General features: G+C 44.1%; 2 protein-coding genes across 9 annotated transcripts; one reads left to right on the top strand and one right to left on the bottom strand.

Moving 5' to 3' along the window:
• Window positions 1-1,989: 1,989 nt before the first annotated feature.
• On the bottom strand, window positions 1,990-141,285 carry ME3 (malic enzyme 3). Of its 3 annotated transcripts, none has more exons than XM_054809810.1 (14): window positions 141,109-141,285; window positions 65,579-65,712; window positions 63,897-64,046; window positions 45,594-45,669; window positions 40,275-40,436; window positions 36,366-36,469; window positions 20,650-20,759; window positions 8,459-8,556; window positions 7,202-7,315; window positions 5,462-5,567; window positions 4,734-4,876; window positions 3,635-3,808; window positions 3,099-3,197; window positions 1,990-2,272 (listed from the first exon to the last, which is right to left on the bottom strand). In XM_054809810.1, exons 2-14 carry the CDS (start codon window positions 65,707-65,709, stop codon window positions 2,111-2,113), a joined length of 1,629 nt encoding a protein of 542 aa, XP_054665785.1. In that variant the 5' UTR covers window positions 65,710-65,712; window positions 141,109-141,285; the 3' UTR covers window positions 1,990-2,110. The 3 variants fall into 3 exon arrangements, with proteins under 3 accessions (XP_054665785.1, XP_054665774.1, XP_054665765.1); XM_054809799.1 differs by lacking the exon at window positions 141,109-141,285 and adding an exon at window positions 140,697-141,064 and having other exon boundaries at window positions 3,770-3,808; XM_054809790.1 differs by lacking the exon at window positions 141,109-141,285 and adding an exon at window positions 140,697-141,063.
• A 52,007-nt stretch (window positions 141,286-193,292) lies between these two features.
• On the top strand, window positions 193,293-201,650 carry PRSS23 (serine protease 23). Of its 6 annotated transcripts, XM_054802526.1 has the most exons (3): window positions 193,477-194,139; window positions 197,846-198,023; window positions 198,464-201,650. In XM_054802526.1, the coding sequence occupies exons 2-3, from the start codon at window positions 197,887-197,889 to the stop codon at window positions 199,593-199,595; spliced, it is 1,269 nt and encodes a 422-aa protein (XP_054658501.1). In that variant the 5' UTR covers window positions 193,477-194,139; window positions 197,846-197,886; the 3' UTR covers window positions 199,596-201,650. The 6 variants fall into 6 exon arrangements, with proteins under 6 accessions (XP_054658510.1, XP_054658501.1, XP_054658518.1 ...); XM_054802535.1 differs by lacking the exons at window positions 193,477-194,139; window positions 197,846-198,023 and adding an exon at window positions 193,293-193,463; XM_054802543.1 differs by lacking the exon at window positions 197,846-198,023.
• Window positions 201,651-238,459: the final 36,809 nt, after the last annotated feature.

Genomic DNA, 238,459 nt, shown 5'->3' with positions numbered 1-238,459 from the left:
AGAAGCTGGGAGAGCACAGCCAGGACAGCTGGCCCGGACTGGCCAAAGGGATATTCCCCACTGTATAACGTCATGCTCCAGATATACCTGGGGAAGCTAACTGGGAGGTGGGATCGCTGCTTGGAAACAGACTGGGCAACAGGTCGTGGGGTTTTTTTCCTTCTGCATGTGGTGAGTAGTTGCTTTTTTGCATCACAACATTATTATTATTATTATTATTATTATTATTATTATTATTACTACTACTACTACTACTACTACTATTACTATTCTCTTCCTTTGTTATCCTATTAAACTGTCTTTACCTCAACCCACGAGTTTTTTTCCATTCTCTTCCCCATCCCCTTGGGGGTATGTGGGGAGTGAGTGGCTGCGTGGTGTTCAGTTACTGGCTGGGGTTAAACCACAACAACCATGCTTCTGGAAGTCTCATTTCTGGAATAGTGAAGAATTAAGACTTTCAAGCCACCTGTCAAAAAGCATCTTGTCTTTGGCTTCACTGGCAGGAGCCTGAAGCCTTTCTTGCTGGCAGTGTTTGAAGAGGAGACTGTCATGAGACTGGCTCAACACTCCCCGATGCGCCCAGGCTGTTCAGGAAAATTTCCTCTCTTCATGGCTCCACCTATAAGGCATTCTCTCTCTTTTTTCTTTTTTTTTCCTTTTTCATTGTTGTCTAATATTTGAGAAATCAAGCCCAGAAGCTGAACACACAGAAAGGTCAAGCCTTTGACTGAGTAGTGGGAAGGTGCAAAGGAAGGGGAAGAGGGAAGAAAAGAAAAGAAGCTGTGTAGGCACCTTTCTGAAACAAAAAAAAGTAATTGCCACCCTCCTACCTCCCTTCTCAAAAGCAGACATGCTTTTCCAGAAGCCATGGAAAAGGCAAGGAAACCTCAGTTTCAGGGTCTCTTGCTCAGGAAATGCATTTCTCATTGTCTCTCCCTGAACCTGAAACCCGACAGCTTTCTCTTTCCTTCCTTAGCCTAGGTGAGAAGCCCTACCTATGCGAGGAGCGGGAAGGGTGCTGGCATTACAAGCACACAGACACTGGAGAGACTGTGGCTCATCAGCAAAGGGACAAGATGCTTTTCCTGATGCTAAAAGCCACTTAAAGATACTAAATAAAGACTGCGGCAACCAGCCTTGGCCTTGCTGTGTGTGATCGGCAAGAACCGGGAAGGGAAGAGCTGCCAGCGAGCCCATCTGTTCTTGCAGTCAGGAACACCATCATCCCGCTGGGATAGTACTGGTGGGGCGTGACAGTTTTGCAGGGCTAGGGGAGGCCCCCCTGGGACTCTGTGACACAAAGAGACCCCCAGGAAAGCCTTTGGCTGGTGGCAGTACTCCCCTAGCAGAAGATGCAGTGATACAGTGGGGCAGCCGTGTGCAGGTTCGGGGGTGCTCTGGTGTCTGGCTCAGCTCCCCGCTGTGCGTCCCTTGGTTGCCGTGCTCGTGGAGAGCAGCCTGGACTGCAGAGGGGAGGGAGTCTGTTGTCCCTGTGGGGCTGAGGAAGGTTTTGGGGGTTGTTTTCAAGCAGTGGGGCACAGGACAGTGCTGGGCTGCATGGCCCAGGCACCAGCTTGGGTTGCATGAGGCTCCCCAGACATTGAGGACTTTTGAAGCAGGAAAGGGTAGTGCTGCCCAAGTGTGCACCTCTCCCAGGGCAATGCACACACTTCCCATCGCACCCAGAGAGCCACGGGCAAAGTCTGGCTGTCGTGTGTGAGGGATGATCATGCGTACGGCTGCCCCCATGGAAGTGGGGCTCCCAGCTTCCTGCAGGCACTCCCGCTAGGAACGGGACCCCTTGCTTCTGAGGTGGCCCAGGTCGCTTCTCCCAGAGCTGAGCACCACACAGTTTTTTAAACAAGCAGCAATATGGGATGGGCTGCAACCATAGGCTGTCTCTCTCCTTGGATTACTGGCAGCCCAGCTTGGACTCTGTTTTATTCCCTACTGATACGCTCTCACAGAGAAAAACCAGCAGCAAGTAAAAAACTACTTGGATTCATTTACTTTTATCATTCTGCAAGCCTGGAGGTGCAATTATATCAGCAATGATATGAACCATGGGAACTGATGGTAAAAATGAGGAAACAGTTCTCACAAAATCTTATACATCTTGTGTTTGCATGGCTGTGGGGGGCCACCTGTAATCATCAATAACAAATGAATCGTAATCAGGACTGTAAACGAGCCGTTTCACAAAGGCTTCCTTGTCTGCTGGCTCAGGGTACCAAGAAGCAAGACCATGCTTGTAGGCCCAGTCAACAATCTGCAAAAAAATAAGCAAAATGAGCTGATGAAACAACGTTGGCACATTATGAAGTTGAAACCAACTGCAGCTTGGCTGTGGCTGTATTTTCCCTCTTTCCTCCCCTCAAAATTGTGTCCTTTTTTTGCCTTTTTCTCTTTATGCGATTCCCTGAGTCAGCTGCACTTCATCCCTTGGGTGAGGGAACGCAAGCTGCCTGCAATTACTGGCTGCTTAGAAATGCACACCCCTGCCCTGGCAAAACGGCTGGAGCGTGCAAGTAAAGAAGGAGAGCAGCCCTTTACCCACCTCCCCTCACACCCTCGAGCTCCTACACTGTGCATCCGTCAGTAACTCCTAGCAGGCCGACATGATTCTCAGTGGGTGTCCCCTGACTGGGAATCACAAATTTGATGTATACAGGGCACCGATCCCACAATTAGACAACAAGCCCAGATCTGGAATAGTATTTAGGTACTCAGGCCTCTATCAAATTCAGGAGCAGAGGTTCCAAAATAGCAATTTGGAACCTAAAATCTTTTGGCAACTTGCTTCATGTTTGAATTCAACCCTAAACTTGTTTTTTTTTGAAGTGCTGAGCATTCACAGCTCGAAGCAATAAAGCAGAGCTTTGTGAGCTGTGAGGCACCCAGAATCAGGAGGTATTTTTCAAATTTGGGCTTTCGTGATAGGAAAAATCAAAGCAGCAATTCTGGCTGGAAGGATTCCTGAGAATCATTGCTTTAGGCTGCAAAAAAGCCGAATTAAAAAACCCACAAAGTAAGAATGATGCCAGGGCAATTCCTGCCCTCCCTACCATGGAAAGTGGAAATAAAGGAGTGCTCACCTTCACAGCGATTTTGAGAGACACCTCTCTGATGCTGTCCAAGGGGGGATAGAGTCTTCCTTCTGCGAGATTCTGCTCTGTCACCTCGGCAGCAATAGACTAGAACGAAGAGAAAGGCAGTTTTTAGAGACGGTCTCAAGCACGTACCACATTCACTAGCATTACACGATAACGTGGCTAAACCTCTGCAGCGGTGGAGCTGGGACTAGTTCTCAATGGGAACTGCTGAACTATTGCAAATACACGTGTACACGTTTCATTACAGACTTCAATCAAGAGCCAGAACGATGGAACTGCTGTGCCAGGGCATCAGTTGTGGAGAGTGAGGAGAACTCTGCCACGGCTCCTGCACCTTTCTAGGTGCAATGGAAGCTTGAACTTTCCCTGGGACTGGGAAAGGTTGAGGATTTTTGCTAAGGCTGTGTCATTTCCACTCAAGGCACGGCCCCAGGCCAGGTTCTTGAAAACACCAGAAGTAGGTGCACGTGCCTCTTACAATCTTTTTACAAAATATCAGTTAAATGCCAGTTGGAAACCTCTGCTGTGATGAGGAAGATATCGTCAGAGATGTGCCGGACTCCGCAAGCGATGACTCCCAGTGCCACTCCTGGGAAGACGTAGGCATTGTTTCCTTGGCCAGGGAAGAAGGTCTGTCCATTGGGCAGGGTTACCTTTGAGAATGGACTCCCACTTGCAAATATTCCTCGTCCCTGATAAGAGAGAGAAAGAGGCATCCAAATTCAGAAGAGACATCTTACATTTCTTCTGCTTGTCATGCTCTATGCCCAGGGGACTCTGGTGACCAAGTGGACAAATCTCCAGCCAGTCAGTGAGACACATCTCTACCAGAGCCATCTCCTCTTGATACTTCTGGAGGGCCTGGTCCCCAGAGCCACAAACAGGGCCATGGACAGGGCCACGGACAGGGCATGGACACGGCCACTGAGCACTGAATGGGTGCAAACATGCACTGCCCAACTGCAAGTGCTCTGAACTTGCTGAGGAATCCTCTCTCTTCCTCTCTATCAACCATCTACTGAGTGCAAAGAGGGACTTGTGGGATAAAGGTCTGGGGGCTGTGAGTGCCTTAGCCAGCAGCAGGTGGTGGTGGAGGACAAAGGGGAGAGGGAGACAAGGTCTCCTCTCTCACCCCAAGTCAATCCACATGACAATAATTCTTCAGTGACATTGAGCCCAAGATGGGTGATGAAACTGTTACACAAACAACTAGGGTGGCAAAACACAGGGGACAGTAACCTGGGAGGATGGTACACCTCAGACAGCTGTGGGTGAAGGAGGCAAGTGCGTTCTTTAGAGGATCACAAAGTAATTCAGGCTGGTAGGGACCCAAACGCCTGCTCACAGCAAGGTCAGCTATGAAATCAGACCATGTTGTGCAGGGCTTTATCCAGTCTGGTCTTGAAAACCTGCAAGGACAGAGACTGCACGAGCAGTCTGAGCCCCCATTCCACCTCCTGACTCTCCTCACAGCATGCAAGTTTTTCTTTATGACCTGCTTGAACCTCTTTTGTTTCAACTTATGCCCGCTGTCACTTGTCCGCCCACCATGCACCACTGTGGTTTCCTTGGTACGGTCATGGCCACAGCTTGCTTCCCTGCGCCGAGCTCCAGTACCTCGGTGAGGCGGTAGCACTGCTCCGCTGTGCACTCCGCTTTACTTGTGGGGTTGCTTAGGGCAAACACGATGGGCCTCTCATTGAAGGCTGCCATGTCCTTCAAAATCTTCTCAGTGAAAGCTCCCGCAATGGCTGCGACACCTAAAACAACAACAGCAGAATGAGAGGGGGCTTTCCAACTGTCTGACTTCAGCACATCGGGCTGATCCCTCTTGAATCGGTAAATGAACTGTGGGAGGGAACAGGCTCCATCTCTGGAGATGCACGTGGGAATGTTTCTTTTTCATATTACGGCAAGATGAAAAAGCCTGTCGCAAAATAAAGCCCTCTGCTCCTCTAGGTCAGTGTTTAGGCCAGTCTGGCTGCAGCACTTCACCTCCCAAAGGCTCAGCACTTCTCCTCCCAAAGTCCTGCCCAAGGTGCCTGGTGCCATCCGTGCCCTGCCCAGCCTGCCAGGGCCAGGTTCACTGCCAAGAGCCCCAGATCCTGCCTCCTGCAGCACCTCCCCCTGCAGCCCTCTCTGGGAGGGCTCCTCAGCTCCAAAAGAGAGGAAGACTGTGTCCCACGGTCAAAGGGGAAAGGATGTGGAGAAAACAACTGACAAAATGGAGGTAAAAAAAGCTCATTTCATTTTGACTTGGAGAACAAAAGGAGGCCCTGGAGGAAAGACAGAAACTCTCCTAGGAACTGAATTGATGAGAAACGGTCATACTAAGGGAACTCCACCTATAATTGCCGTAGGCTTCACTTTCTGCACAACCTCTTCCAGCGTGTTCACACTGGGGTGGTCCTGGGCAAACATTTCTTTCTCATGGTTCAGGTGGCTCCTGCCCTGTGAGGAAAAAGGAGGAGTCAAACTTTGGTCTGTTGGCAAAAGGTGGAGACATAACATAGTACCTCCTGAGTTCATTTCATCTCTTAGCCTTCTACCTAAACCAGATTCCCCAGAGCAGGTTCTCACATCAGGCAGTCAGGCATTGAGCTGTTGGTGTAATGTCATGGCGGGGCTGGTCTCTGCTCCTCTCGCTCTCCAAAATACCTTGACTGTTTGGAGGAAGGGTCTGGCTGACAGGGCAGAGACATGGTACACGTAGCACAAGTCTCCTCAAGTCTGAGGAGGGACAAAGGCAGAGGTCCTGAGGACCCAGGGAGGGCAGAGTAGAGCTGGGACAGGCTGGACCACTGAGCAGGGCACAGTGGTGCTGTTGTAATACCCCATGCGACATGCAAGACAGAATCATAGAATCATTTTGGTTGGAAAAGACCTTTAAGATCATCAAGTCCAACCGTTAACCTAGCACTGCCAAGTCCACCAGTACAGGAGAGACATCGAGCTGTTGGAGAGAGTGCAGAGGAGGGCCACGAAGCTGATCAGAGGGCTGGACACCTTTCCTATGAGGACAGGCTGAGAGAGTTGGGATTGTTCAGCCTGGAGAAAAGAAGGCTCCGGGGAGATCTAATTGAAGTTTTCCAGTACCTGAAGGGGCCTACAGGAAAGCTGGTGAGGGACTGTTTATCAGGGAGTGTAGTGACAGGACAAGGGGTAATGGGTTTAAGCTGAAGGAGGGGAGATTTAGATTAGATGTTAGAAAGAAATTCTTCCCTGTGAGGGTGGTGAGGCACTGGAACAGGTTGCCCAGAGAGGTTGTGGATGCCCCATCCCTGGAAGTGTTTAAGACCAGGTTGGATGGGGCTTTGGGCAACGTGGTCTAGTGGAGGGTGTTGCTGCCCACAGCAGGGGGGTTGGAATTAGATGATCTTTGAGGTCCCTTCCAACCCAAACCATTCTATGATTCTATGATATACCACATCTACACGTCTTTGAAATACCTCCAGGGATGGTGACTCAACCACTGCCCCGGGCAGCCTGTTCCAGTGACTGACAACCTTTTGAGTGAAGAAGCTTTTACTAATATTCAATTGAAATCTCCCCTGGCACAACTTGAGGCCCTTCCCTCTTGTCCTATCACTTGTTACTTGGGAGAAGAGACCAACACCCACCTGGCTACAACCTCCTTTCAGGTAGTTGTAGAGAGCGAGAAGGTCTCCCCTCAGCCTCCTTTTCTCCAGGCTGAACACTCCCAGTTCCCTCAGCTGCTCCTCATCAGACTTGTGCTCCAGACCCTTCACCAGCTTTGTTGCCCTTCTCTGGACACACTCCAGCACCTCAATGTCTTTCTTGGAGTGAGGGTCCAGCACTGCTTGAGACCATGGCCAGCAGTGTATCCTACCACTTTAGAGGCCCAGCCCAGAGCGTTGCCTTTAGGGCAGCCAGTGCTGCTGGTACACTGCTGTTCACCACAAGACCTAGTCCTCTGAAAGCAGGAACAGCTTTGCTGTCACCAATAAAACTGCAGCCCTTACTCCACGGCTGAGCAGGGATCCAAGGTATTTGCCTGCTCTGGCCCCTTTTGAGCTTGCAGGAGGAGGTGGGGCAGCGGAGCTCAGCTCTGGAGACAAATTTACCTTCACGATCAGTCCCTTGGAGTCCACCATCCAAATTTTTTTGATGGCATCCTCTCTTGAAATTCCTTCCTTTTCCATGGCCATGAGGATGAGATGAGCTATGCCCATTGCAGCCTGGAACACATTATTTAAACACTTCATCGGGGTATCAACATCTTTTGAAGGTGAAGATTTTAAATGAGAGATGTGTTGAGTCATTCTACAGTACCACACAAAGCCGGGAGGCTTTCTGCTCCATGGCTGTACAGTGCCATGGCATGGGGCTGATTTTAGTGCTGTCAGTGCTGCCATGAATAAAAAACAGCCCAACTGTCCGGCACAGCAGGCTGCCTGTGAGGCTGGAGCAGTGGAAGTGGCACCTTGACAGGCAGAGGCTGCCTCCATCATTTAAACCAGCTGCTGCAAGGGAGAAAACGGGGCAGACACTGAGCAAGCATTGGTGACAATGCCAGTACAGAGGAACTCAAAGCGAAGTGGGATTGCTGCGTCTGAAGTACTGCCAGAGGAAAGTCCTCTTCTCCCTTTCCTGCCCTAGACATGCAGTGTGTCTTAGTGGTCCTACAGCTGTGCCCAGCCCTCCTGCCCAGATGGGGACTAACAAGGCAGGATGGTCTCTGTGCCACAGCACAGACATGTCTGTCAGGAGGGGTGGAGGAAGAGAAATCTCTGCATCACAGAGGGATAGACAAACAGTGAGTAACAGACCTTGCCCAAAATCCCACAGGTAGGTGAGAGCTGAGCCTGGACCTGGCTTTAGGAACTTTTTCTTCCCCCCTCTCTCTTTGAGCAATGCACCTGACAGACTACCTGACTTCTGCCAATATGACTGACTCCAAAAAGTGAGGTTACACTTCTTTGAGTCTGAGTCCTTTTGACTCTCTCGCTAAAGAGGCTCTGGTTTACCCTAAATACCAACCCTGAGGACTCAAACCAGCCTCCTTAACATTCCTGCAGCACCCTGCCTCATAAGAGACTTCCCTCAAGGTACTTAAAGCCCCACTGGCACATGGACAGCCTCGTAGCATCCAGGAAGTCTGCCCAGGACTCATGGACTAAGAGGTCACTGAAAGATTGTTGGCAACTTCTACGCAGCAGCCAGATCCACCTGTGGGGCCCACTCCTGTCCAGTGACAAGGAACCTGCTCCTGTGCTTTGCTTTCATCAAGCCAAGCCTTGCAGGAAGTTTCATGGTTGACTTTTGTCTCTCTAAATTTGAATTTAGATCATATTTAGGAACAAATTCAAGAACATTCCTACCTCTCCAGCTCCTTGGAAAACAAACTTATGGTCAGAGAGCTTGTTCTTTGTGATCCTTAAGGCTGCAAAGATGCCAGCAACTGCAACAGACGCAGTGCCTGAAAAGAGAGAAGTACCATGAGATGGTCACCCTGGCAAATGGATTGTCTACCCCACTGATATGCTGTTAGAAACCTTGTGGTAGGAACCATTCTCTTAGATCCTGTCATGAAAGGATCAGAGTGCCTTCCTACTGTGAAATATTAATCCTCAGAAGATCCCTGCAAGGCAGGAGAATACCAGTTTCCCTCTATGTAGACTCAAAGGGACACTGAGTCCCAGAATGCCAGAAGAAGTTACAACCTAACTCTCAAGGGTTTAAGATGCATGTGACTTGTTTAAGGTCATCTACAGCAGAGCAGTGGTCTGAACTTGGGCACCCTTGTCACAAAATCCTCTCTGATCATGGAACTACCATCGTCTTCTCATTTACCTTCACAGCCCAGCACCACCTTCTCTTTTTTTACTTCCCTATACTCTGATACCCTGACTCAGATCCATCACGCCTCGCTGCCAAGCATTAAGGAGTCACTGAAAACATGAGCTGGTCCCAGATTAGTGAGAAACAATCCAGTATACAGAGAGCAGAGTCCTGCTGTTAGATCCACCACGATATGTACACCTTTCCATCCATCAAGGGAGGCAGATGCCTAGGCTGAATAAACCTGCCTTCACCCCACATCAATCACATATAGTATTCACCTAATGTCCTGTCCTAGGTGAAGGAACACGGTGGGAAGAAATGCAGTAAGGTACAGACTAATGAAGATTCAGGCACTGGTGGTGTCCCAGGTCACCTGGGCAAGCTGGATACAGGTGTTAAAGGAGAGCTAGGAATGATGGAGGCAGGTTTATCATAGAATACCTGAAGCTGGAAGGGACCCATAGGGATCATCGAGTCCATTAGTTTAATTCCACAGCCTTCTAAAGGATGCCAGTTCGCATGTGCCCCCAGCTCTAATGCTGGTGTCTCCATTGTCATCTTCAACAGCTTTGTGAGAAATCAAGGAGTTCACAAGTAACAAGTCTTGTGTGGGTTGTCATGGGTGGGGCGGACAATGAACCCTTTTAGGCTAATAAACCTGATTCCACCAAATTTCCAGCGTCTCCTATTTTCCTGCCCACTTAATCAGCCAGTACATCAAGGTCTTAATCAGCCAGTGCTTCAGTGAGATCCGTTGCAGGGTCTTCAGGGCCTGGGCTGCTGCCGGGCATCACCCAACATTGTGGCTGGGAAACGAGAGCAGCTCATGAGCAAAGCACGGCCACGAGCAGTGAAACCAGCAGATGGTGCTGCCTCATCTGTCAAGGACTGAGAAAATCAATTCCGCTTTACCTGCTCCTTTTCTTTAGTGCAAAAGCCACAGCTAAACCAGAAGTCGGCTGGTATATCACGGCATCGGGGAATGATTATTTCCATGCAAGCAGAAAACCTAGTGGGAGCACAGTTACTCTGGCAGAGAAGTAACTTCTATTGACATGGCTTATTTTGCTTAGCAAACCTATATAAGCTACTCTGGCACAGAAAATCTTTATTGGCCAGACCAGAAGTGTTTATCAGCATCACTTCTTACTCCTGAGGGCATTGGAAGCATGTGTCCTAAACACGAAGTGGACTAGACTAATGGTTGGTGGCTTCTTAAGCTTCTTTCTTGCAAAGAATCACTTGAGACACTTGCTTCAGCACCAGGGATGAATTCCTTTCATGACCTCAGAAAACAGTTTGGATCAGTTTATTTCCAGAGCCAGACCATCTGAGTTCAGTCAGTTTAAAAGGGAATTGATGGGGATGGAACCAGCCACTGAGTGCTCTGCTGCTTCAGGATTAACATGTCAACTCGGACAACTGAAGGATGTATATGAAGGATTTCCTCTTGCTTCTCCTGCACTAAATCTTTGTCTTGTTAAGCTGTATTTACAGTAATGTATTTACCTGGCAAAATGCCATGCCAGGCATGAAAAGAAGATAATGGAAGATAATGAACATCCAGTTTAAGGGAACACCAGATAATTGCCTAGTTTTTAGATTTTGCTTTTTATGGGTGTCATACAGCTAGCCCATGCTCATTTTCTGTATTTCGGTAAGTCTGTAATCAGCAGGACTGCTTGGTTTGCTGCCATGCCGGGTGCTAAGGATGGGACTCCTCTGAACAAACATGTATGATCCTGCTCGTGCTAAAGCCGGACACCTGAACTGGACACCCTAAAAGTGTCACTACCACCACATTTTTTTAAGAGAGACAAGATAACTGGAGTACATGCAGACACTTCTAATGCAGACATCTAAAGTTTGGAGGAAGGGATCCCACCCTGGCAGTCTGAACTGCAAAGGAGTGGGGAGAGACCAAGGTCCCACAGTTGTCAGCGACGCCAAGCTTGTGACACGCAGTTGAATATGAACACCTACATATACGCTCATGCATGCTCACATGCTATCTCCCAGGCTAACTTTGCACAGAAATTCCCAAATCCCTGTGTGGGTGGGAGTGGGGAACCGATCAGAGGAAAAAAGAATCCAGAAATGGAACAATTACAGTGGGACAGTGAAAGTTTCAGGTCACAGCATTAGCAGCAATAGATGCATGGAAAGTATTGAAAAGAAACAAAACTGGAGAAATATCTTGTTTCTCTTGGTCCTGACCCAGGCAAAATTGCTTTATACCCTATGATTGCCTGATGGGACAAGTGCTGGTATCTGCAAACCCATTGAAATGGAAAATGTTCGTGGGACATTCAGCGGAGATCTTTTTAACGATGTTACTAGCAGGAATTTGAAAAGTAGGGCATACGGAAGGAAAGCGTGCATGGATTCAGTCTGCAGAGCAGCGTGCATTTTGCAGAGCGGAGACCTGTGGGACTGGGTGTGCCGTTACTCATCCCCCTGCACTTGCACTGCAGCTCTGACTAACAGCAGGACCCTCCATTCCAAATCCTCCTCCTCTCTCCCCAGTGTGTTTCTAATCCCTCCACGTCTCCCAAACTGCATCTCACGCCCATTACTCAAGTAACAAAGTTACTATACCTTGGCCTCAGCTCAGTATTTTTCTTTGATAATTACAATTTCTGAGCATGGAACAATGGAGCATTTCTATGGAGGAGAGTTCACAGCTGGTTCGTATAAGGAATTGGCTAATCATTGTGCTTCAATTCCAAAAAGACCACAAAATGAGATAGAGGGGGGAAAAAACCCCCTCACCATGAGCTGTTGCAAGAAAAAATCAACTATCCTTCAACAAGTTGGTCTATCTGTTTTCCAAAGAGGTTGAATGCTGCTATTGCAGATAACTACTTCCTTAAGTAATTAGCAAGAGCCAGCTTGGCTGGCTTGTATCTGAGGTGAGATATGGAGGGGCACAGAGAGAAGAAAGGAAAATGCTCACAAATCATCCTGTCCGTCCAAGACTCAAAGTGAATACTCAACATAATATCACAAAATAGCAAGCAGACCTTAGGAGCTGCTCTGGGGAGTCCAGAGCAACAGGACTGGCAAAGAACAGAGGCATTTAAAACTAAGGTACCCTCAGGTCATCCCTGTAGGAATTAATCTCTGACAGTCGGGCACATTCAGAATACTGTAAAACATTAAGGAAACCCCTGCTGAGGCTGATTTTCCACTTGCACTAGTGTAAGTCAGAACGAGCCCCAACAGATGTCAGTGGAGCTACACTGGAGCAGAACCAGGGAAAAAGGATCTGCTCCACTGCTTCAAGACACTGCACAGATGGAAAAGGGTGGAGCCCAGAGGCACCCATGCCCGGGGATTTTATCCTTCCTTCAGAGCGGGGAGAGCGGACGGAGGGGCGAACGGCTTCGCACATGGAGTTACAGGCAGCGCTGGCACAAGTGCAGCAGGGCAGGTGCTGCCCAGCACCGATGTCAAGGCTGTACCGCATGTGTCAGCACCCAGTGGCTAAGCGGGGGACATGGGGGGAAGTGGGGACCCTGAGGATGCTTGGGGGCAGGAGTCCCCCCATGCTGAGGGCTGGCACTGCTCTGTCACCTGGCCCGGGCGCTGGCTGAGCAGAGCAGAGCATCACCACCATGCTGAATCCTGATAGCAGCAGTGATGGGGGCATGCAGCCACAGCACTGCCTGTTACTTCATACAGCACCCATGTGGGTGATTCCCCCTTCTTCACAGCACACTGGTGGAAGAGATGGCCAAATTCAGCCTGATCTTTTATTTTTTACCCTCACCCCGCCTTCTTACACTTTGTCCCATCAAAACCATGCCAAGATGAGGGCCCAGGGAACAGCAAACACCACTTTAACAGCTCCAGCAAAGGGCAGCCAAGAAAATATATCTAAATTTATGGATGCAGAGGAAGCATAGGGCTTTTCCAATTCCTGGTTCACATTAACTCCCTGCAGCAGTTCCGCCTGTTACTGGAAAGCAGAATGGAGCTTGTCCGGATCCACTCCAAACACATAATCAAAAGTCAAAAGCAACAAAGCTGAAGCAAAAAGCTGCCGAAGTGTTTGCAGCTCAAGGTCTTCACCTCTATGGCTGCGGGCTAGTGTTAGCCTTCCTCCAAAGGGGCCTCTGTAAGACATTAAGAAAATAAACCTAGAAATGGTGTGGAGCAAGTCAACGAGAACAGCAGTAAAGCATAAAGCATTGATGTTCAGGGAAGGAACTCGCTTTCTCCACTGACAGATTTAGGGACACTGGTGACCCAGAAGAGGTGGTGGTATGGTGAAGAGCTGTCTGACAATGGAGATGCAGAGCTCATCTTAAAGTAGACGCCTAATATAGGTCATCTCTAGGTGCCTGGTTTTAATCCTTGCACTGTAATGTGCTTGGACTATAAAGTGCAGTGCCTTAAAACTGCGTCGGAGCGCTGGCCTGCAGCACTGCCCTCACTCCTGCCTGCGCAGGCTGTGCCAGCGGGCAGACCGAACCCCCTCGTCCACAAAGGCAGAGGCTACCAGGCAGCTGCCAGCACTTTGCAAGAGGCCATCCCCGTCCCCATCGCAGCAGTGGGGACACTGTGGATGGATGCTGGTTTATACCCACAAGCTAAACCAGGTCAGAGCACAGCCTGGTTCTTCTGCTCATTTTGATGCCTTAGCCTGGACTTGAAGATCACAGACAGCTTACAGAGAGGTGATGTACGCCGTTCTTTGCTGCAAAGGAGGAGTTTGCAAGGGCATCCCATGAACAAGAGAAACAGAGAACAAGAAAAGCAGGAGAGGAAAGGGGATGAAACGTTACAATCCCCAAAATGACAGAAGATATGGACCACCTCGCTAGGGCCCTGCACCACTAAGCCCAAGACACAGAGGCCCATTTACACCCAGGAGTCCATACTGTTCTGACCTGGCTGGTTTAGCAGTCAGTGTGTGATTCAGACACAAGTCTAGGAGCTGGCCCTTAAGCAGCTAATGTAGTAGCATGAAGAGAAAAGGCAGGAGCCTCTTCTGCTGCAGGGCACAGCAGGTCCAAAAGGGCCTGGTAATGGTGAACCCCTACAGGACTGAGAACATCTGCAGATCTATCTTCAGGCCGGGCAAATCCCCACAGGGAACGCGTGCTGCTCGGGAGCTGCCTGGCAGGACACAGCCTGCTTTGTTCTGCAGCAGGGTATCGTCCAGCGCTCCCTTCCTATTGTGCTTCTCCCCCTCCTTAGTTTCCTGTGATAATTACTGATGCATTTTCCACGCCAGCTGAAACAACAAAGTAAGATACTGTACCATTTTAATCTGCTGAAATTAGTTAATGCTGAGCCAAAACCTAGCTTCGCCTGCTTCACACAGCACAGGGAAACGTGCCTGCAAATTAGGCCACGTTTGCACATGACTGATTTCTAACGTGCCCAAATGTTTGAAGCTGCTCAGATTTGCGGTGCTGGAGTCAGCCTGTTCCCAATCTCAGATGAGCAGTGTTCCTCCAGGCTGAGACTGCTTCCTGAAGTGTCCTGGAAAGGTTATGGAAAGGTTATCTGCTAGGGTAATGAGAAAAGGTGGTTGGTGGGTCAAGAGATATTTTGAGGCTCATCAGTGCTCACCCATCCAATGACAAAGGGCAAGGATTGCTCTAACAAGTGGGAAAACACCCAGAGAGGTTCTGGAAAGTGATGACCCCTGTGCATTGCTGGCAGACTGCTTTAGTTGTGGAGGGACTATGAAAATACAAAAGGCTGAGTGTTTTTAAAGTGGCTAGTGATTTGGGGTTTCCCATCTTGAAGTGCCTTGAAGAAGTCTCATTTGCAAGGTGTAGATGTTCAGCCTATTTTAGAAATCCTGTCTGTTTACAGTGTCTCGAATTGGATACCGATATATCGGAAACACTCAGATTGGTGGTTCTTTGGGAAGCTATCAACATTGCACTTACATCAGGTCTAATTGTAAAAGACTGCTAAAGATGCCCAGAGCCAGGAGATAGAAGACTTTATACTTCTGTGCACCTTCTCTCTGCCCCATCCATATGTGTGAAAGGCTTTTGAATGACATGATCAGATACAATTAATTAAATAACATGTTAGAGATGTCTTAATTTTTCTGCAACTCTGGCTAAACTTGCAGAACAACTTCTGCTGTTCAGCACTGCGTAAGCAATCTAAGCCTGAAGAATTCATGTTTGATATGTGAATATGGAGGGTAACACCCTGATAACCAGGAGAACGAACTTTATGTAGAAAAAATAAGGTTGGAAGAGATGCCTGGAGGTCACCTAGCCCAGTATCTGCTTAAAGCAGGGCTAGCTTCCAAATTAGATTAGGTTGCTTAGGGCCTTCTCGAAAGGTTAAAGTCCCAAAGCCTCTCTGCACAACTTGTCCCAGTGTTCAGCCACTCTCATGGTGATTAATGGTTTGGTTATGTCTGATCAGATAACTGAATGACACTGATGGATCTCTGTTGGAGCATAAAGATTTCACCTCGGCAAGACAAGAAGTCCAATTCCAGTCACAGGTTGATGGGTCTGATCCTATTTCTGCTTAGCCCAGGCACAAACTCCTGCTGATTCTTTGGTTACTCAGGGCACATCTTTGAAGGCTGTGTTGGAATTAGACAGGCGCTTTACCACAAAGACAGCGAGGCACATGCACACAGAGCCCTGGACCCTTGCTGAGAACCTTAGATGTACAAATTTACAGGGTTTCTACGGACTGCTGCCTATTTAAGCAGGGATTATTCAACAGACAAAGTGCATGAGACCTGATGAGATGCATCTGCGGATGCTGAGGTACATGGCCAATGGCATTACAAAGTCAATCTTTGAACGGCTTTGGTAATTGGGGAGATTCCCACTTCCTGGAAAAAGACAAATGTCACACCCATATTCAAGAAGAGCAAGATGAAGGATCCAGGGAATTTTAGCTCAGTCAGTCTAACCTCATTACCTAGGGATTACAAAGCAAAGCTTCCTGGAAGGCAGGTCTAGGAACATGAAGGTGATTGAGAACAGCATGGATTTCCCAAGGCAAATCATGCCTGACCAACCTGGCTGCTTTCTATGACGAGACAACTGGCTGTGTGGACAAGGAGAGGGCAGTGGGTGTTGCTTTCTTTGACCTGCATGAGGCCTTTGAAATAATCTCCCAAAGCATCCTTGTAGCCAAACTGCAGAGATACAGACTGGACAAGTGGACTATCGGGTGGGTGAAAAAGCGCTTGGGCTCAAAGGCTTGTGGTCAGCAGTACAAAGTGGTACAAAGAGACCAGTACTATTTACGTTCTATTAACAACTGGGATGATAAGACAGAGTACATGCCCAGCAAGTTCATGGATGATTACAAATTGGGGATAGTGATCAATGACTGTCACTTGCAGGGATTTCAGCAGGCTGGAGACATGGGCTCAGGGAAACCACCTGAAGGTCAGCAAAGGCAAATGCAAAGTCCTGCACCTGGGAAGAAGGAACAGCGTCAGGCAACAGCACATGGTAGGGGGTGATGGCTGAAAAGCAGCTTTGCAGAAGAGAACTTGAGGATAATGGTGGACAACAAGTTGAAGATGAGCCAGCAATATGCCCTTGTGGCACAGAAGGCAAACAGCCTCCTAGAATGCGTCAACGGAAGTCTAGACAGCACTTTTGAGGTAATATCTAGGCCAGCATCTCCAGTTTGGGGCTCTCAGCACAAGGGTTTGATTAGGTTGGAGAAGGCTAAGAGGGCATCTAACTTCTGTCTACTTACTGAGTGTTTGTAAAGGAGCCAGACTTTTATTTATTGAGGGCAGCCCTGGGGAGGACTTGGAGGTGTTGGTGGATGAGAAGCAAAACATGACCTGGCAATGTGTGCTCACAACCCAGAAAGCCAACCGTGTCCTGGGCTGCATCAAAAGCAGCGTGACCAGCAGGTTGAGGGAGGTGATCCTGCCCCTCTACTCCGCTCTTGTGAGACCCCACCTGGAGTATTGTATGCAGCTCTGGGGCCCCCAGTACAAGAAAGACATTGAGCTGTTGAGGTGAGTCCAGAGGAGGCCACGAAGATGATCAGAGGGCTGGAGCACCTCTGCTATGAGGACAGGCTGAGAGAGTTGGGGTTTTTCAGCCTGGAGAAGAGAAGGCTCTGGGGAGACTGGATAGCAGCCTTCCAGTACCTGAAGGAGCCTACAAGAAATCTCAAGAGGGACTGTTTATGAGGGAGTGTAGTGACAGGACAAGGGGTAACGGGTTTAAACTGAAAGACGGTAGATTTAGATTAAATATTAGGAAGAAATGCTTTACTGTGAGGGTGGTGAGACACTGGAACAGGTTGCCCAGAGAAGCTGTGGATGCCCCATCCCTGGAAGTGCTCAAGGCCAGATTGGATGGGGCCTTGGGCAACCTGGTCTAGTGGATATCCATCCTTGTAGATATTGAAAATCATTTGGCTGGACAAGGGTCTGAGGAACCTGATCTAATGTCATAATTGGATCTAACTTTGAAAACATCTTTTAACTGAGTGAAGGGTTAGACTGGGTGATGTCCAGAGGTCCCTTCCAAACTAACCTCTTCAATGATTTTATGTATTTTCTCGTATGAAGCACAAAGCCAGAGATGGCTGTCTCAGGTATTCATCAGACTTGACACCTTTGTAAGACTTTTTGGTTGTCTGCTTTCTGTTTCTGCACAATTAAGTGGAGCAAAGTTACAGTAGGAAGAGAAAGAGCAGGATCTAAAGCATTCTTCTGTCCCTCCAATTTCATGTGTGCTTCACTGCCTGCCCTGGTACTTTACTGGGAAAAAGGGAGAAGTGACAATGAATTTTCTCCCATAGAGCTGAAATTGAAGCTGTTGCCCCTTACATGAACCCAGGCAGAGCTGGGAAAGGACTGATGTCATCCCCCCCATAGAGGGGGAGAAGCACTCCCTTAATGGGGAGCTCCCACGCGCGGGCACCATGAGCCAGCTCCTGCTAGCTCCCAGCCTAATGGCTTTCAGAATGAGAGCAATCACCTCGTCCCCGTTTGTGGTACCTGGCAGGCGTCCCACTCAGCATCAGCAGGCTGGCTCGAACTGGAAGGGGTCTGAGTCATTTTAATTCCGTGGGGTTAGGATGGATTTGGCAATACAGGAATTTGTGTGATGAAAAAAAAAAAAAGCAGACATTAATATTTTAAACTGCTTTCTGTTGCTGTAAGCCCTGGGGCAGCAAGAGGGAGGCCTAAGGGAGATTAAGTGGAACAATTTATATTTTCTTCCCACATCTCTTCTGTGTGTGTGTGTCTGTAGGCACATTGCATTCAGGGTCCCACTAACCAATGGGCAGTGAGTTTAAATTAGTATAGCTCAGGCCTGATCTAACTTGCACTGGTTGTGCCTAAGATGTGTTTTTAAGTCAATATACTTAAAACAATGCTGGCTCAGAAGCTGGGATAATTCAGGCTTCAGGAGGTCTGTTCCTGCCTGACTTGAGTAAAATGAAGCCTGCTTAAACAAGGCTTTGTATAATTCTCATTAATCATTTAAAACACAATTTGCATTGAACTCTCCCACTTTTTTAAAGTGGGCAAGTCCTGAAACACCAGGACGTTAGAAAAGAGAGAGCCTGAGGCAAAACCAAAGAACAGGAGGGTGAAAGTGAGAAAATGGCACTTCCTACCTTTCTCATATCATCTGGGGATACAGAGGTGGATATTAGGGTGGGTAAATCAGACTACTCATCCCAGCTTCAACTCCATTAAACTCTGACATGACTCTAAGACAGAGTTAACTGAGCAGAACCAAGTTACATCAGCTTCCTAAAGGTTTCCCAAACTCATTCCTGACTACGACCCTGGCTTGGAATCCCTTTTTCTTTCTGACAGCTACATAAAAAAGCCTGAAACAGTGGCTTGCTTCTCTTGACTCATCACTTGTCTGCACAAAAGATCAGCAGGATTTCTTTCCTTATCTACTACTGTGAAATCAGTGCCAGCTAGATGCTTTATTTGAGAATATAAAGGAGTTTTACTAGTAAGAGCTAAAATCCTACTGTTTTAACAGGTGGGACTCTGGAGAATTTTCAGGGGATTCAACATCTCCCATGCACTGTGACACACATCTAACTGGGGAGAAGCGGACAAGGTCCATTTTATGGCAATGCTGTTTTACAGCATCCTCCTGGATGTGGTTTGCCCCTCTGGGGGACTCATTTCCAGGAACTGTCTCAGGCACTCAGCTATGACCTCTGGCCAAAGAGAAACTACAAAAAATAGTCTCCTGCTTCCCACTCAGAATCTCCAGTTTTGCTTTAATATCCTCTTTTTCTTCTCTCTGTCAATCGAAAAAACTATTCCAATTCACCAAGAAACCTTTCCAATTCACTCTAGTTCCCCCAAGAACACCTACGTCCAGGCCCACAGATCTGTCACATCGCTTGGCCTCTTATCCTTTTGACTGCAGAGTGCCCTTCCACTTGCAGAGAGAGCAACTAATCTAAAATAAATCTTTACTTCATTGTCTTCTTATTATAGGCTTCATCTGTCCATCTCCAGAAAAGTGAGTTCTTGGTTCCTCCATTCAAGACTTCCATTCAAAAATATATTTCAAATGTCCTCTTTCTCTGTGCTCCTCTCCACTGAAAGCTTTTGTGGGTGGCAAGAACACCTAATGAGTCTTCTTGTACAGGAACATCTATCTCACCTTGTCTGAAATGCCTTAAGCTCCTCTGCTTCTAAACCCTCTTCATGAAAGTGTCTTTGAGTGGGACCATGCATCCCACCACACCAACCATATTCCCACCAGCCAGGGTCTTACTCCCTCTTGTGCCACGACGGATACGAACAAGCTGTTACGCACACTGCCAAATATTGCTAGATGGGTAGCAGATGCAGAAATAGCGCTGGAAAGTCTGCTCACAAAAGAACCAGCATTGTGTGAAAAATGACACTGGCATTTCTTTCAGTCTCTTTCAAGTACAAGTGAGGATAAGCCCAACTGACTGCAAATAATTAAATCAACAAACCTTGGAAATTTGTTGCAAGCAGGACTAGACAAAAGAAGAAAAGACGAAGGGACCCGCAGGAGAAGAACTGGTTATTTGTAATCACTTGGGAAGATCCTGTCCCTGTCGGATGGGCAAGCAGCCCTTCTGATGGTTTAAAGCAAGGCCAGCACCAGATCAGGATGCCACCAGCATGTAGCTTGCATTTGAGCAATTCTGCTTACCGCTGAGCCTCACGGGACCTGGGAGATGTGCTGGTTATACCCCCAGCTTTGCTGCTGTCATTTCTCCTTGGCGCTGGAAGAGTGATGTTAACCACTCTGGAGGAGACCACATCTGTTCTCAGATTCCCCTGGAGTTAGCATCCATGGAGAGGAAAGAAGCTGGTTTACCTTTTCGCTTGTGCATGTAAGAAGGAGGAGAACAATAGAGGGACATTGCCAGGATCAGCTAATGTCCACCTGGCTCAGGGAAACTGAAAGCCTTGCATAACTGTTAAAATGTCATCATTGTTTTAGCTAAATTATAGCAAGTTAATGGAAGTCTCTAAATTACCTTAATAATGATTCATTTTCTCCCTTGAACAACACTGCTGCAGTGAACAGCTAGATTACTAAAACCAATGGAGACTCACTTTTCAACTTAGACTGCTGTGCTTTTGTTTATATCTTTAAATGCTTCGGTGTAAACTCTAAAATTTATCACACATCTGAGTATTGTATAATAAACAATCTTGTGACCTTAATCACCTTTCCTCATGAGAAGGTGAAGGTTAAATTTGCATTTTCCTAACAGTACTTACCCTGAATATCATCATTGAATGTACAGTATCTGTTGCGGTATTTATTGAGGAGACGAAAAGCGTTAGCATTGGCAAAATCTTCAAACTGAATTAGACAATTCATGCCATACCTGCAAGTTAAAGGGTAATTAAAAATTGGATAAAAATATTTCAACAACATAGGACAATATATACATCTTTTACCAGGACAATGTAGCTAGAGACTTCAGCATAGACATAAAAGTATCATAAGAGAAATGCATCACAGTAGCAGCAAACAGGATCACACCCTTCCCAAGGTCCACACACTCAGAAATGTGGAGTTTCCAGGAATAAATTGTATTTATAATCTGTCTATTCAAGGGACACAAAGGGCATCTTAATATGTATACCTATATATGTACACATATACATATATATATACACACACACATCTTTGGACTATTGGTAGGACAAATTTTCATTGGCATATTTCCTGCTGAACTTCTTGAAATGCAGGAGATGCTCTTTAGCAATGGATATTGCAACTGCCATGTTGCAATACAGCAAATCTGACTGCAAAGGGAACATCAGTTAAAGGGACACCACCCTTGTGTGAAGTGCCCACTTCAACTGGAGGTGACCAAGAGAGGAGAAAAAAAACCTGCTTGTAGGATCCCATGGACCTGACTGCTTCCTGGTGTGATTTCACAGCCGCATTTTTGTGCTTTGGAAATATGTTTCTATCCACTGAGTTGCTTTGCAGGAAACGAGCATGCAATGACGGCTAGTGACCCGTAGAGTCAAAAGGCAGGAAATAACTGCAAACTTTCCATAATTATCTAGTAATATCAGGGCAAGTGTGCAATTTCTAAAAATCATGTAATATTCAGACTGCTCAATATCTACACAATTTTATCACTTTGTATGACTCTAGACTGCATTAAAGCTTTGCTAATAGAATCTGAAATGGCCATAAGTACTCTTTTTCTCTCACATAAATGTGATGGGGCAGTGGGAGAAGCTCAGGGAATGAGTAAGGCAACTGTTAGCAACCGCTGGGCTGCAGGCAGGTGAAGGGGCTGTAAGTAGCTGCACTGTGTTAGAGAGCTGAGCCTCTCTGGGACTGTAGGCAGTGCAGAGGCAGCATCACCTTACATACCTCCCATTCAGACCTTCCTCCTTTGCCACTGGAATCTGAGGCAGGGGACACCCCTGCTTTAAACTAGAAATCGATACTGGATAAAACATGCTCAGCTTGAGAACCGTGGCTCCTGTCATGAAAAGCTCTTTTCATGGCACTCTTAGTGCGGGCAGTCAGGATCTCCTGGAAGGGCCTTGAATTTTTTATTATTATTATTTTCCACTTCAAGTATGTCTGTCAGCAAGGAGACAATGAGAAACACATGCATTGTGCTCCTTTATTTGTCCATCATGAGAAACTCTCGCTTCATAAACCCTTTGGTCTCAAAAAGGTAAAAGGGTTGGCTCTTGCACTTGCTTCATGTTCTCTGTGATGGCTTTTAGAAAAGGACCACAACAGGGACAGACTTTTAGTGATAGGACAAGGGGCAATGGTTTTAAACTAAAAGAGGGTGGATTCAGACTAGATATAAGGAAGAAATTTGTTACAATGAGGGTGGTGAAACACTGCAACAGGTTGCCCAGAGAGGTGGTAGATGCCCCATCCCTGGAAACATTCAAGGTCAGGTTGGATGGGGCTCTGAGCAACCTGATCTAGTTGAAGATGTCCCTGCTCATTGCAGGGGGGTTGGACTAGATGACCTTTAAAGGTCCTTCCAACCCAAACTACTCTATGATTCTATGAATGATTTTAGAGTTGTGTATGCTTCTTTTAGATACAAAAAGCTCAGATTCAACTCAATGCCTCATTCCAGTTACGTCTTCCAATATCCTACTAAGCTTAATATTCACAAAATAATATTAATACTTGCAAAAAAATCAATGCAAAATTAGGTGCTTGCAGTCTTTGTTGAATCAGGGACACATAAGCTGTGGAAATTTTTCTATGGGGTCTGCAATGCAGTGCCATCCCCAGGAAGAAGTGTCATTGCGCCTGTCACCAAAGAGCGGGGCACGTCCACACCACAGAGCTGTACGTGCAGAGCTCCCTGACTGAGTACAGCACAGCTCTGTGCCAGAACATGGTGCTGTTTCCTTTCTCCTGGACACCTTCAGCTTCTCAGAAAGGAACAACAAAGAACCCTGTGCAATACTCCTGTTGTAGCTGCACCCTGGGTATGGAGGCTTAGGCATGGATTTCCCAGGGGATCAACAGGCTTTGAAATTCAGTAGCATCTAGATGTTCAGGTGGGGAAATTCTAGCTTGCCAAACTTCAAGGGGAAAAAAGCCCTAGAAAAGGGACTGGAGAACTGCTCCCATTGGTTTTGTGACTTTGAACAGGACAAATTCTTTCCTGCACCCTATATGACAGGCCATATTACGCGGCTCAACTGGAGTCTATTGAAATTTTGCATTTATTTTCTTAAGATGCTCTTAAATTGTCCCCAGTGTGCTGCTAACTACAAGTTACACCAAGTATTTGAGGGACAGACTGGATATGCTCTTTAAGCCTCCTCACTGCAGATTCTGGCAGCTATCAAAGAGACAGCCAGCATCAAAATTTCTTCTGAAACGCTGAGCAACGCTCTGAAAAGCAATAGATGGAAGATTCCCAAGTCTCTTTCTCTCTGTAAAGTCTTGGAAGTCAAAATGAGCATTGTGGATATCCAAGCAATTTATGCAAATAAACAATACAAAAAGTGCCTGTGAAAATCAGTTTTCTAATGGACAATCCTCTTATCCATTGTCTGAATGTGTAAGGAAAACATGGCTAAGAGGGAGATGACACTCCATCCAGAACATCTGCTAACATCTCACAGCAAAGAATTAGCAAATCTTTAAGCAACTTCAGTTGCTATAGAAACTATTTCTCTAACACCAGTATTATTATTTATTTGTATCACTGAGGAAGTAACATTACTGACTTAATAAAATCCGTGATCTCAGCCAGTATTAATGTATGTGTGACCAGCTCTCCAAAGCGTAAGGGTAGGTGGGTGGGTTTCCCTGACTACAGAGTCAAATTTGCAAGAGTATTAACCTGAACATTTTTTTTTTTCTCTTCTGAGCACAGAATTCTTTCCTCACTTCACATTCCTGGTCTGCAGCATGAGACAGTGCACAGTTACTTCTATTTTTGTCTTTGATAATTTTTTATTAAACAGAGCACAAGGAAGGTATGGTGGCCCATAAACACTTCATTTCTATTCCTGCCCCTCAGTATGACAGGACAGTACTGGAATGCAAACTCTTTTCATTGAGCTGTTTTTTTGAAGATTGTTTTGTTTTTCTCTGCAATATGCCCACTGAGCTTTTTAAAGTATAAACCACATTACTGAGCCTATGTGAGCCTTTGCATAATTGGAGACAGATGGATTTGACAGATGGACCACTCTAGGAATTGGCTGGATGGTCGCACTCAAAGAGTTGTGGTCAATGGCTTGATGTCCAAGTGGAGAACAGTGATGAGTGGCATTCCTCAGGGGTCAGGACTGGTGTTGGCACTGTTCAACATCTTTGTCAGTGACATGGACAATGGGATCGAGTGCACCCTCAGCAAGTTTGCTGACAACACCAAGCTGTGCGGTGCGGTCAACACGCTGGAGGGAAGGGATGCCATCCAGAGGGACCTGGACAGGCTGGAGAGGTGGTCCCATGCGAACCTCATGAGGTTCAACAAGGCCAAGTGCAAGGTCCTGCACACGGGTTGGGGCAATCCCAAGAACGACTACAGGCTGGGTGGAGAATGGATTGAGAGCAGGAGAGCAGCCCTGAGGAGAAGGACTTGGGGGTGTTGGTTGATGAGAAGCACAACATGACCAAGCAATGTGTGCTCACAGCCAGAAGGCCTATCGTGTCCTGGGCTGCATCAAAAGAAGTGTGACCAGCAGGTCGAGGGAGGGGATTCCGCTCTTGTGAGACCCCACCTGCAGCACTGTGTCCAGCTCTGGGGTCCCCAGTACAAGAAAGACATGGAGCTGTTGGAGAGAGTCCAGAGGAGGCCACGAAGATGACCTGAGGGCTGGAGCACCTCTGCTATGAGGACAGGCTGAGAGAGTTGGGATTGTTCAGCCTGGAGAGGAGAAGGCTCCAGGGAGACCTGATAGCAGCCTTCCAGTACCTGAAGGGGCCTACAGGAAAGATGGTGAGGGACTGTTTACAAGGGCATGGAGTGACAGGACCAGGGTAATGGGTTTAAGCTGAATGAAGGTAGATTTAGATGAGATATTAGGAAGAAATTCTTCCCTGTGAGGGTGGTGAGGCACTGGAACAGGTTGCCCAGAGAAGTTGTGGATGCCCCCTCCCTGGAAGTGTTTAACACCAGGTTAGATGGGGCTTTGGGCAATCTGGTCTAGTGGAGGGTGTCCCTGTCCAGGGCAGGGGGGTTGGAACTAGATGACCTTTAAGGTCCCTTCCAACCCAAACCGTTCTGTGATTCTATGATAATGTGAGAACTAAAATTTTCATTTATGAAAACCACAAATTGGTCATGGCAAGACCCCCAGACCAGATGCTTTAAATGAAAGAACCAAATATTTCAGACTCACAGTTAAAGATGTGAATCTTGGGAGGATGATTCTAGTCCTCAAGGACTATTCACCTTACTGGGGTTTTGAGAGGACTTTAAAGAACTTGTGCTGCTCAAAGTCACTGAAATTAAACTCAAATTAGACAGCTGACTTACTGAGCCATCTTAGAAATGCACCGGTTAATGCTCACTGCTCCTTCCTAATGGTACTTTGGTGGCTGTGTGCAACGCTCCCTCTTAGGATGACCTGATCTGCCTAAGGATAAAGTTAGCAAGGAGTATGAACAAAACTGCTGGGGCCATTTGTAGTAAATCCTTGTGAGTATCAGGATAATGAGTCAGTCCTACTGTCCTTCCTCCACAGCACAATAACTCTAGATTTGTGTAACCTGTTTCATCCCAAAGGAATTCAGAACACTCTACAAAGTATTTGGGTAGCATCGAGAAGTAAAACATAGTCAACTTGGGACTGGAGCACAGAAGTGCTTTAATATGCAACAATCCTAAACAAAAATCCAGGTTAGGAGAGAAAGTGGAGAATACTTGTTACTGCAAAGGGAAAGGGGTCAGGAGCTGCTACTTGGTACTGGAATTCAGCCAACAAAATGCAACGCAGAATGGGATTTCTTCCACTACCTTTACATATCTAAAATTTGTCTGTGTAATGCCCAGCTGGACAACTCCGACTGCCTTCTCAGGCAATGGAGAGAAAGAGGCATGTCCAATAGCAGGTTTTTAAAATTAGTTTAAGTGGAAAATGGAAGTAGATAACATATCTGGAGATGCCTCTTTCTACGTAGTCTCTGTGAATACAGTCTAAGATGACCAACTTAAATTCTGATGTGTAACTTTAGACACCTAAATTAGGAGAGATAATATAATGTTATCTAATGATCACAGTCGATTAGAAAGTTCTTAAATATATATCATGCACCCTAGGTCACTGGCTTATCAACCTTTCAACTGCAATGCTCTGCTGTACTTCAAAGCCTGCAATTTCTTTGTTGATCTTCTCTGCAGAAATTGCCCTGCTCCATCCTTTGTGTATGGCATCCAAGCGGTCCCCTATCAGGGCACATGGAAATACTTCAGGATGGAATGAAATATACTGGCCAGTCTTCCCCCATCATAACATTTTTCAAATGAAAACTGGATTTTGACAAAACTGATTTCGTACAACTATTGTGTTTCATTGGAAACATCGTAGTTTCCATTAAGAAACCAAAATGAATGATTTCTTACTGGAGGAACCATTTTTAGTGAGGTATGCTTTTGTCTAGCCAGCTAAGAAATTTTGCTGTTTAACTTGTGAGATCTGATATGAATGCAGTCCCAGTTAGTACACACTGAAGCACTTATACCATGCTGCCGTCTATAGGTGCAGGATGCCTTTTTTAGAAAAAGTGATTGTGAGTATTTGAACAAGAATTTCTGAAGATCCCCTCTGCCACATTTAAATATCCTTAAATTTGTGGCCAGAATTGAGGGTGGTCTTGCAGAGAGATCTTGCAAACCGCTGTGGTAGGAAGAGGCTCCTGAGGCCAGTCTGCTTGTCTTGTTGCCAGTTCTCATAGATTCTTCGTTGCTTCTACCAGTCCATATGACTCATCTCCTAACTTTGAGCTCAGAGCCTGAAGAAGAGTTTGAAGCCAAGAGCAGCAGGTCACATCAGGACTGAATGCTTTCCAGTCCAGGAAAGGCATGGCCAGCTAAGGTTGGCTCCCTCCAGTAATTTCATCCTGTCAGTGACTCATCTTCTCTAGAGCATTCTATCATCTTCTTGGCATCTGGGATGTTAGTAGTTAAACACTCAGGATCTAATTGCCCTTATCTAAAAGGAAAGCTCAAATGTAGACTATCAGGATTTCAGACTGAGAAGGTACATTGAAACAGAGCAAGCGCCAATCTCCAGTTTGGTTTCTTCCATTCCCCAGTTCTTTCCCCGCCTTTCAAAAAAGGGAGGTTTTGGTTTTTGACCTTCTCATTTTGGATTCAAAGCTGTTCCCATTCCTCTCGAGCACACTGAAGTGTGCATTTCTTGGGATCTCTGCAGTCCTACGTCTCCTTGTGGAAGTGGAGCTTTCTCCTTAGCATGAGCGATTCTTACATTTGTAGGCTGTGGAAAAGGATGCTTGGACAGTTCATTTCTGTACTGCTCTGACAGAAGTGGTTTTGAAAGAATTCAGATAGGAATGGAGAGAGACTACAACAACAAAGTCTTTTATGGTCACTAAATATGATCCAGATTAATGTGTTAACACCCACCCTTCAACCACTACAACACATTCACACTTTTCAGTAAAAATGAGACCTTTTGGAGTTACAAGCCAAACTCTGCTGTACTGGTTTGTTGTGTGGTGGGTGAATGCCAGGTGCAAACTCTGATATCCTTCGCTGAAGGCTCTGTGTGGGGTTTTTCTCAGATAAAACATTGAATCCAATTTCTCTATAAAAACAGTTCCTCACTTCTGTCTTGGAACTGGTGACACTACAAGAGTCATTGTTTAATACCGTCACCATGTCTCCTGGTTCACTGTTGGCTGCCAGACCACCATCTGGGGACTCTGTTCTCTACCAGCTCTGGAATTAATTTAGCCATTTTATAGAATTGGAAACAAAAAGATGTGCTTTGTCAGTCCTCCCTCATCAAAAAAATCACTAGTCTTTCACAGTAAAGATTATATTGCTGTTTCGTTAGTTTGCATATTTGGGGGTTTTGTGCCATAAATAATTATGATGCAAATGCTGGCTTTCTCTCCCATACCTTGCAAAAAACCTTCCTGTAAAAATAGCCTCACTGGGAAATGCTTTATAGAATGGTCCCATACACTCATTTTAGTCTGATCTCAGATCGTGCCTAGCAAATTTTGCACAAACAGGATTTTTAATGAAATAATATACTATCAATCAAGGTAAAAGTATAAGACTGTCACCCTAATGAAGGATGACTCTGGAAGCTAAACACATACAATATTACAAGTCTGTTGTAAAAATTACCACCTGAAAATCTTCATTAAGAAATAATTCCATTTCCTGGAAAGCAAACAAGCATAGGATTCATGTTTTGTTTATCACTGCAATGGTGTTCTGGTACTGTTACTATCAAACTAGAGCTACACTAAATCTCTGGGCTGTGCTAACAGGAGAGATGCTGTTAGTAAAGTCTGTATCCCCTGTAGAGGATGATACACATCTCTCTTGGATGAGCACGAAGTGTGGAACAAAACAGCGTGAATCCCAAAAGAGGGAGGCAGATGTTTTCCTGATGACATTGCTTTTAGCTTCTTTATTTAAGAGACTTCTCAATTGCCTGAACAACCTCATTATGCAACTTGGTTCTTTCATCCTCATTTGTATGCATCTCTTCGAGTTCATCCAGCCTCATTACAAGCCACGAGGTCAGAGAGGAAAAAATGCATGAGGCAGCAGTTACCATTTGAGAAGCATCTGAACAAAACTGCACAAGTCAGAACTTCAAGGGTGGCCTGAGGACCTCTGCAGTGCCTTTGCTGACCAGTATTAAAAGGGCATTTTTGTTCACCGTGAGTGGGGAGTATAAAACATTCCTACATGTATGGGAAAAAAAATAATTGTTAGAAGGTCCAGTTCCTTTATGGAAAGAATCACAGGCAGGAGGTTCCAATCCTTGTCCGAATTTAGCATTTTACAGCATTGCTTTCAGTCATTCATGACATAAGGAGTCTGCTTTGATGCACTGCAACTCCTACTCATAGTCATAGATAAAACCAGGCAGAGAAGAGCCAAATTGTCCTTGCCCTTGTCCTGGAGACGTCTTATTGCTGCCTGATACACCAGTAACCAAGGTTCTGTTTTCCAAGAAAAATGAAATTTTCAGTAAAGGAAACCGTCATTAGAAAAAAATCATGCTTGGCAAGTGATCAGCATTCAGGATTGGAAAACCAAAGTCCACTCTAGCAAGTTAAACAACACTAGCACCTGAGTCTGGCCAGTGTCCTGAGGCCATTCTCACCGTCAACTGTTAACATGCTCCTTGGCAGGCTTTTGGTCAGACCAGCAGTACTCTGCCACACCATTCTGACCCACAGTTCAGGGGTCAGTTTGGTCAGGCACCAACTCAAGAGATCGTTTGCCTCTGGCTTTATAGCGGTAAGAGAGCTAAGCAGTATGGATAACGCTAAGCAGTATGGATTGAGCAGCAACCACAATGCCTTACCACCAGAAAATGGGCTCTGGCCTCTCTTGTCTACTAGTGCAGATGTAGCTAGAAAAGAAGTAGCTTAGAAGTGGGCAGAGCACTTCCGTCATTCTGCTGCAGCCAGGATCTCACTTTGCCCCTGGAGAGGATGAGGGCAGTGACTTAAGAATCTGCATTTTCCTTGTGTCCGAAGGGAAGCACCCCTGTGCCTCTGCAGTGTCACGGGGTCCTGCCTGAATGTGCTTCAGGTGGGCAGAAACGGGGTCCGGGGGCAGCTGGGGCATTCAGAGAGAGAAAAGGCAAGTTGTTCCCATAAGATCTGGGCAAACTGAGTTTTCCCAAACAAGAGTGGAAGAAAACTAGACTGTTGTCCCATCTGACGCCAAGGTTGACTCAAGGCACAGAACATGCTTTCATCTACATTAGAAACAGAGACAAACCAAGCTAAGAAGAGGGTCAGAGGGAAAAAGTACCTTTATTCATCCCATGTAAAAAGGGCGTGAGGCCCAGGCTCATTCTTATTATTGGGGACCGAGTTCCTTCACACCCCTGAGTCTGCTGCCAGCCCCTTAATGACAGCTCTGGAGTGGTTGCTGGAAGAGGAAACCCAGTTCAGTAAAGAGACAACAGTGAGACGGGTTTACTACTAGGAGGCATGGGGCCAGGCGAGTGCACTAGTGTTTGCGGGGAGAGCTTACAACACTTGTGTCCTTACAGGCTGCAGGCAGATGTTACACTTAACATCTGAAAAGCCTTTCATTTTTAAGACTTTGACATAACTAAGAGGAAGGCAAGTTTTCCCTTAAAAAACTGTCAATGAAAACTAAAGTTTTGGTAAATTAAAATAAAAGTTGACCTTCTAGTTCTGAAACCACTGAAAAAACCCTTCAAAGCCTCACTCAGTACTGTGATTTGATTTAATAGCACTATGTATATCACTCATTAAATACTTCTACTAGTGTTAAAAGGAGAGATGAAGAGGTAAGTTAGAAAACACGATCATATCTGTTACTTTGTTTTGAAATGGAAATGTCATGGGTCAGGTTCATGGATTGTCAGATAGTCATAGCACGGTGAAAGCTGAACCCAAGGATCCACAACAGCAGTCATGACTTGTAGCAGATGTAGCAGTTATGATTGTCGTCATGAGCGAGATAAAAATGCAATTGCTTTTATGCTAGAATGTGTGGTTTTGAGCCAACAGATGGGAGTTTTGCAAAAACTTGTGGTCTTTTATATTATAGTGAATACAAAATTTAGAGCTCTAGGTCCTGGGTTTAGAAATCCCATGCCAGGGAGCTGCATCATGAACCCAACAGGACTGCTGCCTGCCTCACCATCTCCTTCAACTGCAGACAATTTCTAACATTGGGTAGGAGTCTCACTAGGTTTCTGCCAACATAAACACGGCCACCACGCTCTGAGGCATAGAGCCTGCTGCGGATTCAGTGAGTGCTATATGAAAGTGACCCTCGAAGCACAAAGACAGCAGGAAATCCCTCAATCTTGGATTACTGGAAGCTGGGGGTATGCCAAGGATTGTTTGCTGCTTGTTCCTAGTCATATGCCAGGGCATCTGCCATAAGATACTGTTAGAGACAGGATACGTGGCAAGATCAAGCCAAGATCCATCAGAAAGCTCTTGGGAAAAAAATCTTGAAAAATCATAGTCGACCTTCATTATAGTCCTTACAGCAGCAACCCCCCACCCCATACAACCAACTCTTTCGCACAGCATGTCTCATGACTTCCAAGCACTAAGACCAGTGCTGCTATGGCCATTCTTGTGTTTTTAAGCAAAATGGTATCATTCTCCTTGCAGTGGGTCTGAGGAACTGCAGTTGGAGGCACAACATTTCTTGGGAGCAGGACATAAGCAGAAGATGCAGCTGTGCTAGTGCTGACCCTCAGATACAGCCTTGAGCTACCCTCTGACAGACAACAAGGAATGGAACCTCACCAACTGTGTTCCACACAAACAGATCTTCTCCAGCTACATCTTTCTAAATCAGCCGTGGTAAATCCGGCTTAGGTGGAAAGCACAGACAGAAAGCCTCGGGCAGAGGGCGTTTCGACATCTGTAAATGTGTTATCCCAAAGGATTTGAAGGCAAGGTAATAAAAGTCCATTACCACACAGATCCTGCAGCAGCATATCTGGAGCTCAATCATTCCTCAGTAGCAGAAAATCAAGATAATAAAACCTAAATATTGTTCTTTGACTTTAAATATCATCCAGTGGCTAAAAGCAGATCATACAAGCTGGCTGATGAGCTCACCCGCATCGAGCCAGGATACTGGACAGCGTGGGTGGCTCTTCCCATCACCATTACTTCTCCCTTCTGGATGGTGTCAGAGTTGCTCTGGGCATGACAACTGGGGCAGATGGGCAAGGAAAATATCCACCTTGTATTCCCAGGAAGGCTGGAGTCAGTCTGTACCATCAGCCTTGCTAGAGCACTGGTGATGATGCAGATCTAGCACACACACAGATGCCGAGGGACTTTAGGTGTTAGCAGTATTACACGAGGGCTTTGTGGAGGCCAGTGGTACCTACAGGCTTAAGTCTAGTCTTTCAGGATCAATTAGCCAAGTTATCTAGAGCACCTGAATAAATAACTAGAGCACCTGAATAAATATCTAGCGCATCTGAATAAATAACAGATGGGCACCTGTACTGGTGAATTTGTTTCTGAAAAGTGCTGGTGAATTTGTGATCCGTGACCCTGGAGAACTGCTGAAACAGAGGCAGCTTGTTGTGGAGCAGACTCTGCTTGTTGGAGAGCGCATGGGACCTGCCTTGGTATGTTTGTGGGTAGAAGTACTGGGAAGGGATTAGGTAAAGAGAAATCAGGTATAAAATGAGCACAAAGAAAAACAAACTCAGCAGAGCTACTTTCCTTCTTCTCCCACTTTGACAAACTGAGTGCTTGATCTCCTGATGTTTTCCGTGCTCTGCCACATGGCACAGGCTGATAGAAAACTTCTGTTTCCCCGGTCACCCTGTTAACAAGCACTGATGGGAAAGGAAAGGGGAGTGAAGTTATGACAGCTTAATGAGGCTTCTGCGACACGGTTTGCTGGCATGTGGAGGTGCCTCTCGCAGTCTCAGGGTCCATGCTCAGCATCTGCCAGCAAGGGACTGAGGCCAGCATTCAAAACGGAGGCTGGAGCTTGGGGACAGGCCATCTGTCAACACCGCTGGTCACTTGGAGCCACCAAGCTGCACTGTTACCGTACGATGAAACCACAGAAGGAGCAAATGGCATAAGACAGAGGGTCTTAGATAACGAACTGATCTATATCAGCTTCTTTATCAGCTTAAGAGAAAAGGGAGGAAAGAAGTTTCCAGTGGTAGTTTGTTTTGAAAAAGAGTCTGATGATTAAAGCACATTGTTACTGTAGAGGCTGGGCTGAAGCTCTGCAGAGTCCAGGGAACATGCCCTACCACAACTCATCTCCCATCGCATTTTGATTTTGACTTTAATTTTCCCACATAGGCAAGCTCCAGGAATTCTGTGGGTTACTCCAGTTATGATCCTTGGACACATTAGGTGAATATTTATTCCAGCTTACAAAAATGTACCAGTTCAAGAATAAGACTGACTTGCCCTTTGCCATGGTAACTGAGGAGAGGGAAAACTAAAGCAGTGTATTTTCCCATACAAAGCATATTACTCATTGTGAGAAAGCAGCAATTTGTCAGGCTACTTCAATCAGTCATAGTCTAGGCTCAACGGGTCATATTTTGCATGTAGTTGCCTCCCAAGAGGAGCAAAATGCATGGTTTGGAGTTCTTCTTAAAGAGCTTGGTCATTTCATGTATTTTAGGTGAAAGTAATGAATGAAGGTTTAGGCAGCAGGAAAACACAGAAATTTATCCAGGTGTTTCAGGAAAGGCTTTTCTTTCTAGAATTGCCCAGAAGTCGCACTTTATTTCAAAATACTGTAAGTGCTAACTCTGAAGCCTCTGACGCCCTCCTTGTTTCATTACGAGGTGGCTATTATGAGACCAGGAGCCCCTTCTACCGACTGTAAGGGTCTCCAGCTATAGAAATATGACATCTGTTTGATATTATGATTCCATTAGGAGAGTAAATCTTCACTCCCCTGGCTTTCTTGTGGGCTATGACACATTCCACTTCAGTGACAAATGTCGCTTGAGCCAGCAGTGATTTGACAGGGTGGGAGGTACTCCTGCAGAGGAACTGACAAATGGTTTCCATGAGAAGTTGAAGTATCCTCAGGAAGCAGACAGAATTTCTGCATGAACATCAAGTTGAAAAGGAAACCCCCAAATTGCAAGAGATTTGTGGCAACCAAAAAGGATCCTCCCCAAATAACTGCATTTGCATGTGACATTACAGACTTGCATAAGAAACCACAGCAGACTGGAGATCACAGCAGATCGTACTCACAGGTTTCCTCACACGTGGAAACAGGCTACAATAAAGCAGCGTGTTCTTGACCTTCTGAACAATTTCTGCTTCCTTTTGAAACAGAAGCGAGAGCTCCTACTGGGTTGCGTCCAGTCATTCCAGTGGAAATTTGAGACCAAATGAATCTGTTTCATATAAGTTTGCCAAACTCAGGCTGATAGCAGGATTATTCACCAGCCCAGAGCTCACAGAGGATCACACTTCAACGCTTTAAAGTATGCTGGTGGTCAGGATGATAATATAGGGTAATGGTTCCTTTCACTCAAGGATCTCCAAATACTTTACAGATGTGAATGGAGAAGTGAGGCTGGGAAATTCCACTTTGCAGAGAACATTTTTGGGGCTTACTGTGTTCAAACAATTCATCCTGGCTAAGAGAAATATAAAAGCTGGGACAGGGGCTCCAGGAACTTGATTCCAACTACTTGGATGACAGCATTAGACATGACTTCACCTCCTCACAAGATAAGAGTTCATTGTTTCATGGCTGAGTGTCTTCTTTCAATGTGGAGATTAGCTCATGTAAACTAAACGCAGGCAAATAACAGCCAGCCCTTCCTCTCCAGCAGCAAGCACAGAAAAAGCAAATTGTCTTTCTGGCCATCACTGACATCACAGGAGTAGTGGGTGCAATAAGCTTTGCATTTAACACCACAAGCATAAATCTCAGAGCCAGATTTATCATGGCTGAGACCATCATCTGGGTTCTCATTCTATTGTTCCCATTCTATCATCATCAACCCCTGTGGTCTCCTGATAGAAGGAAGTGGGACAGTTTCCTTGAAGGATTAATTGGTGACCACAATCAAAACAAACAAAAAACCAACAAATCAACTCTGACAACTCTTAAATCTTTTCAACTTGTAGAGCCTCTTGTGATTTCCTACTCGTGTTTTACCCGTTTGCTAGCCTCCAAGAATTTCTTCCCCCCAGATAATCCACCAGTTTCTAACATAATACTACACTGCAATCAACTGATGTTTCAGCCAAGCTTTCTTATCAAATATAAAGAAGGGCAAACCAGAGCACAAACACAAAATTCTCTTCTCTGCAGTCATCCGTAGGTATATAGGAGCTAGAGTGCTGGCTGATAGCAAGTATCTTTACACAGTAAGTGGGCAACTGCAGCTGGGAGGGCTGATGTACTGCTGGGCTGTCATACGGTACGTGTCCATACCATGCTGCTGAACTGCAAAGGAGAGCCTCCTGTCCTAACAGCAGCATTGCATTGGCATAGGCTGCAGCACAAGGCTGCGCAGAGCCATCACATCAACAGATGCTGAAATTCTCCATGACGCACTCATTCCTCTCAAAACTTGGTTCGTCAGCTGTGACCAAATGGTCCTCAGCATTTCAGCCACTATTTCTTACATCCCTCCACCCACAGCCAGCTGGGCAGTCAGACTGTATGTAAAGATACGCTTCTCAGTGGACGAGTAGGTGTCATTAGACACTGGTCATGATGCCTTCTACCTCAAGGGAGACAGGATGAACTGAGAGCTGATGACACATGTACCACCCACTCCCTTCCATTTAGGCAGGAACAGATACACACAGAGCTGGCTGGAGACATAGAAAGAGGGAAGATCAAACCTAGCTCCTTCGGCTGTGAAAAAAAAGACCCTACAACATACAGACAGGCAGCAGCCTATTAACCAGGCACAGACTGCAGCTCTCCTCCACTCCTTATCAACATCATCTGCTGCTTTAGGAAAGGCAGAAAAAGCTGCTTAAGAGCTTGGGGCTTTCCAAATATTATTTTTTTCCTTAACAGTTGTTCTCACTTACGGTAACCTCTCCAGACAGTCATGGAGATTTTAATATATTTTCTTTTTTTTTCAGAAAGAGGAACTCAATGCAGTGCAAGAGGTGCAAGAGGTGCACATACAGTGCTGAGGATGTGGTGCTGCTCTTCCCATATCAAACTCCTGGGTACATCAGAGACCCTCTATCCCAGCTAGAAAGGAAATATGCACTTGGTCTCTCACACCATTAAAAAACCAATGCTTATAATCCTGGCATTCTCACTCCGCAGACTTAAATGCCAGCAGGGAAGCTCCTATTTTTAACAAAGCGCTAGACAGGCAGTCTGCAGCCTCACACAGACATCACCGTGTGGAGTAACATGCCATTTCCAGTTAGACGATTTCCTTCACAATGGTGAAAGCTAGAAACTTCCCTTACAAAATATAAACAAACCAAAGTTTAGATTCTGCCTATGCTGAATGAGGCTCATAAATGCATGATGGAGGCCAGACACAGCCCACAGGGCATACGTTTGACACCTCTGGCCTATATGGACAGGAAATGGTTATAAATAGTCAGTCTCATTTCAGTTCTCTGAAGACAAATATTTTTGACATGGAGTGCTCAAGCACAAAGAGTCATTTGTAGACCACCCAGGAGACTTGCATTTAAATGACCTTTCTTTGCTTGGACGATCAATTATACTAATGTTTATTTGACGAGTTGCAACATTTGTTCTTAAATGGAAGCAGCCCAGAAGAGCCATGTATATAATCCCACTTACTTGTTGGTAACTGCCTGCATAAACTCATCAATCAGCTCGTCGTACTGTTTCCCACGAACCCTCTTGTGTTTCAGTCCAATATAGAGCGGATCACTCAGGAGAGCCTAGGACACAAAGCAATTCTGTTGACATCTTCTCTTCCATGGATGGACAGAGATTTATGTCCCAGCCTACCCAAAAAGTTTGTCTCTTGTGGTCATATTAATTTTACTTACTATGCAGTGAAGTCCAGCTCACACAGCTCTTCCCGAGCAGAAAGCGTTTCCATAAGAACCTATGAACTAACTTTTTGTGTAAAGTTGGAGGGATGCAATGCTTCTTGACTGCTGTAGGAAACGGAGCTCTGCATTCCCAGAACAGCTCTACCAAAGGCTCCCTGCCAAGGTGCCTCACTCCTAGTGAATAAAACTGACCTTCTGTGGGCAGTTTTTACTGTTCATTCAGTTCTTAATTTTGCACCGAGGTTACCAGGAAAGCTGTTGACCATAAACAGTGCTTTGAGGAATGAAGATCACCTGACGTAACTTGAAATGACATGGTCATTTAAGCCTTCAGGTGACAGCCCAGAGTTGACCAGAACCAATGATCAGATGCCAAAATGTTCCCAAGCCCTGCACCTACCTAGCACTCACCTCGGTTATCTGCAGGTGTCAAGGCAAGCTATTTTCATACAACAGATGAGGTTATTTTTTGGCTCCTGCTAGGAATATAAACACAGGCCATTCCTCCAGCCAATCCAGCAGGTGTTAAGCCAGGACCTCTAAGCCACCTAAAAAGGACTAGGTCAGCATGGAAACAGCACATATTTTTGGGAAAATTACAGGACAAACAGTGGCAGGAGACAGGTGGGCCAATACCTCCGTGAGTCACTGCAAAGCAACTCTGCTTCCCTTCCCATTTCAGGAACTGAATCATCCACATGAGAAGGGGACGAACCATCACAAACCCATTGTCCTGCAGCCATATGGGCCCTAAATATTGGCAGGTATGCTAAAATTAGATCTGTTTTTACAGCCACAGCTGTTTTCCCTTAGAAGGAAAGACAAAAGAGGCTTTCCTCTCAGTTTGATACATTAACTCTCCAGGGCCATGAAACAGAAAGCAGACCCATTTGCATTACTTCACTGATTACTCCAACTGTCCATGTGCTCTGGGGCTGGTTCATGGAGTATAAAATTCTCCCGTAGGCCAGCTGAGAAATGCCAAGCTCTGAAAAAGGACCACTTTGCTGAAAGAGTATACAAAGTAGTACAGACTGTCAGAAAGACAAGCTGGGAATTATTGCTAAAAATATAATACGACTGCTATATTTACTCCATTCTACCCGAGATGCCTGTGTTAGTAACAGTCACCCTAGGCTCAACATATATTGACAGCCAGAGATGAGCGGGACGGATGCCTACAGGAGGTGTCTTATTTCTGCACTGATAAATGAGTTTACTTGTGGGGCAGAATCCTCCCAGAATGTGCTTAGGGTTCGGTTAAGTTTACACACATGAGAAAGCCATTAAATAAATAAACAGATTATTTATACTGTGAGGAAATATATTATTTACATTGCTGGAAATCAGCAGCTGCTATGTCTTAATCGCAGATGTATTGTATTTCTGCTGGAAATTCAATACAGCAGAGAGGAAACAGTCTAGGAGGTTCCTGGAGTGAGTGGAAGATAACTTACCGACGCAGCTGGTGAGTGAGCTAACTAGGGAAGGCGCTCGTTGGACCTGTCGTTTGTGAACAGAGAAGGACTTGTGGGTGATGTGATGGTTGGAGGCCAGCTTGGGCACAGCGATCACGAAATGATAGAGTTTTCAATTCTTGGAGAAGTAAGGAGTAGAGTCAGCAGAACTGCTACCTTGGACTTCTGGAGGGCAGACTTTGGCCTGTTTAGGAGCCTGGTTGGCAGAGTCCCTTGGGAGGCAGTCCTGAAGGGCAAAGGAGTCCAGGAAGGCTGGACACTCTTCAAGAAGGAAATCTTAAAGGCACAGGAGCAGGCCGTCCCCATGTGCCAAAAGATGGGCCAGCAGGGAAGAAGACCAGCCTGGCTGAACAGAGAGCTTTGGCTGGAACTCAGGAAAAAGGAGAGTTTATGGTCTTTGGAGAAGGGGCAGGCAACTCAGGAGGACTACAAGGATGTTGTATGAGGTTATGCAGGAAGAAAATTAGAAAGGCCAAAGCCCAACTAGAACTTAATCTGGCTACTGCCAGAAAAGACAATAAAAATGTTTCTATAAATACATTAACAACAAAAGGAGGGCTAAGGAGAATCTCCATCCTTTGTTGGATGCGGGGGGAAACACAGTGACAAAGGGTGAGGAAAAGGCTGAGGTACTTAACGCCTTCTTGGCCTGTCTTTAGTAGTAAGACCAGTTGTTCTTGGGGTACCTAGCCCCCTGAGCTGGAAGACGGGGTTTCCAACCTAAACGATTCTATGATTCTATGTAGAAATTGCCTCCACAGAGAAGTTCCTGAACACATAAGATACACTTGATCTTGGGCAGAACAAAAATGCCAAGACCGACTCTGGGAGTCCCTTCTTCTAACACCATCTGACCCTTGGAGATGCTTAAAAATCATTGGTGCCAGTTAGGATTTTAGCATCCCTCCTGGATGCCGAGATAGAAACAGATGGTCATGCATGGTCAGAAGCTTGGTGAGGAAGCATTTACACCCAGGTTCCTCTGCAGGGAAGCTCAGGCTGGGGAGCTCAGAGCATGCCAGCACTCAGCAGACCAGTATGGAGGACAAGGAAGAAATGAAGGACCCAAAGTCAAGTACAATGCTCTATTGACTGGAAACTCCAAGAAATGAGAGATTGAGACTTAATTCCTGCTTTAGCCTCAGAGGGTCCAAACTCAGAGTTCCTACTTTCCAGGAAAGACCGTGGATCAGGCTGAGATGAGCACACCCCATATTCCATGAGTCCATAACAGACCTCTGTGCTAAAGGGATAAAATAATCCTGGGACCAGAGACCAAAGAGGTAATTGGCAATCTCATCCCAGATGTCATCTATGGCCACTGATTTTGCTTTCTTTCATTCTTTTCAAGGGTACAGTGTGAGACTCTTGGGGTCAGAGTGAAAGAGGTGCAGAAAACCTTGCTTTCCAGTGAGCACAGGCACATCTGAAAATGTCAGCACTCATCTGTCTTCATACACAAACTCAAAGCTCTTATACCCCAAGTTTGTTATTTCTCTCAAGAAACATGTGTTTGGTTTACTTGGGGTCAAGCGAGGCACGAGTACATTTTACAAAAATGGACAAACCCGGGCCGTCACAAATAACTATAGCATATTCATTTTAAGAAAAGACATCCTCACAGATGTCCATTCTGGCATTGCTAAAATGTTGCACTTCGGCCTTTCTGAGCCAGAGTCATAAGGCAAAAATCTGCAAACAGATGGAGTCCTCCTCTTGTCTGGTTATCATATGCAGTAAAGTGTGCAATCTGGCAAAACACTGAAATTAATCATTCCCAAACCACCCACTAGGGATTCTCCGTTTTCTGGAATACAGTCACCTCTATGCAGACACGAGTATCTGTCTGTTTTCTCACAATTACCAGTGGAAGAATAAATCTGGGACTTCTTGTACAAAAATCTTTCAACTCACCTTACCATGCTGTAAGGTGGAGCTGACCCTTCAGCGCCAACTGGCAACACTCTGAGTCTTCTCACCAGGGGACCATGAGGCTATTTAGTGTTTATTTTAGTTCCCCATAAAAGCAAAAGTTTCTTGAGCATCAAACAGGAGTGAAACCTGCCCACATCCCTGCAGTGCTGGTCTAGCCATCATCTCATCTTGGATGTCTCTGGCTTTGCCTCCACATTTAGGGAACTGGCTCAGATAAGCCTAAATCTCAATTCCTTCTCCCCTCTGACAGATTTATGAAAAAACATGTGTCTTACCTCATTGTCTGTGCCAACATCCAGCAGGACAGGGAGACACTGTTGTGGGTGAACTCCACCACAGGCGGTGTACAAGGCAAGCTTCCCAACAGGGATACCCATGCCGTAACTTCCTAGGTCTCCTAAACCAAGAATCCTCTCTCCATCTGTCACCACGATAGCCTAGGAGGATCAAAAGAGACTGTTGTATGGTGTTGCTAAGGCTCTAGAAGCAAAACCAGCTCCACTGTCTTCACACCAATGCCATTGTGCTGTTGCATTGTGCAATGGATATTTGCTCTTCCTACATGACACCATGTTAATTAGCTGCTAGTGATAAAGAACTGTTCATTCCTGGGTAGAGATAGCGTGGATGACGGGTAGCTGCTCGCAGTGTGGGAGAGAAGCAGCTCTGCTTGCCAACACTTCAATTCATTTGTAGAAGAGCCCAACCACCATGGCGCTCTGTGCATCCTCAGCTGTATAACCAGAAGCTGCACAAAAGAGATCTGGCCTTGGTTTTTCCTTTCTTTCCCCCCCCCCCCCCCCGGAAAAAGAGCTCTGTACAAAAGTGCTTGTGCTTATGAACTGCATCTGTGGAAGCAACAAGCTCATCTCTTCACACCGTTGTAGAGCAGCTGTGCAGTAGCCAACACCAGGTAATCAAAACAAAACTCATTATAAGTGGGTCCCTTTGCCTCTGGTCCCCGTGGCTGTAAGGCAGGTAGACAGAAGCCAGCAGCACGGGCAGCAGCACGGCCTGCGGAGGGGCTCCCGCTCTCTGCGTTTAGTATTTGACCTTTTTTCCCTCCCAGCTGGGCGTTACGCAATTGCCATTTAACTCTTCGTGCAACTGGCCTTTTACATTTCAGCAATACTGTAATGCGCCACCTCACCGAAATCTCTGATCCATCATTTTCTGTTTTTCTCATTACTGTATCATTTCTTTGTGCAAGAAGGGAAATAAAAGCCTGCTTGATGGTGTCCAAATTAGAAGCCTAAAGCTAAGCTGTTCAACCCACACTGTACATCACAGACTTTAGGAGGCAAACGACCAAGCAGATCTTATTAAACTTCCCCATTTTTAGGTTAACTACTGTGTCGGTTTTGTCCCCAGGGTCCAGCACTCTTTGTGGCAGTTCTGAAATCCAGTAAGAACAGAAATATACTGGTGTCCAGTCCCACTGCGGGAGACAAGCTGTAAACACAATAACAAACTTCAACTGTCAACACTGTCCCAGCGCTTCAGAGAACAGAGCGCTCACATCAAATGGTTTATCAGACTGCGGGGGACTCGTCACAGTCCAGCTTAGATTTCAAAGGAGAAGACTGCAGAGAATTTCTTTATTTGCTGATCTGCAAAGTTAAGGCTAAACCTAGGACACACACAGGCGTGTGCTTTAGCGAGAAATAAGAAAATGGGGGATTAGAAGCTATCCCAATAGAGGTACTTCCATGGGGAGGGGGATATAATAAAGATGCATTGGTTTATTGCTGCCATGGAGAAGCGTTCCCTTGTTTAGGAATGGAATAAATCTCTTGCTGCACCTTCCTATTGCAGGAAGAATTGTAGTCATCTGTTTCAGTGTCCTTTCCCTGCATTTTTCAGATGATTAAATGGAGAAGCCATGGAAGGACTTAAACTTTTGCAGTACAGGTTCAGAATGAACAACCAAATGCTCTTATTCAACATAAACTATATACACATCCCAAGGCTATTCTCTCCCTCAACATAAACCACAGTTTGTAACAGCAGAACAGAATTACATTCCATTACACAGTTCAGGAATAAGCCTGAGGAGAAACTACAGATACAGAGGACATTTGCATCTATTCTGCTTTTTACAGCTGTTTTGCCCTCCAGCAAAAACCCCCTCTGGTAGTTTCTGTCATAACACATTCCAGGGTTGTAATGCACACAGCAACAGTGACAACTGATATATAATAGAGACTATTTTGAAATGGTCCTGCTACACGTAGAGTATTTGGGTTTGTGCTGTTTCCAGTTCCCTTGTCAGTAGGAGTTAGAATTCCTAAAAATGAACCTTGAATGAAGGTTTAGTTAAAACTGAAAGGACTATACACCTATCCTTAGGCTAGAGGCTGAACAAGCCCTGCCACAAGAAATTCACAATCACGGCAGCGATACACTTATCCACCTCCGTTTTTGAACATTTTCCCATTTGTTTTTTCTTCTGAGTCAACGTGAAGTGTTAGTGATGGGAAAGTCTCTTTTTGGGTGGGCTCCATCTGTTTCTGGGTGTGTGCTCACTTCTTTACCACACCCAGAGGGTGCAATTGGGACTGGAAGGCAGTAATGGGAAATAGGGCAAGCAGCAAGCAAATGCTTGCTACAGGTTTATCCTGAAACTGATGCAAATTAAAGGAAAAGGAGTCAAAATACCTTTTTTTAAAAAAAGAACTAATTTCTAATGATACAAAATATTTCTCTGAAGCACAGATCCTCTTTAATCCAAATAAATAAATGTTCTCAGGCAAGCCATAAACTCCATAGCCCTTATATACCCATCAGAGAGAGAAAATTTCTTCAATCTTAGATGTGCTGCACTCTACAGGTACCAGAGCTCCCCAAAATAACACTGAAAAATACAGGAGAACAGAAAATACAGCAGGGGAGACTGACTGCTGTCTGTATCAGAGGGGAAACTGGATTCACATTTGTTGGTGGCTCTTTGGATGTAAAAAACAATGAAAAAATAAAAACCCACAGTGTTTCAGTGGGTACCGGATATACAAGCATATTAATGTTGTTAATCGCTCACGTTCATGTGATCAAAACTCAACAAACAGACCATTAATCTCTGGCTGAACAGGACAGACCCTTCTAATGGACCTTTGGTTTAACAATTAGGAACCTGTTTTCTACTTCCAGCTGTGCTACAAATTTTTTTGATGAATCTAGTCAAGTCTTTGGCTAAAACTTAGGTGTGCAGTTTAAGCCGATCATCTAACCAGTTTCTAAGCTTCTTTGATAGCTGACGGGGAGAGACAGAAACCTCCAGAGTGCACCTCCTCCCTCCAACAGCTGTTCTGGGAAGGGATGAAAGGGGTATTTCTCTTTGAAGATGCTCATCTCCCTCTTCATTGATCACTGCAGAAGTACTCACAAGCTGAGATTAGGCACTGAGTCTTCAGGCAGCCGATGTCAACTGCGATGACTCTGGGCCATAGGCTCTATGCAGCTAGCCCAGTTTTGCAACGCCTAAGTAGGAGGCACCTGCCCCCGCAGAGCGATGCAGAGCACTGCGCTGAGCTCCGAGCCACCGACGCAAGGCCGAGAGGCAAGTGCTGCTGCTGGCATTCCCACTTCTCTGTATTGACTGCACAGGGTCAATCTTTACAGGATGAATTGATACTCTGCCTTGAGCGCACCATGACTTTGAACAGCCCTGTACAGGAGGAACCCGACAGGGACTCAAGATGCCGAGTGCACTTCTCGGGAGAGCATCCTATGGAAGGAGGGAGGGAGGGAAGGAAAGAAGCATGGAAGGCCAGTGCAGTAGCTAGCGTGGCAGCACACTTGTCTTGGAATAGGAGATGTGGTTTCTAGATTATCCTCACTTTGAGGTGGTTTGAACTCATAGCTGCCAGGATGACACCCTACCACAACACTATCCTGTATGATTCTCTGCATTCCTCCTGCTCTAGTTGGGCCCTCATGCAGAAAAGAGTACAAGATTAAGGAACCAGAGAGAAAATTAGCAAGGGGAGGCACTGATGAGGGCTATTGGCATTTTATCCAATATTTCTTCATTAGCCACTCTGGAAGATACACAAAAACCCCACAGTCCCACATGAGTACGCTCAGAAATGGCTTCTTTTGCTTGTTCTGCTTCTGGCACTCTGATTCTTCAAAAGCAGCGCAGCTTCAACGGGAGGGGTGGAGGTGGGGCACATCAGAGCTTGGCTGAGGCTTTGCTAAGCTAAGCAGATCCTTCCAGCTCTTCCAGGCAGCAGATCCAGGCCTACAACCCAGATTTCCCATTTCCACAGAAAATGCTAAGGAGCCACAAAGCAAAAGGTGGGGCAGCATCTCCAGGTATTTCTTCACTGTCTTTAATGGGATTTACTGGTGTTGGTGTTCTGCCTTTTCAAAACACTGGGTCCCTCCAGGGACTTAGGTGCAGTCCAGGTGCCTCCCTACTTATCTCAGAATCTCAGGTGTTCCAGTGCCTACCAGTTCAGGCATGGAGAAGCCTGTGCACAAATACACAGGGAACCCTGCAGTCCAAAACAGTGATACTGATGAAATTAGCTGCCCTTGTAGTCTGGCAAACCTGGAAAGTAGATATTCTGAATTTCTTCCATGGACCACTGCCCTTCCTATGGTCTGTTTTGGGTGCCAGAGGGGGCTGTTTCAACAACAGTCTCTAACCTTTCTGTGCCAGTTTCCCCATCTGCAAAAACATATCTATTAGCTATAATGAGTTCTGCTCATAGTCCTGAGTCAGAAACAAACGGAAATACTGAGATCTTTGGACAGAGCAAGGACAAAATATCTAGTTTGCATCTGTTCTCTGTGGTTCCAAAGAAAAGGTTAGAAGAATATGATTACTTTTCTCTGGAAAAATGTTAAATTCCCTTTTTTTCCATTAGAAATGGAAAATGCTTGCAAGATTTTCTCAGCTGCCAAACCTTTGTTCCTGGAAGAAACAGCTGACTGATAGGGGACCGAAGCTCTGTCAATAGCCAGGGACATTCCCAGGCACATGTACCTTCACACTGAGGGAAGCAGGTGACTGACAAGACCGGTCTAAAGTGTTGACTTTATTTCATGCCAGGGACTTGCCCAGCCCCGAGCTCTAGTGAAAAACACTTCACAAGATCACTTTTTGGGTGGAGTGTCAGTAATATTTTCAGCTGCTGGATATCAAATATTGTTTGCAGAGTTGCCAGTGTTCTGGATGCTGCATGACTCATTGGATTTGGGAAGGAGTCCTACAAGCCAGCTGGTTACAGAGATATCTTAAAGAGCTTTGGTACATCTAGCAAGTTGTGACATAGCCACAGAATTCTTCAACACACATATCTTACTTCTTCACTAGGACCCCTATTCTGTATAAATTTATTATCATGCACACTCTTTTTATTGCCTAAGGTCCTGCTTCCTTTGATAAAGATGTTCTTGACCTCATACACACATGATAAAGTCTCTGAAATCCAACCACTAGCTTGGAAACTCTCTGAGGAAGGGAATATTTCTTAGCTTGTCCTTTTAAATAGGCAATTCTGTAAATAAAGCCAAGCAGTTCCATTCAATATCCCATTTTCCACCCAACTCCCTGTAATTTCCCAGTCCACAGAAAACATGCTACATACCTTAATATTTTCTTCAGGCCAAGAGTTTAGCATTGTTGCAATATGGCCTTTGTCATGGATGGTGATAAACAACCCCCTAAGAAAGGAAAAAAAAAAAAAGAAGAAAAAGAAGCCTTGTCATAAAATTAGTAAGTCCAAGATAAAATAAAACAGGTGAAACTTGAAAATGCAGGGAAATGAGCTACGGAGCACAAAACCAGGCTATTCGCTGGCATGGAAATGAGACCTCAAGGGACTGCTAATACCAAGTTTAGTTCTCATTTCAAAACCCTAAGGCTCAAGATCTTTAATGGCAACTTCACTCAACAGCCATAGCATTGCACGTTTCACCCTTGTGAAACATCTTTGCTTCAGGGAGCAAACTCCGGATAGTGCAGAAGAGCTTTCTAGTTAAAACAATTCTGATAAATGCAGGGGAGGCTGATGATTATCTTAAACCTTGTTACACATTCTTTCCCAGGGAGCTTATTGCTGGCAGTACAAACAGTGAAAGCAGAATCCTTCTCATCCAGCTACCAATGTCTGCGATATGGATGGCTATTGCAGAGCTAGACATTTCGGGTCCCCTCTCCAGTCAAGAGAGCTCCAGCTGGATCCAATCGGATCAATATTTGCCATGGCATTTGCTTTGACCAAGCCAAACCTGCCCTTGCAGCACCATTTTTTTCCTGAATATGTGACCCCAGTTTTTGACACTTGCATTCACCAAATGAGAACCACCAAAAATTATGAGAAGTGAAACAGAAAATGAAATGTTTGGATGAAAAGTCAGCATGCAGCATTTGCACGGACAACAGCATACCTGATTGCACTAAGGCTAATCACTTCTCAACACAAAGGTCTTCATTGTTTAAACAAAAGTGCCTTCTTTTTAATAAAATTAGGAACTGGAAGACAGCATTCTTGAAACATGTTTTAGACTTGTGGCTTATTTTTCTCCTCTTTGCTGTTATTACCAAAAATAGCATCTTTAGCAGGGATTCTTCTAATACCCAGGATAGTATTACTCACATTGGCTGATCTCTGCTCAGATATTTTGGGATTTTTTTGAAGCTCCTTTTAGGCAGTGCTAACCTCAAAGAAACAACTTCCTCTGTATGCGTCTCAGGGTAAATTACTTACGTTTCTCACAGTGCTCTCTAATCAGCACAAATAAAGAGCTCTAACTCAATGACTCCTCTTGGCAGGAGGAGGCACACATTTTCCGTGCCTTGTTACCCGCTCACAAAAGCAGGAGTTGTAGCAGTGATTAGTATCAGCTGGAACAATAGAGAATTGCATTTTTGCTGCTTACTTCTCTCTACTATTGCTCAGCCCCAGTAAGTTCAGATCCGGTCACGGTTTGGGGTTCTAATGTGAAATGTTAGCTAGAAGAAGTCTCATTTTTAGAGAAAACTGAGAACAACTTCCATTGTAAGTCGATATAAATGATGAATAATCAAACATAATTGGGCTACTCTCTCCAGCAAGGACTTCTCTCACATGACTCTTCTAGGAGGGCAGATATCTTCCCACAGTTAACTGTGGGATTCCTAACGAAAAAGCCCTTTACTTTGAAAAGAAGAAAAATAGAAGTGCTGACTTCAACACTGATCAAGTCGCAATCACACAGAAAGATCAGAAATGCAAAAAAAAAAAAAGGAAAGTAATGGTTCATTTATTCAGCATAATTCTTTAAAACTGTGCCCAGTAACCAACGAACTAATCACATACACATGGCCTATCTCAAAGACAGTATTCACAGATGTTAATCTTCATAAAAAAGGGTTACTGTACCGCTGCCATCTATGTTTAGAAAAGAGTTATTAACCAGGAATTAAAAGCAGAAATTAGTAACATCATTGCAGATACTTCAAGTTATGAGATGCTTTTTAAAAGAATGCTATTGTTTTAAAGTAGCATTTTCCATACATAATCAAGACACCTATCACTTAAGCATCTAGCTGCATGTTTCATATGTTCACATCTCCTCAGTGCTGAAGGGAGCCCACCACCTATTCAACCTTTGAAAGACACTCAAGTGCTCGAAGCAGAAGCTGAAACCCAACTGTCTACCAACCACCGGTCCTGTGGCTCGATGAATTGTGAGTTGTTTGATACAAGGGGGGAGGGTAGATACCCACTACCTCTGAAGAGTTCCTGACCGACTCTTGTCTTGGGAGGGCCATGGGCTGGTTTCCAATCCCTGCTCCAGATCTGGCAGGAGAGAGAGTTCAGCCTGGGTCTTCCAAAATCTGATGACTGGTCTCACAATGCTTCTTGGGAGAAGGGCTCTACCAGCTATCATCATGGTATGCTTTGCCTGAGGAAGGACTGGCTTGGCTTAGATAGCCAGGTCGGTGACTGAGAACCAAGCACAGAGAGGCACCCCTCTCAGAATTTGCATTCCCTTCTTTAATATTATGTTTATCTGATGTTAAGCAGGCCCTCCTGTCCAGTATGTTGATCCTTTTCTGAAAACAAAATGGCCATGACACACAGTTGCTCTCCCTTCGGGCTATGCCACTGACCAGATCCCTAGTGCTAGCTGCTTATCTCCACTGTCACAGGCATGGAGCAATTCAGGTGAACCATTGCTCCTTACTTTACTTCAGGCAAAATCAGATGGCTCAATTTAGACTAACAATTAACACACTAATGGCATTACCAGCTTTGGAAGGGCAACCTTCAGGAGCAGAAATGGTGATCCATCTGAGGAAAGCGACCTCTCTCACTGACACAACCACATCGGGAAGTGGGCACATATCTAAGCAAGCCTCATATTCCCCTGACGCTGAATGCAAGAGCCAAGGGCCCAGTTTCAATCAAGCACAACAGTTTCCAATGCCTTTGGGCACCCAGTTGGAGCACATTCCTGACCCTGGTCCAGGCACAGTGGACTCCATCAGGTATTCAAGAGGATCGTGGTAGAGGTGAGTTGGAAGTCCCTTTGCAGACCAAGTATGAAATGACCAACTCTGACAGGCACTTCAGTGAGTTCGCTGTGTTTTTAGGAAGATGTGAAGGGAAACAAACACACATCAGACTTTAGACTTGAGGGTCAGAAGTAATTTCTCATTTTGAATGGTCCCCAGGAGAGCTGCACTCTCTCCCCTGATGATAACAGTTACCCACAGAGATGAGCTGGTGAACTCACCCATTGAAATAAGATGCCTAAAATTGGCGGAAGGTTAATCTTTCCTAAAATCCCTTCTGCAAGGCAGGCAGAAGGAACACACAAGCTCTGCAAACTGAATTCAGCAAAAGGTTTCCTGATGACTGAACAGGGGAGAGTAGCAGACAGGTTTCTCTCAAGGGTACACAGCTTATAGGAGAGGTAACAGGAGCAAAAGCCTATTTGTGCCTTTGAGGACAGCAGGGTAGAGCTCTGAATACTGAGAGTGACAGGCTGGTCTATATGGACCAGTAGTAAATAAGAAACATCCAAGCAGCAATAAAACCAATTAATTTGATTTTTCTGAGGAAAAGATGCAGCCTAAGCATTCTGAAGAGGGAATGCAACAGATGCTGCTTTTATCATCACACCTTCTCCATCTCTCTTGGGATTACATTTGATAAATTGCTTCACAGAAACAAAAAGACAGCGAGGCAGTTTTACTTTAATCCCCTTGGGACTCAATAAAAATAATTCAATTAAAATAAGACACTAAAAAGATAAGTCACGTTGATCAAGTCAGGTAACATGGGCACTGTGTGGGCCAAACACATATCCTGGTTTTCTGGACCAGAAGACTCACCTGTGCCCAGGATCCTGCCATTCCACGTGGGCTTAGTCATCGTGTATCTTTATCCCCCCCAGGGAAGCAGCTATGCACACAGTTAGCTGGAAGTCAAACACACATGCATGGGGGTAAAACCCCAAGAAATAGAGCTTAGTAAAAATTAACCGCCCCAGCAATGTCAAGCCAGAATGTACACACTGTACCACTACTTCTGGCTAATCAGTAACCTTCAGAGAGCCGTCACCTTCGTGGGGGTAATTTAGAGTGGGGAGTGCTCCAACCTGCACTCATTAGGGTTTCAGAGCTCCAGTCTCCTATGCAGTCCATTAACATCACAGGTTTCACTACAGCTGCCTTTAGTGAAGGTGGAAGTCAGACTAGATATTATTGTGCCACTGAGCACAGCTGTAAGGTTCCAGGAAATTTCAAGGAGAGTTACAACTGGACTTGTCACTGAGGCAGTATTTCTACCTGGATTTCAGCAAGTCAAGTCAAGCTGCCCGAACTGGACTGTAAGATCCAGCAGACTGCGGATCATCACTGCAGAATCTGTCAAAGGGGTTCGATATGTTCACCTACACCACACTGGGTCTTTTCTCATCCCTAAGGCACGAACATTTTCTTTTCCTTTCTGATTTTGTTCTGGCTGAGTTCATGGAAGTGCTCCAGGAATTATAAAGCTTACCACGTGAGCCACAGGAAGGATCCTGCCGTGGTGCTCAGTACTGGTTAGAATTTGCCCATCCTGATGGCATTTTGAAAGACCCACAATGAAGACAACCCCAGAATTGCAAGGCTCATTTTAGAAAGAGTTCAGGGACAAGGAAAACAGGACACATCTGATGCCCAGAAGAAGCAATGCCAGACACTGGTGATGGCTTTTTAGAATAACGTTCATTTCTTTTAGACATTTGGGAAGGAACAAGTTTTAATATGTCTCAGGTATTAGGAAACAAAAATATTCTTTAATGCTTTCATTCCATGAGTGGTTACTTCTCCAAAAAGGCAAAGTAGTGTTCCCCTTTCTGATCTTCGTGGTTAGCAATGCTGCCTTGTGAGCTATTTCCCCTTAGAAGAACAATGTACGACAGAGCCAGGAGTGCTATCTCTGAAGCACTATTGTTCATTTACAGAGAATGTGCAAAGCTTCATTTCCCAAAACACAGAGGGGAGTGAAAAAGATTATGCAACTTCTTTCCTCACAGCTCCAAATCTCTCCTCACTTCCCTTCTACCCCAAACTCTCCCTCCTGTTTCCCAATAGCTTTTCCCTGGCAATTTCCAGTGCTTCTGCGGCTGAGTTTGCAATCCTCCTGGTGTTGTCTCCCCCCACTTCTCTAGCCTGCTGCTGCCTCTGCCATGCATTCAAGCAGAAATCCAATGCAACCAATGCCTTTGCTTTATCAGGCCCCATGTAAAACCTCTTTGGCCAGTGCTGTGCTCCTCTTACAGTCTTGTAGTGTGGTTTTGGGTAGCACTCCTACGGCTTCAGTTGCCTGTTTACATCTATACAATTAATGGCCTCTTTACACTTACCATATATGAATTACAGGCAGCAATTAGATCCACTGACTTTACCATCCTGGTCAAAAGCCACAGAAGAGCAGAACAGATCATGGCACTGGATCACTGATTTGTATACCAGCATGAAGCAAAAGTACCCTACTCTTTGCTTCACAGGAATTTCCCTTCCTAGCTGAGATAGGACCACACTTGTATGATATTCATGTCTTTGTGGAGGAAAAGACACACTGTCAGAAGCATCTCAAAAGCTCCTCAGTTGACAGGACTTGAAAAGCACTGAAAACCCACTCAACCAATGCAGTTTCATCGTTCTTTTCCTCCCTCACTCCTCTAAAAGGAGTACTCGCTGATACTTGCTTAGTAGGAGAGGTATATATTTGAACAGCATTATCCGATATTTACAGAAAGTGCAATGGTCAGGCTTGCCCAGGGTTTGGTATATAGCATGGAGAACACAAAAAACTCAACTGCACTTTCCATGTGCTTTCTACACAGTTCATCAATCTTCTTTATTGGATCTCAGAAAAGAAAGAGCAGAGATGTCTTCTGTAATGGGCTACCAATCTTTGCCTTATATAATTATTTGTTCCTGAGAAGAGGGACTGATGGAGCAAAGCAGATTAAAATAGTAGCTAAGGTCCCTGATTCTCCAGACACACCCTGCTTGTCATCCAACACAAGAAACGGTGCTTGCACGGAGTCTGGCTCCTCATGTGTGTGTGTGCTGCCGTGCCAGCGTGCAATGAATTGCAAGACTAAACCATGATTATAGCAAGAAACCTCAGGCTTTTGTTTCATTTTCTTTCCACTTATTAACTTCTAGTCTGGGTGCTATGACGGAAACTTGCTCCACAAGCGAGGAGAGGATAAAGACACCAGGTGGGTTAGCATTAAGAAAATGAACATACTCACAATGCTTCTATCAGACAGGCAGGCATTATGATTCAATGTTTTCATCCGGATAGGAAAGGCTCATTCTCAGAACAAAAATGCTCAGGATAAAGGTTAAGCATCTCCCCTCACAACCTGAAGGTGATGAAATCCTGCTCACATAAAAGTCCTTGAGTTTTTTGACTTGGTAGGGCCTGGACTTCCCTCAGAATGGATAGGAAGTCCATGGGAAGCCATTGCTTAAAAAAGCAACAAACAAAAGAGATAAGTCAGATCTTTGCCAACATCCAAGCCTGCACGAGGTTGCTGTTGACCAATGATGAAAAAGTTGTGAGACGGTGGCCAGGAACATACACTGAGGTAGGAGGCTGCACAGGAAAGGGCTCTGACAGGCACGGCACACTGACCTTCTGCAGTGATGACAGCCATTGCCTCACATAAAGGCATGATGCTTTTGGAAAGCTTTGGGCAAGATTGTCTCAGAGTAACATTGAGGTTCACCTGGCAAAATTATCTTCACGCTCAGTTAAGAAAAAGACAAGTTGGCTTGTCACTGTGGAAGGATGCTGACTGCTGCCGCACGCCGCGCTCTGCTCTTTGGAGTTTGGTTGAATTATGCCCCAAGCCCAGATGACTGGTAGGTATTCCGGCTGTCCAAGGCTGCGAAGGGGACATGCACAAGGGAGGGATCAGCTGATGGCCTTGGTTTTCAGAGCGTGCTAACCACAGAAAATGGTCACTGCTGTGCCAGAAGAACAGGCTGGATGACCCACTCAGGATTCAAAGCCAGACTGCTAGAGATGCAGTAAAATGTGGTTACAGTAAAGCCCTACATTTGGTTTTATTTATTTACACTTTCAAGACTCATACACAAAATTGACAGGTTGAGCAATCTGAGCCTCGAGAGACATTTCCACCAGCTGCACCCCTGTTGTTGATTTTTTTGGTTCAGGTCTGTGCCAGAACAGGATAAGAGTCTTCAGGATTAGAAAATAAACTTTGAAATTGCTTGGCTCTTTTAGGGAGCTTGAGATTATAAATGCCTGTGGGCTACAGGCTTGGGAGAGAAAGTATGCGCTAGCATGCACTGATTTGACTAAATACTACAGTACAATTAATCATCAAATTGGATAAAAACTCTGTGGTGATCCATCAGCTATTTTTACAGATTTGTTTATAATAAAAGCCAAGAACTTTTTGTTGGTTTAGATAATTTTCTTTGTAAATTGTAGGATGCTGAACAGTACCCTGAGGTACTGATGAAAAAATAATAGAAACCAAGCACAATCAACTATTAATGAAATCTATACAGAGATATTATTATATCTTATACATGTCCCCACCACTCTGGGGAGGGGAACACAGACCTTCCTCTGACAATTATTCTGACAGTTGGCCAAAAAGATAGCTTGCAGCTAGACACAACGTGCTGCTTCACACCTAGTTCCTACTGAGCCCTCACTAGCCCAGACCTACCAAAGCCTCAGGGCCTTCCTGGGCTGTGGGGCTATGCAGAAGGCAGAGAAAAGGAGGAAAAAGCTGACTGTAGAGGAAACCAAATGAAAATAGGGAAAGGTTATGGGGCAGGATCAAAACCGCACAGGTAGGAAACCAGAGGGGACAGCAAGCAGAGCACCCAAAGCTGTGCCCGCTGCTCCCTAAAGACGAGGGGAGGGAAGGGGAGAAGCACCAGCTGGTGTGGGTGGCTATGGTGGAGCACAGGTGGATATGGAGAAGGGATGAAAGGGATGTGGAAGGGAACAGAAGGTCTTGCAAAGGGGACATGTTAGGGGACAGTGGACAGAAATCAGGAGGAATCCTGAATTCATTGGTTCTGCTAATCAAGAAACAGCCTAAAGAATAAATAGCCCTTTCTTCCTCCCCAGGGAGCGTCGATGAAGAAAGACCAGTGCAGTAACTACTGGTCATTATGCGGCAATGTGAAAATGCAGAGGGTTAGCATCAGGTCCCCAGCAAATCTCTGCTATACATAGTGAAGGATTAAAGGAGGCCAACAGACTCACATTGCTTTTGGCTTGTCATGAGCCGCTTGCCCCTACTGGATTCTCAAGACAGAAGGATTTAACCAGAGAATTGTCATGTCATAGCATAATTCAGTGGTTAAATCCTGTCTGTATTTCAAAGCTTCAGAAACAATATTTTTCCAGCGTCTTTTCAGTACTGGTGTTTCAATAGTGGTGTTTACGAAGAGCTCGGAGAAGATCTACATAAGGATTGAGCCCCTGGAGCCAAGACCTGGGTAAAAGCCAAGAAGGTCTGCAGTATGGGATCTGACTCCTGCTCACCCTCAGCACCCAGAGCTCCCTTCTTGCTGATGTGCAGGAAGGAGAGGGAGAAACCAGGCTGCTCATAACTGCTCTGCCACCCACGCGTAAATTTACAGATGCACATGGGTAAAGACCAGGTTTTGAGGTGAGACATAAGATCCCACTGATCAGGGATCCCCCCAACCAGCAAGTGTGGTCATTTCCCAAATTCAGTATCCTTTGCTCATCACGCTCAAGGGGCTTGAAACCCTCCATTCAAAAACAAATTTAAGTCTAGGAAAATCCAACTCAGCTCTGATTTTACTCTGCCTTTTTGGAGGCTTAGTCCTAAACCAGCCTGTGTGTTGGATCCCGGCAGGATCTCAGTAATTGGAAGATCACAGGGTTGCAAAGAGAAACGTGTTGCGATGGGCAATCAGTGCTGTTGCTCAACGATGTTGACCAAGGAGCTCTTATCTGTTTTCACTGCTAAGCACACAATGTATTCTGTTTTACTTGATAGTACAGAGGTTAAGGTGGGATCAAAAATCCCTGGGAAGTTAAATTAAATCCTACCCTAATTATATTTCCTTCCTGAGCTGTGCAAATTCTTCCAAGACCGACACCTTTGCTTTTAAAGTGCACTGCAGGGAGCCCCAAGAGTGAACACAGAATTAGGACCAAGCTTGACAAAGAAAAGAAATACTATTTTGACAATATCGGAGCAATCAGCTTTCAGATGAATTAAATCTAACCTGGCATATTCTGTCTTAGTGAATCCACCTAATAAAAATCTTTTAACTTTTGCCATAAATTGCAGCAAATACAGAAAATATCCGCAACTTTTACAGCAGGTCTTCCACAATTGTGTACAAAAGATGTATGTGGCTTGCCTTGTCAAAATATTTGAACAGTATATCTCCACACAGAGTTCTCCAGAAACGAACCCCAGAATACAGGAAAACCCAAGTAAAGTAAGAATTACAGTATCAAGCACAGAAGCCCTCACTTGTGCAGACCTGTTGGGGAAGTCTTGGGCAAATGCAAAACAGCTTTTTATGTTGCCTGTTGGTTTCTCTTTCAGAAATGGTGCTAGCCTGCTAGCTATGACACAGCCGTTACAGAGCAACATGAGACAGCATTTCACAGTTACCTTGCAGTAGCATATAAAAGCCAATATAAATTATGTAATAAAAATGTATCATTTATTAATATAAATATTCCATAAATGAAACAATTAAAAAAGAGGATTGCTCCTCATAAAAAATGTCCCCAAGTCACAAAGCATAGTCCATGGGAGGCTGTCCCACAGCCCAATGGATATTGCTGTCCAAGGTTTCATGATAGTCAGTGTTATTTCCCCTCCAATTTACATCCTGGTATTCACTATTCTAAATAATCCTCCTCCCTGTCTTTGGCATTTTTTGTTTAAGGTGGGGTTGTTTCTTGTGGCAGCAGCATAGATTTATGCCAGATTAAATGCGAACACATCCTCTTGAATTTCCTTCACCAGGTCAACCTCTTTCTTTTGGCGAACTCCACCTCTTCCTTCGAGCTTCTCCTGGTAAATCAGGGAATTTCAACAAACTTAGATCTAAATCACCTATGACAGGAGGGGGAAAGCCTGACCTTCATAAATTAATCTAAGACTTTGCTGTTAACTTCAGTGGACCTGAGATTTTACCTCATGTCCATGGAAGTTTCTCCTGAGTGTTAGAGCCATTGCACGTACATTTTGCTCAGGAAAAGTAAGAAAGAGAGAGGGAAAACTGGAGATATACATGGAAGGACGAGCACTGACTGTTTTTCTAATGAGAAAAGGGATCTATGTCCTTTTTCACTCTCACCCCATTTAATAACCCTGGTACAGCCTCACAGTCCCAACAATGTCCATCCTATTCACCCAGTCTTCATGGTACCTCAGATCATGGCTGATATACCAGCTCTTCTCTCCAAACACCCAGGAGCCAATCTGCGCTCCTCTCCTCATTTGAGAACCACTTCACTGAAGGGGAAACAGAAGGGACAAGGATGGGGGTACAGCATGCTGAAAAGACTTGCCTGGAAAATGTGGGAGTCATGGGAACCCTTGAACCACTCTACCACCTCTCAGTAGCAGTTTCCAGACAAGCTGAGCCATTCTCAGCAGCCATGGGCTCCCTCTGTGCTAACTGCTTCCTTCTCACCTACGACAGCTATGGTCTTCTCCTCCTCATTCCATAACCTGGCCTCATAACTAGGACTAGATATAAGGAAGACATTTTTTATGGTGAGGCTGGTGAAACACTGGAACAGGTTGCCCAGAAAGGTGGTAGATGCCCCATCCCTGGAAACATTCAAGGTCAGGTTGGATGGGGCTCTGAGCAACCTGATCTAGTTCTGGGTCATAGAATCGTAGAAAGGTTTGGGTTGGAAGGGACCTCAAAGATCATCTAGTTCCAACCCCCCTGCCATGCACAGGGACACCCTCCACTAGACCACGTTGCCCAAAGCCCCATCCAGCCTGGCCTTGAACACTTCCAGGGATGGGGCATCCACAGCTTCTCTGGGCAACCTGTTCCAGGGTCTCACCACTCTCACAGTCAAGAATTTTTTCCTACTATCTAATGTAAATCTACCCTCTTTTAGTTTAAAGCCATTACCCTTGTCCTGTCACTACATGCCCTTGTAAACAGTCCCTCACCAGCTTTCTTGTAGGACTCTTTAGGTTCTGGAAGGCTGCTCTAAGGTCTCCCCAGAACCTTCTCCTCTCCAGGCTGAACAACCCCAACTCTCTCAGCCTGTCTTCATAGGAGAGGTGATCCAGCCCTCTGATCATCTTCATGTCCTCCTCTGGATTCACTGTAACAGGTCCATGTCTTTCTTGCACTGGTCCCAATACCCACCCTTGAGGAACACCACTCGTCACTGGTTTCCACTTAGACATCAATCCGTTGACCATAATTCTTTGAGTGCAACCATCCAGCCAATTCCTTATCCACTGGGTGGTCCATCCATCAAATCCATGTCTCTCCAATTAAGAGACGAGGATGTCATGCAAGATAATATCAAATGCTTTGCACAAGTTCAGGCAGATGATGTCAGTTGCTCTTCCCTTATCCACCAACTCTGTAACCCCATCATAGAAGGCCACTAAATTTGTCAGGCGTGATTTGCCCTTAGTGAAGCCATGCTGGCTGTCACCAATCACCTCCTTATTTGCCTTAGCATAGTTTCCAGGAGGATCTGCTCTATGATCTTGCTGGGCACAGAGGTAAGACTGATTGGCCTGTAGTTCCCCAGGTCTTCCTTTTTTCCCTTTTTAAAAATGGGGGTTATGTTTCCTCTTTTCCAATCAGTAGGAACTTCACTGGACTGCCAGAACTTCTCAAATATGATGGAGAGTTGCTTAACAACTTAGCTGCCCCTGCTCATTGCATGGGGGGTTGGACTAGGTGACCTTTAAAGATCCCTTCCAACCCAAACCATTCTATGACTACGTTCCATCTATATCCCCTACCAATGTCTTCAGGGCTTCCTGAGTACACACTGTCTCCATGACATTTTCCACAGATCCCCTCCCTCAGTCTGTTACAAGACCAGTCTGCTCATGGTGATGGTACCTAATTGCAGATCATGAAACACATTCATCTTCTTTTACACTGATTTCAGTTGCTTCTGGAAGAAGAATGAACCAGGCTGGTGGCAATAAGAGAAGTTATGATTACCAGTGTTTTTACAAGATGTAGAGATTGCCTAAAGTGCTGTCAAAATACAATTTTCAGGACAATAATCCAAAGCCCAGTCTTCCCACTTACTTTTGGTCTCCACTGTTTTATAGAAGAGGGAGTGCAAACAATTTTGTAGTTAGGGACAAGTCTATGGGATTTAGATCTTTGTTCTAATTTCCATTTGGTTTGGGTTTAAAGTGTCTAGAAATGGCAGGTAACTGTCTCTCCTGCTGCTCAGACTGGGCAACACCATTAAAAAAAACAGCCTCAGCAGAGTCAGATCTGTTGACAGGACAATTCTGTGGATTGACTGATGTTTCACTTGCTCATTTTTCATCAGAGACACAGATCATTATTCTGTCAGACTCGATTTTCGCACCGTCTGCATCCTGTTAGCTTTCATTCTCCAGGTTCAGCTTCACCCCAACATGTTTTGCATTGTTCTGCAATCAGTCCCCAAGGATATTTATGTCTTCAGAGAAGGAGAGTGAACTTAAGCAAGTTTTTTTTGACCCCATAGCTTTCCTCCGATGGTGACGCACCAACCTGTTCCAGTCCTGCTCTCAGGGGATGCCAAAAACTTTTGCAGAGCAGCTGACAACTTTATACTTTCAAATACCAGCATGCTCATGAATTAGTGTCTCGACAGACTATGGTCTTATGCCACTGTAATAAACTATCCCTCATTGTCACAGAAGAAATAAAACCCTGATTCGATGCTCTGAGATAAGTTCCCTCTCTGCTTTCTCTTTCTGAAAAAGTATAAAGTCTCTTTCCAAAGATACTGTCACAATTAAAAGAGATCCTCCGGCTTAAAAAATACCTTTTAAATAGCATTGCCCATGTTCTGTCCTGTGCTGCATAAGGACCCCCATCATGATATTCATTAAGTGCATTTTACATTAAAAAAAAAAAAGGAAAAAAGGAAAAAAAGATCGCAATACTACTATGCACTTTTCTTTGTAGAGGATTTTGCATCTTCACTCTAAAGCAAAAAGGACTCTTAGTCACAGTTTCAAGACTTTTTTTTAGGGCTGGTGGAAGCATTTCATAAGATAACGGTGACTTTTTCTATTAATGAAATCAAAGAATGAAAATTCCTCCTTCTCTCCACTAATGTCTCAGAAAGTTGCAAGCCCTGCTCTGTTACACTTCATTCCTTCCCCCTACCAAATTTCTGATGAGGATGAAGGATCCCCAGGCTTTGAAAAGCAAACACTTGCAAGGCCCATGTTCTTCAGTACCTCAGGTAACCTGTCCTTTGCTTGAAGCTACAATTATGTCATCACTGCTGCTGAACATAAGCAAACCTGTCCTGCCCATGCCTTCAGCAGCTTGCTCCTGCTTCTCCACATCCCTTGCACCATGTCAGCACAACTCCTTTTGCAGCTGGCGGAGCTGGATTACCTCTAGTCTGGCCCAAAAAAGATCTGCCCGCATTTATTCCTGAACCAGATCATTGCACAGATTCATGGACATCTGTGCAGGCACAAGGGTGGTGGGAAGGAGGAGTGAATAACTGGGGATGGATTGCAGGACACAGACTGCAAAGCTGTGTATTTCAAGCATAGGATCTGAAGCTGTACAACTCTGCAAGAAATCTCTCGTAAGTCTGGGCCACCCTTGAGCATGAGGAATTACACCTTGTCACCTTGGGACACTATTTCCAGCAATATACCTTGGCCTTGACAATGTGAATTGTCCCCTCACAATCATTCCAGAACTTGTGAAGACAAACACAGCACCAGATTTTTTGTAACAAAACTACAATTGCAAGACCGTGAGACACAAACTGTAGAGGAGCACAACCTGAGAAGCCTCCCAGAAGTGAGCATATTTTCCTACCCTAGTCTTATTCTCCTCCTGAGGTATCTGCTACTGGCTACTGCTGCAGACAGGATTGGTGGCTAGGAAGGTTTCTCTTTGGACATAGTTGCTCTTGTGCTTATTTAACGTGGTCTGATCACAGAAGACAGAGATTTTGACAGAGTCCTTATCATAAGTGTGACAGAGGTGAAATTGGTACTTCAGCCTGTACTTACGGGTTACACAATAATTTCTAATTTTTTATTTTAAAAACACAAAATATAAAATGACATTGTACTTTGGCCTGAAGATTTTAATGCTTATTGCATGACTTTGAATAAACGAATATTGGTAACTCAGCAGGGAGCTGTCTAGAAAACAAGATAGGAAAATGTTACTCAACACAAACACCTTCCAGCAAAAACTTCAGAGCTCATAGAGGGCAGTGCCAGAATGTCGCTTTTAATAATCTGATGGTTCCACCTCTCTTCCAGCTGTTCTAAAAACCTGAGTTTTCAGCACATAGGAAAAAGTCTGAGGCCACAGAAAAAGAAAAGCCTGCTGGGAGAATTTAAAGTGACTCCTGGAGAGAAAGGCAGTAGGAGTTTGGGGAACAGACAGGAACCTGCCGGGATGCAGGAGCTCTGCCTGACCCACCAGCAGCAGTGGGGACACTATGGGCATCATAGATGAGCATGCCAAGAATTTCATGTTTGCAAGTCTTTTTTTCCTGGTGGCTCTTTTCTACTGGTAAACAGAGAAAACCTGTGTTTTAAGACTGCTGGTTGCGTAGCTTTTCGAAAGGAAAAATCAGCAGATATTTGATCCCATTTGGAGCAGATAAGGTCTCTTCCAACCCAAACCATTCTATGATTCTGTGAAATCTGCTGGCAGAGAGGATGCTGGAGCCCTGAGCTGGGAGGAGAACTCTGGACACTAGCCCCGTAGAAGTGCAAGTAAAAACTACACCCTTAAGAATTTGTACCTAGAGACCAGGGAAGGTAAAAGAGGAATTGAGCCCTGCAATTATGACAGCAGCATCTGACAAACAAAATCTGCAGCCATATGAACACTGATAAATGCCTTCTGATGAGAAAAGCCCTGCTGGACCTCATAGGACTATTTTCAGATGCTCTTGTACAAGAGTTGCTTTGTAAGCAAGTTACTTGTGCTTTAATCTTTCCAGGCTCAGCTTTCAAATATAAAGCCAAGCACTAATGGGGCTGAGAAAGATCTCAACACAGAGAAGAAGTTTATCTGTCCTCAGGTCACTTGCTGCTGCTGTGGCCACGGAACGACTGCACAATATTCTGTAGACTTCCCTCCTCACCATAAGCTGTGCTATATGTGCACGTCCATCCGTGTCAGAGCAACATGCAGCGTTTTAAAACTGAGATACATCAGCTCTCTTGCCTGATCAACATTCAAACCAGCTCCTCGTCACCCAAAGAGCTGGGCTGGGAAGCATGGCACTCCGGAGGACAGGTTTAGAAAGACTTTGATTCACTGGAGAGATGAGGCGAAACCAACAGGATGGAGTTCACAGCAGGACATGTAGTGAGGAGAAATGCTAAGCACAATTACAGAGCAGCACATATCTGGCGGGGTAATTGTGTCAACGATTCACAGGGAGAAGATGACAAAATGAATTACAGTGACCAGACCACTTAGATAATGCCAAAAAAGACAAGGGCACACTCGGATGTGTTAGTAAAAGCTAAAATCTAACTGCTCCAGTCTCCTCGACACTGTCAGTCCTCCGTGGCCAAGCGGTGCTCACTCGGTTGGACTTGATGATCTTAGAGGTCTTTTCCAACCTTAAAGATTCTATGATTCTATGATTCTTCTGTGGTGCATTTCAGGAGAAATGTAGCCCAACAGGAGACACCAGAGTGGGACAACCTGTGCAGAACTGCACAAACTACAGGCAGGAAAACCACCGGGCTGAACGTGATCCCAGTCTTTTACCGTGAAAAGGCTACTGTAGAGAGGATGACATCTGCAAAGAAAGTTTAGGTTATATACTAGGGGAAAAACACTTTCTATTTATAGGAGAGTTAAGTGCTGGAATGGGCTATGTGGAGCTGCTTTATTGCAGATTTAAAATAAAACATAACCAGTTAATGAACAGGATTATATGATAAGGCTTCCTGTGACAGCAGAGCAAAACTGAATGGCTTGGACATCCTCTCCAACTCTAGGTGCTGTGTTCTCCCTAAAATGTCAGTGACGTATTTACATGGGTGTCATTTTGTTTTAAAAACCTTCCAATACAATTAAAATGAGGTTAGAAGAATCAGCTTTTCAGACTGCCAGTGCGGCTTAGAATAACAAACATGGGAAGAGTTAGAAATTCAAACTTAGATCTTAATTCCTGAGCTCCCCAAATCTGCACGTCCCAATGATATTAGCAAAAAGTGTTGGCATCCTACCCTGAACTAAGTGTCTTGCAGGCCAGCTCCTGATGTACATAATATCCTCCAGGAGAGAAAATATATACTGCAAGACAAAAAGAGTCAGATTGACGAAAAAAAACACATATGAATGCTTCTCATTTTAATCTCATCACTTTACATGATATAATAGCTTTTTTTTTTTCTACAAAAACACTCTTGCTAAAACAAACCTTGATTAAAACCAAATCTGAGGCTAGGCTGAAATTCACTCTACATCTTCAGGGAAACAAACTCCCCGCCATAGGAAATTCAGCGTACTAAGGGCATGACAGTTTGCCCTTTCCTGCGGAAGCCGCGGGCTGGAATCCAGAACAGCTCCAAGCCCAAGTTCAGCAGCAAAAGTGTCAGACTATGAGAACAGATGTTCTCACCACATTGGCAAAATACTGTGGGTTTAAAGCATGAGAAAGAAGTGAGTTACAGGAAGGGCAATTCTCCAACAGCAACAACTGCAGAAAGAGTCCAGTATACAGAATGACACCCCTCCTTTCCTGAGGGTAACATCAGGGGTGGAAAATAAAAGAGGCAAAGCTCCCAAATATTGTTTTAACTTCTTGCAAGGTAAAGGCAGACTGAAGGTAAAGACATAGTGGTTCTACAGCAGGAGTTGCTGCTGTGAACTTTGATTAGCTGAGATCCAGCAGTTCCCTCCTTGATGGTGCTCAGAGCTCAAGACCTGGAGACAGTCTGGGCTCTCTTATCTCTGCTACCTTTTACTCCTGCCCAGAAGAAGTAAGGGTCCTCCCCCTGTACAAAGAGCAATTCCTTCTCCGGTTTCCTTGTACACACTGAGGAGAAGGACGGGATATGATCAAGGCTTGACTAGATGAATGACTTCCCCACAGCCCAGCAGATCCAGAAGTTGGGTATCAGGGAACAAAACACAATTACCTGGGACAGACACACACCAAAAAGCAATCCTGAGGAGCAGCTCATGTGAAGGAATACAGTGGCTTTACTAGAAATTTTGATGACAAGCAGGATGCAAGCGTGTTTGCCAACATAATCTTACCCATAATATGTTATTCATTATCTGTCTACACACCCCTCACATCTTCGAGGTCTGCCTCAGGGTCGCCCTGTGACCTCGACTCACTTAATAGAATCTGCCTCAGTTTCCCCACCTATCACACTACTCTCAGCTGAAACCGCAGTTAAACATCATGCTTGTGAAACGCTTTTAAAATGGTATTATTCCATTCCTTTACTCTGCATATTTCTATAGCAAAAGGAAAATGTTTATCTGCCTACTGGTACATTTCAAGGACAAAAAAATAAAAAGTTTGCAAAGAAAATTGAACTTTACCACTGAGTTTTCAGGCTAGGACTAAAATGTATTTCAGAATGCTAATGAGGGCTTTATCTAAACATTAATCATTAAAAAGAATTATGCAGAACAGGGCCTTTCAGCACAGTACAGAGTGTTCAATGTTGCATGAATTTATACAGTAACTGTTCGGAGCAGCGAGGAGGGCACTGATGCAGAGCATCATCTCCTATGAAAATGATTCTTGTGGGGTGGTTTGTGGAAGTGCATACAAAAGTTCAAAATCAGCACAACGTATCCAAAATCCAGTAATTACTCAAACACCAGCACTGCAGAAGGCACTCAGTGCTCCTGAGACAGCAGATGGGGAGGGGTGCAGCCCTAAGTTCAGAGAGCCGTGTGGAGCTGAGTTGCACAGACTGTACCGTACTGTTTGAGAACAAAACCACTCTGTTCGCTGTTTATAGGAAGAAGGCAGAGCTATTCTTGACTCCCCAGCTCATCATCAAATGTACACGCATGAAGCTGCTTGCTGGTCCATCTTTTGATGAGGGACTGAGTTTTAGATGTTTCAGGCCACCCACATAAAGATGGAGTGTCGATACAAAAGAAACATTCACACGAAATTAAAACAAGGGGCAAGAACAGTCTCTTCACTCACCGTGGTCTCCTGAAAGCCAAACCATACTGCTGACAAGCCAGGCCAACCGTTGGGGTGTAAACGATGGGCATGAATCTCTCGATATCAGAGGTCAGCACTCGATAAAAAAGCTTCTCATTCCTGTCTTGTAATGTCATAAGAACAATGTACCTTAAAAGTAAAATAAAATATATATATATTGGTATTTATGGATGTTGGCAGTTTCATAAAAAGCAGTAGCTGGCTCACTCAGTACGTACTCAGTTCTCCCAAGCCCTGACACTCCTCAGTGCTCCATCGTGGAGCAAAATTTCCCAGAGGGCCTGACTGGCTCCACCGTCCTCACTGACAGCTCACAAAGACTGGGTAGCGCTGGAGTCAGACCTCTGTGTACCCTCAGAATTTCAGAATTTGCATTAGAAACAACTGCAGTGGAAAAGGTCAAAAGTAGACTTCAGGGCCACCTGGGACAGAGTGGAACATCGTCTTCATTATCAACATTTATGATGCAATCAAGAAGATTAAATATGCATATATGCAAATGTTAATAAGCACATTTCAAAGCACTGTCTTTCCTAAAATATTTCCACAAAACCTCTCTCTCCATTATCCTGCATTCTCAATTACTAAATCACTAAAACCAGAAGGATAGCTAAATTCTGTATTTGGGGGAAAAAAAAAAAGATAAAATCATTAATTTAGAAAATGAAAATGTTAAATCAAATTTGTATTCTTAGTGTCATCCAGGCTTACACATACATCACCCGGTTTATATGACCACTTAATGACTTAGAATACGTTACATTTCTCCAAAGATTTTTCTTTCTTGAAAATGCCTCGTTGGCTATGATTGAATTTGTCAAATTGAAGCCAGAAAAATGAAAAACTCAGGAAAATAAGGAGAGATTGTAAATGATTTTCTGTCTGAGAAACTTGTACAAACATAATGACAAACTCCTTTTTGTGTTCAGCACCCAATCTTGCAGCGTGGCTTCAAAAAGGCATCACGCGCTGCCAAGAGCATATAATTTGCAAGATCGACACAGGCGTTTGCGACACAGAAAAGCCAATGCAATTGCTCTACAGGGGAAGAGTCCTGCTGCCTCAGTCCCCAGATCAATGGCAGCTGGGACAGATGGAGATGCAAAACCTACCATCCGTCACAACGGGAGTCAACCACCACCTTCCTTCAATAACCCTGAGGAACACTACTGGACGCAATGGAAGCTCAGGAGCAGAAAGTTTCGTCAAAACGCATCACTGCCTCTGGGGTTTGATTTTGTTCCTACGAGTTGGCAGGTTCTTTCTGTTCTTCCATCCAGTATTTTAGTGAACGTATTGATGAGGATATAGATAGGTACGTGCAGTACATATGTTCACTCTACAGCCAGTGCTCTAGGGCAGGGGCTGCCTTTTCGTTGTGTGCTTGTACCCAGGCTAATACCAGAGCTCTCCAGCAATGTGGTGGTAGAAAAAAGCAGTACCAGTGCTGGTTTGGTACTGGGATGACATGTAGCTGAGGTGAAGGCAGACAGGCCAGAATAAGCAATCTTGGTGATGCTGGAGAGTACGGACAGCTGGAAAAAAGTGACTCTGAGGGAAACCTGTGAGCCCTGAAGCAGGATTCTCAAGTCTTCCCGCGGACTTTACAGAACTGAAAATTAAGGGAGGGGGGAGGAGGAAATAAGACGGTTTTGACATACTTGTCTAGATCGTTAGATTTGTTCTCATAGTTTTTCATCACACGGAGGACTTGAACGTCTTGGCTCAAGAAGCAAGGAGGAAGGAGGCCATGAATTCCCAGCTGCAGCCTCTCTTCCAGTGTAAAAGCCATTCCCTGGGAAGAAAAGAGGAAGGCACGTTCAAATGGCACGATATGCACTACCAGATGAGATATCCAAGAAGAAAGCAAGCAACAGCATGGGGCCCCTGAGGCCCTGGAGGCAGTCCTCTCCTGCAGGGACCACTCAGACTCTACAGCTTCTGCATTAGCAGTCCCAGTGCCAGCAGGACTTTGATGACTCACACTCTTTTGCCATTAGAATTTGGTTGGTTTCTGTAGTGTAGACAACTTTATAGTGTATACATTCTCAGTGTTTCTGTCATGTTATGCTTTCCTTATATTACTTAATTAGCTCACGCCTACTAGTTTCAATGGCCTTCCTGAAAGTCCAGCTCTCACAATCCTTTACAAATCACATAACAGGTTTAGAATCATAGAATTATTTCGGTTGGGAAAGATACTTAAGATCGTCAAGTCCAACTGTAAACCTAACACTGCCAAGGCCACCACTAAACTATGTCCCTAAGCACATCTGTGAGTCTTTGAAATACCTCCAGGGATGGTGACTGAACCACTGCCCTGGGCAGCCTGTTCCAATGATTGACAACCCTTTCAGTGAAGAAATTTTTCCCAATATCCAATCTAAACCTCCCCTGGCACAACCTGAGGCCATTCCCTCTTGTCCTATCACTTGTTACTTGGGAGAAGAGACCAACACCCACCTGGCTACAACCTCCTTTCAGGTAGTTGTAGAGAGCGAGAAGGTCTCCCCTCAGCCTCCTTTTCTCCAGGCTGAACACTCCCAGTTCCCTCAGCTGCTCCTCATCAGACTTGTGCTCCAGACCCTTCACCAGCTTTGATGCCTTTCTCTGGACATGCTGCAGCACCTCAATATCCTTCTAGCAGAGAGGGGCCCAAAACTGAACACAGTACTCTAGGTGCGGCCTCACCAGAGCTGAGTACAGGGGGACAATCACTGCCCTGGTCCTGCTGGCCACACTATTTCTGATACAAGTCAGGATGCTCTTGGCCTTCTTGGCCACCTGGGCACACTGCTGGCTCATATTCAGCCAGTTGTTGACCAACACCCCCAGGTCCTTTTCTGCCAGGCAGCTTCCCAGCCACTCTGCCCCAAGCCTGTAGCGTTGCCTGGGGTTGTGACCCAAGTGCAGGACCTGGCACTGAGCCCTGTTGAACCTCAAGCTCAGTTGGCCTCAGCCCATTGATCCAGCCTGTCCAGATCCCTCTGTAGATCCTTCCTACCCTCAAGCAGATCGACACCCCCACCCAACTTGGTGTCACCTGCAAACTTACTGAGGGTGCCCTTGATCCCCTCGTCCAGATCCTTGATAAAGATATTCAAGAGAACTGGCTCCAGTACTGAGCCCTGGGGAACACCACTTGTGACCGGCCACCAACAGGATTTAACTCCTGTGTTGGGTTTGCGTGGCAGGGTTTTGGTAGCGGGGGTGGGGGGGGCGCTACAGGGGTGGCTTCTGTGAGAAGCTGCTAGAAGCTCCCCCTGTGTCTGACAGAGCCAATGCCAGCCGGCTCTAAGACGGGCCCGCTGCTGGCCAAGGCCAAGCCAATCAGCGCCTCTGTGATAACATATTTAAGAAGAAGAAAAACACTTAGGGAGAGAGAGCTTTTGCAGCCAGAGAGAGGAGTGAGAAGATGTAAGAAACTCTGCAGACACCAAGGTCAGTGCAGATGGAGGGGCAGGAGGTGCTCCAGGCTCCGGAGCAGAGATCCCCCTGCAGCCCGTGGTGAAGGCCATGGTGAAGCAGGCTGTCCCCCTGCAGCCCATGGAGGAAGGATGAGGGGGTGTAGAGATTCCACCTGCAGCCCGTGGAGGACTCCACGCTGGAGCAGGTGGAGGCACCTGAAGGAGGCTGTGGCCCTGTGGGAAGCCCACGTTGGAGCAAGCTCCTGGCTGGACCTGTGGACCCGTGAAGAGGGGAGCCCACGCCAGGGCAGGTTTGCTGGCAGGACTTGTGACCTCGTGGGGGACCCCACGCTGGAGCAGCTTGCTCCTGAAGGTCTGCACCCCGTGAGAGGGACTCCATGCTGGAGCAGGGGAACGATGAGAGGAGTCCTCCCCCTGAGGATGAAGAAGCGGCAGAAACAACGTGTGCTGAACTGACCGTAACCCCCATTCCCCGTCCCCCTGTGCCGCTGAGGGGCGAAGGTTGAAGCCGGGAGTGAAGTCGAGCCCGGGAAGATGGGAGGGGTGGGGGGAGGTGTTCTAAGATTTGATTTTATTTCTCATTCCTCTACTCTGTTTTGCTTGGTAATAAATTAGATGAATTCCCTCTCTCAGTTCAGTCTGTTTTGCTCGTGACGATAATTAGTGAGTGATCTCTCCCTGTCCTTATCTCGACCCACAAGCTTTTCGTCACACTTTTTCTCCCATCTAGTGAATGAGGGGAGTGACAGAGCGGCTCTGGTGGGCATCTGGCCCCCAGCCAGGGCCAACCCACCACAACTCCATTCACCACAACTCTTTGGGATAGGCCATCCAGCCAGTTTTTTACCCAGCGAAGAGTATGCCCACCCCAGCCATGAGCAGCCAGTTTCTGCAGGAGAATGCTGTGGGAAATGGCGTTAAAGGCTTTACTAAAGTCCAGGTAGACAACATGCACGGCCTTTCCCTCATCCATTAAGTGGGTCACCTTGTCATAGAAGGAGATCAGGTTAGTCAAGCAAGACCTGCCTTTCATGAACCCATGCTGACTGGGCCTGATCAACCTGTTTGTCCCGTGTGTGCCATGTGATGGCACTCCAGATGATCTGCTCCATAACCTTCCCCAGCACCGAGGTCAGACTGACAGGCCTGTAGTTCCCCAGATCCTCCTTCTGACCCTTCTTGTAGATGGGCATCACATCTGCTAACTTCCAGTTAGCAAATGCTTTGAACACTGTGTGACACCTCTTTTCTTAATAAACTGTGCACTAGCACAAATTAAAAAAAAAAAAAAAGTCTTAATATATTTCAGAAAAGATACTCAGGACATCTGAGAAGAAAACAATCTTTAACCCACAAGCATTTTCATCTTTTTTTTCTGCTAACTTCCAGTTAGCAAAGATTTAGATTTGGATACTGAATAGTACACCCAACTCATCAACTCATCATAGTAAACCCAACTCATCCACTTCAGTTACCTTCCAGTTTTCGACCAGACAGAACTTGTATTAATGGCATAATTGCCGAGCAGAAGACAGACATGACGTGTAGGATGCTTTCTCAGTGCTAACCCTTTTTTTTTTATTCAAGGAGCATATGGAGTGCCACAAGTCTTATTAAGTAGCTGACACTGGCCCACAGCTGAAGCTCGAATGCCAGATTGCATGTGATAACCCTGCTCTTGCAGCACAATTTCATCCTTCCTAGGCAGAAGCCTGAGCGTGTCCTGCTCCTGTGCATGCAGGGCTGATGTTCCAGACGACCAGCAGCGCCCTGTGCTGGACTCAGCCTGATGAACAGCAATGCTAAATGCATTCTGCAGTCTGGGAAGAAGATTATAAAAGGTCTTAGTCCTTAATTAATGAGATTTCTGCTATGCTGATAGCAGATTAGACAGCAGGATTGAAGGAAACATTTTCAGAAGCGTCTAAGGAGCTTAAATTGTAATGAAAACTTCACCCATAACTAACCAACTGATTCATATCTTGATGAACAGCTGGCAGTAAAATATTCAAAATCAGTAATTACTGGACTACGTCTACTCAAGCATACAGACAAATGCTTGAAAAAATCTTAATGAGCAGCTTTATGACTACATAGATGTTAAAAATCTATTTTCTTCCATGGATTTAGGGGTGCTCTATGACAAACAACTGTTGTTATTATTGTTGCACAAGAAAAACTGAGGACATATCTCAATGAACTTGGTTTTGGCAGCCTTCCCTCACCACCTGTTGCTTGTTCCTATCCCCATGCCATCCCAATGGTTGTGCCAGCACAAGCATGTGTGCAGTCACATGCTTAATCAGCGAGAGGAAGTACCTGGATGAAAAATGACCTGGTCATTTGAGCTCAGAGCAGCTTCCCTGGCTGATGATACGCCATAGATAGCTCTACAGACACTGGCAAACCTGGGCGCAGCCACTGGGGACATGCAACAGTGGGAATGGACCGCTGGAGGAGCCGCTCACATCTACGTGGTGCAGCTGCTGGTGAAAATGTTTGTGAAACCATCAGCGATACCAAATACCCTGTGAAAGAATAGAGGAAAGGACTGAAACTGATTCTCCTGTTTGCCAGATCCATGCTTTGTGCACAGCGCGACACCTCTTTTATTAATAAATTGTGCACTAGCACAATAAAAAAAAAAAAAGAAAGTCTTCATATATTTCAGAAAAGATATTCAGGACATCTGAGAAGAAAATGATCTTTATCCCACAAGCATTTTCATGTTTTTTTCTGCTCTGTGACAGGATAGAGCCAAGCATTTTCCAAATCTTTGATGCAAGAACATGGCAGAGGTAAATCATTCCTCTTCCAGCCAGCGGATGAGGAGTCACTAGTTGCCCAGGAGGCAGGAGGTCAAGATTTTGCTGTCAAATCCAGAAACGGCGTCAAGGTCTCTCATTGGTGAATGTTGTACCCAGGACATAGCTGGTTCTGCTGAAGTGCCTGACATTTCTGACCCAGATTTCCTTCCTGGACGTAAGAAGCCTTCCCCTAGACGAGTTTCATAGCAGAACCGGTCCATCCCCACAAGATAAAGTTTGAGGTTTTGTGAGTCATAATTTCTGAATTTAAAAAAAACCCAACACATTCTCATCAGAAAACTTGCAACCATTTGTATTCTCCAGACTGGAGACTTCTGAAATACTAGACTGACATCAACACTGGACATCAGCTCTACGTCAGTATTTGGCTTTACACGGACAATATTGTATCATGGCAGGGAAAATACAGCTACTACGAATGTCAAAGTTTATCTGCAATGAATGAAAAAAAAAAAGAGATACCATTTCAAACCATTTACTTCCTGTGACCTTTGAACAGGGAGGATAGATAATGGAGGACAGAAGTATTTGGCACTTAATACGCCGCTGGCTTGTCTAGAGAGGCTGGCTGATCAGGGTCACAGACCTGAGCTCTGCTCGTCCCCTGGAACAGAAGTGAAGATCAGCATAAAAAAAATAAACCAGTGGCATTACTCTTCTAAAAAAGAAAGGAACAGAAAAGGCAGAAATGCAGTATCCTAGGCATTGCTGCCCCCAACCACTAAAAATCTTCTTGAGTTATTTTTCCAATAGGGAGAAAAAGCCTTTCAGTTATTTTCCACCCACTAAAATAACAAAAAGTTTCAATATTTCATCAAATGATCACACATCCAATACAAGAAAAAATTCTGTATTTCAGCTCATTTCTATTCAAAATAATACCATGATGCCTTACAGAAACAGCTTTTTTTTTCTTTTTTCTTTTTTCTTTTTCTTCTTTTTCCTTTTTTTCTTTTTTCTTTCCAGTGGGTTGTGCTCTGGCCTGAATGACATCTCCTACAACCCAGCATGGCCAGGAGCATCCAGCTTCCCTTCACCCAATGTGACAGCTGTGATGGAATTACAGCTGCCATGAAGGTGAAGCACTTGTATTTGGGCACTTGCCCTTCAGTCCCTCTGTTGCTTTACTTTTTTTTCTCCTTTTAGGAAGAACTCACCAAGCTGAGAAGTGTTCAGCAGTGTGCTGGGAAACCTCTTGAAGTGGTATTGGGAATGAGCTATACCAGTATAAGCATCTTCATACTGGAGCGACTGCAACCACACGCGATGAGGAACTTGTTGCCTTCACAACCGGTGACGCTTTTAAGCACAGAGCTGGTCCATCATACAGCGGGTCTGTGGCAGGGTCAGGAGCAGAGCAGAGATTGCCTGGCCTAACTCTGAAGGTTGCTTTCTGAAGTTTCTCGGAAGGTCTAGGAGTAGGACCCCTGGGTGAAATGGTTATATTCACTGAAACAGCACAGCGTGAAATGAGTTTGGAAACACATTCTGCCCCAGATCAAAAGCTGGAATTCACTGAGGTGTTGCTATGTTTAAGATTAAAGCTTTTACGGTTGGATTTTTTTTTAAGACTGCTTGAAAGCCATATTGTACCACTCTTTTTCTGGTCTTGAAAGGTCTAATGATTAGATGGTGAGCCACAGCCCTGCAGAGCTAAAGCCAGGTGCTCCAATTCATTTTTAAATGTGTGGGAAATGAGTTGTCATGGAGAGGGCAGATGCTATGTCACTACCCAAAAACAAAAGGCAAAAATATCAGCTGCCCACAAGGCTTCACGCTACGTAGGGGCTAAGCGAGGGGTTTTGTGCTGAAACAGGCTTGCTGCAAAGACCCTCAAATGCTTCCGTTTTCTTATTGCTGACAGCACCAAGTCTGCTATGTGGCAGCTCCCCCTTTGCAGCTCAAGCCCATAAAAGCCACTTATTTCAGAAACTGAAGGGAGAGTTCACAGATAACGATTCCTTTTATCACCACTGCACTCTCCAGCAGTGGGAAGGGGATGTTTCACTCAGGGATGAATACAAGCAGGATGGACGCAAGCATGGCTTTAACCTCATAACTTACTCACTATAGATCATACTTCTGTAAGTGGGAACAAAGACACAAAGTGTAGTTCCTAGGGTATCAGGAAACTTGTTAGGGCAATGGGGGCTTAACCAAGGGCTGAATTAGGCCTTAACTAGTGCAGAACACGTAGAGGTCACGGCAGCTCAGACCACCTCCAGCTGCTCAGCATCTTTTTGGAGCAAAGTCTTGGCTTACCATATCTTTCCATATCCCCGTGCTCCAGAGTGCGACCAGCAGCCACAGCACAGGGAGGGCGGTGGGGTGGCCTGGATGGCCAGATGAAGTTTGCATGGTCCCAGGCCATTGCCCACCGTGATGCCGGGACTCAAGCTGCGGTTCTCAGGCGGCTTTGGGATCACAGTCCCTAATCCACGCAATTGAAAGCTGGTCTGGCAGTCTCTGAGCTGAGTAAACAAAGATCAGTGAACATCTCCCAACCCTTTGGAAACAGTTCCTGGAAGAGGGCACTTCGTAGTCTGGTAAGAGCAGAGTGCTGGAAAGGGACATACAGACCCACAGGGATCACCACTGCAGGCTGCAAGAGCCGGCACAGCTAATCCGCTTCTCCTTTATAATTAGTGTGTTAACAGCCATGCTAGGGCAGTCCTGATAGTCAGGGAATTTAATAAGCTTATTCCACACAAACTTCTCCTGTAATGTGTTTTCCACAGATATTTGCACTCGTCCAACTGTACAGCCGGGATGTACTTTGACTATCTGCAAGCAAAAGTTCCTCCCATAAGGGGTCAGTGCCAGAAGCTAAACTAATCCCCAGTGAGACTGCACGCAGCGGCTGGGGAGCAGAGAGCAACAGCAGCAAACATTAATTTTCTACACTGTGAAAGATTTTTCTACAAAGGTCAGATCCTACTGTGGCCTCCTCAGCTCCAGCTGACCTGATAACCCTCTTCACAGTGCTCCTTCTTAGCTACTCAAACTTTTCTTGCTGGCGTGGACAGACAGCCACAAGCCCTGTCCTGCACTGCATCTCACCCTGGAATTATTGGCATAAAAAGAGGGAAGGAGGCACATTGGAGGGGTAATCCTTTATTTTCTCATTTTAAATGTCTTGTGACTTCTTACTACCTTTAACTTGCGTGTGTGTGCTCTTAAACTTCAAAAAACCCAAACCCATGATGGTTTGGGGTGTTTGGTTGACATTGTTCAGCATGTCTTCTCTGAAACCTGGAAAGATTCAGCTGTTATTGCTGGGCAAACCTTTTATTGACCATGATTTACAAACTCTTCTCATGGTGTCTATGTCCCTTTCTGGGTTCAAAGTCACTAGTTGAAAAAATCCCACACTCTTGGCCATCCTCTTTGTTACAAAGTGATATAATCGTGGATTTCTAATCCTTTCATATCGTTGTTCCTTCCTCTCCCACAGAGCCTGGGAATGCTAAAAAAACCTCCAAGACCAAGATAATTAAGAAACTCAACTTCATGTTTGTTTCAGTTCCTGGGGAACCATCTTTAATGAGGTCCACTAATTCATTACAACATGAGTTGTCCCTACTGTTAATGAGGTTTTACCAGTAACTGTTTTGCTTTGTGCAAGTAACTTCCTTTCACTGGATTGAAGGGACATATTTCCATTATTATTCTCCTCATTTTTACCTTGTCTTACAACTTTTGATTTACACCAATGTAAGAGTGAGCAGAACTGGAAAAGGACCAAGTCCCTGTGCCAGAATACTTACTGACCAGGTACCTGATCCTCCAGAGTTCATCTCACAGAAGTAAACACTGTCCTGATGAGGACATCCCTGATGGGCACGTGACAGGCAAGATGCAACAGGGTCACAGGCAAGAAGAAGCAAAGCCATGCTGTTCCCACATGTTACAGGAGGTTTACCTCAATAAATAAAACTCATAAGCCAAATGTCTTCAGGGTTTTATTCCTTAATCCATAGGAAGAACTTCTGTGCAAAGCTCCTCAAGTCCTGCACTGTGATTTCAGTCTGCAGGGGTACAGCTCTATACCAAATTTAGCAGAGAACTCATTACTATTTCCCACAGTTTGCCAGCCTCCAGGGCAGCAATTTTTCCTCCATAGGAAAAAAAAAAAAAGAAAGAAAGAAATTATATGTTTTGTCTGCAAAGAAGATTCTGGTGCATTGAGAAAAATAGATTTTTAACTGAGCTAGACAAACTTCCCCAAAGAACAGCTGGTTTGGCGGGCTGGTTTTGTGAAGGATCTATGAACTTCACAGATGGTTAAAATAGCCTCACTGCTCTATTGATAGGAAAGGTGGACATAGACAATTAATGCCAAGGAAGAGGTGACAAGATACAACTGGGTTTTTTTTTCAGGAAACTCAAATTTTGGGCCAAATTCAATGCCTTCCTTCTTCCTACAAAAGCAAAATTAAGGTCCTTATGGAGTTCTAGCCAAGCTAATGGGAATACTTCTTTGGCTTTAGTGAGAAATAGATTAGGCTGATACTTCTTTCGATTTTGACTAGATTCACAAATGTCATTACATGTATGAGGTGTCTAAATACAAGCTTCGGTGTCTTTCAGTAAAAGAGAAGAGTAAAATCACTGCATGGAGAATACGATTGCCATGTCGCAGAAAAACTGGGTGTAACAAGGGAAAAAAAACACAGAGAAATGCTGAGAATTTATTAGGAGCAATAATAACTCCAAACGGGGTGGGACACAGGGTGCATGCATACATGCAGACAGCAGAGTGAAAGACTGTTCCTGCCTGGATGAGCTTAAAACACAAAGCACTCACTGGCTGCCTCTTCATGTGTAGCAAAATCCTTGGTAGAGAAGGGAGGCTTGATGGAGCAAGCAGTAATGAGGACATCAGGTTTTGTGCTACAGCCAAGCGCACGAGCAGACTCCTGAGGTGAACCCCAAATTCTCAGTGCCCTATCAAAAATATCCGATGTGATCTTGGCACACAGATCCCAGTGGATTTGCCTTCCTGACTCCCAAGAAAATGAAGGCACCCCGGTGTCTCCTGTACATGTTTCCCAGCCTCCCTGTGTAATTGTACATCTGTTTTACACCTACCACCGTCACACCATTTTATGCCAATTAGTGACTGAAACAAGCTAGTCCAGGAGAGAAGTTAGAAGCTCATAGTCCACATGGCTATCTATCTCAGCTGGGGGGATGCTATTCCCTCACCTCATGGGGAGAGGGAGCAGGGTGAAATCAGTTTCTGCAGGAGGTTTGCCAAGCACAAAACTCAGTATTTCTGTCAAAGCATGACAGTTTCAGTGATGCTGCAGACACACATTTCTCCCAAATATGATGTTTCTCCTAGACAGGAAGAATTCAGCATAAATTATAACGCTTGCATTCCTAAGTCTATGAAAACCAGCCCTTATCCTCAATTCAGACAAGCAAATATGTCTGAGAAGAAAGATCAAGGCAATTTTAAGTTTTAAATGTGATCCAAAACATTAAGAGAATACAGTTTTAAAAGCCAGTTTTACAATGTCTGGAAATTTCTCCCATTGTACAGGCAGCTGGTCATGTGAATCATGGTTGCATATAATTTGGGTTCAGTACTAGACAGAGCACTAACTTCCTTTTGAGGTTCCAGCAAATTACATAAAATGAGGCTTGTGCACTTACTGCTCGCACGCAAACTGCATCGCGCTGTGGGTTTGGAGGATGGGAGTCTCTCTGCAATTTATATCTCATTTGCTATTGCTGCTCCAGCAAATGAGGTTGCTCCAAATGCAGGCTGGAGTTGGATTCCAGTTCATGGATGATTGCTGATGCTGTATTTGGTTGAAGACCACTGACAAGCACTGCCTTAGCCATAGAACTAGCTGTTTCACAAGAAGATCGCTTGGATGGAAGCTTAATCTGAATGAAACCAAGAGTAGTTTTGTTACTGACTTTACCAGAGATTATTTCTCCACTGTACCATTCGTATGTTCTTGTATGCTTCTTGTACCAAAGCTCTGTAGAAAGGAACCATCAGCAGCAGCTTCTTGAGCAGTACCAGATGCTCTCTGCTCATTCCTATCTAATCCTGGACAAGCAGGCTTGGCTTCTGAACCACAATTTTTAATAGCTGCTTCATGAGATGTAACATATGCCTGCTTCAGAGCACTATGGGCCATTTGAGATGCTTACAAAACATTCAGATACCCCCTCAGATAAAAGATTCTAGAGAAAGGCAAAGTTTTCCTTTAAAAACTAGAAATTTGAGAAATAAATAAGGCTCTAAATAAGAAATCTGTCATCTCAGTAAAAAAACACACTAGAAAAAACACCAAGGCACACAGTTGCCCATCGCGGTGCCCGTTGGCATTGCAACACACCAGTGAAGAGACATACAGCATTCTTCAGAGTGTCCAGTTTCTCTCTGGAAGGCAAGAGGTGACCTTCATGCTGTCCTCATTTGGCAGCTCACCTCAGAGTTTATCTGTGCTTTGCAGCATGATTACATTTTTAGAATCATAGAATTATGGAATGGTTTGGGTTGGAAGGGACCTCAAGGACCATCTAGTTCCAACCCCCCTGCTATGGGCAGGGACACCCTCCACTAGACCAGGTTGCCCAAAGCCCCATCCAGCCTGGCCTTCAGCACTTCCAGGGATGGGGCATCCACAGCCTCTCTGGGCAACCTGTTCCAGTGCCTCACCACCCTCACAGGGAAGAATTTCTTCCTAATATCTAATCTAAATCTACCTTCCTTCAGCTTCAACCCATTACCCCTTGTCCTGTCACTACACTCCCTGATAAACAGTCCCTCACCATCTTTCCTGTAGGCCCCTTCAGGTACTGGAAGGCTGCTATCAGGTCTCCCCGGAGCCTTTCTTCTCACTTCTCAGCCTTCCACAGACTCAGCCTCTGATGGTCTTTTATTTTTTCTCTGAAGGCATTAAGCATTTTGCCTCCATCCCTCTCTCTTGACTCCAGCGTTTCTGCAACTGCATTTCACAAACGCCCTGTTTACCACTGACATGTAGCTAAAGCTGTATGTATGCACACACATATATATATCTATGTAGCACTAACACATGCCCCTTTCCAACCCAGCTTTCACTCAGCTCTAAGATGATCTCCATGCTGACCTCAGGGGCTGTTGTTTCGCCAAGCACATGTTTTACTTACATGCTGAGATCAGTCATCCAACTGTCCAAACTGCTTTTGGCATCACCAGGAGAGTAGCTAGCCTACCGTGACTACCCTCTGACCCGGCCTCTCGTCCTCCTCCTTGTCTGAATATTTTATTTCAAACTTTTTCTTCCTTTTGAATGCAGAGAGGAAAAAGGAAGATACATGAAGTGCTCAAATACGTGCGATCTGACCTTTCGTGTCTACAGCTCTCATCACCTTTGCGTGCGCTCTCCTGGCTATCTTGGTCTATTGTCAACTTGATTTGAGCTATCTCTAAATTATATGCAGTTGAATGCACAGCACTCAGCATGCTTGGCCCCGATACCGGAGCATCTGGACTGCAATTTGTACAATAACAGAAATACAAAATGATACATCCTTTCTATCCTTTCCTTTCCCCCCCAGGACCTCTAAATAGTCTTCCAATGATACAGTCCTTTTATTTTCCACTTTCTTTGCTCCTCAAAATTTCAGCTCTATTTTTTCCATATGGTGTGAGTCTGAATATTCCAGGTGATAAAATACCACTAATTTCATACAAGTGCTTTAATTTTTATCACTTTCTCAAGATTGAGCTTAACCACTTCCAGTTTCAAAAGCACCCGCTGCACTAGAAAGATATTTACACTAAACTATAAATCAAATAACTAATAAAGTTCCTGAGATTTTTCCAAAAAAGTTCAAAAATGAAAACTCCCATCCTCTTCCAACTGTTTTTAATCAAGGGAAGTATGAAACAAGTTATCCAAGTTCAGAATGGGAAAAAAAAAAAGTACAATTACTTGGAGATGAAATTTAAAGATTAAAACCCTTTTGATTCCCTGAGCTGTTTGACAAACATTTCTGTGGAACAGGAACTGCAGCAAGATGTTATAAAATATTTATGTCAGTTTGTAACATGCGTGACCACATGTTGGTCAAGACAGCTGAACTGTTCATTATTACTAGGAAGCTGTAAATCACCCCTTGGCAAACCTTCAAGTGAGTTTAGAAAAAAACTGGTTCTGTTCTTGATTCCATTAGATACTATAACTTAAAATGCAAATAATATTGTTCTTGGCATGGCTGCTGCCTGTCCACCTTGGCACAATTACTCCAGCCTCTCCTAGCACAGACGAGTATCGTCCGAGGCCAGCGCAGCAGCTTCCTTCCTCCAACAGAAGATCTATTCTTCTGTAACCGAAACAATTTGCCTAAATGACACAAAGATGAAGCGTGACTGCACTAACGGTAACAAACACAGTCCAGGCTCCTTGAATGCACAAGTATTATCCCAAAATAATTCGCTATATGGATGATCAGGAGAAGGCAATGGCTAAAGCATTGATTTCATGCATGCACCTCTGTTTGTTAGGAGACATCAGCTGATACATCAAACCTTCAAACCTGCCATTCAAAGTTGGGTTTCAACTTAATAACATCTGCCTTGCTGAAAGAGCACGGTGCAGTGCGGGGAGCACTGGAGGCAGAGCCAGCCAGAGTCTGCAAACACTGGGAAGGCTGACATGATTTTCACTTATGACCTGCTGTGAAAGACCTGCATGCAGGACAACAGGACGGCCACTGATTTTGTTTTCTTCAAAACCAGCTGATGACATTGGGTATATCTTTGGGCACAGACCCCTCAGTCTCAGGTTTCAGTCCAGGGTTTTGATTGCCCTCTGCCTGGCACCACAGTCATGCAGCGACATCAGAGTAAAGCAAATGTAAAATGATTTTGAACCTGCTCAGTGCTGGAAATAACAGAAGCCCTGGATATTCATAGAATCATAGAATCACAGAATCATAGAATCACAGAATGGTTTGGGTTGGAAGGGACCTCAAAGATCATCTAGTTCCAACCCCCCTGCCATGGGCAGGGACACCCTCCACTAGACCACGTTGCCCAAAGCCCCATCCAACCTGGTCTTAAACACTTCCAGGGATGGGGCCTCCACAACCTCTCTGGGCAACCTGTTCCAGTGCCTCACCACCCTCACAGGGAAGAATTTCTTCCTAACATCTAATCTAAATCTATCCTCTGGCCCCCTTCAGGTACTGGAAGGCTGCTCTAAGGTCTCCCCAGAGCCTTCTCTTCTCCAGGCTGAACAACCCCAACTCTCTCAGCCTGTCCTCATAGCAGAGGTGCTCCAGCCCTCTGATCATCTTCATGGCCTCCTCTGGACTCTCTCCAACAGCTCCATGTCCTTCTTGTACTGGGGCCCCCAGAGCTGGATTCAGTACTGCAGGTGGGGTCTCATGAGAGCAGAGAGGCAGAATCACCTCCCTTGACCTGCTGAAAAGCTAGATGGAAACCTTATTGCAACCTTTCAAAATATAAAGGGCACTTATAAGAAAGATGGGGACAGACTTTTTAGTAGTGTCTATTGTGATAGGGGTAACTATTTTAAATTGAAAGAGGGTAAGTTTAGATTGGACATAAGGAAGACATTTTTTAAGATGAGGGTGATGAGGCACTGGAAGAGGTTTCCCAGAGAAGCTGTAGATGCCCCCTCTCTGGAAGTGTTCAAGGCCAGGTTGGATGGGGCTCTGAGCAACCTGATCTATTGGAAGATGTCCCTGCCCATGGCAGGGGGCGTTGGAACTAGATGACCTTTAAAGGTCCCTTCCAACCCAAACCATTCCATGAGTCTATATTTTGGGGAAAATAAGTCTACACTTTGGTGCCAGTATGATTTTCTCAGTTTTCAATGTCTATATGATATTTTATCAGACACAACTGCCTTCCTTCTGGGGCTGAAACTCAGATATAAGAAGTTATCACAATATCCATAAAATCTGAATGAAGGAGCACTCACTCCAGTAGTTGTTGTGCTACCATTATGTTTGGTATTGAACAAAACCTACAAAATCACACTCTACTTTATTATCCATTACAATAAAAGCATGGTTGTCACAGTATGTGTCCGTATGGTGTGTCTTTTGTGCGTTTAAAAAAGCTTTGTCTTCTGTTCCATCAGTACGTAAAAGTGCTCACTTTGCCAGGTCAGTCGTTAACCAACACCATTTACTTTCTGGCTGTGTCTCTACCTCGCTGCTACACGACAGCATCCTCTCCCAACCCAGGAGGAGGTCAGCAGTTTTGACTGACTGATCCATTATTGATGTTGATGAACTAAAGGATGCTCCCAGAGGGAAGGCGTGAAGCTGAACGGCACGCCAGGGAGTTATTTAACAGTTATTTAAGGATGTGCATGCAACTGCATCAACAGCCTCTTCAAACCATGCTCTGGACAAAGGTCTGGGATCCCTAAAGACAGGATCCCAGTCATGACACCTGTGTAAGCAAACTGACAGCTTTTTTTTTTCTGTTGGTTGAAAGAACCCAACAGCAATTTAAGAACAGCATAGTATTTTGCTTGTGCCTTCATACTTCTGTAATTGTTTCAGTAGTATGTGCGTGATGCTATATCTTTGTATCTGAAAACTTGCCAAAGAACAATAGAGTAGCTGGCAAAGCCCAGGGGACCTCTACCCGAGGAAGTGGCAATCTCTACATGAGGGTGCTAGTCCAGTCCCTCTGGACCCAGAACTCAGTACAAGATGTCAATGAGAGGCAGTAGGCTTTTCCTTCACTGGGCTGTACAGATTGCTTTGCAAGCTGATAACACTGGGGTCAGGAAAATGTTTTCTGCTGGGAAGCCCTAATCAGGGCAGGAGGAGTGAGTACCTGAGCGTAAGTTCTCTTGCAGTTGTTAATGTCACCATGTCTTACCCTCAGTAATTCAAGAGGATCATATCCTGCGGCTCTGAAAGACTGTAATGACAACAGAAGTATTGTACTAACCAAGTGCCAAGTGAGTCCAGCCAGCTGGTTAAGAAACTAGCTTGACACACTTCCTAGACCTTTCCGTCAAAAACAATGTCACCAGAAAAAAGCAGAATGGGGTGGACAAGGGGAAAATGAGCAGTTAATGGGTTACGAACTGTGCAGCTCTCTAACACCATGCAGAGGTCAGGAGGAAACCCGAGGGATGCTCCAGCCCCCACAGCAGGGCCAGGGACTGCCCCAAGAGCTGACTTTGCTCCTCCGGTGCCCACGGGTCACTCCCAGGGAAAGTCACTTGGGCATTGGCATTTCCAAGCTCAACTGCATTTTAAATCCTAATGGAATTTCTACTGCTTTATTACAACACAGAAGTAGCTTGCTCATTCAGCTCATTCAGTATCTCTCTCTCTCCTGATTTTCTTTCACAGAAAATGCAAAGAAGCTAAGTGGCAGAGCTGATAATTAATGCCAGATTATCTTGTTGAAGTTGCTATTTCCAGGATGTATCATTCAGAGCTTCCAAGATCGTCAGCGTATGCACGGCAGTAGTCATACACTGTCATCATATTTCCTCCAATGATTTCCTGAAACAAGGTTTGTGTTTTTTCTAGCTGCTATTAGATGTGTGCATGTCAGAAACTAAGGAAACAAATACTATTAGTGCCAAATCTGCAAGATGAACCTTGCTGCTACTTCACTACACAATAAAGAAAACTTGTCACCAAAATTTGGTTATTTTTATGGTTACTAGTACCTTGGGTTACTTTCATGAAAATGTTCTGTATACGAATAATGCCAGCTATAAATACAGAGGATCCTTCAAACGTACCTAATGACAGTTCCCACGTGTTTGTTGCTCTAGGCTGAGTCAGGCAACTTGCTGCACACTGATCTGAAGATCACAACTCCGGTTGGCACAGAGTGGCTATCGGCTCCCTTTGGGACAGAGGCTGTTGTGAGTCCATCAGCCTCACATTCAAGTGTATACGCTGGTTTCCAGACAGCAACGTTAAACCTTGGGTCTTGCTTTTTTAAAGAAATCAATGGACTGAGCCCTTGGTTACACAGATGGAATTCTGATATAAAGCTTGATCTCTGAACCACTGCAGTGTCTGATCTTCTGAGACAGGGCAGATACCATGTCCCAGGGCAAGTTGTGTGCAAGCTGCATACACACTGTCAAGGATATCTAGCTCTGGAAGAAGCTTTCAGACAAAGTCAAGTAGATCCAGGGTGTGACCTTCCGGAACTGACCAAAAGCCTTTCCCTTCAGCAACTATACCCCTCAATTCAAAACAACCTTTTATTCATAAAGCTCTGTCAACTCAACCCTTCAAAAACACAAAGCACGATGAAGGAGAGCCTAACCACAAACAGCGTCTGGACTCCCCGACGGAATGAGGGCAGCATCTCCCTGGCTGAGCCCCAGGATGACAGTCAGTGATAGGAAGCCTAAAGATGAGCAACTAGGAGGATCTAAAGCCAAAAGTGCTGAGTTAATCCTTCTGCTAGAATAAATTTCAAACATGAAAACTTTAAAGCCAACTTGAGAAGTTTGTCTGAAAGCTATCTCTTCTGCCCAAGGCTTGCAGTTTTGTCCTGAGCTTAACGCAGGCCTTTGTTCAGAGCAGGCTAGGGTGGAAATGATGAAGCCGGCATTTAGGCCGTGCAAAACCATACTGTGTATGTACTGAAAGGGAAAGCAAAGTGGACTAAGCTTTCTTTGTTCCATAGCCGGAGGGTTTGGCTTAGCACTCAGCCTAGCCCTTCTTTCCAGCTTAAGATAAACTGGATTCCAGTGGTAAAACCCTGGCTCCAGCAAATTACACTCATGTCAATTCCAGAGCAGACCAGATATGATAAGTCTTTGGGATTTGTTTGCTAGACAAAACCATAAATGTAAATAATGACAATTATTCCATTATTATTAAAAAATAAAACCTCGTTTAAGTGAAAGTTGAAGCGATGGCAAGACATACCAAGGTTTAATCATATTAAACCTGCGAGGTCCTGCAAGGAGCAGTGAGTTGGACTCGATGATCCTTATGGGTCCCATCCAACTTATCCTACGATTCTATGATATTATAGACTTAAGGTTTTTAAAATAAATATAATTTCTGTAACAAAATCAATGTTTCATTATTAAGCTACATTTCTTGGAAGGAAAACTGATGCTTTTTAATTTACATAGCATCAACAGAGTCAAAATCCAGTATCAGGTACCGTACGTAACAAATGCCAATGAATTACTCTCTTCCAAACATAAATCCTTCCATTTCTGCTACTCTGAAACATCTCATCTTAACATCTTTGGATTTGAATTTAGCTAGCAGGTACGGTACTTTTTCTCCATTTGGGCTAGCCACAAATTTGGAAAAACAACATATATTTGATAGAGGAGACCTTGTTCTCCTTCTCCGTTCTTTTACCAAAGCAGAATCAAGAATCAAATCTACTTAGTCAAAATGAAAATGAAATTCTCATTTACCTAATGAAAATAGAGCCATATTTTCCAGGGGTATTTAGGTACTTCTAGATGCAGAAAGATATCTACTGGGATTATCAAAGATATATTAATAGGATAGGTCTCTAATTTGCATTATGTTCAGATCCCAGGGATTTAATACAGCACTGCCTAAATATCTCTCCAACTCTGATCAGAAACGTAACAAGAAACTACAGATTCTCTAGTGGCTGTTAGTATTTTACACTTTTGATTTTCTGAATAAAATTATCCTAAGGGGGCCTGGCTACACAAAAAAATTTCCCCAAACATTTAAAATTGCTTTCAAAGGAAGATCTAATTTCTAGCCAAATGGAATCATAGAATCATAGAATGGTTTGGGTTGGAAGGGACCTCAAAGACCATCTAGTTCCAACCCCCCTGCCATGGACAGGGACACCCTCCACTACACCACGTTGCCCAAAGCCTCACCCAACCTGGCCTTGAACACTGCCAGGGATGGGGCCTCCACAACCTCTCTGGGCAACCTGTTCCAGTGCCTCACCACTCTCACAGTAAAGAATTTCTTTCTAACATCTAATCTAAATCGACCCTCCTTCACCTTAAACCCATTACCCCTTGTCCTGTCACTACACTCCCTGAATAGTCCTAATATAAAATCAGAGTAAAAGCATCTGGAAGAGGAAAAAAAGAAGAACATATACAAATGGATCTAGACAAGCTACCTGACTGCTTATAGTAAAACCAAAGCCTTGGGGCTGCCTTCTGATAGCAAGAACTTGCTTTCAAACACATGCATAAGGATTGCAAGCTAAGGAGAAAGAACCTTTAGGAAAACAAAGAAAAAACACAAAATCAGGTTTCCTCCTTGTTATAAGTCAGCCCATCTCACCTCAGTGAGCCAGACCTTCCCTCCAGGTAAGTTACTCCAGCTGCATGCTGTTTCTGCACCACAGTGTGGTAACCGGTGAGTTGTCTCCAGTACAGGGTTTCACTTCATTCAGAGGGCTATGTGAGTTTTTCAGATGTACAGTTCATTGGACAACCAAGTTCCTCACCTTCTAATTTTGAGACCTCCTCTACAATTTCCAAGGCTCAAAGCATCCCAGCATATTAAGAAGATGTGCATGTGCTTGGCATTTATTGTTTTGTTAATGAGAGAGTCCAGACTCACTAATTAGGAGGTTAGTGTCCCTAGCAGAAGTTCTTAAGATAAAACGGCATTTCAGGAAAGCCTCTACCAGTTGATTTCTTCTATTAAACCATGAACAAACAAAAAAAAAAAAAAGAAAAAAGAAAAAAATGTATAACACACCTTTCACATGGAGCCATGTAAATGTATTTTTTCCGTTGATTTTTTCTTTGGTTTAGAAGAAGAGGAAATAATGATGCACAGGTATTAAACTGTACCGTGGCGACAGACTCATTCTACTAGTGTGGTTTTGTCAGCAACCATTTGATTACTTGGAGCTTTCTTTAGAGCCTGGAGCAGAGCCAGGTGGTGCCTATTGATGGCACTGAAAGAAGAGAAATGCGGTGGAGGTCAGTCACCAGAAGAGACCTTTCTGCTTCCCCTTTGCCAAGCTTCTTGGCTGATGGAAACAGCTTCTTTTCATCGGTTACAACGTGATTCTTTCAGGCTCTTTCTCATCTCAGCCCTATTGTCAGCACCGTACACAGGCCAGTGCTGAGTTCGGCTATGAAGTCACCATAGAAATGACATGGCGAGCATTTACTGACCTCCCAACTGTGTTTCCTTGTCCTGAAATAAATTTGAGCTCAGTTATTACGGCGCCTCTGATTTAATAATTGGCTTTTGGGAGACGCTCAAATGCTTCAAATGGAATCTTTTTTTAGGGTCAAATCCTGTCCCTATTGTAGGCTACGGGAATTTTATCATCGGACTTTAATGAGACAACAATTTGGCCATTAATCCATGAAAATTTGCTACTGTAGTTCACATTGCACTCCCATTAGGACCCTGTTGTTCAATTCACTCTGAACCAGCTTGTTTTCACTTTCAAGAGAATGGCACAGACTAGAGACTAATTCAAACAACAAATTCAGCAATAGCAGGCATTAGCTGCATTAACTATATGAGTGCTGGGTGGACACCACCAAACCCAGCTGCAGAATCTTCCTAAACCTCCTAACAGTCACTAAGTCTATGAAAACATTGAAGAAGCGTCTTCCCTCTCATTTCAACAAAAACACAACAAAAGCCCCACAAACAAGGAGTTTCTATGGTGCACGGCCTGGGACCCTTAACACATCTTACTTCCAAGAGCAGGAGCTGATCTTTAGGTCAGGGAACACCAAGGATCAAATTCTGCTCTAGGTGTACGTCGGGGCTCACATTAATGGGAGCGTACCTTAGGGCAGGCCTTCCAAATTACCACTCATACATCCTGGATGACTTCTACAAGCTCCTCTCCACCATAACATATTGTGTTTGTGTAGTCTCATTTGAGTTGTCAGGTCACTGAAAATTTTCCAGCAAGATGCAAATGTTCTTTTAGAAATGCCTGTATGTTTGCTGTTTAGTGGACATGCACTTGTGTTCCTAACCACCCCGCTTAGACATGCTTAGAAGCAATTCACAGACTCCTGAGGTTCATTGGTTAAATACCAGTGGTATAGAAAATACAGAAGATTTTCAGAGGTGACCAAGATTAGAGTAACTCCCACTAATTTTAAGTCTGTTAGCTGACTTTTCCTACCTTGGCAATTATACTCCTGGACTTCATTCCTACAACATTTTGCAGTACCTGGAGAAATACTTTTATAAATACAATGGCAGATTTCTCTGTGTGGAAGGGGAGTAAATAAGATAATATCCAGGTTTCTGTGTCTCTGGTTAACAAAACATAAAATTTCTCTCCTGTTGCCTCTTATCGACCCCGTTTAAGTGATCTGGCATGCTCTGAAAATGCACAAGGGCTCTATTATGTACATGCACTAGGTACAGCAGGTTTCACTGGACTGTAACTGATTTGTTTCAGATGAAGGGATGCTGTTAACCACCACTGTGAATATAATTGCTTAGTTGATTTCCACATTCTTGTCATTGTTGGCCTGGCTACTGCAAGAACAAGCTGGTGAGGAATTCCCTAATGCTGGTTAAAAAAATGAAAGAAAAAAAAAAAAAAGAAAAAGGAAGTCTTCAGGTCAAACCAGGAGTTCATCCAGACATGCCCGCACCATTGGCAATACGAATATCCCCTTTCACCACTTCACTGCTTGTCCTTTCCTTCTTCTTTAGACCAGAACCAACTCCGGGAGGAGAAACCCTCCGGGTGAGAAGGGAAAGGGACCTTTGCAAATGGTCAAAATACCGAGGTGCCACATCCGAGCGAGCTCCGGGATGCACAATATCTGATTCCTTTTGTCACAGCTGGCAGGGGGCTCAGAAGGCTTGAGCAGACTTTCACTACAGGCCATCGCTTGCAGCCCATCCTTGCACAAAGCACAGCTCTGCTCCTGCCACGATGCCTCTGTAGCATGTCCTGTGCTATTAAGTTTGTGGGAAAGCCCCCAAATTCCAACTGGGATCAGAGCTGGGTGCTCCCACCACAGCGGAAAGAAAAGCCACAGTTAATTCATCACATGGGGACTTCCCAGTTCTGGGTTCGGTTCCCTCCCCTCTCCCAGGCTCAGAGCAGAGAGTTCCCACCCTGGACTCTGGTGGCACCTGCAGCCTCCAACAAAGACTGATGCCCACCCGTGCCAGACACTACATATACATGGGGTACATATATTCTGTTGAGCTTGCTGACCAGCGTAGCGCTAAGAATGGAAATGTTACTGGAGAAGTCTGGTAATCCACAGAATCCAGGGTATCCAGGTGACCTTACTGTCTCTCTGCTGCCATTTCACACTACATTTCTAATCCAAATTCTTTGGGGTCTTTTACTTGAGTGAGAAAAAAGGGTTTTTTCATTGTGTTGACCACTGCAGGATTGAGTCGTCTTCTTTGTGGTCATTTTGTCTCTCTCATGTGGAAAATTCCCCTGCACATCCTTCCTCCTCTGACTTCATTCTATTCCAAACACCAGAAATGAAGGCCTCCTGATTTTACAAAAGCTTTTTGAGATGCTTTTTTTCTTCATTTGAGATGCAATGTCAAGTGTACACATAATTCTTTTGAGAATGGGAGTCCTACGCTTCTTTCTTACCTTTTAACTTCTCTCCTTTGTCATTATTATCTAAATCTAGGGTGTACTGCATTATTCATTCCTCAGTAAAACTCTCCTTTGAAAATAAGGCAGAAACATTATCATTTATACCATTTTGAACATTTTACTTAAGTAATTAATCAACATAAATTCTCCTTATGAAAAAAAAAAAAACAGTGGTGAGAAGTAGCCCTTAATAGAAACAGCTGACAGCATTTAGTATAGATGACTACACCTAGGAGCATCGCTTAACAGCAGCAAACAGAAATAAGCTCGATGCACTTCAGGTATTAGGAGAGGACTGTGAGTTGCGGACAGACTGAAAGAATGGGAGCGTACTTCTCTTCAGTAAATGCTAAAGTTTTGTTTTGGACTATGAACAAACCCTCAAAAATATTCATATTAGAATAGCTCTTGTCACGCATCACAGCCTTAGGGTCCAAAGCACACTGTAAAAAAAAGAAAAAGGAGATCAAAATGAAGCAATGAAAAAAAGATAGGCTCTATCCCAGAGAGACAATCAGCAAAGAGAGGCAGGAGATAACAGAGGAGCCATACTGATTAGCTTCATCCTCAGCACAAGTCTCACAGTACTCTCAGCACGCCCGCAGCCAAGTCAGTAAGTCAGCTCAAAAATATTTGTTATGTTAAAGTAATCCTTCTGTGCACGTCGTTTTGCTCTAAGATGACATTCATCTCAGAGGTAAAACAGAGGATCTTTGGCTGAAGTCTTATTACGAGTGACACGGAGAAAAAAACCCTCGCCATAGGACACTGATTTATTGCCTCTGGCTCCATTGAAATGTCGGCATAGAAAATCAGGCTCCTCCCAACGGCTGCATGACCCCCGGCTGGGCACGCCGTGCAAATTAGGAGCTCACAGTGCCAGCTCTGGCAATAACCTGGCCTGTTGGGGCAAGACATGGCTAAGCAGGGAAATCATGCTATAGCATAACAGACAGCCAAGGAATGCTTCCTCAGAGGGACTATATACCTACTGAACAGACACTATGGACCTCTACAGTAAAGCGGAAAAGAGAGCATGTTGATCGTTGTGAGAGCAAGAAACACCAAGCAAGAGAAGCTCCAAATTTCTGTCTTGCTTCACGTAATTGGGATGCATTACCAGCCACAGGAGGTATGTAATCAGCATAAATTACTTGATCATTAGCTAACTAATATGCAACAGTTGCCCTCAGAATTAATTGGGTGAACCAGGAAGGGCAGAATAAAAGTAGACAATGACACCATATGAGATTTTTCCTGCTAATGCCACTCAGTAGCAGCAGTAGACCAGCCCTAAATGCTTCTCCCAAAATTTCAACCAAAATTTTCCTAGGAAATTTTCAAAAGGAAAAAGGCTAGGAAAGCATAATGGTGTGATGCCCATAATGGTGCCTATATGACGCCTGTAACGATGCAATGCCCACAACAATGTGATGCCAATGATTCTCCACACTAAGAATGCCAAAAGTAGAATTACACAATTGGTGTAGACTGTGGAAGACCCTAAGGGGGAAGCTGTGGGGCTAGAAAGAGCTTGTGTTTCTTTGGTGGAGATATGATGCTGATTACGTGCCTGGAAAGTAATTGCATGGCATTTACCTGGAACGGGCATGTTTCCACAGAATGTTGCTATATATGTTTTTGCTGACCAGACTTATGTTCACCCCTGAAGCCTGAGGTGCCCTTGCAGAACTGCGTCACCACTCTGCAGACTGAAGAGGAGACTCTGGTCCTCATGAGGGACTTCAATGACCCTGATATCTGTTGGAGGGACAACACAGCAGGGCACAAGCAATCCAGGAGGTTCCTGGAATGTGTCAGTGATAATTTCCTCCTCCAAGTGATACAGGAGCTAATGAGGAGAGGTGCCATGCTGGACCTTGTTCTCATCAACAAGGAGGGGCTGGTGGGGGATGTGAAGCTCAAGGGCAGCCGTGGCTGCAGTGACCATGAAATGGTGGAGTTCAAGATCCTCAGGGCAGCGAGGAGGGTGCACAGCAAGCTCACTACCCCGGACTTCAGGAGAGCAGACTTTGGCCTCTTCAGGGACCTGCTGGGTAGAATACCATGGGACAAAGCGATGGAGGGAAGAAGGGCGCAAGAAAGATGGTCAGTATTCAAGGATCACCTCCTCCAAGCTCAGGAGCGACACATCCCAACAAAGTCAGGCAAAAATGCCAGGATGATGAAAAATACCTACATGGATGAACAAGGAGCTCCTGGGCAAACTCAAACACAGAAAGGAAGCCTACAGAGTGTGGAAGAAAGGGCAGGTCGCCTGGGGGGAATACAGAGAAATTGTCCAAGTAACCAGAGATCAGGTTAGGAAATCTAAAGCCCTGGTAGAATTAAATCTGGCCAGGGACATCAAGGGCAAAAAGAAAAGCTTCTGTAGGTATGTCAGTGATAAAAGGAAGACTAGGGAAATGTAGGCCCTCTCCGGAATGATACAGGAAACCTGGTTACTCGGGATATGGAGAAGGCTGAAGTACTCAAGGAATTTTTTGCCTCAGTCTTCACCGGCAAGTGCTTGAGCCACACTGCCCAGGTCACAGAAGGCAAAGGCAGGGACTGGGAGAATGCAGAACCGCCCACTGTAGGAGAAGATCGGGTTTGAGAATATCTAAGGAACCTGAAGGAGCACAAGTCCATGGGATCTGATGAGTTGCATCCGTGGGTCCTGAGGGAACTGGCGTTGCTAAGCCACTCTCTATCATATTTGAGAAGTCCTGGTAGTCTGGTGAAGTTCCTACTGACAGGAAAAGGTCACTGTGACCAGCATAGTTTAACATTTTTGTTGGCGACATGGACAGTGGGATCGAGTGCACCCTCAGCAAGTTTGCTGACGACACTAAACTGTGTGGTGCACTTGACACGTTGGAGGGAAGGGATGCCATCCAGAGGGACCTTGACAGGCTGGAGATGTGGGCCCATGCAATCCTTATGAAGTTCAACAAGGCCAAGTGCAAGGTCCTGCACATGGGTCGGGGCAATCCCAAGCACAACTACAGGCTGGGCAGAGAATGGATTGACAGTAGCCCTGAGGAGGAGGACTTGGGGGTGTTGGTGGACAAGAAGCTCAACATGAGCCGGCAGTGTGCGCTTGCAGCCCAGAAAGCCAACCGTGTCCTGGGCTGCACCAAAAGCAGTGTGACCAGCAGGTCGAGGGAGGGGATCCTGCCCCTCCGCTCTTGTGAGACCCCACCTGGAGTACTGCGTCCAGCTCTGGGATCCCCAGTACAAGAAAGACATGGAGCTGTTGGAGAGAGTCCAGGGGAGGCCATGAAGCTGATCAGAGGGCTGGAGCACCTCTGCTATGAGGACAGGCCGAGAGAGTTGGGGTTGTTCAGCATGGAGAAGAGAAGGCTCCGGGGAGACCTAATTGCAGCCTTCCAGTACCTGGAGGGACTGTTTACAAGGGCATGGAGCGATAGGACAAGGGGTAATGGCCTTAAGCTGAAGGAGGGTCGATTTAGGTTAGATATTAGGAAGAAATTCTTCCCTGTGAGGGTGCTGAGGCACTGGAACAGGTTGCCCAGAGAAGCTGTGGATGCCCCCTCCCTGGAAGTGTTGAAGGCCAGGTTGGATGGGGCTTTGGGCAACGTGGTCTAGTGGAGGGTGTCCCTGCCATGGCAGGGGGGTTGGAACTAGACGGTCTTTAAGGTGCTTTCCAACCCAAACCATTCTATGACTCTACGATAGCATTTACATATGTTATAGATGACTCTCTTATACTAGCAAAAAACAAAAATAAAGACAAATACTAAAAACCAACAATCTAAATAAATGTTAAAAAAGATAGTTAATATTCCAAGTAGGATATATTTGAATGCTCACAAATCTGGTATATGACTCCCTAAAGACATTATTTTTTATTCCTTTCTAATTAAAAAAATAAAACCCAAAATGCAACATGCAGATTGTTATGTGGTGACTCTTCTTAGGAGATCTAAAAGAAAGCCAAACTTCTCCTGTCTTGTATAATTTGTATAAAGTTTTATATATCAAACCAGACACTTTCATAACAGAGAGAGAGTCCTTCCCCATGTATTTTGCCTGGTGGCTCCGGCTAAGCCTGGGTTAATGTCACCCACACCTCGCATCACGAATGCCCCATCAGTCTTAATGCTGGTGGTCTCCTGTCTCACCAGAGAGCTCCTAGCAGGGCACAGGTATCTAAGCAAAGCTAAGGTTTGGGTAAAGCAACACCATTTCTCACAGCTGAAATAAAAAACCAAACAAACCCCAAGCAGTGGCAATACTGTTGTATCTTATCTGCAGGCAGATTTCTCAGCTCAGGTGACTGTACCCTATAGGTGCTTATTTCTTCCCACTGGTTATAAGGGGAGACAAGGGAACGACCACTGGTGTAGACATCTGCACCCTGTGCGTGTCAAAGGCAGACCGAGGAGAACACTGGCCAGGAGGCTGTAAGGAGATGTTTGGGGATGGCACTACCCCAAAGGGTATAGATGGCTCCTAATAATATTCCATCGCCAGGGAGGTTGTAATTCAGTCCTATTGCATTCATTCATAAATGTTGTCAATACATCATTGATCCTATGAATCTGACATGTAGTAAATAAGTTAAATATGATCTCAATTCCCCCAACAGCTCACTTTCCATATACATTTTACTGTAAACACAAAGATACTTCAGCTTTCCAGCAGCGCTGCCGTGCAAAGTTCACAACTGGAATTTCGTGGTCTGTGGCTGAAGCATGGAAAATGAGTTTTCAGTTTTACTGCACCAAAGGGAAGTTTTTCCAGACTGCAGAAGAACTGCAGCCAAACATGGATGTTTGGTTTCAGCCTTGCAGGATGGGCTGAGAAGCAGATGCAAAGCACACTCCTGCCAGCACAGCACTTCAGGGAGGTCACAGGCTAAAGGTTTACAGCACTTTCTCTAAAACGAGAAAGGAATTAATTCATTGTTTCCATACTGGAAAAAAGGTTAAAGAAAGACTCTCAAAGGCCAGGGCTCAGAGGTAAGCAGATGGAGCCTACCAAATATACTGCAACTTTCCTTCTCTTCTTGAATTACCATGGCACCTTAGGGGGGTCTCAGCTAGTGAGACCCAGAGCAGTTGTCCTGGAGGTGGTACTAACAGAGCAAAAACCTGCCCTGAATAGATTATAAAGCATAAGAAGTGCTAGCTGGTACAGGCATACAGCAGGGCACAAATATGTACCTGCATGATAAGCAATGGGTTTGATATATCAGTAGCCTAAGGCAGTTGCTTTTCTGAAAAGTTGATAGTGTAGCAGCTTTGGTGGTACTCCAAAAAGTTCTTTCTAATGTGGGGGGAAATGAGAGAAAGCAAAAATGGAACAAGGGAGCGATGGAGGCTCATGTTGCAGGCTGCTTTGAACTGGGAGTCAACATCTTGACAATAAATAAAAGAAGCCATGCAGCGACAATCACCTGTGAAACACCACAGACTGGTTTGATTCACTACAGAAAAGTGGAGAAAGAATAGCAGCACACAAAAAGGCTAGGGACAAAGCAGAAGTTAATTCAGATACAGAATGATTAAAGCCTAGATGAAATTATAGCTGTGTGAAATTTTAGCATAAAAAGGACCATATATTAGTGATGTTATGCAAAAAGCAGCTGATAACATGCAGACAGAGTACAATCTTTAGAGAGACACAGCATCAGGAAGGAGGCTGCTGCTGCTTACAGTGATCCAGAAAGAAGGTTGGGCATGAAATACCAAGTTCTCCATCCTAGGTACACAGAGGCGAGCTAATAGCTAGATACCCCTTAGGAAAGGCCAGATAAGATTGTATCTGAATTAGGCTAAAATTGCAGCTCAGACAGAAAGGGTTGTTGTCTGCAAAGAGATTTGCATGTGGAGAAATATAACCATAAGATATACACATAGTGATAGATTGGTAGCTATGGTTAAGATCTCATAAAGAACCAGGAAAGGAAGGAGAAGGGGACAAATGACAGAAGATCCTCCACCAAGAAGTCCACCAGAGAAAAGGAAAGGGAAAGGGAAAGGGAAAGGGAAAGGGAAAGGGAAGTATGAGTAGAGGCAAATAGCTACAGATGGCAAAGGATGTCAGGACTTCAAAAAGAGAGATGTCATGGACTTCACTGAAGGTGGGTAACAGTGGGATAGCAAGAAGGGTATGAAATACTGACTTTGAGCTTTTCACAGATTCAGACTGGTAGGGGTTGGAAGGGACCTCTAGAGATCATCTAGTCCAACCCCCCTGCTAGAGCAGGATCACCCAGAGCAGGTTGAACAGGATGGCATCCAGGCAGGTTTTGAATATCTCCAGAGAAGGAGACTCCACAGCCTCTCTGGGCAGCCTGTTCCAGAGCTCAGTCACCCTCACAGTGAAGAAGTTTTTCCTCATATTGAGATGGAACTTCCTGTGTTCCAGTTTTTGCCCACTGTCCCTTGTCCCATCACTGGGCACCACAGAGAAGACATAGAGAAGATCTTTCTTAAGATGAGGTCACTAGAAATGTTGCTCCTTGCAGGGGAGAATGCAGAACCGCCCACTGTAGGAGAAGATCGGGTTTGAGAATATCTAAGGAACCTGAAGGAGCACAAGTCCATGGGATCTGATGAGTTGCATCTGCGGGTCCTGAGGGAACTGGCGTTGCTAAGCCACTCTCCATCATATTTGAGAAGTCCTGGTAGTCCTGCAGCATGTATCACAGTTATTTAGAGCACAGAGAAATGCTGCATTTGAACTTTTATTAAAGGAGAAACTCCCATATCACCAGGATCTGGTCCCCTAACTTCCAATTCCTGGTGGCACAGCTGTTCCCTCTACCAAAAAAAAAAAAAAAAAAAATTCATGCAAAGGATTTATGACTTTCTTAAGTCACAACTCAGCTTCAAATAGGAGAAAGGGAGAAACGTGGATGAAAGTCACAAGAAAACCTCAGAAAGGGTGAAGCAGGGCCAATGGAATGACAATACTCTGGGAATGCACAATTCCTGTCCCATGGAAACAGGTTGAACATTTTGATGTGAAAAACTTATATCAGCCTTAAAACATCCATAAGGTATGAAGTCTTGCACCCCTTAAAAATAAATTCCTAGCCTTCAAAAAACCCTGCTGAGGAATCTGCCCTGTCCAAAAGCTCCAGGTCTCTTCATCAACCTCTACATGGAGCCTACAAATGAGGCAACCCCACTACCAGCAGCAGTACTGGGCCACCCCAGCAGGATCTGGAGCAAGGTCTTAAGCTGAGCCAGCAACCTTCTGCAGCTAACGTCACAGCAGAAGGCAGCCGTCAAGAGAGGAGATTCCTGGCAGTTCAGGGTCCCTCTCTCTCTTTTTTTTTTTTTTTTCTCTTTTGATTCCTTCTGAATCCTGAACAGCTCATCACTGCGATTCTTAGATCTGGGGCCAAAACAATTTGAACACTCATAACACGCAAGTTATTGAACACTTCCCTCAAAAGCATGCATCTTTGTTCATAGTCCGCTTGACTTAGGTAGGCCCTTCCCAATTCAGAACTTATAGAACTGCATATTTTAAAAGGGTATTCATCCTGTATTAAAAAAGCATGCCTTAAGTGTAGCCAGATGTCCACTGAACTCTACAAAAGGTTTTTTCTACCAGTGCCACTTGGTTTACTCTTACATCTGTTGCGTAGCTCAGGAATTAGTAGAATGTAAAATGTTTTATGAATTCCCTCCGCTCTCATTCAGTGTTAATATATTCAACATGTATGCTTTTTTCCTATTTCTTTTAATTTATTTGCATAACTTAACTCCCAAAGCTAACCTGCAAAATTCACAGAAATTGGAGACAACCCCCATCCACCTATATAAAAGCTCAGCCTAGTTCTAGTTCTAGGGAGGATCATTTCCAAAGGGTGAAATCTGACCTTACTGAAGCTAGTGGCAAAACTTTGAGGGGCTTCATTAAAAGCAAGTTTGGCTCATAACTTCCCCCAGGACTCTTCCCTCATCCCTTCTATTTATGGTTTATTTATGGTTTTATACTACCCACTTTATACAAACATGTTTGAATTAGTATTCAGGAGCTTAAAGCTCCTTGGACTGTGCTTAGAGCCTATACACACCATAATGGCATCACGTTGGAATTATTAGTGTCGTGGTTGGTTTTTTTTCCTAGACATTTCTTTTTTGCCTGAGACTAAACTTTCCAACTTATTTTCTCCCCTTCAATCCCAGAAAGTAAGCACAGGTGTCAAATCTGCCAAATAAATCCCAAATCATCTCAGTCTTTTATTTTTTTGGAAATGAGAGAGGGAAAAATGACAAACTGTAATTACCATCTTATTCCCTACTGTGCAAAGCCCAAATTGCTTCATATTCTGCAAAAACAGTAATTTTGTTCGCTAAAGCAAACTCTGACCTGATTCCAATTTTCTCCTTGGTTAAAAAGGTCGTTGGTTGTTGCATGGAAGGAGGGAGAAAGTGAGTGCTCAGAGCTGCTCATGCGGTACAGACTTAACAAGAAGGGTTACAAAAATCAATGAACAGGAATTTGCTGTTCTGGGTGCTGCATTTCCACCACTCTGATCTCAGACTCTGCTCTCAGTGCCAACATAAATCCACAGATAGCAGCAGCCTCTGCAAATCTCATGCTTCCGACTGAACTTGCTACTTTAATGAAAGTGAACTCCCTTTTTGCACACTGTTACTCCAGCTGAATGCTTCAAGGGGATAATCCAGCTTCTCTCTCCTTGCTAGTGCCCTGGTGGCATAGCCCACATAATGTCATTGCATCCTGCTAGCACAGCCCACATAACATCATAGCATGTTGGCACAGGGTATGAAACATGCCTGGAGGGAGATCTGTGCACAATTTTGCAGCCATGAGCCAATTTTTTTTGCCTAATGCTGCTTGGCCCCATCAGTTCTCCTGGGGTGGGGAGAGGGAAACGCATTATTGATCTGTCTGAAAAGATTACATTCCCTGCCAAGTGGCCTTGGAAGAGGATTCATTTCCCTCCCACTCAGTCAAGCCTCCATGGAAATATCCCACAGCCAATATACCCTTTGGGTCCAAGGTCCACTTAGCTGCAAAGTTACTGTCCTTTGGTCACAGAATCTGAGAAAAAAGGGGGTTGGAAGGGGCATGAGAGGTCACCTAGCTCATTCTTCCACCATAAAGCAAGATGAGCTACACCTACGTCTCTCGGGACAGACCTTTCTTTTTGTCCTAACAATCTCCCACATTACAAGTTCCCCATTGCCCATTCAGTTCACTCCAGAAAGACCTTCCTGTTATCCAACGCTCACTGCAATGAAGCTCCCTACTTCCCATCGAGTCTCCCACAGCTACAAAAGACAATTTGTCCCTATGTGTTACTGCTCCACTTTATATATTTGAAGACTGCTGTCATATTCACTCCTTTATTGACCGGCCACCCTCTGGCAGGTGGGCCACATCTTTTTGGGAGCACACTGCCCAGCACCCAGCTCAACTACACAGGCCAAAGAGAGGAGAAGATTTACTAAACGTGTTTTGCAAAGGACATTCCAGTCTATACATCCTAGTACAAAGACCGTTTTTTTCCACAGCAGTGTGCCATTGTTGTCTTGTGCTTGGTTTGAGATCCATCACAACATCCCCAGATTGTTTCCTGCAGGACTGCTCTCTGGCCGGGTTTCTCATCCTGTGTTTGCACTGTTGATTATTGCAAATCAACCTCACATGTATGCTTGTTCACATCATTTCTGCAGTTTGTGCAAATCAGTTTGAATTCTAATTCTGCCCTTGGATGCGCTCACAGGCCCTCCATAGCTCGTTGTCATCAGCAAATGTAATGAGCAAATACAATAATTGCATTGCGTCCCTTCAATTTCTTTCAAATTCACTGCTTATTCAGAAAGCAGTAAAAAGTACAGAAAAAACAGACCTCTTTTATATCACTGCTGGCATTTGAATTTCTAACAGCCAGCTTAGAAGAGTGATTTCTCAATTTCTGTCTTCTGCCATGGCAAAGCGCACGGGAGCATGATGGGAGGTTCTTCTGGTTTCCGTAAATTCAGGAGGGGGGAACCATTGCTCTCAGTGCCAACAGCATTCGCATGATCTTGAGCAGCAGCAATCATCAGCATCTGAAAAACGCAGGTTGATTAAACCTCCCCAATCCATGCAGACTTAAAAAGAGAGCAGTGAGTAGAGTGAATGGGGAGGCAACACAGCAATGGAGTCATTTTGCTGTGTCATTTCTATGTATTGCATCCAAAACATGCAAAGCACAAGCTGTTCAGGTGAACAAAAAAATAAGTACTGCAGCTGCTGCTACCAGAAATGTTGGCTACACCTCACATGTCAGGGGAAAACATCTTAGACTGGATGTTTCAAGACGCAGCAGCAGGTTCCCATCAGAATGAGTTACTCAACAGCCATTGCCAGAGGGCTTCTGCACCGCGCTTCTCAGGAGGACAACGCAGGCTGGAAAAGGCAAAAGGGAACAAGTGATTTGTTTTACTTCGTGGGCCATGGTCATTATAAATGTGTAAAAATTAGCTCGAAAAATGCCTCTGAAATCATGAAACAAAGCAAAAATGAGCTAAGGGAATGCAGTCAACGTACATTTTTCTCTGTCTTGTACACCTTCTCCATCTTCTTGATCCCTCTTCTCTCGCTCCCATTCCTTTAAGCATAGGCATAGCTGTTACCACATCGTAGTAATGAGCACTCTTGACCTATTATTTCTTCACACTAGCATAATCTACATCACAAACTTGTGCCCAGCACCCAGGCAGTTCTCTGCTGTCAGGCATTACCCTTCATCTCTTGACATACTTCTCAGCTGTGGCTGCAATCAGCCAGGACAGCTCAGGGCTGCAGGCAGAAGTGGCTGCCAGCTCACATTTGGAGCCAGCTGATGGCCGCTTCAGTCAGCTAACGGACTCGTTTCCCATTGCAAAGTCCCAGCAATGCCACCCCTAGTCCGTGACTTTTACAGTTCCCCTGCAAATCCCCAGTGCTGAAAGGGAAAGAGATGCACAGGGCCTGGGTACCAGCTCCTCTCCCACTAAAAACCTTTTCTATCAGCTTTATCTGCCTGGTGACAGGCCTTTTAGGACACTGCCTCAGCCAACCTACAAGCCAAATGCTGAGCACAGTATCATTGCATTCATGACTTGCTCTGGGGGAGTGAAAATATAAATTTCCCTATTCCCTAACCTACAGCCAGGGAGGATAAACACTGTAATTCATGCTTCCGAGGGTCTCCTCTTCCAGACTTGGACAATAACCTAGTGGTAGCAAAAAAAATAGCGATAACCAAGTTGGCATCTCCTGCCTCCCTATGAGATCTGAATAAGCATCAACATTAAGCTATGTTTTCCCATTTCTCCTAACCTCTCCAAAGGCCAAATCAAAAAGGGAGTAAGAAGCAGACAACTTGGAGAAGTGATCCTGCTGCCTTACATCTGTCCATGCCACAGGCTACTTTTTAAAAGCTTCAGTCAGCAAGCTCCCCTCCACCCCCCAGCACCTAAGGGCAGCAAAGTGTCTGTGTTTCCAAAGAGCTGGGAACTGCAGTGCGGGAGTGGATGGGATGTCTCTCCTAGAGCTGGAGAAAAGGCAGGAGGTGTGGGCAGGAGCAGAGCAGCTGGCAGCCAGGTAGGTGCAGAGGCAAAGCTGGAACAGCAACGGTGTCAGACCGATGACCCAAGTAACCTGGTCTCCCGGCTCAGACAACGGCCAGCACCAGCTCTTCAAAAAAATGGGAAACAATTCACAGAGGTGGTAAATGAGCATTCGTTTTGCATCCAGAGGGTTTCCTTTGGAAGGTCTAGGGTTTATGTCTGAACAGCCTGGCTGCACCTACTTATGTACCAGCTGAGGCATCCATGCACTCAGCTTCAGAGCCTTTGGAAGTAGAAAATAAGGACCTGCATTTTTATTGTGATTCAGCAATGCTCCAAACCTGCAGGTTCATTCAGTAAATTACAGGAACATCCAGGGAACTATCCCAGGTATCTTAAATCCCAACCTGTCTGTAACTGAATCTCACTTGAGAAAAGGGGTGATGCTTCTCACTTCACTCCTTCTTTCCACCTCTCCCACTATCTCAGGGCTGTTGCTGCTGCCTCTTCAGCATCTGGCTCCAACACAGCACAGACCCATCAGCGCTGCTCTTACTCCCGGCTCCATCCCTCCAACACACAAGCAAAGCTCTGCACTAGGCTATGACTCAAGCAGAGTACTGTACTTCTTCCTGCAGTCAAGGTTTGCAACCCAGTACCTTTCCAATCTCATCTCAGGTAACTATAAATACTGGCTTTAATCACTGTATTAAATGTTAGCTTCAACAATGTCCAGAGTTTCACAGGGCTTATAAGCAAATTTCACTTCTGAAACTGGGGCACGCTGGGAAAAAAAAAAAGGGCAGCAACAAAAATGTTTAAAAATCTCATATTATGATGAGGCACAAAATTATTTTTATTTCACCAAAGCAAGAGATATGGGCTAAAACATTTGAATATGTCGGATTTCTGTACACAGTAGAGTAGGAAGAAATTTGCAAACAATTCAGGTACCTCACTGAACAAAGCACAGAAATGGGTCAGGGCAGGTCAAACAGCTAAACCCAGCTTTTCAGGCCAAACTGATCTGAATTCAAACCAATGATGTCCGATTCTGTAATTTACAGCTTAGTAGCATCTCCCCCTGGAATGTCAAAATAGCAACTCAATGCATAGTCCAGTGCTTTCTCATTTCCCTAATGGAGCTATTCACATGCTGAACAAAGCCTGAAAGGAGGCAGGCTAGGGGGAAAAAAAAAGTATGAATCTCACTAAATATTCAGTATTTAAAATGCAGGTCAAAGAACACAATTGAGTTTAATTAGAAAACTAAAATGGCATCCTGCATGTTAATGCACTTGCTCATTGCTTGGGTTCATTTCAAAGCGTTCGCTTTTGATTGTCCTTGGAGACATTTGTGTTTGTATCTAACAAAGGAGATAAAAAATGACAGGAAATGTTTGTTCTGAGTGTATCTGTGTAAATCTGCTTGCAGCAAAGATGTTATTGCAGCCTTCCACTACAGCACTGAGTTCATGAGACAGGAACGGTTGGACACTCCGTGCTGTGCAAACCCTCTTCCTGGGAAAAGCCCTTACTAACCTCCATCCGTAGCAAAATGTAGTTTCCAGTACACTGGGTTTTGACTTTTACAACTTTGGAAAATTGTGGCAAGAATTAGAGCGGTGACATAGATCTGTGTCACAACCTGCCTGGAAATGATCAGGTTTTCAGTGCCTGGGGGCCAGTTCCCAGCTGTAGTGCACAGGGATGCTGCTGAAATGCACAGATGCAATGATGGTGGATTTTAAAAATAAAACTTTACATTCTTTTTTATGGTAATAAATAATATTGCTTCTTGAAATCACTCAGTGGAATACTGAAGGTAGGAAATCCCCAGTGTGTGAAGCACAGTCCCCACTGAAGCTCATCAGCTACTCCTGTTGATGCTACTCAAACATGATTATAGTGAAACAAGTTGGATAGCATTCATACAAATAAATTTTTCAAAGAGCTCTCTAGAGCTTTTCGCTGTTTTCCAAAACTTATCATGTAATATAAACCAGCATTTTTTATAGTTGTAATCAAAAATAAGGATGTGTTGTGCTTATATTTCCTTTGATTTATGGCTTTTGTGGGAAAAAAACCCCATGGAGCAGAAATCATAGCTGAATTAAACACCATGAAATGTATTCGAGAAACAGTTTAGGCTATTTCAGGCCAAAACTGACCTGAAGGGAAGGTACTAGGGGTTATTCCCAGCATCCATATGAAAGACTGTCCTCCTCCCTTGACCACAAAGACATTATATAAAGCACATATATGGGTACAAGGGAAGAAAATGAAATATTGACTGGAGGCACACAATATCTGTCTGTGTTTGCAACTGACCTGAACTTTCCTGTTGCACGTGCATTTCAGAAGTTTAAATGCTAAACTAGTGCATGGGTTCTGAAATTTTCCACACAGCGATCTCCTTTCCTTCACGGAGACCTCTCCTGGCTAGAAGGTACCTCTTGTATTTGCACGGCGCAGGAAGGGATGGAGGGCTGGAGTCCCAGTGCTGAGGCATGCAAGGAATTGAACTGGAATCAGAACGGATAATGAACAGAAGATTGATCCGTGTAGATGCTTGTTATTTCAGCTGAGTGCAATGCAACTATGGCAAGTGGCAGCAAACACACACATGAAAACTAAGCTCGTTAGCACCAAATGTAAGATGTAAATCATACTTCTGAAGAAACTTTCAAACCCATTTTAAAGCATTATCCACAGATATAGACGTAGGAAAAAAATAAATCACAGTAACTTAATGGGGTGAAGATCAGGAGGAAGATCCTCTTCCGCTCTTCGTGACTATATCAGCCTCAAGAGCAGATGCAAGACCGGGAGATGGACGTAGGGTTGTCCTGTTCTGGGTAAGAGACACTTGTAAGATGGCCAGTGCATGGACTGTGAAAGTCTTGTTCCGTGTTGCTGCAGCCTGGAAAATGCTAGACTTAAGTGGTTGCTTATTGAAATAACTGAATCTCCAGTTCAATGAAGATGGTCAACAGTGGTGGGTGGCTCATTGCCCTCAGTGTAACCCAGGTCCATGGGACAGTCCCCATGAGTCCATCCATGGTCCATTGTTCACCAGTGTCCTTCCCATGACTGGAACATTGTGGAACCAGCCACAGGGACCTTTCTGAGTTTTAATCTCAGAGGGCAACTTGTCCTAGACAAGGTCTACTGCAGCTAAAGGCTTTCCCATGAGGAACATTCCCTCCCCACACAGACTGAGCGCACTCAAGACCAGTCTCAATATAACACCCACCTCCAGCAGCTGGAGATGGGACTTGATGAAGGTACAACTGTACTTCCCATCTTCTTGCCCTCATTCTCTCTTGTGGTCATCAACAAATCCCATGCCCATTTGAGGAGCCAGCTGGGACACTACAAGGGGAATCCCAGCAGATTGGCCTAGTTTCTTCCCTGTCTCTCCAGGCACCCTCATCTGAAGAGCACATACTGCTCTTCAGAGAAGCAGACTGAAACCTGGGAGAAATGTTAACTACCTCACTTGAGTCAAACCTTATCCAAAGGTACTGGCCCAAACAAAACTAGAATCTGTTTTTAAATCCTTCCCCTACTCATTTATGGTGAAGGATTTTATTTGGCTGGCAGATGCCTGCATGCTTGCATTCTGTCTAGATGACAGCCCTTCCCCTGCCTGCCCTCAGCAATGTACGGCTGCAGTTCAGGACAGATTTCACTCACCAACAGCACAACAGGAATTTGAGGGCTGCATTTTTCTTTCCCAAAGGGGAGACAAAAGCTACCAAGCATTTCTGCTCCTTTGAACCTTGCAGACAAACTGACAAAAAAATCCTCATTACTTGGGATATAGCTTACCTCCTGCAAAGGGTGAAACAGGCCAAGTGCAGAGATAGTTAAAAAACCCAAACCCAGCCACCCCCCCATCCCTGCAAGCTCACTCAAGCCTAAAGCATTACCAGAGATCTCCCACTGTGGGGAGCCACAGACCACAGTGCCCTCGACTCACCCAGAGCTAAATAAAATTAAGGGCCTTTAATACAGTAGGTAGGAACTCGATGTCAGGGTTTCCTCCTGGATAATGTGTAATAAATGCTGCGGTGAACAGAGAGTCAAGGAGATGGGTACAAACATGCCAGAACCAGGCTGGTCCCCTGAGCAAATAGCTGGCAGGTCCCATGTTGCATGTCCCCCTTGAAGCCGTTGCATGTCCCCCTCGAAGCCACAGGTAGCTGATGCCCTGGAGGAATGTGAGCTTTTCCTTCCTTCAGAAATGCTCCTGGCCCTTTGTGTGCTGCTCCTGATAGAGGAATTCCCTTCCCGACCCCCAGCAGGAGATCGGTTTAGGCATGTGCACAGACGGACAGCCTGCTATGCCAGCCAAAACAGGCTTTCTTAAATCCTTCACGTTGACATTGGGTCCTGAGCTGATGTCTAAGAAAAAAATGTGTTTGTTTTACACTACTGCCTTAGTGGAAAAGCTCATAGCTTCAAATGACCCCGTTTCACCTAAGAGAGAACAATGGGAAAAATTAAATAACTGTCAGACAAACACTTGAATGAAGTGAAGCAAAGTCGCACAAGGATTTCAGTGTGAGCTGATCACAGAACAGAGCTGAAATCAGACATGTGCTTTTGGGTCCCAACAAAAAGCCTTCACAGAAACGAGTGATGGCACAACACAGAAAGCCACGGAGGAGTGGCAGCAAGTCAGCCATAAGCAGAAGAGAAGATGTTGCTCCTTAGGATAGCTCCAGGGCTGACCTGTATTTGAAGATTTAGCTCGAGTACTCACTCACCTACAAGACTCTAGGGTGCACCAAGACACTGACCTCTCAAAAGGTCACATTCTTAATAAGCAGCAGAGTGAAGAAAGCACAAGAAACAGCCTGTTTATCAAATTCCAGGCAGGACAAATCCAGCCCCATCAGTGACGGAACACTGTCCAACAGTGCCAAATTCGGCCCTGCTTGGAGCTGGACTTCTGCTGCTGGGCTGAATCTGATCCCAGCAGTTCAAAGACAGTTGTTTCGGTTCTTCCCCCCCACACACCCAAACTGCTACTGTTTTCCCACCTTTTAGTCTAATAATAAAAAAATAAAGACCCAGTACAAAGAACATAGGCCAGAGAAACGAAGGTTGCTCCATCTGAAATTGCTAATGAGAGAGGCCTCCCTTTCTAGCAGGGAGGTTGAATCGAGTTCACTCACAGGGCTGTTTAAGTTTAAATTGGTTTGTTTAGATTCAGAGCAGAGGCCACGCAGTATACAAAAAGCATTCACAGATACAGCAGCGAAGGCATTATGATCCCCACAGCTTACCAGGTTGAATAAGCAAGTATTTTTCTGCAGCAGGCTATATAAGTATAAAATGCTTCTTTCCTGTGTTTTCACTGTATCTGCTGTATTTTCACACACATAACTAGTGGGCAACTTGTTAATAACACAGGACCTGATGATTCAGCAGAAGCATTGGTGATATGAAACACACATAAAATGAGGCTAAATTTATATCAGCTCCTCCCTTCCATCTGCCCTATGGCCTCTTGTGTCTCTCACCTACTCCCTCTCCTTCAAAACCTCTCCTCTCCCTCTGCATCTGATTTTGGCAGATTACCTGGAGGGGTCAACTTTTTGTACTTTTAGCAGGTTCAGCTTATACAAGTGAGAGAAAAATGACCAAGCAACAAAGCTACATGTAAATGTTTGCTTGTTACTTTAGAGAGGCTTCGAGCAAAGAGGTTTCTTTGAAATACCTGCAGAGTTTGGTGGACCACAGCACTGCAGCATCACACCACCAGCTCAAAGCCTCTCTCACCCACTGTGGGAACGGCTTAGGGCTTTATTGAGTACATATAGCCTAAAATAGGATAACTGCATTCCTCGCAATAGCTGAGGAGCTCTTAAGTAAACAGTCTTAGGGAAAAGTTGATGAAAGGAGACAAGAAACACCCACTTTAAATCTCTGGGCAGTGCTGTCCGTACTTACAACATGCTGCAGCAATGCCTTTTTTGCTCTCTTCCTAGTGCTTCTGCCACAGCCCCATGTTCAGCTGCCCTGGATATAGCAGGATTACAGAAGACACAACAGGTATTTATCTGTAGGGTGGCCCCAAACTCAGAAAATGCTTGTATAGAAGCACGCACTAGGTTCCCATTAACTTCAGGAGAACTGAAATCATGCTGACCTGAGGCCACAGTTTACGTCTCGCTCTGGTTCTAACTAGCGCAAGTAGTTTTTCTTCCATAATTGTATGCAGGCACATGCACAGCTGCTGAAGTGGATGTAGGTAGGAAATACATTAAATGTGAAACTCTTTTAAGAGTTATAAAAAATGGTTTCCTAATAGTAATTTTTTTCTCAATGGCAATAGACATTTTAGCAAGGCACATACCTAGGCTTTAAATGAAAACCAGAATTAGAAGACATTAGAGATACACCACCTTTAGGTCTTTTGTTGTTACAGGAGTTAAACTTCCTGTGTCCTATGCATTAGAAAACCCCTATATTTTCACATCAAATGTAAAGTGACAACAAATCACAGGTGAGATATAGCACAGGCAATAGAGTGACACTGTAAATCTTCTAGATTTTAAGGTCTCTGCAAGAACTGCCTTTTTGGAGATTTTGAATGCAACTCTAATATAAATGTAACATTCGCAGTGCATGTCGAGCGTCTGCATTTTCATCTTCAAAAGGAAACAAACTGTGGAACTGGCAGAACATAATCTTCTCATGCCTTAAAGAGAGCACACTCAGATGCAACAAAGCAATCCATAGATGCTGTAATAGCAAAATCCCCAAACTACCATGAAGGGAGGGTAGGCAGGTGAATGGAATAATTTTAGGACAGGACTCAATGCCAAATCTGGCATATACATTACTGTACTGTGCATGAAGTATGAAACGCTTGCAGCAAGCTCCACATGGCAATCCAATGAGATATGTGCGCATTTATACATCTTGGGTTTTCTGAAGGCTGCAAACAGGAAAAAATCAGCTTAAAGCCAGATCAGTGTCCTCCCAGAGCCCAGATGCAAAGTGAGGACGTTTTCAACATGTATAAGTCCTAAAGCAAAATTCCTGTTGAAAAGCCTGAAACAAGAAGCCTAGAAGGACAGAGAAAGGAGGAAAGAAACATCATCCCACCTACAGAAGGCCAAACCTCAGCCTGAGCGACCCAAGGGTGCCACAGAGATGAGAGTCAGCCTCGGGTGGCTGGAAGAGAAGTCAGCTGCAGTGAGCCCAGACACTGCCACTGAAAAGGAAGGACATTTGCCTCATACTCTCTAGAAATACATTTTCTTATGATTTTATTTTGTAGATCTTCAAAGTAGTACAATCATAACTTATGATCATCTTTATTCTATGAAGATAATGGCCAAACCTAATTCTTACCTTTACATTTTGTCTGGTAATAAAACAATTTCCCAGTGATCTGACAGCTGTGGGCAACCTTTGGGAGTAGCAATCCATTAAACAGAGTGAAGAGACAAATACTCTCAGATATAAGCTCACTAGTTCTCTTACACCCTCTTGAAAGCAGCTGATTTAGGGACTGGTGGGACAGCAGACAAACTTCTTCAGGTCTCTTTAGTGGGTGAGAAACCATTGCCTGAAGGCAAAGAGCAGGAGAGTGAAATCAGCTACTGACCCTGAAAACACTGTCTCATTCCATCATTCAGAAATTAGTATGGTTAAACTAAATGTCCTGGGAAGAAAGAAGTCATTCAAAGGACATAGTTTAAAAAGGATGGTTTGGACATTCAGGACTTCGGGGTGGTTTTGAAATTATTTGCTGGGTATCTTGCAAAAATATCTATTTCTGTGACTGCACATGCAACAGAGGTAGTGCATTACTGAGTCTGAAAGTTGGTATGTGCTTCAGAGACCTAGGTCTACTCAAGAGTCTTTACTTGCCTCTTAATTACAAATGCATTGCCCTGGGACAAGACAAACACTTCTTTGCCAAATGTGACCAAACCGGGTTCTGAAGATTGTAAAATTTCTATTTTAGCAATGTTCACGGTCTTCAAACACAAGCATTTGTAATTATTGCATTATCTAGATCAACACTTTAATACATAAATTAAAATTAATTAGTTAAGCTCAGGATCTTGCCTAGCAGCATTTCCTGTTCAGTGATTCGGATCAGCGTGGGCTGATCCTTATTGGAATGCCTGAAACCTTTAATTGTATTGCATGTGAACACAACAGGATTTTATGTTCATGGCAGTGATTTAATGTCCACTCCCCTTTAATGAAGTAAGTCTTTTAAGTGATCCACAGAGAAAAATTTAACAGCTTTCATACTTTTCTGGCCCATACGGCTTACGGGAGTCCCTTTATTGATCAGCATAAACTCCAATACTTCTGCAACAACTCTCATAGCAAATAAATGTCAGCAAGAGTTGGGCTGTTTGGAAATGAGCATTGCTCTCCTTCTGGCAACAGTTAAGGGAACCATTTTCCCTTGAAATAGTAAACCCAGTTCTCAGTAACAAACTCTGATTTTCATATCACTTATCAGCAACACCTGGAGCAACTTTGCTGATGTTAATAACATAATAATGGGGTAAAATCAGGCTAAGTGAAAATAAGGCCTCAGGACCACAGGCAACAAATGTTTTGTGTCTATTTATATCAGATCCAAGCTTGGCCTAGCTGATCTCTCACGAAAAACAAGAATGTACAACGCAGGAGGGGTACAAAGTAAACTTGAGAGAGCGCGCACTGAATTATTTTTGGCTGCTTCTAATCTTGTCATCCTTTATTTATCCAGTGAACGCAAATTGCTTTAAACGGTATTTTTTTTCACCCCCAGCACAGATAAACTTGAAAATGCCTTTCCTCACCTTCCTTCTACTCTGGCAGGTCTGTAACATCCTTCAGAAGACCTACATGAAAGACCGTACACCTACATGAAAGAGCACAAATTTACTGTTCTCACATTCCAATCTAAACAAACCCAATCCTGCTCCACTCCAGAAACTAAGCAGCGGGCCACCTCACCCAGGACTAACGTGGCCACAGGCTCCTGAAGTGGAGCTACTTATTTCTGGCCAGTTTTCTGGTAGAAGCAGGTAAACTCAAGTCTCTCTAGACCCATTCACTGAGACACAATGTGTGTCTTACCAAGAACCCTCGAGCAATACTCGGTGTTGCTTAGAACAATTCAAAAATTGTCACTAATTTTGAGTGCTTGTTTTGAAGCACTTTGTGTCCGATTTTTAGATACCTGAGAAGTCATGACTTCAGGAAGTGCTGGAGATGGCCAGGACTTCAAAAAAAATCATTTGTTTTTTTTTCAAAATGAAAACAAAAAGACTAAAACCAAGTAAATAAACTCACATCTCAGTTTAGGGTCTGAAAAGTTAAGGAAAGTACTAAGAAATTCAGAGGGAACTTGTGACATTTTCATCTCCCTGTTCTAATTCCTGGGGATTTTCTTCCAAGAGATAACCCATGAAAATGGTATCCTACATTTCATACATGCTGGGAAAACTGAAGTTATCTTTGTCCATCCTTTCCGTGCTACTCACAATTTTGGAAACCAAATAGTCCCAGTCTGGCCAACTGTTCCTTACATGGAAGCCTTTCTTCATCTTTCATCATCCTTGCTGCCCTTCTCTGGACAGCCCTCATGCCAGGGCATCCCTCTTTGCAGGGAATTTATGAATAAGCTAAGCAGGACAGATCTCAGCACAGATTCCTCCTGGACTTCACTGGTAACGTACCTCCACTCACCCCAAGCCTTTGTTTCTTATCTTTTAATTACTGATATAACCATGCCAGGATCTTTCTTCCTCTGTCACAGCTGCTTTCTCTCCTAAAAAGCCTTTGGCAAGGGCTGCCTCAAAAATTTCTCAAAATCCATATAGACAATATCAACCAAACCATGTTACCCACATATTTGTTGATCCTTTCGGAGATTCACAAATCAGGAGGTTTATGGAAGCCTTTAGAGAAGGCATATGGATTCTCCTCAGCAGATACTATTTATCCAAGCATCTACTTGTTCTATCCTTTATTAGAGAGTCTCTGCTAATTTGCTGATGTTGCAAGCCTGTAGCTCCCCACATGCCCTTAGAATCTTTTTAAGGTGGACATACATCATCCACCTTGTGGTCTTCAGATACTGAGAAAGTTTTAAGCAACACAGCTACTTAATGCTTGAGTTCCCTAGAGCTCCTAGGTGAACACTATCATGTTTGTAGTGTCTACTGTATTGTAACTTCTTCCACAGAAGCCTCAATATGGGTCATATTCTCTCCCAAGTTTACTCCAAAATGCTCTATGTCTGTCTCACCTGTGTCTTCCATAGTGAATACCAACACAAATAATCAATTTGCCTTCTCTGCAACAGGGTGTCCAGCACCTCCAACTGCTCCTTTTTAAACTGTGATCGTAAAGTGACGCTACAGACTCTCTAGTCAGCTTTTTGCTCTTGATATGTTTAAAGACTTCAGTACTAGTGTTGAGTCCTTTAGCTAGTTTCTTCTTTTTGCTTTATGTTGTTATATCTCATCTGTCAGGGATTAGGATCCTTTCCATTTTCATCCTTTGGATATGCTTTCAGTTTTTCAAAGACTGCCTTCCCATGTTTTCATAACCTAGTTTACTTTGCTGTTTAGCCCATACCTGCTCCCTTTGACCATTTCCTAAGCCCCTATTAAAAGGTGATACGTACTAGTGATTCAGGTGCAGTAGTGTTCAGCACCTCCATACCTCCTGTAAGTGTTTAATTCTCTTAAAGCCCTTTTTAACATCCTTTTAATAATCTTCCTCATACACACATACTTCATCTTAGAGAAGCTGAGCACAACTGTGATAGATGCTCAGCCTTTTTATCTCTGTAGGGACACCGAACCTAAAATACCTTGTAGTCACTGGTACGAGCAGCACTTCAAACTGCAAAACGTCCAGCCAGATCTGGCACCTTACTTAATGCCAAGGCAAGGGCTGTATTTTCTTTTGTTGTGCACCTTCATCAGCTGCTGCAGGAAACAATCGCTGACAGTGTCTCTTCATTTCATCTCTGGGCAAGTTATTAGATAAGATGCGAAGCAACAGATATGGTGGCAACCAGATTTTCCACATACAAGAGTTTTTTCTGCCCCTGTGATCTCCATATGTGCAGTTAAGAGTCACGGTCACACAGATTCACAGATTGGTAGGGGTTGGAAGGGACCTCTAGGGATCATCTAGTCCAACGCCCCTGCTAGAGCAGGATCACCCAGAGCAGGTTGCACAGGATCGTGTCCAGGCAGGTTTTGAATATCTCCAGAGAAGGAGACCCCACAACCTCTCTGGGCAGCCTGTCCCAGTGCTCAGTCACCCTCAGAGTGAAGAAGTTTTTTCTCATGTTCAGATGGAACTTCCTGTGTTCCAGTTTGTGCCCACTGCCCCTTGTCCTCTCACTGGGCACCATTGAAAACAGCCTGGCCCCATCCTCTTGACATCCACCCTTCAGATATTTATAAGCATTGATGAGATCCCCACTCAGTCTTCTCTTCTCCAGGCTAAACAGCCCCAGCTCTCTCAGCCTTTCCTCATGCGAGAGATGCTCCAGTCCCCTCATCATCCTCGTAGCCCTCTGCTGGACTCTCTCCAGTAGTTCCCTTTCTTGAACTGGGAGCCCAGAACTGGACACAATATTCCAGATGTGGCCTGACCAGGGCAGAGTAGAGAGGGAGGAGAACCTCCCTCGACCTGCTGGCCACGCTCTTCTTAATGCACCCCAGGATACCATTGGCCTTCTTGGCCACCTTGCTGGCTAATGGAGAGCTTGTCCACCAGGACTCCCAGGTCCTTCTCCATAGCGCTGCTTCCCAGCAGGTCAACCCCTGACCTGTACTGGTGCCTGGGGTTGTTCTTCCCTAGGTGCAGGACCCTACACTTGCCCTGGTTGAATTTAATTTGGTTCCTTTTTGCACAGTTCTCCAGTCAGTCAGGATCTCGCTGCATGGCAGCACAGCTTTCTGGTGTGTCAGCCACTCCTCACAGTTTAGTATTGTCAGCAAATTTGTTGAGGGTCCTAGTAGAAGAGCCAATAATAAGGATCCAATGTTATGCTCTTCCTATTTTGAAATGAAATTTCAATCCAGATTGTATAGAATCCCTGACAACTACCGCTACCAAACCTGACATTTAAACTATTGTGTGTGGGTTGAGTGAGCTCAAGTAACACAAATTCACGTCCAAACTCACATCTTACTGCCAATTAAGCCTTTGCAGATGGGAGGCAATATCTGAATATTGGAAGTGTAGTTGTTCTGTTCTCTCTTATCTCTAAAATAAGTCACTGAAAGGTCTTCCTGATGGCCTTTAAAGAAACAAAGAAATCACCTATGTACAAATCTTTTTAAAATAATAATAAAAAAGAGCATGAAGAATTGTTGCAAAATATGGATTCATTTTTGTGTGGAACTGCTATTTAGAATTTTAACTCAGTGCCTGTGAGAGATTAAGTGGCAGCAGCTATCTGTCTGCCTGTCTTTCACATAAACAAAGCACTGCCAGGAGATGCTATTCTCAGAATTAATTTTTCACATCCCTATAGCACTATATCGAGCACACAGACTCTTGAGCGATGGCCCAAATATTTCTAGTGGAAAACAGGTCAAACCCTGGCTTCAAGTTTTAAATGAACCAGAGACTTTTTGTGCATGAAAACAAGTTGTCAAAGTACTTCATGCTGCCCAAAACCAGGTTTAAGTTATCTGTGAACACCTAGCCAGCAAGAGCAATGTCTTTGCTCCCCACTGCTTCAGAGATGTTGTATGGATGTGCAGGCTTTTTAATTCTGAGAGCTCTGTGCTAAGGAACAGGGAAGGAGAAATGAAACTACAGTTCTCCTTGGCACAGACTGGAAAAAAAAAGCCTTCTGCCAAAAGTTGTAGTTTAATTTTGGTCTCACTTGAAAAATAAACATTACAGAACATTAAAATCCCATATTTTATATTCCTTAGGCAGCAACAAAGTATTAATTAATGTCGAGAAAAAAAAAAGAAACCAATTATTGGTTTTTTAAATAGCTAGAAATGAATAGCTAGAAATGAGTCTTCAACCCCTGAAGCTCCTGACTTCAGCCACAAGGACAGAGCTGCTCTTCTAGCCGTCCAGAGCAGCCGTGGAAGCAAAACCCCAAATGCTGAACTAGAATCTCCCTCAGTTACACGAGTAGGTCAGACAGTCACAGATAAATTTAGGTAGAAAGTGACCTCCAGAGGTCATCTAGTCCCACCCTTGCTCAGAGCAGGACAGCTTGCTCAGGATCACACCTCCTTAGTAGTGTGCAAAAACCAGATGGGTTTGACAGAGCAAAGAGAATGATGTGACTGGAGCACAACACTGGCCTCATTGTTTAGACTCACTTTTCAGAATAAAAGGGATGAAGACAGTAGAAAAATGAACGTGGTTTTGGATACCCATAGTAAACTGAGTTTTGTTGTGGTTTTTTCATAACAAAATCACCAGGAACAGAGACAAGGAAAATATTTACTGTTGCCAAGACCTGGCATGCTGTACAAGGTGACCTGAACCAGACACGCCAGACTTTTTCATCCTGCTGAAGTTCTGCACTGCCACTCACTGACTGAGGCTCTGCATCTGTGTTCATCTGCCAGAAGGAACCAAAGCCAAGTGCCTCTTGATCTTTAATCTCTCCCTCTGCCATTCCCTGCTCCTCTCGCGTGGCAGAGGACAGCAGAACAGTGCCTCTCACTATCGGAATTAGCCATAATTAGCACAATGAGACCGGAATATATATTTTTTTAAGAATTTTTCCATTGCATATTCCCCTTTTGACTCATTTTTCCTCAGATGGATTACTGAAAAACTCAGCTGGTTGTCTCTGCCTGTAGGACCTTTGGAGGAGGTTGGATTTTGTTATTTAAACCTTATTTCCACCTCTCCTGTTCTGTCTTTCTAAAAGAATATATATATCAGTTCCCTCCTCCTTCCACATTTTAAACTCCTTTTTTATTATTCTAGCTTCTTAAGTTTGAGCTATTAAAATAAAAAACACGCAATGTGGTAATGGGAAGAAGAGCAAACACCAGCAGGTAGCCTTTTATTGTAGTTAGTGACAAAAAGTAAAATTTTCTTAAAAAGAGTAAATGAAAAAACAGACAGTTTTAATATTTCATTTTAATCAAGAGCTAGAAAACTTTGAACAGAAGTTTCCCACTGAAAAATTTTGAAAGGTACTTTTGTAAAAGAAAAAGTTTTAAACAGCAAATAAATGAAACCCCAAAGTAAGTTCTCATCTTAGAAACTTGGGGACAGACTTTTTAGAAGGGCCTGTAGCGATAAGACAAGGGACAATGGTTTTGAACTAAAAGAGGGTAGATTCAGACTAGATATAAGGAAGAAAATTTTTTTACAATGACGGTGGTGAGACACTAGAACAGGTCACCAAAAGAGGTGGTAGATGCCCCATCCCTGGAAACATTCAAGGTCAGGTTGGACGGGTCACTGAGCAACCTGATCTAGTTGAAGATTTCCCTCTTCATTGCAGGGGGGTTGGACTAGATGACCTTTAAAGGTCCCTTCCAAACCAAACCAAACCAAACCATTGTATTGTTCTGATTCTATGAACTGAAGGGCTGTTTCTAGCTGTTCCTATTCACAAAGACATTAGGTTGACCACTTGTCCAACACTACCAGCCCTACTGGAAAAATTGACTAGTAATTTTCAGCTGATTCTCAAATTCCAAGAAGGTTTCAGGACAAAACAGCTCACTTCCTTGCACTCTACCACAAATCAACAGAGACCCACAACAAGAATTCCAGGTCAAATTTCCTGGATGCAAGTGTGGTGAGCTATGACAACCGTAACACAGGCCCCAATCACAGTCTGAAAGAAAAATTAAATGAAATATCCAAAACAGAAAACCCAACCATAGCGATGACAAACAGCCAAGACAGATGAAACTGCACAGAGCCATAGGGCTTCCTGCAGAAGAAGCTTGGAAGCACATGCCAGGAGGGCTGCTTAGGCACCTGGGGTGCAAAAGTTGACAGATGGAAGTTACAAATTATGCAGTCCAGAAAGACATGGATTTTAGAGCCAAAGCTGAAGAACTCTTTACCAGAGCTGCACCTCTGCAGACAGCAGATGAGCACTACTGGTCATACTAGTCCTCACAGACATCTTTATGGGCACACTGTCACTCTGAAGACAATACTGAAGGCTCAGTCTACAGTTGCCCTGACTCCCCTCCTGCCTTCAGGTCATCGTCATGTGTCATCTTCAGCATTGTAGCAGCAGAAACCTCCCCACAATTTTGAACAAAGGGACAGGGCTTTCCATCTCAATATTTCCCCAGTCAGCAAAATTTTGCCTTGCTTCTAGGTTTCCGTTTTATTTTCTTTCACATTCTCTGTAGAACCGAAGCCCAGTGTGAGATACTCAGCCCAGATGAGAAATACTCCTCAGTGTAGCAGGTGAGCGCGCAGTAAGATAAAGTGTAGATGGATTGGGAGTATAAATGAGCTTCCAGGTCTGCTCCTGCAGCTCCACAGGACATCCTTGGGAATTTCTGCTGAGGCTGCAAGGATGAAGCTGCTGGTTTTGCATTCATTCCCTTAGCAGCTAATAACGAATCCTCAGAGCCCGCTGTGCAGCGGATGACTTCAAAATATGTGGAAACTTCAAGCCCAGCCTGTGGCATCACAGCTTTTCATTTATTTTAAATTAAAGCCAGGCTCAGACTAGATTATTAAATAGAATCGACAAGGACCGTCTCCTTAAGAAAACATGTATTTTAACCAGTTTTAAAAAAAAATATCTGACATATAAAAACGGCTGTAAAGAACCTCAAGGCTTATTTCTACAGCTTTACCACCACAGTGTTGTTTACTTTTTCACAGAGCTGTTTGTAATGAAATTCTATCATAATTCTATCATATCAATTTATTAAATATGTTTTGAGGCTGTGGAATATGGGCTTATGTGATGCACTTGAAGTTACAGCTTCAGTTTATGAAGTAATTTCCATTACAGAGCTATATTCTAGACATTGCTTTAGGATTCTTATTTTCTTATGAAATGAGAAAATTGACTTCATATAACTACACATTTCAAATTCATTTTCTAGCTCTACTCCATCACACTAGGGCTTTTCACTATCAGGTCTCCCTTCTATTTTCAAATTTGCCACTCATTTCCCATGAGAATGTAATCAACCAGCTGAGAACCAATTACTTTTTAAAAATTCATTGATTTTTAGATGTGCTAACTTTTGGTAATCATCTTGGGGGGGGTGTGTATTTTTTGTTTGTTTGTTGGTTTTTAACCTTGGTGTGACTCAAAACTAATCTGCTTCGAAGGGAATCCACATTTCTTGACTCTTAGTGTTATTCTTTTCCCCACACACACTGGAAAAAAACTATGCTGCGGTTCAGAAGGTCATTAACATCTGAGCATTACTACATAAAGCAGAAAACTTGATAATAAAGAAGAGATATCCAGCCTATCTAGTTAGCCCTAATAATTCATCCCTAAATCTGAGAAATTGTATCAGTACATGTTGCCCTACTGCACCACCAGGCCTTCATCAACAATGTCTTCATCCCATCACCACCTCAGGCGCTGAGATTCTCCAGAAATTCCTCTTAAGAAGTTGCTGGAAATCATATTTCTCCTGGAAGGACAACTCTGTCATTATTCACAGTATCTTCTATTAGAAGAACAAGGAGGCATCAAAAATACCACCAAACTGCATGTCCAAAATAAAATGAGGTATTTCTTTATACCACACTCAGCCATCTTAAAGAATTCCTTGCCTTGTATGCTACTTTTAATACAGAGTTTAAAAACATTTAACAAACTTGGGGGCAGGGGGCGAGTGGATCTTTCAAAGGCTTTAAATGCCATGATTTAAGCTGGTAGGTCCCTGAGCCACAAACCTCCGGAGGCAGGAAGCACTGTTGCTGCTTACTTGCTGTGTTGGGTTTGCGTGGCAAGGTTTTGGTGGCGGGGGGGCTACAGGGGTGGCTTCTGTGAGAAGCTGCTAGAAGCTCCCCCTGTGTCTGATAGGGCCAATGCCAGCCGGCTCTAAGACAGGCCCGCCGCTGGCCAAGGCCAAGCCAATCAGCACCTCTGTGATAACATATTTAAGAAGAAGAAAAACACTTAGAGAGAGAGCTTTTGCAGCCGGAGAGAGAAGTGAGAAGATGTAAGAAACTCTGCAGACACCAAGGTCAGTGCAGATGGAGGGGGAGGAGGAGCTCCAGGCGCCGTAGCAGAGATCCCCCTGCAGCCCATGGTGAGGCAGGCTGTCCCCCTGCAGCCCATGGAGGAAGGATGAGGGGGTGTAGCGATTCCACCTGCAGCCCGTGGAGGACCCCACGCCGGAGCAGGTGGAGGCACCTGAAGGAGGCTGCGGCCCGTGGGAAGCCCACGCTGGAGCAAGTTCCTGGCCGGACCGGTGGACCCGTGAAGAGGGGAGCCCACGCCAGGGCAGGTTTGCTGGCAGGACTTGTGACCCCGTGGGGACCCCACGCTGGAGCAGTTTGCTCCTGAAGGTCTGCACCCCGTGAGAGGGACTCCATGCTGGAGCAGGGGAACGATGAGAGGAGTCCTCCCCCTGAGGATGAAGAAGCGGCAGAAACACCGTGAGATGAACTGACCGTAACCCCCGCTCCCCGTCCCCCTGTGCCGCTGAGGAGGGGAAGGTTGAAGCCGGGAGTGAAGTTGAGCCCGGGAAGATGGGAGGGGTGGGGGGAAGTGTTTTAAGAGTTGATTTTATTTTCTCATTCCTCTACTCTGTTTTGCCTAGTAATAAATTAGATGAATTCCCTCTCTAAGTTTGGTCTGTTTTGCTCGTGCCGATAATTAGTGAGTGATCTCTCCCTGTCCTTATCTCGACCTGTAAGCATTTCGTTATGCCTTTTCTCCCCTGTTTAGTGAATGAGGGGAGTGAGAGAGCGGCTCTGGTGGGCACCTGGCCCCCAGCCAGGCTCAACCCACCACACTTGCCTATCCCCATTTTTCCCTAATCATCTGCTGTTGGCTACTGTGAGAACAGGATACTAAAATAAATGGTCAGGTCTGATCCAAGCCATGTAGACATATCCAAGCAGTAAAATTATCAAGCTACCTGAGACACAAGAGAAGGTAGGATACAAAGAATCATTTGGTTGGCAGAATACAAAGAAATTTCAAATGAATTCAAGTTTCTCATGGTTTTTTTCATACTGTTTCTTGCTGTGGGGTTCTCCACAGGCATCTTTAGCATTGATGCTCCAAGCCCAATTCATCGCAGAGCTGAGGTATGTGCCAGGGGATATTACCACACAGTTTGTGCAGAAACCAAAATTCTGCAACTACCAAGTAGTGGCTTGTAACAAGATCCCCTAAAAAGGCAAAAGTATGTTCTAATAGTTTATAAAGCACTGAAACAGCATCAGGAACCACTCAAGTAGCTGCACATCATGGAATTGATTCTTAACACCAACATAAGATTGCACTTTCTCTACAGTAAGCGTTGCACTGAGGTGGTTATTATTCACGAGGGAACTGGATTTCCTAATGGCAGAGGACTGGGAATGAAGTAGTGGAATCTCTCAGATTTCTTCACTTTCAGATTTTTCATTTCCAAGCTGTGGAACAGGGGAAAACAAATCAGAGGGTGGGTGGAGGGTGGACAGAATAGAGTCAGCTTGACCAGCCAAAACCTGCTGACAGAGCCAAATATCATCCTGCGTCAGTTATTGGCCAAAAAGCCCTACACGGACTCGAGCATGTTCTGTAATTGAGATACATGTAGTTCCAGCAACAGCAGTTAGGCAAAAATGCTGAAATAAGCTCAAACATGGTACAGGTAGTGCTACGGACACAGCACCCCTGACACAGTGGAACATCTATGAATGGCTTTAGATGAACAGGCTGTAAAGTAATAGAGAAAAGAGTGTTTTTGCAATTTGAAACTGTCTGGATGTAACACCACTGTTAATGCAAGGCTATCCAGAAGGAAGTTTAAAGCAAGATTAAAAAGCAGCTACATTTGCCAGAGTTTTCTTCTCTATTCACACAGAGGGAACTCCTAAATACACCAGGATGCGTCTCAAACTTCTGCTTGTGGGGGAACTCTCTGGCCATGAAAGGTCTGTACAGAAAAGAGGGTGACTACATGAACTGTCACTGAAAAGACTAGCAAGGCACAAACATCCTTCGGAACAATAGCGCAAAACCCATCACACACTCTCTACTACTAAGATGTAGCCAGCTAACAGCACTTACAGGATTTACGCATCTTGCCCTCAAGACAAAACCAATGTCTTGCAAGCTTGTGAAGCTAAAAACTAAGATGCAGTGCTTCTTGAAAGATGCTTCATACATTTAAGAACTGAATGCCTTTCTGAAGTGCTGAAGCATAGCACAGAAAATGTGTGTGTCATACAGTTAATCCCCAACTCTGTGCCAGATCTGTCCAAAACCATACGCTAACACCTGACAACACTTCTGAACTGAGTCTTGCTAAGAATAAAGACAACAGGCTTTTCTTTGTGTTTAATGTGAGATCTGCCTGCAAAAAATACCCTAAAACATCTTTCCTCTTTTCATACAGAAACACATCCTTTGTTTGTAGAAAGGAGACTTGACAACACTCTATAAATGAGCAGAGCCCCTTCAGAACTCACAGGTGCAGCAAAACCCTTTCAAAATCCAAACACCCACATAGAAGTGGTTGCACCACAACACATATGAGGGTCCTTTGAGGGTCTGTGAACCACTACAGTGGCAAAGCTTTATGTTCAAGCATGAACATTTGCTTTAGGGTAGAATGTGTGTCACAATGCCCTGAAGACAATTGCTGCAGCAGTTTAAGATCTTACAGTCCCTTAATGGTCCAATTTGATTGTCTGGCCTTGCTGAAGTTGATTGCCTCTGTAGCAAGGTGAGCAAGAGTCTACTGTGTCCACATAAAACATGAAGCAGCAAGATTAAACCACTGATGAAGGGACAATTGTGAAGCAAGATAGACCTAACTTTCCAAACTGCCTCTGAACTGGGCTCATTAACTCCAGAACACCAATTACCTGATTACTGAACACCATCAAAGATACTTCCCTTGATAAGCATCTTTTTTGGAAGGGCAATGAACTACTATTTGAAACAGAAGTCATCACTTATGCTGGGGTTGGTGAAATACTACTTTTTGGAGGTCCATCAGACTACTTGCCTCATATTTGGAACCTCATAGATGGCCTCTAGTTCTTCATTCCTCTCTGAAAGAGTTGCCCACTTCGGATAAGAAGCAGCAAGCAACATATCGTAAACTATAACTAGTTAGTGCAAACCAATTAAGGACCCAAGATTTAAAAGACATTATTACAGAATTAAATATTTTAAATAATAAAGTTTGAAAACTAAAAGGATCGATGTAATTGTATAAAGTTATCTGCAATTACTTTCTCAGCTTTCATACTAATAATCATAGAATCACAGAATGGTTTGGGTTGGAAAGGACCTTAAAGACCATTTAGTTCCAACCCCCCTGCCATGGGCAGGGACACCCTCCACTAGACCCCCATCCAACCTGGCCTTGAACACTTCATCACTGTGAAAGGCTAGTCCATGAGAGAAGTACTGTCCTGGTGCAATGAACAACCTTCCACTTGGAAATGCTCAGCAAATGCATTAACCATTTCTGGATTAACCACGTGTTGCCATTCTCAGCATCAGAATTATGAGCTCCTGGCATATGTCAATTGTTCCCATCGAGCCTGGCTATGCCAATCAGTACAGTCAGGGAAAAAAAATGGACAAGCTTTCAGGGTCACAAATTCTTCTTCAAATACTGGAAATTTTTGTTTACTCTAGACCACTTAACCAACCTATAATTCATGGGTTTAGTGCCACATGATTCACCAATGTTGAGGCAGCCCACAAGAAATATAATTTTCAAATAATTCCTTAAAAACGTGGGTGGGAAATCCCTGTTTGTTGCACAAGAGGTTTTCAACTCTCTGACTCTGCTGTGGACTAGTGTAAAAATCAGCAAGAAGCTGTCATACAGACCACACCGGATTTACACTGAAAAAGTGCAGGCACAGAGGTCTGGGGAAGCAGAGCTGTACTGACGCTCAAAGAGGTCAGCGTACTTTTCCATATTCTAAGCTTTTCATACACCAGTATCTAAGTAGAAAGCATGTAAGAAAATAAATGAGACCCTAGGGTCATCATTGATGTTAAAAAAAAAAAAAAACAAACACAAAACAAAACACCAGCACCACACCCCACCCAAAAAAAACCCAATGTGAATGAACAGTTTCCCCAGCTGAAAAAAATGGACATAGCAAGGTGAAAAGAAAGACTACAGACAAGCTGTAAATCAGTTGCAGAAACCGTGGTCTGTATTTTGGCATTTAAAGAAAACTTTGCTAACAAACTAAATTGTACTTTCGTTAATATTGAAAGCAGAATTGCAGCTTCATACCAAATGATATTAAAAACAACTGTAGAGGAATAATTAAATAAACAACAGCTGCTGATTATCAAATGCTGTAATTACAAATACAATATTTTAACTGAAACCCTGTGATGTCTCCCAATAACAGTTAGAATCAAAACCTCTGCAGCAGTCAGTCCTATTCATAGCACTGGTGATTCCTGGATCAGCCATTTGTGAGTTACGGTGGGTCCCAGACCATACCCAGTAACAGACCCACTGGTCTGAATGGTAAGAGTTCAGCAGTGTACATGCAGATCTTGCAGCTGGTCTCAGTGGCAAAGAATGGTCTTGGGTACATTTAACTCATTAGTACAGATACTGCCTATGTCTGATGTCTGTCATTTGGGGTTTCTTGTGTTTTTACATCAGCAGGAATCAAGTACAACGCAACATTCAAAGTAGCCCCATTCACAGAAAGCGTTGACTGAAGTGTTCCCATGAGACAGGGATGAACTTGAGCTATAAAGCCTGTATTAAGAGACCGTAACCAGATTACGAACACGAACATTTAATTATGTCATTAAGACCAGCTCACATGGCAAAGCAACTCATCAGCTGTGGTTTTAAATGAGCATCAGGATGTATTTGTCAATTAAGAGTCCAAGGAAAGTTGCTAGTGATCACAAAACAGTTGAGATCTGGCAGATGACCTGGATGTTGAGATGGGTAATACATCATATTGGATTTTGATTGTAGAGGTCAAGCTACGACCTTCCTGGATACCACACACATAGAAACCTCTAACCACTTTCAAAAAGCTTATGGCCACCGTGTCCCCAAGAGCTTATATGTTATTATCTACAATACCTACCCTTTAAAATTGTTAAAGGTTACAAACACCTCTTAACACCATCATACTACCAAAACCTGTTGTCTGATGAAGCACAGTGAAGACAAACAGGTATTTCTAATGGAAAATTGTCGATTCAAATTAGATGTTTTCCTAAAGTCTTTCTAGATGTTTCAGAAAGCTCAGTAAGCTGTGGGCAAAGTAGTTATATGCTCACCTACAATGAATGAATTTATTTGTGGCAAAGAGCATCTGGATTATAAAGTGGCTTCTGTCGTCTTCCCTTGGTCACCAGAATCTCACAAATCTTAAACTTGACTGTAAATCCTCACTGCTTTCTAAGTTCTCAAAGGGCAAGAGAGAGGCATATGTATTCATTCTACCTTCACTTTCCTGACATACATGAGTAAAGTTTAAAAGAATGATCTTCTTGACCAGGATGGCACAAGATACTTGTATCTTTACTAATGTGCTGCAAACTCAAAGAGCTACTGACACCAAATGGAGAGGTAAAGTACACTGTGCTGCAGCTATAGGGTATTTTATACCTGTAAACTGCATTATGCAGACTTCACTCCCTTCCCTACTGTACAGGATCAGTTTTTCTTTTATATTCATTTTGAGAGGTTTATTTTTCCTTAAAGATGTAGAACAGTAAACTAACTGGAAACAAAAATATTTTATACGAGATTTCAGAAACAGAAATACCACCTACTTCTACAATGTCTTTTAAAAAGCCAGGATCAGGCCTGTTTCACCGCTTGGCCATCCTGCTTACCCTCAAAGGCCATCCAGCGAGCATTACCAGGATGATCAGGCTGCTATGACTAAGGAAGGTCCAAAGTACAGTCTATGCTTTACAGTACGCTCAAGCCTATGTCCATCTGCTGTGGGGCAGCAGATCACCATGAGGTTCAGCTGCCTCTATCCCTCATCTTTGTTTTTTCCAGTGACCTGATGCCAACAGACAAGACCACACAGGTTTCCTCCTGAAAGGGTCTGCACAAGGGTCTTTCAATTTCACAAACTAGCTGAAGTTGGGCTGCTTACCAGGACAGACGGACAGACAGAACTGGACCTGGGTTCCTCCAAGCCAGCCCAAGTACAGTCTAGACACACGCAACACAGCAAATTGCTTTTACTGTTACTCTTCATTTTATTATAAGACAGAGATTTTGCTTCTCATCTCCTTACCTTGTACTCCTGATGGTAAAAAAACCCCCTGCTACTATTACATTAAAATCCCTTTTTAACATGTATGTCATATTCAAAATAAGGCTATATGAATAGCATGGAATATTACAGATTATCCACAGAGAGCAGCTCGAGGCTTGAAGTTATGAATGCATTGCCAATGCACTTCCATTCATGACCTACATCCAGTATTCATAAAAGGAGAGGTCTAAAAGCTTGTGCAAATACATCCAAAAATATTCTGTTCAAAGCTCAGCATGTGAAAGCTTCACAGAAATGTTAATTGTAAAATACAGAAGCACACAAAATAATGGGTTAGTATAAAGTAGATAAAGATATCATTTTTCCATCACCAGAATACAAGAACTGAAACATGGATTAATGGCTAACAAGAAACACCATAAGTTAACTGATGCCCACCTTAATAAATCAGTTACACATCAAGACATATTCAGTCTCTTCATGTTTGACAGAAGATAAGGATATGCCTTTGAAAATTCTTTAAAAGTCATCATATGTTGAGAGGTCTGAGAAAATTTAGCGTGATGTAGATGTTGATATTTTGCAGATGGCAGCAGCAATGTCTCTTCCTACTGGAGAATCAGAAGGTTTTCATTTCAGAGAACAGCAGGAGTGAATTAGGACTCAGAATAAAGAGGCCAGATTCTGCCAAAAATCATGGTCTAGGCACGTGCATGTACTTGCTTATGAAAAAAACAAACAAAAAAAAGTGGTTTCAGACAAATTTCACATAAAGTTCTACTTTGATGAGTATCCAAATTATACTGAAGTTACTCAAATCCTATGCTGTTGGAGATGTATATTCTATATCTATCAAAATCTTACTTCAGATTAAAACATCGTGAGAAGTGCAGAGGAGTGCCCCTGCAGTCGCACATTTTCAATTAGCTTCCTATTTACGTGTAAGTTTATAGAATCAGGTATATCCCTACTCCATTATGCTGGGCTCAGTCGAAATTTCTGCATAAAAGTTGCCCTGATTCTTCTCCAAGACTTTTCTCCCCAGACGAATAAAGCAGTTCTGCAAAGCTTGAGGTTACCTGAATAACTTAAAAGACATTGAAAAAATAAACTTTTTTTTTTTCCCCAAAAGCCACCAACTTCTAAACTATGTTTATCTTGGAACAGCACTGCCAAGACTCAGCATGAAGCCAACATTCTGGGTTTATTTTTGTCCTCATTGAAAATCCATGCTTTGGAGTATTTTTTACACAAATCTGGTTATCCACATTCAAGTTATTCGCAAATTTTTCTACCACTGAATTTTTCTCACCCCAGATCTCAGAATTTGTGCATCACCCTGAACCTGCTCTCAGGTTTAAGTCTTTCTCTACAGATCAAGGAGAAAGGATTCCACTTCCTGACTGTAAACACTTTATCTAATGACCTGCAGGATCAAAACCCCAACATTTAAACAACGTTGCCGATCTCAGTTTTCTTTTCAAGAAGTAGATAGACTTTTTGCTTGTACAGGGCCGGGTATGTAGAAGAGAGACCAAGTTTGCCATGGCTGTGGGTTTTATTCCTTTTGCAATCCTCACTATGTTCTTTGTTACTGCTACACTTCCCTTGTTTTCCTTAACTTCCCAAACCTAGGAACTAGGGAGTTGAGACAAGGAAAATGTCTACCAGAATAGCAAATGTATCAGGTACTTTTGCACCAAGACTAAGGGAACCAAAACTTAAGACCTATTTGGGGAGGAAAAAAAGTTTCTACTCCATGGCTTGGGGGCAGACCCTGACTCCAAACACCCTTAATGTGTCTATTTAACTAATCATACCTTAATCAAACTGCTCAGTTACTGCATAGTACATGGGAAGGACAGGGCAAACTCCTACACTAGCATCAAAGAATGGAGGTTCTCACATCACTAATATAAAGGTCTGTCATACTGCTTCAGGACTGTCTGCTTTCCCTTCATCCACTACTCTTCTGCTCCTCCTTTCTTAAAAGAAGAAAGTGAATCCGTAGGAAAAAAAATGTCATGTTACCTCAGCTGAGGTGAGGCTGAGAGCAAATTTATAGCACTCAAGTTTTAACACCTGAAGCAACTGAGTCACTTTGTAGGGTATTTATTACCTGTTTTTCTTATTTATTTAATAAAGCAAATGCCAACTAGAGACATTATAAGCTGTCTAAACCTCATTCTGCAAGTTCCTTTTAGCTTTGCAATTGATTTTTCTTCTGTCTAATACTCAGTAATACAGATATATTGTTTTTCATTTTTGCTTCTTTTCCTCTTGAATGCAGAGCAGAAGTGCATCACCATTTGTTTACAACCCAGCTGTGCTCCTATAAAGCCACTCCTCAGATAGCCTTTGGCCAGAAGACACTCAAAGTCTTACACCAGTGGGATAATAAATCAAAAAACTATGGCCCAGTTCAGCAAAGCACTTTCTTAAACCATATGAAGCCAATAAGGCTATAACTCTGAATACTTTACTGCAAAGGGCTGTAATTACTCATTTGTTTCCCATCAAATTCAATCTGCTTTGGATCTAGTCCTAGGCTTTTGCTGGAAGGTGTCATTAAACAAAATGAGAAGAAAGTCAGGCCAATAATGTCTTGATTTCTAAGAAATCACTGTAGCATCTGCCCAATCAGATGCTTAAGCAACAGGCACAGGAGGACCACACATCACACCCAGATCTCTGGCCCACTAGCTTTAAGCATAAGTATTTACCCTATTTTGGTTCTCTCTTTGAATTATTACTTTAATAATGTAGACAAGGTAATTACCTCAAGTTGCAGATGCCAATACCTGTAAACTTAGACACACTGAGACTGGAAGTTTGAACTGTTACATAATAAAGACAGAGATTTTAAGTGATTAACTAAGCACATTAATGGAAAAAATGAAGCAAGTTCTGGTAAACAGAATTAAAAAAAATGTCTAGAACAGCTGCTTATTAGTGCTTGCTTCCTTTGCACACAACTGTTGGGAAATATTTCACAATATGCTTTACATTTTATAAAACTATGCATATTTGATGGCATGTATGGGATATAGCTGTTCACATATCCCATGTGTTTCTAACAGGCTGTGGTTGAGATCATTGTTGGTAGAGATAAAAGACGCTATGATAAGACAACTGAGCAGACAGGTATGCTGGCTGAATTGGTAAGAAGTTTGTTCGGAGAGAGTTAGTTTGCTCACTCACTTGGTCTGCTACAAACATCCCGTATTACCTTGGACAAGCTAAATTCAGTTCCCCGCTGAAACAAGAATAACTCCATCTCCCTGTCTCAGAAGAGTGCTCCAAAACTACATGTGAAATATACTACACCCATATAACACCTAGGACCGCTCAGTCCTCTCTCAAACGCATACCAGACTGATTCAGAAACTGCCCTCCATAACTATTGGGTAAGAAACACAATGGAGCTCAAAAGTGTTAGATGTCATGCAGCGAGCGTGTCAGGACTCCAATAGCTTGAACTTCAACGCCTGAATGAATCTCATTAAAGAAAAGCAGAAACTGAACGATAGATGCCTTGAAAGTCATATTATGAGCTGAATGCCTCCAAGAATTAGGAATAAGAAATAAGAAACCACAAGTATTTCTCCTAGTAATGTTTTCTTTCCTTTTTTCCCCACATCTCAGTGTTCAAACTCAATAGTTCCTATATTTTGCCACAATCTGGCAACCAGAGCCAGGGGTGATGTGTCTAACCACAATCTCACTGGAGTGAAAAAGTGATCTGTCTCTCCACTTCAGGCTCAAGTTGGAGAAAATTCTAAACCTAAGTGGTGCATTCTAGGTAATAAAGATGTTTCTTAATTTGTGGAGCAATAAATATCTTTACACCTTCTCATATCTTTTTTCCTTTACCTCATATTTATTGAGTGAATTACCAAACACGTATATAGATCTCCTCTCTAAAGAATGAGCTTTGAGATCTACTCTCTCAAGTACCAGTATCTCAATGCATCTTCTCTATTTCCACCTAGATCTTTCCACCTAGAAAAGTGTCAGGACTTTGGCCATTGCCCCATGATTTCTGAAAGTCCAGAAGCCAGCTCAGAGCTACAGTCTCACATGCAAAGTTATTCTGCAAATGGACAGTAAATCCAGTGCCTCCAAAAGATGATCAGTCTCTCTGCATATGTACAGACTGTATGCAAAGCAGATGCAGGATGCCTGGGAATCCCAGACATAGGGCCACAGCACCTGTATGAATCAACTCCATAGTTCCCAGATGGAAGTTAGTCTCATCATCTGGACGTGTCAGACCTCTGCAAATGCACTCCCCAGAAGCAGCGTGAGCTGTGGAAAAATGGAAAGGCACAGTAAATCCAGCGCACCCTTGGCACGTACGTCTCACCGTGGAGGTACTTCCTATTTCTCCTCAGGGAAATCCTGGCTACAAATACAAGAACCCTGGCAATAAACACAAACTCATGATAGGAGAATGTAAGCTCTTCGTATACATAATATTTTACATACTGCTTTCCAGGTGATTTTTTAAACCTTAAATTATGCATTTAACAGTAAAGTTAGAAGCATCCCAGGAAGGTGTCCAGTTTCTCCCTTTTGTACTTGCACAGTATCTATTACCAGGATGCACACGTGGCACTCTGAGAAATTAATGCCATGCAAAAAGGAGACATTTCCATTTTACAGAACGCCAGTGAGAGGGACCTTTGTGGTAAGCTTGGACAATAGATAGTTTGGTCTTACAAACAGCTGAGATGAAACATGCAGCATCTGCTGCTGGACCAAGCCTCAGGAGATACTGAGCATGAGTAATGGCAACTGCGGGACTCAGTACCTGAGCCATACATAGGATCTCCCGCTCTGAGTTATAAACCCTTAATGTCTCTGCCCACTTTATACAACATACAGGGCAGGAAAGATTCCTCAGCCTCAGAGGTAACTTGATTATCTTTAATATTGAAGTACGTGCAACAGAATTCAGGCTGGATAAAGCCTCCTCCCCATCTCACAGGAAAGAGCTCCTGTACTTGCCCTTCTATTCCCTGTTTTCATCTTTACTCTCTGCCCCTTCTCTCCATCTCTTTTGAGCAAAGAGAGGATCTCCAGCCACATCCACGAAAATAGCAGTGAGCAAAAACAGGGAGCACAAAGAAACAGGTTCAAAAGAACTGCTGTGCTATTTGCCCTTTGGTATCTTTTTGCCTACAAGGTTTTACAAACAGGTGGACAAAGTCAGTTTTCAAAGACCACTACGTAAAGGAGGTCCGTGTAGCAACGCTCTGGGCAGGAGATGAGCACAGAAGGGAAATTATTTGCTAGAGCACCTGAAGCATCAGCGACAAAGAGTAGCAACACCAGCACAAGCCATCCAGCGTGTGCCCATTCACAGCATGAATGTATCTCAGCTGCTTTAGACATTTACAGTGCAGGTGTCTGTGGGTGAACGTGTCACCCTGGGATCTCCTTATACTCAAGGGACAGGAGGGCCACATATCATCCAGAATGGAGATAGGAATATTTGCCATGCACAGAATAACATGTATCCAGATGGTCCCACCTCCACAGACGCGTGCACACGGCAGATCAGGAAACACATATTAGAGGCTCCTCAGCCCAAGTGCCTCACCTTCCCTAGCAACATTCTTCTGCCTGGATAGGAAAAAGTGATGTCTCAAAATTAATTTTAAGCCTCTCTAAGAGACATAAAGCACGTCCTATAGTATAAAATTACTATGAACCTGAAAGGAAGGAGGCTCCCAAGACTTCAAGAAAATTTGGGCTGGGCCCCAAATCAGAGTTCATTGCAATCAGCTCAGACTTTGAGAGCAATTTTGTAACACTAGGAAAATTAAAACCAGCAGTGAACTGACCAAGTGACTATTTTATCAACAAGACTGAGGTTTATACCTCCCACAAGCACACCTGATACAGTACTGCAGTTCAGAGATTAAATTATGATGATGACAAGCAAAGACACAAGAACAGTTTCAGCTGTTCATTGCTTCCCCGCAGATATGTAACCTCATTCACCGCCCTTCTTCCCTACTCCAATGCTATGGAACATTTAAGGTCCTGTGAGCTGCTTTATTTATTCTCTGGCAAAATGCAAAGAGTTAAAAGCATCCACTTTACTGAATTTGCTATTCCTCAGGAAATACTAATTGAAAACTTCCTGCTCTGTGTTACAAATTGCAGTGAAAATATTATGTTTCTGTAAGTCAAACAAGATTAATATCCCTCTTTCCCTGCAGGAAATCCTAATAAGTGCTACAAGGGTTTCCAGCTTTGCAGGAAGTGAAACTGCTGGACTCTCACACACTTTTATATTTGACTGCAGCGGGAAACTCATTTTGCAACTCCACCAAATACCAGTTACATTCCTACAAGCAAAGCAGTCCAGCTGCCAGTCAATAGGACATTTGACCTTGCAGAGAAACCTGAAAGGCACTTGTACAAAACAACAAGATCTGGTTACAGTTGCACTCTCACTGCCAAATCCATTAAAGCTTATCTTTAAATACAATTAACTTTTAAAAAGTGGCTAACACTAAACTTACTTTCCAGCAGCAGCCAGTCTTGCTGCTTCTTTCCAGCACCTTTGCATCACTTCTATTTCTAGGAGAAATGAGTTTGTTATGACTTCAAATACAGCTAACATGTTAAATCCAAAACAATTACTTGCCTGTAGGGAGAGTGGCCCAATTTCAGCAAGCATCAGTCACGCATTCATTCTAGTTTCATAATCCCAGTTACCCTTGACCAGTGGACATATGGAAGGTCACAATTCAAAGGCACTTTTGTAAGTTTTATTAATCTACTACAAGAACTCTCCAAGGCAGCTTCAAGCTCTCAGTGATATCTCGCTCAGTATCCTAGTTTTTCCTCCAGCAGCTCTTGTGAGGAAGTCCAGCTCTTCTTGCCTGCATACCAGAGGACAGCTTTTGGCATGGAAAGGCATCACTGAGTTGGTTGCTTCAAAGCTCATAAGGAAGATGAATGAGCTTGGACAGCTAATGCTAAGATAAAGAATATGAAAAGGACTTTTGATTTTTGGCACGCACGACTATGGAGCCTTCATGTGATTTTGTATCAGTAGAAATTGATGATATTGACAAATTTCACTTTGCTTTGAGATTTTCTAAGCACAATTTTTGACATTTGCTTCCATTTGAATTACTATCTATTAACAGAGCAAGATGGTAAAATTTCATGCTATACTATCTTTAATCTTATCCTTTAGGGATCAAATAATCTCACATCTTGAATGATGCAGTTGCTTTTTCCTATATTTAAAAAAAGGCATGATGCAAACTTCACTGAAATCAGTGGAAAGCCTCCCAAAGGTTTAAGTCTATGCTGCCCCTCAGAAACCAAAGAGCAATGCTCAGGGAGACCTCTGTGCTGTTGCTAGCATTTTTTTTCTCCCTAGACATAAGCCAGTAAAAGCTGCTGGCATCAGCCCATGGAGGGAAAGGCATGTCACACATGTCTCCTTCTAATAAATACTGCTGCACATCACAACCTGGGCAATTTACCAAACCTAAAAGGAATCTGTTGCACGTGTGCAATGAGAAACAAGTCTCTACAGTACATGCACTGAAAATCTTCCAAACTTGAGAGGGAAAAAAATTCTTTTATTACCTTTGAGCAATTGAGTTTGGTGACTTATAAGCTCATCAAGTAAATCACAGTCAAACACAGCGTAAGCAAATTCACTAGTGAGTCTAAGGTAGCAGAGACCACAGAACACAAGCCATTCTGTGTTAGGATCAGCTTGGAAAGTTTTCTCTTAGCCGTACCTACCTGGAGCACATGGTCACATTTATCATCACTTCCCATCATGCCAAGCCACCTGCCAGGCACTGGGGGAAGAGAGGAGTTTCACTGCTCTGGTTTTTTTAACACCATATTCAGACTTAGCACTTCAGCAAGTAATTTTTGTTATGTGGCTCATTTTATGGCTAGATTTAGAAACCTTCCTAGAGTATTAGGGGCGAGAAGGGCCTTGTCCCTCCAATAATCATCATCAAGGGATCTGATTTACAGATGCAGTTGTTTTATCCCAGCAATTAGCTACAGACACAAGTGGCAACATGAAGACATCTAATTCCCTGTGAGGTACAAAACGGCTAACAGGGACAGGGTGGGGTTTTTTTTGTTTAGGGTAGGGTGAATTTTTTGTTGTTTTTTTTGTTGATTGGACCAATTGATCTAGTTGGGGATTAAAAAAAAATTGAGTTGCCAGAAGAAGGGCTATGAACATGAAAATCCCTGGTTTTACTTCTTTCCTACTCTCCCATCTAAATCAGTTGGCCTAATAAAATAAATTCTTTCTCCCTCCAGCTCTTGCCTTGCTTACATGCTTACACCATCCTGACAACAGAAAGTCTTAATAATCTGGACACTTCCAAAAATTACAGGATTTGGCACATATGATACATTCTCTTATTTGCAAATAATCACAGCTAAAATTACCTGCCAGTTTAACATCAGACCCTTCAAATGAAGATTAAACAGAGTTTAATAGTTTCCATAATGAATTTAACCACAAGGGGAAGTGACAAATCCATTAACCAAGCCAAAGAGTTAAAGTTCAAGATGTCTTGTCCAGGAGAACATAACAGGGCTGTATTCAAAATAACTAATTCCTTCCTATGTTGAGAAACACAGCAAAGCCTTAACTACACGTTTTACGAGGCTGAACAGAGTTAACCCATATGGATGTATTACAAAACAGACCTATCACTTTATAAGCTTGACACACAGAAAAAAATTGCTCTGAGATGTGGAGCTAATCTTTTTTTATATACAATACCGAAGTTTACTGAAAATCTGTTCTGGTTCCATGGTTCCATGTGTTGAAGAAGGATATATGAACAACAGAGCTGTAAAGTGAAGTGAAGCAGAAAATGTTGATATGCAGAAAACTTTTGCGTTGGCTTTATTTTCTTTGTCAGAACCACAGTCTGCTCAGTTTATGTCCGAGTTTCGTGTTTGGCAGCTGCAGAACTATAAAAAGTGTTGCCATTTAAAACATTTTTAAAATAAAGATATTGCATTAGGCTGACAATACATAAGTCATTTATCAAAATATCATGTTATCTGGGGAGACAGATAGCAAGTGTCACCCCAGGCCTCAAAGAGGACATTAAAAATTAAAAACATGCTCATCATGTCTATTACAGCACATTATAAGCTGAAAGTAGTCAAATTTGCTGTTATGCTAAGCCCTCTATTGAAAGAGAAGGCATTAGAGCACACTGTTTATTCTCCCCCAAGCATCAAGGCCTGTCTGACCTGCTCACAACAGCTCTAAAGCTAAGTCTGTCCCAAAAGGATTTATTTGGGTGAAAGCTACAATAGGCTGTTCAAGGTTTGATAGCAGGTCTGATAAGCCAGTGAGGACGAGACAGAAAAATAAGTAACAGAGAAAAAGTAAAAGACAAAGCAAAAACTTTGGGTTTTTTCAGCCTGATTTTTCTCCTAGGTTTTGACAATGTAGAAGTATTTCTGGATCCAGAACCCCAAATGTAATTAAAATAACCACGTGCTGCTTAGCTTCCTGCTCCCTTGATTAAAAATAAATCAATGGAACTGGACAATCTGTACTCCTGCATGGCATTTAATCAGAATTAGGTAGAGGCAAGGCTTCTCCTGTGCAGGCCAGCATCCAGTTTCCAGCTACAGCAGGCAGGTGCACGGGCAGCTCCAACATCAGACTCCAGATCCTAAATCTGCAAGAGGCTCGGTGCTAGAAATGCCTGTGCACTGTCTGCATGGGGGCACATGCTGGCAGTGGTACTCTTTGAGGTAAAGAATGAGTAAAACACTGAAACCACAGGAGAGCTACCGAAAGCAGAGGTTTACACAGCACTGCACATCAGCCAGGCAAGCTGTGGGGTTGGGAAAAGGTAAATCAGCATCACTTACAGCAAGTCAGAGAAAGAAAACTATCCCAAAACCCCAAAGGAGCCTAAATATTATAAACAATCATAACTTCCCCCTTAAGCAAACAGTATCAACAGAGTGCAGTTGTCTGTTAACAGTCCATGGATTAAATCCTGGTTCTCCTGCAACTCACAGGAACTAGCTATGGCTTACAGCAGGATCAAACCAGGCTCTCAGATAAACAAATCTATGGAGCCCAATTCTTTCTTTGTGAGCATCAGGTGCATCTCTGTCCACCTTATTCATAACTGTGGAACACTGCTGGAGCACAACTCTGTCAGTAAAAACATGTCTAGTCAATGGAAAGATGACTATGTACGCTTTGTTCCAGTATGCTTTCTCATTAAAGAGAAAATAAATTTTTAAAAAGGTTAATTATATGCAAGGTTCTGCAGATGCCCTGAAAACTAAGAATTAATTGTGGGATCCAGGAGGGGAGCAAGAGGGGACAAACAGTGTACGGCAAGAAGATTGCTACTGTGTATTAAACTGACAAACTCCCTTATGTTGAATCTCAGTTATTGTGCTCTAAATAAAAAAAAAGGCAGAAAAAAACACCCCAGCACCATTTGTATTTATTATGTTCTGTTCCAGAGCATATACAGGCTATGGAATTTGATTTTAAGAAATACCATACTGCACTTGATTGTGTCAGCAGATGAAAAACAGAACAGAGACTAGGTATATGGTGATTTGAGATACAGATTAATGGTCAAACTACACAGTTGAGGTCATCATGTAAGCTTATAAAATGATCTTGCATATCTATGTCTGCTGTAAGCCTAAAACCCCCATTTTTGACACAATTTCAATACATTGAAGTGATAAAACTAGGGCAAAGCAGCATTTTTTATACAAGACACTCTCAGTGTGTATATAAAACACTCCCACCTTGTAACAGAGCTACTCTCACTAAAGTAAAACTCTGTTAAAGAGTTGGTGTAGTGTATGTTTTTTTCAGGTATACAGATCACACTGTCCGAGCAGCTGGGGGGGCTTTTCTCCCTAGAAGGAGGGAGATGGTTCCTTGAGACCCAAACCTCAGGATCCCAAGAACTCAGTTTCTCTAACCATCATACTTCAAATCAGAGCAGTGGAGTCACTGAGGAGTTTCCATCTCTTGTTCCTATGAAGTTGCTAGTTTGGTTTGTCTCTCCGTCAAAGACCCTCCTTTCCTTTCGCAGCTCTGAATGAACATCAGTAACAGCAGCTAGAGTGTTCCTCTGGAGGTGGCTGCTACAGAAACTAAAGAGGAATTCAGTTTACATTCTCTTTATCCAAAATCAAGTCAAATAGAATTTGCTCTAGGTCCAGTTTTGTTCAGGAAGTGCCAGATATTTATTTATGACACACAAAAAGCACAAATTCAGGAGTCAAACTCTGCCACACAGCATGACAAAGCTACTGGACTGGATCTCTAGTAGGAACCTTACTGCATGGCAAATCCATCCGAAATCAAAACCAAGCCACAAAATATTGCTCTTCATCTTGTGAATTAGCACTCCCTTTCAGCAGCTTCAGTTAAATCATCACTAATTCTGACAAACACCAATGACTCATCTCAAAATACAGCAGCACACAGTTTCTAATATCAATGACATTATACGTCATGCTACCTACGTGTGGCAAGGCTTGAAGTCTGCTGAGGTCACTGGAGTGAAGAGTGTTTACAGGACCAGCGGCACATATAATATGCTTCATCTTCTTGCCAACATCCACAGTGCTTCCAAAGTAACCAACTGGTTGTTTGCCACATGTTTCACTCGATGTAATGAACAGGAATGCTGAACAAGCTGTAACATTCAGCTCTAGATCCATTCTAACTGCAACAATATCAATTTTTATACTATTTATCAAACAGTCTGTGTTACCTAAGTGCAATTCTTATTCAAGTGCCAAAAAAAACTTAGTCCACCCTATGAAACAAGAACTACATTTAGTCTTGGCTCTGCCCTACCAAAACAAGCCTGGTGTAAGGATTAAGGCTTCTCAAAAAGAAAGGGCATGATGAAAAGAAACCAACATATGCAGCTGCCAAACTGACGGCTTTCCACAACTTAAAGGCAATTTTAAAGGTATTTTTATAATATAAACTGCTCAGAAAACAGAAACAAGTATTTTGGTGCAAACACAATTTATTTTTATTATCTCATAGTGACTGTAAGTATAAACTCAACATTTATAAAAGCTGCCCAACCAATACTTCCAAGACCTCTGCGTTTACAAGGGCTAAAGGCGAAACAAGGACCAAAGTATCACGGGGTTAGTACAACACAGAGGCAGGGTCTGCATCAGCACCCCTCTCACCTTTGCAGCAACAGACTTCCTCTGCACTTCCAAGCTTTTGCACAAGAACTCTACTCCCAAAGCATTAGTGGTGTCCCAAATGGGAGAGCAACAGCATTGGCAAGAGGGACAGGAAGACAGATGGCCTCCTGGTTTGGCTACGATACGGGAGAGGGGCCGGATTACAAGCTGGGGAAGCAAAGGGACTTTTGCAGGCTGCTGCCTATACCAGAAGCACCGATAGGTTTAGTTTGGGCTTAGTTTGCTGACCACACCATAATGACAAGTTCTTTGGTACCAAAACATTAGGAAATGCAATTGCCAAAAGATACTTTGGACTCAAAACCAGATATGCTTGATATTAACACCAAACAAACAAAAATGAAACTCCATACACCAGGATGAAGGCCAAAACAAATCTAAGTGAGCAACTGTATTTCCAGAACACCACCACATTTGCCAAAACACTGGGCCAAACCTCATCTCCTGTTTGCTTCCACTGAAGGCAATGGCGATATACCGAGGCTTAACTGATGAAATAAAGAACAAGTAAAAAGATGAAAACACCCTCTCTGCCCCAGACAGCATCGAAGGCTCACCACACTGCACAGTGCTCAGCTAACTCACGTTTCAACTCCAGAAGACTTAGAGCATGATTTGATAAAGAGGTCTCTCAGCTATGGCTTGGCTTGGGTCTGAAGTGGCCCATGTGCTGCAGGGTTTGGCCACGACAGTGTCTTGTTTGATATCCCTAGAAATACGAGAGTCCTATCAGGTCAGTTCATCTACACAAGCATCCTGTCTCCAGCAGCAACTGTAAACCTTAAGAAGGGTAAATAGCACAGGTAAATACGATATTCTCCCCCTGCACACTCCCACCTTTTCATCATTTTCAGTTTGGGGACTTTCTAAGCCAGGTGTGATTTTAGTGTATTTAGTAACCCTCAATGGATTTTTTTATTTTATTTTTTTTTTTAAATGAACTTGTCCAGTCTAAAACTTGTCCCCTAAAACGTGTCTGAATAGCTATAGACTCCTGAAAAATAAGAGGGGAACCTCCAAACTCTGCCCACCTCACACCCTTACTTTGCAAAACACGAACAGATGGTTAAGTTAGCAAATGCTGGGAGCCACTTAAAGCCCTGTGCCTGCCTCAGTAGTTACATGTCTATCTAGACCTAAAGCTAACCAACTGGAAACTTTAGTTGTAAGAATATAACCTTGTGGGGTTAAAGAAGAGATTTACTAATTTGTAAACAGAATCCTGCCTAGATTTGATCTTGCCACCTGCCATTTCAGACGCACTGTTCTAGTGCTCATTACTAATTCTGTTTAAATGCAATCGTTTTACAAATCCAGCTAATTTTAGGCCTGTTTCACCACAGCTGCAGAGTACAGCCACATGCAAGACTATATCACTTCATTCTCAGCAGCAGTGGCAAATTACTGACACTATGTCCAAAGAATCCTCTGTTAGTTCAATTCTGATCCCTGCAAAGCTGAAGTACAAACAAACTTTCTGTATTTTAATGATATGTACATTCCAAAAACACTGCAGAAACCTACAGCAGTTCTTTAAAGTTTCATTCTTACAGATCCAGACTGGTAATTTTGTTTTGTTGGGGATTTTTGGTTTGGTGGGGGTTTTTTTTGTACTTTATTATGACACATTCCATGAAAATAAATATAGAGCATGCATGCAGATCAAAAGACTACAAGGTATTATCCAGATGTATACAGAAGACCCCGAATTCTGATGCCTGCACTGCACCTTGCAGAAAAGTTTAGTGTATTATCTCAACCCTTCAAATACGGCAATATCCTGCCACTCTGAAAACAAACTGTGACCTCCAGTTCTGCATCTGTTTGTGATGGCACATCTCCAAGGAGGCATGATTTATCTCAAAATTAGGACTTCCAGCAAAACACATGAAGTGCTATCAACCTTCCAATTGAAAAATACAGTCGGATGGCATGAACAAGATTTGAGTCCCTACAGGTGTGTGGTCAAACTGGGAATTGTCCAGCTCAGTCTGTGTCCATTAGAACACAGAGAGGGCACATGGATTTGGTGGAGTCCCTGGAAGAACCGGGGAATGATGAGCAGCACAACTGAGATGGGCAGAATTGCACATCAGAGCGGACACAATATGGCCTTTAGCACACCAAATGCAAGGAAACCTGGATTAATAAGGTAGTGGGTAAGAGGTACCTCATCTTTCCTCCCAGAACCTGAGTGTTGAATTAGCTTTTCACAAGGCTGAAGCCCCTCAGTAGAACAGACTTGTCTCTCAGCAAGTCCAGCACTGCTGCTGCCCTGCCAGCAAGTCACTTACTTACACATGGTGAAAGCTTCTAACAAATCCTCCTGGAATCCAGCTTGCACTTGGATCGCCACCGAACACTCTTACCAGTTCTCTGTGGTTACCTGACACTGTTAACCATTTTCCAAGGTTTTCCAATTTTGCAGCATTCAAAGGCAGGAAAAGAAGAACTACTGCACGAAAACATGCGACAAGCTCTTCCTAATCCTCCTATTATTTCTGAGACTGTTCTGTCAACTGAGAACAACTGCTATCACCTTCTAAGGCCACATGTACCCCTCAGCAGAATGCTGCCATTTCCCAAGTTGAGCCCTTAGATCGGACAGGGGCTGTAATACTTGCAAACAGAAGGAAGAACCGTATCTGAATAGTATGGAAAAAATACAGTGCACTTACAGTCTCATCAGCACAGATGAAGCATAACCGGTTCTGTCTTCAAAGTTCCTCCTACTGTACAAGGATTTAAGCTGCAAGATTTCCTTGCACGTGACTTCCCCAATGTCACACAGAAAGCCTGAGACATAATCAAACCCAGTCTCAGAGATGGAACACAGTCTTCCCTGAACTGCAAGACAGTTCTTTTCCTCTAAATTTTCCCCCAAATGCCTAGTCTTATAAGCAAGCTCTTATACACAATGCATGGACTGGCCAAATAATTTAAGGACTGGAGATAACTCATTTATAATCCATGCTTAATACACTGATGGCACCCTTGATCAATATTCAGGAATTCAATTCCTTTACATCAGAAAAAACAGCCAACTTCACATAGTAAACAGTGACCAAAGGAAAGAAACAACTGCAAATTTCTTACATCCATCACCAGTTTTTCTATTTATTTTTTTCTTCTCAGGTAGATTTGGAAAACAGAGGAGCTTCTCAGAGGACAGCCTGCTTTTACAGATATTTAGGGTATTACAGAGAACCTGGCAGCAGCAACTTCTGAGTCTGCTTCCTCCTCAAAGCACCTTCAACCATGTAAGCAAAGACTTGGACCAATAACCTCAGACTGTAAATCTGTCTGTGATTCTGCTGGAGGGACATAGTCTTCATTGAATAAATACCACACACTTCGTAGCTTTAGACTGACACTTTGAACTTCACCCAAAAGCTGTAAGACAGCCCGGGCATTGAGCAAAGCAGCAAAACACGCTGCCCAAAGCCTCACTTCTGAAAAAATTTTTCAGAGGTTCTTGGAGAGATGTAAAGAACATTCCCTGCAGAACAGCCTTTGATCAAGTAAAAGCTTAGATTAAAGTAAGATCCACAGCAGAAATATGGCAATGACCCCATGCTCACATTTAGCTACCAAAGGTGTAAACAGTAATCGCTACGTGATGAGAGTACAGCAGCTGGAAACCTACTGAGATCCCTAATTCTGACCTACACCACTGCAGCACAGCAGACCAAAGGGCCATCAATCATACCTTGACCACGTACGAACTGTCTGAAGCATCTCATTTCACTAGAACACAGTTAATTCCTTAGAAACTACAACAAACTGGTAACAGCAACAAGGAAATAGAAGCCTGTTTAAAAAAGTTTGGAAAGAGACCCTGAGCATTCACTAATGACTAGTTACCTAGGTGGATAAACAGGGAGTCCTTATCTGTTACCACGGATGTCAGCCATTCCTGTCCTCACTTCGATGTTCTGTAGATGACTATATCAATGATTGTAAGGTCTGTATTGACAGAGGAACATAACAGCATAAACAGCAAACATCCAGGCTGGAGACCAGCTGGGAGATTTTGCATGGCCAATTAAACATGGCAAGCTAGAATATATTTTACCTCTAACAGAAGCAGTTTTCTTCCCTTCTCTCCACATGGACCAAAATTTCATTTAGACTTAAAGAAAACTATTTCACCAGAAGGGGGGAAGACACCTTAGAAAAGCTTCAGTTCTGAAAATTATCAAATGGGACGTTCAAAATCTACTTCTGCAGAAGCCAGATCAATTTAAAACATGTGACGGATTCAACTGTTTGTGTGTTATTATTGCATTACACTGAGCAAAGGTCCAAGTATTAATTTTTCAGTTCAAGTTGACATATGTAAGACTACTAGAAACATCAGCTATGTCACTCTTTGTAACAATCATCGAACACCCAAGAGAATAAGCCAGATGCTGAAGAAAACCCCATCAAAACCACTTAATGCTGATGAATTACTGTTGCTTATGAGATAGTTGGCAATTCCTCTTCTCTTCAGTCTTACACTGAAGCCTGTGCACTGCATAACGACTCAAATCAGATTGCTTACAAAGTTGTTGCCTATTCAGTAACATGCTGTGTCATCGCACGCTGTGGTCCTTAGGGGTGCACCTCTACGGATGCTGAAACAGTACCAGGAGATGCATCCCAGCATAGAGCCTACTACACAAAGTAAGAGTTGTCATCCAGAGAGTCTCCAGTCCAGAAGATGACACAGGAGGCTCATATACTGGATAACTACACACCAAGCAGACGATAAATATTCAAAGCCCCATCAACTACCAATACTGTGTTTAATATCTGCTTATTTTTGAGGAAATTAACATATTTGTAGTTATTTCTAGCAATATTAATACAAGAAACCAGAATCCAACTTTCTTGAATCTGACATATTTGATCCCAAAATTTGCATCCAGTTGGGGGTTTTTTTTGCCTTCAAATTATGGCAAAGGATGGAAAAGTAGCGTGGGGCTAAACCACAGGTTCTCCTTTTATACACCCTACAGACTTTGTTGAAAACCTTTCTCCAAAAGCTTTTTTTTTTTTTAATGTTGAGGTTTCCTCAGTATTGAGCATGAATACATCTTCATCCCAGCAAAACATACTGTTTAGGCAGTGGAATGCACATTGCTATGGATATGCTATGGAAGAAGATTTACAAAAAGAACCACACACATTTGTTTTAACAGGAAGGTGTAAATGATCAGTTCCGCTGCTACACACATAATACAACATATATCAAAATACCCCCAGTTTTTGCATTGGACTTTCAGGAGAGGCCATGGTTCCTCCTGCCCCATTCATTCAGGATTTCAGGCAAATGGCTTCAGGTCCCAGCCAAAGGCACTTCTGCCCTACACAGGTTCTTCCAGTGCCACCACCACAGCAGCTGCAGCGGAGTGAGGGAAGCCAGGCGACTGGCTTCGAAGGAGCCACTGATGCCGAACCATCAGGCGAGCACCTATAAAACTCACCCCATGCTCTGTTCAGGTCAATGTGTGACCGATCCCCCGCCGACCCCCAGCGCTTCACCCCCTTTTCGGAACGGGGCTGCCTGCCGGGGAGGGACACCGCCAGCACCGCCAGAATACTCAGGAACCAGAACACCTGCGATCCATGACAAGCACCTTCCCGCACCTCCCATCCACCCCGCCGGCCGCCACCGAGCCCTTCTCCCCTCCCTCTCACCCAGGGCCGCTCACGCCCCTGGAAACCAAACCCTCAGCGGCACCGACCTTGTTGAGGTGAGGGTTCCTGGTGATGTCGTAGCCCCGCTTTTTGACGGCCAGGGCCCTGCCGTGGCTGGCCGGGCTTCCCCCCGCCTGGCAGCTGCGGCCCCGGGTGACGCTGAGAAGCGACCTACGGCCGGCCCCCGCCATCCGCAGCAGGCGGCCGCCCGCCCCGCCGCACACCGGCACCATCGCCTCGCCGCGGTTCCTACGGGCGAGGGCGGAGACGGCGTCAGCGGACACTGGCGCCCGGCGGGGCGGGAAGGGCGCGGCGAGAGGGCGGGGCGGGCCCGGCCCGGCCCAGGTGCGCCCAGCCCGGCCCGGCCCCTCACGGCGCAGCGGCCCCCGCCAAAGCGAAAGGAAACCCAGGAAGCAAATCCCGCCCCCGGCCCTGCGGCGGTCGCGCCTCCTCCGTTACCTGTTAAGGCTCAGCCGGCGGCTGAGGGGAGGGGGTGTCCACCGGGGCCCCGCCTCTCTGGGGACAGTGGGGCCGTCCGCCCCGCCGCCGCCCAGGGACCCCGCGGCGGCACTTGCCGCAGCACGGCCGGCCCCGGCGGCCTGAGGGGAGGGGGTTCGCCTGGCCGGGGCGTCGCCTTCCCGCCATCGCGGGGCCTGAGGGAGCCCCTCGCCGCGCCGCCGCGTTGCGGTCCTCTCTCCTTTTGGATTTGCATTTTCGCCATTAACCTTAATGAAGGGCATTATGAGAGAAAACCTGGGCCGGGCTGTGGAGAACGGGGGGCGGCCCCGGCCCTGACCTTGGGGAAGGTGCCGCAGCGCCTGGTTTTGGTGCCTGGGCCCGGGGCAAAGACGAGGCCCCTCAGCTGGACGTGGAGGGGGAGTAAAGCTGCTCAGGGAGCTGCCAGTCCTTGGGAAGCGCTTTGGAAGCACTGGTCAGACATCCCTCTTCTGGGGTGCGAGCAGCTGTGGGTGCTTTGAATTTCAATCTACTTGTATATGTTCTACATATAAAATCTATGTACATGCTATATATAACATATATACTCTATACTATGTAGTATATATTATGTATATTGCATATATGTATTGTAATCTATATATTCTTTTCACTGAAGAAGGCAGGTTCCTACATCAATCTTTTTTCAAAGTAATGACCTCTTTTTATCTCTTAAAACTGTGACATCATCATCACTACTACCACTTCTCATGTGAAAACCCAGCGGCCGGGTTACTCCCCAAGCGAGTGGAAGACACGGGTTTGATTCCATCTTCAGATCCACCCTGCTTCTGTGCCCCCACCATGAAGCTCAGGCCTGCTTTGAGCGGGGGACGCTCTCCAGCTTCTCCTTCCATTTGTGTTGCTGTCTGCAGATGTATTTTTTAATATGCTTTAATATTTTGGGGGATAAATGATACCATCCATGCAGAAAAGAATGGACTGCATGTGAAAGATGTTGATGAGATGGATATGGTTGTCCTTTCTTGCCTTGGCATTTTATAGGCACTCCGTAGTAGAATAGACTCTTTCAGTTCGATTCTATGACCTTACAATTTCTCCATAAAGAGTATATGGCTTCATGCATTGCCCTCAGTGTGCCCAGGATATTTACACCTCTGCTGTAAGACAATGAGTGTATTCAAACCTCATGTTAGAGGACTGTGGCCACTTAATAACTACTAGGACCACAGGGAAGAAAAACTTCTTTCCCCTCCACTGGTCAGATATATTCTGAGAGTGAGGTTGGTTGTCTGGTCTTTGGGTTTTCCTCCTTTCCTATCAAATACCAGAAATCGGCCATAAATGGAGACGCACTACTGGGGAGACCCAGACAGCGGAGATAAGGAATATGTGCATCACTGGGGCTAGATTATGATCAGGGAGAGTCTTAGTGCATGGAAGACACAAGAAGGAATTTGCCACTATTATTGCTTTTTTGTTTAGCTACAAATTGGAAAAAGCTCGAGACTTTGTCACCTTGAGAATTTAGAATTGTGAGAATCACTGAATAACCAAAGTCAATATCTCACCAGCTTTTCAAATCTTTCCTGCTCCCACCAGCCACATTGGTCTCAGCCAGCCTAAATTTGAGTTACTCTCCATCCCTGTACAGACTCACTGGAAATTCTGCAGTGTCTTTGTGGAGGTTGTGGCCATGTGCATAGCAAACAGGACGTTTGACGCTGCTCTTTGTAGGAGGGTCCATAACACAAAATCTCTGGGTTCTTGAGCCACTCCTAGTGAGCCAAGATAACAAAAGAGGAGAAACTTCCCTGACCGCTTTGCAAAAGTGTACCATTAAGTTGTTTGAGGAGTTTTATGTGATAAAGGAAAAAGTGCCGAGCTGAGAGCCTGCACGAGGCTGCTTTGCAGAGCTAAGAAGTGTCTCGGGTGGTAGCATTAGCTCTCCTAGCGATTGGTGTCCACCCTCAGGCTCAGAGCAAGTGCATTTACTGTGCCTTGGAGAATATAGACAAGCTCTTCCTACCCGTGGGACCTAATTCCACTGCCTAGTGCTTTCTAGGGGAAAGATCCACCGCTTACAAAACTCAAAATAAATCACTTCACTTCGCCTGTTTTTTAAAATACTGCGTGGCTCTTCTGGGGAAAAGCATCCTGCAATTTCATGTTAAAAATGCTCTAAGAGAAGGACAGAACTTCAGTATAATTTGATTGTTTATGTCTAAGCGTTAATCTGGTTTAGACTACATACAGAAGGACTCTTTGGGGTCCTTGTGCTTGTCATCTCTGCTGTGGACAGCAGGAGTGCCAGTTAGTTTTGTTTGAACTGGTTCACTAACTAGTAGCTTTAGCGCCCTGAATTGTCAGGAGTCAAACCCATTGTGCATGATGGTGTTATGAAAATACCTGAGAGGTGATGCATGGGCTTCATCGCTGCCTCTTTCATAAAGGAACAACTCCATTCTGCATTATAAAGAGACAGTATTTCCCAAAAAATTTACACTGCAACCTGAAATGTATTCAATGTAAATTTTTCACAAAGTATTTTGACATTTTTAACCCAATATCTGCATGTATAATATTGTATCTTCTATGCCTAGTGACAGCTGGACACATACACAAGCCCCACGAGAATGGAGAGAGGGAAAGAGAATTTCAGGGCTGGATAAAATCCCTTGTTATGTCACTGTAAGTAGGAGGAACAAATAATTTGGGAGGATTTCAGACTTGCAATGGACTAAATTTCCAACTTTTTGGAAATGCAGGAAGGCCTGTAAAAGTGTAAAATATTAAGTATGAATATGATCTGGTGAAAACAACTTTTTTTACAGTAATGATGTTTTACTGATGAAAATGGGTGTTATCACACGTTTTTCAGTGAAGCTGAAACCCTAACTAGTCTCAATTTTGAATTAAAAAATCAATTATAAGAAAATAATTTACTGAGAAGAGATTTTCAAAGAATTTTTTACTGTGCGAATTTACTTTTGAATTTAATTTTCTAAATACAATGCATTTAACAACAGAAGTTCCAAAATTTCACCTGAAATAGATTTCAATCTTTAGATTGACCCCAGCAAAAATAACTTTCATTGGGTCTTTTGCAGAAGTGATTGCTTAAATTTACTCATCTGTAGCAAATACTGAAGATACAATACTTCCCTGTCTGAGAAAAGGGTAGGGCATTGCTGGCTTCTGTGTCTACAAATCATGTAGATGTCCTAACCTCCTAATCTTCTAAACATTGTGGTAGACCTTACTTAATTTTGCATCAGAGGAGAAGTAGAGAACTAAGTACTATTAAAGACACGGTGCAAAAGCACAGACATCAGCACAGCTCCTACGGAAGGCAGACGCCAATAATGAAAAACAAATTTATGGTTTGGGCTTGCTTGATAAAAGACAGGGAAGCTGTAGGAGGAGGAAATAAGACATTAAAAGACCTTTCCCATGCCATGGGACTGCTGGCCAGGCTGAGCGCTTTGGTCTGTTCCTGAATGGTGCAGGGAACTGTTATTTCTTGACATTGGACCTGAGTGAGTGAAAGTAACTGTGACACCTCTTTGGGCTGGGCTCCAATTTTCTAACCACTATGGGACTTCTATTCTGCTTCTTAATGCTCTTTCAGGTCCCTTCTCAGAACTCATGAATCACGGCTTGTTTTTGTATGAATATGACCAGAACACCTTTCTTTTTACTGGGAATGCCCATAAACTAGCACACGGTGAGCTAATCAAATGAACTCATTATCATCAAAAGGATTTCACACAGTTTTGTCAAAAGTAAATCAGCTTCTCATGCCTAAGCACAACAAAATAAAGCAGCTTCTAGCTTGCTTTGGAGCTTGTCAGACAATGTTCTCCCAAAACAGCAATCTGAAACTGAGAAAGCTCCCTGAGCTATTGGTTCAGCCTCTGGCTGGGGGGCACAACTTCCACTATATCCCTGGGAGAGAGTTGCCATATAAATCTTGACATTGTACATCTGTCTTCTACCCGTCAGTGCTGGATCGAGGGTCATGACAAAACCATAAAGCTGTGTGTGAGCTGTCAGAAGAGAAGTCTGTTTTCTTTTCCTGGCCCTGAATTGATAGAATTATTATCTCAATTTCAGAAGTGCCCGGAGATACGTCAGTGGCCTCGCACAGTAACTCCTCAGAAGTTTATGGTCTATATGTGCAAGAGGGACACATCCAGGCAGGGAAACAGCGACATCACTTGCCTGGGGCTACACAACAGGTCAGATGGCAAAGGTGAGGATTCCTGCACGCTCCTTCTACGATGGAGTGGCAAAAAGAGCGAGATGGGGGTGAGGGAAGGGCTGGATCTGTAGTATCTCATTTGTAAATGGGCTGCAGAAATGGCTGCATGTAGCATCCTCCACTATTGGCCGCTGAGGCTATAGGACAAGGTTTTAAGAAGGATTATTTTTAACAAGCTCACAGCATTTTGAGCATTTTTGGCTCATGCCCACACTGCCACAAGAAGATATAGAGATATATATACACACATATATATGGTTTTGACTTTATTGTTACTGTATTGACTCTTTTACATTATTTCCTTCATTTTAAAATTCTAGCTTGTGTGCTTCTTGGAGCAGGGATGTGTTGTATATTTATAAAAAACCAAGGTTTTCTCTGCAGCCATGAATTGTCTCCCTACTGTTGTGCAGACACTGAACAGGGCCTTGCCAGGGGACTTCCCATCTTTTACCTCCTGTTAGCTGACAATGGCCATCACACTGATTTTTTGCAACTTAGAAACAAATTACAAATGCTGGGTTTCTAAAATTTACCTGGCACTGCAAAATAAAGCTTGAATCTGATTTAGATTCTTTATCTTCTGGATGCAGAGTTCTTGCTGTCAGATGCACATGAATGCGCTTTGTCTAATATGCAAGCCTCTCTTGAATGCAAATTTGATCGAAGCAACGGTTACATTCTTGATTAAAAAACTAGAAAGAGTGTTACAAAAAGAAGCTATAAAGGCGATGAAATGCACACTTATATTCAGCATTGAGCTCTTAGGATTTTGTTTAAGCTATTTTTCAGCAGCAGGAAGGAGACAATAGTTTGTGGAGTGGGATGCTATATACACTTGGGGATTTGCGGGTTGCTACAGAATGGAATTGAAGTTGCAAAGTGTGTTGTTAAGAGCTAATTTATTCCTTCAGTAATTTAAGAAACCTCTTTGTGCTGTGGCCTTGCATTTAACAGTTTGGCATCTAAGTGAATGCCAATGAAATACTCTTTAAACTTACCAGAGAATGAATCTCTGACATATAAAGAAGGACCTTATAGTGTCTATTCTTCTATGGCATTATCTTTCCTCTCAGGAAATGAATTGAGCTGGAGTTATAAACTTACATTGTAGTGGTTTTCAAACCACATACCTTGAGAATTCTTGGCATTGTGCAGCCATGTGTCTCCTGTTTATTGGATTTTGCAGAGACTATATGCTATCCATTCAAGCAGACTGTTGATTTGAGTTCATCACGATCCAAGAAGCCCAACACGACAGGGGACGTGAGTTTTGATCTGGACCCCTCTGTACAACAAACAGGGGCAAGAAAAGCTGTAAGTGCTATAGAAGAGTCTGGAGGCAGCTGGATCACAGATAGCTGTGGTGAGCTCCCTGTAGAGAAAGTGATACAACATGTTCATCTGCTGTAGCATTTAGACTGCGCTTCTTGGTCATATAGCTATATAGAATGGATTTATGTGCAAACATATATGGAGAGAAAATAGCTGTAGAGTAATGCATATATAGTAAAATATATACATTATAGATAAAGGTATGCTTTAGCTCAGTTAGAAGTTATGGGCTCAATTTATATGACATATTCAGGGTATCAGGCTGGGTCAGACCATGAGATTTGAAGGCACCATAGGGATCATCATGCCAACTCTTTGCAACTGCAAGCAATGATATACTTGATGTTTAATCCACAAGGATTCACAAAAGCCGACTCCAGATGCAGCAGCCCCAGAACCCTTCTGGTCACCTCTAACAAATACAGGACCTAAGGTTACAGACAAAACACCACAGATGATCACATGCCACCATAAAATAGCAGAAATCTATGGGATAACAATCCTCTCTAGTCTTAAAATTTTTATTACTGCAGCCTGTCCCATGCAGCACAATTCAAAGTTGTCTTTATTTTTTTAATATAACATGGTTAATGCTGCTGTGCTAACTCCGTATTTTCTCATACACGTTTCAGATGGATGGACACACAGAGGGTTCTTGTTCATGGTCACATACTCAGACAGTGATGGAGCTGGGAACAGGATCCATACGTCCTGACTGTCAGTCCCTTGCTTACTTTGTCATCTATCACTAGGCTCCCTTTGTCACAGTTTACTTCCCTGGCATATGCTCTCACGATGTTATTCTTCAGCAGCGAGAGACTTCACTGTTGTCCAGACAAAGACCATCTGCAGTTGTGCAATTAAGGCCTTAATCAGACCTTTGGACCTCTTTCCTGGCTTTGGCTAGTTTTCAGTGATAATGATGATGGTTTATACTTACACCTCTTAAAATGAAAAATGAGCATGGAGATAAACACACTTCAGTCAATAAATTCTCCTGTCCTCTCTAATATAAATGTTGGCTTTTGGGGGGCTTTTTTTCCCTGTTTTCCTGCCATCTTACTACAGATGTCCTAAGCCATACATTAACCCTGGAGTGCGCATACATTATTTTCTGTATCCACATTTTTGAAGAGAAATAGGCAGAACAGCACAGACAATGCTCTATTTCACGTCTTAATTTCTAAAACAGAAACAATTTATAGTAATACACAATTGATTTTGATTTCTTTTAAAACTGAATTCTTTTCATAGGCATAGGCTTTGAGCTTCCTCCCATAGAAGGTATCAGGTTTTACAGTAGGCTTCAATAGGACTAGAATACTGCTATAGTCCATCTATAAATTTTAGTCATTTAAAAAAAAAAAAATTTCTGTACAGTGAATGAATACCTTTTTACATCTAGCATGATGATACTATTTTCAAGAACATCATATGTGTCTAAACAGAAGGTTTTGAAGACAAAAAGGAGGTGGGTAATCTTTTTCGTTAGAAGTCAGTTTGTTGTTTGAAGGAGCATAACTGACCTTCCAGTTAGTAATGTGCCCCGAGTCTGATGTGAACCCTTATTTTTGCTAGAAAACTTTGCGCAATTGAAAGATTGCATTAACAATATGGATTCATTAAAATAATGCAGAGTAAGACTCTGCAGCTCACAAAAAAAGATAAGATGTCCTGATAATGCCTTGTGATATAAAAGAAGCCAAGGAGGTGATCAAAGACTCAGACACGTGAACAAGAGCTGTCAGACAAGTCACTGAAGGTAAAATTACTGTGTGAGCTGATCCACCCATGAGCATCCTTGAGTGGTGGGCCCATGCGAACTGCATGAAGTTCAACAAGGCCAAGTGCAAGGTCCTGCACATGGGTCGGGGCAATCCCAAGCACAGCTACAGGCTGGGTGGAGAATGGATTGAGAGCAGCCGTGAGGAGAAGGACTTGGGGGTATTGATTGATGAGAAGCTCAACATGAGCCAGCAGTGTGTGCTTGCAGCCCAGAAAGCCAACTGTGTCCTGGGCTGCATCAAAAGCAGCGTGACCAGCAGGTCGAGGGAGGGGATCCTGCCCCTCCGCTCTTGTGAGACCCCACCTGGAGTACTGCGTCCAGCTCGGGGGTCCCCAGTACAAGAAAGACATGGAGCTGTTGGAGTGAGTCCAGAAGAGGCCACAAAGCTGGTCAGAGGGCTGGAGCACCTCTGCTATGAGGACAGGCTGAGAGAGTTGGGGTTGTTCAGCCTGGAGAGGAGAAGGCTCTGGGGAGACCTTAGAGCAGCCTTCCAGTACCTGAAGGGGCCTACAGGAAAGATGGTGAGGGACTGTTTATCAGGGGGTGTAGTGACAGGACAAGGGGTAATGGCCTTAAGCTGAAGGAGGGTCGATTTAGGTTAGATATTAGAAAGAAATTCTTCCCTGTGAGGGTGGTGAGGCACTGGAGCAAGTTGCCCAGAGAAGCTGTGGATGCCCCCTCCCTGGAAGTGTTGAAGGCCAGGTTGGATGGGACTTTGGGCAACGTGGTCTAGTGGAGGGTGTCCCTGCCCATGGCAGGGGGGTTGGAACTAGGTGATCTTTGAGGTCCCTTCCAACCCAAACCATTCTGTCATTCTAGAATTCTATGGTCCTCACTCACCGCTGCTGTGAAGGCAGTTTGAGGTACCTCAGTGACAAGCAAAAGTATGGCACGATGATCTGTATCACCTCTAGCCTGACTGGGTAAGCATACAGACGGTTGGATTAACCTGCTTCTGAATAGCTCACGTTTGCCACGGCATGGGAACACGTACACATACAGCTGATAGGCAGCAAGTTTAACAAATCAAGGTAATCAAAGTTTTAATAGTCCTCTCTGGCTTTAAAGCTATAAACTATCATCATTCCAGAATTCGGTCAAAGGACGTTTTAATAATGACTTGCTGCCACAGAAGTAAGCATAACATGTTTCTGAACAATCTTTTTTGATTGATTGTGCAAAATTGCAGTTAGCACTTGAACTTATCAGTTCAATAGTTTCAGACTAGGTATAAAGAAGAAATTTTTTACAATGAGGGTGGTGAGATGCTGGAACAGGTTGCCCAGAGAGGTGGTAGATGCCCCATCCCTGGAAACATTCATGGTCAGGTTGGACGGGGCTCTGAGCAACCTGATCTAGTTGAACCACTAGATCCATTTTAACTCAACTGGCCTCTGTATAGTTATATTAGCTCTGCAGTTATCAGCCAGCAGCTATCAAATGAAATTGCAACCACTGCCTCATAGTAAAATCATCTCGTTAGTGCTGCATCTGAAAGCATGCTTTCTTTCAACTCTGGCAAGGGGAAAACACCAGCATGAAATTTCCGAGCGATAACCAGTTCACAGAGGGCAGTAGCCTCCTCCTGAACTTTGCTGTGCATCCAGTTACACGTGACAGAGCTCTTTGGGGTATATTGATGAGATACAGGACTGATAAGGAAAGTAAACAGCTGAAAGTGAGAAGTAGCTTGAAAGGTCAGCTGCGCCGTTGAATAGGTGCAGATGTACTCAGCCACTGGCACGCTCTCGTACCTGGAGCGGAGCTCTCAATCTCGCTGCCATTTAAAAAAATCTGTGTGTAATGTCAGCATAAATGTTTTGCAGAGACCTATGCAATGATAGAAGAAAAAAAAAATGACAGGCTTCTTAAATCATGTAGCATAAAGGCATGCTATTTACCTCAGTAAGTAAAGCAAAAATATTTGCTGGTTTTCTCCTTAAGTGCTCTTTTTTTTGCAATACGATGGTTTGCAAAAATTTTGTCTGTTCATCAAGTCTTCAATTAATTCTATAACCTCCAAGATAATCATAGAATCATAGAATCACAGAATGGTTTGGGTTGGAAGGCACCTTAAAGATCATCTAGTTCCAACCCCCCTGCCATGGGCAGGGACACCCTCCGCTAGACCACGTTGCCCAAAGTCCCATCCAACCTGGCCTTGAACACTTCCAGGGATGGGGCATCCACAGCCTCTCTGGACAACTTGCTCCAGTGTCTCACCACCCTCACAGGGAAGAATTTCTTCCTAATATCTAATCTAAATCTACCTTTCTTCAGCTTAAAACCATTGCCCCATGTCCTATCACTCCATGCCCTTGTAAACAGTCCCTCACCATCTTTCCTGTAGGCCCCTTCAGGTACTGGAAGGCCACAATTAGATCTCCCCAGAGCCTTCTCCTCTCCAGGCTGAACAACCCCAACTCTCTCAGCCTGTTCTCATAGCAGAGGTGCTCCAGCCCTCTGATCATCTTCATGGCCCTCCTCTGGACTCTCTCCAACAGTTCAATGTCTCTCCTGTACTGGGGACCCCCGAGCTGGACGCAGTACTCCAGGTGGGGTGTCACAAGAGTGGAGTAGAGGGGCAGGATCCCCTCCCTCGACCTGCTGGTCACGCTGCTTTTGATGCAGCCCAGGACACGGTTGGCTTTCTGGGCTGCAAGCGCACACTGCCGGCTCATGTTAAGCTTCTCATCAATCAACAACCCCAAGTCCTTCTCCTCAGGGCTGCTCTCAATCCATTCCTCACCCAGCCTTTAGCTGTGCTTGGGATTGCCCCGACCCATGTGCAGGACCTTGCACTTGGCCTTGTTGAACTTCATGAGGTTCACGCAGGCCCACCTCTCCAGCCTGTCCAGGTCCCTCTGGATGGCATCCCTTCCCTCCAGCTTGTCGACCACACCACACAGCTTGGTGTCGTCGGCAAACTTGCTGAGGGTGCACTCAATCCCATTGCCCATGTTGCCCACAAAGATGTTGAACAGTGCCGGTCCCAGTACCGACCCCTGAGGAACACCACTCGCCGCTGGTCTCCACTTGGACATTGAGCCGTTGACCACAACTCTTTGAATACGACCATCCAGCCAATTCTTCATCCACCGAGTTGTCCATCCATTGAATCCATGTCTCTCCAATTTAGAGACAAGGATGTCGTGCGGGACAGTGTCAAATGCCTTGCACAAGTCCGGGTAGATGACGTCAGCTGCCCTTCCCTTATCCATGGACGCTGTAACCCCGTCATAGAAGGCCACCAAGTTTGTCAGGCACGATTTGCCCTTAGTGAAGCCATGTTGGCTGTCACCAATCACCTCCTTATCTTCCATGTGCCTGAGCACAGTCTCCAGGAGGGCCTGCTCCATGATCTTGCCAGGCACAGAGGTGAGACTGACCGGCCTGTAGTTCCCTGGGTCTTCCTTTTTTCCCTTCTTAAAAACGGGGGTTATGTTTCCCCTTTTCCAGTTGGTGGGAATTTCGCCGGACTGCCAGGACTTCTCAAATATGATGGAGAGTGGCCTGGCCACTTCATCCACCAGTTCCCTCAAGACCTGCGGATGCATCTCATCAGGTCCCATGGACTTGTGCACCTTCCAAAAAGCCTTTGGGTCTGATTTTAGAAGACTTTGAGTCTCTTACGTCTCTTAAAATAAATCAGGACAAACATTTTTTAAGTCAATGGATCTATATTTTTGACTGACATAAATCATTGTAGCTTTTTTTTTTGACATCAGTATTCCTCTTATTGACACTTGCAGAAGTTTAGCAGACTTGTATCACTGACTTGATCACTTCATTCCAAACCCACAGCATTTTCCCTGAGTGCTTGTAATTATAAATACATATTTATTACAGAGACAAGAAAACTAGAAAACAGGAAATTAACATTTTAAAAGGCCGTTTAATAGAAGTGCAGGAAAGCTTGCACTGCTAGAAGTCAATTAATCGAGATAGTCTGCGGAGAAATCTCACTCAGATATTCTGCTGAGAGGATATAAAACAGTTTAGGTAATATGCTTTATGTCATGCAGTCTGCATGCATGAGCCAAGTGTAGGAAGAAATTTTAGTCAATGTGTTCATTTTCTAACCAGAACTGCTGCCCATCATTAAGAGCGGTGGCCTGCCAAGCTCCAGCTGAAGGTAGACTTTGCGCTGAAGCTTCTGGGGATTGGGCGGATCTTCGCTTCTGCTGACTCTGCCCTGAGAAATTAATTCTGGCAAAGAGGTGGACAGCTGGCTCTGCTGACGATGTAAGCTTCTGCAGCATAAGTTGCCAGACCTAGTGTGTCAGAGAGATTTTTTTAAAGGAGGCAGAGAAGACAGCAATCATAACACTGTACCAGGCAGAAATGAATCTGGGTTTTGGGGTTTTGGGTTGGTTTTTTTTTGCAAATAGGCATTCTTTAGGTCACAGTGAGGAATTTTGACATTGCAAAGGGGATGAATGAATGAGTAGGCAAAATAAGAACAGCTACTTCTAGCTGTAATGTACAGAGGCTGCCAGCACATCTGTACAGGCTGTTTGGTCCATGCAGAAGTCTCTCTAACTAAAGCCTCTTTAACCCATGGCCAATGCCATATGTGAAAGTTAATGCTTTATGAATTGCCAGCTACTACTTGGGGAAATCATTGTAATGGTGAACTGTGCAAAATGGCTAATTTATGCCATAATGAATCTTAAACGATGAACTAATTTGTGTTACTTCTAGAATAGGAGGGAAGGATGATAGAGCAAGCCAAAGGTCTGTCCCTGGGGAGCTCAGACTGACACCATTAACACCTATGGCACGTGCAATGCTGATGAATAAGTTCATTTTCCAGGGCTGAGTGGAGGCAATTCATCACCCATACCGAGAAATGTGCAATCAGCAGAGATTGCAGTGAGCTGTTCTTAAATGAAGAGACACTCCCGCAGAATCTTAAAAAGCAATTTGATATCAAAATATCTTCATGGCCAAAACTCCAGTCAGAATCGATGTAAAACTATGTCTGTATCCCAACATTGCTATGGCCAGCCACAGAAGGAATAGCAGGGGAGAAAGGTAGAGAGACATGCTATGGTCAAAGCGCACACACAAATTACAGATCATCTCTAAACCGTGAAGACCTGCTAAGATCAAAATATTTCCACAGGATAAATCATGCATCTAGGAGCAGTATCTGGGTGGAGTATTTGAATTATACAGTAGTGGATATTTCATGGAAACACAGCTGTGAATGTCAACTAAGGACCCTCCTCTCCTTCGACATTTGATTAGCAGAATATATAAGGGTTCAGAGCAGTGAGCAACTGAGTGTTAGTGGAGCGAATTTGCAAAATGAAACCAGCAGAACAAAAAGGAGGAAAGAGATACTGTCTCTTCATCGCAAGACAAACTATCACCTGTTCAAGTGTCAAATTGCCAATGTGGTGTAATAAAACTTTATGTAACAGAAGAAAATGAATGAAGGATCTTTTGAAGTTCAAAACCATATAAAATGCTCCTGAGACATTAGATGTTGCTAAACCACTGCAAATGGGATGGCTAGTCTAAGCTAGGCACACAGAGTCTAATCTTGAGCGAACAGAGAAAGATGTCTCCAGAGGGCACTTTCTCCCACCCTAAACTAAGAGTTTAAGAGGTGCTGAATCACCAGCTGGGAAGTGCCTGACTCCTCTTACCCTAAAGCATAGAGGCGTATCTTCAAGCTGCTGTCTAATATTTAAACAGGCAAAATTGATTAGGATTAATCCTTAGAGACCACTTGTGACAAGCCTGGTTTGCGTGCCTTGCTCACTGCAGTATAGAACCTGAGTTACAGCAGAGATTGGTTTCCTCTCGCTGAAGCTGGCTGCCTCCTGCACCGCGTAGTCACACCAGTATTCGCTGTGAAAAGCTAAGCTTTTCCTGCAGCGAGAGAGGGTTTCGGCTGACAGCTAGCTCCTGGTTAGATGTTGTATCTCTAGAGGTGAAATCTTGGTAATTGAAGGATTAAATCTGAAAAAGAGGGAAGTCTACATGTGTACTGGAAGGAGGGTGGAAGAGAAGATAAAATACAGAAGCAAAATTCCTCTGGAGTACTGAATGTGCTGGGAACCCCTGGCACGATACTCTGCGTCCCAACAGCTGTAGCTGAAGTGCACAAGGACCTTTACAGCGTGCCAGGCTTCTCCCTCCTTCAAACACAGGCAGATAGAAGAGATCTTCCCCTTCCCACTCACATTCTCTAAAACCTGGATGCTTATTGGCATACGCTCAGCTGCATTTCAGAGCCTGTGTGAGTCACTGAGCTAGGGTTTATTACTCACTGCTGAGCAATAGCTAAGGAATTAGGAGCTCTGGGGCTCATGTGTCGGTGGTCACTATATACACGATGTTAAATATGGCAGGTTTGCCTGGGAACCCTCGGAGTCATCCCTCTTTCGCTTTTATTTATTTATTTAGTTTTCAGCAGGGTTCAGGGACAGGGTGTTCCTGCTTTCTGGGTTATTTTGTTACCCTTGGGTGAACAAGCAGACAAACTTGTGCAAGAAAATGGATTTTATTCATTGTGGGAAAGTGAGTGTATACGGGGGAAAAAAATGTGTTCCACATTCTCTCCACATGATGAATTTAAGATTCATGTGGAGATAAACCAAAAATACCCATGAAAGGGCTTTGGTTTTTGCATTTCATTTCCACAGGAGATTCCCAGAGTTGTTTGTTTGAAATAAACAACATAAAAGGAGACCCTCTGCCCACTCTCTGATGTGAAGTAATTAATGGCTGGATCAGCATTCCCACTCTTAATTCTGTTTTTCATATGGTTTGTTTTAAAAATTTGCTCCAGACATGAACTTAACATGTAATAATACTTTGCATTTAGGAAAGTCTTTCATCTGAGCAGCACAAAGTGCTTTGAAAATAGTCAGTTAAGATTCACAACATCATGAGAGATACAGGCTTTTTTTCAAAAAGAAACTGAGGTATTCGGGGTCAAACACGCCGATGATATTTTGCCTAGGGATATGACAGAGTATCAGAAACGCAGATTTCTGTTCGTTAGTTCTGATAATCACTTGAACCCATCACTGTTTCCATGTCCTACTTAAAGATGGCTTTATTATTTTTCATAGTGGCAAGAAATTTGAAACAATTATTTAACTAAAAATTTTTCTGCGTAGCTAGATGCAGCTTTATGATATAATGATAAATAATAGATAATAATAAAGATTTCATGGTATGTATAATCATCCCGAATTACTGTGACAGACCTCCTTAATGAAGCGGTGGGAGTCACACACTGCTGATCTGCAGCCATCTTAGGGGTGTCGAGCATCAAATATTAACAGCACATTATATCTGCACTGCAGCAGAGTTTAAAACACATCATGCAGATGGGAGGGGGAACTGTAAATTGTACTTACCTGGGGCAGAATTGGCCTTTGGTCTCATGATTTTTGAGTCTGGATGGGGTTTAGTCTGGGTAATTTAGGCAACTAACTTGCACCCCAAATTTCCAGAACCTAGTATAACAATTCTTGTCTGGGTTTCCTGTACAGTCACTGGAGAGCGAGGTGCTGTTGAAGGCTGCCAGTGGGAAGGCCTGCCGAACTTTAGGCACCCAATTTAGGTGGAAACCCACCTCTGGAGGTTTCCCAAGGCACTTACCTCTTTCCATTGATCGTGCAGACCATGTGGGTTCTGACTTCTAAAAGATTGCTTCTTAGATGGATACAATTCAGGGTACCGGTTAGGTGCTTCCATTAGACAGATTGGATGCATGCCTCCTTCTGATGTTCTGCAACAATTGCAGTGGAGTCTACAATGCCCAAATGTCCCCCCACTGTCCCCAGCATCATTTCAGCACTTGCTGCAGTGTTTAGGGCTTGCTTCTCTCAGCCCGGTATTCAGAGCTGGACTTCTTCATGAGAATATATAAGTTCACAACACAATACAGCCGAACTGCAAAATCTTACTCTTATGGCAAAAAGTGTAAAAGTCTCAATATTTTTTGTTCTTGCTCATTTTGGTCAGACAGGACAGCTGCCAGGATGCTTTGCACTGTGGCAGGGAAGATTACCCAACCCTCCTCTGCATGATAGGACATCCGGGCTAAGCCTGTGGTGCTCTGTGTATTATGGGAATGACCTATAAAGAACCAAGTCAGAAATGATCCTTGTCCCCTTCCAACCTTGCTATGATTTATGGAGGATTGCAGAAGGTGGTTGTAACAAGCAATCGGACGGAACTGAAGAAAGAAAAGAGATTTTATAGGAAACCACAGGATTGCATAGCTTTAACAAATGCATAATCAAGCAGTTTCAAGTCAAGTAATTACAAAAGAGTAAATTATATGAAGTAGGCATAAAATCAGTGAAAGACAGATGAGATGCCTCTGCTGACCATCTGCCCAGCTGCAAGTGGTTGGCATTTCCCTGTAAGCATCTGGAACAGCATGGCACAAAAAGTCGTGGCAGATGTGGGAAAAGCTAACAGACACATTGGAGGAGCTGAAGCTGGGCTATTACAGTCCTCATCATCTCCTGAGTCCCAGAACTCACAAAATTAAGCCAATGTGGACACCAGTGCTCTGATATCCTACTTGATTTGTGGCATTCAGTTTGCCACCAATATCCCATTTTGGAACAAGACAATGCAATACCTTAGTTGAGAAACAAAGCCCCTGGACAGAAGACCATGGTAGGCTCCATTTGTGGTACTACGGAGAGAAACATGCGGGGGGGTGGGGGGGGTGTACATCCTCATTAGTCCTGCTGATCTCTGTTTCTCTCTCTGAACATGGGGGGTTTTTCCAGCAAGTACAATGATCGACCAAATTTCAGTAGACAAAGGACCATCATATCTACTCCTCTCATGGTCTGATCTCCAATGCAGGGATTATTTACCAGTGTTTTACACTTAATGGCATAACTAAGACCAAAAAGTATTAGTATTTCAGTAAGTTTGCCTCCAAACAAATACATTTAAACTTCATATTACATACTTCTCAAATCCCCCAAAGACCACAATGTCAAAGTTTGCATATAAGCCGGTTCCCTGACCTTTATCAGGATAAAATCTATTTCAGCTTTAACTCTGGAGAGGCAAGAGTAAGGAATATATGTGGTTTCTAATAAGCTAATGCAGCACGACGTGCTGGAAAGATTGCAGAGTCATGCATTACTGTAATGACTTTGAGGGGGAGTGACAGTGCTGCTCTATAGTATATTGATCACCACATCAGCTGCCAAAAAAACCAGCAGTGAAATATTAAATATACATTGAACTTGGCCCTTTTTCACAGGATCTCTTTCCAGGATTTGTAACTGAACAACTTGAGGCATGAAATGGTCCCATGTGCATGAGCTATGCATTCCTCCCAAGGAGCCCTCTGTACCTATGGTGTCAAAACACTTCCCATCTTCAACCTGGTAATTCTTGCCCCAGTCTCCCGTGATTCCTGTTTTTAGTAGGAGACCTGCACTGTAACTAAACAGTGACTTTTTTAGGATCTCATGGGAAGTCTGTGTCAAAACAGAGGAGTTTCCCCAGTCTAGCCTAGTGCCCTAAGCCAAGGCCGTCTTTCTTACTCGGATTTTCAATAGGTTCTTGGGCATAATGGTATTTTCCGTTGAAGTGTTACAAAGCTGAGTGCCATAGGTCTTCTGGTTGCAAGTGCAGTAGATACAAATAGAAATAATCCTCATGGCACTGTACCAGAAGTTGGGGAAGCTGCACACAGCAACAGGAGGTGACTCTAAACTGACGTATAGCACAGAAAGCGATGGCAGCAGCAGCTTGTGTGGAAGCTTGTGATGTTGCATCTTCTTTTTTTTTTTTTGTTTGGATTAATCTAGGGCCATTGTTGGTGGTATAAAATCCTTTTAACACATTGCTTAGAGCATGGCCAACTGTGATCAAGGGCAGCACATTCAGTCCCTATCATTAAATAGCGCTGCCTTTAATCCCCGGAGGTGAATGACGTTCTGTATTTTACAACATGGCAAATGCATCTGGCAATGTTCAAATGCAGGTTATGAGAAAGCATTTTTTATAGGCATGCATGCAAACATATAAAGCTGTTCTGAGCAAGGTCAGAATAATTCACAATACATATTTTGGCTCAGCTTGAAGATCATCTGCAAAACCTACGTACAGAAAATTGCAGGAAAGACTAATAAAAAATTTAATGAGCCTTGACCAGCAGGAATAGTTTATTATGATTTGGTTTAATAGTCCTTTCAGCGCTTTCCTCATGCCAATAAACATCAGCCATTACCTGCCCCTGAACCTTTTTTTAGCTCTCCATGAATCACACCTCAGAAAAGACACCGTCTGGGAAGTGTGCTTGTGTAGACACTCCATGGGTTGGAGGGACCAAAGCCAGATCTGGTATTTATGTCCACACCCAGAACAATTACATCGGAGTCACTTCTCTGTGTCAAAAGTTAGTTTCAAAATACAGTCTTGTTTATAAAGAACTATTCCTTTTTAAGGTCAATGCCAGAAGATTAGATGCCTCTGGATTGTTTTACCTATTATTCAAGGTTCAAGTCCTACTTGAATATTTGAGATTTATGCTGAGGAGCACAATAACAGGATACGGTCACATCAGCAACTGACTGGGAGGTTCACTAGGGGTGAACTCAGAACACTTCAGCTGTTTTGTGGTAACAGCCCTTTGCATGCTTCGTCCCCAGTCGCTGAGGAACAAGCTCCCTGCACTTGGGCCACGTTTCCCATGGAGTTTGCTCCAGCAGCCACCAGGATGTGACTGATGCTTTGTGAACCCACCTCCCAACTAACCCCTCAACAACACATTCGTGGCCCTAAGCCCAAGACATTTACAGCTGCAACATGCAATGACAGGGACTCTTTAGCATCGGAGACAGAATGCGTTTGTCATGTGAAAGATTTTGGATGTTAACAGAGGGTGGGAGCAACAGCTTTGCCAGTGAGTAGGTTTTCAGACGACCTTTGAAGGAAGAGAAGGGAGGATTCTTGGAGTGCAGAAAGCCTGAAGTGCTAGATTTTTTTTTCCCCTCTAAATAACAGACAAAGCTGTGGCCAGAGAGTCTGCCCATCCTGAGTCCCTGGGATACTGGAGGGTGACAATGAGTGATTAGAAACAGCTGAAATGTTGCTTTAAATCTCCATTAATTAATCCTGTAGCAATCCCACTGTCTTCATAACTTCCTTTAACAGGAAATTTTCCTTCTGCTGTCTGAATACCGAAGACAATTTTTTTCTTATATGTCTAAAACTTGTTTTGAAATGAGTTTGTCAGATTGCCCAGAGCGATGCTGCACCTACCAAATTAACCTGCAAACATGAAGAGCCACCACAAAGCATTAAACAAATCACTCCACCTATAGGAAACAGTTTGCAGTGCATAAGCATCCCCCCCCTGGGCAGGATCACATCTGCGTTCCCACTGCCAGGTACCCAACTCGGCAGAATACCACGGTTCAGCTTCTGAAAACAACTCTGCGACTACAGCAGGAGGGTGCCACGGGCCCTCTCCCATGACCAGCTTTAGCAGTTTTCCAAAGCTGGAGCTGGGAAGCAGCCTTGGAAGAGGTGCCAACGAGGAGAATTGTCCTAACTATCCTAAAGGGCAAGTCTGCATCTCTGAATGAATGTTTACGGATCCTACCAGTACTAATGCACAGGTAAAACAGTGTATAGGACACCTAGGAATCTGTGTGCTGAAAACCCCAACAATTCAAAACCCTCATCTGCAAGATAAGGAGGCAGGAACACACATGAAATAGGTGTTAATCGTGTTGTTCTTGCTCGGCACAACACTGACTCATTCCTTCCATTTTGACAGGCTATATCTGGAAAAACAACGCTGGATGGTGGCTGTGTGTTGCTTACAATCCTGGCAGAGGTCCAGCAAGATAGATCACACCTCTTTTTATAGGTGTAAAAAGGCCAACGGTGAGAAACAAGATGGAAGAAGGTATTTTGGTTTACTCCACAAAGATGTTTGAGAAGTAGGTACATCCTCTCCTCTCCTCTTCCTCTTCCTCTTCCTCTTCCTCTTCCTCTTCCTCTTCCTCTGCTCCCTTTTGTCTGGGTTGTCACTGGGATGGGTTCTTATCTTGCCTACCAGGAGATAAACACGTGGGATTGGTGTAGGTAACAAGCATTGCATCTGTGAGCTCAGCTTGCACTGAGCTTGCTTGGCTCCTGAGTGTGTTAGAAGAGTATGTGTCATCTGGGAGAGCTGGAGGATTTATTTGAGACACTGACACAAAATTCTCATGGGAATAATTCCTTAAAGCAGAGCTGCATCCTCTTAATGGAGCTCTGCGTGGAGCGGGGAGGAGTGCTGGGAAGGTTTAGAAGTGCTGTGGATCCGGAGCAGTAACGGAAGGATGTGGGTGCTGACAGGAGAAGGGAGGAAAGTGAAAGAGTGAACCTCAGCTACCAACGGGTCTTGCTGCTGTCCTCTTTTGAGGATAACCTGGCTCAAATGCCTGAGATAAGACTGGCACTTAAGCTTGGTACTGTTAAATATGCTGCAAGGTCCTCTGAAAGCTTGTGGAGTATAAAGTGAGACAGGCAGCGTGTGGGAGAAGGATGCTGTTCCGTCCCATTACGCAGTGATTTGCCCACGGCTGTGTAGGAAGCTGTGGCAGAGCTGGATTTTGCACTTGGGTTGCTGAGCCCCAACACCTCTCTAACCCCCAGCCAAGCTTGTTTGCTGATTGCAGATGATAACGCTTTTCTCCTTAACTGGGCAAAGCCTGAATGCCACAAACGTCTGAAAGGCAGGTACGTGAAACTGGTATTATCTCGCATAATGAAACAAAAAGAAGCACAAGCATCTCTCATACAAATCCACGGGATTAGGAACATTTATGAGAAAATAAAAGTAACCCAAAAACCTGAACAGACTCAGTCCCAGCTCCCTCTGGAGTGTGCTGCAGTGTGTTCGCCTGTACTCGCAGGGAAGGGACAGGAGAACAAATACCAAATGCCAGATGTTGTGTATACATTGCATAATGTATTACTGGAAAATAGTATAGGGATGAATGAGTAGATTAATGGTAAATAATAGAAAATAAACATTAATAAAATGCACAAATACAAAACAGACCAAACAGCTCTCATGCAAGAAACACTACTAGGCTGAGAAACTGTTACCTGTAGGAACCAGAGGAAACTCCATCCCTTGTCAGAGTTTCAGCCAGACCGGACAGAGCACTAATATACACCCATCAGGAACACTCTGAGGACATTGATGAATCATATTTTCTGGATCAATCTCCCATCTCCAGATAAACATCAGACTATAGAACATTCTGTTATAATACGTTCAGTTCACATACAAATGGACTGGGTTTTGACTTGGTAAGATAACTTGTCAGAAGCAGATGTCTTTATTTATTCCCTTGAGGATTTTCCTAATGTTTGATCAGAATTAAGATCTGTTTTATCTCACTGAAGAGAAAAATCTTTAACAGTGATTGCTCCACTGCTCCCAAATTCTGGAACTCATTGTAAAACAGGCCTACGATTAATCTCTTGGTGTATAGCTACGCACATTTGCCTGGGCCACCGACTCCTACCACATGGACCCTGAACTCTGAGTCGCACAGTCCCATGATACCAACAGCTATCAGTGACAGTCCTTTAGCTCGGTGTCTGCTTTCCCCGAGGTAGAGTTCTGAGCCACATGTTTGTTCATGCGGTGAAATTTTAAGTAACTATAGCTTGAAGGCAACATCTGCTCTGAGATGAACTTCTAAGAGACTTCAGGATAAAGGAACCAGCAGGTACTGAGATCACATTTAAACAGATGCTTTCCTGCGTTAGCACGCCACTTACAAGGAGCAAGGTCCATTGCAGACTTTAAACCCTAAAATGTGATTTACACAGAGGCAAACAGCTTGGTGCAGCATAGACTAACTTTTGGCAGAGCCATTGAAAGTCATCAGTTGTTTTCCTCGCCTCTACTTTTCTCCATGCCTTGCTCCTTCCTACCATTTCCCGGCTCCAACACGACTATCAGGATACACCATGAAACGACAAACACACCGAGTCTGAGCCTATTTCCTAGAGAAATGCTTGTGATTCCTATTGAGAAAGGGTACAGCAATAAGAGGATGGTGACAGATGGCAGGAAGAAGGCACGGAAAGGGAAAGGAGAAAGGTAAAAGTACCGAAAGTAAGTTTCTATACATTGCCCTGGTGAGTCCAACAGAAACACCTAAAAGAGGAGTGGTGCACGGAAAGCGCTGATACAGCCAGCCAGTGTAAGGGAGTGCACAAAGACCAATTATTGTGGTTTAACCCCAGCCGGCAGCTCAGCCCCACGCAGCCGCTCACACCCCCCCTGCCCAGTGGGATGGGGGAGAGAATTGGAAGGGTAAAAATGAGAAAACTCGTGGGTTGAGATAAAGACAGTTTAATAAGTAAAGCAAAAGCTGCACATGCAAGCAAAGCAAGACAAAGAATTCATTCATGACTTCCCATGGGCAGGCAGGTGTTCAGCCATCTCCAGGAAAGCAGGGCTCTGTCACGCATAATGGTACTTGGGAAGACAAATGCCATCACTCTGAATGTCCCTCCCTTCTTTCCTCTTCCCCCAGACCCTTTTATTGCTGAGCATGACATCATACGGTATGGACTATCCCTTTGGTCATTGGGGTCAGCTGTCCCAGCTGTGTCCCCTCCCAACTCCCTGTGCACCCCCAGCCTACTCGCTGGTGGGGTGGTGTGAGGAGCAGAAAAGGCCTTGGCTCTGTGTAAGCACTGCTCAGCAGTCACTAAAACATCCCAGCACTGTTTTCAGCACAAATCCCAAACACAGCCCCATACCAGCTACTGTGAAGAAAATGAACTCTACCCCAGCCAAAACCAGCACACCAATCAATCAAGATCTATCAAGTAGCTTCATCCTAATGCTAAGGAAAAGCAGGGGAAGGGAAGGATAGATGAAGATAATGGATTACTAAGGGCTCTGTCATATCAGCATCCTGGCACAGAGGCCAAAGTACGTGGTTTCATGTTGTAGAACAGAACTGAGACTTTGGGGGCTTGAGGGGGAACACGGGGGCTGCCATTTCAGGCATCCGACTGAGAGCGCAGGAGCGCAACAAACGGGCTGTGCTACTACAGCTTAACAAATCACTGCCCATCAGCTGAGCTGCTGTACACACCAACATAAACCAACTTCACCTGTCATATCTGCAAACCAGAATGTGTTAACTGACCCTAACATGAAGGTGGATCCTTTCCAAGGCACCATGAGAGGAGTTGCAGCAAATGCATGTTGGTTAGCTCTTCAGACAGGCTTAAAACAAACCTGAGGTGCATCTTAGCTGACAGATGCCAAAGTCACAGTAACCATACTGCTTTTATTCAGTCATGTAAACCACCACGGTTTTGGTTTTGGCACTGATAGTATACGGTCAGTTATTTCCCCATATATTCCATGGGCTTTCCTTACAACACACACCGAGCAACTTCCCATTTCTCCTTCTTTCTTCTTTGGACCTTGTATTAATAAGAAATATGAATATTATACAACTGCCTTGGAAACAAGAGAGCGGACTGAGTTTCATACCTATAGCTACACCTTCTTTTTCTTTATTCCAATCCCAGATCACAAAGTATCCCTTGTGTATTATAAAACACACCATGTCAATAAACCATAAGCCCCTTAAGTGGCGGAGGAGTTGGGGATTGTAAACCTTTCCCTTTACGGTCTGTGCTCTAAGTAGTTTAGAAACCTCCCCTTTTTTTGTGCTCCAGGTGGATATTTGAGTTCAGCTAAGGCATTCCACCAGACATTTCCTAGCATTCATATACTCTGTGCGATACACTCCATGCCAGCAAATCCAAGCAAGCGGCCGTTGACATTACTGGTGTACTGCGAGATCACTCACCCGCTCTGTTAGGAAGGGACTAGTAAAAGTGTGTGGGACCCTACTGAGCCAGGAACGTCCTTTATGAGATTATCTTTATATTGCCTGTGACTGTCTGAGGTTGCCCAAAACGCACCCCTTGGTTATTTTAGCTAGTGATGGAGATTTTGACCATGAGCACAGAAGGTTTCAAGCCTTTGCAACACTCTTTTGGAAAAACTGTTAGACTCAGAGGCCCACCATGGTTTAAGCAAACTACCTTCCATTCCCTGTGATAATCTTCTGGCATTTGAGAATCATAGAGCCTGTTTTCAACATCAGCTGAAATTGCCCAGAGGTCACCCATTCTTAATAAAACCATTTCAACACCAAGTCTTTTCCCATAAAAAGCAGCTAAGTGTCATTAGGCCTTTTTTAACATGTTCATTCAGATTATGATGCAGAGATAATTTTAAAAATAATCATTGCATTGTCCCTGAATTTAGGGAAGCACCAAAGGTGCAGGATACTCAGTTGCCCAGTACTCATCCTTCTCATGGCTGAATCGAGCCTTGTGTTTACGCAGCATCATCTGGTGTGAAAAAGGCTCTATCATTCTGTTTTCTGGTTTTAAGAAGTTTGATCCTTACCTATTAAAAAACCAGTGGGTCCCAGTTCAAACTGGGCTGTTGGAGACAAAAGTAAATGCAGCCAAATCCAATAGAAGACGTGTAAACTTTACACACACACACAGAGATGTTTGGCGTACGTACGTGTACATAGTCCATCTGAGGCACATGTATGCTTAAACAGCGGTTTTGTGTGCCCTGAATACTGTACCCTTGAATGAACTTTCCCTCAGAGCAAAAGTGTAGGGTTTTTTATTTGTACTCATATTTTTTTTCCCCTAGAAATATTTTAATGATTTAAGTCCCATAAGCCCAAGAGCTCCAGATGCATATTTTAGTTGTTTGTCATAAGAACTATCCAACATAAAAAATGACCATCCTTTCAGCCAGAATGAGTTTGCACAACGCTTAATGTCAAGTAGAAGAGCTTTTCATTATAGTAAAGTAAGTCCTTATAAAAGTGTCATTGGTGAAGCTTTAAAACCAGCAGTGCTAAATTAAGATTTTTTGCTATCTGAAATACTTTAAAGGGAACTAGGTCTCCAGAAGGTGAACTCCAGTTCCTACCAAAGGCAGCAATAATCTTCCAATTTATTTCAGCGGTGCTTGGATTTTACACAGAAATACAGCTTTTAACTTTTTCACCTTCTGACTTTCTGGAGTCTTAAATTATTACCATCCTAGCGGTAACTCTTTTGGGAAGAACTACCTACATACCATACATTAGCCAAACCCTCCTGCAAGGGTAAGTTAATAAAAGAGTTAGACATGTTTTTCCTAAGTCATGCTAATAGAGCACTGAAACCAAGCACTGTTTTTTTCCAGAGGGGCACACAACACATTGCTCACCTGCGTGTGACTGTTGCTAGATCAAGACAAGACATGGACCTACCTGTCTGGCTTCATATTTCTTCTCATGGGAGCATGCAGCTACTTTGTAAGGGCCTGGATGTGGACGCAACAGAGGAACCCAATGGGATCGCATGTATGTATGGAAATATATGCATGTGCTTCAGAACAAACTGGAATTGCACTGATTTCAGGAAGCAAAATTCACTGAAATCTCCCCAGGAATAGGATTTGGATGCATCTCTTATGGCCCTTTCTTCCAAATGTATCTATCTCTACGTCTTCGTGGAGAGCACTTGCAGAGGGATCTGCCAGAGGGAGCAGACTCTTTCAAGTCAGACGTGGTTAACAGAACATCCACTTCTTATCTATATATAAGACAGTGTGATCAGTTATCCAACTCTTTTCCAAAGTCTTTATCTTTCACTCTTTGTTAATGATTTTCCCATAAGGAACGCTGTTTGCTTCTGGAATTACCCGGGTGATGCCCACTTAACTGCCTTTTGTCCTTTTCACCCTGGGATGAACTCAGATATGAAGAGTGATTCACCTAAAAGGGAAAGTTCTTGCAGTCTTCAGTTAAATATTTACTTAAGCCTTTTTTGGTTTGCCTTGTCCTTGGTATTCCCATGTCCTTTGAGACATTAATATTGATTCCCACTGACTCTATAGACACTTCTCTCCTCAAGCGGGGTTACTCAGTACTGTTTTGGACATGTTTTCTACTCCTTAACTTGACTGCAAACATTTTCATATTTGCATTACGAAGGCCAACAGAGACCTTGTGGACAATTTCTTCCTCTTAGAAAAGTACATGCAAGAGTAGTCAGGATACAGACATTTCAAACTGGGTCCAGATTGGACTGCAGGACCAGGCTGGGAGTATTAACCCATATAACTCAGAGTGATTAAGAAATTACTGAACGAAGGACCTAGGTCACCCTTTCCTCATCAAAGCACATTTACTGAATATCAGTAAATGAAGACCAGTGCTGAGGTACCTTGAAACCTCTTGGCTTTTCATAGGAGGAAGCAACAGAGAAGGAAGGGAATCTAGGGCAACACCATGGGCCTGAAACACAAGAAACGTGAGAGCAGGTTCAAGATAATGTACGGAAGTGGCTCAGCACTGAAGAAGCTACCCCTCGTACTCTGTAGCAGGATGTTAGTTACCTAGGCTGCCCACTTTCTGAACAGGGAGTATTTTGAGGCTGTGAAAAGGAAGAAGGTAGTATACTGACGGGGAATCTCCACAGCCCTGTGGTTAGGGGACTCCCTTGACACCCACGATCATAGAATCATAGAATCATTTAGGTAGAAAAAGACCTTTAAGATCAAGTCCAACCATGTCCCTAAGCACCACATCTATGCGTCTTTTAAATACCTCCAGGGATGGTGACTCAACCACTGCCCTGGGCAGCCTGTTCCAGTGCTTGATAACGATGTCTCTACTCAAAGGCCTTCTCACAGCAGGAACTTGCTCTCCAGCTGCTGTTACCTTTGGCTCCAAGTACCATTTTATTTATTATTATGATACTTGTCTTTCTTCAGCTCTCTTACTTCCCAAATTATATTAAATAAATAAATATTTTTAAGGTCCAACAGAATTGTGTGAGCCAGCTTTGCATATAATAGGTTGTACAAAGTGGGAGTAGTTACAAAAGGCTGGAGTGACTGAAGGCAGCCCTTGATGAGGACACCACTCACCTGCAATGTGGATGAATTCAGACAGAGAAAGAGTTTAAACAGGAGCTGTTACATGTAAGGGGCAGCCCATGAAGCAGAAGCAGTTCCCAGATGTCCTGGCTGGTTTTTGAACCAGACCAAGCAGGTAGATACGCTCTGAGCCCTGGGAAGATGAGAGGAACATCAATCCTGAGGGTCCCACCAGGACTTTGTCCTTAATAAAGACCTGTAGCGATGAGGTGGTGGAGGATGTAGGAGGCTTTATTCATACACCAGAATATTTCTTCTTAAGCATTAATGAGGACTTTTCCTGTAGTGTTGTGCAGCAGCTGACATGGCTCCAAAGCTGCCAGCGCCACTCCAGTATTGGACTTCTGTACCTAAGTAATTACTTTGGTGTTTGAAGTCCATTATGAGAATAGACTTTAATGTCTGCAGTCCAGAAAACCATTTTTTTGTATACTCCTAGCCTGTACATGTAGCTGAACAGAGAAACTTTTCAGTGTTTCCCTCTCTTTCCCAACAAGGAGCCCTCCCTCTCCATTCGGCTGTAGCTACACACTCAGGATCTCCACATGGGCTGGAATTCAGCAGGAGCTGATGGCTCCGTCAGCTTTCTGCCAGTCTTCACCTCCCCAAATGATTTAGCATTACCAGAATTGCTCGTGGCGAAAGGTAACGCCCATGCTTTCTGGAACGCAACGTGTATCATTTCTGTTTGCCCCATGTCTAGAACTGACATTTATATGGCAAACATACAATACTGAAACAAAACAGAAATATTACAGAATCGTCTCTAAGATGTTTATGAACATCCTCTTGTGTATTAAGTGTAACATTTCTACCAAACTCAGCCATGCATGTTTTTATCTCAGTATTTGATTTTACAAACCATAGAGATGCTGGTTTGCCTTTTTGCCTTTTACTGCCTGACCAATGAACCCACTGACCCTTAGGTAACCTTCTGCCCAGTCTGTACCCACAGATTTCTGGGTCCAGTGGCCTTCAGCAGCTGTAACAAGAGGGAATAAAGAGTGCTGGCAAGAAGCAGAGTCCACAAGTTGATCCTTTCCAGCATCTAAATTCTCTGCACGAGTGCACACAGGAGCAAAGAGGTATTCTTTGCCTCTGCGTAAATATGTGTGCTGTCAGTCTGAAGACCTGTTTAGGTGCTCACGTAAGAACACCTCATGTTAGAAGGTATTTGTGTTTTCCTTGAAGATAACTGATCAGATTCAAGGCAAGCTTGTCTTGAACAAGCCTTGAACATGCCCACAGGCACAGAAAGGTATTTGGGAGGGTCAGTGCTAAGCCGCCTTTGTGCACAATTAATCTTAGGTTGCTGATAAAGTTCGGGAAGCGTGGCGAAAACCTTATGACACAGTCTGTACTTTGACACCCACAGCACCAAGCCCTTTGTGGAAACGTTGTGTTCTTCCCCTGAAGGGGATCAGGCTACTATCTACATATTATGGGCTTTCTTCAAAAGGTACCCACTGATGCTTTTCACAGTTTGCTTAATTGTTCCATGGAGCTTGTTATTAAAATGTTCCACTGGCTACATCTGTACCACTAAATGCAACAGACCAGTGCCTGGCATGAAGCCAAAGGGCATGTTATGATTCATATCCACATGACTAAACTCTTTTTCCCCTAAAAACAGGGTGGCCACACCCAGCCTGCCTATTGGGAATGGTCCCAAAAACGTGCTGTTCTCTACCCTGTGCTCAGGTACTGTCTGCTAGCTGATGCTGATCCACGTCAAGGGACCATGAAACAATACAGACAAGCGTGCGCCAGTGTTAGAGCTAGTGTCGTGGCCCTGTTTAATTTAGTGGTCTAGACATAGCCATTAACGTCAAGAGTTCAGCAGGATTCCTGAAAGGGCCAATGCATTTATATGGCAAAGAATATCCAGAGGAACAGGAAAAATATTTCGAAAGCAAAAAAGAAAACCAGATCAGGTGTTTTGGCAGTGATAAAGTGCTAAGTCCCTCTGGGAACTGCTTCTTACAGAGTTTCTGGTATCCTCCCCAGCAACATCTGGTGCCGCACGTTCTTGGGAAGAGGATGCTGGACATGGAGGCCCTGTGCCCACTCTGCTGTGGCAGTCCTGGTGCTAACTGCCATGCAACGTTATGCTTTTGGTAAAAGGAATGGAAAGATCGTGAAAATACCTCTCAGGACCTCTGATTTCCTTGACTTGTTCCCTGATCTGAATAGAGCAAAGCTCGGACTTGGAAGCTGACAGCTGGCTTTTGCCCAGTGCTGCATGCAGATTAGCAGGGCTGAGTGCTGCATGAAGCTGTACCGCTTCACACCTGGGCTGGTACACTGACACAAACATGGCTTTGGTTTGTAAGGCAGCTTTACTGCCTGGCATCTTTATACTAACGGGAAGTATACTGCTAAGTTGTGTCTGTCATGATTTTTGAACTGAATTCTTCAACTGATCCCCAGCTTAAGCTTTTTCTTATTTAAATCGAAATAAACAAAGACATTTAGTCTCTCCCATGCACACATACCATGGTTTGCCTCCTGGGTCCCTTCTCTTACCTCCAGGATGCAACTCAGGGTCTTGTTCCAAACACGCCTGTGGTGTGATGAGTTGGAGAGTTTTAAAAACTTCCACTTGAGCTTCCTTCTGTGAACATCCATGAGAAGCAGCAGCCGAAGTAGAAAGACCAAAGCAGCTGTGCAGAAATGGCACCATGGGCAGACCCAGCAGCAGAAGCACTGATTCTTTGTAGCAGCCAACCCACATGATTGCCCTGGCTGGAAATATCAACAGATTACGGGAAGTTCAGAATAGCCGCAAACAACATCTGCACCCTCTTTCCTGAGGGAAGAATCTGGGGATGCAAACGTAGCCATTGTATGAAAAAACACAGTGATGCCTGAGCGAAGAACCAGTCTTAGCAACCCATGTGGAGTCCCACGTGGAATCTGCAGCAGGATCCCAGAGGACCGCATGCACAGGTCTGTTCGCGTGGTTCGGCCCCCAGCTTGCGTACAAACAGAATGCCTCTTAGTGTGGGAATGAAGACACGGACCGTGAAATCCCCATGGGAGACCCTGAGCCAAAATGACTCATGTCACACGGTTTCCTTCAGATGAGTGGCACTACCTTTGATCGGTGGTAATTGGTCTGCAGATATTTTATGTGCAGTGTCCATTTACATTGAAGAAATATTATCATGGATAATATATCCATAGTCCCCTTTCATTACAAAGGCAGGTTTCAGGTATGAAGTGAAATGCAAAGCCACATCCTACATCTCATGCTGACTCCAAATTCCCACCGAAAAAGGGGTTTGGAAATACAGAATCAGACTCAGGCAAAATCTAAATGCAGTTTGTCCCTGTTCTTTCTTGTGGGTGATATTCAATCCATTACTGAGGCTTAGCACAAAGCCTAGCCAACACTTAAACCCCTCAGCAGGATGTTTAAGTGGCGTCTACGCTTTGTGCTGGGTCTCCGTGCTAGCGTGAATTTTTACCAGTGGGGAGAAGGGTTGCTTTGTCCATATTGAAAAGTACAGAGCCAGCCTTCTCTGTAGTATGTCTCTTAATTTAGTTTTGATTTAATCCTTTGCATTGAGGGGATGCTGGTTGCCCTAAAGGAATAAAAGCCGCCACTCTGAGGCATGTGCCTTTTACTATCCATGCAATCCAAATAGTTACATTCAAATCACATCAAAGCACTTCAAGAGCCAAATCTTGAGCAGTTTTTCTTAATTGGCATGTAAAGTTTTAGTTCCTTTTGTTAATATTTTAAGGCAAGGTAAAAGCAGTATTTTAAATGCTGAGGATTAAGCACAGTAGGCTCAGGCATGTGAATACTCCCACACCTCTTACTTCATATGATCCACCTGAGTTCTGACTAATTGTAACCGCAAGCCTTCGGAGGCAGCACCTAATCTTTATAAGCTGCAATAGCTGTATCAGGTATGGTTCATCACAGAAATATTAATGTATTTAAATAGATGTCCACTTACAACGCTAAATGTACCTTCACTTTGGACTGTAGGCGCAGGTTTCCCTTTGTGTCAATTCTGCTGCCAGTAGCAGCTGCTTTTTGGATGCTAGGACAGCAGATGCTGGCCATGTTGCCTTTGCATAGTGCGTTTCTAGTGACAGACTCGAGGGTTTGGGCTGTAAAATGGCTGTCACGTAAAAAGAGGAGTTGAAAAGCTCTGAAAAACTGTCAGCTGGAATATAAAACCAAAGTTTTGGTTCAGTGGCTTGGTAAATATTCCAGGAACTACCCTTCTCTCTACAGGGTCAGAGGGGCCATCCTCCCCCATTTTCCGTGTCTGCTTGCGGAGGTTGATCGATCTGGTACTCATTAGGGGGTGGTTACAGCCGTGGGATCCGAAGACCTCAGATCATAGTTGTGAGGCTCTGCGGTCTCCTGGTTCAGGCAGGGGGCTGCGACTCAGACGTCCTGACCTGCATTCCTGGGTTTGTCACGCTGACTCACGGTCAGGATGAGGATAAGTCCCTGGCACCCAGATTCCTTTCACCTGTACATTCGGGATACTCAGCGCTCTCCAGCTGTGCGCAGAGGCTGGGAGATGCTCCAGTGAGAAGCACTATAAATGCAAAGTTGCTGGCATGTGGGGGATGAGGGAGAAGTATTTTAGCGGGCAGATCTATCATGGTCGGGAAGGGGATGATGGAAACAACAGTCGGTAACTGGCAACGCTGGACAGAAGAGCCAGGTGACCGGCAACAGCTGAGAACATGATCCCTTGCTTGGCTCTGGAAGGTCCCAAGTATCGGGCCAGAGCACAGCATGGGCTTCATCACTGAGCTTAAATCCATAAATAAACAGCTACTTTCCAAGAACCCTGAGCACTGAAAGGAGGTTCTCTCGAGTTCCTCTGAAGTATTTAGGTTCCGTAGACTTACCTTGTCAACTTAGAAGTTGGGCTGTCCCTCCTTTCTGATGAGTAGGATCGTCACATGGCTACAGGATGGAAAGAGTTAACCCTGTCCCTCACATAGCAGTGTTGTCCTAGCACATCTCAGCTAACTTCAGACACTTACCTCATACATTGAAGACTATGCATCCACTAATAAATTAAACGGGCATTAAAAGGAATGTTACAGGGCACAGAGACTTGAACTGCTGCTATACTGTCAGAAGGGCCCCGACATTGGTGCAGCAGAGGGTACTAAGCCCTGTCCCAACAGTCTGTGGCCATGACCTGGGAGCCCACCAGGCTGGTGGTCCCTACAGGGAAGCCTTGATTTGGAGATCAGGAAAGTTTACTCACCTGGATGGCGGCTCTGTGGTGCCACCTGGCCTCGGGGCTAGAGCTTGGACGCATTTAACTCATTAATACAGACCAAGCCTAAGATCCGGAAAGATAAAGACACTTCCAAAGTCTGAGTCAGCCCGCCCAGGATCTGAATTACTCCTGGAGGTGTCTGTCTATCTGTCTGCACTGAGAGACTCAGGAGTTATCTTCCTAGGCAACTGCCCCACCGCAGGCGTACAGTCAGGGCAGACGAACCTGGATCTGTTCAAGCAAAGGTAGCCAAGGTGTAAGGGATTAGACTGGAGGAATGTATTTTTCCTTGTGCTCCACTGGATGAGAAATTAATTAAATGATTGACATTGTTTTTAGCACTCCTATCCTGGGTCTCCAATCACTGTAATAATAACATTTAGTGCTTTGAAAGCGAATCTGGATGTTTTTAGAATAAGAATTTATATTTTGCATCCACCCAGGGTCACAGAATGCTTTATAAATCGTAATTAATTTCCATAATGTTCTCAAGAGGACTCTGAGTCTTCTGCCTGATGAATGTGTAAACTGAGGTACAGAGAGCTGAAAGGACTTTTTGTCCTCTTTTCCCCATATAGCTAGTCAGAGATGAAGCTGGAAGTGCAACCCCTGGGGCTCCGTTCCTACTCTTCCAAACCTGCCAGCCGAGAAAGTGTCTCACTTTGTTTTAATGAAGTTCTGTTTGCCATTTCATTTTACAGACTGTTAGCCTAGAATAATGGGAAGCGGGTACCCTGATGGACGACAGGAAGCCTTTATAATTTGTCAAAGTACAATTAATAGCTGGCAAGGTCAAGACCAGCTCTCTGTCAGTAAATACACTTTGGGCCAGAGTCACTTAAAGGTTTCTATCCTTGTGTCTCCAGTTGGCAGGGTTGGCTGCAGCTCAGTTTGGAAGTTGAATCCCCAAGCGCAGAAGCAATCCTGATCCTGCAGAGCCTTCTTAGAAAAGATATCCCAGGTCTCCAAGACCATGAGTCTTATACATCTGGTCAGAATAAAGGCAGAGACAGTCAGCAAAGGGCGAGGTCTGATCTGTGTTTTTTAATGAAGTTTTGTTGTCCTCGAGCTCTTCTCTGAGGTCAATTTTCTTGCCAGATATTATCAGCTTCAGTGGTTTGGCTCAGATTTTTGCTCCAGATTCTTTTGTCCTGTTGACTTTTGGATCAACTCTGCACTGGCTCTGTTCTGAAAGTTGCTTTACCCATACTAATATTTAACTTAAACGAGCATTAAATCATAAGTCTACCATGGAAATGTTTTAGTGTCTGGACGGTTCCTTTCTTTGCTGCTTTTGAGCTGTACATGAATACAGCTTCACTTGGCAGGATTTCTTCTGCTTGGTGCTGGTCTCATGACACTCTGCTATTACTGCTGCTTTAATGCAATGGAAAGCAAAAAAAACCCCAACCCACTATGATATTGTAGGCAATACTGTGGGCTCCTGTGAGTCACAGTTGCCCAAGGTGGGGGGACAGAAGCTAAAAATAGTTTATTTCATATTATCTTCAACCAGTCTCCACAGTGAGTGTTGTGGGGCTGGGAACTTGGTGGTAGATCTGGAGGCTCTGTGAGGAAGGAAAATGTTTCTTATGGTTGTGATAAACCTCTTTACAGCACACCAGTAGTGGTCTGGGAATTAGATGCCAACATCAATAGGAATGGGAGGAAAAAACAGATATTAGGTGTATCAGGACGGTTATCCAGCTTCACAGTAGAGTGGCAGGACAGTGGAAATAGGAGCTAAGGCCTCTCCAAATGGTTACCGACCTCATTCCATCTGTATTTGCCTGTGGAAAAGGCTTTTGGAGAAAGAGAGAGAGAGAGAGAGAGAGAGAGAGAAAGAAAGAAAGAAAGAAAGAAAGAAAGAAAGAAAGAAAGAAAGAGAAAGACAGACTTATTTAATCTTTATTTCCAGCATACCCATCAATGAACAACTCTGGTTTAGGGCAAATGACATCTAATGATGATGGTCATCTTCTGCCTGGTAGTTTTAGGTCCCATGTTAGAACTCTTCTACTCATACCATGTGTAACGTTCTTGCTGAAGAAGAGGACTAAGAACATGGAGCAGTTGTTGAGCCTGACTGTCCTCTGCCTTTGTTCCTGCCCGTGAGGGTGCCATCAGCTTGCATTGCTTCAACTCACTCTCTTGCTGTGTCTCCAGTGGGACACATTTTGAAGGAAATCACAGAATCACAGACTGGCAGGGGTTGGAAGGGACCTCTGGAGATCACCTAGTCCAACCCCCTGCTAAAGCAGGATCACCCAGAGCAGGTTGCACAGGATTGTGTCCAGGCAGGTTTTGAATATCTCCAGAGAAGGAGACTCCACAACCTCTCTGGGCAGCCTGTTCCAGTGCTCGGTCACCCTCACAGTGAAGAAGTTTTTCCTCATATTGAAATGGAACTTCCTGTGTTCCAGTTTGTGCCCATTGCCCCTTGTCCTGTCACTGGGCACCATTGAAAACAGCCTGGCCCCATCCTCTTGACATCCACCCTTCAGATATTTATAAGCATTGATGAGATCCCCTCTCAATCTTCTCTTCTCCAGGCTAAACAGCCCCAGCTCTCTCAGCCTTTCCTCATGCGAGAGATGCTCCAGTCCCCTCATCATCCTCGTAGCCCTCCGCTGGACTCTCTCCAGCAGTTCCCTGTCTTTCTTGAACTGGGAAGCCCAGAACTGGACACAAAATTCCAGATGTGGCCTCACCAGGGCAGAGTAGAGGGGGAGGAGAACCTCCCTCGACCTGCTGGCCATGCTCTTCTTAATGCACCCCAGGATACCATTGGCCTTCTTGGCAAATGCTGCTGTTGTGCTCAGTGAGGGAAAGGCAAAGCAGCCTGGGAGTGAGGAGAGGAGCTCCACATGGCCTCAGGCTATTATCTCGCTTTTCTGTCTCTCTCCACAACCCCAGCAGAAAGCCATCCTTCCTAGCATCTGAGTGAGCTCTCTAGACCTTTCTTCTTGGCTCTGTACAGCTTTCTCTCCCTGTCCATTCACATCCATGCCTTAGATACTGCACATAAAACACTTTAAGTCACAGGTAACCGAGGCTGCTGGAGCAGAAACGCAGTGCGGGTGCCTAATGCCTGCCTTGTTCAGATGAACTGGAGGATGATCAAAGGTCTCGGGGCTGTGCTTCCCCTCTTAGCACTCTCCAGAGCAGTGAGCATGCTATTCGTGCCTGATGATGCTAGGGCTATCTGGGTGCACCAAGCCCTCTTCCTCACCATTCAGGGTCTGGCTGGATGTGCTCATGGTTTTCAATAAGCTTGCAATCTATAGTGTGACATTCTCGAGGCATTTTATAAAATTAATGCTTAAAGCACACTCTACTTAGTGCTGAAATATTCTTATCTAGGTTGGTGCACAGCAGAGCAACTATTCAAACAGCACTGGTAGAGCTGTTAAGGCCAGAGCACCATAAGTACTTGGTCCTAAGTACCAACGCTACTGTCAAAGCAGTGCAGATAAGCACATTGTACATAGATTGGAATTTGTCTAAGACTCAGAACTGAACAGCTTTGTCTTCCAAAAAGATTTCAGGCTCTTCAGGGAGCATGGGTGGTTTGGTCTTCAAATTTATATCCCATAATATGGGATAATATATGCCATAATATGCAAGGAGATGTTTGCTTGCTGTTTAGTCAAACAAAAGTCACTTTCTTCGATGACGGGGAGGGTCCTGTGGAGCCTGTGTGCTCCCTCCTGACTTCTGCTGCTGCTGCTTAGGGGAGAGATCTCAGCCTGAGGGTCGCTCTGGCATCTCTGCCCGGTTTCATGAAACGGAGCCAGAAGCCAGCAGCGTGAGTAAGCCAGGATCCCATGTGGCTGCGTAACCACTGCTTTCCATGGGAAGATATTTCTCGCATTAGGAAGTCCAGTGAGTGGGAGGGGGTAAATCTATAGCAGTGGTTTGGCTTGGCACTGCGGAAAAGATATGTGACACAAGCTAAACTACTGGCCTCTCTCACCTTTGCTCGGCATGGAAAAACTGTCGCCTCTTTCCAGCTCATAACTGGCAAAGACTGTGCAAATAGTTACCTACTAAAAGGTGCTGTAGTTCTGGGTTCCTCATTGTGATTTGTATTTTAATAGATGTAAAATCTCAAAAACTTTGGCTTTGCCCTGCCTATAAAGGCTGGGCAGAATCCTTCCTCCAACACAGTCCCCCAGAAAATGAGGAGGAAGTTCACTCAGTGAAGTAAAGGGGTGGTAAGTGGAGCTGTGCACATCGTTCCTGGCTCCATCCAGCTTACTGAGATAGCTTGCCAACCTCGCTTGTCGATGATAATGTATTCCATTTTCCTCCCCATGACATGTGAAGTTTAAATTAATCAGAGCAGCAAACACAGACAGAATCTCTATTGACTGATTTTGGCTGGAAGTACATTTTCCGATTTCCAACCAAATTTGTCATGGAGGTTAAGACTGTTTTATGACACAAGCATGTCTCCCTGCTTTTACGAGGATACAGCTGGATTCCACAAAACAGGTGTGAGTCCATGCTCCTAAAGTTTTCGTCTATATTAAAATGACAAAGGGAATAGATATAAAGGAAAGTTTTCTCCCTTTCTGTGTAACAGATGCTATTAGATTTAGCTGAAACCTCAAGTTTCCATTCCACAAGAAATGCCAACACTGTAATGCCAGTTCTATTATGGTCAGAACAAAGAATGCTATTCTGACTTGAGCTTTTTGGAGCATTAGTATAATGTAATATAGAACAAAATATGTTTGGAGAAAACGAGTTGTTGTGAAATAAAAAATTAGTCAAAGGAGTCAGACAAAAATATCATCAAAGTCAGCACTGTTATAGAGGAAGTTTTCTATGTAGATGAAATAGGAAAAATATGCTGAGTATTTTCAGGCACTCATAGATGCTTTAATTACAGTGGCATTATCATATAGGTAGACAAAGATGAAATAAATGTATGGCTCTGTTTCTGGTGAAATCCAAACATTAAGTCAAAATGTCCTTTGGTTTGCTCTTACACCACAGTGTCAACACAGTTTAATGAGAGATACAGCTAACTAAACATATATACATATATCTATATATGTGCTCAATACAATCCAGCAAATAGGTGGATAAAAACTTTCATAGTGACACATTTCTGGGAACAGAGTGAGAAAAGTTCCAGTAAGAAAGTCTCCGTCTGTGACGAGAAGATGACGGAGGAATAAGCTGTCTTTTGGCAGTGAGGATTTACCTACGGGTGACTCTCTCCTCATTAGCACTGCCCACGGCTCCTCCTCGTCTCTGGATGCGACCAGCCGTGTGTCTGTTTCCTCGCCCTGCAGATGCCTCCACCCTTGCCTTGCGTTTGCAGGGGTATAACCGCAGGGCATGGAACCAGCTGAGCTGCCAGGTTTTGAATCACCTGTTCTCACCCGAGGGATATTTTCAGGCTGCCTCACCCAGTGAGGATAATGTAACCCCGAGCCGTGGAGCAAGAGAAGTGCTGACATTTTAGAATGCTGGCACGAACCCCTGCTCGGCCACCGGCTCCTTGTCCTTGAGACACTCATGTTCACCTGTGATTTTGATTTGATTGCTGAATCCTAGCAATCTCTTTTTGCCTCCCAGAGTGCTGGCTGCTCCCTGCACTGCATCCCTACGGACTCTTGTCAGATTGCATCTCTCAGCTGCAGGTAACTTGGTCCCGATTCCCTTACGGCAGCGTTGTGCACTCTTCCTAGTTTGCGTGGGCTCTTTTCTCCATACGAAAGTCTGGATCTATGGTGGGAAGCCCAGAAATGGCAGAAATAAAAGATCATCAGTTACCTACACGTATCTCGTTTAATAATTTACTTGTTGCCATTTGCTTTCTTCTGCTGGAGACAGGAGCAATGCCTTATTCCATTGAGTATTTGAAGTTGACTGCATTCAGCTTTTTTGGAAAAATATCTTTTTTTTCTTTTTTTCTGGACAAAACTACTATCCTCTTGGCCACCGAGGAACCTCTAGGTAAAAAAAGCCTTTGCCAATCTGCAGTCATTTCCAGTTAAGTGCCAAAGGACCTCTTCCTTGGAAAAGACTGGAAAATGACCACAGAATTAAGGTGGCAACTATTTCCCACCCCAGTTTTTTCCTTCAAACTCCAGAAGGCTATTTCTGACAGGGCCGGGCAGGACTGGCATCCAAATAACAAGGAGGCTGTAGGAACTACTCCAAGCAGTGGAACTATGTACTTCCTATCCATTGCGTATAAACCACAATCTAATGAAACAATTAGCTGCTTCTATCACTGGACATTAGTTTTCACCTGCTGTGAATTAATATAATTGAATAGAATAAGTGATTGGTCAGAATAATTTCTGACAGATTTTAAGAAAAAGCTTAAATATAAGCTTTCAAAATTTCACTTTGCATTTCTTTATGTTATGGCTCTGATAGTAGTATCCCTTTAAATACTGGTTTGCAAAGCAACTTTCAAAGTTAATTTTTATTCCAGGTTAGTATTTGCTGTAAGGAGGGAGAATGATTCTGCCTGCAGCTGGCCATGGAAATGATTAAGGGCTTCTGGGCAGCACGGGCAGAAGTTCCCTCTTCTGATGGCTCAGGAGGAAAGGCCAGAGGGAGACATGGACAGCTGAGGAAGACAAAATGTCATCAGGCATTTCAGAGAAAATCCTGTTAAGGGTAAAGTGACTTGAAGACATCAGTGCAGGTTTAACTCCCTCCATTTAGCCTACCCCTCTGTCTTAGGATCCTCGATTCTAGCCCATCCCTTCATGAGAACCACAGCTTTACTTTTTGCTGTGACTGCTCCTTAGCAGGCTTTTGGGCTTCTAATACTTCACAGTAGTAAAATGCCTACTTCTAGTGCAGAAAACATGCCCTGCTTCTACTCTTACCATTGAACCAGTCACAGTTTCTTAGGTTGCCCTGTTTTCCTCTATAAGTGCAATGCTTCCAAGAAGCAATGGAATGTGGTTCTACCAAAGAAAGAAATAAATACTGACTGACATTCCCAGGCACAAGTGATTTCTCAGCAGAGGATGTAAGGAACTTGTCTTCTTGGCAGTGTCTCTGTAATTCCAGTTTTATCACAATTTCAGCAAATGACCAGTAGGGGAAAAGAGTTATCTAGCAGAATGCAGGGGGAATAAACTGTGAAAAGGGAAAATGGACAATGTAGGCTGGCCTCCTGATGAGAGATCTGTGAGGCAGAATAATAATTCTCCATGGCAAATGTCTCGTGGAGAATTGCAGAAAAAATTTAGTTTGTAAGAGACCTTTGGAGATATCTAGCCCCACATCCTGCACGCTGGAGCTGTCCTCTGCACTGAGCGCAGCCTTAGAATCATAGAATCATAGAATTGTTTTGGCTGGAAAAGACCTTTAAGATCATCAAGTCCAACCATTAACCTAACACTGCCAAGGCCACCACTAAACTATGTCCCTGAGCACCACATCTACACGTCTTTGAAACACCTCCAGGGATGGTGACTCAACCACTGCCCTGGGCAGCCTGTTCCCTTGACAACCCTTTCAGTGAAGAAGTTTTTCCTAATATCCAATCTAAACCGCCCCTGGCACAACTTCAGGCCATTTCCTCTTGTCCTATCACTTGTTACTTGGGAGAAGAGACCAACACCCACCTGGCTACAACCTCCTTTCAGGTAGTTGTAGAGAGTGAGAAGGTCTCCCCTCAGCCTCCTTTTCTCCAGGATAAACAACGCCAGTTCCCTCAGCTGCTCCTCATCAGACTTGTGCTCCAGACCCTTCACCAGCTCCGTTGCCCTTCTCTGGACACGCTCCAGCACCTCAATGTCTTTCTTGGAGTGAAGGGCCCAAAACTGAACACAGTACTCGAGGCACGGCCTCACTGGTGCCGATTGGGTACAGGGGGACGATCACTGCCCTGGTCCTGCTGGCCACACTATTTCTGATACAAGCCAGGATGCTGTTGGCCTTCTTGGCCACCTGGGCACACTGCTGGCTCACGTTCAGCCGGCTGTCGACCAACACCCCCAGGTCCTTTTCTGCCAGGCAGCTTCCCAGCCACTCTGCCCCAAGCCTGTAGCATTGCGTGGGGTTGTTGTGACCCAAGTGTCAGTGCCTTCTTGCCATCTTCTCAGTAGTTCCTACAGATTGAGTATGCCAGTATTACAGCTCCACCTGAGTGCATCCATGCACTCCAGCCATGCAAACATCCCACCACATCTCTGTAATTGCAGTGATGGCGTAGCTCCACAGCTGCACAGACCTCCAGTTCCTCCTGTTTCTTTCCCAGATGGTGTATTAGTGTGCAGGAGCTCCCCAGGATGTCCTCTGCCTCCAGGGAGTGTAAAGGCCTCCCCAGTGCCCTGTCTCCTCTGTAATTTCATCTCCATCCACAGAAGAGCCTAGTTTAAAGTCTTCCTCAGTAGATCAGAAAGGACAGCCAGAGGAGCGTTTTGATAGGGCTAGACAACGACACATAGAGCTTTTCCCTTTCGTCAGGCACTGACATCAGGTTCAATGCAGCAGCAACCACAGTCACTGTCAGCTGGCAGTTTGGAGACATGGACTTGTAATCTAAATCCAGTCTTCCAACAGCACCACTTTTTGCCATATTTATCAGTTGTCTCAGCAGAAAGGCCAGAGACCGAGTGAGCGAGGAAGAGCAGAGGGTCCCCTTGCCCCAGCATGGAGATTGCCACGTGGTAAAGGAGCAGGTTGCTGGTGCGTGAGAGGTCCCTCTGATGCTACAGCACACCACCGATCCCTGAGGAAAATCACAGAGGCTGTTACCTAAACTGAGACTCTCTTTTTAATTCCCACACTGGATGGTGTCTGTCAAACTATGGAATTAATTAACCACCGTGAGGAAACAAGCAGCTCCTCAGATAACTTTCCAAAAGAGAACTTTCTGAAAGAGAATCAGTTTAACCTCAAAGGCTGCTGCTTTCCAGCTCTGCATTTCTTTTGCTTTCTGTCCCTCAAACATTTCCCAGAAGAAAAAAAAATTAGCTCTACAAATTTATTTCTATCTCCTCAAGCACATTAGAGACAAATTAAAAGTTCTGTCCTTCACCGAATGCCTCATGGGGTTGTATTATGGGATCTCTGTCAGTCTCCTGAAACTGCTATTAGGAATATAGAATATGAAAGAATTTGAAATTCAAAGGTGAGTTAAGTACTAAGGTTAGGGATGTAGCTGAGAAACCTATTAAATTAAAGTAATATTGCCTACTGGACAGGGCTTCAGGGTATGTTGGCTTTATTCCAGGTTGTGCCAGTAACACGGTGTGCAAACATAGGCAGATAGACTGTTTTTTCTATCTTGATCACAAAATAAGGGGAGAAAGTATCTTCTTTTTTTTTTTTTTCATTTTATTTTCTTCTTTTTTATAATGTATAACACAGTGGAGTTCCAAACTGAGTTAGGACTTGTAGATTCTGGAGAAATACAAATAACGTATGTAGCAATATAATACAATACTGTTCTTAATCAGACAGAGCTCCCATTTATTTCAATGAGAATATTGCCTGCAGGATCAGGTCGTCAGGTCCTAATTAAGGCTCAGTCAGCTGTCAGCTTTCCCTGCCGAGTTCAGTACAGGGGACTCAACTTCATCTCACCCTCCTTCTGCTACTCGCCTACCCTCACAACAGAAACTCCGTATTCACATTCAGAACAAGAGCATTCACGACACACTGATTTAATTCTGACCAGGCCTGGCATTCCCCTGGCTTTGTTAACGTCTGCGCTTGCTTCGGTGCCGTCCTTTATTGTAAGCCTAATAAGTACATAAAGGCTGAGGAATGGGGATCCGGGCAGACTCACAGCAATGAGCTTCGAGGAGCTTGTTTGCCCGGGCAGACAGACTGGGTAAACAATTAGCTCCAGCTCAAACGTTCAAGTCCTGTAGAAGAATTGGATGCTTGGCACTGGCCACTCTCCATGACATTCAAAATTTGGCTTTTCTCCAATCAAATATTTAAACATTTGTGATCGTTTGTCCAGCCCCACAGGCTCAGTTAGGAATTTCTGCTCCATTCTATTTTTGTAAATGGAGATAGGGCGATTATTTACTAAGAACTTTGAAAAAATGTGCTTAGCTTTACAGCGAGGGTAAAAGAGAATTTGTTTGAAAGTCATATAATGGAGCAGGTCAGCAGCTACCAGCATAATACTGTAAGCAATGTACACTGAGACAAAGTAAAACTTGGAGCGTTGCTGTCACAGACCCTTCTGTGTTCGTTGCTGGTAGCAAACAGCTGGCTTTTAATGAAACATAACAGAGAATTTGTTATTTTAAAACTGCCTTTCCATTTATAATCATGCCTATTGCAGTACAATGGAGAATTGTATCCTTATTCCTTCAGGCTGGCAATGCAGGAAATATTTAACAAGTGCTTGTTAAGCTTTTATTTTAAAATACGTTAATGGTGTGTCTTTAAATCAGTACAGTTAGTACACTTTGGGTCACACATACGTGTTGTACCTTTTGTATCAGGACATCATGTTTATTAGAATCCATGCTTTCACAGTCTCAGATTGATACTGTAAAAGATGCACAGTATTATCTAAGTCAATCTCCTGTATATCACAAACTTATGTTTCACCCTCTCTCACTTTATCCAACGCATCTCTTCAGTTAGAGTAAGGAACTGGAGGAAGTTCTCAGGAAATTAACCTGCTGTATGGCACAGCTCTGCCAACCCAGCTTCAACACAGTAAATAAATAAATAAAACCTGGCAAACAATGTATGAAAAATTGCAGGAAAGTATTTTTTGTAAGTCAGTCATTTGAAGAAAATGAGAAAAAAAGGTTGCTTGTTTTCATTGTTTTTCACTTGTCTTTAAGAACACCATCGAGCCGCTCCTGCACATAGCCGCTAAACTTGCTATTAGTTGTTTTCTTCAGCCATAGACGCACAAGGCCTTTAGAACAGAACAGAGGCTATGGGGTGGATCACTGTGGATGTCTCAACCTGCAGGGCTGTACAAAATCCCATCAAGAACTCGCAACCTATTCAAAGGCAGCAGATGCTCCTTGATGGACATTCTGCAAGAGAGGGGCTTTATTGGACTTCAGAGGTGAATCTAAGGCTCAGCTTTGGACTTGGGCTGCTTTGAGCTGCAGATTGGACTAGAAGACCCCCAGAGGCAACCTAAATTATTCTATGGTTCTCTAAACAGATTTAATGACTGCTGATGGTATAAATGAATACTAATGACAGGTCATCCCATGTACTACTGAGAGCAGAGATCGGAGCAGGAAGCTGCTAAGAAGAATGTTCAAGTGATGTAGAAGAACTGGTAAATGCTAGGCAGCAGCTAGGTAAGAGTTCAAATTAAAGCTTTGTGAAAAGTTGGCCCACTTTTCCTAGGGAAATGGGAAAGTTTAGATGGCCTCCAAATCAAGAGAAAGGCATACAGACTTCTCTGGGACCAGGCTGTGGCATTAAGCTGATAGCAAAAGAGCAGAGTGAAAAGGTAGAACAAAACCACACTCACTAGCACAAATTTAAAATGTCGTGAAAGAAACCAGCACCGCAACCAAGAGACTTGCAAAGAAGAAAATATCTAATTTTCTTTAAGCTAATAGTCTGGAAAATAAGCAAGAGGAATTTGCCTGCTCATAAACATAAATTTGACCTAACTAATATTACTGAATTTAGTGGCAGGATTTCTGTGATCAGACAGTTTAAATCACTTGTTATAACTAAGCCAGCAAGTAGTGATCTCAAAATAGCAGAAATTTTATGTCAAAAATAGCATCGTCTCTGTCACTGATAAGGGAAGCCATTGATCTCAAATGTTTTTGAACCACAGGATAAATATCTACTTAAAACATCTCTCTGCAATATATAGAGAAAGTGACTTAGTCTGAATGACGTATTCTAGATTTCCCACAGTGACAGTGGAACTTTCTAAAAATTACATACAACAGTTTCCTATACTGAAAATCAACATGGAAAATATATATTAGCCTTGCCAGCTAACAGAGGTATCATTCCAGGAGCTAAATATTATTGCTTACGGCTGTTACTAAAATTAGACATTTCAAAATCAGGAGTTTTCAAAAGCTTGTCAAGAAGCTCTCTTGACAATTACTGTAGATTTTCAATTAGTCCTAAGGCAGAAGGAAAACTGTAAAGGTTTGGAAGAAAGTGAAGGTGATATGAGTATTTGAATAGGATATATGGAATTACCCAGATAACTGTGGGCTTTTCTACTTGATTCTAATCTCATGTCACATAATCAGATTGATTATATTTTTCACAGAGGATTAAAGTAATATAATTAAGATTTATGGAAACAGATTTTGTCGAAGAATAATACTGCAAGTTTTAGAATAACAGTAATTGTACTGATACAGTATACTTAGACTTTTAAGGTCTTCAACCATAGCATATCTTGATAAACAGCTGAAGTATAAATGGAAATAACTAGACAATGATGAACAAAGGCTGTAAAGTATACCTACACTGTGATCATTTTTAGCTCAAGACTGACTGTTCTTTAAAATCTCTTTCTAGCTCAAACAAGACTAGTGACCGGGGGCAGAGAAGCCCACTGGGTAATGCAGGCTGTCAGGCCGGATCACAGTGTTTCCTTCCAGCTACAAAACCCGCTTTGTGTGGGTCAAGTGAAGGCAGACCAAAGTGTTTTGCAGCACCTAAGGTACAGCGAAAGCTGGTACTTCTGGCTGGGGCCCAGGTCCACTACTCCACTCAGTAGATATATGGGATCCTCCTACTAATGGACAAGGATGAGGGCAGTGTCAGGACCCTTACTTCTCTGGAGTGTGGCTGAACTACCCTTCAGGGAGTATCCGTGTGGATGTCTGGGTTGGGTGCACTGCTCACTCCTTTCCTGTCCCAGAAGTTCTCTGCTGAGGTGGCCATGGAACAATACCATGGAGTTATATGGGATGCCTTGCAGACTTACTGTCTTAGGCTGTTGCTAAATGTAGGCAGATACCTACACCCTGCTTATCTTAGTTTGTATTTTCGATGAGGATGAAAAAGTTATGTTAAATTCTAAATTATATTTACAGGTTTGATACATCACTCAGCTCCTGGTGTGGACTTGGTCCTAGCCTCAGGTCTGTAGTATCTGTATCTTTATCTGATTTGGCTTGTGTGAGGCTGTATACATGTCATTAAAAATTTATTTTTTTCCACTTAAATCTCTCTCCTTGGTACAGAAGGGAACCCAGCTTAACTGAAAGAGCGTAGACCGAGTGCATAGATTTGACATTTCAGAAATAGGCTTTTTTTGCTGAGTACATTTGAGAGAGGAAATACTTACAGACCACCAGTAAGTACCTGGTACATAGTATGGAGCAGCACATGGCTATTTTAGACATTCATCTTTGAGTTTTGAAATGCACTCAAAGGCACACTGTGTCGGAAATAAGCTACAAGAAATCCAGACTTGCTATAAATATTCCTTAAGGGATATGTCTCTGCAAGACATATCATCAAATGCTTTTCTTATCTTCTAGGCTTTGAACTGTAGATTGTAGTAATTAGTGCTGGGAAAGCACTAGAAAGACCTATTGGATTACCTAAACTGCTACATGATATTCAGCATTGTTCCCTTTCTTAATGTTTTGCCTCACACAGTTTATATATCCCTGGGGAGTGGGGGTGGGGGAAATCCCCTGGGATACTATTTCACAACCAGTTCACACAGTCAGAAATTTTTCTGGTGACATTTAGCCCAAATATGTCTTTTCTTATCTCATTGCATTATACTCTAGTCATTATACTTTTTAGTGCTATATGAAATAATTCCTCCTTAGGGTCCTATATACTCTACACTGCAAGTGTAGACTGTTAGATTCATCCTATGATAAACTATACAAGTGTTCTTCATTTACCTTTAATCATTTTTTTTTTCTTTATCACCTCCAATTTGTCTATGTCTCACATGGAACTAGGTAGCCAGAACTAAATACAGTACTGCAGCTGCAGTCACAGCTGAGAAGCATAAAATCACAATTATTACCTTGGAAATGAAAGATGTCATCTGCCACAAGGGAAGGAAAAGGATCATAGGTTAGTGAAACAGGTTGCCTATTTAGGAGAAAAATCATCACTGTTTTCATAGCTGGATACACTAGATTTGGAAAACAAGCCAAGCTCATCTTGACAAGACGTGAACAAGAGCTGCCCAAGAGCAATTCTCTGATGAGGCGCACTTAACTCTGAATGGTGTGTTGCCATCTAACTTTAAAAGCCAAATGTCTTCTCCACATGAGCTGTCTAGGCAGCCTCTACTGACGCCCAAGAGAAAATAATTCCAGACTGCAGTTCATTCCATAATAACTGCAGCATCTAACATGGGTGGGATGGATTGCCCTGTGGAGATGCCTCCTCTCCTCTGACTGAAAGATGGCCTTCCTTCGGCTACTGGCATAATTTTTAGGTGGCTAAAATTAGCTGAGGTTAATGTTGTTTACTTGTTCCCAAGCTAATCATAACTGACCTCTCCTGGTTCCAATACGACTGCTCTTCACATTACAGACCAGAGGCCCCTATCAGATGGTCCCTGTGATGGCTGAACAGCCCTCCTGTGCACCCTGAGCCCCTGTGTCCATTCCCTTGGGAGCACTGATTCACAGGCGTTATGTGGACTCATAGAAATTCTACCAGCAAAGCTTATTTGACCAAGAAATTAAGGCAGAACTGCTCATTAAAATAGTCCCAATCCTTGCCTGATTCTCCTTTTTCTTTGTCTCCCCAAGCTGAGGAGATGCTTTAGGTGTCCCCTCAGGGCCTACATCCATTGCAGGATGATCTTGCCAGGAACACCACCTTCAACCCTTCCTCTCCCTGAGGGAAGTTGTAACTGCATAGGCTCTGTCTGCACTGCCAAACGGACCATAGCTAGAACAGAGTCTGAAATATGATGTGGTCCCTCACTTACACATCATGCCGCTAACTTTAGGGTGCCTTCATGCCGGGTGCAGCATGACCAGGCATCAAACGAAGTCTGACCTCAAGCGTCTTATTAGAAATCCTACCAATTCTTGCTGTACAACAGGACCAGGAAAGGCCCTTCCCAGCTTTAGCCAAGCAACATCATTGCAAAGGTTGACAGGCAGGTGATGAAAGTTCTGACCGAACACTGTGCCCAGCTCATCTGCTCTGCAGGCATGGGCTCCCACTGTGGGGAGAACCTTCTCCTTTGCACTGCGCATTGAACAAGGGCTTCTCTTTAAACAAGCTGGGCACGAGGTGAGTATGATCTCCAACGGGAGCTGAAAAGCAGTCTATTAATACCCTCGATGACCTTCTAACTATACAGTAACTTCATGGTCACATACAGCACTTACAAAATGTTATAGCTCACTATTCTTAGATGAGTACACGGTGGATTCAAAACCGCCAGACGGAGCAGTGAAACCTACAGCAGAATCTAAACCCAGCAGACAGACACAGGCGAGCATGAAAACAAAAACAGTAGTGATGAATGTGATCCAGTTTTGCATAACACTGAAGATTCCCTTTTTCAGGAAATTCCTGAAGTTCTCAAGGAGTGCAGTTGCAGTGGCTGTTTTATTTTTAAGGTGTGATTTTGAGGTTATGTCACTGTATTGATATGTTGTTTATCAAAATGGTGAAGATGCAGTGTCTTACAAGAATCTCAGTCTTGGAGCAAATCCAGATGTCTGCTTTATTTCAACAAGGTTTCACTATCATGAAATCATGGGGGCACTGTTAGTTTAAATATCACTTGTCAGAAATGTTTTCAGTAATATGAATAGCAATAATTCCCAAGATCTGTATAGTTAAGAGCATATGTAATATATATAGCTGTGAATTTTGAACCAAGCTGAATTTAAAAAAATCTTCCTCATTTTCTTTTTTCTATGCATCTCATAGTTTGATCAAAACTTTCTACATAATATACTCTATTTCAGGCAGATATTTAGAGAATCCCATGTCCTGTCTGACAGGTATACATAAACCAAATAAGCCTTTCAATTGAGAATTCTGGAGGGAAAAAACCCTACAAAATTATTCCTAAATGTACTGTATTTTCAGTCCAATGTTACCTCTTGTGTTTCCCGTATAGCAGTAGATTACTTTTCCAGTAATTTTAGAAACTTTCTGTAAAGCTTGAGTTGTCTCAGGCAAAGAAAGCTCTTTATTTGCACTGTTATGCCTGCAGGTAGAACTGCGCAGTAGAAACCTTCCCCTGTTAGTATGAATTGCAACTAGTTGCTCAAACATCCCTATTCATCCAGGTGAAGGTGGACACACCGGGTGGGATTCACTTCATGTAACCATAGGCATCTGTAAGTTAGATTTAACCTCTCCTAATAGATAACAGAAGGAAATGAGTGCTCTTAAGGAATGATTGCCTGGCCTATCTTATATCCTATATTGGGATGTAATAAATCGCCCTCTGAGGTAGCCCCTAAAGGCCTGCAAAAGGAACCTAGAGTGGTCATGCCCAACTTTTAGTTGTCTTTACTTGGGCAGAGGAACCCTCTCCAAGGTTAGAGTCCTCCACTCTGCTCCACTGTATCACCCTTGCTGTGTGAGTAAAAGCTGACAGTAAAAGCATCTTGATTCTGGGAACTAGGAATAAGTGTCTCCCCCACCACCCTTGCACTCAGAGTCTTGGAAAACCTGAGAAAAAGAGTTCATTCTCTTTGGGTGATATCATCTTATGGTGCAACATATCGGAGGCAAATGGCTGGCCTTCCCTTTCCCATCATCACAGCACCCAGCCATAGGACAGTCACCACTATATTTATCATCCTGACACTGCACTGAGATAGAACATCTTAAAGGTCTTTTCCAACCAAAACGATTCTATGATTCTATGATTCTATGCTCTCACACTCATTGCACAGACTGGGAACTGAGGCAGCAGAGCCTTCCTCAAGTCCTGCAATGAAGCAAGGGCAGAGATGAGGATAGGACTTACTTCTTCAAAGTCCCACTCTGCATCATCCTTGCCTTCAAAATAGACTGTTTTCAAAGGGACAGTGAGTGTCTTCACTTTTGCTTCTTCCTCCTGCAGTTAGAAAGAGCTTTGGGAAACACAGCATCTGTGAGCAGGGGTCCCTGTCCCGGGGAGGTAAAGGGAGCCTGCTGGATAGCTGCCATTGCAGTGCGGAACTCCAAGGCCTTTGCTGCTGCATTACATCAACGGTGAGCAATGGGAGGACTCGTTCAAGCCAACTGTGGGTTGTCATTCTTCCTTCCAGATTCAGTGGCCTCTGAAATCACTCCATTGTCTGCGGCGGAATCTGGCACAGACCCATAATGCCAGGTTACTTCACTTCCCTGCAGAATAAAAGATTTCTTCAACCATGAAAAATTATCTCCTGACAGTGCCATTTATTAGGGCTCCCACCTGTAGACTGTTTCATTTTCAGCTTACTTGCAAGGTGCTGAAAAGTCAGCATGTGTGTTATCACTTGACAATATAGTACAGCTAATACCTCTTCACCCTTATGTATGTTGTCACTTACTGCTCTTTGCCTCAACAATGGCTCACAGTAACACTCAGATCTTGGGCTTCACTCACTTTTTAAAAAAGCTTGTGCAGCCCAATTTCACGAAAGCTCTTGTTTCTTAAGAATGATACACATAGGGGAAAAAAAAAATCTTAAATTGGTATTTTTTTCCTCTTTTGAATTAGAAAGTTAAAACATTAGATTTTTTCTATAACTGCTGGAGACAACTGGACAGTGGTTCAATTTTTCTTAAAGCAGGCATTAAGATGGGCCAGGCGAACTGTCTTTTCTGAGCTTATGGTTCAATGCATGCCCTAGAAATAATAAAAATCTAGAAGTTTTTATGGCAAGCAAATGTCTTGTAACTAAATTTCAAACTAAACATTCTTCTCCGCTCCTTTTGACATGAAAGAAGTTTTGCCCAACACTGTCTTTAAGGTTTCATTCTCAGGAGGAGTCCTGCAGACACCAAGCCTTGTAGCTCCTATTTATCTGTGTTGTACGTAGAGGCACGTAATGTCTTATAATCTGTATAACTGAAATACTGTGGACTGGTAGCTATGGACCAGCTTCCCATGGTGGCAGGTGCTGTACAAACATAACACAGAAAGAAGATGATCCTTTCCCCTAATCGGAAGTAGAGAGACAGCAGTCAGTCACAGGAACACAGAGATGCACCAGGAAGCCATGAGAAGTGTGGTGGGATGTCTCTAACTATGGACATTTACATAGACTTTTTTTTTTTTGGATGGGGTGCCTTCATCTTGTCCAGCACTGACTTGCAGCTGCTGCTCCAGATGGGGAAGGTCCTGTATTGTATCATGGATGGCCCAGGGCATCCCAAACCCCTGCAGTTAAGTGAGGTGCATCCCACCATATGTATCTTAGCAGTGTCTTGTACCTCTGTCCCCCTGTCTGCTGTAAACACTTCTTTCAGTGTCGTATCTTCTAGGATTGCGTCTATTTGAATTTGTGTCTGAAGATCAAACAGTCCTTCTTCAGTCAGTCAGAATTTAGAATCATAGAATCACAGAATAGTTTGGGTTGGAAGGGACCTCAGAGACCATCTAGTTCCCACCCATGGGCAGGGACACCCTCCACAAAGCCTCATCCAACCTGGCCTTGGACACTTCCAGGGATGGGGCATCCACAACTTCTCTGGGCAACCTGTTCCAGTGCCTCACCACCCTCAAAGGGAAGACTTTTTTCCTTATATCTGATCTGTATCTACCCTCTTTTAGTTTAAACCCATTAATTTATTCAGAGTCACTGTAAATAAAAAAAAAAAAAACTGGGCAAAACATACAAAGAAGGAAGCAATTATGCTAATATTTATTCTTTCTTCCCACTGACACTTGCAAAGAGCAGTGTGATATAGCAAGGCTGATACATTTGAGATAAAGCAGGAAAGGGACATCTAGAGAATCGTTCAGTGGAGGGTTTGCAGTCATCTAGAGCAATCTGTACTTTGTCAGAAGAGTAAAAGTGATCAAGAGGCCTTGTTTGGTGTGGTGAGCTACTACAGTCAGGAAGACCTGTGAGAGGAAAGCCGGGAAGGCCCTGGAGCACACATGGCAGTTGTGACAGAAGAGGCTGTAAGAGCTCACCTGGACCTCTGCTGCAGCCCTGACTCCCACATAACCAAACCTCACAACACTTTCACCACCTACAGGACACAGATAGCTCCTCCATCCATGCAAAACAGCAGAGGTGTACAGGGCAAAGCTTCCTGAGCAGTGGGACTGCATCTCTAATCAGGAGGTGAGTAGACACAGTCTGGATGAGGAAGAGCTCTGTGATTAGTATGGTATTGCTGATAGAGTCTTACTTGTGAGCTGCCTGCGGATACTCCAGGTATTGTCCTCACTGTTGCATGATAGCCCAAGAGCAGCTGAACTGGTGTCACCAGCCCTTGCTTCCCTCTGCCACCAGCTGTATTCTCTAGCTGTGTTTCTGCTGGTGACGTTTGCCCTCTACCCTTGGGGACCTCTCCCTCATGTTGTAATTCTCCTCTAATCATTCATAGTTGAGAAAGACTTGTCTGAGTAGTTACGATTTTTGAAGCACTTGCTTTTTTCTAAACATCTGAAAAAACCTTTCCACAGACCCATATGGGGTTGGTGCTAGGCCCGAGTAGATGCAAAGTCGAAAAATCACATCTAAGGACGCAAGATCCTGTAACATCTCAGCTCCTCACATAGGGTCCGTGTGTGGGGCAGAGCTTTTGCCATGCTGCAAGCTCTCCTGGTCCTTTGTAAGCGTAGCAGCGGGGTGAAGAGGTCAGCAGAAGGCAGCAAATAAATTGATTCCTGTGAAATTTGTATTTCCTTTCTGGGGTAATGGCGATCAGCTGGGAATTTTGGCAAAACCTTTTGTGGATTTTTTTCGTGGAGTTAAAACACGTTGCAGGATTTTTCCCTTCTTGGCTCCAGTTTCCTCTTTTCTTGCCAGATATCATTATAAGGATTCAAGAAGGATGAGTAATTAAAACTCATGCAAAGAATGTGTCTGACAATTAAATTCAAATATCTGCCTGATGAGGCAACGTAGGTGACAGACCGCAGAGCTCCTGGAGCATCTGCTTATGCCCTGCAATGGCAGGAGGGACCCCGGGGGTTCACCCCACGCCTGGGCACCCTCCGAGAAGGGACCTGCCATGCTGGGGACCCAGACGTTAGGGACAAAGAGCCTGTGGAAGTGCCACCACTGCACCCCAAAACCTCCCACCTCAGGCCTGGGGTGGCCTGGCCATCCCTGAGGTGAGGGGATGGCAGTCCCCAAGCCGTCTGCAGTGTCGGGATACCACGGAAAAAAACAAGGGGAGGAAAAAAAAATGGTTTTCTTCAGGAAATGAATGCAAATAGCAGTAAAAGAGAAAAAAACCGGGGTTGACGCCCCACAGGGTGCACTGGGGCCGTGGCCCGCGGGGGGAGGCCTGCGCGGAGGGACGGCCCCGGCCTCGCCCGGCGCAGGGCGGTGCAGCGTAGCCCACGGCGGCCGCGGGCGGACGGTGGGACGGGCAGAGAGCAGCTGCGCCGCCGGGAGCGCTGCGGAGCGCGGCTCGGCGGCGGCGGGAGCCACCTGCGGGAGGCGCCGCTCCGCCCCGCGCCGCTCCGCCCCGCTCGGAGCGCGCCTCTGAGGGAAGGCGCCCGGCGGGAGGGAGGGGGGAGGCGCCCCCCAGCCCCGCGGAGGCGGCGGGAGGGATGGGACCGGCCCCGCCACCTGCCTGAGCGGCTCCCGGAGACGCCGCCGCCGCGGGGAGCTGGTAGGTAGCGGGTCCCGCCGGCCGGGAGGGTGCCGCGGGACGCGGGTCACCCCGCGGGACAAAGGGGCGGCGGGGAGGATGGCGGGGGCCGTTCTCGCCCTTCGGTGCCCCGGGGCTGGCGCCTCACCTGCGGGCGGGCGCGGAGCCGAGGGGAGCCGGGCACTGCGGGCCACCGGCCGTCCCCGCCGGGCGCTGCCGCCAGCCGGCCTGCGGGAGCCGCTGTCCCGGCTCGGGGCGAGCGCTCCGCGAAGAGCTTAATTTTTAACCCCGCTCGCATCAACGGGAGCGCACCCGGCGCCGCCTCTCCGGCCGCGGGCTAACAAAAGGGATAACGGGGCTTCTCCCCACCGGTCCCCGCGTCGAGTCCCCGCCGCCGGGGCGGCCGGAGCAGCAAGCACCGCTGCTCGCCGATGTCGGTGACTAACTTTGAAGGGGCGACTGGCGAGGAAACAGCTGATAAAAAATTCGCCTTTGCTGCGTTTCACGCTTGGGAGGCGTCAGAAGTAGCTCTGCGGTTGAGCCACAGCGGTCCTCTACTTTGATTGATCACCATGACCGAGAACACCCGTATTTTGGGGTTTTTTAAGACATACATCACACCATCTCTTCAGTGAAGCGGCTGCTGGAGCCTGTGGCAGTTGTTCACCTCCTGCCCCGAGCGAGGTCCGAGGGGTCGGTAAGGTTCCAGTGGAGACCCTGCTTGTGCGGCTGCCCCGGCACGCTGCTTGTCGCTCAGGTGGCTTTGTAGCCCTTGCTTACAGCTTGCCGTCTTAATCAAGTTGACCATCACTGTCTGCCTGTGACACAGTTTGCTCTTGTACAGAGTAACCGAAGCCACTTTATGTGTAGGGAGCGAGAAAGAGGAAAGGAAAGAGGGTGAAAGGAGGCAGTACAATTATTCTATAGGAATTGGACTAAGCGGTAATCACATGATGTGATCCCATTTCTCTGTGTGTGTGTGTGCGTGTGTCGCTGACACTCATGTCAAAATACCTGCTGTGCCCCTTGTATATGTTAACAAACACCCTTGGCCTGCCAGTATCGAAGTTCGTTTCAGGTTTTCTGAGACATCTCTTCTTAGAGCCCTCAGTCTAGCGGGTAAGGCAGTGTAACTCCCACACCGCCCTCAGCAACGCAGGTAGGCTAATAGAGATGTTAGATTTTAACGGCAGTAAGGCTTCTGTAATTCTTAAAGTGCGACTCGGTTATTTTTGCTGTGTTTTAACAAGTTCCGTGACTAAGAAAAGCAGCAGAGGTATTTTGGCATGGCAGTGACAGTGATTTAGTTCACCTTTATAATTTGGTTTGAGGCAGGTTTTTCTCTCTTACAGTCTTGGTTTTCTTTCTTCATTTTTTTTGCCGTGTTAATCATTCTTGCTTCCAGCATTGTGGAAAAACTTTCTTCATTTCAAAATGTAATGGAGACTGTTTGGTTCACGGGCTTTCATACTGGATGTTCCAAGATTTATTGTTATTTAACCATCTATTACAAGAACCACCCCTGAAGTAGTGAACTCTTCCAGAAAAATTACTTGCTTATTAGAAAATGATTCATGTCCGTCCTGAACAAGGCAGTTCTCTTTCACCAACATCCATCTCAAGGCGTGAATGCCCATAGCAGGCAGGGAAATGTGTCTGTAAAGTGTTTTAGCAGCGTGGGGAGCCCCGGGGTAGCTGTCACTGTTTCCATTCTCTAAACAATTTTAATGCCATTAGCAAGTGTGATTATGTACAAACCGCTTTCTAGGGGGTTCCTAGGCTGGGTATCAGAGCAGGGCTTTGTACTGAGTCAAAGGGTGGATTGAGTTTATGACACAGTTTACATAGAAACAGAAGAGCAGTACTACAGTAGAGCAGCACGTCGTAATTCATTCAGTATCGTATTGTGAAAGCCATTCAGGGAAGTACTTGCTTCTTACCAGTTCGATTTAGGAACATCTTTCAGGGTCACCCACGAGTAAGTAGCTGAACATAGAGAGCGTTAAGCCTGTTTTTTGCAGCATTTTGTTTTAAACAAAAAGGAAAAGAGAGAAGGAAAAGGAAAGAAGAGGCTAACTGGTAGGTGTCTCTTTAAATTTAGACTGCTTGTTAAATTCCTTCATTTTTCTGCTTAACCATTTTATTTTTTAAAGAGGAAGGATCTACACAGAGGTACCATGCACTAATTTGGCATCTTGTTATAAATAAGACATTTATTCTATTTATTGCAGCCCAGAACTGATTTAACACCAGTTATGTCTCCAGATAAGACATAATTACGAAGACTTCAGTAAAGTCTTTGGTTTGTGACCACTGTTTAGCTTCTATGATCAGGTATAAACTCACAACTGTATTTTATTGTTAGGCTTTAATACCATTTTAAATAACAGAAAAGTTCTGTAATTGATGAAAAGGCTTTTTTACCCCATGTATCTGCAATGTGATCATAGCACAGAGGCAGCAGGGGAGGGGTGTGGGAAGGCTTGCTTAAAGACATGGAGTAAGTACCGCTTTACAGAGCACAGCACAGACAGATACCATCTTCTGAAGCCTTTTTCTGGGGACTAACTTGAGTTCCAGCTGCTGTCTTGTTCTCTTCATAGGGCGGCTGCCCTCTGCTGTCTGAAACTGCCTTGGAAAGTGGCGTTGCTGCAGTGCTGATGGTAGGGAGATGAGGGAGGGCAGGTTGCAGAGAGAGGTGATTTCTCAGCCCCGATGGAGGAAGCAGAGAAGCTGTTGGGCATGCAGTCCCTTCATCAGGTCGCTGTGCTGACACGCACGAGAAAATCTTGCTGCTTGTGCAAACAACAACTGACAAGACACTTCTAATTTTCCCCTGCCAGCTAAATAAACCAACCAAAGGCCAGCACTGGCTCAGTTAGCATGGATGATTTTTAGATCCAAGAAGTGGCACGAGTGGTGCAATTGAGACAGAGATTCCATCTGTCAGGAAAGCTTCAAATGTAATTTGTGGGAATAACTTTAGTGCGAAGCAGATGAGAGCAGACTGCTTATAAATATGTGCTCTTAATAATGGGATCTGCTACCTGATGCACAACATAACTGTGATTTAGTCTGTTCTCACCTTCTGACTGGGAGACCAGTAAATGTTTCTGTGTACAGTCCTCACTGTCACAAGTAGGACAGTTAACAGTTGACTTATGCTAGCGTATACTGTCTTTGTGGGGACGGAGTGGAATCATTTGTCCCTGTTACCTTCTTTTTCTACGTTTTCCTAATCACTGTTATATAACAAGTCTATTTGATATACAGCAAGCGTTCCTTGAGACATCCTTATACCAACATGATTATTTGATAGCTTACAAAACCCAGCTAGCTGCAATATTAATCTCTGCCATGGAAGGAGCCAGAGGAGCTGATGGTTTCAGTAAGCAAGTATTGTCCAATTCTGGGACATCCAAAATTATGCAGATCTGCTTGATGTTTAAAATGGTCTGTGTTTTCCAGCATGACTTGCTCGTTAACTATAAAACAACACATTCTGTAGAGCTTAGCCCTTCTAGAAAAAAATACGTCCCTTTAAAGATGTCCTGTTTGTTAATGTAAAAATTATGAACAGAATGTCTGATCCCTTCTGGAAGAGTCAGTACCTGCCTCTGTGGGCATCAGTAGTATCAGCTCTGTTCACCTGTGTCTGTTTTTTGGAATGGAAATGTTTTGATTTCCCCCATGACTCAATTGATATTTTGAACACCGTGTGCTTAATTATAGCCTCCATTCCCAAAGAGGATGCTACCAACAACGGAAGAATCCAGGCCCAGCATTTGAGTTGGACACCTTCGGACTTTAGCATTTTGTAGCTTCTGAAGTCTTTTTCAGTGCAGCTAAGGGATGGAGTATTCCTACAAAAAGCGTTGGAGAGAAGGATTTTTCTTTTTTATTCTTAGATAGCTGTGGTCATCTCCTGCGTGAATTGCTTTGATTTACTCTTTTGAGGTATTTCAGGAATGATCCTGCAGTTGTGATCAGTGTAACCTCAGCAGGGTTTTAAATATGTGTAAGCTCAACATAATTGTGAAGTTTTGTTTGAATAATCTTTGTATGAGGGAGATCCTGCCTGCCTTCTTGCCCAGGGTGCAATGCCTCCTGCAGCGATTCAGCTGTATGGCTAATTTTCAAATAAACTAAAGTTACACATTTTCTTGACACAGGACTAGTGCACGCTGTTCTCTGCAGTCTGAGGCATTCTGCCTGTGGTTCATAAACACATTCACAGTCCCATTTGTCTGCCTGTGCTCAGAGGGGGTTGGTTTGCATTTCTAATTAATTGAGTTTATAAAGGAATAAGCCAGTATGTTAACTGAAAATTCCCTCAAGAATTGTAAACTTACTTCATTAGCTGCCCTCGTGTAATCATATCACCCTTTCTCATGTAAACCTAGAGGAGAGTGAATGCTATGCAGAGCAGAAACCTTCCTCTGGTATGAGTTGTAAGGGGAAGCGAGTCTCCCGTGTGGTCATGTTCTGCAGCCCGGCTCCTGTTCAGGTTACCTGCTTTGTCCACCCGCCTGTTGCTACCATCAACTTGATGTCTCTGGCTACGACAGCAAACGGTGTGAGGTGATTTCAGGACCTCTCTCAGTAGAGTCAGAGAGTAGGTGGGAGATTTCAGAGAATGCTGTAATCTATCTGAAGTAAGACACATCTACTCTTTGCAGGCGCTATGGTTTCTGAATGCAGGAATTTACACAGCGTCTGAATTCTCGTTACACTGTGTGAAGAGAAATACCATAACTTTCCACTGATGTCAGCTGGGAGTTGGTGGCTCAGCACAGCTGAGAGTTAAATGCCCTGTGTTTCAGTGTTAACAGACTTGTGACTTGTTTCAAAATACAGGTTAAGGCATTAGTTTAACACTGAAGTACTTAATGATAGTTGGCTCCATTCAAATCGCTTGACCCTTATTACACAGACTTGGTTAGCAAGCTGTTACCTAGCAAGGTAGATTAATCTTGCAACATGTTTGGGTGAGTAACTGGACTTCCTTTTGCTTTCCACAGACCGGCATTCAGAATGGCAGGCTTGTCCACTTTAATCCTCCTTTTGTGTGCTGCTAAAGATGTGATGCCCTCCAGTTCTCACTGGAAGCCAACTTGGCCGTCTTACAGAGTTCCAGTTATCCTGCCACAATCTACCCTTAACTTGGACAAACCACAGTTTGATGCTGAAGCCAGACTGGAAGTGGTATCTCCCTGTGGCCCAACATGCCACAAAAGTTCTCCGCTGCCAACTTATGAAGAAGTGAAGAACTACCTGTCCTATGAAACTTTGTATGCTAATGGCAGCCTCACTGAAACTGAAGTGGGCATATATATTCTGAGCAACAGCGGTGATGGGTCTCGAGGCAAATCTCGAACTAAGAGGCAGATCTATGGCTATGACAGCAGGTTTAGCATTTTTGGGAAGGACTTCTTGTTGAATTACCCGTTCTCCACTTCGGTGAAGCTATCTACAGGTTGCACGGGGACGCTAGTGGCTGAAAAGCATGTTCTTACTGCTGCTCATTGCATTCATGATGGCAAGAGTTATGTCAAAGGAGCTCAGAAACTGCGAGTGGGGTTCCTAAAGCCCAAACTGAAAGATGGCAGCAAAGGGGCCAATATCACCAACTCAGCAATGCCTGAGAAAATGAAATTCCAGTGGATCCGAGTGAAACGGACACATGTCCCCAAAGGATGGATCAAAGGCAATGCCAATGACATTGGCATGGATTATGACTATGCCCTGCTGGAGCTCAAGAAGCCTCATAAAAGAAAGTTTATGAAGATAGGTGTGAGCCCACCAGCAAGACACTTGCCTGGAGGGAGGATTCACTTCTCTGGCTACGACAATGATCGTCCAGGAAACTTGGTTTACCGTTTCTGTGATGTCAAAGATGAAACATATGACCTGTTGTACCAGCAGTGTGATGCCCAGCCGGGTGCGAGTGGATCTGGGGTGTATGTGAGGATGTGGAAGAGGCAGAATCACAAATGGGAGCGTAAAATTATTGGAATATTTTCAGGCCATCAGTGGGTGGACATGAATGGTACCCCACAGGATTTCAATGTAGCTGTTCGCATCACACCCCTCAAATACGCACAGATCTGTTACTGGATCAAAGGCAACTACCTTGACTGCAGGGAAGGCTAAAGACAATGAAACTCCTTGAAAGCACTTAATGACTGGTTTTAATTTCTCATCTGAGGAGAGGGTAGACTTCTGCTGCAAATGCATGTGATAGGATCTTGTAACATCGGGATGTGATATATAGCTTTTCAAGCAAGCCACCTTGTTCTCAGGACAGGGGCTGTGTGGTGCTGTCATTGCAGCTCGAAACTGGGGAGAAAGGAACGTCTGCTGGGTGGGGAAGGAGCAGGTGGACTTGCTGAATTTGCAGCTGAGCAACTGAAGATTAATTAGGGGCAGATCAGTAAACAGTATGAAATCAGAACTGTCTCCAAAGAATCTTACAAAAGGGACGCTGTTGACTATCTCATGCCTACAATGTTTGTTTTAATAAATCCTAGGATTAGTAGAAATGCTTTGATCTGAACTTTTAAGAAAATATTTCTATGCTGTTGGGGGCTGAAGAGGGGCATTTAATGGTGTTTGCAACCCAAACATTACAGCTTTGTGTTCCTGCATGAGCAAGGGAGTGTGAAAAGGGCAAGGCATGTGCTGTGGGAGATGAATGCCACACAAATAGCATGAAGGGTAAATACTTAACACTTCTAACCTTCTTTTGGCCTGAGTGATTTGAGACTTTATTAGTAACATAGTTAAGAAAAATGCTTTTTGAGCAAACGGACCTTGATGTTGCAAGAACTTGACTGTGAAGGTGATGTTGGTCATATGAGCAGTGCCATTGCGTTCTGCTTTGGGAAACAAATCATGCATGGGCTTAAATCTTTACAGCAGCTGGGGCATAGCCTTACACCTAGCAGGATCTCTGTGAGTATACTATTATAGAAAGCATATGAGGACAGAGGCTTGTTTTCTGTTATGACCTTACTTCGATCTTTTAAGGAAAATCTCGTGTCAGCAACTCAGGTTTTCAGAGGAGAAGCCTGTCCTCGGTCTTGCTGGCTGTTTGAATTGCAGCCTGCAAAGCAGGTAAAGAGGAGAGCAGGACAAGGATTTCTATTGAGTTTTTCCCCTTTTTGTTGAAGATCCATGCTGTTCTACCTAAACATATACTAGGTAGAAGGGCCCTAGATTTATAAGTGTCTCTCTATCGTATCCCTTTGACAGTGTAATTTGTACAGCATCTTGACTCCTGTTTCTTGTGTCATTTGGGGTAGGAATCCTCCTCCCCATCAGACTGTTGAGTTACAAATAATTCTTGGCAAATGCACAGTTCAGTAATTCTGCAGCTGGAATAGAGCCACATTATAGGGTGCAATCTGAGTTTGCTATGAAGTGATGCTCTGCTGTCCCTTATACATGACAGTGATTTACATTTTTACTATAGCAGAATTGTAGTTTGAAACAAGAACTGTCTTTTATAGGTAAAATCAGTGCAGCCAAATACTTGTAGCTTAGCAAACAGCATTGTTAAGTCGATGTGGTCTGTACAAACAGTGTTTCTCGGGTGGATTGTGCCTCTGTATTGCAGTAACATGGTTAAGTACATGCTGCCATGCCAATATTGTTTTTTTAAATAGGAGGATAGACACTGGCGCCAGTTCCAGTTTCTCTTCCATCCATCTCTCACTGTTGCCTGAACCTTACCGAGTTACCCATGGCACTTGGTGTTGTGGGGCAAACGCAAGTCCCTGGTGTGAAGTGGCAGAGCTGGGAAGGAATGAATCTAAGCAGAGCTTCCCTATGCTATAAAGGAAAACGTTAATTCAGCTAAGCCTTTCTTACACTCTACTAATTACTATGGCATTTGTAAACATATGCCTGATGGTGCTTTATCTTTGTGATGGCTTTGGCTCTAGTTCTGAAAAACATTTTTTGCTAGAGCTGCCTACGATTATTATTTTTATAGGTGCAGCGTACAAAAACATGGACCCTTATGTGGGCTTTTGGTGCCCTCAGATACAAGCAGTTACTAATGCTTTGAAATATGAATAATCACAATATGTATCTGATGGTCTTTTTCTGCCTTTTTATTTTAATTTCCTTTACTTTATGGCTGTTATCTGGAGCACTTTTGTTTGAATGTATCACAGTGAATAAAGAAAAGTTATGGAATTTCAATGCAGACATTCTTGTATTTGTACTACACTTGGGTTGCACTTTCAGGGTTGTTTCAGTTACTTATTTGGAAGGACATTCAGATACAGAACAGATGTATTAATATCCTCAATGCTGTTTATTTTCCTTCAGTTTTCTTTTGTCCCCACTTGTTACAGAAGTAATTCAATTATTTTTTTTTTTCAGTAGGCTTAATTACTCTGTACTTTGGACAGTAATAATCAATCTTAGCTTTTATAGAATTGTTGCAGTTCCAAAGCCAGTCATGAGCTCAGATTAGTTAAAGCTGAAAATAACCTATTAAAGAGTCACATTTTTTTTATTAACTTTAGGGTCGATAAACTATGGAGGAATTTGAACCAGTGAGTATAATGTCATAAATCAAGTCCATCTTCTTTTTATTTTAGTTGATGCAGTAAGAAAAAAGTTCCTCTGAAGCCAACAGTGAGACCCACAGTTTTTTGAGGAACACTGGAGTGCAGAAATGTTCTACTTTTTGATTTGAGAATTGCTGTCCATACACCTTTCCTGATTTCTGGATGTTCCTGCTATGTCATGTGGGCTTGAGAACATCAGTCCTGGCTTATGGGACATATTTCCCATCCACTGGTCCTATGTTCTCAACTGTTTTGTTGGACTGTGGACTGAGATCTTTTATTCTCTCGAGATGACTGGCAGAGTGCAGTTGTGCAGAAGGCACAGAGTAATGTGAGCAAGTTTAAAAAAAAATAAAAAATGTATGCAGCAAGTTTAGTGTAATCAGGGGTGGGAGATCTCCTTCTACTGTACCCTATGCAAACATTCCAGATTGAGTTTAGAAAGAAAAGGAAATCTCAGAGAATGTGGGCAGAATTGTTGTGCTAAAGCTCAATATTGTTTCACCTGGGCCCACCTGAGTTCACGGTAATTTTTGCTGGCGTATTCATTCAGAGCGGGGTTGGGCCATTGCTAGGCAGGTTTGGAAACTGCATTCAGAGTATATTTGCTTTGGTCCTGTAAACAGAGCTTTTTTAAAACCAGACCTTTAAACCGTGAGAAAGATAGCCATGCAGCCAACATAGTTCATCAAGAAAACACAAGTAACTAAGTTATATACAGGCACAACACCAGAATTTCATTGTCCAGCTGATCATGACTGCTGATAATCTGCAGAACTGAATCGAGTGCCTCATTATTCTCGTATTTTAAGGCAGAAGAGCAGATGGGTATAGAGGGACTGTTTTGGTTGTGAATGGAAAGGATTATAGTCTTCTGCTCCTGCATCTTTAAGAGGCTGGCATAAGAAAAATTCTAGTTAATATGATATAACTCCCTCAGAGAACAGTGCTGGAGATGGAAACTGAGGTCTCGAGAAAGCACAGACCATGCCGAGCTCTTCCAGAGCACACGGTGAACTTAGCCTACCGAAGACTGCAGAATATCACCAAGTTTCTTTCTCGGAGGAAAGGTATTTTCCTTGCATCTGTAATTGTTTTGCAACTGAATTCCCAGGCCTGCCTGTTCAGAGGGCAGCGCTCGTCTTAAAGTTGCACGCTGAACTCCAAGCAAGTACAATACATGTTTGAAATTCTTTTCCGTGTTTCCACTTAATCTGCCATTTGTTAGTGGGTTTTGGTAGTGTGCCAACGCAATATGCACAGGCCTTGAGAAGAGAAGCTTTCAAATTGTGGGTAAAGTAGGATGGCTTGGTAAAAACTGCTTTGCTTTCCCGGAGCAAGCGTGGACAGTGAAGAGCAGCAAAGCATGAAAGGGCAGTGTGATTCGTATCGCAGGAGCAAGATTCCCAGTGGATCGGTTGCTGTGTATATATGCACGTGTATGGATGTGCATGTGTGTAGGGTTTTTATGAATAATACTGTTTGTTTCTATTCCCTGTTCTACTAGGTGTAGAAGAAAAACTTACGAGCTGCAGTAAATTAAGCCTCTTAAAATTAGTGCGTAAATACCAAACCTGAAGCCAGTGCGCAGCACATGTAAGTTTAGACTGTGACTTGTCTATAGGTACACAAGAAAAGCGTGTCGGTGACATTAGAACTAGGAACCTGATCTTTCCCACCTAGAAGATGTTTTTTCCTGTCTCACACGGTGACTATTAGGTTGCATGTGCATTGTGCCTGCTGTTAAAGGGAGTGTGGGCTTTTACAGGTAAATTAAACAAGAGTAGAGAAACGTCTTAGCGTGCCCCAAGCACTATTATCAATGCTGATTATTCCCAGGATAAAATTATCAGTGATGCTTTGGGTGTGGGTTGGTTTTGAACTAAATGGGAATAGGTTGAGTCATGAAGCAGGCTCATACTGTTTTTTATCTAAAGATCTCTAACAGTAATTAAGTGGTTGTGGCTCAAGGGGAGACAATGAATCTGCAAACTTTTTATGGACAATGTTTATTTGGGTTTTTTTTTTACAATAAATTCCCTTTAAAAGATAAGTATGCATCAGCAGAGATCTACAAGTTAATCACTTCTATTACTTCACCAAGCAAATGATCATGATATAAAATACTCCATTTAAATAGTACATATAATGAAAATATCTGATACATGTTAACTGACATTTGCTCATTTGCACTCGTTTCAGTTTTGGAAATCACCGTTCATGCCAATTTGGTGAGGAGAGAGTATCTTTCTGGCAAGCCTGGCCAACTCCGATTCAAAGAGTGTGTTCATAAAATACTGACATGTGATGGGAGTATGAAGGTTGTTAGCTCTTATCGGAGTGACAGCAGTAATAAGGTATAATAAATTTTTCCAGCTTATCCTAGACAGTTTCCTATAACTATTTTATGCCACATTGTCATAGATTTGGTGATTTTGCACAGGTCGCATACATGAAGAAGTTAATTTAATGATCATTTAGATAATTAATTTTTTTGCATCCCCTTACCTGTGAAGCCAGAAGTATTTACTGCTGTGGGCAGATGAGAAGAGGACAAAAATGTTCACATTTGCAAAAGTTCATTTAAGGCTTGTCTAACATAAAGTCTCACTTCTGAGCTGAACTATATTTGCTATCATACAGAAGGGACTAGGTTTAATGGAGTAGTTTAGATGAATTTAAACCTGAGCTAGCTAGAAAACAATTCCTTTTTTGTATTTTCCCCACTGTGTCCATCCTTCTTTTTCTGTTCCTGCCTTCCTGCCCATCCTTGGAAAAGAAAACTTCCCGTGATGAAAAAGAATGGAGATCCTTAAAACTGAGGGGATAAGGTGCACTTCAGAAAACCTATTCAGCTGGTATGTTTGCGCTTTCCTGCTGCAAAAAGTGTGCCTACCCAATGGCTTGGCTGTTCCGATCCTTGTGGGACAGGCAGGTGGCACCTGCTTGGGTTTTGACCAAAAATTTCCACCTGGGTCCGAGAAACCTTTCTGATAAAAACTTGCTCGAAATCAGGATGTTTCAACAAAGTTTTGGTTTCTGCAAATTGCTATAAAAGGCTATTTTTCTGATGAATTTCCAAGCAGACTCTGCTTCGGTTAACTTTTCCTGTGGTGATGTTGTGGTCCCCATGGGAAGGAGAATGCTGTCCCTGCGTGGAAGATGATATTACGACTTACCAACAGCATTCAACAAAATTACCTTGTCCAAAAGTCATGTTTTACCTGACTTTATTGCAGTGTTACTCCTTCTGAATGGTGCACACAGGGGCTTGTTTTGTTGTTGGTAGGGAACGGAGCACGTGAGGGGAGAGGGTGCGCACCACTGCAGCGCAGGGTGAACCGACCGTGGGACCGGAGGCTACAGAAACAGGTGGAACGACGGGGGCTTTCTGGCCTCTGCCTTCTCACAAAAGCTTCACTCAGCAAAGAAGCGTGGGGCGGAAGAAAATGTCAGACCGGGCTTCATCCCGCACCCACCAAAGTCTGCTATTGTGCTGGGTGGGAGCAGGATCCGTGCGCAAAGGGATCTGCCGCACGGCTTAAATGTCACCAGTCGTGTGGGAGCACGTCTCTCCAGCCAGCCCTTCTGAGGGATCATTGTGGGCAATGAAAGGGCGGGAAAGACTTTTCCAAAGTGTGTGGGTGGGGGAAAAGCAAGCCTTCATGCTGGGAACACACCAGATGTGCGGATAACTCTGAAACGTCTTTTCCCTGAAATAAAGGGTTGGGCTGAGTGAGGTCTGCAGGTGGAAGGAGAGCAGCTTTGCTCAGCAGGACTCCTCCCGACGCTCAGAGACGTCTCTGGCTACAGCCGAGCAGGAGGGGGATTGCCACGCTGTCACCTTTACGGATGAACCTCTCAATACCTGCCTCCTGCCTCCTGTGGGAAGTAGTTATTTAACAGGAAGAAGAATAAAAAAATGAGAGAATAACCTGAAAGAAGCTGTGAGATGTGTTCAGTTCACAGTACCAGTGAAACAGCTGTTTACAAATGGGTACTCAGAAATACCCGTATTTTTTCCCCTGTGGCCGCTGCTGTTGTTTCCAGTGCTGCAAAGCTAGACTGCCTGGGTTGGACCCAAGGTTGTAGGTACTGTGGAGACACCCGCATCAGAAATTCGTGTTTCCCAGGCTTCACCATAAAAACAGACTTTCTGTCTCCTTGTTTCCGCCAGACCTCATTCAGGAAACACAATCCCCTTTTAAGTGCGTGATCTTAAGCTTTGTATAATGAAATATCTTCAGGGTATTTCTCAGTAATCGGCTCCCTGAGTTCTTCCTGTGAGATATTCTGACGCTCTTCCCAGCTTTGTGTCATCAACAAATTTCATTAATGTGCTCCTTCTTCTTGTGCAAATATTGCTGGTGAATATATTTAGTTAAGACTGGCTAAGAGTGATGCATGAGAAATTGTGCTTGTAACTTCCCTCCATCCTGACGGTTCCCCTTTCAGCACCTTTTGTCTCTGCTTCAGCCAGACCCTTTTGCTAATAATTCCCTACATGGCACCGTTTCATTTGCTTTGCTGAAATCCAGTTAGATGAGGTCCACCAAAACCAATTACTATAAATTAAACCGTTGCTTGAGCAATGCTAAGAATCTGCAATAAATTATGTGCAAAATAGATAGCCTATTTCATCACACTCACTTTAATCTTTATTTTAGTGTTCACCAGAAAGAAATACTTCAGTTAAGATTACAGTTATGGGACACAGCTTTTAGTGTAGTATTATCAAAATAATTGGAGGTCTTACGGGACAAAATCTCAAAATTATCTAGGGTTTGAGCTTAAGAAGAAGTTGTATACATTCATTTTTATTAAGCTCTAATACAGAACGTAAACAATGTATAAGATCTCTTTTTTCATATAGCTGATTGTTTAGAAGCTGATAGACCACAGATAAAGCCTAAGGACACAAATGTGATTTTTTTTTTTATTCTCTCTGGCTGCCTTATTTCCATTGTTACTAATCTGAGCAGATGCAAGATCTTTAGCATCATCATGATGATAAAACAGCTCGTTCTTTTGATGTCAGATAAAACACAATTTTGATGTGATTCTGAAGCCAAGAATCATAAAATCTGCTGTCATAATATCTTCCTCTACACTTGAAAGGGCTGTGAGACATCTGGTAATAGAAGAATCTTTTATTTTGCCCCATAAAAAATAGCGTTGCCCTCTTCTTCCTCCCAGTTTTGACTCTTGCAATCTGGAAAGATTACACAAACAGCGTGTGAAGTCACTTTATGGAAGGCTCTAGCAGAAATCCTCTGTTTGGGGTATGAAATATTTTGCATGTTTGAACACAAGAGTTAAATCAGGAATCAAAGTTACGAATATCACCGATACTGGGTTGCACAAGGCCACTCTTTTGGAGCTGCCGCTGAGGAGAGGGGCAGGGTTCCGTGGATCGCCACCTTGCCTCTGCCACAGCCTCAGGGCGATGTCCAGCACGCAGGGGTGAGCGGGCATGAGCTGCCAGGACCCCGATGTCCCCTGCCGCAGGGCAGCAGGAGCAGCCCGGGAAGTCCTGCCTGCTTGGCACCGAGCTGGGATTTGTGGTTTCCAGCACCATCACGGTGCAACAGCCAGAGTCATGTACCCATCTGACCCGAGCAAATCCTGTTTGGTCAAAGGTTTGACCGAGGCACTTCCTTAGCTCCTTTTTGGGTTATTTGGGTTTGGGGTTTGGTTTTGTTTTGCTCATCTCTGTTGTTAGCTGCTCCCAAATTTCCATAATAATGTCTTCCCTTGTGATACAGGGAGAACTGCAGCCTCTGGACTGATGTGCAGGGAGACTTTCTGTTACGTTTGTACCAAACACTGGCACCTTCACTATAGTCGCTTGCTTTCAAGTGCATTATTTTACCCGAAATCTTGCTGCTGAAGGCACAAGCCATAGGAAACTGTATGCCCAGCAATGCACGCTTGCTTTTGTGAAAGATCTGTAGGTTGAAAACGAAATGGGAACAGGCTGCAGGATTTAATGAACTATTTCACATGATCCCTCTGAATTTAATACATATGGTGGCTTCAGGTCTCACGGCACTTCACAGGAGACCAAGTACCATTGCTGCTATATTCTTTAATAAACACGGAAATCAAAGTCTGCAGCTTCTGAATTCTGCACATATTTTTGCTGCTTAGTGCATGATATGTGCCTGCTAAATGTTCTTACCAAGGCAGAACGTGTTATATTAAAAGGCATGTAAAAGAGAAAGCATGGCTTGCTTTGATCTTGGGCTTCTTGTGCTACTTGCCACTGAAGGTTTACATTTGCTCTTCATACACTATATGCAATTTGTTTGACTTTCAATAAAAATGACAGGCAGAATTAATAACAGCCCTGATATCTCATCAGGAGATGCATTCCAAAAATATCTGTCTAGTCTGTCTACACAGTGAATGTATGAAAGTCTATATAGGATCCTTGTCAATAAAATTCTTTTGCTTCGCTCAAAGAGAGACTTTTCATTAGTTTGGGAAAATGCTTTCCTCATTACGATGGCTCACTTTCATGCATCCAGATAGATATTGAAGGCAACTGATCATTTCTAAAGAATAAATCTTTCACACCAGCACTGCCTAAGTTTGCCTTTTGTTTATATATTTATATATATATAAAATCATAGAATGTTCTTTGTGGCAAAGGATGAGGCTATATTGTAACGCTCTGGGACACATGAGAAAGCACATGGTGCTGTTTAATTAATGAGTTTAATCAATGTACCTCAACCTTGAATTAAAGCCACATGGGCCAAGAGGATGCTCACATTTCTGAACTTTAGAACAGTTTGGAGACTGCAAACTTGAACTGTTCTACAGGGATCCATCTGGTACCCACGCTGGTCAGCAGCACACGTGGACCATGGTCTTACACCACAGACACTCCATCATTTGAGCTAAATCAGAAACTGCATCACTAGATAGCCGGGGTTTTGAGGGTGGGCCACCTATGTAGCCAGGGATGGGAGTTATCTTTGTCCTTATACTTCTCAGACATTTCCTGACAACAAAGGAATGGTTAAATTTAGGACTCTCAGATTCCAATCTCTGGCCTAACGAACAGAAATTCCTCTGTATATTTTCCTGCCAAGTTTTATCTTGTCTGCTGCAGTCCTCTTTCTTCCTCATCACTACCATCTGGTGCTGGAGACATTCCACTTTGTGTTGTCTAAACTGGTTATCAGAGAGTTAATGAGTACCTGGGTAATACGGGACGGAGACGAGCTCCATCCTTCCAGCACGTCCTGTTTAGTCAGTAGGATTTCCCCCTCTCCTCAGCTTTATTTGTAATGCAGTAAAAATAGATCAGCAGAGTTCCATGCAGTATTGTGAGTGGAGTTTGCTCTTAATCAAACTATGTGGTCTTTTTACAAAATCAGTGACAAAGCTGCTATTAAATACCTTTGAAGTTCTTCATAGCCTCCAACCTCAAATGCTCTAACAAAACAGATCCATTAAAGCTTTTAGCTAAGAGATAAAGAAGGTGAGTAATAGAAGCCTGGAAACAAAGCTGGCTCCGTTTCTTTTGGAGTGTTGAATAACTTTTCAAATACCAATGGGCATGAGCAAGCCCAGCCTAGGAAGAGAAGGAAGATAAGAACATGTTTGGATGCAATCCATTCTCAGGAAGATGTAAGTGATGAGGGAGCGAGCTTCTTACAAACAAAATCATAGCTTTGTGTCAAACACAGTGGAAATATCCACCAGCTGCTGTGTGGTCTGGGTACCAGCAGGTTGGAAACAAGACCCTGGTCTCTTCCACTGCATAGGATTTATGCTTTGTGGGATCCAGCTGCTAGACCATGTCTATCCACAAGGTGATAGGTGATGTTCAGCCCTTTCCCTTGACTGATGACTGTCCAAACACCAACAGGTTTTTCTAGTGAGGTTGAAGTCAAGAGGCATCTGTAAAAGTGCTTGATCAGGAGGCTGATAAGAGTGGGCCTCTGCCTGGAGACAGCCTGTCTACCATAGGGAGGAGCCGATCTATAAATCAGTAAAAAGCCCATCCAGCCAGAAAAAAAGAAGGCATTAGAGATTTAAATCATGAGGTCATGGTACACAGGTTTGCTGTGAGTGTGCCAAACCGGAACCCTTCTCCACCCCTCCACTATTTCAGTGGGAAATACTCCTCCCCTGCTTATGTGAAACATTAACCGAAGCTGCAAGCTCCTTGGAAAAGACAGTGAACCTAAAACCTTCTTTCTCCCAGGCTCACTTACCAGGCTTCTCAGTCCAGTCCCCATTGCCTTCCACAGCCAGTTACCTTTTCACTGGCTTTTCTTCCTCTTTTTAAGGTCACCTCTTCACCTGGGCTGGTTCCTGTCACCAGTGGTCTGAGCTGACTCTGCATGTCCCCACAGAGATAGGAGAGGAGGATATCCTGGTCATGCATTCCCTTCTTCAGCCTGGATGTCACCTCTGCATTGACTCCAAATCTGTATCTTTGACTACCTGTCCTGAACCAGATCCCCCAAGTCTCACATGAAAATTTAGATCTTTCTCAACTTTTCTGTCACTACTTCTTCCTAATCCCGAATTCCTAGCTGCCTGCTAATCCTTTCCCTTTTCCTACTCCTATCTTAAACATTTCCATGTTGAATTAAAATGCTTCTTTTTTGGTGCTCCTGGGAGTCTAGGTCACCCAGAGCAGAGCAGATACCAAGTCCCAACTCTTGGTTCCAGTGGCAGCCACAGCTCTTCATCACTGAGGAGGGCAATGTTTGTTCCTGCTGCCTTCAACTGGAGCAGTCACAGAGGTCTGGTGGATTTGATGCCTCTGCAGTCAGGTTAGTGGCTGGCCCTGGTTAGCACCACACTCTCATGAGTGTAAATGGTTTGAGCGCATGGGAAAAAAATGAAAGGTTTGAGCATACGCAGTATGACAGTCTCTTCAAAGACAGTAGCTATTTCCACAGAAGAAGCTTCTGTAAAGCAAATACAGGTTTGGTTTTCTTTTTTTCTGAGAGCTTATAGATTGGTCAGATTTGGGCAGACTTTTAGAAAACAGGAAGAGAAATACAACTGCTGCAAACACCTGGTCGGCTAAATTATAAGCTCCTCTTCCAAATTCAGCAGCACTAGAACAGCCTCTTTTTACCCAAAATGTCACCAGCTTTTTCTTTTAACCTGTGCAACGATCTTTTTCATCTCTTTGTTTCAACCCAGGAATGAGTGAAGTTTCCAAGAATATGTCAGCGGAAAGCGGAACATCGGGAACATCACTACCTTACAGCTTCAGTTTGCCAAGATCTTAGGACCATTAGCCGAGATCTTGTAAAGGAAAGTAGCAGGGAACCTCAATAATAGGCAGAGTCCCTGAGCTCAGAGACTTGTAATTGAGGGCTGACAGGAGTTAGGGAGCAGAGGATCTGAGACGGGAGAGGTCAGGAGCTCTAGTGCTGTTCAAAGTGTTTTGATGGCAATGCTAGGAAAAACTGCGGATGGAGTTAGATGACTGAAGAGGGACTGTTAAGGCAATAAAAAAAAAAAAAGAGTGTGGAAGATGGACTGGACATCTGTTTCATCATTCTTCCCAGGGAACTACAGGCCGGTCAGTCTCACCTCTGTGCCTGGCAAGATCATGGAGCAGGCCCTCCTGGAGACTATGCTCAGGCACATGGAAGATAAGGAGGTGATTGGTGACAGCCAACACAGCTTCACTAAGGGCAAATCATGCCTGACAAACTTGGTGGCCTTCTATGGTGGGGTTACAGCGTCCATGGATAAGGAAGGGCAGCTGACGTCATCTACCCAGACTTGTGCAAGGCATTTGACACTGTCCCGCACGACATCCTTGTCTCTAAATTGGAGAGACATGGATTCGATGGATGGACCACTCACTCGGTGGATAAGGAATTGGCTGGATGGTCGTATTCAAAGAGTTGTGGTCAACGGCTCAATGTCCAAGTGGAGACCAGTGATGAGTGGTGTTCCTCAGGGGTCGGTACTGGGACCGGCACTGCTCAACGTCTTTGTCGGCGACATGGACAGTGGGATCGAGTGCACCCTCAGCAAGTTTGCCGACAACACCAAGCTGTGTGGTGTGGTCGACACACAGGAGGGAAGGGATGCCATCCAGAGGGACCTGGACAGGCTGGAGAGGTGGGCCCATGCGAACCGCATGAAGTTCAACAAGGCCAAGTGCAAGGTCCTGCACATGGGTCGGGGCAATCCCAAGCACAACTACAGGCTGGGTGGAGAATGGATTGAGAGCAGCCCTGAGGAGAAGGACTTGGGGGTAATGATTGATGAGAAGCTCAACATGAGCCGGCAGTGTGTGCTTGCAGCCCAGAAAGCCGACCGTGTCCTGGGCTGCATCAAAAGCAGCATGACCAGCAGGTCGAGGGAGATGATTCTGCCCCTCTACTCTGCTCTTGTGAGACCCCACCTGGAGTACTGCATCCAGCTCTGGGGTCCCCAGTACAGGAGAGACATGGAGCTGTTGGAGAGAGTCCAGAGGAGGCCACGAAGCTGGTCAGAGGGCTGGAGCACCTCTGCTATGAGGACAGGCTGAGAGAGTTGGGATTGTTCAGCCTGGAGAAAAGGCGGCTCCGGGGAGATCTAATTGTGGCCTTCCAGTACCTGGAGGGGCCTACAGGAAAGAAGGTGAGGGACTGTTTATCAGGGAGTGTAGTGACAGGACAAGGGGCAATGGGTTCAAGCTGAAGGAGGGTCGATTTAGATTAGATGTTAGAAAGAAATTCTTCCCTGTGAGGGTGGTGAGGCACTGGAACAGGTTGCCCAGAGAGGTTGTGGAGGCCCCATCCCTGGAAGTGTTGAAGGCCAGGTTGGATGGGACTTTGGGCAACGTGGTCTAGTGGAGGGTGTCCCTGCCCATGGCAGGGGGGTTGGAACTAGATGATCTTTAAGGTCCCTTCCAACCCAAACCATTCTATGATTCTATGATTATGGGAATTGCGATTCAGTTACAGGTAGAAGTGGGTGGAAACCTCCTTTCCACCTCCCCAGTGAAGGAGAAAAGCTCTAGTAGAAGAGCAGAGAAAATTGTCATGAAGGAAAAGAGACATATATGAAGGGAAGAGAGAAGCGAGATGATTGTTTTCCCTGGGAAATATGGTGGTTTAGTGGAGAAATTTAGAAGAGAAATTTACTGCAAACTTTAAAAACTGAATGATATCACTACAAAGAAATCGTACAAACCATTTTCACCCTATTGTACAGCTTCATCTAACCTATGGCAGAGGATGACAAACAGCTGTAGTTTTCTGACAAGATTCACATGGAAATATATGAAGCTGAATAATCTGGACAGATGTGATTTTAGATAGATTTGGTGTGGTGTAAATTTGAGACAAAATACAGTTAGGATTAAGTTTTAAATGATCAGACAATTTAATTCTGAGCAAGAATTCTGACATGGAGGAAATACTGAGATTTGACCTTCTGGGGATATTTATGCTCTGTTGAACAGAAGAACTGAAACCGTATCAGCCTGTTTGGAGAATTTAGTTGTAACTGAAGAAGCAGCTAAAAACAAACCATTTCTCATTTTATACCAGACCCAGAAGGAAGATAATCCAGTGATCAGAGGTTAGACTGGAATTCAGACCTGGATTTACTTCCCCTGTCTGTGTTACCACGCACAGATTTGGAAGACGTTTAAATGTCAAACTCCAATGAAATAAGGGGAATTAGTCTGGGCATTAGCTTCTCTGGATACAATTTGGGCTGAGTAAATGCAGATGTCTACGATGTGATAAATACTTCTTCACAGTCAATGGAGAGGAGAAGCCATTTTGTAGGTCATGATTCAAGTTTCCCTGAAGCTGATGTTTAAAATAGGTGAGATGAATCACTGAATAATATCGTTTCTCTCTATTGTCTCTAAAAGGAGCTGAGGGCTTTAAGCTCGGTTACAGAAGAGTAGAACTTTCCTGTTTTGGAAAGGTAGCTGACAGCTAAACCTGTTAAATTTGGAAGGTGCTCAGATGCTGGTCTAGCAACACTAAAGTACTATAGATAGATTTGAAAGGTCAGCCTGGAACATGCTTTGTTTCCTCTTAAAATTCAAAGGGATTTAAGTCAGATGTGAGCTCCACATCACATCTTTAGGACTTCTGCCCAGCTCTGAGAATTGTTCTGATTTTCTGGGGTCCAGTGAAAGCCATTGATTTGAGGGAGGATTGGGAAGTCCTCAAAGGAAAATGCAAGCCTTAATCACCAGGCAGACCTGGGATGGGCCCCAGCACCGTCACTCCTTTCCTTTTGCCACTTGACTTACTGTGCCACAGGCCAAATACATTAAGGAAACTATAACTAAATGAAAAAAAAAAATAATTATCCCTGATTGGCCAGGCCTAACTCTGCACATTTACAGGGCTTTGCATCTTTTCAATGTATTTTGTAAGTTCACTTTTCATTCCCACTTTCAATACCTTCTCCTCTTCCTCTCTTTGCAAGGAGTGTTTGTTTTCTGCTGGCTGCATCACTCTGGACACATGGTCCGGTATCACATCACCAGCTCTGGAAACCACCTTGAAGTCAGGAAACATGTGCTTCATGTCTCCTTCCCCATTTGGTGTTGTTCTGATCCTCTGACCACATCAAACGCAAGCAGAAACCACCACATTCACCAAAAGGCATGCCTACTTCCACCAAATCCCTTCTGTATTGCTTCAGGAACTGGAAAATTGCTTTGACCTTCAAAGAAGTTTTCCTGGTTTTGTGGTGCCATTTGTAGGTGCCCGCCTCTGTCCCAAATCCCTGGGACCTTTACAAGAAAGGCCTCTGTCCCTTCCTGTCTACTTGTTTCCTCCCAGACGCTTTCTGCAGTGCTTAGCTACTAACCATTTTCTCCCTTTATGTGTGATCTTTCCAAAGCCATGCAAGATACTGTAGCACAAATCTCAAAGCCATGGTATGTTCTGCTTTGGCCAGGCAGCTCACAGCGCTAGCTTCTCCCTCTGTCGCTTCTTATCTTCTCCTTCACCTTACGAAGTTCATGTGTGTGTTGTCATAGAGGCTCTTCCAGAGCTGACGCTTTAATATGCTGAGAAGCCCCCCCAATAAAGATGTGTTGCAGGATAGCACCGTAGTAGTGAGCAAGATCTGATGCTGCTGTGTTTGTGCGTGGAGAAATATCTCCCCCACCACCTTCAGAAAACTCAAATCACATGAAAGGTTTTTCGTGGTTGTTCTTCACAGTGTTGCAAGACTATTTAGGGGAAATACAGAACCAGGGTTTTTTTGCAGTTCTGCACATGCTGGAGGATCCTCACGTGCAGAAAACCTACGATATCTGGGTGACTCTTATTTAAGGAATTTGGGCAATAGGATCCTGTTCACTTCGACAGACGCTGCCTTCCCATCCAAGACTCTCAAAAGTCACTTATCTATTTTTCACTGCTTTCTACAGGTTTGCAACTCATAAACTCTGAGAACATCTCCACTCCTCCTCTTCTGCTGTTTTCTCCACATGCTTCCACATCTCCCTTTGCCATAACTTTCTTCCCTGAGAATTTCCTTCTCGCTTGTTGTACTATGTTGCCTGTAATTCACCTCTTCAAGACTCATCTTTTTGATTACCTTGATGCTTGGGTTACCAAGATGCTTGGGTACATGCTGAATGGGGTTCCTAAAGGAGCCAGGGAGAGAGCAGAGGGCTTCAGAGCAATTCCAAACTGTTTTCCTATAATAAGCTCATCAAAATTGTCCAAAAGGTCTTTTGAATGCAAGTTTCATTACAGCATGAACACCAGGCAAGGAACAAGGGCTCCTACGTCTCTGCTGGCCCTCACGGCATGTCTGGAAGCAAGGTTTCAGATCACTCAGGGACTTTCTGAGCTGCGACAAACTACACAGAGACCTTGGTCCTGCTTTCCTTTTCCTCCTCCTGCCCCTCTGCCCCTCTCACCTCCCTGAGTTTCCCTGTGAAGCTGCAGGACCTCAGCTTTGAGCAGGGACACTCTCTTTGCCCCGTCTCCTCCCCTTGCCATCTAGAGACACTCAGTTGCCTCCAGTCAACGGGTAATTTTCCATCCACCTGCTCTGATCACCATAAATATGACATGACCTGGAGCAAGCAGACTAGAGGTGTCCTGTCCTTCAGAAGCACGTTGGGTGATTTTGTCCTCTAGGCAGAGGATTTGTTTTCCACCCTCTTGGTTGCTCCTGGTTCCTACCTCAGTGTTCATTCTTATGGCAGGTCCCGAGCCTTTTCCCTCTTTGCAGACTGTCATTTGGCTGTTCTGTCCTTTTGCTAGTGGTTTTGGGGAATTCTAAAATTTCACAGAATTGCTATATTGCCTGAACCGCAGAGAGTGCCAGCAGGCCTGGCAGTGCCTTTGGCTTTTACAGCTGCTGGGTTTTTTGCTTTTTTCCCTTTGCAAGTCTTACAAGAGTCTTAAAAGTCTCTCCTGCCGTCATGTCCTTAGTAGCATTCTAATAACTTTAGAATCACAGACAGTAATGGCAAAAAAGATTTATTTCATCATCTAGTTCATCCCTCTACTGTTGCACAATTATTCCCCAGGGAGCACTTCAGGCTCCCGTCCAAGAAGTTTTAATGTTTAGCTTCAATCTCAAAAGCAGCTCTGCAGGCATGATAGTGCAAGGCTCATTGTCTGCCTTTCAGCCATTTCGAAAATTAATTTGCCCAAAGTACAAATAAAAGGTTTTGGTTTTTTTCCCCTTCCAACAATCAGGCCCGTAAACCGTTTAAAACATCAAAGCCAAACTGCATTTCTTCTGGCTCTAACTTCATTAGCCAGAAAGCATCTGCAACTGGAAATGAATCTGCAGCTGTGTTGATGGTTTGCAATCCAGAGTTAAAAAGCACATTTGCTTTCTCATAGCTCTGTTAGCACTTTATAGCAAGCAGGAGGGGAAGTGAAAGAAATCATATTGTAATTAATATGGGTAATAATTTTAGAAGAGTGATCTTTATTGAGTAACATTTGTATGTATTGGTATTTCAAGGAACTCCATATTTAAAAGGCTGCTTAAGTCAGTCACTTTAGGTAATATATGAATCATAATTCATTCAGATCATGTTTGATTAGACACACTGACTTCATGAGTGGTAAGAGGGAGCAGGGACAGGTGATTAACACAGCTTTGTAAGGCAGGAGACAGATTTCTTCTCTTGAGTTACCATGGGAGAAGCTACTTTTTCTTGTTTGTGCCTCTGTGACTCTTCTCCGGGAAAATGCCATTTACTGATTTGTGTCTTTTACCTTATAAATGTTGCACATGATACGAGGGAGCCACAGGGACATAGGTAACCCCCAAATCCTCATTTTGCTGAATATGCAGAAAATGCACAATACAGGCACCCACCCTGTCCTTGGAGTGTGGTCACGAGCCATTTTATGGGATACTCACCCACACTCACTCGCTAGGCTAGTGTGAGGATTAGTTCATGCTTATTGAATGTATTTTCAAGAGCTCCAGACATGTGTAGTGACAAAGCTCACATGGCCAGAAATAGTACAAATTACTGCAGACGCAATGTGTTTTTCAGACCCTTAAGACAGATTAACCTAGAGATAAATAAATGCACTGCGGAGGCTTTTCCATTGCTTTGATCAAAGAACAGGGGTTTTTATTGCTTAATTAAACCCCACAGGTCTGTTATTCCCCTCATCCACCCATCATCACACACAGTTCAGCCAAAAAGGCACTGAGCCTGGGAGGTCAGCAGATTTCCCACTTTTCCTTGATCCATCACTTCCACCCAGAGCTTGTTGTTATGGGGTTAGCTTTGCTCAGAGGGTTTTTAAGCTGGGAAAATCCCTTGTTGAGGCTCAGCTATTGGAGCATGGCTGGCATGATGAAGAACAACAGGGCTGGGCATTTGTACCAAGGCTGGAAGCGTTAGCGTGGTCACAGGCCCGTGGTGGGATTGCACAGAGAGGTTCACAGAGGTCCTTTTTGCCATTAGAGGCATGATGTGGGCAGTTTGGGAGGCCCGTCTGCATCCTTGGGATAGCCATACTGAATTTTCTGGTGATGACTCAGGTTTTGCAGGGTGGCAGAGGGAGGAGAGGACTTGATTGGGGTCTGTGACTGCTCCGTCAAGGGCTATGCTTGAGCTGTGGGCTGCAGGCAGCTCCTGCCCGGCTGCAAGCAGTTCTCAGTGCTGCTCAGGTCCTGATGATGCAGAAGATGAGAACCTGAGACTCAAAAAACAATTTTCTTTTAAAACAGTCTGTGCCCCTTGGAATGTACTCTCTCCTTCTGGGCTGAGCATTTGCAAAATGTTACTTAATAGAGACATAATGTAAAATCCCAGCTCCAGACGCACTCAGCTCTTGGTCCAAAAATAATCAAAATCTGAAGCTGGAACCACATGCCAGTTTTGCAACTGGCTCCATGACAGCAGTTGAACTATAACCACAGAATCAATCAGCCCAGCTCTTTGGGAGGTTGAAATCCAGGCCAGATTTTGAAATCTGGGACCTCTCTTTAGTAATTTACAGCATACAAAAAGAAATAGAATAGTAAGCCTGGTTTAGCTTCCATAAAACCTTTGGGTCGACAAAGGAGCACTTCCACATGTTCAGATCTATCGAGTCCCTCTGCTCTCTTTACAGTGAAATCCTTGCACAGCATGAAGTGAGACAAGTCAGTATTTTCTAAACTTTTTGCATGGATTTTAAGCTATTTCCCCTTCTTCTCTCTAAGGAGAGATGGGCCCAAAGGAAGGGGGTTTTGATGAGCAAGGAGGCAGCTCTAAACACAGACTGCATGGTGCATGTGACGCAATGGAGCAAATGACATTTCTTTGCTGATGTCGTCGATGAGCTGTTTGGTTCTGGGTTTGTTTTTGCAGTGGTGGATGTCTCCCCTTGCCTGGGACTTCTGGGACCTTTGTCCTGCAAATATTTCAGAACCATAAAAAGCTTGAAAAACAAGAATAACAACAGGAAGTTAAATGCTTATTGCTTTTAAATGAGCAAGCAGATGGTACTTTTACCAAATGCCATCATTTTGGCCATATTTTTCTGGTACTGTCATTTTTTGATAGCTTATTATTACTGTGGCAAAGGTCTGTGAAGCAGCTGCCAGCAAAGTGATGGTAACTGGATAGTGTCTGTACATTTGAAAAGCTTCATAAATGATGGGCAAGGGAAGTCTATTAAAACATGTTTGTCTGGGGTTCAGAAGGTATTTCATTCAGGGAATTGTTCCACTGCAGCCTACATCTGCCTTTTTTATTAAAACACAGAATTAAATTATTGTTAAAAAGAGTACTTAAAATGTTATTGGGACAAATTATCACCAGATATCCTGCGTGATGTGGTAGTTGTGCAGTAAGGCACAGGCCTGCCTGCACTGCACAACTCAGCTTGTAAAGAACGGGCTGCTCTGAAGCTGCGTCTCGGCTCACCTACACATCTATGCTAATGCAATGAAGTAGCGACGAACGTTTATATCTGCATGAGGTAAAAGTGGTGAGAAGGGCTAGCTTCTAGAGGTCAAACCAGGCTGCATGTGGAAACACAAAGGATGCTATGTGGATATTCTTAGCAACTACCACTTTTCAGCGCAATGTGTTTCATTGTCTGGAGGTAAGAGCTAGGAAGTCCCTCTGCAACTCCTGTGGGAGGTCATAAATTTTCCTGTTACAAAGAACAGCTACTCAGAGTTTCCCACCCACCTTTTTATTGAGCCCTTTCTCAATTTTTTTTTCAGCCTTATCAAAACACAAGTTATTATTAATAATGCTTTGCTATTCAGATACACTTTTCAGGTGATGATCTACTTGCATGTCACACAAAGCGCGTATCAGTCTGTGTTGTAAACACATGAAACAATAATGTGCTAAGACTGAGAGCAATTCTGAGAAACGGGCCATTGCAACCTTACCTTATTGCTGGATAAATTAGGCTAGAAATAGCCTATCCAAAGTTCCCAAATCTGCATGTGAGACTGAACGATAAGAATGCACATGTCCTTTTATCTGAGCTGAGTTAGAGGAAACCATGGAAGTGTATGGATGTGTGCACATGAAGCTGTTTTTTGGGGGTTTGGGGGTTTTTTAGTTTGTATATAACATACAAATTACCATGACATAACACTCTATTTTTAACCTGATTATATCTATATGTAAACCCAAGCTTTCACTTAAGCCCTTTCTTCAGAACTTAAAATTGGATGGAATATTGAGTTGGCTGGCCTGGAAAGCGAATCCCTCTTCATCTGAAGAACATCCATACATCCTCAAGGTGCTCTTGAAGGTCAGCTGCCTTGATTTGGCTTGCAGTGAGGAGACCTATGAGCTGCCTTGCTCATAGGAAAGCTGCCCACTTGCCAAAGCCAGGAAGGTTGCTGAAGCAGAGTATAGAAAGCATTTGGGAAGCCTGCAGGAGCTGGCATTAGCTACTCATGGGGTCCTCATGGGTGGGCTAGGTATATGATATTTAAGTGCCTGCTCAGGAGCAGTAAGAGTGGGGCTGCTCCATGAGGGAGGACAACTGGAAGCTGAGGGTGATCCGAGCACAGGCAGTGCCATCCCCAACAGGACGCAGTCACAAGTGGGCCAAGACCGGCTCTGGTCATTATCCGGTGGCCATTAGACAAACCAAGGTCTAGGGTCAATCCAGACAGCCCAGTCAGGAGCAGGTGGACATGGGGCCTGAGACAGGACTGGAGACAAGGCTACTTACAGCATGGGTGCAGGGAGGTCAGGTTGGTCAGGCCAGTTAATTAAGGCCTGTGATTGGTCTCGGGGTCCTGACACTGCTTAGCAAAAGCTCACTCATTAGCAAGATAGTGTGGCAGAAGGCAGACCCTGCTCTGCAGGACGACTGTGCAACAGGCGGTGGGTGCTGTTATATAAATCTCTCTCTGACCTTCACACCTGCTCTGCTTCTACGACTTCTAGCCCTGTCATCTTGGCCCGAAATCTCAAAAGCCCTGAGCCAGCGTCCTCGAAAGTAATTTGGATTCTTTCCACTGGCTTCAGTTTTGTTTGAGCCAGCCAGTTACTGGGACGGGCTCTTCCTGGTCTCCCAGCACTGCTGCCGAGCGTGCTGCATTTTCCATCCACTAGAAAGGCAGTCATCGGTGGAGAGGTTCAGGTCGGGTGACGGCCAGGGAAGTTTGCTTGCAAATGGCTGTAGGGAGCTCAGCTATTAGAAATTAAAACCAAACCATGGAGAGATGAAAACAATTCTTGCTACAAGTGCAATAGGGTCTATTAGCCAGAAGGTACTGCTCTACTTTCGATTAATTCTTGCTCTTTAATTAATCCTTCCAGTTTATTATCCTTCTTGGAACTTTTCTGGAATAACAAAATGAAAAATCTAGGCAATCAAATATGTTTTTTGCAGGGCTGAACCTGGATCTGATTGTGTTTGGCTTTCCCTGGTTCCAGGGATTGCAGGATCAGCCATGCTCTGAGCCGAGCCGTCGGTGAGCTGCCTGCACACCAGGACCTGCCCAGGGCTGCCTGTGTCCTGGGGGAAGTGCCGTGCCCCGTGGGAATAAGCCACGTTATCCTCCGTGGGCTTCCCATGGGGAGCAGGCTGACCTGCGGCTGGACTGGAGCTTCACCCCATGTTTGTAAGAGAGGGGGTTTGGGTTTCAGTTCCCTTTTGCTGCTGGGGCTCACTTTGTGCAGCTCCTTGGCTGAGGAAAGTCCCTCTCCGTCCTTGAGCTAGATAAGGAGAGGGGGCTTTTTTTTTTTTTTTTAAACAGGAAAAAGCCACTTGGCTCTATTTGTCTTTCTTCATTAACCTTATCTCAGTCCCTTTTTATCCTCCTTTCCCCCATGTTGCCTGGTTACTGTAGCTCTTAAGACTTCCTCTTTTGATAAAGATGTCTTGTTCAAAGTGTATTTATATCATTAGTTTCAACTGCCTTACTTGGCCATGCGACCCTTTGTGATTGGCTTGGTGGTTGTTTTCTCAGTCTCCATCCGAGGGGCATTTGGTGATGCCCGTACATTTGCTGAGGCCCATCCCTTCCCAGCAAACATTTCCAGGCTTTAATCTGTGCCTTCGCAGGTCACCCCTGTGGGATGACGCAATGCAACTGGGCAGGTATCACTCGGTGCTCAACTCTTCAGCCCTGCTCTTGAACTGGACCCCAGGAACGGCAGAGCAAAAGCGGAGCCGGGAAGCCCTGCATGCCAGTTGTCCCCCTCCCGAGTCCCTTCATTTTCTCTCATTTTTCAACACATTACCTGGGTATGCTCTGTTGAACGCACTCATCATTTCATAGACTCTTTGATGTCCTTACAGCGAGCGTGACGCCAAGCGCTCTGGGTGTTTCTGATTATCAGGACAGCTTTGCTTAAGTGCAGTTGCAGCATCGCTGCAATCGCTCGCTGGGCTGCAGGCACACGCCTCCCGCTCTGTCAGCGTTCCTCACCCTCTTGGACATTTAACTCTGAGGACTTTGGGGGTGATTTTCCCTCTCTTCCTGTCTTTTGTTATATAGATTAGATATTGCAGGGAACTTTATGAACATAAGAAGCCCTTGATTTTCAGTGTCACCCTGCAGAGATTTCCAGTGTCACCATGTAACAAGTGATCAGGCTTCCGTTACAATTTCCTATGGAAAAAAGGTTGTGAAAATGGATAAATGAAAAAAAAAAAAGGAAAAAAAAAAGGAAAAAGAAACAAAATCTGAAGAGTTCTTTAAAAATATTGGAAGCTCAGGCCAGTTCTAAGATGTGCCAGGGGAGGCTGCAAGGACTAGTAGGAGAGTGTTTGTGTGTGTTTGGTTTCCAAGACTGACTTTCATAGAAACAACATGATAGAAAGTGGGTTTGGTCAGGAATCTCAATACCTTTCACGCCAGCACAGTGCGAAGTAGATAGCCCAGGCTGTCAGTGTTGGTGCTGACTCCATTTTCCGATGGTTGGAGTTCAAACTTCAAATTCAGGTTTCAAGCCTGTTCCCTGTGGACACAAGGCATGGGAAGGTAATTCTTGCAGCTTGAGAGTGGGTTGTGTTGTCCACGTGGACACAGGTAGGAACTGTTGTGGCATTTTGCTTTAGGCTAGGGCGTTCACCTTGGGTCTGGTTCAGGGGTACCTTGAGAACCTCGGTTTCCTTGCTGTAAAGAAACAGATGTGCAAGGGGAAGAGTGTGGCGTACACAAAGGAGTAACCTCTGTGTGGAGGGGGTGTACCCGAGACACAACTGGTTTAGTCATAGCTTGAGCAATCTTGCCTACAGTTACACAGATGGTCCATATTTTAACATCTGGGATTCAGTTAGACACTAAAACACGTAAGTGCCGGTGTGTACATCAGGTCTAAGTGTCTATGCTCCTGTTATACTCAGTGGAGATCCAGCTAATACAGACCATGCAGCCTGCAGCACAACGTGGTGTACCCTGAAGGAGTAACCTGACAGTTAGTCAGCTGAGTCATTTCCAGCCTCCATTGACTATGACTATTGGAGACACCATCCGTATTTACTAGAATAAGAGCATAGCCCCTAGTTCACGTGCAGACACCTACAAGTAGGTACTTGAATCTCACCCCTGTTTCCCTTGCACTGCACACCTCTGGTTTGTAGGAGTCAAAATTGCAAGCAATGACATTATCTTTTATCAAAGTGCCCCAGGAAGGAATTATCTCTTAGGCACCTGAGTTTGAAAATCTTAACACTGTTTTTATTCTCAGATTTCACCCTCTAGACAGTTCGGTTTGTCTGGTTCTGGATATGGAACGGAAACCCTATACCAAAATATTTCTCCAAGCTCTGCTGGCTTCTCCATGAATACCATCATGTGTGACTCATGCTCTTTGGCATGGATAAGTAGCTAGTTTTAAAATATGGTTTTGTACTTCTTCTGGTTTCCAAATAAAGCCTAATGGAAAAATATTATTTATCACTGCACTTTATGCTTTAAAAATTACATTGACTTGGTTGAAATAAAAACCTGCTTAATTCCCTATATTAAAAAAAAAAACCCACAACAATGTTTTTACCAACCATTTTTAAGTCTGAAAAATCTGAGTAAGTTTCTCATTAGTGCAAGCTTTTCTGATTAGCCCTGTCAGGGGAATATTTCCCTGCTGTCCCAGTGTCCTAAAGCTAGGCTTGTGCTGCCTGAGAAGGTGTTTGGGATGGATCTCAGTGGAGATTAGCAGGAGCTATAAATCTTCTGGCCTTTTAAACACTGAAGCAAAATCTGAAATCTCCGCTCGTAAGTATTCACAACTTCAAATCTCAGGCTGTGTCTTTAGCCTTGTCTTTAATTAGACACCCGGGTAATATCACAGCAGAAATAACCCAGTGTGTCAGCACCAATGTAGCCTTCAGCAGTAGACGCAGATGCTGTTGGCAGCCCGGCTTCCTCCAACACTTGCATTCCTTCTGTGTGCACTCACCTTCCCCAGTGGTATCTAGCACTTCACCCTGCGCTCCAGTGGTGGAATAGGGAAAATCATAAAGAAATTCATGAAGAAAAACACAAGCTTGGCAAAGTCGCAGCCAGCACAGTCAGAAAGAAAAGGAGATGAAGGCTTTGTCTGTACAACATCTTTTCCAAACCCAGGTCAGACAATGTTGGGTTGCTCACCTTCCAGAAAAGGAAAGGTCTTGTTGCTCTTCACTACCGTGCCCTGTTGTCATCCCAGCCAGTGCCTCCGTGTGACCTCAGGAAAGTCACTTAAACACGCTCTTCTTCAATTCTATCTACAGAATTATCCTTTTGCCCCCGCTCTTTGCTTTCTCCCCTCGGTTACACCAGCCATGCAGAGGAACGCAACCTCAGCACCGTGCTAATGTGGTCGTGCAGCCTTCAGGTCAAAGCTGGCTTCTGTCCCACCTGCTCTGAGCACTGGCAAGTGGGTTCATGTCTGCCCGAGGTTTCCCATGCAGATTTATCCAAAGTGACCTAGCCTGAATACTGGAAGTCATTAGTGTGGCGCACCATGCAGGTTAATTTATCCTCCTTCGCTGAAGGCAAATGGTGTGTGAAAAGGTGGCTTATTATCTGACTTTACTGACAAGACATTCAACTATGAAATACTTCAATCTCTTCAACATTAATCTCCTTGCTGTTATGGGGATTGCCTCGTACTCTAAGGACTTTGCACAATGCTTATCTCAGGGGGGTTCTTATCTGAATTGCTCTATATAGGTACTATATAGCGTGACAATTATAATACAAAGCTTTGGAAAGAATAATAACTTAAATGTCCTTTTCCATGTTTAATGGAATTTCCCTCATTTCCTAGTGTTTAGGGAAATTCAGGTTTTTTTCCTAGTAGCTGGTTTTAGCTTTATTTAGGAAGTTCAGCTTTATGTAAGTGATATTGTCTCAGAGGAAGAACTAGTTAGATCTGTGTAAACGATGAGTGTTTTGAAGGAAAATGAAATGCCTTCGTCATTTGCCTTCGGACAGTGAATATTCATCAAAAGTAAACTGCAAATATTTTAATCCAGAAATGACCTTGCAGCCGAGAAAGAAACAATTGCTTGCAGTCACGGAGACTGAGTCACATTTGAACAGAGCTTATCCGGGCAGGAAGGGTTTACCTAATTTCCTAAAGGTGCTTAGGGACTGAATTTTCTGATCTCCTCTAATAGCCAGACTCCAGTGAAGGGGAAAAAAAAAAAAAAAAAAGGGCTTCTTTGTTTTGTCTTGAGCTTTATCTTAGCTTTTTGTTACTCCTGAGATAGTACCACTAAAATGGGCTTGATCACTGGTACCAGAAGCTGCCTAGGAACCGGTGGAGACACCCGTGTTCATGGAACCCCAAGGCATGGAGAAAGCAAGCTGAGCTGGACTTGTATTGCCTTCACATTCAGATTCAAACAGGGAATCGCAGCAGGTCAAATGGGAGGTCATGAAGGCATGGATCACCAAGGCCTCATCCAGGAGGAAATAAGGGAATTTCTTAACTTGCCAGAGATGGAATAAGGTGCTTTTAGAGAGTGTTGTCCTACAAGTTCTGAGAAGGACTCCAAGTTTCTTCAGCATGGGGGTAGCAGGGAGATGTGTGCTATGGAGCGATGTGAGGTCATTGTCCAAGGGAGCTCTTTAAAGCATTTCACCTTTTTGACCAGGATCACTTTGGTCTTGCTTGTGTTCATCTGAGACATTGTTGTCTGCAAGGTGATTCGCAGTGATGCTGAGAGGTGCGTAATTAAGGGTAATCACTTGTTGGCTGAGGCTCTGGACTCATGGTCTCAGACACCACTGTCACACTGATATGAAGGAGAGATAAAACCAGTGTGAATATTTCCCTGACACCCTCCAGGCAGAAGCCATGGTTCCAGCTGTCACCACACAGCAGGAGAAAAAAGGTTTGACCACCACGGTGCTGGGGACCTGCTGCGGCAGTGCTACAGCACAGTGCCCTGGGGCACCCCAGGGCGGCAGAGGAAGCCCATCAGAAAGAGCATGCAAGTCTTAGCAGAGGCCACAGCCATACAAAAATCATTTATACATGCCACTGGAGTGGTCTCTGTGTTCCTGATGAAGTATTACATGTTTCCAGTTTTGCTGCTGTCATTCTCTGAGAAGTCAACAACTTCCACACACAGCAAAGGAATTAATAAAACTAGAAACCATACCCTGCAAAGTTTCTGAAGATGTTTGAATAGGTTTTTTTGCATGTCCTGGAAGACACGCTGCAGTCCCAGCTACAGACAGAAAAGAAGCATCAGCAAAAAAGCCACATGGCAGCTCATAAACAGGAATTTGCTGTACACAGACCAAGGCAAGGCAAAGATGAACCCACCACTTTGAAAATGTGAATAGGCTATCTTACAACATTTATGAGAATTAGAGGTACAGATAGAAACCGAGCCAGCCAAACAAAGAGCCAGAACTGAGCAAAAAATTAGGCAAATTAAGTAAAGCTACTACTCTACTGAACCCAAAATGTTTGCTAAAGCTAGGGAAGTCTCAATGGGAGCAGGATGAAGTCTAGGATCCAGGTGGAATTTTGTTCATCTGAAAGCACGCAAAACTTGAAGATTTTGTATGCGATGGCTATTAAGTGACTATGGAAACATGTAAACATGTCTGGCTCTTGCTTATGCAGCAGACTGAATTCCTGTGTATACACAGGACCTTACCAACTGACTTGATTGACTAAAATAAACTTGCACTGCTCCTTCTCCTTGAAAGCTCTGCGGGGACAACACAGTTCACAGCATTAAAGTGGGTTTCTGGCTTATGGATTATAAACACATTTGTTTATGAAAGTCCAAACACAGATTGATGGAGATGGAAATGTGAAAGCCAAACTTGACTTTCAGATGCAGGTCCAGTTTATAGATTGCAGGAGGAATGTTTGGGGTTAAATCCTGAACCCACTGTAGCTAATCAAAGTTGTGCTATTGGTTTCAGTGGAGCCACCCTTGATTTTCTCATAAACTTGTCTCTCTTGCTTCAAAGGTAATCAAGGCACAGATAACCCTGGCTTCTATTCCCTGCCAGTAGCTGTACACAGTACATTTGACTTTTCTGATGGAAATTTGTGACTTAATCAGGTTTGAAACAACCAAAATTCATCAAGCAGAAAAAAAAAGATTCCCATGGTCTCACCTGGTGAAATGTATAGAGACCAGACTATAACAGAAATGTGGAGAAGGCAGGCAGGAAGCCCCCTTTCTTGGTGGTTTTGTTTTGGTTTTTTTCTTTCTTATTTTGTAAGGAGCATGTATGTAAACAACCATCGTCACATCCAGAGAGACTGTCTGATGCCAATACCTCATTCTGTAAGATGAGCCAAAAGGGGTGGCTATTTTCCTCAACATGTTGGCTTTGATTTTTTTCTGAAACTTAGTGTTATGATGCCATCTGGAACTGATAAAATTTCCCTTCATTTACAGCAATCTCATTTTGGACTCTGTTTTGACTTTGATTATATTAGAAATAATTCTTTGCAAGGACTCATCTCCATGTGACTGCTGGCCCCGCTTCCATCGCAGTCTTCAGCAATGTCGTGGCTGTCCCGGGATGCTTTGACTTATCCCCAGTTTGTATGGCTTTAATTCAGCCCAATGCTGTTTGTTTCACACTGGTTTCACTGCAAAAATTCAATCTGCCTTGTGTCATTTGTGGCTTCATCAGGACAAGGAGCGGTAGGGCATAAAGGGGAGGGGGTGTTTACCGACAGCTGAACGCCTTCCTGGCCTCAACTTGGATTTTCCTCACAAGCGCTTTGATTTTGGTAATATTGTCCCTCCAGAAAAATGTTGCTTTTTTGGAAGCTGATTTGCCTGTATAGAGCAAAACAGACCTCTGTCAGAACTGCGGAGCTGGGAGATATCTCCTTTTTGGGATGATTGTTTCACACTCTTGTACTATATGTAATTTACCCAATGAGGGTCAGGGTACGTAGGGTAGAAGGAACTCCTATAAAAACATGTATTTATTGTCAGAGTCCCACAGAATTAAATGAAAAATGCTCTAGACTGGATTTACTGGCATTTTTCCCAAGTCCTGTTAATACTGACACTGGCCCAATCTTGATATTTCACTTTGTGCTTTTCCGCTGTTGCAAAGGGGATAAAAACTTGCCCAAAACTTGCACGCACTGGGAAGAGGAGGGAAGGGCTATGAAGACAGCGGCGCTGAAGCACTGCATCGCTGCGAGGCAGCACGGTCCCTGCTTTCGCCACCACACAGTCTGTGTATTCATTTAACTGCAATATTTTACACCAAGGGGCAGGAAAGCGGAGAAGTGACTTAGATCCACCTTCTCTCCCCACCTCTCTGTGTCCCGGCCTCCTAGTGAGCACAGCATGGCTGGCATCAGGACTTCAACCTCCACGACTGCTAACAGGAAAGCTGGTGTCTCATGTGAGGCTGATGGAGACACGGAGAGGCAGTGCAAATATTTAGGTTTCTAATAATATCAATAGCGCTTCAAAAGACTCGCCTTTCCCCTAGACTACAAGTGACAGCAGACTAAAGGTAACTGCACTGGTGACGGCAAACAGCATTGAGAACCCACTTGGCATTTTCTTCTTCGTTCTTAACGTTTGCCTTTCTATCAAGAAAATATTTTAAAAATAAATCTGTTGTTAGCATTGCAAAGGACATTCTCGATGTGAATAAAACAAGCCTCATAGACCTGACCTGCTCGTCTCCTGTCACAGGACCGAGGCTACCTGCTGTCATCCCAGATGTTTTCTCCAATCCAGCAGCGAATGCGGAACTCGCCAGCAGCTCCTCATCGCACGGAGCAGCGGAGCGTGGTGCCCGATGGCTGGGGCCCAGCTAGCTGGCTCCAAAACTGGGAGCAGAGCGGGCGGAGGACATTGCGCAGAAGCTCATCAGCTTTGCTTATGGCAGGGCTTGTCAGGTAAGGAATTACGCTGATGTGGATGCCCCGCTTTGCTGAGGTAGTATTCTGTGCTGCACCCTGTGGATGCACAGGCTCGGTGGGTGTTAAATCACAGTCTTTCTGCAGTAATTCATTGTACAAAAACCCTTGGATAGGACCAACAAGCCCTCCACAGTGAGGGAACCACCATGAAAATGGCCTGTCAGTAGATACCCCTTGGGTACGCTTGAAAGAAATGAAAAGAGGAAAGGGATAAAAGAACATTAGCTTAAATATGAACAGATTGGTAGCACCCCATTAAAAAGACTGTGTGTGTGTGGGGGGGATATTTACGTTCAAATCGTATAGGCTCAAACCAACAGTAACAACGCGGAAAATCAGGACTGATGAAGCAAATGTGTGTTGAGAGTAACTGTCCTGCTTTCAACCCTGCTAATGCAGTGAACAGCCATCTCCTGCAGAAGCTGAAGTGATTTTCAAGGATAACCTCTGCGGGGCATTTCGCACTAATCTAATCTGCAAGCGAGGGCTATCAGGCACCCACACCCCCGTTTGCCAAATTCGGACTGACTAATGCTTCCCTGACCTTGGCTCCTGTTACCATATGAATCTGCACAGCGCAGGAGAATTGGCAGCGTGACAGCAATACAGGCACTTCATCTTCGAGGCATTTTCTTTAGCATTCCTGTGAAAAGGGGGGGTATTAAGACGCCTGGTTTACAGAGGGAGGAGAGGTGACAAAGGGCTGTGCCCTGGGCTGGGGGCCGGCTGCTTTCGGGGCTGGAATTCAGGCTCAGGAATGTCCTGAGGCGAAACCCTCTCTGCATCTCCTGTTCCCCTGACAGTTCTTGCGGTCACAGAAACAACAGCCTAGTCCTTTTCTAATATTGCGGTGCCTTTTTTTTTTCTTTTTTTTCCCCCTTATTAGAAAATAATCTCATCAAGGCAGGAATCACCTTCATTTAACATCTTCTCACAGCCTCTGCTAGCTTTGAGCCAGGAGTTGTGTCAACTGTGTAGCTGGGATTAACTCCTTGTGCTCCTTTATTTAATATAAAACAGAATTTGGACTGAGGTGTCCAGCAGGGTGGAGTAAGAACATTTGTGCTTTTTCTTCAATTTCTTTTAGGAACTGTTCAAGACTCTAGGATACCCAGGAGATGCATTAAAAAAAAAAAAAAAAACAAAAAAAACCCCAAAAAACCAAAAACAAAAAAACAAACCCAAAAACAAACCCCAAAACTCTAAAATGGTATTTTTAATCTGAGATATTTCCATGATGGTTTGCTAGCAGTGTGATCCTTTGCCTGCTTTCTGGGGCAGAGGGAGGCAGGAATTTGACTATTTTTTTTATAAAGTGGATAGTACACACTGTTCCTCTCTGCTGAAAATAGTATTAACATGAATCGAACAAAAAAAATCTCAGAGGTAGACTTCATGTCGAACCAGAGATTTACCCTATATTTTGGCTGGGGAGGTGTCACCATTTCATCACTTTTCTCTTTGGGAGAGGCACCCAGGAGCCCGCGAGAGCAGCGGTTTCTGCAGCCGCCGTCGCCGCGTGTCGGAGGCAGCCTCATCGAAACCTCTTCCTGAGGGGAAGCACTTGGGTTTGCTTCCAAGGCTTCCTCCGCAGGCCTCCCAGGAACGGGGCCGGCCCTGGCTTAGCTTTCTTTCTAACAAGTGAACCAGTGACGGAAAAATAAAAGCCGAGGTGTAAACAGAGTCTTTTCTTTTCCTCATATGATCCTGTGAAGCGCTGAGTATTTTGACCCCGCTCTAATAAAACACTTGCTTAATGCGATGCACAGAGCAATTCCTTAGAGTTCACTGAGTATTCACTTAAGATTATGCAGATTTGGGTCAGTACTTTGCTGAATTCAGCCCAGGCTCTGCACAAGCGGGGAGTTGCGGGGAGCCGCTTGCCCGTCCTGGGGAGCATGCTCTTCGCAGCCTGGGTACAACCACTTGTATATCAGCCTGGGTTTGTTGCATTCGTGTAACTCCCTCTGCTGGATACCTTCGCAGGATTTTTTTTGTTGATGTAGCTCCTCTGCTGAGGCTTTTTTCCTAAGGACAGAGAGTGAGTGAAGGAGGAAGTTATATTTTGCAAAATGGGCTTAAAAAATGAGTATTAAGGGGTGAGATTTCCCTACAAGCCACTGGTACTGAGGTTTTTCATCTCTGATGTTTTTTGCTAACTTCCCCCGTCTCGTTCCAACCTTTGTGTCACATGCTGTGTAAAAATGTTAAGAGTTAATCAGGTCCTTGGCTGAGCAGACAGCGAAGAGAAAAGGGGGTCCTGGTTTGCTCCCAGGTATGTCTTCTTTTCGGAAGACCAATGGCAAATACAGAAACAAGTCCCGGGGAAAGGGAGCAGTGCCCATGCCTCCTGTTGCCCAGTACCACTGAGCTGTTTCTGTTTCTTCTTTGGTTAATTCCTATTAAATTAATTGCCCAGCGGAGCAGGTCCCAGTGGAGGAAAAGAAGGGAACTGCAGTCAGAGCTGTGGCTTGGTGGTTGTGGGTACGGCGGGAAATGTCTGTGTGGCTCCCCCCAAGCTGCGCTGATGCTGGGCAGATAGCAGAGGTCCTTGGAGGTGTTGAACCTGCTCTGAGGTGTTCACACAGGAGATCTCTGGAAGAGCAAGATAATCCAGGTCTCTCAAGTCCAGCCTACAGAGGGGGACATCCTCGCTCCCAGCCAGAAGAGCCCCGGCAGCAGGCTGACTGCGTGTCGAAACAAATCCGAGAAGAGCAATTCCTTTACATAAAACCAGAATATCACAGGTACCTAGAATGGAAGTAACCAACCCAAGCACATCACGAATCAAGAAGGATCAGGTTTGTACATTTGATGACTTTATTCAGGAGCATCAGTCAGAAATGGTTAAGATGTGAGAAAGGGTTTTAATGAAAACAAAATACAAAAAAGTACAAAACGCAAAATACAAAACATTGTGTTGTCAATACAGCTGTCAAAATATCAACAACTACCAGCATATATTGACAGCTACCCGCAGTGCTCGTGGGCTTTCCTTGGACTGCTGAGACTTGCTAGCTGGTTTTCACAAATCGCTATCTGGTCATGGAAGTCATGGAAACTTTTACAGATAAAAATACAACGGTCATTTTATACAATGAAAGAGGGATCAAGAGTTATGTATTTTGTTTTCTTCACCAATATGCACAGCTGTAAAGTAGATTTCTCAAAGTCAGTCTTTCATCTGATCTAAATCAGCTCCTCAGTTAACTGACTAGTGACACAGACGCACAGAGCTACTGAAATACATGGAGATTTCAGAGGCAAAACACAATATACAGCTTTGACTTGGCAAGCGAAACATATCGGCTTTCAGCATAAATACTGCTGATCAATTGCAGGTGAAATCTGAATAAAATTAATGCAATTTATCCACACAACGATATCCAGGTCTGAATGCAGAGTTACACTGCTTTTCGTTGGCCCTCTCCCAGAATAACAGTGGTCCTGGCGCTCGTGTTTCATCTTCGCTGTTGGATTAGGAGCACTGGATGCCCAAGGGACAGAGATCAGGTCCAAAACTTGCCTAACATACAGTGCTAGCAACCCAGCTCTTCAAAAAAATGTGAATTGGCTCATCCCACACAGGCAGATTTATAAAAATAAGAGTTTCTCTTTCAAATTTTCCTCATGGGCATTTCAAATATCCCATTTTGAAGCTTTTTTTTTTACTGTAAAAACAAAGACCATAACTGTTTAGGCTTTGTTTTAAAAGGGAAGAGAGAGGCTGACATAAAAGCAATGTCTCCTGGAGAGGTACGTTTGTAAGAGGGCAAATACAGGTACAGTTGGCTTGGTGAACATTTTAGTGATAACACACCTTTCAAAGACTTGATGCAGCTAGGTTTCAAACAGGCCATCTCTGGGTGTTCATCTATACCTTTTTTGCTTTGGGAGCTGCACAGCAAACCCCACAATCAGATCTTCCAAAAAACTTTTCAATTTTTCCTATCCAGCTTAAGCCAAATTGACCCAAGAAGAGCCATTCCACTGATATTTTCTTCTGAACTTCATTTTCTCGGCTGATCCCAGGAAAGAGTAAAAATGGCTGCTGTCAAAACACTTCAGATTCATTTTTTATTTCAACCAGATGTGGTTTTTTTCCCCACAGCTAACATGGTTCAGACATGTTTCACTCACTGGATAGGATGTGTGACTGGAAGAATAGCACTTCCATGGCCAGAATTAATTCGGCTGAGGGTTTTGTTAAACAGTCAGTATGGTTGTGATTCCAACTGATGCCCAGGAGCAGCTTGGTTACATGGCAAAAATGAAATGTTTCAACAGCAAAGAGAAAGCAACACATGGATTTTGAAGATCTGTGAGTGACAGAAATATGAGTACTTCTTGGCATGATCACTAGATCACCTATTTTGACCTCTAATGTAATGCAAGCTGTAGCGTATCATTCAGATTTCTGCATATGGAGAGCAAAGGCTTGTCTTTGGAGCTCCAAACGTGTGTCCAGTTTGCCTTTACAATTTCAAAAGATGACAAATTCAGACAGTTCCCAGAGTATCCAGTCCCAGGCTCTTTCTCTGTCTCTCCAAGAGAGAACACTTGGTAGCAATGGCAGAACTCTGGAATCCCAAATCCATTATCAAATGTGAAAGCGGACAAGTGTTAAAAAAAAAAAAAAAAGGCAATAAACCAGATGTTATGAGAGAGGATGATAGACATTGTCAAAGACAGCCAAATAATGACAGAAAGTGTGATCTGTAGTAGAATTTCATCAGGAAATTTCTGAAGAAGATGCTCTATACCTAGGAAGGATCAATTAAAGTTAATGGCAAATCCCTGATATTAACCAAGGGTCTGTTAGTTGCTATTATTCGCTGAATAGCATGTCTCCTCTGCTTTCTGATATTTCTTCTTGGTGACAGATATTTCTTACCACAGCTCAGTAAATCACCTGAGGAAGTGAGATTACACTTGTTCTTCAGATCTGCTAGGGTCAAGTCTTCTGGCTGGTACTACTTGGGTAGCTTTGCAGCATCCAGAGCAGATGTATTTCAGGAAACACAAGTAAGCACTCCCTGATATGATGACAGTGACGATGATAATGATGGTACCACTAAGAGCTGGTGACATCATATTCTCCAGAACAGAGTGGTCTCCTCCTGTTGTGGGGAAGGGAGGCAACTCTGTGTTCTCACCTAGTAATGACAGAGTAGTCACAGATGAGAAATTACATCAGGATTTGAGCAGAAAACATAACATTGGTGGTACTTAAAAAGAAAAAGGGAAAAAAAAAAAGCACAAAATAGGGCACAGTGGCATTCAGCTCCGTTAAGTTTAGATATTTTCAGTGTACTTGGGAATATCTCAGCTTCCTTGCAAGGAAAAGCAAGAAATATGCTCTTTGAGGCACAATCGATTTGCCTAATTTTAGCTGTCTTTGACATGACACAAATCTCTCCCTCAAAGTTCTTTTTGTCTGCAGAGAGTCTAAAGGAAATCAAAGGGCAACCAGCTTGGAAGTGGCTGTATTGGGTCAAATGAATCCCACAGATGATGTTTTTCGTTCTTGGAATAAGAAAATATAAACCAGCTATTGAACCTGGTTCTGTGGAAACATCCTTATGGGTGGCATGGGAATTAAAAAAAAAAAAAAAAAAAAATCAATGCAGTGAATATGAGGATAGGCTCCTATAACACCTGAACCATGAGGCCCTGAAAATGGTTTTGGAGTAATTCCTGTTCCTGAGAGGTAAGATGTTGTATGACACACTTTGACCTTGATTTATTTTAATTGATCCATTTGGATTATCCTTGGCACTGACCCTTACCCTGGAGTTAGATACCAGCGACATGCAAGCAAAAACCTCTAGAACTACAGACATCCAAGATCTATCTCTTGGCAAATCCACTGCTGACAAGTGGTATCATCTAGCTTTTTCTTGCTGATCAATATACAAGTTTTTTCCCCAAAATACTGCTCAAAAATGCTGTCCAGCAGCACAGACTATGTCACTCCTGTCCACTGAATTGTCCACATCCATTCCAGGCACCCCCTTCTGCAATTCAGAGCTCTGCAATACTATCCCCCATCATGGTCCTTTGTCAGGAGTGTGATGAGCATGTTAAGCACACACATGCTTACCATAAAATCCTGTGCTTGGGTTAAGAATGTGACCAAATTGCTCTAAAATCTATGTCTGAGCCTAGTTTCTATTTACCTTCCTAGTTCTTGACTTTTCAACATTCCTCTATAATTCACCCCTACTTTATAGACAACATCTCATAGAATCATAGAATGGTTTGGGTTGGAAGTGGTCTCAAAGCCCATGTAGTTCCAACCCCCCTGCCATGGGCAGGGACACCCTCCACTACACCAGGTTGCCCAAAGCCCCATCCAACCTGGCCTTGAACACTTCCAGGGATGGGGCATCTCACATTGGCATTATTTTTTTAAATTATTTGATCACTGTCGTAAGGAGAGCTCATGCTTGACGCAGCATGTTTACCCCTCTGCATAGGCAGCGATACATCTGATTTTTGCATGGAAAGTCATGTTCTTTCAGCAGACATAGGATGATCTTGCAGGACCTGACAGTGCAGAATCCTGCTCTCAAAGTAAGAGCAGAAACAAGACACACACTGCATTTTTCTGGTCATCTTCTTTAACCCTGAGCTTGTTTCCCTTCCTTTGGCACAGATGATTTATGTATATATATCGAATTCTGCGTACCTATATCTCTCTGCTGACTCTGTTAGCAAAAATAATACCAAACTGTTATATTTTCCATGTGGAATTTCGTCCAAGTTCAAAGGACAGCACACTCTGTTTTCTTAAGGAGTTATCTTTATGTACATTTCCCAGGGGAATCTATCAAAATGAGGAAACAGGAGCTTTAAATAGGATTTTCCTTTGAAAGCTGCACTAAAATTGCCATTTTAATCAAGAGCTTTTCTTTAATATGGGCCAGATTTTTCCATTCTTTGTCTTTCGAGTAGAACAGTGATTCTGATGAGTTTTTAGAAGTCTGAAGTATGCTGTGGCTGTTATTGCTGTTTCTCATCTAAGACTTCTTTCTCCAGCGCTCAGGCTACTTTAAATGGGAGGTCTTGAAGTGCAGCCACTACTCCTGCTGTGCCGATATCCCACTGATTTCAAGATCATACTAATTAAAAGCTCACCTCTGTTATGATGCCAGACAAAACACTCCTCAGCAGAGCCAGGCTGTGAGAATGCCAGGCTTGATTCTTGCTACATTTATTACGGTTGTAACTAGCTACATTTATAATTTCACTGTTGCTTTGTCCTTTTCACCTATTTTGGTTTTCCTTGCCCTTTTGTCGTGCCTTGTATACGACCTGCAAGCTCTGTCGTACAAGGACTCATGAAACGGGTGCCCAGTGCTTCAGAACGAGGAAGGTGGGTCTGTGAATGGGGCTACTTCTTGCTCCTGCAACACAAACAAGCAATAGCATGAACACCGAGATCAGCCTTCGCATTCAACCAACTGGAAAAGCAAAGTCGGTGCAAAATGTGAAGCACTGCCAAAGAACTCAGATGGTAACACAAGGGTGAGCGGCATCTGTGAATGCCACCGAGAGGTCTTTGGTTCCCTTTGTACCATTTTCAGCTGTTCCAAGTATGAGTTCGTTTTCCACCTAAACCCATCTCTTCGCTTCTGCATCTCAGTGACAGTAAAAACGTACGCATGGCAACGCCTCCGAAAGAGGGAATGCAACTGCCCTGGGATCACGTCCTTCTGAGCTGCTGCTGTCATGCAAGTCCTCTCTTTCAGTGAATAAATGATATGCTAACAGCATGCTAACCCTCCCCGCACAGATGCAAGCAGTGGCCGGGGCCAGGGCCTCTGCAAAGGGAGAACACAGAACAGAGGGCTGTTCAGGCTCGTTCTTTCTCTGCAATATTGACTTTTCCTATTAAGTTACACTGCCTCCAATTTTAATGGCAGAGAGATTGCCAGCTCAGATAGCCACAATGCTGGCCCTGCTGGTTTTTGTCAGCAAACTGACCCACCGAGGAAGGGAAAAGGGCAAGTCTCACCACCTCAGCCAGGGATGGGGAGCAAGGCTGCATGGGGGAGAGGAAGAGGTTGACATCTCTGCACCTCAGGTTTCGCTTCTCTATTGCATCAAGTTCCAGCTACATGACCTCACATCCCAAGGCCCACGTAGCTCTGCTCTGTCTGGCCAGCTTTTGTCCCTCATCAAGTTGCTCCCAATAAAGCCAGCTTTAGCCCATATTTGTTTATGTTTCCAATGATCTTATTTACGCTTTACATCTCACTCTGAACTCAGCCTTAAACTCATGGTCTTTCTCTTTTTTTAAATTCCTCTTGAAGACCTAATTCTCTCCTCTTTTTTAAGAAATCAGCCAGCACATCCCGGATGGAGTGGAGGGCAGTCCTGCTTTGTTTACAGCATTAAAAATTGAAGATTCCACAAATGTCCTGATTTACCTGTCTTTTCCTATAGCTGACTAAAACCAGCCAGCTCCCACCTCTTTGAAAAAAACAGGCTTTTTACATATGTAGAATTGTGTGTGCTTTGACTGTCTCCTTCCTGCCTACTCAAATTATGCTGTTTGTCTTCTCACACTGTAAAAATTTTTCGGACAAAAATGCCTTAATGTATTTGATGTGTTACCAAAGCATAGATAAAGTCTTTGGTCATGGAAGGGAACATGTATGCAGAATTGCTTACAGGATTTTTGCTATTTTTTATTTTATACAAACAAATACACTAAAACGTTCCTTCCCCATGAGCATTTGAAGTGATTTGGAAAGAAGTTGAGATCAGCATTTGAAGACATCCTTATAACAAGTCCTTCCTTCACTGTGAGTACTGTCTACAATGAGTGGGATCAAAATGTCATTTCCAAGTCTGAGTGCAGTGGAGTCTAGCTCAGATTGAGGTTAAGTGCTTGTCCTCTTAAAACATGTCTTTTCTGTCAGGACAAATTTTCTTGAATGACCTAAGTCCAGGAAAGTTCAGTGCTTAGCTCTTTACAAAGCAGAAAAGACTAACTCTATGATCTCCCCACACAGGCATGCTGGTGGAGCAAAGCTGGGGAGTATGCAAACCCTCTGGGCACCTAAGGGTTTTTCTCTTCTCTAGTGGCTTAAAATACTGGTCAGACCTGATATTTAGATCTTCTGGACTACAAACCTGCC

This window comes from Grus americana, chromosome 1 (assembly GCF_028858705.1).
Source record: "Grus americana isolate bGruAme1 chromosome 1, bGruAme1.mat, whole genome shotgun sequence".
In the NCBI taxonomy this organism is placed as follows: domain Eukaryota; kingdom Metazoa; phylum Chordata; class Aves; order Gruiformes; family Gruidae; genus Grus; species Grus americana.
Note: the sequence above shows the minus strand (reverse complement) of the source record. Positions and strands in the feature narration are given on the sequence as shown.

Bases quoted from the DNA above. Each gene is read 5' to 3' on its own strand.
- ME3 (XM_054809790.1), bottom strand. From the start codon at position 140,882: ATGGTGCCGGTGTGCGGCGGGGCGGGCGGCCGCCTGCTGCGGATGGCG. The intron at 40,437-45,593 runs GTATGTAGCATG...TGATCCTCCTAG, and splicing joins GGCCTGAAGAAAATATTAAG to GCTATCGTGGTGACAGATGG. The intron at 36,470-40,274 runs GTAAGACACATG...TTTGTGTCCTAG, and splicing joins ATGTTGGCACAGACAATGAG to GCTCTCCTGAGTGATCCGCT.
- PRSS23 (XM_054802526.1), top strand. From the start codon at position 197,887: ATGAGTTGTAAGGGGAAGCGAGTCTCCCGTGTGGTCATGTTCTGCAGC. The intron at 198,024-198,463 runs GTGATTTCAGGA...TGCTTTCCACAG, and splicing joins ACGACAGCAAACGGTGTGAG to ACCGGCATTCAGAATGGCAG.